This window comes from Macaca fascicularis, chromosome 15 (assembly GCF_037993035.2).
Source record: "Macaca fascicularis isolate 582-1 chromosome 15, T2T-MFA8v1.1".
NCBI classification, from domain to species: Eukaryota; Metazoa; Chordata; class Mammalia; order Primates; family Cercopithecidae; genus Macaca; species Macaca fascicularis.
The window spans coordinates 123,407,890-123,693,504 of NC_088389.1; the positions used below are offsets into that span (position 1 = coordinate 123,407,890).

At 49.2% G+C, this 285,615-nt stretch overlaps 2 protein-coding genes, 1 long non-coding RNA gene and 1 other non-coding gene across 41 annotated transcripts; 2 read left to right on the forward strand and 2 right to left on the reverse strand.

The window, feature by feature from the left end:
• The first annotated feature begins 41,366 nt into the window (after positions 1–41,366).
• WNK2 (WNK lysine deficient protein kinase 2) lies at positions 41,367–181,609 on the forward strand. Of its 33 annotated transcripts, none has more exons than XM_045372957.2 (30): positions 41,367–41,586; positions 42,127–42,809; positions 88,251–88,423; positions 89,434–89,654; positions 95,893–96,050; positions 99,577–99,665; positions 101,070–101,289; positions 108,806–109,097; positions 113,840–114,039; positions 117,315–117,470; positions 117,953–118,144; positions 119,937–120,548; positions 122,815–123,108; positions 123,669–123,718; positions 124,560–124,728; positions 124,884–125,000; positions 128,711–128,881; positions 128,984–129,029; positions 129,587–129,706; positions 150,180–151,012; positions 151,370–151,439; positions 153,687–153,775; positions 153,869–154,557; positions 158,785–158,999; positions 160,000–160,191; positions 160,985–161,083; positions 167,663–167,707; positions 169,197–169,453; positions 178,568–178,679; positions 181,407–181,609. In XM_045372957.2, the coding sequence occupies exons 2-30, from the start codon at positions 42,129–42,131 to the stop codon at positions 181,430–181,432; spliced, it is 6,588 nt and encodes a 2,195-aa protein (XP_045228892.2). In that variant the 5' UTR covers positions 41,367–41,586; positions 42,127–42,128; the 3' UTR covers positions 181,433–181,609. The 33 variants fall into 33 exon arrangements, with proteins under 33 accessions (XP_045228892.2, XP_073873974.1, XP_045228888.2 ...); XM_074017873.1 differs by having other exon boundaries at positions 153,690–153,775; XM_045372953.2 differs by lacking the exon at positions 181,407–181,609 and adding an exon at positions 178,921–180,247.
• On the reverse strand, positions 62,651–64,579 carry LOC141408688 (uncharacterized). Its single transcript, XR_012424924.1, has 2 exons — positions 64,247–64,579; positions 62,651–62,903 (listed from the first exon to the last, which is right to left on the reverse strand). It is a non-coding gene; the product is annotated as an uncharacterized lncRNA (long non-coding RNA).
• On the reverse strand, positions 179,232–203,049 carry LOC102132330 (uncharacterized). 6 transcript variants are annotated; one of them, XR_012424921.1, is made up of 5 exons: positions 202,293–203,049; positions 195,960–196,060; positions 195,454–195,740; positions 180,969–181,074; positions 179,937–180,213 (listed from the first exon to the last, which is right to left on the reverse strand). XR_012424921.1 is itself a non-coding variant. In XM_074017895.1 (3 exons), the coding sequence occupies exons 1-3, from the start codon at positions 203,034–203,036 to the stop codon at positions 195,635–195,637; spliced, it is 948 nt and encodes a 315-aa protein (XP_073873996.1). In that variant the 5' UTR covers positions 203,037–203,049; the 3' UTR covers positions 194,783–195,634. The 6 variants fall into 6 exon arrangements, 2 of the variants coding, with proteins under 2 accessions (XP_073873996.1, XP_073873995.1); XR_012424923.1 differs by having other exon boundaries at positions 195,960–196,057; positions 202,293–202,894; XR_012424922.1 differs by lacking the exon at positions 180,969–181,074 and having other exon boundaries at positions 179,232–180,213; positions 195,960–196,057.
• A 22,657-nt stretch (positions 203,050–225,706) lies between these two features.
• Positions 225,707–225,818, forward strand: LOC123569333 (U6 spliceosomal RNA). The gene has a single exon (XR_006692961.1). It is a non-coding gene; the product is annotated as a U6 spliceosomal RNA (small nuclear RNA).
• The last annotated feature ends 59,797 nt before the right edge of the window (positions 225,819–285,615 follow it).

A 285,615-nucleotide genomic window follows, 5' to 3' on the forward strand; every position in this document is an offset into this window, starting at 1 on the left:
GGTGGGGGCAGTGGCTCACACCTGTAATCCCAGTACTTTGGGAGGCTGAGGCAGGTGGATCACTTGAAGTCAGGAGTTCAAGACCGGCCTGGACAACATGGCAAAACCCTGTCTGTACAAAAAAAATTAAAATGGGGCTGGGCATGGTGGCTCATGCCTGTAATCCCAGCACTTTGGGAGGCCGAGGTGGGCAGATCACCTGAGGTCAGGAGTTTGAGACCAGCCTGACCAACATGGAGAAACCCCATCTGTACTAAAAATACAAAATTAGCCAGGTGTGGTGGCAGGCGCCTGTAGTCCCAGCTACTTGGGAGGTCGAGGCAGTAAAATCACTTGAACCTGGGAGGAAGAGGTTGCAGTGGGCCAAGAACTCACCATCACACTCCAGCCTGGGCAACAAAGGGAGAGTCCATCTCAAGAAAAAAAAAAAAAAAAAAAAAAAAAATATATATATATATATATATATATATATAGAAGAGAAAAGAAAGCCTGTCTGTGAGACTATTGGGTGGGTCTCAATAGCAGTCGCTGCTGAGCACACTGTAGCCCAGGTGTGGTGTGCATGATCTCATTATGGGGTTGTGTCCTTTCTACAGATGGGGAAACTGGGGCTCTGAGAGCTGAGATTCAAACCCAGATTGCCTGAGTCCACACTGCACCCTCTGCCTCGTTTGGCTGGGTGCCAGGAGCTACCTTGCAGCCAAGGCAAAGCCCTTTCCTGTCCTGCCTAGGGAATTTCAGCCCACCTCAGGCCCAAGGCTGCCCCTAGCTTCCTTGATGGAGACCTCTGTGAATGTCACAAGAGTCCGCTGTGGGGCCGGGGCTTCAGGCTCAGGCTGTGGAAGCCTCCCTCCCTGTGCTGCGGCAGGGACGGCACAGAGGTCAGCCTGCAACTTCTGAGCACGAGCTCACAGCAGTAGAACACCATCACTCCCGGCCTAGAGGGGCTCATCTGGTCCTGTTTCTGGTTGGGCCCGCGGTTTTCAAACTTGGACGTGCATCAGAACCCCAGGAGAGCAGAGCTCACTGGGCCGAGTCCCAAGGGGCTGATGCTGCTGGCCCAGGAACCCTACTCCAAGCCAATGGGCACGGCTGTCCCTGGAAGTCCTGAGGCGGGGATGTGGGCCAGGCTGAGGATTGATGCAGGGGCACGGGTAGGGGAGGGCCTGCTTCTGAGCGACTGCCCCCTGTAAGCCTGGGGCGCAGTGCCTCCCACAAACCCTCACACTGTCCCTCAGCATGAGGCAGGTGTTCCCCCGCTGTGGAAAAGTCAGGAGTCATCAGTGTGGCATGTTGGAAACAAACATACTGTAAACATGCCACTTTTAGTTATTTTCCTTGCATAAACCCGTGAAGGGACGAGGCCTAAAGAGGACTCTGTCCCAAGCCCGAGAGAGCCAGGCCCACATGTTTTCATGCTAGTTGGGATCATTGTGGTCAGGATGGGGATGTCCTCACTGGGTCAAGTAGAGGGTTGGTGAGCACATTCAGGCCAGCAGGAAAGCGAGTGTCGCCTTCATTTTGGTCAAGGATATGTCATCAGGGGCTAGGTATGGTAGCTCACACCTGTAATCCCACCACTTTGGGAGGCCGAGGCAGGTGGATCACTTGAGGTCAGGAGTTTGAGACCAGCCTGGCCAACATGACAACACCCTATCTCTACTAAAAATACAAAAATTAGCTGGTGTGGTGGTGCATGCCTGTAATCCCAGCTACTCGGGAGGCTGAGGCAGGAGGATTGCCTAAACTAGGGGTTGGAGGTTGCAATGTGTGGAGATTTCACCACTACACTCCAGCCTGGGTGACAGAGTGAGACCCTGTCTCAAAAAAGAAAAAAAAAAAAAAGATATGTCATCTGAGACAATAACCTTGAAAAGCAGGGGTCCCAGATGACCTTATTTGCAGAGAATGTAACTGCAGATGGCAAGCAGTGGGCTTAACTTTCACTGAGCCCTTCGTTCTCTGTCCTCTGCCCTCTGCCCCAGCCACTGCTGGCCTCATCTGAAGGCCATCTGTGCCTCACGGTCTGAAAACGCTGGTTTCCACAGCTGCTTCTCCTTCCAAATTTCCCTGGAATCTTGCTTTGGCGGCGAACCTCTGGTTCAATTCCTTCCTTTTAACCGAAGTCTATAGGAAAAATTTGGAAGTTGAAATATGCTAGTCCAAGAAAGTGGACGTGAAGTTCTGGGGACGGTGGGCTGCCAGGGAAATGGCACTGTGCAGGGAACGGCCCCTGGGACCCCCTGGTTCCTGTCAAGGGCAGGTAGGGGCCGGGCACAGTGGCTCATGCCTATAATCCCAGCACTTTGGGAGGTCAAGGAGGGCGGATCACCTAAGGTCAGGAGTTCAAGACCAGCCTGGCCAACATGGTAAAACCCTGTCTCTACTAAAAATACAAAAATTAACTGGGCGTGGTGGCAGGTGCCTATAATCCCAGGTACTCGGGGGACTGAGATGGGAGAATAGCTTGAACCCAGGAGGCAGAGGTTGCAGTGAGCTGAGATCGCACCACTGTACTCCAGCCTGGGTGACAGAGCGAGACTCTGTCCACACACACACACACACACACACACACACACACGCAGATCAGGCAGGATGTGAGGTGTGTCCTCATGGCCAGGCATGGGGTGGGTGGGGCCGGATGACCACAGGGACTCTCCTATGGCCACTGCTGCTCAGGAAGTGGATCACAAGGAGCAGAGTCGCCAGACCCTTCAGTTCCCAGCTCCACATTTAAGGCAGGTCTGGCCATGAGCCAGGCCTCTGCATGTGACCCGGGCCTCACTGTGGCGTGGCTGCCTGTCCCGCCTGTGGATGTTGCTTGTGCTGTGCAGAAGCCACACAGCCTCCAGGGCGGCTCCCCGGAATGCCACATTTCCTGTCTCTGGCTCTGATGGCGTCTAGGCTGGCAGGGGTCCCAGCCCCAACAGGCCTGTTGCTGGGCAGAGCTCAGGGCCACGTGCAGTTGGGTCTGGCTGAGAGCATCTCATGGGTTGGTGAGAACCCTTCCAGCACAAAGGGGCATTTATCAGGCGGGGATGGCATGTCTCGGTCTGAACACAGGAAACACAGAAATAGCCTTTCACAGAGCGCCAGCAGGGCTGGGCTCGCCTGCTGTGGAGGGTGTCGGCTTTCCAGCTACTTCTCCAAGCTGTGCGACCCATCCATGTTCCCCAGCGAGTTGTTCTGTCCCTGACAGGGCGCTCTCTGAGAACGGTCCTGCTGCAACTGGAGGGAGAGAGGCAGGGAGGGGAAAGGGGAAGACTTGGGGGAGAAGGAGGAAGGGAGACAGATGGGGACAGACAGAGGGAGGGATGGAAAAAATGAGAGAGAGAGAGAGGGAGGGAGATGGAAACGTAGGTTGTCTCCACTGGAACAGTCTGCCTCCATGGTTCTCCATGATGGGAATGGAATTCATGTCTCACCTGACAGCAAGGGTCTCCACAGTATGACTTCACCTTCTTTCTCTTAGTAAGGCAAGAGCAGACAGGCAAACACTCCAGAAGTGACGGATGTGTCCCTGAAAATACCTGTCTTTCCCAGCTTGTACATCTTTGCTTGTGTTATTTCTTCTGCCTGTAATGACTCTCAAAATACCCAGACTGAAAAAGAATTAAGCCCCGCTTGACACCTATAAATAATTTCTCTCATTGTACTATGCTAAAAGAAACAATGATAGTAAAGTTTTAGAGAGGTAAGAAGCAGTCCTGTTGCTAGTACAGAGATTGAAGATTCAAAGCCTTCACTAATTAGGATGTGTTTGTCTCTCACATGAAAAAAGCCTGGAGATACGCAATCTAAGGTCAGCATGGTACCCCCATATATATATATATATATATATATATTTTTTTTTTTTTTTTTTTTTTTTTTTTTTGAGATGGGGTTTCGCTCAGGCTGGAGTGCAATGGCGCAATCTCCGCTTACTACAACCTCTGCCTCCCGGGTTCATGTGATTCTCCTGCCTCAGCCTCTCAAGTAGTTGGGATTACAGGCGCCTGCTGCCCCACCCAGCTAAATTTTTTTGTATTTTTAGTAGAGACAGGTTTTCATCATGTTGGCCAGGATGGTCTCGACCTCCTGACCTCAGGTGATCCACCCACCTCGGCCTCCCATGGTGCTGGGGTTACAGGCCTGAGCCACCGTGCCTGGCCTGTTTCTTTTGTTTTCATTTTTTGAGACTGAGTCTTGCTCTGTCTCCCAGGCTGGAGTGCAGTGAGGCAGTCTCAGCTCACTGCAACCTCTGCCTCCTGGGTTCAAGTGATTCTCTTGCTTCAGCCTCCTGAGTAGCTGGGATTACAGGTGCCCACTACCATGCCTGGCTAATTTTTGTATTTTTAGTAGACAGGGAGTTTCACCCTGTTGGCGAGGCTGGTCTCGAACTCCTGACCTCAAGTGATTTGCCCTCCTGGGCCACCCAAAGTGCTGGGATTACAGGCGTGAGCCACCATGCCTGGCCCCCATAATGTTACTGGGGATCTTTCTTTTCTGTTTTGCAAAGTATATAACTTCCATCCTCAAAGTAGCCTCATAGTACACGAAGGCTGCCGGATAGCCAACCATCACAGTGGAGGTGAGGGGTGTGGACACTTGCTGATTGATGACCAAAATATCCCAGGTATATACCCTTTCACACTTTTCCTATGCTTTTTAAAATAAAGACACTCTTTACCAATCAGAATCACTGTACATATTATTTTGCCACTCAGTTATATCTACGACTACATCTTTTTATGTCATAAAAATTCTTCTGCAACATGTGACTGCTTGCAGTTCTATTTTGTGGTCATATCATGATTTATTCAACCCAATGGACATTTATCTTTTCCTTTATTTATTTATTTATTTATTTACTTACTTACTTACTGAGACAGAGTTTCACTCTTGTCACCCAAGCTGGAGTGCAATGGCACGATCGCAGCTCACTGCAACCTCCACCTCCTGGGTTCAAGCGATTCTCCTGCCTCAGCCTCCCAAGTAGCTGGGATACAGGCATGTGCCACCACACCCGGCTAATTTTGTATTTCTAGTAGAGATGGGGTTTCACCATGCTGGCCTCGAACTCCTGACTTCAGGTGATCCACCTGCCTCAGCCTCCCAAAGTGCTGGGATTACAGGTGTGAGCCACTGTGCCTGGCATCCTTCTTTTATTCTTCTGAAAACAACGCTATAATGACCATCCTCTCTGGTATGTAAATCTCTGCACACATACTTGAATGATTTAAGAATTAATTGCCAGCCTCAAGATGGCCCCCAATGATCCTTGCTTCCATATTCATAACCAGTGTAGTCTCCCTTCCCGGTAAATCAGGTAGAGTGCATGTGGCCAATAAATTCCAGCAGAGGTAGATGGTGTGTGACATCTGAGGCTGGGTCATAAAGCACATTGTGGCTTCAGACTTTTCCTTCTGGACTGCTCATTTTGGGGGAAGCCAGTCACCATGTCATGAGGACAAAGCAGCCCTGAGGAGAACCAATCCCTTGTGGAGAGGAGCTCGGCCCCCAGTCAGCAGCTGATACCAACTTGCCATGTGTGAGTGAGTCACCTTGAAAGTGGATCTGCTGTCCCAGCCAAGCATTCAGATGAGACCACAGCTCTGGCCAGCACCTGACTGCAGTCTCATGAGAGACCCAGAGAAAGAACCATCCTGTGGAGTGTCTCTTGATTTCTTGGCCCGTAGAAATTGCTAGTGATAGTAAATGATTCTTGTTTTTTAAACCACTAAGTTTTAGGTTAACTTATTACACAGCAGGAGTGATAACTTAAATGGTAACTATTTTGGCGAAAGAGGCCAGGCTCTGCTACAATATCAAATAAACCACATCTTGATGGCTAATACGATAAGGTTTATTTCACCCTCACTTACGTCTGATGTGGGTAGGAGGGCTCTCCTGCTTGGCACTCAAGTCCCAGGAATGGAGGGTATTTTCACCTAGAAGCAGGACACTTCTTCTCACATTCAGGTGGTGAGAAATCCATGTTATCACACCCAGCAGCATGGGGCCAAGAAACAGTTTAGTTGTATGCCCCAGAATATAACTAGATAATTTTTTAGTATTGCCTCTGCCACAGTGAATCAAGAGAAATAAAAATGACTACTATGTATTTGAAAAGTGAAAATTCCCAGAAGTACAGAAATGCATATTGAAACTGATTCACAGTGTTTCACTTCCTATGGCATAAACAAAACTCCCTTTTTGAAATCTGAGAATACCCAAACTTCCACAATTGCTACAGGATAAACACTTCCACACACAGCTGATAGGAATAAGAATGGGCTTGACTTTTCCAGATAACAAAATTGCAAGATTTATCAACAGCCTTTAAAATATTTATATTCCGGCCGGGCGCGGTGGCTCAAGCCTGTAATCCCAGCACTTTGGGAGGCCGAGACGGGCGGATCACGAGGTCAGGAGATCGAGACCATCCTGGCTAACACGGTGAAACCCCGTCTCTACCAAAAAATACAAAAAACTAGCCGGGCGAGGTGGCGGCGCCTGTAGTCCCAGCTACTCGGGAGGCTGAGGCAGGAGAATGGCGTGAACCCGGGAGGCGGAGCTTGCAGTGAGCCAGATCTCGGCCACTGCACTCCAGCCCGGGCGGCAGAGCGAGACTCCGTCTCAAAAAAAAAAAAAAATAATAAAATAAAATATTTATATTCCTTGACCCAAATAATTTTGCTTCTGGGAATGCATTCTAGGGAGATATTTTTTAATAAGATAAAAGCTTTATGCATAATTCACCATAGCATTATATGAAATAAGGAAAAATTGCAGGCAACTTAGATGTATGCCAGAGTAAAGATAAATTATGGCACCTCCATGCGATAGAATATGTGCAAGCATTACAGGAAGTACAGTGGAGCCCGTCAAAGCTGACGCTACAGCCTTACTTGGAAAAGACTGCAGAGCTGAATAATCAGCAATGATGTAAATGCAGACACATAGGAAATAAACATTGAAATGTTACCAGTGGTGTCCTCTGGGTGATGGGATGAGGTTTGCCTCCTCTGCGTCCTTGCTGTCCTTTCCCAGTTCCCCCAGGGGGCGCATGGCACATTTGTAGCTCTGCTGGTCTTTCTCTGTCCATCTGTTTATTTGTTAGATAACAAAAATGCCCTTCTTCAGAGGGTTTGCCTCTGGTGCAGTGCCGTGTGTACTTCCTACATTATTGTCATTATTATTATTTTGAGATGGAGTCTTGCTCTGTCGCCCAGGCTGGAGTGCAGTGCTGCGATCTCTGGTCACTGCAACCTCCACCTCCTGGGCTCAAGCGATTCTCCTGCCTCAGCCTCCCGAGTAGCTGAGACTACAGGCACCCGCCACCACACCCAGCTAATTTTGTGGAGACAGAGTTTCACCATGTTGGTGAGGCTGGTCTTGAAATCCTGACCTCAGGTGCTCCACCTGCCTCAGCCTCCCAAAGTGCTGGGATTACAGGCATGAGCCACCGTGCCTGGCACAGAGGTTCCTTTTGATTCAGTGTCCTGGATCGCAAATGCAGGCAGGTGAGGCAGTAATGGTGGGGCCTCACGGTTGTGCCATGATGGGTCAGGAACATGGGGTCTGAGTATGGAAAACACTGAAGTGCATAGAGTTCTTGGAAAACTTCACAGATGAGGACAAAAACGAGAGAGTGTGGAGAGAGAGAAAGAAGGGAATAGGGAGAGGGAGGGAGGAAAAGGGGTGATGGGGGCCGAGCCTATCCCATTTTTCCCCCACCCCGGCACACCTGCATGGTCTGGTTGTCCCCTGAGGCCATTGCCCACCTTCTTGCTGACTTTGCTCGGGCTACAGTGACCATGAGCTCCCTCTAGCAAGTGGAGCTGTCCACGACCAGTCTGCCCGTCTGCAGTGATTGGCTTGGGCCCTTGCGACACAAGGGCTTGCTTCTGGCGGCCTTGCAACAGGTATCCTTGGCCAGGATTGGCCCCTTTCCTCTCTCCCCGTGGCCGTTGGACATAGGTGTGCAGCTCTCCAATTAGGGTGGCAGTTCTGGCTTTGGTACAGGACACATCATCACCAAAGGCCAGTAACCACAATCGTCAGCCATCCCTGCACTCAGAGTTTGAGGTGGGGGCCACCCCTGGGGTGAGGTACCGGCTCGCAGAGGCCTTGCAGGTGGCAATGCTAGCTCCAGCGGCTTCTAACAGCTGCCCTCACTCCCTGGGACTCACTGCTGTCCTCGGGGTGTGGTGAAAGGCAGGAGCAACTGCTGTCACTAGGATCTGCCCACAGGGTCTGCCCTTAACCCTGGTGTCCACAAGACTGTAGGACAGAGGAGTCAGAAGCTCTTTTCTCTGTTAAAAATTCTAACCATATTAGAAAATAGCAGCATTTACTTCCCTCCTTTTTTCCGTCTTGTTTCTGTGAATTGCGTTAAACATAAATGGCCATTAAAGTGGACTCCGATTATCATTTTTCTTCCTTCTCTCCATACTGGGCTCATGTGCTGGCCCAGCTGAGGATGAGGGAGGCACCCATTCTTCCCAAGATGGGTTTCAGAAGCAACATGAGGCCTCTGTTCGTGGAGATATGGAGGTAGGTGAAATGCTTGTGCTTCACCTCCAGGTCAGGTGAGAGTGAATATTTTAAAGGCAGCATCACAACTTATAACCAAATGTGCGTCCTCCCCTCTGGTGTCCAGTCTGAACTTGGGAGATGGTGGCCAGAAAATTCATCCTTGGGCACACTGCCAGCGTTGGTCTATAAGCTACCCATGTCTGTCCACCAGGAATGGGATGGGGCTTCATGTAACAGAAATAAAATTTCCTCCCACCCATCACTACAGCAGACCTGGGCAGCGACCGTCTTGCTCAGAGGCTTGATGTTGTGTGGGCCTCATCTCTGTGATGCTGTTGGCCTTCTCCTCAGGGTTGCTGCCTACTGGTCACAATAGGGCTGCTTGAGGTCCAGACAGCATGTTTGTGTGCAGTCTCGGAAGAAACAGGGAGGAGACCACAAGCCACATGGGCCCCCTTTTCTCTTGAAAGCAAAAGCCCTAAATATCCCCAGTAGACTGCACCTTAGGTTTCAGGACCACCCTTATTTTCGAGGAAGGCTGGGAAATATGGAACTGATTTGGCCACGTCTTGACCTGTCACCTGGACTGAATATGTTGTCCCCTGAGGCAGAGAATGGATATATCCAGTAATCCAGTATCCATTCTTTCATTCTTTTTTTTTTTTTTTTTTTTTTCTTGGAGACGGAGTTTTGCTCTTGTTGCCCAGGCTGGAGTGCAATAGCATGATCTCGGCTCACTGCAACCTCTGCATCCCAGGTTCAAGCAATTCTCCTGCCTCAGCCTCCTGAGTAGCTGGGATTACAGGCGCCCACCACCATGCCTGGCTAATTTTTGTATTTTTAATAGAGACTGGGTTTCACCATGTTGGCCAGGCTGGTCTCGAACTCCTGACTGCAGGTAGGAGTGTTACCTGCAGTCCTACCCAGAGTGCTGTGATTACAGGCATGAGCCACCTCACCTGGCCACAAAATGTTTTTGAGGCTCATCCATGTTGTTACCTGGATCAGCGGTTCTGAAGTCCTTCTCCCTGCTAACCAGCACTCCTCTGTTGGGATGCACCCAGCGTGTTTATCCATGTACCTGGGGAATAGACGTTTGGGCTGTTCAGCTTTAGTTGTCACAAATAAATCTATTCCTTAAGACACTGGTGTGTAAGTACTTGTTTGAGTAAAGGTTTTTATTTCTCCTGAGTAAACAGAATGAAATTTCTGGATTATATAGTAAAAGTATGTTTAGTTTTATAAGAAACTGACAGACCATTCTCCGAAGTGACTGTGTGTTCCATTTGCTCCGTGTCCTAACACTTGATATTTTCCGGCTTTTGAGATTTTAGCCATTATAATGTGCTTGAAGTAGTAACTCATTGAAGTTTTAATTATCCCTTCCCTGGTGAGTAATGGTATTGCATACAAATTCATGTTCATTAACTCTTCATATATTTTCTTTTGTGAAGTGTCTGTTCAGGTGTTTGGCTCATTTTACAATTCAGGTCCATCTAAAACATTTTTTGTTTTAATTAGCTGGGCATGGTGATGCATGTCTGTAGTCCCAGGTACTCTGGAGGCTGAGCTGGGAGGATCCCTTGAGCCCAGGAGGTCAAGGCTGCATACAGTGAGCTGTGATCGTACCATTGCACTCTAGCCTGGGCAACAGAGCAAGACTGTGTCTCTAAAAAATAATAATAAATTTCAGGTTATTCATTTTTTTTAGCATTGGCTTTTAAAAGGAGTTCTTTATATATTATGGATACTCGTTCTTTTTTTTTTTGAGACAGAGTGTTCCTCTGTTGTCCAGGCTGGAGTGCGGTGACTCGATCTCGGCTCTCTGCAACTTCTGTCTCCCGGGCTCAAGTGATTCTCCTGCCTCAGCCTCCCAAGTAGCTGGGACTACAGATGTGCTCTACTATGCCCAGTTAATTTTTGTATTTTTAGTAGAGACGCATTTCACCATATTGGTCAGACTGGTCTCAAACTCCTGACCTCAGGTGATCCACCTGCCTCAGCCTCCCAAAGTGCTGGGATTGCAGGCGTGAGCCACCACGCCTGGCCTGGATACATATTCTTTTTCAGGTATAGTTATAAATATTTTTTCCGGTTCTATATCTTGTCTATTATTTTCTTAGTAGTGTCTTTTGATAAGCAGAAGGTTTAAATTTTGAAGTCCAACTCACCAAGTTTTACGGTTATTTCTTTTGGCATCCTGTCCAAGAGGTCTGTTTCTTCCTCTAGGGTCACTGCATCTGTTCAGTACCTCTGAGCTCCGAGTCACCCTTCAGTTCCGGCTCCGGGATAACATTTCTCCCTCCCAGTGAGTGCAGTGCCAGCCTTTCGCTATAGAGGGCGCTGGGGGGCACTGCACGAGGAAGGGCTCTTTGCCGACTCCGGACTCCCACAGCTGCAGGGTGGGTCCATGGTGTGGGGTGATGGTGCCTGGTGCTGGCCATGTACTCCAAATGCGTGTCCCCTTTTGACCCTGGCTGGTGACTACATTTCCATGCCCTCTTGATCTGGAATTCCACATGCTCCAGGCCTGCCTGCGCCCAGACTTGCTGCACGCCTGGCCAGCAGGGCCCCAGTTCCACAGTGCCTGCACCCCACCAGCAGCGGCTGCAGACTAGCCTGGCCCAGGCAAACCCACGGACCTAGCAGCAGACAATAGCACATCTAGTGGGCCTCAAATACACCTTCTCTGTGGAGGCCTCCTTCCACATGGGCCTTCCTGGTGCCTCCCTCGGCCCTCGAGCACCTGAGTTTTCTTGTATCTTCTCAGTGTGTTTCCTATCCCTGATGACACAGCCACAGAGATACTCCTCTGTGTCTTCCTCTGGAAGCTTTAGGTCTATGGTCAATGTGACATGAATTTTCTTTTGCCATTTTAACTGCTTTTTTTATTTTTGAGACAGAGTCTGTCTCTGTCGCCCAGGCTGGAGCGCAATGGCGTGATCTCAGCTTACTGCAACCTCTGCCTCTCAGGTTAAAGCAATTCTTCTGCCTCAGCCTCCCAAGTAGCTGGGACAACAGGCACATACCACCATGAATGGGTAATGTTTGTATTTTTAGTAGAGATGGGGTTTCGCCATGTTGGCCAGGCTGGCCTTGAACTCCTGACCTCAGGTGATCCACCCGCCTCGGCCTCCCAAAGTGCTGGGATTACAGGCATGAGCCACCGCGCCTGGCCTTAACCATGTTAAGTGTATAGTTCAATAGTGTAAGTATATCCAGATTTATGAAACAGATCTCTAGAGCTTTTTCATGATCCCAAACTGAAACTCTGTCCCCATTCAACACTGACTCCCTATTCCTCCCTCCCCCAGGCCCTAGCAGCCACCATCTGACTTTCTGTTTCTATGAATGCAGCTCCGCTGGGTATCGCATATACATGGAATCATGCAGTATGTGTCCTTTCATGATCCAGTTATTTCACTTAGCACAGTGGCTAAATGATGAACCTCAAGGTTCATCCGTGTGTAGCACGTGCCAGAATGTCCTTCCTTGTTGAGACTGAATAACATTCCATCATATGGAGACACCACATTTTGTTTATCTGCTCATCTGTTGCTGGACGCTTGTGTTGCTTCTGTATCCTGGCTCTGTGGATAATGCTGCTGTGAACCTGGGTGTGCAGATAGAAGAAAATGTGTCAGTGAATGTGGCAGGTAGCAACAAGGAGATGACTTCTCAGTGCCTGCTCAGTGCTAACGCAGGGCAGTGAGGCTCAGGGCGGTGATGGGGGAAGGGTGCCAATGGAGCCGTCCAAAGCCTGCACATGGTGTTTAGGATTTAGAAGACAAGCAAACAAGTGCAGCGCGGCCTGAGACTGTGCTTTTTCTGCGCTGGTCATGCTGGGATGGACCCAAGAGGCATTAGTACTGTGCTGTCCGCCTCCCTGCCTCCCCTCCACACTGTCTCTCACACGCCTCTCCCCTGTTAGTTGACCGTAAACCTATTTTCACAAGTGTTCAGTGTGAGAAGGGCTCTTGACTAAGTTAAGGCTCAGGCGCTGGGCTTGGAAGTGGCCGAGTGCCCAACCCCGTGTGTGGGACCACTGCCTGCGCACGGGGGCAGCCCAGCATGGGGCCTCCGCAGAACGTCACTGCAGCCTTTGTTCACTGGCGTCTGTGGAGCCTTTTCCATTCTGGGCTGCCATCCCTTTGGCACCCAGAGGACTTTCCTGCCACCCAAACAGCAGATGGTCAGGAAATGAAGACTCACACTAACATCAACCAGAGGAAAATCTCATTCAATTGGCAGAATCTGCAGTGAGCGAAGCACGCGGCTGGACACATGTCATCTTCTTAGGGCAATGCCCTCTGCCAGTGGGACAGTAAGTGCTAGAAACCGTGGGCACTCTGGCCTTCGAAAGCCGATGACCCGCAACCAACCGCTGGGCAGGTCGGGGCCAGGGCTGGCGGGACTTTGTGTCCTCCTCTGGGTCCGCTTCTCTCCCAGGCTCCCAGGAATCGCTGGGCTTCAGGACTGGGTTCCCTTCTCCCTGCTGCAGACATGGGGTTACTGGGGGAGGCTCAGCTGGAGCACCTGCCATGAGTCAGGCCCTGAGCCAGGGATATGCTTTGTCACTCGGGGCTAAGTGTCACTATGAGTGACACCAACTGCAAAGTACCAGTTGCTTAAACAAGACAGACATTTCTTTATTACACAAATGATGTCTGGAGGTATGCTGTACAAGGCTGGGGTGGCAGCTCCACATTCTCCGGCACCTGTTTCCTCCTAGCTTCCTACCCTGCCATTCTCTACTTACAGATTCCACCTCATGACCTAAGATAGCTGCTTGAGTTCCAGTCATCAAACTTGCATCCCAGCCAGCAGGAAGGAGGAAGGGAGGAAGAAAGGTGTGCTCTGACCCTCCAAGACACTTCTCAGAGCTTTCTGGACACATTCACTCACGTGTCGTGGCCAGAACTTCACCACGTGGCCACACCTAGCTACAAGGGAAGCAGGGAGATGTAATTTCTACTCCAGGCAACCATGTTTTCAAGTAAAGTTCAGGGTTTCTGTGCCTGAGGAAGAAAAAGGGAATGAATAGCGGAGGACACTTAGCCATCTCAGCTACACACACCTAATTTCTATAAGTTCTAGTAATATTTAAAAGTTTAAACCTTATGTATATGTTTTTGTTACAGACTAACCACACAGTATGAAATTCAAAATGGTGAACGGTTAACCTTTCCTTCCTTCTCCTATCCCCAAGGTGCCCAGTGCTACCAAAGGCCATCTATGCCAGCAGTCCTCAAAGAGGATCCCAGGACCACAGTGCCAGCATCCTTGGAAACGTGTTGGAAATGCAGATTCTCAGGCCCCGGCCTCCTCCACCCCACCGATTTAGAAGGTCTGAGGGTGAGGCCAGGAGTCTGTATTTTAGCAAGCCCAGTGGAGGGGCTCTGCTGCCTGCTGAAGTCTGAGCACCCCTGGGCTGAGCAAAATCAGGCTGATACATCTAGCTGTGGGTCTCCCTGGCCCCCATCCGCACCACTCTCACACTGCTCTGCCCAAGCATTTCAGGGAACAACGTTCAGCACCGTTTGTTTTCCCTTTCCTATTTGTTTATTTATTTTTATTTTATTTTATTTTATTTATTTTTTATTTTTTATTTTTTATTTTTTTGAGACGGAGTCTTGCTGTGTCACCCAGGCTGGAGTGCAATGGCCAGATCTCGGCTCACTGCAAGCTCCGCCTCCCGGGTTCACGCCATTCTCCTGCCTCAGCCTCCTGAGTAGCTGGGACTACAGGCGCCCGCCACCTCGCCCGGCTAGTTTTTTTTTTGTATTTTTTATTAGAGACGGGGTTTCACCGTGTTAGCCAGGATGGTCTCGATCTCCTGACCTCGTGATCCGCCCGTCTCGGCCTCCCAAAGTGCTGGGATTACAGGCTTGAGCCACCGCGCCCGGCCTTATTTTATTTTTTGAGATGGAGTTTCACTTTGTTGCACAGGCTGTAGTGCAGTGGCAGGATCTTGGCTCACTGCAATCTCCACCTGCTGGGTTCAAGGGATTCTCCTGCCTCAGGCTCCTGAGTAGCTGGGACTAATTTTTGTATTTTTAGTAGAAACAGGGTTTCCCCATGTTGGCCAGGCTGGTCTCAAACTCCTGGCCTCAAGTGATCCGCCTGCTTCGGCCTCCCAAAGTACTGGGATTACAAGCGTGAGCCACTGCAACTGGCCCCCACTTCCTTTTTAAACAGCTTTAGTAAGATATAATTCACATACCATACAATGCACCTGTTTAAAGTGTGCAATTCAGTGCTTTCTAGTATATTTACAGACTTGTACATCTATCAACGCAATTTTAGAGCATTTTCATCATTCCTATTTATTTATTTATTCATTTATTTATTTATTTATTTTGAGACAGAGTCTTGCTCTGTCGCCCAGGCTGGAGTGCAGTGGCATGATCTTGGCTCACGGCAGCCTTCGCCTCCTGGGTTCAAGCGATTCTTCGCCTCAGCTTCCCGAGTAGCTGGGACTACAGGCGCACACCACCATGCCTGGCTAAGTTTTGTATTTGTAGTAGAGACGGGATTTCACCATGTTGGCCAGGCTGGTCTCGAACTGCTGACCTCAGGTAATCTGCCCTCCTCGGCCTCCCAAAATGCTGGGATTACAGGTGTGAGCCACCGCGCCTGGCCCCTTTTTATTTTAAATTTTGAATACTGATGTTTAACTATTTACATTTTTAAAAGGCCTCCCAGCCATGCCTGTCCCCACCGCCCCACCCAGGTAGCCATGGTTATTTGTGTATTTAGGTCTTCTGTTTCCTTCCAGAATGTCTTTTTGTAGATGTGTGAAGCAAACGCAAACTTAGGCTGTCTATCCACACAGATGGACGAGGGTAGGGGCCCTCCTCTCAGCCCTGCACTTTGTTTCTTTCTGTAACTCTTCTGTTTGGTAACAGAACCACTAGGCAGGCCCCTGGAGGGTCCGGGGGCACCTTGAGCAACAGGTTCTGCTTGTAGCAGGATCAGGACCACGAAGCTTCCAGTCCCTACAGTCAGACATCAGCATAGGGCTGTGGGATCCAGGAAAGTGACATTCCTTCTCCCATACTCCCCCCACAGACCCCCAACTCTAAACTCCAGAACCTGGCTCGTGGCTCCTGAGGGTCCTGCCTGGACTTCCTTATGGCTATTTTATTTTATTTGAGATAGGGTCTCACTCTGTGACCCAGGCTAGAGTATAGTGGCGCCATCTTGGCTCACTGCAACCTCCACCTCCCGGGTTCAAGCGATTCTTCTGCCTCAGCCTCCCAAGTAGCTGGGATTACAGGCGTGCACCACTACACCTGGCTAATTTTTGTATTTTTAGTAGAGATAGGTTTCACCATGTTTCCTAGGCTGGTCTCGAACTCTTGACCTCAAGTGATCCACCCGTCTCAGCCTCCCAAAGTGCTGGGATTACAGGTGTGAGCCACCGCGCCCGGCCTTCCCCTAGGGCTCTTGTTTGTTGTCTGTTTCCCAAGACTGTGAGCTCGCCAGGACATGGTCTCTGTTTCTCTTTACTGCCATGAGCCTGGGCTCAGCAGGGGGTCTGTGTGAAGTACATCCTCACAAATGTTTGTTGAATGAATGAATGAATGAATGAGTCAGTCAGTCAGTCCCTGTTCCAGAGTTTAGTAACCCTAGAACTTTGAGCACTCACTTCATTTCCCTGAGTCTTGGTTTTCTCTGTTGAATGGGGATGAGAATCTTGACCTCGCAGGGTCAAGCATGAAATGAGGAACGGCTGTGGTCTAGTGCTGGACCTGGGCAGGGGAAATGTTTTCCTTTCCTTCCCTTCCTGGGAAAATGACAGTAGCCGTGAGCACAGATGCTGGTCTGTCAAGTTTATCATTTCTAACTCCCATGTTCTCAGAGCCCCTCATTAAGCCAGTCGGCCTTGATAACCAGCCTGTGTGGACAGGGAGGGCAGCAGGCGCCTCCCAGGACTGAGACGACAGGGTTGGAGATGCCTACAGCCGCCAGCAGGGGCCGCAGTGCACCTGGGCTCTGAGAGCAGGCCTGGTGTGGGAGGGGTAAGGAGGTGACCAGGGGCCCAGAAGGGAGGGGCAGGGACTCGGCCAGAGTGTGGCAGATCTAGCCGAAAGATTGATGGCACAAGCAGCCAAAGAAAAGCAATAGATTATCTGGATTTCATCAAAATTAAAAACTTGTGAAAAGACAACCCACAGAATGGGAAAAAAATATTTGCAAGGATCTTATATCTGATAGGTGACCAGTATCCAGAATATAAAGAACTCTCTCTCTCTTTTTTTTTTTTGAGACGGAGTTTCCTTCTTGTTGCCCAGGCTGGAGTGCAATGGCACGATCTCAGCTCACTGCAACCTCCGTCTCCTGGGTTCAAGCGATTCTCCCACCTCAGCCTCCTGAGTAGCTGGGACTACAGGCGCCCGCCGCCATGCCTGTCCAATTTTTTTCGTATTTTTAGTGGAGACGGGGTTTCACCATGTTGGCCAGGCTGGTCTCGAACTCCTGACTTCAGGTGATCCACCCGCCTCAGCCTCCCAAAGTGCTGGGATTACAGACGTGAGCCACCGTGCCTGGCCCATAAAGAACTCTTAAAACTTAACAACAGAAAGACAAACAGCCCAACTCACAACTGGGCAAATAATCTGAATAGACATTTCTCCAAAAAGAGATACAAATGGAGAATGAATACGGGGAAGCTGCTTGGCATCGTCAGCCACCTGAGAAAAGCATACCAAAGCCACAGCATGATTCTGCCCACACCCTCCAGCATGCCGGCGTTAAAACCAACAGGCAGGCCGGGCACAGTGGCTCATGCCTGTAATTCCAGCACTTTGGGAGGCCAAGGCGGGCGGATCACAAGGTCAGGAGTTCAAGACCACTCTGGCCAATATGGTGAAACCCCGTCTCACTAAAAATACAAAAATTAGCCGGGTGTGGTGGCAGGGGCCTGTAGTCCCAGCTACTCAGGAGGCTGAGGCGGGAGAATCGCTTGAACCCAGGAGGCGGAGGTTGCAGTGAACCAAGATTGCCACACTGCACCGCAGCCTGGGCAACAGAGCGAGACTCGGTCTAAAACAAAACAAAGCAAAACAAAAAAACAACAGGCATAGGGCAGGTGATACCCTCCAGTATGCTGGCTTTAAAACCAAAACCAACAGGCAGAAGGCAAGCGTTGGCGAGGACCTGCAGAAGCTGGAACCTCACACATTGCTGGTGGGAATATAAAACGGTGCTGCCACAGCAGAAAATCGTTTTGGAGGTTTCTCAAAAGGTTAAACATAGAATGATCTTTTGATGACTGGGCATGGTGGCTCACACCTATAATCTCAGCACTTTGGGAGGCCGAGGTGGGTGGATCACCTGAGGTCAAGAGTTTGAGACCAGCCTAGGAAACATGGTGAAACCTGTCTATACTGAAAACACAAAAAATTAGCTGGGTGTGGTGGTGGTGCACGCCTGTAATCCCAGCTACCCAGGAGGCTGAGGCAGGAGAATCGCTTGAACCCGGGAGGTGGAGGTTGCACTGAGCCGAGATCACGCCACTGCACTTCAGCCTGGGTGACAGAGTAAGACTCCATCTCAAAAAAAAAAAAAAAAAGAATTACTTTTTGACCCAGTAATTCCACTTAGGTTTGTACAAAAACACAGTAGATGAGTGTTTATTGCAGCACTGTTCACAATCACCAAGAAGTGGAGACAACTCAAATGTCTACCAGCTGGTGAATGGATGAACAAAATGTGATTTATCCATTCAGTGGAATATTATTCAGCTACAAGAAGCAATGAAGTACTGATGCAGGCTAAACACAGATGAGCCTTGGAAGCAGCTCAGATGAGAGAAGCCAGACACTGAAGGCCACATACTGTATGATTCCACTTACATGAGATGTGCCGAATTGGCAAGTCTATAGACAGGCAGTAGATTAGTGGTTGCCAGGGGCTGGGGAGGGGGTGATGGGGAGTGACTGCTAATGAATACAGGGTTTTTAGAGGTGATGAAAATCTTCTGGACTTAGTGGTGATGGTTGCACAACTTCGTAAGTATACTAGATCACACTGAATTATATACTTTAAAAGGATGAAACTTATGCTATGTGAATTTTGTCTCAGTAAACTGTGTTGTTCAGCTTGAGAATTTTGTAGCGGATGGTTGGGCATTTCCCTGCAACGCTGGCCTCTTGGCAACCTCCAGGATGTTGTTATGCATTTCTGCCCAATTTCCAGACCTTTCGACCTTTCTAATTCATGTTCTCATTCATTCACCCCATCATTCTTTCTCTGGGCTGGAAAGTAATGGACCATCTGGTGGTCAGCAGCGTGTCCAGGGACGCACAGCTGAGGGGCCGGGCCGTGCAGGCGGGGGCAGGACGATTCACTGTTCCAGGGCAGTGACATGGAGATGTGAATGCAGTGAGCCACCTCTGGGCAGACACCTGTCAGAGATTTGGGAGGGGCTTCCTGCATCCACTGGAGGTTGGACCTCACCATCCAGACTTTTTGTGTCATGTACAACTTATGCACATTTTCAAAACAATTCCAAAGTTACAAACATTATCTCTGGGTAAATTAACGTATTCAACAGAATGGCAAATTAATATTGTGTTACAAGTGGCCCTCCTGCAAAACTACCCAAAGCTATGTCCCTTTCAGTGAGCTGCTGGCAGTGAGCTGCTGAGCCGAGATGGCGCCACTGCACTCCAGCCTGGGTGACAGAGCAAGACTCCATGTCAACAAATAAAAAATAAATTTAGCCGGGCGCGGTGGCTCAAGCCTGTAATCCCAGCACTTTGGGAGGCCGAGGCGGGCGGATCACAAGGTCAGGAGATCGAGACCACAGTGAAACCCCGTCTCTACTAAAAATACAAAAAATTAGCCGGGCGCGGTGGCGGGCGCCTGTAGTCCCAGCTACTCAGGAGGCTGAGGCAGGAGAATGGCGGGAACCCGGGAGGCGGAGCTTGCAGTGAGCCGAGATCGCGCCACTGCACTCCAGCCTGGGCAACAGCGTGAGACTCCGTCTCAAAAAAAAAAAAAAAAAAAAAAAAATAAATAAATAAATAAATAAATAAACAAATTTAAAAAAACAAATAAAATTGGAGGATGATTCAGGCAGGGCTGCAAGCACAGAGGAAGGTCACCAGAGAGCCCTGCAGGAACCTCTCCTCTGTGCAGAGGTGACTTTTCAGTTGGGATCTGACTGAGGAGGCAGAACCACAATTGAGTACTGAGGACAAGGGTGTCGGGAGCAGGGAGGGAGATAGATCCAGAGTCCACGGCTGGGCTCCTGGGGACCTCGTTGTCCTGCTCTGCCATCCAGCTTCTCCCTGGACACTCTGGTGATAGGGCAGTGGGGACAGGGAAATGGACCCAGTGAGTTGGGGAATGGCCAGGGCTGGGACAAGCCTTTTGCACTGCAGAGCCTCACGTTCCCCTCGGTTAGCCGCGATGATCAGACGAATTTCTGCCTCCGGGCATCGCCGGACACTGACTCTTCTCTACATCCCCAGGAGGAGGTGCCGGTGTTGTTCCAGCTTTCCGGTTATGGAGATGGCAGAGCCCAGGTTTGAGCCCAGTGGTGGGCAGAGAGCCTGGCCTGTCTTGGCTGTGGGAAGGTGCCATGTCCACACCATGCCACACATGAGCTGAGAGCAGGCTCGTGTTGTGGCTGAGGCTCTCCTATTCCCACGGCCAGATACTCGGAGGCTGGGAGGCCTTGTCCTGACAGCCATGCCATCATTCAGGTGTCCCCACACTCAGGACTCATGTTGGAGCTCTGGGCCCTTATAATGGGGCAGGAAGTTGCCAGCCCCTGTGTGGGCAGTTGGCAGAAAAGCGGTAAGAATGACCCCTGACCCGGCCAGGTGCGGTGACTCACTTCTATAATCCCAGCACTTTGGGAAGCTGAGGCGGGTTGATCACCTCAGGTCAGGAGTTCAAGACCAGCCTGACCAACATGGTGAAACCCTGTCTCTACTAAAAATACAGAAAATTAGCCAGGCATGGTGGTGGTCGCCTGTAATCCCAGCTACTCGGGAGGCTGGGGCAGGAGGATCACTTGAACCCAGGAGGAGAGGCTGCAGTGAGCCGAGATAGCACCACTGCACTCCAGCCTGGGCGACGAGAGTGAGATGCTGTCTGAAAATAAAAGGCCCCTGACCCATGGGAAGACTGCGGAGCCTCCCTTGTAACAAGAGACATGGAAATTACTGCTCTTCTAATCTCAAAGTCAATTAGCGCTCTCGGTGGGAGAGGCCGCGGAACGGAGGCTCCCCTGCCTCAGCGGCAGGGGGTGCGAATTGGTACAATCTCTCTTGAGTGCAATCTGACAAAAGCTATCAAAATTACAAATGCATACACTTTTCCACCCGATAACTTCACTTCTAGGAATTCATCCTACAGAGGGGCATGACACGAGCAAGTCACAAGCTCATTGCAGCCTTATTCGCAAAAGCAGAATGGCCTGGTTACATAAACCACGATCCCTGTCGGATCAGGGGGAATGCCACACAGCTGTCAAAAAGAACAAGCACCGCTCGTGTAGACCGTCTAGAAGATCTCTGAAGCATAGTGTTAGGCTGACAAGGAAGCACTGAGGGGCGGCTTCTGCAGGCTCTTCTGGTGTGAACAAATGAGGAAATTTAAGCACCTGCACTCTTGTTTGTGTGTAAACTTCAGAAATGAGGGTTGGGGTTGTCTGTCAGTGGATGTGTGCTGGGGAATCAGGGGTGTGAGAGAGGCTTTATCTTTTATACCTGTTTATACGTTTGTTTGTTTTTTTATTTGAGACAGAGTCTCACTCTGTCTCTCAGGCTGGAGTGCAGTGGCATAGTTTTGGCTCACTGCAGCCTCTGCCTCCCAGGTTCAAGTGACTCTCCTCTCTCAGCCTCCTGAGTAGCTGAGATTACAGACATGTGACTCCTCATCTGGCTATGTTTTTAAATTTTTAGCAGGGATGGGTTTCTCCACGTTGGTCAGGCTGCTTTCAAACTTCTGGCCTCAAAGTGATCCACCTGCCTCGGCCTCCCAAAGTGCTGGGATTATAGGTGTGAGCCACAGTGCCTGGCCATACCTTTTCATGACAATAATAATTAAATATTTAATGACAATAATAGTTAAAAGATTTCTCACAGCCTCTCTTGGGTCTTGGGAAAGTTTTTTTTTTGTTTTGCTTTTCTTGTTTTGTTTTGTTTTGTTTTTTGATACTGAGTTTCGCTCTATTCCCCAGGCTGCAGCACAGTGGCACGATCTCAACCTCTCAACCTCTGCCTCCAGGGTTCAAGAAATTCTCATGTCTCAGCCACCCAAGTAGCTGGGACTACAGGCGTCTGACACCACGCCTGGCTAATTTTTGTATTTTTAGTAGAGATGGGGGTTTCACCATGTTGGCCAGGCTGGTCTTGAACTCCTGACCTCAGGTGATCTGCCTACCTTGGCCTCCCAAAGTGCTGCAATTACAGACATGAGCCACTGCACTTGGCCTTGGGAAAGTTTTATAGCAGATGTCCAACACAATGCATTACTTTTGTTATCCTTATAAAAAAAAAAAAAAGGCCAGGCACGGTGGCTCACGCCTGTAATCCCAGCACTTTGGGAGGCTGAGGCGGGCGGATCATGAGGTCAGGAGATCGAGACCATCCTGGCTAACACGGGGAAACCCTGTCTCTACTAAAAATACAAAAAATCAGCCAGGCGTGGTGGCGGGCACCTGTAGTCCCAGCTACTCGGGAGGCTGAGGCAGGAAAATGGCGTGAACTCAGGAGGCGGAGCTTGCAGTGAGCCAAGATCACGCCACTGCACTCTAGCCTGGGCAACAGAGCAAGATTCCGTCTCAAAAAAAAAAAAAAAAAAAAAAAACAACCTTTAGTATTTATTTGTTGTTTGTAATTGCTAAAGTCACATGGTACAGCTGTAGCTGTCCGTCTGAAAATACCAGAAAAGCACCAAGAAAAAAAGAAATAACCGCAGATAATATGTGGTATAGTTCCTTGCAGTACTTTCTCTGAGGTCATTTCTTTATTTGATCTTTTTTTTTTTTTTTTTTGAGATGGAGTTTTACATTTGTTGCCCAGGCTGGAGTGCAGTGGCACAATCTCTGCTCACCGCAGCGTCCACCTCCCAGGTTCGAGCGATTCTCCTGCCTTAGCATCCCGAGTAGCTGGGACTACAGTTGCATGCCACCACACCTGGCTAATTTTTTGTATTTTTAGTAGAGACAGGGTTTCACTGTGTTAGTCTGGATGGTCTTGATCTCCTGACCTCATGATCTACCCACCTTGGCCTCCCAAAGTGCTGGAATTACAGGTGTGAGCCAACATGTCTGGCCTATTTGGTCTTTTAATAATTGTTCATTGAGTTTCTATGATACACCCAACTCTTGTAGTGCCAGGAACCCAGTGCTGAGTGTATCAGTGAACATTTGCTGCAGTAACAAACAATCTCAAAATCTCAGGCACTTAGGATAACAAATATTGACCTTTCATTCAGTTTATGTGAGGGTTTTGTGACAGCTACACTCTGCTCCCTGTACCTTCCCATCCCACAGCCAGAGTAGGCAAGGAGTAGTCACCCTCTGGAGGAATACAGGGGCCAAGAGAAACTGAAATCTTATCTGAAGCTGCTGCCAGTGCTGATGCACAGCCTTCGGCACTTGGGACTCTAGGCAAACAGAGTCTCCTTGCTGCTCTTTCAGTGGGTGAGCTGAGGAGCATTTGCCCCAGGCAGGAACAGCTGCGGACACATGACCAGGAGGAATATATAATCTCCCTACAGTGGAGGGGATAAATGAATGGCAACAGCATTACGACGACCTACCTCAGGGAGCAACAATTAATAAATGTAGCACCTCTTCCAAATAAAAAAGTGAAATTGTTTTACAAGCATTTCCCCACACCTTTCACAATTTCCTTACAACCGTCCTCAGCCAGCGATTCCATCTGTTATGGAATAGGACATGTCCTGTTCTCAGCCCCAGGCCCTCTGGCCAGAACCTGTGACTGCTTCCAATCTTTTGGAATTTGTGTTTTTTTAAATGGAGTCTCACTCTGTCACCGAGGCTGAAGTGCAATGGCACGATCTTGGCTCACTGCCACCTCCACCTCCCAGGTTCCAGCGATTCTCCTGCCTCAGTCTCCTGAGGAGCTGGGACTACAGGTGCGCGCCACCACTCCCAGCTAATTTTTGTATTTTTAGTAGAGACAGGGTTTCACCATGTTGGCCAGGATGGTCTCGATCTCTTGACCTCGTGATTCACCCACCTTAGTCTCCCAAAGTGCTGGGATTACAGGCATGAGCCACTGCGCCCAGCCTAGAACTCTTGACCTCAAGTGATCTGCCCACCTCAGCCTCCCAAAGTGAGCCACTGCGCCCGGCCTCTTTCGGCCTTTTGAATTACTCTTAGATAAACAACTTTATCCTTCAATCTCTGCTTTCCTTGGGGTAAATTCCTAGAAGTAGATCAAAGAGTAGGAAAATGTGAGAGACTTTTGCCAAATTGCTTTCCTGCAGGATTCTGCTGACTGGCCTGCCCACAGCAACACGGAGGGCACCCGTCTTGCCAGTCTTCTGCCAACTCTGGACCTTATTGGAACAAGAACAGCTAAACTCACGTGTGAAGACATCTGTTTGCCTTCATTGCCTCACAATTGTTCCCAATGAGACCACACTGTTGTCTTCTGGGTTTGTGACATTCTGTGACTCCTCCTTTCTTTTGGGAGCTTGGTCTTTACTGTGCTGATCCACATGAGTTTAGTGCATATTAAAAATGCCCTCTTACGTTTCATGTCGCGTTCTCAAATCGATGGCTGCCTTCTAATCTCATTTAATATTTTTTAAATAGGTCAGATGTACCTTTTGCTTTTAAAATCTCTCCAACCTACCCCCATTGCTCTTGTGTTCAGAGACACTCCCCACATCTGGCCGATGCTCACAGATAACTAACTCCCTCTGGGCTGGCCGCCCAGGAGCCTAGAGACCTGGCTCTTTGGTGACCTGCTTGCTGGGGGTCCTTGGGCAGTTCTCTTTTCCTCTCTGGGCCTTGGTTTCTCCACTTGTCAAAAGAGTAGAATGTCCAGCCCAGGCATTTGAGGAGCGCCCTGGGAGAGGCCGAGGGCTCCTTGCGCCTGTCACCTCTGCAGCCAGAACGCCCACTGGCTTTCTCTCTCTGAGCCCTGGACGGGTCTGACCTCTGGCCTGGCCTGATGTCCACTCCTCAGCTTCAGCTCCAAGACCCCCTTTCCCCCATCCTCCGAACCCACATCATCAGAGACCAAAGCCTGTTCAAGCCCCACAAAGCACAAGCGAAGCCTAAGCCACCCCATGTTCCGTAGCCTTGCGGGCTGCAGGGCTCTGCCTCAGCCTGGCCTGTGATGACCCTGTGGGAAAACACCCAGGGGCCCAGGCAGCTGGGGAGTAACCTGCTGCCGCCCTGCAGACATCACTCTTTTCCAGGTCTTTATTTAAAACAAAGAAGCCTTCTGGTCTCACCAAACCAATTATCTTGTGAAACAGCAATTCTTTTCTAAGATCAATATGTATTTGTTCATCAAAAGGGTCACTGCTGTGGTTTATTGATCAGTGACTTCCTTGAGCAGTTCACATAAAGCCTTTTAGAGAAACATAGGTTCCCGTTCCAAAGGCCACAAGAGAATGTGACTCCCTTGCAGGCATGTGCTGAGCACGGAGCCTGGGAGGACAGGGCTGGCATTTGATGGGCACCTCCCATCTGGGGGTCATCTGGGGGTCCTCCCACGACCCCCTCCACAGCTTTTAGTAAGCTGTTTAACAGACCAGCAAACCGAGGCCAAGAGAGTAAGAGGCATGCCTGGGAACCCCTGGGAATTAGTGGAGACCTTCAAGGTGAGCCAAACCAGCCTCCCCAAGATCAAGGTCATGGGAAGGTGGGACAGGTGACCTTCCCCCTTCTTCTGGGATCAACCCCTATTCCAGCACCCTGCCCTCTGACCCCAGGTGCATGTGACCCAGTCTGCCAAATCAGAACACTGCAGCCCTCTTCTTGGTGATTGGTTTAGGGATGAGCAAATCCTTAAGTCAGCCAATAAGATTCCACTGCAAGGCTTTTCCTTGACTGCAGAGACCAGGCCAAGAAGGCCATGTGGGAGCTGCTATGGTCATGGGTATCCCTCCAGGGGGAGTTGGACCAGGCATGACACCTTCATGAAAGGAAGTGGAGGCCGGGTGTGGTGTTTCACGCCTGTAATCCCAGCACTTTGGGAGGCCAAGGCGGGTGGATCACCTGAGGTCAGGAGTTCGAGACCATCCTGGCCAACATGATGAAACCTCGTCTCTAGTAAAAATACAAAAAATTAGCTGGTCATGGTGCCGGGTGCCTGTAATCTCAGCTACTTGGGAGGCTGAGGCAGGAGAATCACTTGAACCCAGGAGGCAGAGGTTGTGGTGAGCCGAGATCGCACCACTGCACTCCAGCCTGGGCAACAGAGTGAGACTCCGCCTCAAAAAAAAAAAAAAAAAAAAAAAGGAAGTGGAGCTGAAAGAGGGAAAGGAAGCACTTGTGTGCCTGGATCAAGCCATCCCTGAAACTATTACTGCTTACCAGAGTTTCCACTCTAGGAGTCAGTGAATTTCCTTTTGGGCTTAAGCCAGTTTGAGCTAGCATTTTGTCACTTGCAAGCAAAAATGCTGAGATGTGCACTAGAGGGAGGACACATACTAGAATCAGCAGTGTCTCCACATTTGAGCTCAGAGTTTTTGAGTGAAGAGAGGCTGGCCTGCAGCTGTGTGCAGGTCACTCATTAGGGGAACAGCCCAAAGGACGGCCAGGGACACACAGAGGCAGACGCAGTGATACCTGAAGGCAGTCAATGCAAGCAGCAGGGAGAGAAAGCAAAAAGTAAATGTGGCAAAATCTCACAGTTTTTCTTGTGGGTTTGAAACTGTTCAAAATAAAAGTTGAGCCAGGCAAGGTGGCACACATCTGTAGTCCCAGCTACTTGGGAGGCTGAGGCAGGAGGATCACTTGGGCTTAGGAATTCGAGGCTGTAGTGTGCTATGATGGCGCCTACGAAGAGTCACTGCACTCCAGCCTGGGTGACACAGTGACCCCCCTCTTTATTTGAGATGGTGTCTCACTCTGTCGCCAGGCTATAGTGCAGTGGCATGATCTTGGCTCTCTGCAACCTCCGACTCCCTGGTTCAAGCAATTCTCCTGCCTCAGCCTCCGGAGTAGCTGGGATTACAGGTGCGCAACACCGTGCCCAGCTAATTTTTGTATTTTTAGTAGAGATGGGGTTTCACCATGTTGGCCAGGATGGTCTCGATCTTCTGACCTCGTGATCCACCTGCCTCGGCCTCCAAAGTGCTGGGATTACAGGTGTGAGCCACTGTGCCTGGCTGACCCCCTCTTAAAATTAAAAAAAGAATGAAAAATTTAGTAAGCAAAAACAACTCCGCTACCAATCTCATTCTAGCTGACAATGGGGGATGTCAGGAGGTGTGGTGTCAGGAGCCCTGCTCCACCCTGCTGGGCACCTTTGATTCTTGGAGCTCGGCCTCCTGAGCAGTGAGGCCTGGCTCAGGACCACCTGCCTCAGTTTGCACACACTCCCCAGGTACCAGCACATAACCTTGGGCGGGTGACTTTGACTTAGTGTCTCAGAGCCTGGCTTATCTGTAAACCTAACTCTGTGGGAGATTCTTCGCAGTGCACTTTCACACTTTCTCATTTTTGCCAACTCAAGAGGTAGAACCTGGCATCATGAGGACTCTTATTGTGGTTTCAATTGGCAATTTTCTCTTCATGAGCAAAGTTGCGCATTTTCATATCGAGAAGCTGTTCGTATTATTTTTCTTTTTTTTTTTTTTTTTTTTTTTTTTTTTTTTTTTGAGACAGAGTCTCGCTCTGCCGCCCAGGCTGGAGTGCAGTGGCGTGATCTTGGCTCACTGCAAGCTCCGCCTCCCGGGTTCACGCCATTCTCCTGTCTCAGCCTCCCGAGTAGCTGGGACTACAGGCGCCCGCCACCTCGCCCGGCTAGTTTTTTTGTATTTTTTTAGTAGAGACGGGGTTTCACTGTGTCAGCCAGGATGGTCTCGATCTCCTGACCTCGTGATCCGCCCGTCTCGGCCTCCCAAAGTGCTGGGATTACAGGCTTGAGCCACCGCGCCCGGCCTCGTATTATTTTTCTGAGCAGAATCACAGTTCCTACTTTATAGGGTCACTGTGGGATCTTAAATCAGCACATGTACATCGGGTGTCGACCAAGCTGGTCTAGAGGCTGACAGTTATTACTATGGAGTGTTGGAGGGGCATGTCCCGTGACTGGGTGACTGCCCTGGGTCTGCCCTAGACATTCGGGCTGGGTGGCACAAAAGTTACCTGTGTGTCTGATCTGTGTGAACTCTCTGTGGTCCACACCCCACGTGGGATCTATAATCTGCCAGCACTGGGTAGGAGGTGGGAGGGAGTCATGGTGGGAGGGGGCATGCCCCACCCAGGCCTCAGCAGAATGAGCTCACAGCAAGAAGGCTTGGATCTAGGACCCGCCCCTGCCTAGGCCCCAGCACCCATGCTGTGGTCCCCTCTAGGCCACTGCCCTGTGGCTGGGACTGGTGATCCTGTCAGAGACCCCCTGCAGGCGTTGCCTGAGGCCAATGTACTGGCTCCAGGAAAGGCTGCAGTCCTGCCCACCCACCCTACTCATCAAATGCCTGGGGCCTTGCTCCTCAGACTATTGAAAATGAGATGTGAAGATAACGCAACCCTGCACACACAACTGAAAGAATAGGATGAGCCCTATAGCAACATGAGGGAGAGACAAAAGGCAAGTCACTCATACTGAAATAGTCTGTCCTTGAGCCTATAGAGCAAGCTCCTGGGAAAGAACCCTGCCTCGGAGACCCCATGCATTTGTGACTTTCCTTGACACAAACAGTGGATGGCTGCCCCCAGCAAAGCATGGGACAGCCTGTCCCCACGGCCAAACCTCTCAGTGCACTTTCATGCTTCCTCATTTATGCTAGACCAATAGGTAGAACCTGGCGTCATGAGGGCTCTCGCTGTGATTCCAATCGACAATTTTCTTTTCATGAGCAAAGTTGCACTTTTTCCTATCTAGCAGCCATTTTTATTGTGTTTTTTTGTTTGTTTGTTTTGTTTTGTTTGAGACAGAGTCTCGCTCTGTCGCCCAGGCTGGAGTGCTGTGGCGTGATTTTGGCTCACTGCACTTCTGCCTCCTAGGTTCAAACAGTTCTCTTACCTCAGCCTCCGGAGTAGCTGGGATTACAGGCGCACGCTGCTACGCCTGGCTCTCTCTCTCTTTTTTTTTTTTTTTTTGTATTTTAGTAGAGACGGGGTTTCACTGTGTTGCCCAGGCTGTTCTCTGAGCTCAGGCAACCCACCCGCCTCGGCCTCCCAAAGTGCTGGGATTACAGGTGTGAGCCACCACATCTGGCCCATTTGTATTGTTTTCCTGTTAATTCTCTACTTACATTTGTCCCTTTATTTTCTGGGTTGTCAGTCTTCTGCATTCTATTTAGTGCCACATTTTCTGGGTTTTTGTTGGTGATTTTGCTGTTTCAAATGGCTGCAGGCACCGTGCTGAAGAGCTGCCCTGTTTTTTCTTTGTTTTTTGTTTTTGTTTTTGTTTTTGTTTGAGATGGAGTCTCGCTCTGTTGCCCAGGCTGGAGTGCAGTGGCACAATCTCGGCTCACTGCAAGCTCCGCCTCCCGGGTTCACACCATTCTCCTGCCTCAGCCTCCCAAGCAGCTGGGACTACAGGCGCCTGCCACCATGCCCGGCTAATTTTTTGTATTTTTAGTAGAGACGGGGTTTCACCGGGTTAGCCAGGATGGTCTCGATCTCCCCACCTTGTGATCCACCCACCTCGGCCTCCCAAAGTGCTGGGATTACAGGCGTGAGCCACTGCGCCTGGCCTGCCCTGTGTTCTGAAGCATAGAGAAGCTGTGATGTGCCTAGGGGAGAAAATGTGTATTAGAGAAGCCTCCATCACATGTGAGTTATGGTGCTATCAGTGCTGTCAGTTATGGTGCTGTTGACTGAGGTTCCCTGTTAGCCAATCAACTGCCCGTCCACAAAGAGGAGAGGAAACGTGCCGGTCTGTACATGGAGCTGATCGGAAAGTGTGTTGTGTTTTGCTGGGAGACAATGGTTTGGGATTTGCTAATTCAGTGTTGGAAGAGACTACAAAGCATCACTTCCCCGGATCCAAGAATTGACTGTATAAGCTGTAGATCCAGCTCCTGGATTGTGTGGCATTCTTAGAAAGCCCTCCCGTTTGGATCCTCTAAGAAATGACATTGTCTCATCATCTTCTTCTTCATCTCCTAATCCTGGGTTCCGTGCCCCTCGTCTGGGCAGCTTCCCGGCTGTCCCGGGTGGATGATGCCTCCCACGTGGTCTGTCACATGCTACAGTCGTTTTCCAAGGCAAGCACTAGGCCATGTGCACAGTAGGCCATTTGATAACGGCCTCATGTCCACCCAGGCACACCTTCAGTCTGAGTGAGCCAGGCACTTCCAGGGACAGGCACAAGCAACATGGACTGAGTCTGCTGGAAAAAAACAGAAATCAGGCAGGCAAGTTCATCAATAAGTGGAAAAAACCCTCTTCTATATTCACATGGAGAATGATGCGGCCCCTTTGGGGGTTCTCAAGGGGATGTGATCGGCTCCAATTGCCAGGCTGCCTGGGGCCCCACTGGGTGCAAATTGGAAATTCTGGGCAGGAGAGACCCCTGCCAGTCCCAGGCCTGAGTCAGCTCCCCCAGCTGGGAGGACAACCTGGCCTTGGCCACGGTCAGAACCTGCCTGGACAGCAAGTGTAGACTCTGGTCTGAGGACCCCGCCAAGCCCATTGGGTGGGGGCCGAAACTGGTGGCTGCCCAGCTCCTTCTTTCTGCTCTGTCCACACAGACCCCCGCTGGCTCTGTGGTCTTGACACACCTGTTGCTGTGTTCCCTGAACCCCCGAACCTCCGTGTCCCCCTGTGGAAACGGAGGTGAGGACCTGTGCCCAGGCAGATTGGAACGGTGGCCATTTCTCTCTCTGTGGGCAGGCATTGCCGGCAAGGCGAGGACATGGAAGCTGGGGGTCCAAGCCAAGGCCTGAGTTTGCCCAGAGTCAAGCGGACAGCAGTAGCCAGTTTCCCCAAGCTGCCCCAGCACACCTGATGGCCATCTCTGCAGCCTGCAAAAGCCAACACATCTGCCTCCTTTTGGGGCTGCTAAGACCTTCCCCAGGACTCTCTCACAACCAGGGATGAGGCACCTCCATTGTCCCTTTGACTAATGAGGAAACTGACATTCAGATAAATTAACCAGCCAGTTGAAGGTCATGGCCAGAGGGCGTCGCCAAGGCTTAAATCAGAGCCAGGAGCCTCCAGACCCAAGCTTTGAGCTGCGTTCAACACTCTCTGCTGAGCCCCCTCCTTCATCTCATGGTCTCGTTGGGGGTCTGTCAGCACCCCCTGTCTAAAGACACAGGCGGAACTGCCTCTTGTCTGACGTACAGACGTATGTACAAGAGCAGAAGCATTCACTGGCAGTGCTTTGGTGTATTTCCTTCCAGCGTTTCTTCCTGTGTGTTTTCACTTCACAGTATCTCTAATCATTACACAACTCCATGAAGAGAATTTAAATGGCTCAGCATTTTTTTTTTATAGACAGAGTCTTGCTCTGTTGCCCAGGCTGGAGCTGGAGTGCAGTGACACGATCTCAGCTCACTGCAACTTCTGCCTCCCGGGTTCAAGCGCTTCTCCTGCCTCAGGTTTTCGAGTAGCTGGGATTACAGGCGCCCACCACCATGCCTGGCTAACTTTTGTATTTTTAGTAGAGACGGTGTTTCACCATGTTGGCCAGGCTGGTCTTGAACTCCTGGCCTCAAGTGATCTGCCTGCCTTGGCCTCCCAAAGTGCTGGGATTACAAGTGTGAGCCACCGTGCCTGGCTTGACCATATTTGATTATGTAGGAATAGCACTGTTTCCTTAACTATATTATTCATAATGTTTTATTACAAATAATCCTTCAGTGAACATCTTTATACAACACTATCTGCATTGCTGGTCACTTTGTTAGTGTAAATTCTCCAAAAGAGAATTACTAACTTAAAGGGTCAGAACAATTTTTAGACTCTTGCTCCAGTCACAAATTGCTTTCAGAAAGTCTGTACCAGTCTACACAGGTGACTCAATTTAAAGGCAGCAGGGGCCGGGTATGGTGGCTCATGCCTGTAATCCCAGCACTTTGGGAGGCCAAGGCGGGTGGATCATGAGGTCAAGAGATCGAGACCATCCTGGCCAACATAGTGAAACCCCGTCTCTACTAAAAATACAAAAATTAGCTGGGCGTGGTGGTGCGCAACTATAGTCCCAGCTACTCAGGAGGCTGAGGCAGGAGAATCCCTTTAACCTGGGAGGCAGAGCTTGCAGTGAGCCGAGATTGCGCCGTTGCACTCCAACCTGGTGACAGAGCAAGACTCTGTCTCGAAAAACAAAAACAAAACAAAAAAGACAGCAGGTATAAGACAGTGGCCGTAGGCTGAGCTGGGGCTGGCAGGAATGGTCAGGGCCAGGGGGAAGGCCAAATTCAGAGCCTTGGCAGGCAGTGGTTATGCTGGAGGGCAGTGAGCACACAGGGTTGGGCCTGGGGTGAACGTAGAATTAAAGGAGGGTCATGACTCAACTTTCTGTTTGTAAGAGAGGAGTCCCAAGAGAGAAGCCTCGAGGGAACCTAGGACTTGCCACAGAGGCCTGGGGACAAGCTGGATGGCAGCTGCAGGATGGAGTCATGGGCAAGTCCTCCTGGGCTCACCTCCAGGCTGCACGACCTGCTGGGTGTGGAGCTGTCATGATGGGTCCCCTCTCCATGCTGCATTTTCATCTCCGAATGCTGCCACATCCAGGGGGTCCTGAGGGTGAAACGAGAGCATTTTTGCAAAGCATTAGCTCAGCACCTAGCATACACTGAGTGCCCAGTAACGGTGGCCATTATTATCATTATTTCAGCTGTAAGACTTAACTGGGGTTTCACCACTTACTGGGCTCAACAATTCACCTCCAGCTTCTCACGAGTCCTAGTTCCTGTTCCTTGTGCAGTTTGGCAGTGGTCTGATCAGAGGAGGCTGGGAGGCAATGATGCTCTCCATGCCTGGGGGCTGGCCCCCCTTCAGCAGGAGTCCTGGTCAGCATCTCAAATACCTGCAATCCCAGGACGTTTGAGGGGCTAAAGCAAAACAGAAAATAGGACCTTTTATCTGGTGTAAGCCTAATCAAGTAAAATTAAATAATAACCCTGTAGTTAGAAGAAAAATGTTCAATCACGTTCATTTATTTGATCTGCACTCCAGCGTGGACAGCTGCACGCAGATAGAAGTGTACTTGCCACAGGGGCTGTGGGGGGGATCATGTTGAGGTAGTGACATTGTGCACAACTTAAAACACTTTTTTTTTTCTTGAGGCAGAGTTTCGCTCCTGTTGCCCAGGCTGGAGTGCAGTGGTGCGATCTCAGCTCAATGCAACCTCCGCCTCCCAGGTTCAAGCGATTCTCCTGCCTCAGCCTCCTGAGTAGCTGGGATTATAGGCACCTGCCATCAGAGCCAGCTAATTTTTTATATTTTTAGTAGAGATGGGGTTTCATAATGTTGGCCAGGCTGGTCTCGAACTGCTGACCTCAGGCAATCTGCCCACCTCGGCCTCCCAAAGTGCTGGGATTACAGGTGTGAGTCACCGCACCCGGCCTAAAACACTTTTATTTGGACTTTTTCTGTTTCAAAATTTTTTGTTTTAGATAGTCTTACTCTGTCTGCCAGGCTTGAGTGCAGTGGTGTGATCTCAGCTCACTGCAACCTCCGCCTCCCGGGTTCAAGTGATTCTCCTGCCTCAGCCTCTGGAGAAGCTCGGATTACAGAGGTGCACCACCATGCTTGGCTAATTTTTTTTGTATTTTAAACAGAGACAGGGTGTCACCATGTTGGCCAGGCTGGTTTCAAACCCCTGACCTCAGGTGATACGCCCACCTCGGCCTCCCAAAGTGCTGGGATTACAAGCATGAGCCACTGCACCTGGCCTTCTAAATTTTTCTATAATGAATTTGCGCTCTTAAAAAAATCAATCCAGGCTGGGTGCGGTGGCTCATGCCTGTAATCCAAGCATGGGAGGCTGAGGTGGGTGGATCATCTACCTGAGGTCAGGAGTTCAAGACCAGCCTGAGCAACATGATTAAACCCCATCTCTATTAAAAATATAAAAACTTAGCCTGACGTGGTGGCGGGCGGCTGTGATTCCAGCTACTTGGGAGACTGGGGCAGAAGAATCCCTTGAACCTAGGAGGCAGAGGTTGCAGTGGGCCAAAATCGTGTCATTGCACTCCAGTCTGGGCAACAAAATGAGACTCTGTCTCAAAAAAAAAAAAAAAAAAGAAAAGAAGAAAAAAAAAATCAGTCCGTATATCCACTCAATGGAATATTACTTGGACCTAAAAAAAGAATCGCGGCTGGGGGCGGTGGCTCACGCCTGTAATCCCAGGACTTTGGGAGGCTAAGGTGGGTAGATCACCTGAGGTCAGGAGTTAGAAACCAGCCTGGTCAACATGGCAAAATCCCATCTCTATTAAAAAAAATACAAAAATTAGCTGGGTGTGGTGGCAGGCGCCTGTAGTCCCAGCTACTCGGGAGGCTGAGGCAGGAGAATTGCTTGAATTCCAAGCGTGGGAGGCTGAGGTGGGTGGATCATCTACCTGAGGTTAGGCGTTCAAGACCAGCCTGACCAACATGATTAAACCCCATCTCTACTAAAAATATAAAAAATTAACCTGATGTAGTGGCAGTGAAGCGAGGTTGCAGTGAAGCGAGGCGGCACCACTACACTCCAGCCTGGGTGACAGAGGGAGACTCCACCTGAAAAAAAAAAAAAAAGAATTGCACCACTGCACTCCAGCCTGGCAACAGAGCGAGACTCCATCTCAAAAAAAAAAAAAAAAAAAAATCCAAAGAAATGAAATTCTGATACATGACAGAATATGAATGAACCTTGAAAACATGATGCTCAGTGAAATAATACACAAAAGGTCACACATTGTATGATTCCGTTTATGTGAAATGTCCAGAATAGGCAAATCCATAGAGACAGAAAGTGGACCAGTGGGTGCTAGGGGCTGAGGCGAGGAGGGAATGGGGAGCGTCTGCTAGTGGGGACAGGGATTCTTTCTGACGTGCTGAAAACGTTCTGGAATTAGATAGAGGTGATGGTTGCACAACGCTGAATGTACTAAAAACCTCCTAATCGCACACTTTATGAGAGTGAGCTTTACGGTACATGAATTATATCTAAATAAAGCTGTTATTTAAAAATCAAAGTGTTTTGATATTTGGGAGTAAAGGAAATGTTACATAATTTTTTAAATTATTAAAAACAGAGAAATAAGGACTGTGTTCTAGAACATTGCACCTCCTCCCTCTGCCCTCCAGACCCCCATCTCTGACTCTGGCGGCCAGATGTCCCTAGCAGCAGCAGGGAAGCAGGCCAAGCCAAGTTCACCATCCCCTCCCACAGCACACCCGCTCCAGAGCTCCCTCTGACCTTCGCCAATGGCCCCACATTCTCCCCCACCTCTCTAGGCCCCGATGTCACTCTCCCCTGTGGGCCCATGGGGAACATGTGGTAGCCTAGGCTTGGGGTCAATCAAGGAGATTTGGCCAGATCACCCCTGGGAAGGTCATACCCTGAAGAAAGCAAAATCCTGGCACTTCCCTGGCTTGCCCTTCACATGAAACGCTCTGCTCTGGATGTAAGCCGAAAGCGAGCGTTACCCTGGCTGCTTCTGGTCCCCAGTGAATCCAACCTTGGGTATTTCCTTGAAATGTCAGCCTCAACTTCCTGCAACCATGGCCTCGTTTCCAATTCTTGCCAGCTGTGCCCGATGATTTGTTGTGGCCACTGGGAATACGTCACGCCGGAGGATGCTGCTGGTTTTCCACTACAAACGGGCTGGCGTCAATTCAGCAATCACGGTATGTCAGTTTTTGGCCAGCTGTGCCCCTTAGCTTTTCTCAGGCTCTGTCCTCTGTCTCTGAGGGACTGGTGCCACCCAGTCCTGCACCATCAGACAGGCCATGGGTGTGTCCTCGTGCCTCAGGTGGCCACTGCCCTGGGGCTGTGGACTGCATTGTTTATTTCCTCCTGGGGGCATGGAGCCCCTCCCTCCATGGACCTTTCAGTCAACCCTGAACTCCCTGAGGCCCTGCTGGACCCTGCACTTCCAAGAGCAGAGGAACAGGATTCTTTATTTTATTTTTTATTTTTTCCTTTTTTTCCTTCTTTCCTTCCCTCCCTTCCTTCTCTCTCTCTCTCCTTCCTTCTTTCTTTCTTCTTGACAGAGCACAATCTCAGCTCACTGCAACCTCCGCCTTCCGGGTTCAAGTGACTCTCCTGCCTCAGCCTTCTGAGTAGCTGGAATTACAGGCATGAGCCACCACGCCCAGGTAATTTTTGTATTTTTAGTAGAGATGAGGTTTCACCATGTAGGCCAGGCTGGTCTTGAACTCCTTACTTCAAGTGATCCACCTGTCTCAGCCTCCCAAAATGCTGGGATTACAGGCATGAACCACTTCACGCGGCCACAGGGTTCTTTAAATAGTGGGTACTCTGCAGCCCCTCCACCCCGCTGTGGAGCCTCCCCCGGGGGGCCAGAGCAGCAAGGCCCCCATCATCTGCCCTTTGAGCCACACGAGCTGGCTTAGCTGGCCTGACCCACAAAAACGGAATAAAAGCCTGGGTGAGCAGGACCTGGGGTCTTTTCCAGGGGCAACAGGTACCTGCCTGCCCCTCAGGGCCACCTGGGAGCCGGGTGTCAGTGTCCAAGTCGGGGAAGCTGTGGGACTCCAGGAGCTGAACTTTCATTCCTCGCCTGAGAGAAACAAGCAACCCCAAGGGGCCCATGGCACGAGGCTGCTCTCGGTGAGCACGGTAAAACAAGATCTGCGGCCACCCTCGGTGAGCACGGCAAAACAAGATTTGTGGCCAGAGAGTGCAGTGGATGGTCTGCTCTGTTGCTCTTTCCACGCAGGTGTGCCCCCCGACGCAGGCAGCTTTTATTGAGTGCCATTGTGTGCCAGACCCTCGCAGCACGTGGAGTCTCCGCAGGACCACCTGGAAGCTTTCAAACACCTGAGGCCAGGCCCGCCCCATCCCACACAGCAGAATCTCCAGGTGGTGGGGTGCACCTCAGGCCTTGGAGATGCTGCAGGGTAGCTGTGTGCAAGACTCACTGGGCTAGAGGGCGTGAGACAGGGTCATGCAGGTCTGACAGTGACTCCTACCAGCAGCTGAGATGGCCCAGCGGGGCCCACAATACAGATAGAAAAACCAAGGCCAGAGGAGCTGCGGGGGAGGTCAGGGTGACTCTGCCTTCCTCCCACAACCGTGCACTCTCTTTTCTTCTGTATTTGCAGTTTTACTTTTCTTTTTTCTTTTCTTTCTTTTTTTTTTTTTTTTTGCGACGGAGTTTTGCTCTTGTCGCCCAGGCTGGAGTGCAATGGCGTGATCTTGGCTCACTGCAACCTCTGCCTCCCAGATTCAAGCGATTCTCCTGCCTCAGCCTCCCGAGTAGCTGGGATTACAGGCGCATGCCACTGTGCGTGGCCTTTTTTGTTTTTGTTTTTTTGTTTGTTTTTGTTGTTATTGTGAGACACAGTCTCACTCTGTTGCCCTGGCTGGAGTGCAGTGGCACAATCTTGGCTCACTGCAACCTCTGCCTCCCAAGTTCAAGCGATTCTTGTGCCTCAGCCTCCTGAGTAACCAGGATTACAGGCACACACCACCACGCCCAGCTAATTTTTTTGTATTTTTAGTAGAGACAAGGTTTCACCATGTTGGCCAGGCTCGTCTGGATCTCCTGACCTCAGGCGATCCGCCCGCTTCGGCCTCCCAAAGTGCTGGGAATACAAGTGTGAGCCACCGCACCTGGCCTCCTTTTACCTGTATAATCTGCCTTACCAGAACAGAGCATTACCCCAAATCTCACCTCTCCCTAGAATCGCAAATAAAGTCCTACATAGTGAAGTGTTGACTTGGGAAACTGGGGATCGTTTTCTGATTTGTGTGTCATACTTCAGAAGATTTCTAATGGAACCCTGTTGTTGGAAGGAAACAAGTTCTTCAACCATTCATCCGTCACAGCTGAGTCAGAAGCGTTGCGTCATCCCGTACCCGCCGACCTGCCTACCTCAGGCCCTACCCACCGGGAGCTTCCATCCTGCTGGTTGTCCTGAGGCTCTATGACCCACAGCACGAAGATACTGCAGCCTCGTCATGCCCTTTCCATTCTCTGACATCATCTTCCAGGAGTAGGAGCCCAAGCTTCCACAGCCCACCTGCTCCCACCTACTGCCACCTTCCTGCCACCACACACTGTCAGGCCTTTGTCCTGTCCCCATACCCTTCCTCAGGTCACAGGTCTTCCTGCATTCCCCCAAGCCACTTGCCTGGCCTCCCTGGGCTCTGCTCTTCCAGCACTGTCCTCCCTATCTGATGCTCCTACCAGGGTATCCTCCCCATGGTGTGACCCAGGGGGCATTCAGGCAAGTGGCCTGGCCATGCTGGACCTGTGCACTAAATAGGTTGCCTGACTCCACTCAGAGGCAGACCTACCCCAGGGGGCAATTGTAGACTGAGCTCCCACTGGACATGGCCAGACCCTGCTCTTCCTTCTACCCAGTGACCCTCGACAGGCCCTGATGTGAGCAGAGGCAGTGAGGCTGGCCCCATCTCCCTTCCTCCCTTCTTTCATGAGCATTTGTTGAAAGCCTTCTGTTGCCAAGACTGTTGGGCATGACCATTATGCCCATCTCACAGATGAGCAAACTGACACCATGGTCCTGTTGCTTGCTGGGGCCCAGCTCCTGGAACTGCATCTGCATGGAGCAGGTGTGTGCCTGCACGTGCCCACTGGCTGGGGCAGGCTGGAGCACAGCCTGGACTTGGAAGAAACTTGTTTCACCAAAGGGGCTCCTTGGCATTGTGGAAGCTAAGGTGATAGCTGTGGATGGAGGTCACTGCCTCCACTCTGAGGCCTTGAGAAAGTTACTTAAAGTTGAAAAGTCTCTGGGCGAGACCTCAATGTACTCATCTGTTCTAAACATTGAAGACAAATGCTGCCCCGTAATCCCGGCACTTTGAGAGGCCGAGGTGGGTGGACCACTTGAGGTCAGGAGTCCAATACCAGCCTGAACAACATGGTGAAACCTCGTCTCTACTAAAAATACAAAATTAGCCAGGCGTGCTGGTGGGCGCCTGTAATCCCAGTTACTCAGGAGGCTGAGGCAGGAGAATTGCTTGAACCTGGGAGGCAGAGGTTTCTGTGAGCTGAGCTGAGATCCCACCACTGCACTCCAGCCTGGGCAACAAAGCGAAACTCCATCTCAAAAAAACAAAAACAAAAACAAAAATAGAAAACAAAAAACAAACCTCCAAAAGACAAATGCTGGCATCATGACCCTGGATCATGCAGCCTCAGGACGCCCAGCAAAGCAGACTACAGTACGTACACTCCCCGTCTTAGCAGCAGGGAGATGGAAGCTCAGAGATATCTAGTGACCTGCCAAAGGGCACATAGCCAGTGCTGTGAAGTCCTGACTTCCAAGGTCGGTCCAAGGATCCCTCAGGCTCCATCTGCCAGGATGCTGAGCTGCTCCTGAGCCCAGCCTGAGATACCTTGCAGAGGAAACTGTGACCTGTCCACTACTGACTTAGCTGTGTACTCTAATGGTCATGGCTTGGCAGAGAGAATGAGCTCTCCACCATGGGAGGCGTGTAAGCAGGGATGCGTGAATTCATCCCAAGGGCTCAGAGAGCACACAGTGCTCTCTCAGGGACAGGCTGTCCCCCACTCCCCACAGCCTGGGCTGCTCCCTTGGGTGTAGCCATCCTTTCCCACGCATATCTACAAGTGTGGGTGGGCAGCAGCCATGGGTGCTTATGAACCTCCTCCAATGCTGGCAGGTACTTTGCCCACACACTGCCAGTGTGGCCTGTTGGGAGCAGGAGGAGGCCAGATAGGTGTGTGCTGGTCTCAGAACATGCTTAGCTCTATCCCATCCTGGTTTTCCCTTGGATAGGCTTGAACACACCCACCATGAACAGGTCTGTGGACATGGTGCCCTTCCTAGACTGACTGAATCCACAAGGAATTGGTAGCCTTTTAAGGTGGGCAAGCAGGATGACCAGCCCGCTCTGCAGGGCTGGATACTGGGGCTCAGGAAGGATCAGGACTTGCCCAAGTTCACTCAGCTGGTTAGGGGCAAGGTTAGGGGGTCTTTAGCCTCCAAAGGGAAGACAAAATATCCTTTTCCACCCTTGACCTCTACCTGGAAGACTCCTGCCCCAGGAGGTGCAACTTAGATCCCTGTCCCTCAGGCCTCTCCATCCTGCAGAGCTGGCATCTGCTGTTTGGCCTCCTCCTCGTGTGAGCTCTGGGCTCATGCCAGCGGACTCGAGCCCCGGAGTGCACGCCTGTCTCACAAGGTAGATGTGAGGATTAGATTATATAAATAACAGGCAAGTGCCAAATGCATAGCCCCACACCTAGCACACTGTTTAACCACTGGCTCTCTGGGGAGAAAAGTCCTGATTTGAGGTGTTTGCCAATTTCCATAGTGTAAATACTCCCAGCATTGCTGACTTCAGGCTACAGGGTGGCACTGCTGAACCCAGAGCTGGGAAGGCATGTGCACTATTGCCCCTCACAAGTTAGTTTCAGCCAATGCCAGTGTCCAGCAGGGCTCCAGGAAGTCCTGCTTCTCTGGGTAACAGTTGGCTTAGCATATTCTTCCCTCTACATTGCGAAGGTGAGATATCACCTCTGCTGGCTTTTATGCCACACGAGTTACTTTGTGCCAGGGGCTCCAGGGCCAGCAGCCCACAAGCATCTTTTCATCTCTGGAAGTGTGTGTGTATCTGATGGGGGTGTCAGCCCAGGGAGATGGGGACTGAGATAAGAATACTCTGGTATCTCCCTTATGCCTCAGTTTCCTCACCTAGGATCATGCAGGCTGGAGTGAGAGTGAGGTGTTAGCTCAGGGCATTGACAGGAGCAGGGCTCAGAATTTAGCAGTATGGTTACTGACACAGGTCACCTGCTGCATTATGGCCAGAGACGCCCAAGAGAGGGCTTGTCCGTGGGGGTCTAGTGGAGGAAGGACAGAGAGATCATGGAAGACTTCTTGGGAGAGGTGGCATCTGGCAGAAGTGGGAAGGAAGAACACTTTGGGTCAAGGGGCTTCTGGAAGCCTCTCCATATCCCATCCAAGGCATTCCAGCTCAGCCTCGGTCGTGGAAGTTCTGGGATTTAGAGTATATAACTTCTGCCTTTGGCGCCTCAGTTTGCTCTAGATTGTGAAATGGGCACAATGGTCACCAGTGCCTCCCTGGGTGATGATGAGGTCCTCATGGTTCCTGGTGGTGAAGTGAGGGCAGGAAATGACATGCTGATTCCCACCAGGCTTAGCCCCAGGCTGGGCTCCCGAGGGTGGCGGTACCCCTGGTCCTTTTCTTCCTAGCCTGCCCATTCTGTCCTAGCACCGGGCCCTGAGGTCTGGCGCGCCGGGCTGCGGCGTGCTGAGGCGTTGAGCCTGCTGCCTCCTCTCAGGAACAAATAGGGTCCTCTGCAGCTGACAGCCCTGCGGAGCGTTCCAAAGAACTTCAGAGGCCAGGAGCGCTACCTCGAGCAAAGAGCCGCGGGTGGGACCCCAGGTAGCCGGCCCGCAGGTGGCCGCGCGCACCCGCCGGCCCGTCCGCAGCCAGGTGGGCGTGCCAGGCCCAGCCCCCTGCGCCGGTCCGGGGCGGGGCGAACGGAGCCCCGCCCTCCCCGCGCGCCGGGTCGGAGCCGGTGCGGGAGCGGAGTCGCGCGAAGCCGGCAGGAGCACGCGGGAGCGCGGCCCCGCAGTGGCCCGGCCCGAGAGAGCAGCGCGCAGGAGCCGGAGCGGCGCAGCGGCCCCCACCCCAGCGCGGACCTCGCCTGGAACTCGGACCCCGGCCCCGAAGCGTGATCTCGCACTCCTCGCAAGCCCCGGCCGCCGGGCCGCGGGCATGGACGGCGTCCGCTCGCCCTGTGAGTGCCGAGCCTCCCCCCAACGCCGCTCGCCGCCTTTGTGTGCGCGCCGCGGCGCTGCAGCCCCCTCCCCGCGCGCCCCTCCCGCGCCCCGGGCCCGCGTCCTTTGTGGAGCCGCCGCCAGGCCGGTGCCTTCCTCCCGCCCCAGGGCCTCCCTATCCCCTTTACAGCTACCTCCGGGACAGCCTAGCAGGACCCTCCCGGGCCGGGGCTGGGCAGGGCGCGAGATCCCTCTGCCGGCCTCCGGGGCCCTCAGAGACACCCTAGCAGGTCCTCTCTCCCAGGGTTCCAGGGACACCACAGGCCCGTCCCTCTCCGCAGCCTGAGGCTGAGCAGGGCACGGACCCCTCCTCCCCAACCCGAGCCTCTGGTCCCGTCTGCAGCCCCCCTTTCCCAGGGCCCCCAGAGACGGCCCCCGCAGGCTCTCTCCGCGGTCGGGGCTGGGCAGGGCGCGGACCCGGGGCGGCGCTGTCTCATTCCGCGGCCTGGGCAGGTGCGGCAGGGCGGGCGCTCACGCGGGCCTGTGTCCTTGGCCCACAGAGATGGACGGCGATGGCGGCCGCCGAGACGCCCCCAGCGCGCTGATGGAGCCCGGGCGCGGCGCGGGGCCCGCGGGCATGGCGGAGCCTCGGGCGAAGGCGGCGCGGCCGGGGCCCCAGCGCTTCCTGCGGCGCAGCGTGGTAGAGTCGGACCAGGAGGAGCCGCCCGGCTTGGAGGCGGCCGAGGCACCGGGCCCGCAGCCCCCGCAGCCCCTGCAGCGCCGGGTGCTTCTGCTCTGCAAGACGCGCCGCCTCATCGCGGAGCGCGCCCGCGGACGCCCCGCCGCCCCCGCGCCCGCAGCGCCGGCCGCGCAGCCCGGAGCCCCCGGAGCCCCCGCGGACGCCGGCCCCGAGCCCCTGGGCGCGCAGGAGCCCTGCCCGGACCCCATCGCAGCCGCTGTCGAAACCGCGCCTGACCCCGACGGCGGCCCCAGGGAGGAGGCGGCGGCGACCGTGAGGAAGGAGGATGAGGGGGCGGCCGAGGCGAAGCCTGAGCCCGGGCGCACACGCCGGGACGAGCCCGAAGAGGAGGAGGACGACGAGGACGATCTCAAGGCTGTGGCCACCTCTCTGGACGGCCGCTTCCTCAAGTTCGACATCGAGCTGGGCCGCGGTTCCTTCAAGACGGTCTACAAGGGGCTGGACACGGAGACCTGGGTGGAGGTGGCCTGGTGTGAGCTTCAGGTGAGGGCGCCCCAGCACGCAGGGGGCTTTCCGCAGGGTCTTTGCGCGAGTCGTCCTTGGGCCCGTCCTTGCTCCTGCGCCTGGCCTTAAGAAGCCCTGGGGGCGACGGAGCTCCATGTGCGTCGCCCTCTGTGTGGGTGGCCGGCAGGATGCGTACCAGGTGTGCGGACTGCATGTGCGGCCCGGCTGTGTCCGTGCGCAGGTTGCGGTTTGTGAGTCAGCTGGTGGCGAGGGCAGGCCTCTGGTGTGCTTTTGGTGTAAGTGTGCGCGCTGTGGGCATAGAGAGGGCCCTGGAGAGTGGGCCTCGGAGGCTGTGTCTCTTAGGCTGATGCTTCTCCAGTCCTGATGACCTACTTTAATGACCCAGGGAGTCTGGACTGTTGTGTCTTTGCAAAACAGTATGGAGGCTTCAAGGCCCGGTGTGTGCAGTTATAGAGTGGTTTGGGGGCTCTGAGCTGCCCATAAATTAGTACTTTCCTGTGTCCGGCAAGCTGTGGCTGCCCTAGCAGGGATACCTGCAGAAACTGCTTCTGACCCTGGGCCTGTGACCCAGAGGTGGTGCCTGGTAGAGCTCTGGGGCCGGCTGGGCAAGGCCTGGAAGTGTGGTTAGTCGCCTCTGCTGTTCTGAGAACTCTATTTGTTCACAAAATGGACGTGTGAGAGGTCTTAAAACCGAGTCATGCAGAATGCGGGTGGGGGTTTTCTTGGCTGCAGAGGCTCTGGGTATGCATTTTTCATGATCCTGCCATCTCCGTGGTGTCAGCCCCAGCCCTGGAAGATTATATAAACAGCCACCCTAGCTGTCCTGGGCCAGCCTTGGAAGCAGAGGCCATGCCTGTCCAGGGGGTGTTTATAAGCCTCCCTCCTTGGAGGAGGGCAGCTGTCAGGCGTGAGCCAGTCTGGGAGAGTGCTGGCTGGAGGTGTAAATGTACTTCGGTGGCCTGTAAAGTTAGCTGGCCATCCAGTCCGGGCCTGACACCGGGCTGGGGCTAGCTGGGGCAAGCTGTGTTCTAGGGCCGCTGGCCACACTGCAGGATGCTTGTATTTTTGGTTCAGAAATGGGATTCAGTTGCTATATCCTCGGGCCCCTACAGGGTGGCCTGCATGTGTGTGCAAGCCTGGCTGATTCCGTGGGTGTCGACCTGTCGTCAGCCTTTCTCCCAAGACAAAGAGCTCCAGAGACCTGCCTCTCCACCACCTCTTGGTTCTGCCTTGGAGATGTGGCTTTTCAAGGCAGGGGTCAGTGGCATTGTGTGAGGTCCTTAGGAGGGACTGAACAGCTCCCCTTCTTCATGGCCCTGCAGGTTCTGATGGTACGGGAAAGGCGGTGGGTGGGGCAGGGGGCTGTGATCTGGGGGTCCTGGGGTGTGCTGGGCATTCCTGCTGCAAGGGAAGGCAGAGGGAAGAGAGGTCCTGAAAGGGGAGATGACTTTGATTCTGGTGAGCAGTCTTCCTGCTCTTGCCCACCGACCCGAGCACCCTCAGGTGCTGCCTCCCAGCGCTGCCTGTGCAGGCTGGTGGATGGAGCAGGGGTGCTGCCGCAGACTGGATTTGAGTTAGATCTCAGCAGCCAGAGCCTGCTGATTTGGCTGGGGCATCTCGGGCACATGTGACTCTTGGAGCTTGTTCGTTCCCATTCCCTTTAAGGAGAGGCAAGCAGTTCTGTCTCCGGGTCTGTCCCCTGCGGGCATGGGGTGGAGCCTGGCCTCTGTCCAGGGGTCTCTTGCTCCATGACTCTAGATGGGAACAGCATCCTGGAGGTGCTTCTGGTCTATATGCTTCTTGTCTGTATGTTGATGTTCCTTGCCGGGATGTTACTGGTGCCCCAAACTGGTGGTTTCCCTGTACCTCCCCCAGAAGAAGTACCTCCAACATTTGTCCCTGGTCGATGTGTGTCATTTGGGATCAGCTCCCTCTGTCTGTGCTGATCTGAGAGGGTTTTCCATGAGAGGGAGTCTGGACCCGCTTAGAATAGCCCCCCCTTTGCTGGGAACCTGGTGTGTTTTGGGCTGTGCTGGAAGCTGCCTCATCACAAACTGAGGACTGAGGGGAGCAGCCCCCAAGGTCGCCAGTGAGGAGATGGCAGGGCACTGTGGGATCAGGGGAGGAGGGCCCCTGCCTGTGTGTAGAGTGGTGCAGGCTGACTTTGTGCAGAGCTATTGGAGGGACTGATGGGGCTGCCTGTGTGATGTCGTGGGTGTGGGCCAGGGGCTGGTGGGCGTGTGGAACGGAAGAGGGTGGGGTGTAGGGCTGCAGGGAGATCAGGGCTGTGGGAGGGGCGTTGGACTCCACAAGGGGAGTGTGCTCCCGGGTGGGATGTGGGGTCAGGTCTCACTGAGCAGAGGGGCCACCCTGCCAGGGAAGGGTGACAGGTGGCCGCTCCTTCTCTAGGTGTGTTGGCTTTGTGCCGGGAGGGGCTCTCTTAGTCCACAGTGTGGAGATGCCATCCGGCACATGACCCCAGCATTCTGGGCATGGAGAGGGTTCCTGGGAGTCACGCTTTACACAGCGGAGGGAGGGTCTAGGGAGATGTTGCGTTCAGCCAGGAGCCCTTCTTGGAATTGCTCTTGGCCTCCATCCCTTTATTCCCCTACGCCTGCAGCACCTGCAGTCTGCCCAGGTGCCTGGGCTCTGTTCCCCTTCCTGCCCTCTGCAGGCCGGGGGGCCTCCCTGGAGAACTGAGAGGCGCTGGTGGGGGTCACTTGTGTTTTTCAGGGTTCCCTGCCAGACGGGGAAACGCCTTCATGTGGACCTAGTAAGCCTGGCTTGGAGGATGTCTGATTTCCTTTGATAATTAGCGTTGAAAGAGCTCCGTGGAGAGGGTGATGTTTATTTATCTCACATCTAAGGGCAGTGAGGTGTTTCACCTTCTGAATTCTCCAGATGTGCAAAGCTGGAACATGCACTGTTTTTTGTGGGAGAAGCCGTTTAAAAATACCTCCCTGTCATTCTTCTCTTGAATAAACTTTCATTCTTGGCAGCAGAACACATTACGGTAACAAAGAAGGAAGTAAAACACCAGAATCCCACCGCCTTCCTCCTTGCCCACATGTCCTGTGTTCCTGTGGCCATCTTTGGCCAGCCCTGGTTCCCCTGCAGACCCCTGTACTGTCAGACAGGGTGTGGGGTAGCCTGGGGCTCCGTGTCGGCTCTGGGAGCATCTGCCTCCTGCCATAGCCGGCCCAGCTACACTGGGGATGCCGATCTGGGTCACTGGCCTGACCTTCTACAAGACCCTCCTCTGGGGAGTGGTGAGGCCACAGTACGGCACAACGGGGAAATCCTGGTGTGGTACCGTGGCCACCACTTGCTCTGCCACCTTCTGTTGGGTCAGCACAACCTTGTTCCCTCCTCGTTTTGGTGTTGAACTTTTGTGACTTCCTTGCCCTTCCTGGCTACCCAGGTTGCTGGACCAACACTATTCCATGTGGCTCAGGGCTCCTGCTCTCACTTGCCTCCACCTTTGAGCTGGCCATAGGTCCCCAGATTGAGAAAAACTAGCCAACTCAGACCCAGGGAGGCAGCCTGTTCGCCTTTCCTGGACCTTCCTGTTTCTGCTGTGTCTCCCTTGGGGACCTGGAGTAAGCTTGGTTTTCACCCCCTTTAACAACACTGACCCCTCCCTGTCAGCAGCTCCCCACTTTGGGGGACACAGGACCTTAGGACCTCGGTGCCGCTGCCTCTCAGCTGCTGTGGCAGGGCTGGAACCTGAGTTTCCCGAGGTGGTGCTGGGGCCTGCACCCAGCGTGGGGGTCTTTCTACTTCATGGAGACGTGCATTCCTTGATCCTTGGCTCACAGCACTTGCTGGGCCCTGGCAGAGCGGTGTGAGTCCTACAGAGGACTAAGGGTGGGGGTGCTGCTGCTAGTTCCAGAAAGTTACAAAGTAGGTCTTGCTGCTGCTTGGTGCTGCCCAGAGGGGGCAGGAGTGACGTGTCCTGCCCAGCCGGGTGTCTCAGTGTCCTGTCCATCTTCCTGGGTCTGGGAGTGGATAATGCCCGTGGAGACTCGCCCTGTATAGCCTGTGCCAAGCGGGTGGTCCCCCCACCATCCTCCAAGGACAGCCTAGCCACCCGACACCCTCTCTCCCAGCCATGAGCAGCCCCGCCAGTGCCAGTGCTGAGCTGGCCCACCGTCCCCTGCAGGTGGGATCCTTATCACCTTTCTAGGCAGGCCCTCTGCATGTCATGGGCCATGCAGCCTCCGGCCAGGGTTTGGGGCACTGGAGAGCCCGCGTGTTTTGCACCGATGGCCTCTTGTTGGAGGCCCGGCTGCCAGCCTCACCTGCTTTCAGCCCTGACCCAGCTGACATGGGGAGAAGAGGAGACAAGGGGGCGAGCCAGTGCCGAGCACAGAGGAGGTGCGTGGCACGCACTCACTGGGGCAAGACAATCAGAAGGCTTGACCCGATTTGGCTGGTTGTCACCCCTTTTTACAATTCTCTGAAGTGCTTGGTTTTATTGGGAGAGTTGTGATGTGAAATCATTTGGATGCCAGCACTGAATTCATTTTCCTGGGTGAGATGTTTTCTGCGCCATGCTGACCATGGTTTTGGGTTAGTTGGCAAAAAAGGCTGGCGCTAGCTGCCTGAAAGGCCTGTGCAGACGGGCTTTCCCCCCCTGCCACCAGGGCAGAAATGTGGGCACTGAGCTCTCAGTGGTGCTTCTGTCCCCGAGTGGTGGTGGCAAGGGGTGTGTCCGCAGCGATGACAGACAGCAGCCTGTGCAGGTCACCGTCATGGGGGACACGTTGAGGCTCAGGCACCACAGCTTGTTTTCTGCTAGAAGCAGGTGCTTCCGTGGCTCAGCCGTGCCTCGCGGGTGCCTGGCTGAGCTGAATCAGGACCAGGCCGCCATGGGACTCGAGCGTAGCTGTGCTGCTCTCTGAGCCCTGGAGGGAGGACCCCAGCCCTGGCTCAGATGTGTGGAGGGCCAGCCCCCACATGCTGCTCGTTTGATTTGCCTTTGCCAAAGCTTGTGTTTTCTCATTCCTCGTCAGCGTGTTAGGAGGTATGCCAGGGCAGCTGGACACGCCCTCCCGCAGCACTGGAACCTTCTGTGGTGGCAGAAACATCCTGCCTCTGCATTTGTGTCTGCAGGCCCTGCGGAGTGCCCGGGATGTGGCTGGGGCAGCTGAGGGTCAGTGTTCTTATTTTTCCTCACATTAAATGCGGATGCGAATGTCCACATGTGCCCTGGCTGCTTCACGGGTCACCCGCATCTCCAGGCTTGATCTTGGGCCCTCCTCTAGGTGGCTGCTTTTCCAGAGGATAAAACAGACCCAGGTGACCTAGAGGTGGCCACTGGGATACCAGACAGACCCAGATGGGGACAGTTTATAGACCACTTCACAGCAAGGGAGACAAAGGGGCCAGGACACATCAGGGCTGGAGAGGCCCAGGAGGCGTGAGATGGGGCCTGCTGGAGACTCCCGGGGAGGACAGGATTGGGGCACTTGGGCTGTGAGGACCTAGACTTGGTGACAGTGCCATGACCATGTCAGGCTCTGGGAAGCAAGTGGCCACTGAGTCCAGGACAAGCTCCAGGTCAGCGGGAGGATCTCTTGGGCCCTGAGAGTTGCATCCCCCACCTCTGCCCTGTCATTTCCTGGGATAGCTGGGGGCTTACTCTCAGGTTGGGTAAAGCTTTGTTGATGGACAGCTAGACAAAAGATATCATCAAGAGAAGGGGAGAGAGCAGATGTTCCAGAAGGTTCCAGAGGCCTGTGCCTGGGTCTCAACAGCGCAGGCTTGTGTGTACGTTGACTCAGTGAGCATTTGTTGAGTGTGTGTCCTGGTTCTAGGCCTGGGGCTACCGTAGTGAGCAGGACAAGTCACCACCATGGGAGACAGAGCTGCAAGACCCGGAAACGTGTTGGGCAGGTTGGGGAGCTCTGAGGGAGGCCGGAGGAGGGGCCGAGTGGAGTCAGGTTTTGACAGGATCTCTCTGGCCACCTTGGGTACAGTTGGGGATGAGGGTAGAGGCAGGGGACCAGCAGGGAGGTGACTGCCACTGTCTAGGTGTGAGACTACAGGGCTGGTACTGGGTGGGATAGAGGCGGGGAGGGGGAAGCATCAGATTCTGGGTGCAATTGAAGGTGGAGAGCACAGGATTTACATCAGATCTGAAGGTAGAGAAGGTAGGAATCGTCCGGGCGCCGTGACTCACGCCTGTAATCCCAGCACTTTGGGAGGTTGAGATGAGTGGATCACTTGAGGTCAAGAGTTCGAAACCAGCCTGGCCAACACAGTGAAACCCCATCTCTACTAAAAATACAGAACAATTAGTCAAGTATGGTGGTGGGTGCCTGTAATCCTAGCTACTTGAAAGGGTGAGGCAGGAGAATCGCTTGAACCCAGGAGGCAGAGGTTGCAGTGAGCCGAGATTGTGCCACTGCACTCCAGCCTGGCGACAGAGCAAGACTCGATCTCAAAAAAAAAAAAAAAAAAAAAAAAAGGCCAGGCGTGGTGGTGGACGCCTGTAGTCCCAGCTACTCAGGAGGCTGAGGCAGGAAAATGTTGTGAACCCAGGAGGCGGAGCTTGCAGTGAGCCGAGATTGCACCACTGCACTCCAGCCTGGGCAACAGAGCAAGACTCCATCTCAAAAAAGAAAAAAAGAGAGAGAGAGAGAGAAAGGTAGGTAGGAATTATGGTGGCAGCAGCTTTGGGCCTGGCAGGATGCGGCTGCTGTCCTCGTGCGGGAGGAGGAAATGTGGATTTGGGGGAAGAGCAGGCCTTGGCTTGGGATGTGCTTAATCTGAGTGCTTCGTAGGTGGCCAAGGGTGGTCCTCGTGGGAGTGGGATCTCCCAGGCTGATCTGAGTTGGGAGCCTGGGTGGGCACCCCAGGAGTGCAGGGATAGGCCAGGACTGTGTCTCAGGGGGGCCTGGAGGGAGGAGCTCATCACCGTGCCCAGAGGGCCTGCCCAGGACAGGAGGGTGCTCCAGGATGCCAGCACTGTTTCAAAACATGATTCATGCAATGGGCAGCAGATGCTGAGTTTTAGGTGCTCAGACAAAATTGGGAACTGTACTGCACCTTAAAGACAACGGTCCCTTCCCTCGGGAGTTACCCTTTTTCCCACCCCTGGACCCTGCTGGCCACCATGAGTCCACGGTCTGGGTGGGGCTGGCCAGTGGTCCTGGGCTGGCTGGGCTGGCCCCTCACCTTCCAGGACAGCTGGGACCTGCAGCCCTTCTATGCCCATAGGCATCTTGTAGGTGTCTCTCAGGGCCTGTGGCTTGGGCCTGGCTTCAGGCTGCAGCTGGAAGATACCCAAGGTGATGGCATGAAGCTTTAGGTCGCCTCGTTGATGGAGAAGAACTTGACCTGGCCCAGCAGAGGTTTGGGCCGTGTGTCTGGGTCTCCCTTGTGGTCCGCCCTGGCTGTGCAGCCACGATGGGGCATCAGCATCTGCCTGCCGTGATGGGAAGCGGGGTTTGGGAGCCTTGCAGCCAGGAAGCACATCACCCAAAGGTCCCGGCCACCCTGCGCTGGTGCACACAAAATACCTCAGGGTTAGGAGGGCCCTGCCATGTTCCCAGTGTGTGGCACCTGTTTTTGTGAGCCTCGGTTTACCCTTTTGTGCAGTGCGGATGGTGCTAGCTGCCTTTCACGGCTGGGGGCACTATTGAGAGAAGTGTGTTTCACCTGAGCACACAGGGTCCTCAGGTCAACCTCTTTTCACCCCTCTTGCTCTCTCTGCAAAGTAAACAGTTGTCTCCAGAAGAGCTGTGGAGAGCAAGCCGAGCCAGCAGGTGGAGGCTGGTGCCCGGGGCTGCCTGTCTACCCGCCCAGAGCTGTGGGCACCCATGCCGCTGCTGCCTTAGCGCTTGAGCTCAGATAAGGAAAAGGGTGTGAACAGCAGCAGCTGGGATTTTTGAAAAGCAAGCTAGGATCTGCCTCTGACCATAGACAATTCAGGGCTGCGTTTTGGGGAATCCCAGCTGGGTGGAGAGGCCTGAGCGGGGATGCTGGAGGTTGGCAACCTGAACACTGTCTGCAAGTTTCCTGCTTCTGAGAGTTTTCACATCCAGTTCTCTTCCCTGGAGCATTGGATTCTAAGGATTTCCCAGAATACTTGATTACAACTTCTAATTTAAGTTAGCTCTCATTAAATTATATTAACTTTTTTTAAAAAGGACAGAAGAAAAGTGGTCAAGGCAGTGCAGTATTGGTGAAAGAACAGACCAGTTGATCAATGGAATAGAATAGCAAGCCTGGAAATAGACCCTCATGAATAAAGTTAACTGATCTCTGACAAAGGAGCAAAGGCAATAAAATAGAGACAAGATCATCTTTTCAACAAATGGTACTGGAACAACTGCACATCCACATGAGATAAATGATTCCAGACATAGAGCTTACACCCCTCACAAAAAGTAAAATTGGCCATATGCCTAAATATAAAATCCAAAATTATAAACCTAGTTTTGGCAGTGACTTTAGATAGAACACCAAAGCCACAGTCCTTGAAAGAAAATAATGATAAGCTGGACTTGATTAAAATTAAATGCCTCTGTTCTGTGAAAGACACTGTCAAGAGAATGAGAAGACAGGCCACAGCTGGGGAGAAAATATTTGCAATGACCCATCTGCTTAAGGACTGTTATCCAAAATATACAAAGAACTCTTAAAACTCAACAATAAGAAAACAATCAGCTAAAAAAAAAATAGGCCAAAGAGCTTAACAGATACCTCACCAAGGAAGACAAACAGATGGCAAATAAGCATATGAAAAGATGTTGCCCATCATAAGTCATCAGGGAATTGCAAATTAAAACAGTGAGCTCCCACTGCACACCTACTAGAATGGTCAAAATCTAGAACACTAACACCAAATACTGGTGAGGATGTGGAGTGACAGGAACTCTCATTCATTACTGGTAGGATTGCAAAATGGTACAGCTATTTTGGAAGGTCTTTTGGTAGTTTCTTATAAAACTAAACACACTCTTGCTATGCAATCCAGCAACTGCGTTCCTTGGTATTTACCCAAAGGAGCTAAAAACTTAGGTCCACACAAAAACCTGCACACGGATGTTTATAGCAGCTTTATTCATAATTGCCAGAACTTGGAAGCAGCCCAGATGTCCTTCAGCAGGTGAATGGATAAACAAACTGTGGCACATCCAGACAATGAAATCTTATTTAGTGCTAAAAGAAATGAGCTATGAAGACACGAAAACACAGAGAGGAACCAGAAATGAATATTTAAGTGAAATAAGCCAAATCCGAGAAGGCTGCATATTGTATGATTCCAACTAGATGACATTCTGGAAAAGGCGAGAAACCATGAAGACAGTAAAAAAAAAAAAAAAAAAAGGATCAGTGGTTGCTAGGGATTAGAGGAAGGAAGGGATGAAGAGGCAGATTTGCAGGACAGTGAAACTGTTTTGTATGATACTTTACTGGTGAATACATGTCATTATACATTTGTGAAAACCCATAGCATGTAGAGCACCCAGAGTGAACCCAAGTGTAAATGTTGGATTTTAGTTAATCATCAATATTGGTTTATCAGTTATAACAAGTATACCACACTAATGCAAGATGTTAATAATAGGGGAACCTGTGTGTGGATGTGAGGGAGTGTATGGGAACTCTACTTTTTGCTCAATTTTCCCATAAATCTAGAATGTCTCTAAAAATAGTTGATTAATTTAAACAACACAACAGCTACATTAAAGATGTTTGCAGAAATGGGCCGGGCGTGGTGGCTGATGCCTGTAATCCCAGCACTTTGGGAGGCCGAGGCGGGTGGATCACCTGAGGTCAGGAGTTTGAGACCAGCCTGGCCAGCATGTTGAAAACCTGTCTCTACTAAAAATACAAAAATTAGCTGGGCGTAGTGGCGGGCGCCTGTAATCCTAGCTACTTGGGAGGCTGTGGCACTAGAATCGCTTGAATCCAGGAGGTGGAGCTTGCAGGGAGCCAAGATCGCGCCACTTGCACTCCAGCCTGGGCGACAGAGTGAGACTTTGTCTCCAAAAAAAAAGATGTTTGCAGAAATGAAAACAAAATCACCCATAATCCAAGTGAACACAACTGCTTTTATTTTTGAATAGGATCTTCTAGGTCTTGTTTACATGTATATATCATTTAAAAATATAGCTGCAGTTCAAGGTGTCACGACTTGATATCTGTCTCTGGAGTGTCTTTAAAGCTATCGTTTTGCAAGAGGCCATGGTTCTGAGGTTCGTTCACTGGTCTTAGTGCTGTTTTGAACCCTTTGTTGAGACTGGCTGCAGAAGGGGTGCTGTCACTAGATGTGTTTGGGGAGTGGTGGGTCAGGCAGGTGTTAAGGAACTTCTCAGAGCCTTTACAATGCCCGCTGTGTTGTGAAGCTCTTGAAGTGTACGAGGGGGAAGGTGTTGGGCTGCCTCTTTTTTTTCTTTCATTTTACAGTTATCTTATAAGCCAGGACTGGCTCGGGGAGGGGTGTAACAGGCTGACTGGTGGTGGAGGGTCACTGGGGCTCCCTCTGGTATCCACTCCCCCACCCATCCACCCCTCACCCCTGCTTTCTGGGCACTGTGTGTGCTTGCTCTCCGGTGGGGGAGATGGGACAATTCTCAGCTGTGAGCTGACTGTGGGAAGCAATGCTGACCTTTGATCCTACTCAGAATCTGGAATCTGGAGATGGCCAATGTGACAGTCCTGGAGGTGGCTCAGCAACATCAGCTGGGACATGAGGCTTTCTCTCTGTTTCTTCTGTCCTCATCCATGTTGGCATTTTGTCCCTAGTCTTGCTTGGCCTCATGGCTACAGTAGGGCTGCCACAGCTCCAGGCATCACAACCACATTTGATGGCAGGAAACAAATGGGTGGTTAGGTGGGGGCCAAGCAGCCAAAAGGTCAATTTCTCAAGCGGCTTTGTTCATATTTTAATCCATAAAGAGAAATATTTAGCAGGGATTCTCTGGTCTCCTTGGTTAGCATGGGTTTGTGTGGCCAACTGTAACTGTGTGTGTATCTGGGAAAGGCTTGATTGGTATAACAGGTTATGATCTGTCCCCTGGGGCTGGGCATAGTGAGTTTCTGGGTTTCTGTTGGTCAGGAGGGGTGGCAGGCTGTGGGTGGAGCGTGCCTGCTGTGTCTGTCTTGGTTACCTTGTCCCTTCAAGACCGTCAGTGTCTGTGTGCGCTAGAGCCCTCCTCTGCCCGGGCCTGCAGAGAACAGCACAGCACACATGCCCGCTGCATCTGCAGGCTCCTCCCTTCCCACAGCTCCCACACCCAGGCATCTGTGGGCCCTGATGATTTTCCTTCCCTCCTGTGTGGCCACCCCAGCTCCCTACCCTCTGTGCCAACCCTGGCAAAGCTTTTTCCTCTCTGCCAACAGTCTCGTTTTCATGTATCCCTAACGTTTTATTTTGGAAAACTTTGGAAAAACCAACAGAGAAGTTGGAGTTACCAGTTGTTGGTGTTTGCCACTGTCCTGTATATCTGTGCCTGTGATTTCCTGACCCATTTGCCGTTCACCCCTGGGTGCTTCAGCCTGTGTCTCCTGGTAGGAACGAGGATGCTCCCACATCGCGTCGACCCCCTGCCATGCTCCAGGCACTCCAGGATAGGACCTGAGGCGCTCAGTGAGGTCTCAGATGGGTGGACTGCGCGTCCCAGGGAAGGGATCCGGGAGCCAGTCAAGGATCACGTGTTGTGTCTGGTTGTCATGTCAATTTCAATCCAGAACAGTCCCTCCGCCTTTTATTATTACTGTTGTTAAATCTGTCAGCATTGTCTTCTGAAGGTTTAGGGCCAGTGGTCTTGCATGGAGACCCCGTCTGGATCTGTGTGGCATTTCTTTTTTTTTCTTGAGGGAGTCTTGCTCTGTCTCCCAGGCTGGAGTGCAGTGGTGTGATCTCAGCTCACTGGAACCCTCTTGGGTTCAAGCGATTCTCCTGCCTCAGCCTCCTGAGTAGCTGGGATTTATAGGTGTACATCACCATGCCCAGCTAAGTTTTGTATTTTTGGTAGAGACACAGTTTTACCATCTTGCCCAGCTTGGTCTCGAACTCCTGACCTCAGGTGATCCGCCTGCCTTGGCCACCCAAAGTGCTGGGATTGTAGGCGTGAGCCACTGTCTGGCCCTGTGTAGTGTTTCTGTAGGACCGTGTGAGGTTGTGCATTCCTGGCTCGGGTGCTGCGTGTGCAGGTCAGACCTGGCTAGGCTGTCCCTGTGGGGGACCTAGAGGAAGTCAGAGTGCTGTTATTAACACAGAAGTGACCATGCTCACGTCAGTGGGGCACTGCTCTAGGGGCATATCTGCTCCCTGGGCGGGAGGTGCTGCGATTCCCCCCTCAGTAAAGCTTCCCAGTTTACTAAGCAGGAAACTGAGGTACAGGAAAATACAGGATGTTGTCCTGTCCACCCGGGCAGCCAGGGGCTGAGTGGGACCCGCACGGCCTGAGGGGTTGTGGCACAGCCTGAGGAGGGTGGACCGCAGGCTGGGGTGGTTCTGGGGCTCAGGGTTGCCCAGCTCCCTCCTCCCTTTAGGTGCCTGAGGCACCTGAGCTGGAACTCAGTTAGGTTGAGTGGTTGATGCTACCAGGACTTGCTGTCAGCCTGGAGGGAGCTGAGCGGCTGCAGTTTCCCCAGGCAGGAGGGGCTTGCTGGCAGGAGGAGGCTGATGGGAACCCACCTGTTGCCCATCCAGCTGCTTTGGGTGGGGCCCCTCCTCAGGCCTCACAGGGCTGTGTTGTTCCTCCCACCTGCCAGCCTTGGACCGACTCTGTTGAGTTGGGGGAGGGTGCCCGGGCATTGGGTTTCATGGGGATGGGGGGGATGGCCACTGTGGAGGGGATGCTTCCTAGGGAAGATGACATGATGGACATGGAAGCCTGACAGAGGAGGAGCTGTCCACAGCCTCCATCCTCTGACATGGCAGTTTTCACTTTGGTATATGCCCTTCTTAGCTCGTTTTTTATACTCTCGGGCATTTTTGCTAAGTCATGATCACAGCATCTGCGCTGATATGTGCAGTGAAGTGAATAGCCCAGACCTCCTCTGGGCGCCCACTCCCAGCCCAGCCCTGGACCTGCTGCCCCTCTGTCCAGCCCTGCCCTCTTGCCCCATTGTCCTTCCACCCCTGTCCTTGCTGCCCGAGACCTGGAGTTGAGCTGGGCAGCTTTGGTGCAGTCTCGGGCTCGGGGCCTTCTCAGGTGTGAGTCAGGCCTGGGTCAGACCCACTTGTCATCCTCTCGCTGGCTTGGTTCGGGGTGGGTAGAGGCCTGGCTCAGTCCCAGTCTGGCCCCCTCCAGCTGGACCCAGGCTCCCACACACGCTGCATACCTCCATGCTGTCCCCTGTGGCTGGAGGTCCTTGTGTGGACCTTAGATGTGTGGGCAAGTCCCTTTGCCCTCTGTGGAGTGCGGCTTCTCAGCCTGGCGGTGCTGGGATCACACAGGCCTCCCAGAAGGAAGATGACCGATGCCTGGGTCTGAGTGGGCCACCTCTCTCCCGTTCTGGTGGCACCAGGACTGAGCCGAGATGCCCCTGATTTTCGTGTTTTCAGGCTTCCCCCAATGTTGAGGACAGTCCTGAGCTCTGGACCTCGTGACCTCCCACTGTAGCCCTGCCCAGGTTGGTGACTCTAGGCTACGCTACTCCACCCGGTGGCGGCTGGGCTTGTGCGTCAGGCGGTGAGAGATGCCCTGGGCCTCCTATCTGGCCTTGTCTTGTGTCTTTAAGTTAGGCAGCCATCTTCCTGGGTCAGCCAGCTGCAAGGCTGTTGACATCTGCCCGGACAGGTCTCTTGAGATTTCTTGTCTTTAATTAAGAGTTTCGAGCAGTGTAGTGAATTTGTGTTTTGGAAGAAGCATTGAAAACACAAAGCTATGGGCCGGGTGCGGTGACTCAAGCCTGTAATCCCAGCACTTTGGGAGGCTGAGGCGGGCGGATCACGAGGTCAGGAGATCGAGACCATCCTGGCTAACACGGTGAAACCCCGTCTCTACTAAAAATACAAAAAAATTAGCCGGGCGTAGTGACAGGCGCCTGTAGTCCCAGCTACTGGGGAGGCTGAAGCAGAAGAATGGCGTGAACCCGGGAGGCGGAGCTTGCGGTGAGCCGAGATCGCGCCACTGTACTCTAGCCTGGGCGACAGAGCGAGACTCCGTCTCAAAAAAAAAAAAAAAAAGAAAAAGAAAAAGAAAAGAAAACCCAAAGCTGTGGAGAAGAGCTAGGAGGGGCAGCAGTTGGGCAGGTTGTGTGTGTGTTCCATCCCCTCATGGGGGGCGAGTGGTGGGCCGTGCTGAGCAGGCACTGCATGGGGATGCTGCCTGACTTAGTCTCAGCCTCCCCTGCCCTCGGCCCCACCTGGGAGTGCGCACCATGGAGGGTTGCAGGAGTTAAGGTGCTGAGGGGTGGGGAAGGTCCGTCAAGTGAAATTGTTGACTCTGATACCCCTGGGGACATGGATGGCTTATGGGGTGCCTCCTCGAGGCCTGGCCTTGCTCTGGCCCCTCGAGCCAGAGGTCCAGGGCAGGTTTGTCTGATGGGCTGTCCAGCCTGTGTCTGTCACTGTTGTAGCAGGTCCTGGGGCAGCTGGATATGGCTGGGTGATCTTCACAGGAGGGAGGCCCGAGGCTGTCTGTGTCTGCCTGGAGGAGGGCACGTTTCTGCACGTTCCCTCGAGAGCCAGCGGTGGTGGGAGAGCCACAGCGTTGGGGAGCCCAGTTGCTGGCTGGACAGTGATGGCCTATTGTCCCCTTCAGCCTCTCGGCAATTGGACGCCTACCCTGGGCTGCCAGTGCTCAGTTCCTCAACCTGTCAGTCCCTCTGGTGCCCTTGGCTTGGTGTGGTTGGACGCAGTGAACTGGGCACCCTCGTTTGCGGCTGAGCTTGGGGAAAACGGAGCCCAGAGGACGCCGGAGCATGGCCCTCCTGCTCTGGGTACCTCTTGGGCCTCTGGATTGGGTGGCTGAGAGGTGAGACGGCCACATGGGCTCAGGGTGTGGTGGTTGTAGTGGGCTTTGTACAGACAGCCACCTGTGCCATTTGTAAAAAGAGGGTTAAAAAGGGAGGCATGAAAGCGGATAAACTTGGCTAGGCGCATTTATGAGAAGGATGAAATAGGGTTAGCTGAGGGAAAAGGGCAAAAACCTTTAAAACAGCTAGAAACGAAACAGAAGAAGATGAAAAAATACACGGAAATAGATTTGAAGATAGAAAGGGACAGGTGATGTTTTTTAAAGGTAAAGGAAAATAAAATGCTAACAGCAAGGGGCCTTGCTTTTACTGGGATGGATTCTTAGGGACAGTTAGTGTGTGTGCAGCCCCTCCCCAGTGAGGACCTAGGCGTCCGCTCATGGCAGAGGGTCCCGGTACCACCGATCCTTTCCATCCTGTGGCTGTACTCTGCCTGCTTTAGGGTCCTGCTTGAGATGAGTCTGTGCTCTTAACACCCCGTCTGTGTGGCCGAGGGCGTTTCACTGTCTGTTTATCTCTTGCCATCTGTGGACACCGGGGCTGTCTGGGCTGAGACTGTCCTGAGCGAGGCTGCCTAGTGTTCACCCTGGGCTGGAGGAGCAGGGGGAGTGGGGACAGGTCCAGGTGGGCTGCTGACCCGGCCTTCACGGCTCGAGGCCCCTGCGTGCCGTCCTAGGTGGGGTGCTCACGCTGCATGCTCTTGGCAGCCTGGGAGGTGGAACGTGGAGAACACGTGCCTGGCCACACGGCTCATTCTTCCTGCTGCAGAGCTTGTGGGAGCAGGGCTGGGGAGTCAGCCCGGCCTGGCCTGTTTCTAGCCCTGAGCACTGTGTGCAGAAAACTAGTGCCTAAGCCCCAGGTGGGGCGTGTCTGAGGGCTACGGACAGGTCCCGCAGGGAAGGCCCTTCGTTCCCTTCCCTGCCCAGGGTTATATGCCGGACCATGTGCCTCCCAAGTGCCCAGGACCTGCACCTCCCCCGTGTCCTGAGAAGAGCCCTTTTGGCTCATATCTGGCCTGTGTGAAATGGCCTGTCAGCCTCTGTAAATATTTGATGAAGGCAATGATAAAAAGACAAAGGCATGCTCTGTTCCCCCGAGGGGAGCGAGATGGTGACATTGGAACGTTCCGGCCCTGCTGGCTGCTTCCCTCAACTGTTTATGGATGGGGTTCAGGCAGGCCCTTTGTGTCCGCGCTCCCACTCACCGCAGGCCAGAGTGGAGCCCCTTGGGGCCTGGCAAGGCTGAGCAGAGGCAGCTGCCAACTTTCCACCTGGAAACCAGGCTGGGCCGATGAGGGTTGCTGGCTGCGCTGGAGGTCACGGGGGTCTCACGCTCTGATGCTACCTGGGACATACGTAGGCCTTGGCCTCCAGGTGGGCTTGGAGAAGTGAGGGGTGACTAAGGTTTGGCGTGGGACGCTGACCATACAAGATGGCTCTGTGCCCAGATACCACTGGGCCCTGGTGGGGCGGCTGCTCAGCATGATACAGGCCACCCCCACCCATGCCTCACTCCATGGCTGACCCCAAGCTCCCGGCCCTGCTGCGTGTGGGGGCCTGGTATGCTTGTCAGGGCCTCTGCTGGGTTCCGTGTGCACGTGTGTGTGTGTGTGTGTGTGTGTCTCGCCTTTGGCTTGCTTGCCGGGGAACAGGCCCGCCCCTCTGGCGCTTCCGTGGGAATGAGGAGCCCTTTGAGTTGACCTAACTGAGGGGCCACCTGTCCCGTGGGCGGTCGGCCCGGCCCTACCAGGGGAGAGGACAGTTTCTGCTTGGGAGGGGCAGGAACTGCTGGGAGCGCAGCTCTCAGGGAGGGGTGGGTATTTGCACGGCTGATGGCCTTTCCACAAAAGGTTTCTGCTGTGTTTTCTCGTTGGGGGAGGGAAAATTACATGTGGGTGGGGCTGGGGCAGGTGGCGTGGTGGGGGCCGAATCAGGAGGGTTGGTTCTGGACACCAGTGTGATTCTGGACACCACTGCAGCTGGGGCTCAATGCTTCTCCCTCACTGGAGCCTCCCTGAAGCCCCTGAGGAGCTTTCCCCCGGGCTGGGAACACTGAGGCACACATAGGCTGTGCTTGCTGGACGCTTGTAGCTGGAAGGCCTGCTCGGAAGGGCTAGGCTGCCTTTGCGGGGGTGGGGATTCTTGCTAGGGGAGACATCACCCTTTTTCCTGCAAGGACCACATCTAAGGCCATTTGCAAGCCACCCAGGCTGGATTCCACATGGCAACCGTTGGAGGAGAGGGGCCTCTGGGGTCTGTGTCCAAGTGGGTGACGCTGGAGGGTGGGAGGCACGGGATGCTCAGGGCCCCATAGGCCTTGTGGGGTGGGGCAGTGATGCTTCTGCTGGAGGGGTAGGGCCCAAAGCTTTTTGGGGGGTGCTGGGAAGGTCCTTCCTGGGGGCTGCAGGTATGACCCCAGTAGGGAACCCCAAGTATCCTTTGCTGAACTCAGCTCCAGGACCTTGAGCTGCGGTGAGTGGCGTGCCGGGGGTTTGGCCCAGGGAAAGGTGTGGCAGTCAGGACCGTGGCTGGAGTGGACAGTGGTCTGAGCTGGGGGCACTGGTTGGGGGTGGTAGCAGAGGATGCAGAGGAGTGGCCACCCAGGTTGGGGAGGCGTGGCGCAGGGTGGGGTAGGGGACTTGGGGGGGCGCCTGCCGAGTGAGGAGGTTTTGGGTTTTCACTGAAAGAAAAAGCAAATGAGAACAGGCAGCCCCGGGGAGCTGGGAGACCCTGGCCACAGAACAGGTTGGGAGGGAGCCTGTGAGGGTGGCTGCGGGGTCCAGGCCGGGGGCACAGGGGCTGGGTGACGAAGGCCTAGTCCCTGCAGCCTGTGGACGTGCCAGTGCACGTGGCAGAGGTGACTTTGCAGATGGGATTAAGTTAAGTATCTTGAGACTGGGAGATCGTCTTGGGCTGTCAGGGTCGGCTACACGTCGTCTTCAGGCCTTCCTAAGTGGGAGGCAGGAGCTTTGGGACAGAGAAGGGGATGTGGGTGTGGAGGAGGGAGGAAGGGACTGTGGGACAGGGAACGAGGCATCTCCAACTGTAAGAGAATAAAGGTGTTGTTGGAAGCCCTGTGTGTGGTGATTTGTTACTGAAGCCGGGGGAGGCTGCTGCAGCCTGATCACGGGCCCTACTGGTTACCCATGCAGCCCTGTGGACATGGTGCAGCCCGGGCCAGTCAGGCGCCCTGTGGGAGGGAGGGCCCGAGGGCTTCCTAGACAAAGCTCCCTGAGCAGGGCCGGAGGCATTGATGGGGCCGCGGGATGGCAGCCTTGGGAACGGGTGTCAGGGAAGGCTGGCTGGTGTGTGTGTGTGGTGGGGATGGGGGGTGTATTCTAGCAAGTGCTGGAGAGGAGAGGGCTGACGTAAGGCCACACTGAGGAGGTGTTTTAACTGCCTGCCTGGTCAGTGGGTACTAGGGGACCACTGAAGGCTCCTGGGGGAGAGTATATGAAAACCATTCAGAGACACAGGCTTCACAGGTGTCTGTGAGGTGCTGGGAGTGGGAGAAGCAGAGGCAAGGACAGCCTGGGTGCTCAGCATTTCTGCTGGGGAGGCAGACGAGGGCGAGCAGAAGAAATGATGGCCCTGTCAGCTGCATGGAATGGAGAAAGTATATTAGGTTACAGCTTCCAAGAGTCAGGCAGGCCCAAGCACCTGCAGGTAGAACTGCCCAGGTTTGGAGTGGAGGCCAGAAATGCGGGGCCAGCCCTCGGGGCTGTGGGCCCCAGGAGGACTCAGGGTTCTAAATGTACTGGGAAGCCCCACTTTCCCCCAGCAAACTGTGGTCGGGTGCCCAAGGTGCCTGGCATGGGGGATGCTGCAGGAACAAGCTGCTGGCTCCCACTGAGGGACAGGGGTGGGGAAGGGTGCTGACTCTGAGCCATCACGGGCTGGGTGTGCAACAGGAAGGGACAGAGTGGGTGTTTGGAGGCTCTGTGACCTGGGCCGGCGTTCAGCGTCCTGCCTGGCTCTGATGTGAATGTTGCAGCAGATTGTCAGCACTCTCCGGGGCTCAGGGAGGCTCGGAGAGTGAGGGATGTCTGAGGACACCAAGGAGGAGCATGGGTGTGTGGTGGGGGTATGGGGACCCCCAAACTGGGCAGGGCTTTGGGGCTGTGTCTGGTGGCCCTGGACTGACCCTGTCCTGCCTGGCCCTGGGTAAGGACAGAGGAGGCCTGAGTCCAGCAGGGCTGGAGAGCTCGTCATGCTGGAAGCCACAGGCCCAGAAGCGAACTGAGCTTTCAGGGGACAGCTTCAGGTCAGAGGAGGCCAGTGGATATTGGAGTTAGGCACTCTGTAATATGTTGAACGTGTTGGGCTCAGATCAGAGCTATGTTAACATCTGTGGGAGGTCCTACTTTCCTCCATGCATTCTGGTACAAATTTTCCAGTTGAGCATACTACCTCCTCCTTACCCCTTCGTTTGTGGATCAGTGTTACCGGTGACTGGGAGGCTTGAGGAACACTGGGCTGGGACTGTACACTTTGGTAGCACCTTACCCACTTCCTGAGGTCAGGGCGTCTGTCAGCACAGATGTGTCAGTGAGCAGATGGCCACTCTGTGGGAGGGCCAGCACCAGCCTTCATGGGGAGTGGGCAGCCTATGTGCAGGTGGGAGCCCCTGGACCCCCCAGGTCTGGAGAGGCCATTGACCCCAGTGGGTGGAGGCTGGCACTCAGGCTTAGCCCTGTCCTGGGCCCCCTTGTTCCTGGGGGCCCACCCTGCTGGCCAGCCTCGGTCGTCTCCCCCACCCTGCTGGTCAGCCCCTGTCCGTCCCTACACCCTGTGCCTGGCCCCCACTCTGTCCCTCGGCCCGCCCCGCGGCCGGCTGTCTGGAGCCTGATCTCCATAGCAACAGTTGCTGCTGTGGAAGCTGGCGCCCGCTCAGCCTTATCCCGTGGGGAGGTATTTTTGGCACTGCTGAGGGATTTTATTTTATCTTTGGTGTTGACTTTTACTCTTTGAGTGACACAGACGGAGCTGGGGGCAGGCTTTGAGAAGCTTCTCTCTGGGGGACGTGGTGTTAAGGGCCGTTCTTCGTGGCCCCTTGAGTGCAGGGTCCTCCGAATGGCTTTCTGCTGGGGACACTGGCTCTGTGTGACGCCGGTGCCTTCTGGCAGCCTCTGGGCCAGTGGGTCTCAGGCTCCAGACGTGCTGGGGGCTTTGGATGGCAAGAGGAAAACCAGGGGTGGGTGTGAGTCTCAGGTAAAGCCACTAGATTGGTGGGGATACCCCTGGAGGCAATTGCTGAGTGCTGGCTGTAGTCTAAACCCCGTGCGGAGCCTCAGGGCACAATTTTATGGGATCCTCCTGCCCACAGCCCATTTTGTAGTTTAGGAAACGGATGCTGCAGAGGGTGGTGCCTGAGGGGCATGCGGGGCGCAGGGAATCGCTGGTGCCTTCTGTCCTCCCTGCCAAGGCCCGTGTGGACAGTCTGGAGTGCGTGTCTTTTCTCTAATATGTAGGGCCCCATTTCTTTGGGGCTTGGGGCTGTCCCTTTTGAGCCCTCTGGTGCTGGTGGATAGGCCGAGGTGGGCACAGGGAGTTGCCAAGGGTCACCTGCAGTGACACGGGCATGTGGACCTAGGGTGCTGGGGGAAACCCCCACCCCTTCACCTCCCTGACCTTCGTGGCTGAGGGCACAGCATTTGGCATGCACTTGCCCTGGCTCCAGTCCCTGCCCGGGGACCCAGGAGACCCTGCGAAGCACGTGGCCTGCCCCACCCTGGCCCTGGATGCACCCGGGAGTTCTGGCTGGGGGTGGGGGTGGATTTCTAGGCAGCCATATTTAGTGCCCTTGGATGGGACAACACTGTGGAGGGTGGTAGCTGCGTGACTGGGGGAGGTGGGCGGGCCTGTCCCAGGGGCCAGCACTGGGCAGACGTGTGCTTGGCCTGCCCTTGAAGAGTGAGTGTTGACCATGGGCCCCAGTGCTCCTGCTGCCATCAGGGCCCCGAGTCTGGGGGAGGGACAGGAGGAGGCGGTGCCCTCTTGGGGAGGGCAGCCAGAGTCCAGGCCCAGAGTGACACCTGCTTCCCCGCCTTGCAGGTCTCGCCTTGTGTTTGTAGGTTTTCTGGGGACGCACTGTGGCAGTGACTGGTGTGCAGCAGCCTGGGGTTCCTGAGAGCTGGACATGGAGGGGGAGGCAGTGCGTTTCGTTCTGGTTCTGCCACCCCCTGGGAGTGTGGAGGACTGCCTGGCCCTGTCTCTATCTGCTGAGTGGGGGGGCAGCTCCCAGCCTGGAGGGGCGCCTTGGGGCTGCTTGTGATGCCCACCCTGCCAGGCTTCCTTGGAGAGCAGAGAGGCTGCTCCCAAAGGTTAATATCCTGGGGCATCCAGATGAGAGGCCAGGCCAGCTGTGCAGGAAGCTGAGACCAGAACCCCCAGGCATTATTATTAACCCGTTATCATGGGAACTTGCAAGCAGACCGGAAAGTAGAGGATGCCTGACAAACCTCACGTCCCACCCCAGTTAGTTATCAGGGTCTCCCGTATGTCCTTTACCTTGTTCTAAAATGCTCAGGCTTGGATAGCACTCCTAAGTTGCAGAGCCGTGGGTTTGACCTGCCCCAGATCCCTGGCGGGGGGCCTTGTCCACCGTTCCCCTGCAGGCAGCAGACCTTCAGCTCCCCACCAGCTCCTGAGGAGGGTGTGCATCTGTCATTCATGACTTCATGGTCAGCGTGCAGTAGGTGTTCAGTGCACGTCCGGGGTGATCAGGCCAGCCCCTCCTTTTTTGGACCCTTCAGGAGGAGCCCAACAGGCTGGTGAAAGCTCAGGCAGAAGCATTTGGGGTTTGTGAGCTTTACAGAATTGGTAATTCTGTCTCCAGTGAGTGTATTTGGTGCAAACCCCAAAGCCATTTATAGAACAGATGCCAGAGGGAGCACTTGAGGAAATTAAACTCCATGGTAACCTCACTGTGGAAATGAAAATAGCCTCACTGTCAGTGCTCTGCTGCTGGCCTAAGTCACGGGCCAGGATCGCGGTGCCTGCAGCAGGGAGGCTCGCCTGCTGCTGGCACCCACGCCCTCTCCAGGCGCTGTCTGTTTTTAGTTTTGTGAAGTTCAGTAGATTGCAAAGAATTTGGGAAATACAGGAAAGAAAAAAAAAAATTCCCGTGGGTTCAGAGAGAACACAGCCACCGTTCTCGTTCACAGTTCCGTCCTCATGCCTGTGGACTTTAGGGGCACAGCTTCGTGTCCCGCCCCTTCCACGCGGCACCTTGATGCCTGCTCCCTTCCTCCTTGTCCAGGGGCTTTGTGACTGCCCTGAGGACCTTCATCTCCTCCCCAGGCCCTGCCTCCAGTGCCTGGCTTTTCTTGCTATTATAAATAATGCAGCAGTGACGATTCCCAGACAGAACACACAAGTATCTCAGTTTTGGTTGGTTTCCTGGAGGAGGGGACGTTCCCAGGTCCAAATTACCGGCTTTGGAGATGGGTGTCCCTTGTCACACCACCCTGCTGGAACCGGACGTTTCCACTGAAAGTGGAGTTTTTGTGTTCATGTTGTCTGCCGCCCTCTCACTTTATATTCTTCTGAGAAATATTTTGAAAACAATAGAGGTAACACGTTTTTGTAGAGAAAGGAGAACCACCCACACCCTTGTCACCCAGGCTGAAAGGGAGGCCTCATTTTTGTGTGTCCTGCCATTTGGCTGGTTTCTGTGTGCACGTTTTCTGTGTGCATGTGTCTCCATGTATACATGTTCTCCGTGTGCATGTGTTCTGTATGTGCATGTGTGTTCTCGGCGTGTACATGTTATGTGTATTATGTGTGTGCACATGTTCTGTGCACATGTGTTTTGCACATGCGTGTATTCAGTGTGTTCTCCATGTACCTGTGTCCTCTGTGTGTGTGTTCTGCACATGTACGTGTTCCCCATGTGCACATGTTCTGTGTGTGCATGTGTTCTGTGTGTTTGCGTGTTCTGTGTGTTCTTTGTGCGTGTTCTCTGTGTGTTTGTGCATGTGTTCTTGTGTTTTGTGTGTTCGCATGTGTTCTGTGTATTCTTTGTGTGTATTCGTGTGTCAGTGTGTTCTGTGTGTTCTTTGTGTGTCCATGTGTTCTGTGTATGTTCTTCGTGTGTGTGTGTTCTGCGTGGTCTTCGTGTGTGTGTTCTTTGTTCGGTATGTTCTTTTGTGTGTGTGTGCTCTGTGTGTTTTTCGTGTGTATGTGTTCTGTGTGTTCTTCGTGTATATGTGTTCTGTGTGTTTTTTGTGTGTATTCTGTGTGTTCTTCATGTGTGTTTTGTGTGTTCTTCATATGTGTGTTCTGTGTTTTTTGTGTGTATTCTGTGTGTTCGTGTGTGTGTTCTGTTTGTGTGTGTGCTGTGTGTTTTGTGTGTGTTCTGTGTGTTCTTCGTGTGTGTGTGTTCTGTGTGTTTTGTGTGTGTGTGTTCTGTGTGTGTGTTCTGTGTGTTTTTCGTGTGTGTGTGTTCTGTGTGTTTGTGTGTGTTCTGTGTGTTCTTCGTGTGTATATGTTCTGTGTGTTTTTTGTGTGTGTTCTGTGTGTTCTTTGTGTGTGTGTGTTCTGTGTGTTCTTCGTGTGTGTGTGTTCTGTGTGTTTGTGTGTGTTCTGTGTGTTCTTCGTGTGTATATGTTCTGTGTGTTTTTTGTGTGTGTTATGTGTGTTCTTCGTGTGTGTGTGTTCTGTGTGTTGTCTGCATGTGCTCATGTCCTCTGTGTGCATGTTCTGCGGCTGTGTGTGCTTTGCATGTGTATTCTGTGTATATGCATGTTCTTCGTGTGTGTTCTGTGAATGCATGTGTCCTCCGTGTGTACAGGTTCTGTGAGTGTGCATGTTCTACAAGTTGTGCGTGTTCTTTGTGCATTCACATGCATGCAGCAGAGCCCCTCCCTCTGATGGCGTCTTGGTGACCACAGCTCTGGGGGTGCTTGGTGCCCTGGCAGAGCAGCCTCATTCTTGAGATTTTCCTTTACAATCGGACCAAGATATTGCAGCTCTCATGTGAAACTGTGGCCTTGATCCTTAGGAATAGCTTTTTTTCTTCCAAATGATTTCCTGGAAAAAAAACTGCTGAGCAGAAGGACATAGACCTTTGAGCAGGGGAATGTGTTGGTGGGGCCAGCTCCACCCCAGGTAGGTGTGAGCACCTGGCGGCCTCCCTGGGGTACGGAGTCCATGGCGATCTCCTGGGGCTGTACGGCCACAGGACAGGCCTGTGGCTCCTGAAGGCACACTGGCGCAAGGCTGGAACATGCTGGTCTCTGTGCCTGCTCCCCGCCCCTACCCACCGCGTGTGTAGCAGGACAGCTGTGGGCTGGGGCTGCTTGCTCTCCATTGGGGTGGCCCATGGAACACCTCAGCCCTTGTGTGCCTTTGAGACGGGACAGGTCTTGTAGCCTGAGGTGGACCTCGGTCCCTTCTCCCTCAAGTCCAAGACCCTGGCTGAGGCCTCAGGAACCTTAATTTGGAACATCTGGGATTCTTCTGGTCTTGGTTTGTTCTTACCACTTCAGAGGGGGTTCTGTAGGGTTTTGGGGTGCTGTTGAGGAGGAGCAGTTCAGAGGAGAAGGGGCAGCTCCCAGGGCTGTGCTTGGGTAGAAGGAGCAAGCCTGCATGTGGTGGAAGGGGGCTGGGGTCTCTGAGCCAGGCCTGCTGGTGGCACTGGCTCTGTGGCCTCTCTGGTGCCTCAGGGCAGGGTGGAGTGAGTGCTGAAAGTCGCCATGGCTGATGGCCCAAGCCCGCCCTTCCCCCAGGATGCCAGGGGGATTCTCCATGTCATCCGCCAGGAAGCACGGGGGGGTGGTCTATCAGGGTCACATGGTGCCTGTGCCCCCACTCTGACTGGGGGATTGGTGGGACACCCCCACAGCATGGCCAGGGAGGAGCCCCATGCCTGTGGGCACCAAGATCATGGCCTCTCTGTGGACAGGTGGAAGATGCATTTCCATGCTGTGGTGGGGACTTGGGGGTTCCCCTCTTTGGGGCCCCACAGTGAGGATGGCAGGGTTGGGCAGCAGTCCCACGGCCTGACCCTGCCCGCTTGGGTGAGCAGGGCCCATGGCTGGTGTGGCTGATCCACCGGCAGCCTCATGCACTGTCCCCACGTGAGTGACTTCCCTGCCTCTCTGCAGTAAGCGTTCCCACCCCGGGGATGTGGGCTGTGGTGCTCCTGAGATTTGGGGAGGACAGTGGGGTGTCGAGGGAGATGGTGCTGTTTGTGCTGATGGAGGGGTGAGGAATGGGCAGCGTGGGCAGGGATGGGGGACTGGGGCATTGCTCACTGTTGGGCCCCTGCTGGGTGACTAGGGGCGCTGGCCACAGTATGAGCCCGGGGCAGACCACTGGCTGCCAGGCTGTGGAGTTGGGTCAGGGGCGGCTGTCACGGGAGCGAGTGGGACCCCACTGTCTGCAGCTGCCTCTGGGCCCATTGAGCCCAGGTGCTGGGGAACTCGCCTTTCTGTGCACATGGGTACTGGGGCACTTGAGCCTGCCCCGCACCAGCCTGGTGACCTGTGCTCTCACTCAGATCTGTCCACCTCCTGAGCCTGCTGAGATCATACCAGGCCCCTTCCTTGTGAGCCCGCAGGCTCCACTCTGCACCCCTGAGCAGGTGAGGGTTCTCTGCCCTTCTGGGCCTCAGAGTAGAGAGCGAGATGGGCAGGCCTGCTGCCTGAGGGCCGGTCTCTCCCGCTTCAGGCTCCAGGGCACCATCGTGGTCATCTGTTCTCCAGATGTTTGTTGTCTCTTTTATGTCCCAGGCTGTGTGAGGCCAGCACAGACACAGACTGGTCTCAAGGGTGGTCCAGGGCTGCCATGGGAGCACCAGGGACTTCAGTGGCTTGCAGGAGAACATGTCCCAGAGGATGTCTACCCTCATGCGCTCATATCATTCAGTCATTCACTCTCTGCGTTCTTCACTGAGTCATTCACTCACTCACATATTCACTCATTCATTCACTATACATTCACTCACACATTCCCTCACTCATATATTCACTCACTCATCCACTCACACATTTACTCACTCAGTCATCCACTCACTCACTCATCCACTCACTCACTCATCCTCTCATCCACTCGCTCATACATTTACTCATTCACACACTCACACATTTACTCATTCACTCACTCATCCACACACACATTTACTCACTCAGTCATCCACTCACTCACTCATCCACTCACTCACTCATCCTCTCATCCACTCGCTCATACATTTACTCATTCACACACTCACACATTTACTCATTCACTCACTCATCCACTCACTCATCCACTCACTCATTCATCCACTCACTCATACATTCACTCATTCACACACTCACACATTTACTAATTCACTTACTCATCCACTCACTCATCCACTTACTCACTTATCCACTCACTCATTCACTCACTCACTCACTCACTCACTCACTCACTCATACATTCAGTCATCCACTCACTCATCCACTCACTCACCCACTCACTCATCCACTCACTCACCCACTCACTCATCCACTCACTCACCACTCATCCACTCACTCATCCACTTACTCACCCACTCACTCATCCACTCACTCACTCGTCCACTCACTCACTCATCCACTCACTCACTCATCCACTCATCCACTCATCCACTCACTCATCCACTCACTTACCCACTCACTCATCCACTCACTCACTCATCCACTCACTCACGCAGTCACTCATCCACTCACTCACTCAGTCATCCACTCACTCGTCCACTCACTCATCCACTCACTCACTCATCCACTCATCCACTCATCCACTCATCCACTCACTCATCCACTCACTTACCCACTCACTCATCCACTCACTCACTCATCCACTCACTCACGCAGTCACTCATCCACTCACTCACTCAGTCATCCACTCACTCGTCCACTCACTCATCCACTCACTCACTCATCCACTCACTCACTCATCCACTCATACATTCACTCATTCACACACTCACACATTTACTCATTCACTCATCCACTCACTCACTCACTGTTCCACTCACTCGCTCACTCATCCACTCACTCATTCACTCACTCACTCACTCATACATTCACTCATCTACTCACTCATCCACTCACTCACCCACTCACTCATCCACTCACTCACTCATCCACTCACTCATCCACTCACTCACCGACTCACTCATCCGTTCACTCACTCATCCACTCATCCACTCACTCATTCATCCACTCACTCATCCACTCAGTCACTCATCCACTCACTCAGTCACTCATCCACTCGCTCACTCACTCACTCACTCATCTACCTCATTCACTCATTCATTCACCCACTCACACATCACTCACTCATTTACTCATTTGCTCACCATTCAGTTATTCATCTACTCATTCATCATCTGTTCTCTCACTCATCATTCCTCACTCATTAGTTGTTTATTCACTAGCTCATTCATTCATTCACCTAATTTTAACTCTTCAATTGTGGGAGGTGCCCCCAGACCCTGCAGGAAATTACAAAATGGAGAGATTTCATTCTCTTTCTTCCCAGGCTACTCTAGGTTTCAGCAAAGCCAGCAGCCAGACATTGGGATGAGGATAGATTAGTCATGCATAGAGTGGATTCTGTTGCTGGGCTTGGTGTGGCTTGACTGCCTGGTGGAGTCAGTGTGCGAGTGGCCCCCCAGCAGGACAGCATCCCAGAGAGGCTGGCCCCAGGCCCACCCGTCTGGCTGACGGATGTCTACTCACCCTGCCTGCTCAGAGGCTCCTATCTTGAGTCTTCCGGGATAAACCCTGGCTGTGTTGTTTCAGCCAGGCCCTCCTCTCCCTCCCTGTGGCCCCCAGAGTGGCCTCTGGTCAGGGGTACATGATGGGGAGGTAGCCAGAGTCAGGCTGCTGAGGTTTAAGGTCCGGCCTGCCCCTTGCTAAGCTGCTGAGCCTGTCTGAGTCTCCACTTCTCTCTCTGTAAAATGGGAGCAGCATGGACATGCAGGGCTCATAGGACTGAGCCCTCAGGGCAGAAGTCCTATCTCAAGGTCACCTTCATGGGCGCAGTGTGTGGCTGCCCAGTAGGTCATGACCATTGGCAGATGTTTGTTTAAGGGAGAGAGAGAGAGGAAGGTGTGGAGGAAGGCGTTTCTTTATCTCTGGGTGTGAGTGAGAAAAAGACGGGACTCTTCAAACTTGGGCTCTCCAGGGCGTGTGGTCTTGGGATGTTTGGACTCAGAATTTTGGACTCCGCCTTGGGGCTGTTCCCACCTTTTGAATGTGAAACGTCATAGGTGGAGGTGGAGACTATCATTTGTGTATCAGCCTACTTCCAGGGAGGGGCATCGACTGAGCCCTGAGCTCTGTGTTGTACTTTTGATCCTCTTCTGATCTTGGGAAGGGATACAAGAGCCGTCTTCCCAGAGTAGATTGGAGCAACAAGGATGGTTGTGCTTCCGCAATGGGCAAGTCTGGGAGGCCTGGGCTCTGAAGCTGGACAGCTGAGGAGGGCAGGGTAGCAGGTGACAAGAGGGCAGGGGTGGTGGGCTTTGCGAGTTGTGTTCATTGCACCTGTCATTTTATTTCACTTCCTAATTTTTGGTCATTATTTTATCACATACTCATGTATCCATGTTGGTAATTTTAACAACCAATGTGTATTCTCAGATGTGGCTGCCCTGTAATTAGATGAGCTATTCGTGAATCTTTGGGCAATTTTGAGTTTGCACTTACAAAGTTCTTTATATATTTGTTTATAAATTTTTAGTCTTAACCGGGCATGGTGGCTCACGCCTATAATCCCAGCACTTTGGGAGGTGGAGACCAGTGGATCACCTGAGATCAGGAGTTCAAGACCAGCCCGGCCAACATGGAGAAACCTTGTCTCGACTAAAAATGCAAAATTAGCCAGGCATGGTGGTGTGTGCCTGTAATCCCAGCTACTCAGGAGGCTGAGGCAGGAGAATCGCTTGAACTCGGGAGGCAGAGGTTGTGGTAAGCTGAGGTCGCACCATTGCACTCCAGCCTGGGCAAAAAGAGCAAAACTCCATCTCAAAAACAAAGCAAAGCAAAAATGTAGTGGTTATGCTGGAGATTACAACATGTATCCAAAGTTATTGAAGTTTAATATAAACTAGCACTTTTCCCACGTCGTGGGCAGTGTGAGCATCTTAAGACATTTGAACTCCATTTACCCACTCCTCTTACCCACCCCTGCTTTTTGTGTACTGTTATGTAATTTAACCCTTGCTGTCTTTTGTATCCCATATGACATTATTAAATTGTTCTTTTGTATAGTTAATACTAGCAGAGAGTGACAATGACTGGTGCATTTCTCCTTTCCGTTGCTTTCTGTTCTTGTGTTTCCGTCTCATACCACTTTCCCTTTACCTGAAGTTTTCCCCTTTGTATTCCATTTAGTACCCATTTGCTGCCGCTGCTATCTCTGTCTAAAAGAGTCCCTATTCTTATTTAAAGAATAATTTTGCTGGATACAGATTTTGAGATTAATAGTTTTCTTCTTCATCACTTTTTTATGTTTAAATTTTATTTATTTATTTATTTTGAGACAGAGTCTCGCTCTGTGGCCCAGGCTGCAGTGCAGTGGCACAGTCTCGGCTCACAGCAACCTCTGCCTCCCGGGTTCAAGTGATTCCCCTGCCTCAGCTTCCCAAGTAACTGGGATTAGAAGTGTGGGCCACCATGCCTGGCTAGTTTTTGTATTTTTAGTAGAGACGGGGTTTCACCATGTTGGCCAGGGTGGTCTCAAACTCCTGACCTCAAGTGATCTGCCCGCCTCAGCCTCCCCATCGCGCCCGGCCTCTTCATCACTTGAAGATGTTAGTCATCACTTGAAGATACATAGTCATTTTCCATGGTTTCTGTTGAGGTCAGCTGTCAGTCTACTTGAGGCCCGTTTGAAGGTAGTGCCCCTCCCCCACCCTTTGCTGAGTTTAAGATATTCTCTTTGTGTTTGATTTTTTGGAGTTTTATACTTTAATGTGCCCAGATGTGGCTTTCTCTGTATCTAATCTGCTTGGGACTTTTAGCACTTCTTGAATATGTGGGTGTCTTGCTTCAATTTTAGAAGATGTGGGGGCATTATTATTATTACTATTTTAGAGATGAGGCCTTGCTTTGTCACCCAGGGTGGAGGTCACTATAGCCTAGGACCCCTGGGGTCCCATGATCTTCCAATCTCAGTCTCCTGAGTAGCCAGAACTGCAGGCGTGTGCCACTATGCCTGGCTGTTTTAATTTTTTTGTAGAGATGGGATCTCACTGTGTTGCCCAACTATGTTGCCCAAGCTGGTCACAAACTGGGGTATTATTTTTATTTATTATTATTATTTTTTAATATGCTGATTTTTGCATATTTTGTAGAGACTGTTTTGTCATGTTGGCCAGGCAGGTCTTGAACTCCTGACCTCAGGTGATCCTCCACCTCAGCCTCCCATAGTGCTGGGATTACAGGCGTGAGCCACTGCACCTGGCCGTATTTTAAAAATAATGTTTTGATTTCATTGTTTATACCCTCTTTTCCAGAACCCCATTTACACATAGGTTGGACTTTCTCCTTTGTCTTCTATAAGTTTTTTATTTTCTTTTTCATATGCATTTGTCCATGTTTCAGTTTGTTTATTTTCTACTGCCTTCCAGTTTGCTAATCATCTTCTCACCTATGTCTAATCTGCTGTCGAACTCAATAGATGGGTTTAATTTTACTTTTTTAGTTCTAGATTTCCATTTGATTCTGATTTCATAGATTTTAGTTCTGGTGAAATGATTTGTCCTGCTATTTTTTGGGCCATACTAATTTTACACTAATTTTAATTTTGCACAAATTTTAAAGTCTGTGTCTGATAACTGCAATATTTGGATCCCCTGGGAATTTGTTGTTATTGTCTATGTTTTTCTTCTTTTATTTTTAATTTTCGTCACTTGGTCTCGTCTCCTGATCTTCTTGGTCATTTTTTATTGATGTATGTAGAAATTATGGACATATTTGAGGCTCTGGATGATTTTGTCTTTCACTAGAGATTTACTTTTTACTGCCTCTAGTAGGCAGCAGAATAAGAGCAAATCATCTTAATCCAGTCTGGAATTGAACTGATTCAAAGCTGTGTTTCAGCCCCTGTGAGGGCTGGCTGGTCTGTTCTGTTTTATCTAGGCTTCTAGTATACAGCCCTTCTGGCAGGGTATTTCTCAAAGCCTGCACGTCTACCAAGGCCTCTCTTCCTTGGCAGGCTCTGGGCTCTGATTGCTGTCTTCTCGGCCCTGTGAGGCTGCTGAAGTTCTGCCCTGCTTCTCTGCTTTTAGTCTACTGCTTAGTGCTGATGCTCCAAGGCATTCCTGTCCTATAGAAATGTCATGTGAGCCACAAATGTGAGCCATATGTGCAATTTTCAGCTTAGCAGCCACTTTAAAAGTATAAAAGGAACAGGTGGAAGCCAGGCGTGGTGGGTCACATCTGTAGTCCCAGCATTTTGGGAGGCTGAGTTTGAGACCAGCCTGGGCAACATGGCAAAACCTCGTCTCTACAAAAAATACTAAAATTAGCTGGGTGTGATGCTACTGGGGAGGCCGAGGTGGGAGGATTGCTTGAGCCTGGGAGGTCGAGGCTGCAGTGAGCCATGATCACACCACTGCACTCCAGCGTAGGTGACAGAGTGAGACCCTGTATCAAAAAACAAGAAACAAAAATTAGCCAGGCGTGGTGGCGAGCACCTGTGGTATCAGCTGCTTGGGAGGCTGAGGCGGGAAAATCGCTTGAACCTGGGAGGCGAAGGTTGCGGTGAGCCAAGATCACACCACTGCACTCCAGCCTGGGTGACAGAGTGAGACTCAGCCTCAAAAAAAAAAAAAAAAAAGAAAGAAACAGACCTAAAAAAACAAACAGGTGGAATTAATTTTAACAGGTGGAATTTAGTATATCTAAAATATTATGTTTTTGATGTGAATCAATAAAATTATCAATAAGATTCAAAAAAATCTTATTTATTTATTTATTTATTTTTTTGAGACGGAGTCTTGCTCTGTTGCCCAGGCTGGAGTGCAGTGGTGAGATCTCGGCTCACTGCAACCTCCGCCTCCTGGGTTCAAGTGATTGTCCTGCCTCGGCCTCCCAAGTAGCTGAGACTACAGGCACGCGCCCCCATGCCCAGCTAATTTGTGTATTTTTAGTAGAGACAGGGTTTCACCGTGTTGGCCAGGATGGTCTTGATTTCTTGACCTTGTGATCTGCCTGCCTCAGCCTCCCAAAGTGCTGGGATTACAGGCAAGAGCCACCGTGCCTGGCCCAAAAAATCTTTTAAGAAGATACTATGTCGCTGCAACATACTGCGCACTTACAGAACATCTCAGCCTGGACTGGCCTCATTTTAGGTGCTCATTAGCCACATGTGTAGCTACTGTTTTGGGCTGCACAACTTTACTGGGAGAAGCAGTGCTGAGTGTGGGGTTTTCTTTTCTCCAGAAGAGTCAGAACGGTGGCATGAGGATGAGTGGTGCTGAGGTTTATCTCAGGTATATGTGCGCTCTGCACCTGCCATCTCGGTTGTGGTCCCCAAGGCTCTTGCCACCAGTTCTGGGAGGTACTGAGGAGTCAGTTAATGGGATTGGGGAGCAGATGTGGGCAGCGGGGCCTAACCTCATCCCCATGCTGCTTTACACTTCCGTGGTCCTCCTGTGGCCCTGATCTCATGCTGCTGGGGCCATCTGTTGGTGCCCTCACTCCCCTGCCGAGCAGCCTGGTGCCATTCCTGGCTTAGAGGGACACCACAGATGTTTGTGCCTGGGTGCATGTTTATTCAGCAGACATCTCGACCTGAGGCCAACACTGGCCTTGAGCCCCAGTAGCCTGGCCTTCAAGGTCATCTTAGCTCTTGGTGATAGCTTGGGCCACCTAGGGGCTCTGGGTAGGGAAGGAAGTGAGGCCTAGGTGACTTCATTCTGGGCGTAGGCATAGAAGACTGAGCCAGAACCAGGGCCTTGTACAGTAGCAGGCACCAGAATGCCCAGCCCTTGCTTAGTGCCCAGAGCCACAGGTCTGGGTATTTCCCTATGTTGGAGGGGTGGGATGGGGGGAAGGGCCTGCCTTTGAGGGTCCACGATATTCCACAGACTGTTAGACCCTCACCCACTGCCAGCTTGGGGTGCCCTGAGCCTTTGAACCCTGTGTAGGGGCAGGGCAGCCACAGGGATGACCCCAGTAGCTTGGCCTCTGCACCTGTCTCCTCAGAATTCTGTGGGACTCCACAGGATTCCACAGGCCTTGCCCTGGGGCTGCCCTGCCTGCCCCACCCCACAGGAGCTGTTCTTGATGGTGGAGCTGCTAACCCTGCTGACCTGTGTCCCCGGTGCTATCCAAATCTATCTTTAGGTGTCCCTGTGGGAAGTGGCCATGGGGTGGGGCTGGCCCTTTCTAGAAACCAGATACCAGATACATGGTGTGGTCAGATGCAGGAGTGGCCGCCTGGCCTGTGCCCACCGGGCTCCCAGTTACCTTGGGTGAGTGCCAATGTGTTCTCCTGGGGAGGAGCCAGGCCTGCAATCAGGAAAGTTTTTGGGGTGGGATGGCCCCATGGGGATTTCTCTTCCTCACTTGTGTGCCCGCTGGGCCAGCCCCATTTTCATTTCATCCTGAGGTGGTTGAACCACTGCTCTGGTCCAAGGCTGAGGGTTCGAGCAGACAATTCCCCATCAGGAAGTAATGTCAGTGTTCCCTTGAGAACAGGAAAGGCCTCCTCGTTTGGGGCTGGCCCTGCACAGTGTGTGCTGCCTGCACAGCTGCCTGTCCATGTTGGGGGGTGTCTGTGGCTGGCCCTGCACAGCTGCCTGTCCATGTTGGGGGGTGTCTGGGGCTGGCCCTGCACAGCTGCCTGTCCATGTTGGGGGGTGTCTGGGGCTGGCCCTGCACAGTGTGTGCTGCCTGCACAGCTGCCTGTCCATGTTGGGGGGTGTCTGTGGCTGGCCCTGCACAGCTGCCTGTCCGTGTTGGGGGGGTGTCTGGGGCTGACCCTGCACAGCTGCCTGTCTGTTGGGGGGGTGTCTGGGGCTGGCCCTGCACAGCTGCCTGTCTGTTGGGGGGTGTCTGGGGCTGACCCTGCACAGCTGCCTGTCTGTTGGGGGGGTGTCTGGGGCTGACCCTGCACAGCTGCCTGTCCGTGTTGGGGGGGTGTCTGGGGCTGACCCTGCACAGCTGCCTGTCCGTGTTGGGGGGGTGTCTGGGGCTGGCCCTGCACAGCTGCCTGTCTGTTGGGGGGGTGTCTGGGGCTGGCCCTGCACAGCTGCCTGTCTGTTGGGGGGTGTCTGGGGCTGACCCTGCACAGCTGCCTGTCCGTGTTGGGGGGGTGTCTGGGGCTGGCCCTGCACAGCTGCCTGTCTGTTGGGGGGGTGTCTGGGGCTGGCCCTGCACAGCTGCCTGTCTGTTGGGGGGGTGTCTGGGGCTGGCCCTGCACAGTGTGTGCTGCCTGCACAGCTGCCTGTCCGTGTTGGGGGGGTGTCTGGGGCTGGCCCTGCACAGCTGCCTGTCTGTTGGGGGGGTGTCTGGGGCTGGCCCTGCACAGCTGCCTGTCTGTTGGGGGGTGTCTGGGGCTGACCCTGCACAGCTGCCTGTCCGTGTTGGGGGGGTGTCTGGGGCTGGCCCTGCACAGCTGCCTGTCTGTTGGGGGGTGTCTGGGGCTGGCCCTGCACAGCTGCCTGTCCGTGTTGGGGGGTGTCTGGGGCTGGCCCTGCACAGCTGCCTGTCTGTTGGGGGGGTGTCTGGGGCTGACCCTGCACAGTGTGTGCTGCCTGCACAGCTGCCTGTCTGTTGGGGGGTGTCTGGGGCTGACCCTGCACAGCTGCCTGTCTGTTGGGGGGGTGTCTGGGGCTGGCCCTGCACAGCTGCCTGTCTGTTGGGGGGGTGTCTGGGGCTGGCCCTGCACAGCTGCCTGTCTGTTGGGGGGGTGTCTGGGGCTGGCCCTGCACAGCTGCCTGTCCATGCTAGGGGTGTGTGTCTGGGTTGTCTTGCTCTCAGGGCCAGGGCTGCCCCGGCTCCCTGGGGTTTGGTTGTCCTGAGTTGGCTGCACCCCTCTGCCCCAGGAACACCTATCCTGGCTCTCCCTCTTTCCCCTGTGTCCGAGGGAGAACGGATGGGCGTGGGGAGCCTGGATGTGACAGGTTGGCTGTCAGGACTCACACAGGGCCAGGGCAGCCTACTGACTTCTGACCTTGAAGAGGGGGGTGGCCACCCAGTGACACGGCACCAGGACTTGTGGCTGAGACCAGGGGCCAGGACTGTGTCCCTCTGCCCCTCACCTGCCCATGTTAAGCCCACCTGTAGGCAGGAGAGAAGGGCACCTGCATGTCCCTGGAGGGGAGGGGCATGGGTTCAAGCTCTCTCCCTTCCTCCAGCCTGATCTAGGACGAGGTGGCACTCTGACAAGGTAGGTTTCTGTCAGCCACTTCCCCCAAATGTGAATGGTCGGTATCCACCAATACCCCCAGTCCCATTGGTCAACATGCCGTGGGCGGGGCTGGCCACTGTCCTGGAGGGCCTGCGGCAGCCCTGGGTGATGTTGGGCTCGAGTCCCTCCTGCTCCTGTCTTTCAGAAAGTGCACACAAGGACAAATGCTCATCAGTTCTTCTGAGCACAGTAGGGATACCTGCGTCCAAAAGTGTGGATATGGACCCTAGGGAGGAAGCCCTTTCCCTTTCCCCCCAGAGACCCCCTAACGTTAAGGATGAAGTGTGGATCGTTTCCAAGTTTGTCATTGGCTTCCTTTAAGGATGCCGGTCCTTGGGGAGACCCCTGTCCACAGAGGGCTGGGCAGGTGTCTGCTCGGGGCAGTGTGGGCCGAGGCTTAGCCCGTCTGGGGACCCGCAGTGCTGAGAACGGGGGCGCTCAGGTGGAAGAGGCTGTGTGGGGGCTCCTTTGCTTTTATGGAGCTCTAGGTCAGCCCTGCAAGCTTTAAAACTTTTATTTGGAAACAAAACACCCGTATGCCATGTGCCCAGCTCCACCTGTTGCCACTGGCTAGCTCACCTGCTTCCTTGCTTGGGCTCTGTCATTTCTGATCCAGCTGAGCGCAGGTGCAGATGGTGGCGCTGGCCTTGGTGCCCTGCCCTGGAAGCCTGGAGAGTGCAGGCATGTCCGGGCCCCACCCTGGCTAGTGCCCGGCTCCTCTCGGCTGGGACATCACATGGTGTTGGAGGCCTGGGACCAAAGGGGATCCCCTCTTCCTCCAGGACAGGGTTCCCTGGCTGCAGCGTTGTGGGGGAGGGAGTCTTGGTTGTTTAAAGTGGTTCCCCCAGGGTGTGAATGAGCATAGGTCCTGCCTGCTTGATCTGCAGGGGGCCAGGCCTCCCCTGGAGCAGGTGCACTACCCAGAGCCCATGAGGGTATATGCAGGGTGCATCTTACTGGCTGAGGGCTGGACACTGTGGGGGACGGGTGCTGCTATCCGCCCAGTACACAAATGGGGAGCTGAGCTGAGAGGCAGGGTCAGTGTCTGAGCGTAGGTTTCACCCCGTCTCTCTGGTTGGAATAGCCTTTCCTGTTCTGTCCACTCTGCCCAACACCAGTGCAGGATGGGGCATGGTAGGGACGGGCCGAGGGTGAGGCCGGCTGTGGCAGCTGTGGTTCTGGGCAACTCCACCTGTTAGCAGAGCCTTGCACCAACCCTGAGGAGACCTCCGACCTTTACTGTTTTGTGAAGGGGGGTGGGGCCCACTGAGTTAGAGCTGATTACCCTGCAGCCCAGCCAGGAGCTGACGGGCAGAGGGACTAACTGGACAGCGTGTCACAGCTGCTGTTGGGCAGAGGGTTGGGTCTCCCTGAGGCCCTAGCTGGGGAGACCTCCCTGGGGTGGCCTTCATGGCTCCATTCTGTGGTCCTGCCCTCCTCCTGGACTGCCCACACATTCCTGCCACGTGATGACAGCTCCACTGGCTTCCCACAGTGGCCCTGTCTCTGCCCACGATGGAGGGTAATGGGTGGGCCTGGGAGGGGGGGGGGGCTCCTGCAGCCTGCCCTGTGACCAGGGCTCTGTGGTGGGGAGGGTGGGGCCCTGCACAGAGGGCCTGGCCCAAAACTGACCTGCTGTGCTCATGCTGGGCATGGGGGCTTCCTTCAGGCAGATGGGTGGGGACCCCTGACCTTCCCTGGACCTCCCTTGCTGCTGGCCCTTATGCTGGGTGCTGGTATGGGGGGCCTGTATGGACTGGGCACCACCCCCATTGCATGTGTTCAGTAAAACCTAGAGGAGTCCCTGGCACGGCTGCCAGCTGGTCCCGGGGAAGGACAGCTGGAGTTTTGTACGTGCTCGAGGGAGCGTGGAGAGTTCGTGATAAGGCCATGGCAGACTGTCTCCACTCGTCTACTGGCTGGCAGGATCAGGCCTTCTCAAAGTTCAACATCCACACACCAGAAGGTGGACAGAACGATGCTGGGCCTGCCTCCTTCTAGACATGATTTAGAGTCACCCACGGACACCCCAAGTAATTGGCATAAGAGCTCCATCTGGCTCGGTAACGGAGGCACTTTCAACAAAATTAGTTATCTCTTTGCTTTGGTCAACTATGCACTGCTAATTTATGGTAGTGATTCAGTCCTGAAGAAAATCCTGTGGGCCTTAGAGTCTTATGAACTAAGAAAAGCTAGATTCCAATAGGAACGATGTGATGGCAGGAAAGTGTGGCAGGGCAGTCAGTGGGAGGCTTTTGGGAGGAGCCACGTCGTGTCCATCAGCTCCGTGGGAATGGAGGTGTGTGTCCTGGCTGGAGCTGGAGACATGTTTATTCATGTGTTTAGAAACAACTGGTGAAGGGCATCAGATTGCTGACATTTGGGTTCCATGGGAAACATTTCAAAAAACATTTTTTGAAAGTCAGTATTTATAGAATGCTGGAAATGGCATCTTTTACAACTGTTTGAACCTATGATGACACATTTTACATCCCAGCTTACCCCTGGGGCAGGCAGGCACCTACTTCTTTCTGTGTGTGGGTGACAGGGTGAGTACCGGTGTGTATGTTGGGGGGCAGGGTGCCAGGTGGCCTTTAAGAGAGTAAAGCTCACTTGGCACCTCCCCCTGTTCCCTCTGCCCCTCCCTGCCCCTCCCTGCCCCCTTTCTTTGAGGCAGGGTCTTGCTCCGTGGCCCAGGCTAGAGTGCAGTGGCAGGATCTTGGCTGAGCTACACCCTCTGCTTCCGGGCTCAGGTGATTCTCCCATGTCAGCCTCCCAAGTAACTGAGACACCAGGCATGTGCCACCACACCCAGTTAATAATTCCTCCCTCCCTTTTCAGATAAAATAGTATGATTTACAAAAGCAACCAGGGGCCAGATGTTCAAGCTCAGGTGTCTGCCTCAGAGAATTATAAACTTCTTGGAGCCCTTGACAAAGAAGACTGAATGTGGGAAGAGCCCAGTGCCGCCGTCTCACCCCTACTGAGCACCTCCTTCTCCGGCTGCACTCACCCAGATGGAGGGCGGCATCTGGGACGGGTCACTGGCATCAGGATCCCTCTTCTGTGAACATTCTGGGGCCATATCAGCCTCTGTGACTCCTTGCCCTCCTTGGCCACTTTTATTTGGTGGTGTCGGGAAAAATGTTCATCTTTATAATGATGTTCTTTTTTTTTGAGACGGAGTCTCACTCTGTCACCCAGGCTGGAGTGCAACGGCATGGTCTTGGCTCACTGCAACCTCCGCCTCCCAGGTTCAAGTGATTCTCCTGCCTCAGCCTCCCGAGTAGCTGGGATTACAGGCACCCACCACCGTGCCTGGCTAATTTTTGTATTTTTAATAGAGATGGGGTTTCACCACGTTGGCCAGGCTGGTTCCAACTCCTGACCTCAGGTGATCCGCCCACCTCGGCCTCCCGAAGTGCTGGGATTATAGGTGTGAGCCACCGTGCCCAGCTATGATGTTCTTTTTAAAAACATGAATTAGAGAAAACACACAGTGGCGCACCTGTCAATACAGTTGTGTCAGTTTGTTGCTCAAGATGAGGTTAAAGAGGGAACTTGGCTTTAAAGGAAGTGAGCGTGTTTGAAGACCAGCAGAGAATGCTGGAGGCGGCAGGTGGAAGAGCTCTGTCAGGCCTGCCCTTCGCTGGCCGGTGGCGGGTGCGCGGTGTTGATATCAAAATGGCTCCGCTGAGCCCACCGACCACTCACTACAGAGCAGGCCCAGCGCCTGCCTCTTGTCCAAGTGGTGCCCTGTTGCCTGGCCCTGTAGTGACGTAAACCGCCTACTGCTCAAACATCATGCCTGCCCCAGAGGCTGCTTCCTCCAGGGACCCCAGACCTGCCCATGCCTTAGATGGGGTGGCGGGGGGTACCCTCCTCCCCAGGCTGCCTGAAACTGGAGCTTTTCCTTGGGGCCAGGGTTGCCCTGACTGGTAATTTTTGGCACAGTGTGTAGTTGAATATTTATTGGTTTTCTCATTTGTTGGCTGCATTCCCATGGGATTGTGAACAGCCCTTTCCACATACGCAGAGCCTCCGTGACTATCTGAGCAACTCCAGACAGAGCATGGGGGATGGTGTGGCTTGCTCTGCAGCAGCCATGCCTGTGCACTTGCCAAACCCTGACCTCCTGGAACCAGACCCAGACCCTCCCTCCACTTCGTGATGAAAGGGCAGGCAAGAGCCTGCTGGCCCCCAGCTTGGGTCGACTGGTTCAAATCTTCCAGACCTGGGAATAGCAGGGAGGCCCTTCCCACCAAGAGGGTGTGGAGTGTGTGGGGATGCCAGGCCTCCTGAAGCAGTGCGGACACTCTCCCGGGGGTGGAGGGGACAGAAGGGGACACATATGGTGGAAGTCTCATGCTGTCTTCCCAGTGTGTCCCTGTGGATATCATGGCTTTTGGGTGTGAGCACTTAAGTGACAGGGAGGCGAGTCCTTGGTTAGGCCCAAGCTCTACCAGAGACCTGATGCCCTCCCATGCTGCACCTGGGGCCTCTGTCCTGGGCCAGTTCTCCGTGCATGGGACTACTGTGGACAGAGATGCTCCAGGCTTCCTTTGGTTTTGATTTATGGCCCCATGGAACTGGAGTGAGTCCCTGCCATAGGCTTGTCTTCCGGGGCTCAGCCTTGCTGGTTCTGGGCACTCCTCTGCCCGAGTGTGTGTGGGGCTCACCTCCTGGTGGGACCCAGTTCTGCCCCTTCAAGGGGTTGGATTTTGGGGTCCTGCCTAGCTGAAAGGGGGATGCCATGGAATCCCAAGTGTGCCCCTGGTAGGTCTGACATCTCCAACCGTTGCCCACTGGGGACTGTTCTGGCAGAGCAGGTGGCCCTGAAGTGTCATAGGAGGGGGCTGCCTGTAGACACCCTGGCATGTTCAGGGCAGGAACCTCTGATGCTCTCAGTCCACACCGAAGGCAATCCCCGGAGGTTTCCCAGGTATCCTGGGGGTGCTGGGAAGGCCCATTGGGACCAAGAATCTTCTGACCATCCTGACTGTGTGACTCGTGCAGGCCCAGAGGGGCTTTGCTGCCTGGCTTGGAGGGTGTGTCCTGCCTCGCCTGTGTGTGACCCACAGGGCCTTTTTCCTAGAGCAAACAAGAGCTGGCTTTGTCCCAGAATGCCTTACATCTGTTGTCGTCTGATTGATTTTCACCACTATGAGGGAACAAGAGCCGTGAATTTGCATAGCACTGGGGACTTGGTAGGAAGAAGATTGGTGCTCATTGACCTTACCCTTCAGTGTCTGGGAGGGAGGAGTATCATGTTGAGTGAGCAGCCAGGATCCCCTGGCCCCTGACTCAACACCAAACCTTGAAGCACCGTGTGAGCCTGGCAGGTTTTGGGAATCGTTTAGGGATCAGGTGCATCTTCCTGCCGTGGCTTGTTGACTGTGAGCCTTCCTGGTAGGTTAATGAGTGAGTTCAGCCCACAGATGTTCATGGAGTTGCTCCTGCAATGCAGGCCAACCCGAGATCACCAAACAAGTGATGAGGATGTGGACAGGCTCTGTGGGGGGCAGCACACCCTGTAGGTGGGCTCCGGGCAGGACTCGGAGGGGGACACACTAACTGACCGTTAAAGTACCAAGCAGCCTGGGTGTGGTGGCTCACACCTGCAATCCCAGCACTTTTGGGAGGTCAAGGCAGGAGGATCTGTTGAGCCCAGGAGTTCAAGAGCAGCCTGGGCAACATAGTGAGACCACCATCTCTAAGAAAAAAACAAAATTAGCCAGCATAGTAGCATGCACCTGTAGCCCCTGCTACTCAAAAAGCTGAGGTGGGAGGGTCACCTGAGCCCAGGAAATTGAGGCTGCAGTGAGCTATGATCACACCATGGCACTCCAGCCTGGGTGACAGAGTGAGACCCTGTCTCCCCTACCATAAAAATCACCAAGCAATGTGTCATGTTGATTAAAATAGTCGTGTGGCCTGGAATTTAAAATGAGATCCTCTTCCCTTCCAGGCCCACCTCTAAGAGGCACCATTAACCATTTCTGACTTTCGTGTCTTATATTTATCAACTTCGGTAGGTAACTGCTGTGAAAAAACAAAGACTGTAGTGCATGCAGGGTACGCCCCCCACCTCCCATTTTTTTCTTAGTCATTTAGAATGTGAACATTTTGCTCTGAAACTACAATGAAATCTTTTACACGTTACTGTTGGTGCTAAAACACTGGCAAAAATAACTTGTGCTATAAATGATTCTTTGAGTTTCTCCTAGAATCAAGGACTAAGCGCACTGAAAGGGAATCGTAAACTGACATGCTGTTTCCCAGAGAAGGCTTCCTGGGCTAACTGGCCTAGCTGAGCACTGCCATCTCCTCTCCAGCTTCCTTCACCCCCAGGGACCTCGAGGGTCACCCTGGGTGCATGTTTTTCTGTTGTATTATGTTGTGTTGTGTGTTGTGGAAACATTTCTTCTGGGAACTTGTTCCACCTAGACTGCATGGGAAGTTAACTTTGAGCTCCTGCATGTCTGAAAATGAGTCCGGGCCGCCTGGCTTCGTGTCCATTTGGCAGGGTATAGAATTCCGAGTTAGCACGTTGAGGACACTGTCCCCGCCACCTGCACCCAGTGTCTCCTTTTAGAGTCACTGCTCATCTGGGCCGTCTTTTGTGGATAGGACTTGCTTGGGGTGCTGACATTTCACTAGAACAGCCTGGAGGTGGGCTGTTCATTTACTCTGACCAGGCCTTGGTGGGCCGTTTTATTCTAAATCGTTCTCCTTCCGGCTCAGGGAAATGCTATTCTACCATCTGTTTATACTTCCTGGTTCCTGTTCCTAGAACCCTTTTGACATAGTTTGACTTCCAGGCAGTTCTTCCATGTCTCTTAATGTTTCTCTTCTATTTTCTTTCTTCTCCTTCTCTCATTTGGTCTTTGGATCTTTTTCCTTTTTTTGTTTTTACATATGAAAAATTGAAGGGTAATTTGCATGTAATGAAACACACAGAACTTAAAGGTGCAAGTCGAGCTCTGACAAACGCACATAGAGGTGCAGCCCACGTGTGCTGTTATGATGTGGAACATGTCTCTCTCACCCCCGACCCCGAGATCTCTTGGCTCCCACTTCTACCCGCCCCGGAGGCAACCATTATTCTGATGGCATCCCCCAGATATTAGTCTGTCTTTTCCAGAGTTTCCCATGAAGATGGGGTCCTACCGGACATAGTCTTTTGTTTGGCCTCTTTTGTTCGGTGCGAGGCTTTCGGCCTTCCCCTCTGCCGCTGAGAGGCAGGAGTGTGCTCCTTTTGGCTGCTGAGCCATGACCCCATTTGGATGGGTGCAGCACGGTTCATTCACCTGGCCCCAAACGTTTTTGTGGTTTCCAGGTGGGGCTATGATGAATTATGCTGCTTCCAGTATCCAAGTCCATTTTTTATGGACTTACGTTTTCCTTCCTCCCAGATGGATCCTGGGAGGGGAGTGGCTGGACACAGAGCAGGTGTGAACCCTGCCAAGCCGTCCTCTGAGGGCTGCACCACCTGAAGCAGCGTGCCAGGTGGGGCTCGCTGTTCCCCAGCCTCCCCAGCAGCTGGAAGTATCCATCTTTTTTTTTTTTTTTTTTTTTTTTGGGATGGAGTCTCGCTCTGCCGCCTAGGCTGGAGTGCGGTGGCGCGATCTTGGATCTTGGCTCACTACAAGCTCCGCCTCCCGGGTTCACACCATTCTCCTGCCTCAGCCGCCCGAGTAGCTGGGACTACAGGCACCCGCCACCACGCCCAGCTAATTTTTTTGTATTTTTTGGAGAGGCAGGTTTCACTGTGTTAGCCAGGATGGTCTCGATCTCCTGACCTCATGATCCGCCCGCCTCAGTCTCCCAAAGTGCTGGGATTACAGGCGTGAGCCACCGCGCCCGGCCGTATCCGTCTTTTAATTTAGCCTGTCTGGTGGGTGTGGGGTATATCTCAGTGTGGTCTTTGTTGGCATTTTCCCAGTGACTGATGATGCTCAGGCACTTTCCGTGTGCTGTTGGCCATTTCTGTGTCTTTGGTGAAGTATCTGTTCACATGTTTATTATTGAATTTCAGGAGTTCTCTATACATTTTGGATCTGAGTCCTTTGTCAGATTTATGTATTGAGAATAGTTTTTCCCAGTTTGTGACTTGACTTAAATAACCATTTTTTTGGAGATGGGGTCCCGCTGTGTTACCCAGGCTGGTCTCGAGCTTCTGGGCTCCAGCCATCCTCTGCCTCAGCACCCCGAGTAGCTGGGACTCAGGCGTGAGCTACCGCACCTGGCTTAAAGAGTCGTTTTTGATGAGTAGAGCATTGTTTGCATTTTATTGTCTGGATTAAACATGAACTTTTTTGTATGCAATGTTTCACTGGATTATGGAATATCTTATTTCTAAAATAACACTGAGCTTGTTAGGAAAGGCAGTCCCCATCCCTGTGTTAATTTGCAAGAGCTCTTTCTCGAGTGTTGCTTTCTCAATAGAAGCTTGATTTTACTTACTTGTGTCAACTCTTGAGTCTTTATGGGAACATTAATTAGATGTTTTTGGGAGTTGCCGTTGGTCTCTGAATTCTTTGTTTTCTCGGTTAGCCCCATCATGACAGTGGCTTCTCTGGGTATTGCCTGGCCCTGTGGTGATAGTCATCGCGAAGTCCCATACTGGAGTGAAGGGGAACATGAGGATTCCTGCTGTGGGGAGGGGTCTGGCGGATTGATGGAGGAAGAAGGGTCTCATGGGCGTGGCCGCATTTGGGATGTAATTTTTTTCCCCAAGATGACCCTTGTCGCCATCCTGCCGCCCGCTTCTCCTCTCTGCTTTGGAGTCTGGCTTGCTTGACGTTCTTTGGGCCTTTCCGGAAGGATCCAGGGGTCTGGGCTTGCCTTTACTTTCACTCTGATCTCTCCCCTCATCAGTCCAGATTTACTTGCTTTCTGTCTGTTTAGAATTCCCTGGAATTTTGCTGTTCTGTGTTCAGTTATGTTTCTAGTTTCCTTCTGAAAATACACGTTTCTTTTCTGACGTTCTCATGGGAATGGTGGAACGGAGGCCGGCATTGCTCCGTGGGCTCATTGGACCAAGACAAGGAGTTGATGCTGGGGGCAGGCCCGGGTGGAGGTGAGAAGGGCGTGGCATGTGTGCAGCAGGAGGAGAGTCCTTGACGGGGCCTTTGGGCGTGGCTACCACCTCGTGAGGGGAAGTTGGAAGCACATGGAGCCTTCGGGACCATGCGGGCTCCCTGGATTTATTCTGAACCCTCTGTGGAGAGAATCTGTTGAAGTATTTGGGGGAAGGGAAGGGCCAGGATCCAGGGGGACTGCAGTGAGGGAGGAGGTGGGAGACAGGGTGGCGAGGGATGGGTGATGGGAGTCAGAGGGGAGAGGCGGAGGTTGGGCAGGTGGCGGGAGGGTGGCCGGTGCTGGGGCATGTTTGAATGTGGTGCCCGGGGTTGCTGGTCCCCTTGTGGGATGGTGGGTGGAGCGGGAGTGTGGGGCATGCACCTGACCAGGGCTCCCGAGTGATGATGGTCGTGTTTGTTTGCCGTTTTCTATTGTAAACTTAGGTCAGTGATTGGTTCTGCTGGCTTGTGTGGACACAGTGGGCCAAAGGTCTGGGGAGGTAATCTGCTGTGTCCCTCCTGCACTGGAGGGCCTGGGCTGCCCTCTGGGCTGCTGGCTGGTCAGTTTGTCTCTGCTGGGGCTTTTCTCTTCCCTCTATTCTCAGCTGTTGTCTCAGTCACCTGTCCACGTCTCCTCTGTTCCAATCTACTGGGCCCTGAGCACTTCCTCCGAGTTGTGTATACATTAGAAGTAAACTGATGGTTCATTCTTTTCACAAACACACAGAATGGGAGTGATTGTGGAGGAGGCAAAGGCCTTAGAGGTGTATTTTTGGGAGAAGTGCTCAAGTGTGGCTGTGTGGATTTACGAGACCTTCGGCTTCCTAGGATGTCTTTTTGCTGAGGTTCCTTTGTGGGGGCTGTGTCCAGGGTTGTGGGGGCCTAGGAGTCAGCAGTTATGGTGCCAGTGTCTGCGTGCCCTTCTGTCGTAGCCGCTCAGCTGCCTGTGGGTACGGGAAGGGTTGGTCCTACTGCGCCGCTGGGATGTGACACCGCCGTGTCCCCTCCTGTGTCCCATCTCTTGCTCACTTAGCATGTCTCTGGCCCTCTAGGACCGGAAGCTCACCAAGCTGGAGCGGCAGCGGTTCAAGGAAGAGGCTGAGATGCTGAAAGGCCTGCAGCACCCCAACATCGTGCGCTTCTACGACTTCTGGGAGTCTAGCGCCAAGGGCAAGCGGTGCATTGTGCTGGTGACCGAGCTGATGACCTCAGGGACACTGAAGACGTAAGCTCCGCTTCCGGAGGGCTGGGGCAGGTCCTGGCATGGGTACAGGGCCACCATAGCTGGGGGTGAGGTCTTGGGCTGCTGGGGCGGTCCTGGCTGGTGCCTGTGGGAGGCTGTCTCCTCTTTCCTCTCCTGTGTGGGATGCCAGGAGGTGCTTGACTTCCCATGGAGATGGTTGATGTGTCTGTGGTGTCTGGGCCTTGTTTCTGGCTGGGGTTCTGTTTCCGCCTGGGAGCCAGCCTGGCACATCCTCAGGCTCAGGACGCAGGCTGGGCAGGGTGCACAGTGGGGACTGTGGGATTCTGAGGACGTGGAGGTGGTTAGCGAGGGTTGGGGAGTGGGGAGTGGGGTGGCCACGGCAGCTTGTTGCTGCTCACTAAGCCCCCAGTCTGCACTGTGGGGATGGGGGCTCCCCGCCTGGTGCTGTATCCTGGGTCCACCTGAATCGTTGGACCCTGCAGCCTTAGGCAGGGCCTCAGTGCCCCTCAGCCAGGCGGTTTCCCTCATAGGTGGATGTGCTGCAAGGGGAGAGCCTTTTCTCAGCTTCACCCACCACCTCCTCCTAGGTCACAGCTCAGGGCAGGCCACACAGGTGGCCAGTGGCAGGGAGAGCCCCACCTGGCCCCTGTGGTTCTGACAGGCCCTGGGCTTTCGTAACCCTCACCCCCGCGCCTGAGCATCTGCTGGCCGGGACTCTGTCCTGCCTTGGGCAACTTGTAAGTCAGCCTGGCACCGTCTCCCCATGAGGCCAAGATGGAGCTTAGTATGAGCTTTAGCAGCCAGGTCCTTGGCATGAGGGGAGCAAGAGGGTCGTGAGCCCACCCTGCTGCCTGCTCAGGGGCCTGGCTCCAGGGCAGAACTGTCCGGCCTTCCCATCTCACCTTCACTACCTGTCACAGGTGTGCGTCATGTGCACTGGAATGGACTTCCTGAGCAGTGTTAGGCGGGGGCTTTGCTAGGGGCCGCTGCCGGTGAGCTGCTTGGTGAACTGTGCCTGTGCACCCCTGCAGGTACCTGAAGCGGTTCAAGGTGATGAAGCCCAAGGTTCTCCGCAGCTGGTGCCGGCAGATCCTGAAGGGCCTGCTGTTCCTGCACACGAGGACGCCGCCCATCATCCACCGAGACCTGAAATGCGACAATATTTTTATCACCGGACCAACTGGGTCTGTGAAGATTGGCGACTTGGGCCTGGCCACTCTCAAAAGAGCGTCATTTGCCAAAAGTGTGATAGGTAAACCTGCTTCTCCTCCCCAGGCCCTGGGAGCCCATGAGAAGCCGGGCAGTGTTCAGGGCTGGCGAGCATCCAGTTTTGTTCAGACCTGGTGCAGGAGACCCAGTGGGAGGAGCATCTGGGCACGGGAGCCTCAGGCCGGGGTGTCTGGGCTACGCCGCCAAGCCTTTGGTAGCTCAGCTGGAGGGCCTGCCCACTCGTTGGATTCCCAGGCCACTTGGGCTGGGACAGCTGACTTGGCTCCCTCCCTCCCCTGCTGCCCCCGCCTTGTCCGACTCTGGCCCCAGATGGTCTTTGTGTTCCCTCCCTGGCTGTGGCTTGGGTGCCAGCTCTGATTGTCTAGCAGGGGAGGTGGGCTGGGTGCCGATGCTCGCGGTATGTGTGGGCGCTGTGGGCACTCGAGAGAGGGAAGCTGCCCTGACCACAGAGGAACTTGGGAAGTTTGTAGCCAGTGATGCTGGAGCTGTCTCAGTGGGCAGGAAGGGGCCACCCAGGCTGTGAGGCCCAAGACAGTGAGAACTTGGAGTATCTGGGGAATCCACATACCTGCGGAGCGGGGCACACAGCAGGCACTGTGCACAGGGGAACAGGGCGCCGAGTAATTAATTCAGTTTGTTGGGCATTTCAGGCCTCGGTGCAGGCGCCCCTCCTGTGAGAAGCCTTCCCAGCCTTCTTTTGGGCTGAGATGCCCTCGATCCTAGGGACAGCTTCTTTGCAGAGACCAGGGGTCTGCGTTGTGCCATGTGCCTGGTCCCACGTGTGTTCCTGGCACAGTGGGTGTGAAGTGTCCACTGGTCCTGGGTGGGGCCTCCACGGACTTTGAAAAGATGCTTGGGTGGTCGTGGAGCAGCTGTTTCTGGGGTCAGGATGATGGGAAAGCTCCAACATGTGCAGGGCAAGAAGCATGGGTCAGGGCTCAGGAAGCCCAGATGGGACCCGATCAGATTAGACTGGGAGAGGCTCCCTGATTTTAAGACCCAGTGTGCCCCTAATGTGAGGGCAGGACAGTGAGCAGTCGATCTTGGGGCTTTGTGAATTCTTAGTTCTGCTGCATGTTTGGGGACAGAACTTGGCAGGTATGGGGAAATGAGACTCCAGAGCTGCTTTGGTTTGGGAAGTGTCTTCAGAATGTGACATCTGGGGCAGGGTGGCTGCCCGGGGGTGGCCCTGTGGACACAAAGCCTCTGGCATTCTGGGGGAGCTGAGTGGTGGGGCATAGGGGCTGACCCAGGGTTCAGTTTCCCCATCTGTGAAATGGGTGTATGGGTGAGGGTCTCCACTCCCTCCTGGAGGGGCTGAGAGCAGGGGCCCAGGACTGTGGAGAGTCCATTCCCCAGGGCTTTGAGCTCTGCACACTTTCTGGGCAGATTTTGCAGGTTTGGCCTCGGAAGTGGTAGGAACCCAGGTCTCAAACCCCGGGCGCAGTCGAGTGGCAGGAGGGAGGCTTGGGATCTCCCACTCAGGAGTCAACACTCCTGGAGGAAGAAGCACAGCCCACTGTGAAGCGGCCGCCCTGCCAGAGCCCCTCGGCTTCCTCCGGCTGGGTGGCTCTTTGCCCTCTTGGAGATGAGGTTTTGAGTTGCTGGATTGGGTTGAGATGAAGGCCAGGTGTTTCCAGCAGGCACAGTGTGGAGACCTTGTGACCCGCATGGTTGCCCGGCTCTGTGGGCTGTCCCTCGTCACCCCAGCTTTTGCTCCGCTGGAGTCCAGGAAGCTTTGGTTAGAGAGGCTGCAACCAGGGGTGTCCTCAGCTGCTCAGGCTCCTAGAGAATGAGGCTGTGTTGATGTGACACCCCGGGGCTCTGGGCAGTAAGGCCAATCTTCAGCAAGGGGCCAGCAGCTGGCGGGGGTGGAAGTGGGGGACTGTGGCCAGTTCGGGGGTTCCCCTTAGGCCCTATTACCTAGGTGTCCCCCAGCTCCTATGAATGGGAGCCCCAGGTCTATTTATAGGAGCCCCCCAGGCCTGTTAGTAGGGCTCCCCTGGCCTGTGAATGGTGTTGGCTTTGGCAACCCACAAGTGCTGGCCCTGGTGGTAAAGGGGTCCAACCCTCCTGGGGTCTGTGTCCTTCTGGGATGCATGGTCCTGTTGGAAGGACAGCCTCAGGCCATAGGCCCCTGTCTCCTCAGGAGGAGGGCCCTCCTTGCTCACCAATGAATGCCCTTGGGGCAGTTGGTGCTGTGGGTCCCTTTCAGCTGAGGCTCTCAAGGTCTCCTCTTGCAGATAGGAGAGGAGAGCAAGTAGGCATTTGGTTTGCACTTTACATGTGGCCTGTGCGAGGGACCAGGGTCAGCCACCGGCTTCCCAGGGCTGCTCTAGGAGGGACCTGGATAGATTGAGGGAGACGGGGTCCCTGTGCCCGATGTCATTCTCATTGTGAGGGCCTGGACCATGACCCTTGGGCCTAGCCATGTGAATGAGCAGGGTCTTGTGTGCCTCGGAGGTGCCCTGCCCACCTGGGTGGGCTTCCTGGAGGAGGTGATGATGGAAGCAGATCCAGTGGTGAATGAACTGAGGAGGGGCCAAAGTGAACTGAGGGTGGTTACTGTAGAAAGAGCCACCGGCTGCCCTGGATGATGGGAGGGGTTGGGCTGTTGAGTGGCTGTGGCACTTTATCCAGACCCTCTTTGCAGCCCCTAAGCAGCACTCAGGGGGGCTCCAGGCAGTGGAGCTGTTGCTGCCAACAGGTGCTGCCTGCTCACCTGCCCCCCTGAGAGCCCGGGAGGTGGGTTCTGCCTGTCTGGTGAGAGGAAGGATGAGGGCCGTCTGTGTTGGTTTGGTTTTAATAGAAATGGTGAAGATAGTTAGGGCTAAGGAATCTTTTGATTTCCCTAAAGAAAGTCATTGGTCTTTCGTTACAGATCTGGAAACAAGCAAATCCTAATGCAGGGTGGTTTTCAGGGGATACAAGGTGATTTTGGCATGAGGCTGGAGTGGGTCCCTCCCTCCTCTTATCTAGCCAGAAGCAGGGACCCCACCCTCCAGGAACCGAGACTGCCTAGTAACCACAGAGGGCTGAGCCACAGCCGCTTCTCCTTGAAAAGAAGAAGGGCCATTCTGCCAGAGCCCTTATCTGCCTGCGGCAGGAGGGGTCTGGGGAGGGGGCTGTGTGGGGCCTACACTGCCAGTCGGCACAGGCAGGCCCTGGCCTGGCTGAGGGAGACAGAGCCCTGACATCCTGACTTTTGCACAGTTGTTTGCAGAGACTTCAGGTGCAGATGAATGTGCAGAGGGGGCTGCGGGCAGGGGTGCCCCATTGGGTGGCTCTGCAGCTGATGGCTGTCCACGGAGTGGGGGGCAGTGGGTGAGACTGTCCACTGGACACACACATACACGCCCATTTTTAGAATTCAGATTTAAGTGACTGCAGTTTGAGGGAAAGATAAAAAGAGTCTGAGTGCATCAGTGTCTGAGCACCAGCGTCTGAGCATGTGCAAGAGTGGGCTTCATGAGGGGGTCCCTGTGCCCCCACTCAGAGCTGCCCCATATCTGTGATCCACCCCTCAGAGCCAGGTTGTCTGGGGCCTTGGATTAGTTCCTACAGAGTAGCATCCTCGGTTCCTGAGGGTCTCAGAAGAGCTGGAGCCCAGGGACACTGTCACCTCTGTTAGACCCCCCAGTACTGTGCTGGCAGCCAGGCCATTGGGGTCCTCGCAGGTGCCAGACAGTGGCTGGCTCAGCTCCTGGCTTCCTGCCCAGCAGCCCTGGGGTTGGGGCTCCCTTGAAGCTTTTTCGTGCATGTAGATATGGCCGGGCTGAGGGCCTAGGATGTGGCTGTGGGGCCCCCCGTCATACCCTCCTAGCAGGAAGGAGCTTTGTAGAAGTCCCTCTCTGCAGTCACAGGGCTGGGGTAGCGCGGGTGTCATTGTGGACAACCGAGGTGGCCCTGGGGAGTGAGTGCTTCCCATCTGTGGCTTGGGGCTTTCCCCTGAGTCAGCCGTCACGTCTCCCTGTGTGCCCGCTGCCATTAGGAGGGCCTCCTTGGTGGCTGTGGCAGGTCCAGGCCCATGCAGCAGGCAGTGAATCCCTCCAGGTGGCTGCCAGGGGACCCCTGGACACATCAAGAGAGTGGGAGAGGACAGGGAGCAGGTGTTCACGTTGTGGTCAGGCCAGGCTCCCAGCCACAGCTCAGGCCACTTCCTTTTGTGGCATTTTTGCTTCCTGCTCCAACAGGGCTGCTATTTAGTGAGAAGCTTAGGAAAGGAAAGAAACTTAAAAATATTAACTTAAAAATTATCAGTACAGGGCCTGGCACAGTAGCTTATGCCTGTAATCCTAGCACTTTAAGAGACTGAAGCAGAATTGCTTAAGCTCAGGAGTTGGAGGCTAGCCTAGGCAACACAGTGAGACCCCTGTCTCTACAAAAAAAAAAAAAAAAAGAGAGAGAGAGAGAGAAAGAAGGAAAGGGGAAGGAAGGAAAGAGAGAGAGAAAGAGAGGGAAAGACAAAGAAAGAAAGGAGAAAAAGATAAAGAAAGAAATTAGCCCAGCGTGGTGAACACCCGTGGTCCTAGCTACTTGGGAGGCTGAGGTGGGACGATTGCTTGAGACTAGGAGGTCAGGGTTGCAGTGAGCTGTGTTCATGCCACTGCACTCGAGCCTGGGCAACAGAGCACGATCCTGTCTCAAAAAAAAAAAAAAAAAAAAAAAGTCTAGTGCAGCAAATTTTCAGTATAATCATGTGGTTGAAAAACCCAAAAGGATAAAAGTTCCCAGCACCAGGTCCCTCCACTTAGCTCCTGTTGTTTCTCATGGGTTCTTCCAGAGTTCTGTGTGCGTAGACTGAAATCTAAACAATATTCTGGTCCCAATTTTTATCTAAAACGTTAACTTTAAAAAAGAGTGGCCAGGCATGGTGGCTCACACCTGTAATCCCAGCACTTTGGGCACTTTGGGAGGCCGAGGCAGGCAGATCGTTTGATGTCGGGAGTTCGAGAACAGCCTGGCCAACATGGTAAAACCTCATCTCTACTAAAATACAAAAAAATTAACTGGGCATGGTGGCGGACACCTGTAGTCCCAGCTACTTGGAGGCTGAAGCAGGAGAATTGCTTGAACCTGGTGGGTGGAGGATGCAGTGAGCCAAGATCGCGCCCTTCCATTCCAGCCTGGGGGACAGAGCGAGATTCCGTCTCAAAAAAAAACAAAAAGTAACACATTTTAAATTGAAATGACGGGTAAACAAAACATGTGCTTTTAAAACGCACTAATTAGTTAGCATGAGCTTTTAAAAAGAAACTAGAACATTTTGAAGACCTTCCAAAGTCAACAAATATCCAGACATTAAAAACATCCGTACTGAAGTCTCTAGTCGCCTTTCCTTGCATTCAGCGTGACAGACACGCACCCGGACTTATATTAATAAAAAGGCCTTTCCAGTTGCTGTGTTATGAACGCAAAAGCTTATTATAGAGAATAGAGAAACCCCAGACCAATATAAGTAAAAGAAAAATCACCGCTCGCGCCCGCAGACGTCATCTTGCCCTGGGAGTTTGGTTTTGCACAGGTGAGACCAGCCGGCACGTCTAGCCTCATGATCATTTTGCTCAGCCTATGGTAACTTCGCCACGTCCTTAAAACTTCAGTCAAGACACTGTTTGTGCATCTCTTGTGTTTAAGAGCCACGTGCAGTTCCCTTCTTAGCAACTCTGTGGTTCTGTCAGTGGGCACCATTTTCTACCCCACCCCCATTCAGGGGCGCTGTCTTCGGTGTTGCTGATTGTTGTACGTGCTGCGTGACACTGTTGTGGGATGGGCTGAATGTACCCAGCCTTTCCCCGCGTTGGGACATTTAGGGGTTTTGCGGCTTTAGGTAGCTCTGTAGTAACCCAAGTTCTTTGTGCTCCAGGGCATCTGAACGTGGCTGCAGCCGAGCCTGTGGCAGGATCACAGTGTCCACAGGCGAGGGCGTGCTCAGGGGTTTGCCTCCTTCCAGGCTCGGACCCCGTCCCCTGGGAAGTCGTAGCCTCCCAGCTTATGAGCAGGGGATGGCTCTGTCACCTGATTTTTAACTCTGGACTCCTGTGGTTCCAGGTGGAACTTTTGGAACCCCTCCGTCTGTAAAGCACACCTGTGTCCCAAGTGAGGGGCAGGGCTGGCCCTGGGGTCCAGGTGTTCTGAGTGTGCCATGGGATGTGGAGGGGACATGGGGCTCTGGGCAGCCAAAGCTCCCGGGACACCGGCTCCAGCTCTTCCTGGGCCCGTGGCCAGCTGACCACTGTGTCTGTTGCTCCCGGGCGCAGGTACTCCCGAGTTCATGGCGCCCGAGATGTACGAGGAACACTACGATGAGTCCGTGGACGTCTATGCCTTTGGGATGTGCATGCTGGAGATGGCCACCTCGGAGTACCCCTACTCGGAGTGCCAGAACGCGGCCCAGATCTACCGCAAGGTCACCTGTGTGAGTCCACCTGGCCCCTTGGTTAATTAATAAGGACATGGGGGCCTTGGGCCGTGCCCTGGGCTGGGCTCCATGTGCCTCTGTGAAGCCCTCCTGGCAGCTGGGTAAAGAAGGAGATTGGCCATTTTACAGAGGGGGAAACGGAGGCTTAGTAGGGGGTTGGTTACTCAAGGTCTCCTACCTGAAGTGATGGTGGTGCATGGGGCGCTGTGGGCAGTGCTTAGCCACGGAGGCTGCTGCTCTCACAGCAGGGACGGTGGGGAGACTGAGGCTCAGAGAGGCTGGAGCTTCACCATAGCCCCCTGCCCGGAGGCGTGCCCAGGCCACCCATCCCCAGTGCTCACACTCTGGGCTGCCCAAGGCTGCCTGCTTTCCTATCTTATTTTGAAACAATGGTTTGATTTCTTTTTCAGCTAAACCAGTCACCCCTACACCAAGTGTGTCTCTAGGCAGTCGTTAGCACCGGGCAGCTGGGAACATTAATCCCTGTTTTGCTGTCGCTGTGGTTTTTTTTCTTTAATCGGATGGCTTCAGCTGCATAAACAGATCTGTCTTGTCCTCCCTCTGTGGTGGCCCCGCTGGGTGGGGGGAATGCAAACAGAACATCTGGAAATGGAATGGCCAGGCCGAGGCTTTCTGTGCCTGTTTTCTGCACCGTGCGTCTTGTCGTGAAGCCCAGGGGCCTGCAGAGCTGTCCCTGACATGTGGTGTCCACGCTGAGGGCCCAGGCTGCCCTGATCCCTGCAGTCCCTGCTGTCTCCACATGCCACCTGACCGGATGGGGCCGCGCTGCCCCTTAGTGCTGCTCTGCGGCACTGTGGCTGCTTCTGCCGGTGCACCAGGGGCTGTGGTCCTCAGCAGCTGTGCAGCCTCACCCTGACCCATCCCTCCTTCCTGAGCCCTCCTTGCAGATTACTTGCATTTCTGTCCCTTGGTTGTTGTAAATCATCAGTCGCTTGGTTGTTCTGAGCCCCTCCTGTGTGCTCTTGAGGACGTGGGAGGGCAGACGGAGTTCTTGGCTCACTTGTGGGCCTGGGTCAGAAACTTCACAGACAGGCGCACAGTTTTCCATGGGTGCTGGAAGGAGTAGGGACCTGCGGGCTGTGTGCAGCGGCCCTCCAGGGAGGCAGGGATGGTCTGCAGCAGGGGGAAGTGGGGCGCTGCAGAGATCAAGAGCTCCATTTGCCAGGACTTGGGGTGCTGGTGTGGGATGGGAGGGCCCCTGGGTTCACTGTGGAGGGTGGATGGTGGTCTGTCCGGAAGCCATCCCAAGGGGCTGGTGGTGCTCCTTGACCCTGTGGGTGTACACTACTGGGCAGAGCCCTTAGGTTCTTCACTCCTGTGTCTGCCCCAGGCTGGGGGCTCCAGCAGCCTCGGCAGGTGGTCGTGCCCCCACCGTCCTCCCTGACCTTGGGAACATTTATGCTTTATATTCTGTATATTAAGAGTCAGGTGAAGCTTTTGAAGGCTGAATCATGTTGAAGGAAGAAGAATGTGATAGTTGGTACCCTCCATTGTGTTTAAAATTTTAAAAAATTAGTTGCTCATACACCGTCTCACTCTGCTTCCAACACAAAACAACCTAGCAGATTGCAAGCGGCACCTGGCCCCGCCCTGCTGCTTCTGAGGTTTGAGTCCGGTTGCAGGGCTTGCCCTCTGCTCCCTTCATGCACAGCCATCGGCTGGGCGAGGAGCCACCGTCCCTCAGGCTGCCACCTGCACCCCCCTGCAACAAAGCCGCATGGCCTGGCCCTTTCCCAGCAGCAGTGACCACAAATAGTACTTCTGCACACTCAAGGAGGAGGTGTAGGGAGGAAGCCCAGGCGTGGTTAGAAAGGCCTGGCTCTGTGGAAGGCGTCCCATCCTCCGCGTCATGGCGCTGCCTCTGCCAGCCTCCTGGCACAGGGGCCCTCATGGCCCTACTTGGGAGGCTCGGTGAAGCTCTGATCAACACCTTTCCAGAGACTGACTGCTGCATTTGAGGTGTTAACCCCAGTATCGAATTCTGCAGCTTAGGTGGAGGTGTGCAGTGTGTTGTGGCTGGGGTGATGGTGGCTTTGACAGACATAGAGTGACCCAAAAGGTTCTAAATGGTAGGAGACCAGGCTCCCGGCTTCAAGCAGTGGGGAGGGGAGACCTTGGAAGGGAATTGCAGTGGTTTCACAGAATTCTCCAATTTATTCCCTGCTCTGCTTTATCTTGCTTCATCTGTGGGCATAGAGTTTCCATCAAAGTTGTGAATTTTTCAGCCGTTATGTCTTTATGTTCCCTTATCCTTTTTGGGATTCCAGTTTTATGGATGTCATGTGCCTGTGTGACCTTGGTAGCATTCCAGATTCTGAAATGAACGGAATAGAGCCTCAGTGACCATTTTTCTCTGCTGCACCACATCTTCAGGTTCACTCGTCTTTTTTCTGCAGTGTGTAATCTGCTGTCAGTCTGCTGCGGTGAAGTGTTCGATTCAGATGTACTTTTCATCTTGAGTTCTATTTGGTTCTGTTTTTTTTCTTTTTTTTTTTTTAGACGGAGTCTTGCTCTGTTGCCCAGGCTGGAGTGCAGTGGCCAGATCTCAGCTCACTGCAAGCTCTGCCTCCCGGGTTCACGCCATTCTCCTGCCTCAGCCTCCCGAGTAGCTGGGACTACAGGTGCCGCCACCTCGCCCGGCTAGTTTTTTGTATTTTTTAGTAGAGACGGGGTTTCACCGGGTTAGACAGGATGGTCTCGATCTCCTGACCTCGTGATCCGCCCGTCTCGGCCTCCCAAAGTGCTGGGATTACAGGCTTGAGCCACCGCGCCCGGCCTGGTTCTGTTTTTATCTCTCATTTTTGTATGTTCATTTTCCTTTACTACTTGTGTGTATCTGTGAAGAGTTTTTACCTCCCCGTTGCAGCCCCTCTCATTTGCAGGTCTCTTTCTGTTGGCCGGCTTTTCCGCAGGCTCGTGGGCCACGTTTTCTTGCATCTCAGCATTTCTAGTAATTTTTTATTGGATGCTGTACATTGTACACATCCTGACCTGTGTGAACTCTGCAAACTGCCCTGCCTGCAGCTCCCCGTGGTTCTTTGCCCGACCCTATGGCGTTGACTATATACATGTGGTTTTGTGTTCTGGTCCTCAGCAAAGGCTGGAGGGGACCCAGGTGCAGATACTTTGGGCTCTTTTTTTTTTGCTGTATGCTCTCTTCTTTCTGGAATTCTGCCTGTGGCCTCCTCAGCCTCCCTGAACTCAGCTCCACCCCTCAACTCAGGGGGCCACAGGGCTCTGCTGGGTTATGGTGCCTTGTTTGGGAACTGCTCTGGGCAGTGAGCTGGGGCCATGGGGGATTGTGTCCGTTTCTCCCAGAGCCCACATTTGGCACCGCCCTGTCATCTCTTTCGCATACTTTGCCCAGTTTTCTAGTGGTTTGTGCAGGTTAATCCAATGCCCATGTCCTGCCGTGACTGGAAGTAGGAGTTCCTCCCACCGTGGTGGAGACCTCGCCTTCCGCGGCCGGTCGGGTCAGGTAACTCTGCTCTCTCCCTGTCAGGGTATCAAGCCGGCCAGCTTTGAGAAAGTGCACGATCCCGAAATCAAGGAGATTATTGGGGAGTGTATCTGCAAAAACAAGGAGGAAAGGTGAGTTCCCCTGAAGGGCTGGGTTCTGGGGTCCGTCTCCAGCTGAACTCATTCCAGCTGGCATTGAGAACTATGTTCTTGATGAGAACACTTCAGGACAGACAGGTTCAGGCCAGGGTGTCTGGGGCACGTCAGCAGGGGCTGGTGGGCACGTCGGTCCTGAGTGCGTGTGGGCGACGCCAGGCCAGGAGTCCAGGCCTCACGTCCTTGTCGGTCATCTGGGAACCCGCTCCTTGACTTTGGGGACAGCCCCCTCCTTGGCTTTGGGGACAGTCCTGTCCTTGGCTGGCTGCTCCTCCAGGACCCGGCCTGTAGTGTCTGAGCGCCCGGGGCTTCCCCAGCCCGTCTGCTGCTCCCTGCATGACTCCCATGCCAGCGGCTCTAGGTGCGGGCCTCCCTTTGGAGCCCTGACGTGTATTTCGTGGACCTGGTTGGTTGACCCGTCTCAAAAACAGCAGGCCTGGAACCGCTCCACAAAGCCGGCTCCCCACCTCCAAGCAGGGTCTGTCCTTCCCAGCCGGTCAGGCGGAAGACTGGGGGTGCTTCCTCAGCCTTCCCTCCCCTCACACTGGAGTACACCCACCATCTGATGTGACACCCCTCAGCAGTAAGCAGAGGTGGATTCTGGATACTCGGAACCACGCAGGTGACTCTGGAGCACACACAGAGGAAGCCAGGCCCCAGAGTGCGTGCTGTGTGGTTCCATTTACAGGGTAAAGGGGGTTAGGTTAGTGGTTAGGGAGGCTTCTTTGGGTGGCCAAGGCCTGCAGAGCCCTGAAGTGGTCACAATGGCAACAGCCTATGGCTCGTCCTCCTGGATCCCGCATAGAGCCTTCGAGGCTGGGTCTGGCTGGGCCCCCGGTTCTGCAGGTCCTCTCCTGCGGCTCGCCCTCTGCCCTGCTCTCTGTCAACTGGCCAGTGTCCTGAAGGAAGCCCCCTTGAAAAGGTCACTTCTTCATGGCACTGGGCACAGGGAGCTCAGTGTGTGGGGACTCTGCCTCTGTGTCCATTTTAGACCTACCCAGGACTAACACTAAAATGTTTCAGTTGTGTCTTCTGGCCATCGAAAACTGGCTAGAACATCCACAGGGGCTGTATTTGCATAATGGGAGGACTCATGTTTTTCCAAATCCTCTTTTGTGTCATTGAATCTTTTGTGAGCATGTTTTTTTGTTTTTTTATTAATAATGACGGGGAATAAAGGAAGTCTTAAAACACTATGTGTTAATAGTAAGACCAGATTCACTGAAATCTTTGCTTCACCCCTGGGAGTGCTGAGACGTGAGGCCTGGCCTCAGGCACCTGCAGGTGTGCCTGTCCTTGCCTTGGTGTTCGTGGCCACAGGAGCCTGGGCATGGAGGCCCTGGCACCCGTGCCCCCGCCTGTCAGCTGCTCTCCCTCCAGGTACGAGATCAAAGACCTGCTGAGCCACGCCTTCTTCGCAGAGGACACGGGCGTGAGGGTGGAGCTCGCGGAGGAGGACCACGGCAGGAAGTCCACCATTGCCCTGAGGCTCTGGGTGGAAGACCCCAAGAAACTGAAGGGAAAGCCCAAGGACAATGGGGCCATAGAGTTCACCTTCGACCTGGAGAAGGAGACGCCGGATGAGGTGGCCCAAGAGATGGTAAGCGGGACTCAGGTGGGGTGTGGCGGATGCAGGTGTTCACAGCTCGTGGCTTCCAAGGATGAGAACAAAAGTGGGCTGAGGGGGCTCGCTCCGGAGGGGACTGCGAGGCCGGCGGGTGCGGCGGTGCCGTCCAGGCAGGTGTGGGCAGCTGAGGTCTCACAGCCCGGTCACGTCTGCCTAGGGTCTGCACAGGGGTGGCCTAAGTGGGAATCCGCTCAAGGGCACAGCATCCCGGGGATTAGCAGCTCCGAGCCAGTGCAGTGCAGGAAGTCAGGGTGGGTGTGCAGAGAGCAACCCAGGACCTCTGACTTGTCAGAAAGGCCTCGCTTGCTTTGCCGGACTCTTGCTGACTTTGTGCCAATGTGGTGGCTTTGCGTTTGGGATCTTTGCCTTTCCTTTTGTTTGGGGCACTGTTGTATTGGGTTTCTGGGATCTGGGACTTTTCTACCTAGAAGGGCGGGTGGGGGGTACCTTTCCGCCTCTTCTCTTCCTCCTTCTCCTCCCATCATCTTCAGCTCTGTGGATGCGGAGTGGTTGGGCCGGGCAGCAGAAGTGCCCCTTTGTGCTGGGGCGTCATCTGGGCCTCAGTGGGGGGGGCACTGAGCCGGCTGGAATGAGAAGCAGAAGAGACAGAGCCACAGGCACAGGCAGAAGGGAGTGGGAGCGGTCCAGACGCAGTGGTAGGAGGAGAGGCCACGCTGACGATGCCAGGGGGTCAGCGATGGAGTGGGAATTGTGTGGGATGTGGGGACAGGCACAGCAGGTGGGATGGATCTAGATTATTCTGACTTGATTCTCGGGTCTCTGCCATCTAGTAAAATCGCCACTGCCCACATGTGCTATTAAAATATAAATTAATTAAAATTTAAAATCTACTTTCTCAGTCCCACTGGCCACATTTCAAGTGCTCAGTACCAAGGGTAGTTAGTGGTTCTTGTCTTGAGCAATGCAGGACGTTTCTGGCCTGGAATGTTCTGTGGGGCACTGCTGCCCTGGGCCAGGGGCTGTTAGAAGTTCTTGGACAAGCGGGCTTTGGTCACATCCCTGCAGATAGGGCATGTTTGCTGGGCATTGGGCAGTGGACGCCAGAGAGGGACAGTGGTGGGAGCCTGGCCTGGGAGGGCCCCCGGGCCAACGCCGCCTCCTGAGAACCCTCACGTGGGGCCTAGAGACAGACGGAGACGTCTTTGTTGTTGGCTACAAAACACGAACAAATGTTGACATTAAGTCAGACAACTTGATACGAAGGACAGGAATGTCTGTACCGGAACAGGTGAAAACAGAGTCACAGAGGGGAAGACCAGTGGGCACGAGAGGCTGGGAAGAAGGCGGTTCGTATCGCAGGGTAGGAAAGTTGCGTATTTTCAGTGAACACCCGAGCAGAAATAAATCCAGTGTGCTCATGGCAGAGGGCCCTCGGCTCATGTGTCCTGACCGCAGAGGTGCTCGCCCTTTCTTCTGTCTTTTAAATAAGCTTTTTCCTGAATATGTGACGTGTGTTGAAAATGTCCGTCAGTCACCAGTTCCAGGCTGATGATCTTCCCAAGCTTCACTTCTCCAGGCCGGGCTGGGTCTCAGTAAGGGGAAGTGGATCATACCTGGATGGGGGTTGCACAGAAGTGGGAGGGGCGGCTGCTCTGGAAGGTTCCTGCGAAGGTCTCAGTCAGGTGCAGAAACTGAGGCTTGGCGATGCCATGAAGGTGCGTGGGCCCTCAGAGCCAGGAACGCTGGGGTGCAGTGAGCTGCATGTTTGTCACAGACTCTGCTCCTCCTGGCAGCTCCTTGTCCGTGGGGGTCCTGGTGTGTGGTGCATGAGGGATTCAGTGGGCCACATGGTATAGGCTACGCCGTGAGGTCAGTGCAGGGAGCAGCGGTCTCTCGGCTGGACTTCCTGCAACTGTGATCCCCGAGGAAGGAAGCAGGTGGAACGGGGCCGCTCCTGGGGCTGAGGGCTTTGGGCTACATGAGCTAAGGTCCTGCTGGGGTCTTGGCACGCTTCCTACTGCTCCTAGCCTCTCCACAGCTGTAGGATGGGGTGCTTCTGGTGTGGACCTGAGTGCAGGGCCTCAGCACCTGGGACTTGGATTGGAGGAGATGCCTCCTCAGGCTGCCAGTGCCTCAGCCAGGGCTCTGCCTTCCCCTGCACAGTGGCCCATGTCCTGGGCTGTGATAGCACAATGAGGATGGCTACAGCATCCCACTGTGGGGTGATGCCCAGGCTGGCTTCTCTGTGGGGCTCCTGCAGGCTGGCTGCACCATCACCCCAGATGCTGCAAAGTGGCCACCTGTGTCCCCACCCGGCCCACTCTCATCTGGGTTGTCTCTGGTCACATCCCTGACCCAGACACAGAAGCCTCTGCTATGAGCAGATCTAACGGGGTTGATGAGCTCTGTGCTTCCTGGAGGATCTTTCATGGCTCTCGATGACTGTGTGGTGCACAGAGGTACATTTTCAGATCGAATTGCTCCAAGTTTGCTGTGAATTACTTTCGGGTAATTAGCAGCACATCTGTCCTGTGACTTCAGGTGCACCATTTCTCTGCTGATGTAATACAGCTGTCCCTTCACACATTCAATGCAAATAGCAAGTGCTAAGTGAGGTGCTGCACAGGCTGTGTACAGCCTGCCAGCTAAGGACTGAGATGGTGGCTGCAGGCCAAGAACATCTTTCTGGAGGCACCTGGCTGGCCGCTTGGTGGGAGGGCTGAGGTTTTGAGGGGACAGAAGGTGGCCTCGAGGGAGGATGAGGATGATCTCTGGGAGTCTCATGCACAAGTGAGGATGAGGAAGGTCCTGGGGCAGCTGTGCTGGCTCTGCCTTGCAGGGAGTTACCTCTGTCCCAGTGCTGAGGTCTGGGCCAATGGCAAGGATAGGAGGACATTTGGATGACCTGGTTTTGATGTGGTGACAGCTCAGGAAGGACAGGAGAATGAGGCGCTCTTGTTCCTTCCACGAATGTGTTTATGCTTGGTCAGTGCTGGGGGGACAGGGTACGAGGGACTGGGGAGCCGTGTCAGGAGGCCAAGTGCTGCAGCGATGGCTGAGCGGCAGAGGGGACATCACAGCTGGCTCAGCGCTGATTCCAATATGGGTGGTGCAGCCTGGGGAGGGGCCCAGGATTCTATAGGAGCAGTGTTGCTGCCTCCAGCGGACCTCATGGCCTCCTTGCCTGTCTTGGGTTCTGTCCTAAGGTGGCAAAGCCTAGAACCTGCCCTGGGCCTTGTCTAGCTGTTCCCGAGACGGGCGAGCAGGAGGAGACTCACAAGACTCCGACTCCTCCCTGCTTTTCATTCACATGGAGACTCGGCCTCCCCGGCCCCGCCCGCCTCCTGCAGGGTCGTTGAGGATGCAGCTGTCCCTTTAACCTACAGCCTCTTGCACCCGTCACCACACAAGTCCCCACCCCAGCAGTTGGCTGAACTCTGGGGCTGTTCCTGTGTCAGTTCACAGCAGAGGCCCCTTGGCCCCAGCATCTTCACCCTCTTCTGCATCTTTTACATTTTTTTCATGGTGAGACACGTCTCCTGTGAAATAGAGCATCCAAGAAGAAGGGACACGACCTGTGCTCGGCTAAAGCACAACAATAAACAGCACCCGCCCCACTCTGCTAAGAACAGGGAAGGCAGCACCTCAAGAGCTGCCTGACAGCAGTTGGAAGCTACATGTGCCTACCTTGGGTCTCACTCCCTGGAAACAGCTTGTGTGCCCCGGCAGGTCGACACTGGGTCTCTATGGGGCCTTTCCAGGTTCTAACCTCACACTCCTCCTTCCCACCCATTTCAGACACCAGAGTCCGTCACTGGCCTCCCTGGGGTCCTGACACCAGCCCTGCCATGGGCCCTAGACTGGAGGGGCCTTGCCATGATGCAGTGAAAACAGCTTGATGTCTGTATATCTGCTGAGGCTAGAGAGACACTAGCACCTGGCTCTGAGGCCGCTCTTGTTCCTAACATCTGAGATTAGGCTGGGTGCAGTCACTCACGCCTGTCTTCCCAGCACTTTGGGAGGCTGAGGCAGGAGGATTGCTTGAGCTTAGGAGGCCTTTGCCGTGAGCCATATGCCGCTGCATGACAGCAAGACCCTGTCTCAAACAAACAAAAGTCCCTGAGATTAGCAGGTGTTGGGTCTTAGAGATGTTCCGGAATCCAGGTGAGACTTCCTTCTGGAAGGACCCTGAGGGTGGGAGAGGATGCAGATGGGGCAGAGCTCTCTTCCCCCTGAAGTCACCTCTCAACGAGTTCCACTGGGCGGATGGAAGGGGCCAGATGGAGCTCCCCAGGGAGAGACAGAGGAAATAGCGGGCTCTGTGGGGCCTGGGCCAGCTTCGATCTGGAAGGGACTCTGGGAGTCGGCCCCCAAGGGGATTCCCAGCCAGCCCTTCCCTCCACCTTCATACTCTCCTGATAATGCGATGTGCATGTGTGGCACTCACCATGGCTAAATGTTTTCCTGTTTGGGAAAAAAATAGAAGAAACACTTTAGAGAGGAAGGCTGGGGGTGATGATGAAGACAGAGTCTCCAGGGAAAACGGGCTGCGGGCTGCAGCACCAGCAGCAGATAGTAACGGCAGCAGGAGGACGTGGCCTCGGCAGCCTCTGGTCACGTATCTGGGCCAAGGTGGGCAAGGGTGGGGCCACGCCCTGGATATGACCCTGAGGCTACATGGAGCCTCAGGAATGGCCTCACCCACGTGCTCACTAGGAGCAGAGGCCTGGGCCAAACAGGTCTGGCAGGCTGTGCATACCTGCCCCTGGATGCCAGTGACAGGGACACCTGCTTCGGCCTCCCTGTGAGACCCCCTAGGGTTGGAGCCCGTTCTCTGGGGTTCCCTAGAAAAGAGTCCGCTCCGGACTCTGAGCCAGAAGAGAACCTGGTGCCTCGTTTCTCCTCCTTCCCAGCTGGGCTGCCCTGCTGCTGAGTGGCCTTGGGGCTGGTTTGGGGCCAGTGGTGACCCTGAGTGTGGGCGGGTCCCACTGACTGAGCTGTCACTCTCTGTCCCACCTCACTGACCCCCCTCCCCCACCCCACTCATGTCTCTTCTGAGTCAGGGGAGACTGACCGCAGCTGTTTTTGTTAGGGAACGTCATTCTGTGGAAAAAAATTGTCTTTTGAAACAAAGATTTTTGAATAATCACAAACACTGAAAAATTGCAAGGACACTACAAAGAACCATTTATTTTCCACGAACCATTTGAGACTAAGTGGCTGACCTGATTCCCCTGAAGCCCTGAATACTTTCATGTCTGCTTCCTGAAACTAGGGCACGGTCTTGCATCCGGAAGTACCGTCAATCCTCAGCCCCATCCTCCCATCCTCGGGCCACTCAGGTCCCCAGTTGTCCCAGTGACACCATCACGAGGCCTCTGGGCCCCTTCTGTGCCTGACTTCCATGTCCTGTCCCTAGGGACGGGCTCAGGCGTCCCTCGTGGGTGGGTCACAGTCAGGTCTTGCGTCTCCACAGGAATCTCGTGGAAGGGGCTGAGTTTGCATGTGTTTCCCAGGGGTGCATGGGTTCACCCGCCGGTTAGGCAGATGCTGGCTCTGAGCTTGGTGCAGGGCGCCTGTGGCTTCTCTAAGTGGAGCTCCTCTCACCTTTCGCAACTGTACGTGTCTCATGGAGAACGTCTGGGCACTGGAAATATCTGTTTGTCACCAAGCTTCCCGCTTATTTCTTTACCTGTCTGTGGCCTCACGGTTTTCTGTTTTACTCAATGGGTCCTGCTCCACGGATGAGCTGTCACATTGCTGCCTAGCGAGTCACTGGAAACGCCCTGGCCCCAGCCTTGGAGGTCAGGGATCAGGTGCCTGGGCTCAGGGCCCCAGTGAGGTGGGATCGGGTGTTGGCCAGGGCTGCAGTCTCAGACCCTGCCTCAGAACTCAGTTCTCTGCCAGGAGGGCCTCTGCATAGGGTCATTTGTGACATGGCTTCCCCTAGAGCAGATGATCCACAGGAAAGGGAGGGAAAGAGACTGGGTGAGGGAGCCACAGAGGAGAAACAGAGGGAGGGAGAGATGGAGGTCGAGAGGCCACACTTACCCGCCGTCCCCCACCTGATACCAGCAGTGACACCTCGTCCCTTCTGCCACCCCCATATGCAAAATGCATGTCAGAGTCTGTGGACATGTCCTTCAAACCGTCATTGTGTTACTGTGCATTTTGATGCTCAAAATGCCCCAGATTTGCCAGCGGGAGGCCCTCGGCACTGGCTCCCGTGCTGTTTTGCACGTCCCTGTCACTCTGAGCACGTCCTCACTGTCAAGCTCATCCTGTCCTTCTCCTGCCGAGCCGGGAGCTGCCGCTTCGTGGAGCCTCACTGCGTTCCTGTCCTGGCTGAGCTCCACGCGCTCCTTGCTATGGGTCCTCCTGGTGAACTCAGTTCACAAGTACACATGTGTCTGTGCATTTACACCACGAAGGTGTCGTGAATCTGCCCGTGCAGTCTGTCTGTGTTTATTCACGTCTGTTGTGCGCTTCACACCAACAGCTCCAATTCCCACCCGGCAAAAAGGTTCCTGTTGAAAATGTTTACCTCTCCACACCTGAGGAGCCTGGTGTCCACTACTCCTATATATTTTCTTGTTTGGTCACTTTTGCGGGGTCGCCGGCCTCCAGTGGTGCTGTCACCACCTCCCCTCCCCCACAGTGTGACTCCCTCTGCGCCTGACACTGCCCTGAAGCCAGGATGCCCTCCTGCATGGGCACCTCCGCCCTACTGCAGAGGCCTGGCTGGTCCAGCCTGACCTAGCGCCTTTAGAACTGAGGTGCTCAGGAAGGGAGGGGAAGCGCAGGTGGATTTGGAATCTTTGTTCTCCCGTATTTTCATGTGTTTGTGATCACTACAACTGCAGCCTGGCAAGAGCGGCCCCTTCCAAAGCCATCTCTTTCATCAGAAGAAAGAAGGTAGTTATTCCGCGAAGATTCTCTGCGAGCTCATGATGTTTCCTGGAGACCTTGGGGCTCTTTTACAAATGCCCTCAAGGTTCTGCTTGGTAAATCAGTTTTAAAATTTGCCAGGCATCAGTGCATACCTTACTGGTCTAATACAAAATGCACATCCTTCCTCCATCTACAACTCGGGTGTGGCCCCGTTCCCCATCTTTGGGCAGCCCCAGACTCAGAGACATTTCAGGAAAATGCTAGCCCCAAAGCTCCTTGTCACCACTTCTGAGCATGGAGACAAGCAGGAGCTCCTTCCCGTCCGCCACCAGCCCGGGGGTGGCCAGGAGCTCAGGGAGCCCTGAAGTCCGGTCCAGGGGCTGCTCTGCTTCGCTTTTGGTGCGGACTCTGCGGGAGGCAAGTCAGGCCTGCGTGGTGGTGGTCTTCCTTTGCCTTGCCTGGCAAACCCCTGCCATGCCATCTCTGAGCTGGCCCTGCGGATTTTACGCTCAGTGGCAGTGGGGTGGCGAGTGTGTCCTATGTGGATGAACCAATGATGGGAAAGCACTTTAGGTAAGGGGTATGGGCCGGCGTGGGCTGATCCCCTGCGATGCTGACAACATGACTGCCTTTACAGATTGAGTCTGGATTCTTCCACGAGAGTGACGTCAAGATCGTGGCCAAGTCCATCCGTGACCGTGTGGCGTTGATCCAGTGGCGGCGGGAGAGGATCTGGCCTGCACTGCAGCCCAAGGAGCAGCAGGATGTGGGCAGCCCGGACAAGACCAGGGGTCCGCCGGTGCCCCTGCAGGTCCAGGTGACCTACCATGCACAGACTGGGCAGCCCGGGCCACCAGAGCCCGAGGAGCCAGAGGCCGACCAGCACCTCCTGCCACCTACGTTGCCGACCAGCGCCACCTCCCTGGCCTGTGAGTGCTCAGGGGTGGGGAGGCCATGGGTACCCCTCCCACCTAGCCTGCAAAAACCAGCTATTGGGCAAAGAAAAATGAAGTCCTCTGTCTTTATTGGAATGCTTTGTGAGGAAGGGGGTCAGCATAGCATCCCCTCGAAGGAGACATGGTGCAGCTCTGAGCTGTCCTCACATAGCGTGGGTGATTGCTTTCACTGTAGGTGGTTCCCAGGAGTCCTGGCTGGGTGCCTGTGCCCCATGACAGGCTTGCCTTCTGCCAGCACCCTTGGTGCCAGGGCATGTCGTGAACTTCATAAGAGAGCAACTTTCAGGGTGGTGGGGCCAGCAGACCCAAGCACTGGGATGTGCAGGGCCTGATTCTGTGACCGGCCTGGGGCCGGTCCCCCCGGCCCACCATGCAAGGTGTGGACTCTAGGTATGGGTGAGCCCCGTTTCAGGGAAGGGACTGGGGCTTTCTCAGCATTTCCCGGTGGTCTGTAACCAGAAGGAGATTAAGATTCACAGAAGTCCATGTTCTCAGGACAGATGGGGACAGATGGGCCCTGAGCCAGCGGGGTCTGGTACAGCCAGTTCAGTCCCACTCTCTGCTATGGATCTGTGGACTGGGGGCAGGTTCCTTAACCCGTCTGAGAATGACAGTTCTGGCCCCTTGGGGGGAATGTGAAGGCCAGGTGAGGTGGCGGCTGCGGCTGCTTGGTGGGACATCTGTCCTGGGAACAGAGTGTGCTGCTTGCTGGCTTGGCTTGTGGTGTTGCCATGGGGATCTGCCATTCCCAGTAGTATCTCCCTTCTAAGGCAAAACCTTTAGGACCTTTTGTATATTTTCAGCAGGGTGTTACTGATGAATTGGCAGGAATCACTTTGGATCAGCCTTCATCTAAGACCATTTAGGGAGAACCTAGCATCTTCTGCACATACAGGCAGAAAAGTTCCTGCCTGTGCCTTCCACATCCCAAGAACTCAGCAGTGAGCTGAGGACTGAGGAACATGGCTTTGTTCATTCTGTGAATACACATGGGATAGAATGACAGAGCCAAGGGACCTGCCCGGGCCAATATTTCAGATCATTCATGTGCAAAGACTGAAATAGTCTGTTTAATTTATTTAATATGCACATCCTTCATTTATCATTGAAATGGCTAGTTCTTGAAAGTAGGCTATTTAAATTCAAACAAGCAGTCATCATGTCGAGACTGTTCACCTACTATTTATGTCACTCAAACCTGCGTAGGTTTGCTTTGGAGAATAAAATTGGTACATTATTGCTCCATTTTCTGATACATCTAAAAAATTAAAGAGCACAGACTTTTTGTAAGAAAAAATTCATGTCCGACACAGCACGACACACACACTTTTAAATCATAATTGTGGGTTAAACAATTTCTAGGATGGGAGTTTAAAAATCTTTTTTTGAACTTTGAAGAGACATAGTTTGAGGATATTTCTATATGTTTAGCTTGTGGTCAGATAGTCTAATTCAGGTTTGATCCACTGTGGGAAAATCAGATGGAGACATTGACCGACTGATGATTGCAGTTCAGGTGTGGGTGTTCTCTCTGCAGACAGGCCCACTTCCAGACTGACTGAGAAGGATTCTGTGTGTTTTGTGCAGAGGCCATGGCCATGCTTCTCAAAAACACTTTTTTTTTTTTTTTTTTTTGAGATGGAGTCTTGCTCTCTTGCCCAGGCTGGAGTGCAGTGGCCGGATCTCAGCTCATTGCAAGCTTTGCCTCCCAGGTTCACGCCATTCTCCTGCCTCAGCCTCCCAAGTAGCTGGGACTACAGGCGCCCGGCACTACGCCCAGCTAATTTTTTTGTATTTTTAGTAGAGACGGGGTTTCACTGTGTTAGCCAGGATGGTCTCGATCTCCTGACCTTGTGATCTGCCCGCCTCAGCCTCCCAAAGTGTTGGGATTACAGGTGTGAGCCACCACGCCCAGCTAATTTTGTATTTTTAATACAAAATTACAAATTTTTAATATAAAATTTTGTATCTTAATACAAATATAATAATACGAAACAATAATAAAACATGTAGCCTACCACACACATAGAACACACACAGGCACACATAGAACACACACAAATACATAGGCACACCTACATATGCACATACATGTGGACACTCACACGTGAACACCTGCACACAGACATGTATGCCCCACGTGTGTGTACACATGCATGCCCACCCTGCATGCACATGGACACATGTATGTATACATGTGAATACCCTCCACAAATGTGAACACATTCACATGCACACATACATGCACACATGTCTGCACTCATACGTGAATATGCACTTGCACACTCACATCCACATGTGTGCACACATGTACACCCTTATCCCCTTCTGTTTCATAATGGATAGCACCCCACATAGCCTTCTGCACCTTGCTCTCGGGTGTGCCAGGTAAGAGCAGGAACCCCATAATCCAAGAAGAACCTGCTCTGTGTAACAAGATTGGCACATAGACACACATTAGTGCATTGGAAGATGCAGCAGTATGTCAGTTTTTACAGTTTTCCCTTGTGTTTTCTTAAACTGCCCATCAAGTGTCCTGACCAAGCGGGGGCTTCCTTGGTGACTCCATTTAAGCAGCTGATGACTGTAGTAGCACATTTGCCAATAGTTTCAAAAATGTCTTCTAAAATGTTTAATTGTGTAAGTAATGAACTCATTCACTTTTTTTTTCTTTTTTTTTTTGAGATGGAGTCTTGCTCTGTCACCCAGCCTGGAGTGCAGTGGCACAATCTCAGCTCACTGCAACCTCTGCCTCCCAGGTTCAAGTGACTCTCCTGCATCAGCCTCCCTAGTAGCTGGGATTACAGGCATGTGCCACCATGCCCGGCTAATTTTTATATTTTTAGTAGAGATGGGATTTTGCCCTGTTGGCCAGGTTGGTCTTGAACTCCTGACCTCAAGTGATCTGGCCGCCTCAGCCTCCCAAAGTGCTGGGATTACAGGCATGAGCCACCGTGCCCGGCCCATATTCACTTTATTTTTTATTTTTTAAATTTTTTAATTTTTTTTTGAGATGGAGTCTCGCTCCGTCACCCAGGCTGGAGTGCAGTGGTGGGATCTTGGCTCACTGCAACTGCCATCTCCTGGGTTCAAGCGATTCTCCTGCCTCAACCTCCCGAGTAGCTGGGACTACAGGTATGTGCCACCATGCCCAGCTGATTTTTTTTGTATTTTTATTAGAGGCAGGGTTTCACTATGTTAGCCAGGCTGGTCTCAAAGCCCTGACCTCATGATCCTCCTGCCTCGGCCTCCCAAAGTGCTGGGATTACAGGCGTGAGCCACTGTGCTCAGCACATATTCACTTTAAACATGTAAAATGTGGGCTGGGCATGGTGGCTCCTTTTGGGAGTCAAAGGTGGGTGGGTCACTTGATTCCAGGGGTTTGAGACCAGTCTGGCCTACGTGGCGAAACCCCATCTCTACAAAAGATAGAAAAATTAGCCAGGTGTGGTGGTGTATGCCTGTAGTTCTAACTACTTGGGAGGCTGAAGCAGGAGAATTGCTTGAGCCTGGGAGGTCAAGGCTGTAGTGAGCCGTGATCACACCACTGCAGTCCAGTCCCGATGACAGTGACACCTTGTCTCAAAAAAAAAAAAAAAAAATTAATAAATAAAATGCTACACATATGGTTAGAATCGCTCTACTTGAGACTTGTCGGGTCCATACATGTTCTCCCCTTCCTCCCCATCCTCCTTTCCCCTCCCCTCTCCAAGTGGAAATGAGCACTTTATGACCACTCAGCTCATTAAAAATCAGAGCTGCCTGTCTGATTGGCTTTGCTCAATTAAACCTCAGCATTTCTTACGTCTTCCTAGGTTACAGTAGGTTGTATCCATTCCTGGGAAAAGTTATTTTAACGCCAAGCCAACGGGATTTCCCCTTTGTTTAAATTATAAATGGACACAATAGTCTGAAATGCAGCTCCTCGCGAAAATAGCGTGGCGTTTGTAAGTGGTAAATTCTAAAGTTTCTGTAGCTTTTGGCTTCTGGAAGCAGTAAACCCAAAGTACCGTTTCAGACAGGGTTTCGTTTTCCCCTCGGCTGGCATGACCCCACAGGTGAAGATGGTTCCAGGCACACCGGGGTCCTGTCTGCGCCTCTGCTAGCGGGTGGGTCTGTTTGGGTTTGATGGGGGCCAGGCCAGCCTGAGCCATGTGAGGCCTCTGGGGGAGCTCAGGCCGTCGGCGCTTGGTGCCACCCCTGCCACTGCATCCACTGCACAGGGGAATGGTGGGTGCATTTCCCTCTCAAGGCCTCTCTGTGGGTGTTCGGACACCTTGGCCCCATTTTCCAGCCAAGTTAGTTCTGGTCCCGTGACCTCGGTCCCACACAGTGAAAACATCAGCTTTTTCTTACCTCGGACATTCCTTTGGCCTCCCAAGCCCCTTGTTCCCCTAAGAGCTGGACTGTGTGCTTGCCCCCCAGGCTGTGGCGGGCTGGTTGTGGGTACCTGTCTTGTGGGAGGGTTGGCACGATGTACCTGCCCTGGCATCATGCTGGCCAGACATGGGCAGTGTTGGAGTGAGGCACAGTGACAGCGTCCCAAGTATAGTTCTGTAGCAGCCAATTGTATAAACAGTATGCACCGGTTATTTATGTGATCTGGAGAAACAGTCAAACCTTTATTTTGCAGAAGAAACTATGCAGATGAGCCAATGTTCGTTCATGTGATATTTGGAGATGTCCACTCTAAGTCCTGCTTTTGTCCTCCCCAGCGGACAGCACCTTCGACAGCGGCCAGGGCTCTACCGTGTACTCGGACTCGCAGAGCAGCCAGCAGAGCGTGGTGCTTGGCTCCCTTGCCGACGCAGCGCCGCCCCCGGCCCCGTGTGTGTGCAGCCCCCCTGTGAGTGAGGGGCCCGTCCTGCCGCAGAGCATGCCCTCGCTGGGGGCCTACCAGCAGCCCACAGCTGCGGTGAGTCAGAGTGCCACTCCCACCTCCTTCCCCATCCCCACTATCTGTTCTGAGGGCCCTGAGGGCTCTGAATTCTATGATGGGCTGTCCAGGCTGCACTGCACTGTGGTCAGCGTTAAAAGTGGCCTGTGGTCAGTGTCCAGTCACACTTCCCCTGGGGAGACATTCAAAAGCCAGGCCCAGAGGAAAGCCACGTCCTTGCTGCCAGCTGTGGAACTGCTGGCCGAGTAGCCCTGATGTTCCTGTAAAGACCTATTAGATAGGAAAGACACCCTCTTGGAAAAGAGACCCCAGGACACCCAGAGTTTGGGAGGCTGTGATAGAGCTGAGTGGTTCCCCCTGGGGGGCGGGCACAGTGATAATGGTGACAGCCCACAGCCACAGTCATGATACCCATTGACTTTGCCCTGGGTCTGCGACATTATCCCAGACTGTTCCACAGATCACGGAAAAGCATCATTTGTAAGAAGGAAACCTGAGATTCGATCTCACTGCCCAGCCTCCTGAGGGGCTCCTGGCACTTCTCTCCCACATACTGCATAGCGGTTAAAGTCAGAGCTATGAAAATAGGGCGGGGCTGAGGGGAACACTTTCGGAGAGCACGTGTGGCGAAAGAGTGATGGAGCCTCGGGCTGTGACAACGCGTGCGGGATGATTCCCACGGGAAAGACTAAGATGAGTGGGGTCACATTCGGCATGTATTTTTTTATTTTGATTTTTTCAAAACACTTTAGAAAGCAAAACACGGTGAAACCCCGTCTCTACTAAAAAAAAAAAAAAAAAAAAAAGAAAGCAAAACAATTGCTCTTTGCAGTCCCAAGTGCCCAGCCACGGAGGGGTTGCCCATGAGCCCCAGGCAGTAGATTGGTACCCTCAGAGGGTAGTTTGTTTATTTATTTATCTGAGACGGCATCTTGCTTTGTTGTCCAGGCTGGAGTGCAGTGGCGCAATCTCTGCTCACTGTAACCTCCGCCTCCTGGGTTCAGGCAATTCCTCTGCCTCAGCCTCCCAAGTAGCTGGGATTACAGGCACATACCACCACACCCAGCTAATATTTGTATTTTTAGTAAAGACAGGGTTTCACCATGTTGGCCAGGCTGGTCTCGAACTGCTGACCTCAGGTGATCCTCCCTCGTCGGCCTCCCAAAGTGCTGGGATTACAGGTGTGAGCCACTGTGTCCGGCCTCAGAGGGTGGTTTATGGGGTGGGCTGTTTCACCTCCCGTGTGAGCCAAGAAGCCCAACAGGGACATCACACGTGCAGCCACTGTGTACTCTGGGCCAAGCTCCTTCTTCCCTAGCGGGCAGCTCCTGCCTGGTGCTTTGGCTATGCTGGTTGTCGCTCACACACTCAGCACTGTGGCCCGTCTTCTTGATGCCGTCCGAGCGTGGGCACATGGGCTGTTCTGGCCTTCTCTGTCCTGCTGGCTGCCCTGCTGCACCCGTGCATGTGGGATCGCCCTTCCCAGGTCTGCTCAGTCAGGAGGGTGTAGAAAGGCCCTTTGGAAAAGCAGTTGAAGCTATTTGCCGAGTCTGCCTTTGCTGACTGCAGCCCCAGCACTCATTTGCAATTTGCATTTGCGTTTTCTTCATTTCACAAAATGAAGTGAAATACAATTTTAAACAGCAGAAAGACCTCATTTAAGGAAAGGTGAGGCTGGATGTGGTGGCTCATGCTTGTAATCCCAGCATTTTGGGAGCCTGAGGCAGGAAGATCACTTGAGCCCAGGAGTTCTAGGCCAGCCTGGGCAAAAAACCAAGACCCTGTCTCTACAACAAATTAAAAAAAAAAAAAAAAAAGAAAAGGCTACTTGCTGCTCCAGAGTGGTGGTTCTTGGCTTTGAGGATTGGCTGAACTGGGGCTGGACTGGAATGTTCTGTCTGGCTCTCATTCCTCCTCAGCCTAGGTTAGGGCTTCCTGTGCCATGTGATGCCACATGAGGCACTCCTGGCCTGGGCTCCCACTGGTTCAAGTCCCTCTCCTGTGGCCTGGGTGATGCTGCTGGTGTCAGCATCAGCCTGGAAGCCAAGATACCTGAGCAGGGACATCACAGGTACAGTCACCTTGGACCAGGGGCCCGAGTCTCAGTCTTCCTACCCAGTGACACAGAGACAACTTATTCAAAAAGGATGAGGCCTGGAAGGAGTCCCCAGGTGCACTGAGGGCTCTCCCTACCACCCCTGTGCCTTTCCTGGGATGGTTGCCATGGTGATGTGCCTGCAGCGCCCAGTGAAGCAGGAGAAGCAGCCAAGGAGGAGCAGCTGCCGTGGGGCTGCCAGGCCGCCCTGGGGGCTGTTGGGAGCACGAGGCCACTTGCTCCTAGGCTGCCAGGCCCTGCCCGAGCTCCTGGGCTGTGCACAGTGCTCAGAGCTGGTAGACAGATGGTCCGGCCCAGTCAGGCCCATCCTCCACTCCCTGGCTTCAGGTGAATCCAGAAGCCCAGCTCGATCCCAGATACACTTGCTCCAGCCACTCACACCACGCTGCCTTTCATAAAGCACCCACCGCGAAAGACAAGTGAGGAGAGCAGTTTCAGGCATATTGTCACTCATGTGATCCAGAGAGCCGCACGGGAGGGAACGTTCGTGGCAGGGTGGGACAGCCACGATCCTCTGTAGCCCCGCCTGCTCCTCACATTCTCATTGTTTTGAAATAAATCCCAGACAGCAAGACACTTCCCCTGTAAATGATTCAGCCTCCGCCTCTGCACAATAAGGACTCTTAGAGAACAAAGCCCCATCCCGTTATTACACCAACAAATTAACAAATTCGCAGCAATTCCTCAATGGCAGCAAATACCCATTCTGAGAGCTTAGATTTCCCATTCTTCTGTGGTCTGTGTTCGCTCCGCTGCCGGACTGCCCACACGCTGTTCCAGGGCCCATTTCGCTTCATATCGTCTGTGAGTTGTGTATATGTTTTCATCTGACGTAGTCACAGTCATACGGACCGTGAGCTTCCCCAGTTTAATGTCCTCGGGAGCCTTTCTCCACGGTTCTGCAAAGCCCCTGTGCTGGCCTTTGTTGTGGTTGTGTAACGTTCTGTGGGGCTGACGTGCCCGGGCGCCCCTGGGCTGGGGACTGTGCTGTTCCTGGCCCTTCACTGCTATGAATGATGCCCAGGGCCGCCTCACTGCTTCTGCTGTCATGTTCCTGGGAAGAGGGACCCTGGTGAGGACCAGGCACAGGGATGACACGAGGCTACCCTGCCCCTGCCTGGGAGGGGGCCTGGTGGCCGAGAGCTGCTGCTGAGTGTGGCCGTGGTGCTCTCTGCAGCCTAGCCTGCCGGTGGGCTCCGTCCCAGCCCCCGCCTGCCCTCCGCCCCTCCAGCAGCACTTCCCGGATCCAGCCATGAGCTTCGCCCCCGTGCTGCCGCCGCCCAGCACCCCGCTGCCCACAGGTCCAGGCCAGCCAGCGCCCCCCGGCCAGCAGGTGAGTGTGGCACCTCCTGTGGCCACTGTTGCTCCAGGCAGGCAGTCAGCTCTGCTGGCCCCTGGGCCCAGGTCTGTGAGCACCTCCCTCAGACCCTTCGCTCACATCCTCTGTGGTTCCCCCAGGTATTTGGTGTGGCCGAGGGATGGGGGTAACTCTCGTATGTGCATGTGTATATGTGTGTTTGTACGTGTGTGTGTGCGTTTGCGTGCGTGCATAGCGTTTGCAGCACCCTGCACATGGAAGGCTCTGCTCACTCAGAACATCTCTGCAAGATCTGCTGTGTCGTGGCTCCAGGCTGACTGGAGTTATCTGAATGTGTGTATGTGTGACTGTGCAAGTGTGTGTGCAGGTATGTGTGAATGTGAGTGTGTCCGTGTACATGTGAGGTTGAAGGTTGATATCCTGTCGTGTGTAACCAGTGGGGTGCGCTTGTCTGGGCAGATTGGTGGTCTAAGAGGAGCTACCTTCTCTTCTTCCAGCCTCCTCCGCTGGCCCAGCCGACACCCCTGCCGCAGGTCCTGGCCCCACAGCCCGTGGGCCCCCTCCAGCCAGTGCCCCCCCACCTGCCACCGTACCTGGCTCCAGCCTCCCAGGTCGGGGCCCCTGCTCAGCTGAAGCCCCTCCAGATGCCACAGGCGCCCCTGCAGCCGCTTGCTCAGGTCCCTCCGCAGGTACTTCTAGGTTGATGGCTGCCATCAGTGGTGGCGCACGCTTTGCCAGGCTCTGGCTGGTGCACCAGGACACCCACAGAGGGGGTTGTCTGTGCATGTGACCTGTGACCTGGGGTCGGGCTGGCCAGGGAGTTGGGGCTGGGCTGGGGAGTCTGGGCCGGGCAGCGTGGGCTTTGTGCACAGTCATATGCACCAGGAACGCTCCAGGGACCCACACAACCAGCCATGTATCCCTTGGTGGGTGGCTTGGCTGCTGTTTCCTGCCCTCCAGCCTCACCTTCTCTCCCAACCTGGCAGGCTGCTTTTGGTCCTCCCAGGCCATGACACCTTCTGGGCTGTGAGTGTCGGATGGGGTCCTTCAGGGAGGGCGGGCAGCCCAGCACCCCATCACCCGGCACCCTCCCAGCAACATGCCCATCTGCCCTCAGCGTACCCATGTGCCCAGGCTCATCCAGGATAGGAAAAGGCTTGTTAGTCCAAGGTTGTGGACAGCAGTCTTGAGGTGGTTGCTGGGCTGGCACAGAAAGCAGGTGAGTTTGCCTCAGAGGAGCATTCTTCCTGTGGAGCTCCCCCAGGGCCGTGCGGCATGTGGCTCCTTGGAGTTCCAGAGCCAGCCTGTGGCATTGCTGACTGCAGGGAAGCCCAGCCAGCAAGGCTCGACTCACACAGCAGAAGTGACTTCTGCTGTCTCTCTCTGGGGACACTGTCCATCACTCGAGGGACCCGACTGCATGTAACTGGTGCAGAATGATTCCAGGGCCAGGGCACCATTGCCCAGGTAAATGGCATGGAGGATTCTAGGTGTTCCCGAGGCCTTCGGTGACCCAGACTAGAAGTGTGCTTCACTCTGAAGATGGGGCAAGCGCGTGTTCCTGTGATTCACAAGCCCCACCTGGAAGATTCTTTTGTGTTGTCTCACCCTGCTCAGGCCCAGATGTCACCATAGGACGTTAGGCAGCTTCAGAGTCTAGTGAAATCATTATCTTGCTCGTTCAGACAGACAGGAGTTCATGTGCATTTTTGCTGCTTCTTGATTGCATGGAGGTGTAGGCCGTGACACACACCAGCATGCACAAGAAGGCTGTCAAAGATGGAAATGCTAAGTCCGCGTCGCTGGGTGTCAGCCACCCCCAGGAGGCACATGCATTGCTGAGAAGATATAGGCGAGGTTTCGGGAGTCCCTGCTGTGGGGAATGCTGGACAGGATAGGGGTGTCCCCTGAGCCAGCTTCGGTGGCTCAAAGATTTGCTTTCTCTGAGAACCCTCTGAGAAGTTAGGTTTCAACTTGAATTTGTGCATGTTGCAGGGATCAGGCTAAGGTGATTTCAGATGCTCAGGGCCAGTCTGGTGGCCCTGGCAGTCCCAGCCCTTCCAAATGAAAACTCTCCAGGGCTCTGAAGTCACTCCTCTGACTCGTGGTCACTGCTCCTGCTGCTCACACTGTGTGAGCTGCCCCTGACTCCCTCAGAGCCCCCAGCAGGGCTGTCGTGTGTGTGGACACAGGGAGATCTCCCTGCGCTGGACCAGGGGTGATCTAGCAGGTCATTCCCAGCCTGCCAACTTTCCTTTTCTATTTGAAGAGCTTTACATGGTTGGGATTTCTGCTTCTATTGGGTTTATCTTTGGGTTCCCTTCAACAGCAGCTACACAAAGGTGTCTCGGAGGGAAAGGGTCATGCTCTCTTCATCCCATGTCCCCTCGTCCCCAGTGACCGTGGCTGTCCTTGCATGAAGTGCTGTGGTCAGGGACCCTGGTTGGGGCCCACACTGACACACTTCTGTGTCTCTTTCAGATGCCCCCGATTCCTGTTGTGCCCCCCATCACGCCCCTGGCGGGAATCGACGGCCTCCCTCCGGCCCTCCCAGACCTGCCGACTGCGACCGTGCCTCCCGTGCCACCGCCTCAGTATTTCTCTCCAGCCGTGATCTTGCCGAGCCTCGCTGCCCCACTCCCCGCTGCGTCCCCAGCCTTGCCTCTGCAGGCTGTGAAGCTGCCCCACCCCCCTGGGACACCCCTGGCCGTGCCCTGCAGGACCATTGTGCCAAATGCACCGGCCACCATCCCCCTGCTGGCCGTAGCCCCACCGGGCGTGGCCGCCCTGTCCATTCATTCTGCCGTGGCCCAGCTCCCAGCCCAACCTGTATACCCAGTGGCCTTCCCACAGATGGCACCCACCGATGTCCCTCCTTCCCCCCACCACACGGTGCAGAATGTGAGGGCCACCCCTCCCCAGCCGGCACTGCCCCCGCAACCTACGCTACCCCCGCAACCCACGCTGCCCCCACAACCCACGCTGCCCCCACAACCTGTGCTGCCCCCGCAGCCAGCACTGCCTGTGCGCCCTGAGCCCCTCCAGCCCCACCTTCCTGAACAAGCTGCTCCAGCTGCTGCACCAGGGAGCCAGGTAATCACTTGCTGGGCAGGGGCTCACCCTCCCAGCGTCTGGGGACCCTCAGGACCCAGAGATGCAAAGGACTCTTGGCTGCTCTGTCCTCCCGCTCCCTTCGCTGGGCCTGTGCTACCCCTGAGCACCTTGATTGAGGGGCAGCTGGGGGCCAGGCAAGGAGGCAGCTCTGCCCGGGGTGGCCCCTCTCAGGAAGAGATGTGTGTGAGGTTGAGGGAGGTGGGGGCTGGCGCCAGCGTGGGGCATCTGCGTCTCCTCCGTGTTCTGAATGCTCAGGAGGTGCAGGAGTCCGTGCCTGATAGGTTCTGTGTCCCTCCCTTCCCACGGCTCTATGGCCCCTGCTCTTGTGGTGTCTTTGTACCTGCCCTCACCCAGGCCCGGTCTGGCAGCCTTGGTGTGGCTGGCATTGGGGCACAGGGCGTCTGTCTGAGGTCTGCCCTTCAAAGAGCACCTTGTCAGGATGAGGCAGGGTGACAACCCCATCTTAGGGAGGGTGAGGAAGCGAGGCCAATTGTGGGGTGGGGGCTGGGGGCAGATGGCACTGCTGGCTGCAAGGGTGGTCATGGTGGGACCTGGGGCCATGTCCTGGTGTCAGGTCAGGTGGATACCTCGTGGCAGCATGCTGGCTGGCTGTGAAGGGGCGCTCTGGAACACAGGATATGCGCCCCGCTGGTGGGGGGCCTTCCCACGGGGATCTGCACCCCTACCCAGTCCACTCACGTTTTGGGACTTGCAGACTATTCTGTTCAAACTTGAGTGAGGAGAGAGAGGCTGGCATGGGAGCCTTCCCACCTGGGCATTCTCGCACCTGGGCCTCTTTACCTGGGTCCCATCCTTCCTGGCATTTTCCCACGTGGGCCTCTTCACCTGACCTCCTCCTGCCTGGCCTTACCCCAGCTCTGAGCCCTGTCAGTCCTGTAACTGTGGCACAGCCCTGCCTTTCGAGCCTCAGCCTCCGCAGGAAAGTGGCTGGCGTGGCCCTAATGTGAAGGGGTCTGGGGTGAAGCATCCCTGGTGCCAGGTGCCCCCCAGCTGTTAGTGCTGAATCCAGTCTGGAGTGAGCTGCCCCGCTGTGAGCCGTCCCTCCTGGCCATCACTTCTTCCTGTCTTATCTCCAGAGGGCTTTGTGTGTAGAGAAGGAAGGGGTGGTACATATTGGATAGCAGGGTGGCGTTTGATTAGACAGTGAGTGGGAAGAATCGCGTGCGTCCTGTGGCCCACCTGAGTAAGCACTGTTGGTCCCAGCAGGTTTCAGCGGCAGCTCAGAGCCTGCTGGTTCACAGTCAGGTCTGTTTCTCAGAAAGCCGAGGGCCACAGCAGGGAGCAGGAGGGGGACCTTGCTGTCTGGGCCTTCCTACCTGAAGAGCCTTTCTGGCCACAGTTAGTGGCTACAGAGGGGTGCCCTGTGACATGTGAGGGTCACTGCCAGACTCAGTGGCTGTCCCTGCTGTTTGGCTGGGGAAGGGTCCAAAAGTCTGTTGATGAGCTGGGCCGGCCACCCCGTGGGGTCCCCTGAATGCAGCAGCTGGGGTGTCTGTCTGTCCAGGAGGGAAGTGGCCACTGGCCAGGCTGGGGCTTGGTATTTCCGACCCAGCCACTGGCTGCCAACAGAGGGTCTCAGGGCCAGCAGGCCCAGTGAACGTGGCTGTTCCTACCAGCCCTGAGAGGTGAGAAGTTCCTCTACATTTTCAGCCTTCCCACCTCCAGAATGGGGGAAGAAGACAGAGGGTACTTGCACTTTCCAGTCCATGGTTCCTCTTTCCCCACTTGTCTTACCTTTTACTGCCGAAGAGCTTTTAGAGGGAGATGAGAACAGTGAGAGAGCCAAGCCGAAGCCGCCGTCGCCCTCCAGAAGGCGGCAGGTGTCGGTGCGCACTCTGAGGCCCTACGCGCGCTCTGACCAGAGGGCCAGATGGGGCAGGCTGCCGCGGGCCCCAAGGGGTGGTGGGGGCCTGGCTTTGATGCTTTGTGTGTCCTCTTCTCTGACCCTTCAGCCAAGCTTGGCAGGTTCATAGAGCCCTGTTCCTGACCTTTCCACACAAATAGACTCTTCCACAGAAAGGGCTGTGAGAATGCCTATGTTTGTTTGCTTCTGCTCACTCCATCTGGCAAATGTGCTCTGAGACAGGGACTCCCCTTGGGGAGGGTGTGGACCGGAGAGGGGCGTTCCCATCTTGGCCTGGGTGTTCCCAGATACACCTGGGCATGGCTCCCTCAGTGAAGGCAGCACCGGCCCTGACTTGCATCTTGTCCCCTGTGTCCCCAGATTCTGCTTGGCCACCCAGCTCCCTATGCTGTGGATGTCGCCGCTCAGGTCCCCACCGTGCCTGTGCCACCGGCTGCGGTCCTCTCCCCGCCTCTGCCGGAAGTGCTGCTGCCCACCGCCCCTGAGCTCCTGCCTCAGTTCCCCAGCTCCCTGGCCACGGTGTCCGTCTCTGCGCAGAGTGTGCCCACCCAGACCGCCACGCTTCTGCCACCAGCAAACCCGCCACTGCCTGGCGGGCCCGGGATCGCCAGCCCCTGCCCAGCTGTCCAGCTGACGGTGGAACCAGCCCAAGAGGTGTGTGCCCCTCCCCCCAGCTTGTCCCATGACTGGGCAGTTGCGGCCACCGGGGGTCCGCACAGTGACCTGGGGTCTTAGTCCTAGAGGTTGGGGTTGCTCGGCTCTGGGACAGTCACCCAGGTTCTGTTCTCGCCTCTCCCTAGATTTCATACTTTCTGTAAGCCACATGAAGATGGAGGCTGTGATTTTTATAGATACAGGTTTAGAGGATGCTTTCCCTGGGACAGGATGCCAGAGACTGTGAAAAGCTTTCATAGCACCAATGTGTCCTTTTTGAGGGATGATCAAAGTGGGTTAACATTTTTGGAAAGGAAGTGGCTCCCAGCTTTTATTAATCCACTTGGGTCCAAGCGTTTCAACAAGATAAAAACCTCCATGCCTGCTCCCATTGTGATGCCCCCCCGGGTCGTACCCACCTGGCTGCAGAAGAGACAGGAGAAGGCAGGGGAGCAGGCTGGGCTGAGGCGGTGGGGAGGGAGAGCTGACTGCGCGGCTGTGCCCACAGGGAGGCAGGAGCCCGCGTGACCCGTTCTCTTTTCTCTGGGTTTTTATTTCAGGAGCAGGCCTCACAGGACAAGCCGCCTGGCCTCCCGCAGAGCTGTGAGAGGTACTGTGGCCCAGCCTCGACCTCGCAGGACGGGGGTGGGGGCGCAGGCCCATACAGCCACTCAGCCTGGCTGCTGCCGCTGCTTCACCTGGAACCCACTGCAGTTCGCCCTGATGCCATTAGGGGTTTTTCAAACCTGACATGGTGGAGCCTCAGGGGCCTTCTCTCTGGGTCTTGCTGGCTGTTGGAGTTTGGTAGCCAGAGGCCCCTGGCTGGACTCTGGGTCCCTGCTCTGGTTTGCAGTGCTGAGAATGTTCCAGAACGGAGAGGCTATGGGCGGAGTTGGCAGTGCCCAGAGGCTAGGAGGGGGCTGGGAGGGTGGCTCCCTATGTACAGGGCTGAATCCAGCCCAGATCGTGGGTCTCCTGGCCTCCTGGGCTGTGGACAGAGGTGTTTCAGAAAATGAACTGTGTCCTTTTTTGAACCGTGACCATTTGTTCCACCCTTCTGGGGTTCTGGGCACTGCCTGTGCTTGGCATTTTGCAAACTGCAAAATGAATTGGCCTCACAACAGTGGTGGATGTGTTTCTGTTGCTGTGGCACAGATGGGGAAACTGAGGCACAGGGGCAGATTCACAGGTCAGGAGACTGAGAGGACCAAGGTCACGCAGTTAGTAGAAAGCCCGTGCTTCCCTCTGCCCATGCCACTTGGGTGCAGCAGGGAGCTGGGTGAGGGCCCAGAAGCAGGCTTGGTGTATTCGCACAGGACAGGGGCTGCCTCTGTAGGTCACGAATTTGGGCCCTGGAGACTCCAGACTGTTCCGAAGAAGTTGACTTTCCCCACCATTGCCGACTTGCTGGTTGTCCTTTGGTGCCATTAATGTTCTTGGGTTTTGCTCAGCTACGGAGGTTCTGATGTCACTTCTGGAAAAGAGCTGAGTGACAGCTGCGAAGGCGCCTTTGGAGGGGGCAGGCTGGAGGGCAGGGCAGCCCGGAAACACCACCGCAGGTCCACGCGCGCACGCTCCCGGCAGGAGAGGGCCAGCCGGCCCCGGCTTACCATCTTGAACGTGAGTGGGCGGGGCACGCAGGGGGGCGGGGTGCGCGGGGGGCGTGGCGGGAGGCGCGTGGCGGGTGGGGGGGGCTGTGGGGGTGTGGCAGGTGCGCACGTGGGTACGCGCATGGCGGGTGCGCGCATGGCAGGTGCTGATGGCGCCCCTTCCAGGTCTGCAACACTGGGGACAAGATGGTGGAGTGCCAGCTGGAGACGCACAACCACAAGATGGTGACCTTCAAGTTCGACTTGGATGGGGACGCACCTGATGAGATTGCCACGTATATGGTGAGGCTGAGTCTGGGTGGCTTGCCTCCCGGTGTTTCTTGCGCACGTGTGGGCCTGAGCAGAGCGCCACAGGTCACATGTCGAGCCTGGCCCTGTGTGGAGGTGTCGGTTGGCCCAGGGGCTTTTCGGGGACAGTGCTGACCTTTTATGCCTTGGGCTCTTCCGCACACTGGGCGGAAACCCCTTGGATTTGGAAGAACAGCTTGAAGGATGTTCTAACCATTCTAAGATGCTGCTCCCTGAGGGCTTCCGGAGCGTCCGAGCCCTTCCTCCAAATAAAAGGAAGCCTTGTGGGTGGGTTCCTTGAGTGAGGCATGGGGAGGACATCCCGGAGTCTATCCCGGAGTCTAATGTCCTATGGTCCTTACTTAGAGCTTCTTCCAGCCTCCCCAGCTGGGGTGCGGGTTCTGAGCCCTGACCCATGTCCCATATCCCCGCCCAGCTCTGCTTGCATCTCCCTCTGGAGCCACCCCTCCCTGCCTGTGCAGACCAACCTGAGTCCATGAGCACCTTGTAGGCCTTCACAGCCCCACACCTGTTGTCCCCAGCACCTGACCCAGGCTAGGAGTGGGGATGGTTTTCGGGCCCTCAGAGACTCTCCATCTGAAAGCACAACGAAGAAACATGGAAAGGATGCACATGTGTTCCTCAAACTTCCTGGTCCATCCATGACTGCCTCCCAGGAGAACATTCTCCCCAGACCGTTATTCCTTCATAAGTGAAGTTTAGGGAGCCAGGTCCTACAGGGGCCAGCAGCACACTGGACAGTGTTGTAGCGCTCACTCCAGATGGCCACCAAGTGCCTGGCGTGGGCTGGCATGAGTAGGGAATAGAATATTCCATTCAAGTTAATAAGATAGATTGCCCCATGTGCCTGCCTGCGGCTGCTGCATTGCACATCATCAGAAAGCTGCCCCCATTGGGCTGCATCCCCTTGACCACCCCTGCCCTGGCTTCATGAAATCCTCCCGTGGGCTTTGCAGGGGAAGCCCCTGGCTTTCTGCTCCTAGGCAGCAAGTCCCTGCCTTAGGGTCTGCTTTGCAGAGACACCCTGGACAAAGCCCTCCCAGAACCCAGGCCCAGGGCATCGTCCCCTGCAGCGTTAGAGAAATTCTTCTGACGCTTGCTACAATGGTCGGGAAGACTTTATTCAGGACTGTGGCAATGGGCGAGAGAGAATGAGTTTAACTCCGAATGCAGCAGACACCACAGGGGATTGGTAGCAGAGGAGCAGCATGGTGATGGGTGGCTGGAAAATAGCTAAGAGGAGACATCAAGGTTGGGGATTCTGGAGAAACTCTCGTAACAGGATCCGTGCTGCGGGCAGGTGAGAGGCTTTGTTCAACCTCAAAGGTGGGAGATGAGGAATATGGTCAGATACAAAGGCTGGGAATTCTTGCTACAACTGGCTTAGGCCGAAGACATGATGGGGCCTAGTGAAGCTTATTTGGAGGGTCAGAGGCGCCAGCTGTGCTTCAGTCAGGGAGGAGCCTTTGTCAGCAGCAAGCAGCTGGTTCGTCAGTGCAGCACGAACACCAGGTCCTCGCTGGGCTGCTGAAACTCGAGAACATTTCTTCTCTCATCTTACTGTGTTTTTAACCTGTGTCTTGTATTACTTTATACACACGTGTTTCAAACAGGATAAAGCATAATAATAAGTGCATTCCCGTGAAGTTATCACTCAGCCACCGGCTGATGCTGCGTGTGCGGCTGACGCTGCGTGTGCGGCTGATGCCTCCAGCGCCCGCCTGCCGGAGCAGGAAGCCACACACGCGACATCAGCCACATCGGCCTGTGTCGTATCCACTGGCCCCCTGGTTTTCAGTCTTCTTGTGTGTCTCTGTGTGTGAGTCTGTGAGCTGCACACATGTAAGTCCTGCACAGTAAGCAATGTGGCTATCTTTAGCTGTGTGCTTTGTAAAAATAGCATCTTCTCAAGCCTTGTTTTTTTCACTCAGCACTCGGATACTCCTCTCATTTTATTGCTTTTTCTGTCATCTTAGTAAACCAAGTCACCTAACATACCTGTCTGAAGTAAGCATGCTACAGATACACAAATTTGGTCTGTAAAAACAGTCCAGCAGCCCTCCTCCTCGTAGCCTGTTCCTATCCCAGGGACAGACTGGCTCCAGGGACTCAAGTTGAAGGGTGGGTATGTGGCCAGCGGGACAAGCTTCTGCCCGCCCTGTGGACTGTCTTCCTGTGAGCGTGAGGTACCGGCTGTCCTGAATGTCCCATCAGTGGTTAGAGGTAGGCAGGCCTTGGATTCATCATTCTGACCATGACGACCTTGCCAGCCCCTTAGTAAAGGTGGAACTGCAGAAGTTTCATTTAATTGGCGTGGATTCTAATGCCAGGTTTTACCTGGACCCTGTAGTTTTAGATTTTTGTTTTGTTTTCAAGTTAATTTTATTCTCAACATACTTAAAAAGAAACATAATATGAAAACATTTTCTAGTTGCAAAGGGGTTCTAGTTCAGTTTTGTTTAGTGAAAGTTTCACAAAATTGGAACGTTGCTTAAATTCTCGTATGTGGCACTCCAGTCACAGCTGGCTGGATGCTCCAACTTTGGCCACAGTGTACTCCTCTTAGACAACATCGCAGTCACATGCTACACTAAATTAAGCAGTGAATCACGGAACACAGCACAAGCCAGCACTTCGTTTAGGGGTATATGCAGGTGGTGCTGCTGGGGTTGGGGTCTGGGGTGCCAGGGGAGTGTGGAGCGCAGAGGAGCTCTGCTTTGCAGCCAGCTCGTTATAGTATAGGGCAGATGTGCCCATCCCAGAAGGGATCTGAGACCACGGATGCCCCAGGCAGGGCCTAGAGCATCTTGGTGACTGCAGAGGTGAGTGCGTGGGAGGAGGTACCACGGCAGGAAAGGGGCAAGGTCTGGACCCCACTGGGTGGTGGCACAGGCTGAACTTTCATTGGTATGGTTTTATGAGATGCACAGCATTCTCTCTGCCTGAGTGGCCAAGGTTGTAGCCAGAGCCTGGTGTGAGCCCAGGGTCACGTGCCCATTGTGAAAGCTGGGGACTTGGACGTGTCCTGAGTCCCTGGTCTGGAGGCTTTGTGGCATTCAGGCTATGGTGTGGGACCTCCCCTCAGCCATGACAGGAGCTGCTCGTTGGACATCAGGCCACGCTTGCCTGTGTGCCGGGGCCATAGTTGAAAGTCAAAGCCTGAGGCTGGGAGAGCAGGGGGTGCACAGACTGAGAGGTGACGTGTGGCCATCCTGCTATAACCTTCCCATCTCTCTGTTGTTTTCTGTCTCCCACAACCTCCTGCTGGCTGGAGCCGTTGCTTTCAAACCCACCCTGCTTGTCTGTCATGACTGCCTGGGCACCTGTGCCTAAATGGACCCCTTCCCCTCTTCCCAGTCCCCATCCTTGGCCCCCTCCATCTTATGCACTCACCTGTTCTGCAGATGGCTGGATCGGCCTCAGGGTCTGTGACCAGCTGCAGCTGGGGCAGGGCAGTGCTGGCCCAGGTCCCATGCTTGGAGAACGGAGTTGCTTCTCAAGATGAGGCTGTTCTCCGCTCATCCTGGGGCCATCCATGTCACCTGCTGTGCTGTCCAGCCTCTGTCTTGGGGACCACACCCTTTTACCATGTCTTCCCAGGGTAGACATCCGTCAATCTGGATGAAGACCCAGGGCGGTCTTGGCTTGTGGGCGGTCCTCACCGGCAGTATGTCCCTTTGCAGGTGGAGCATGACTTCATCCTGCAGGCCGAGCGGGAGACGTTCATCGAGCAGATGAAGGATGTCATGGACAAGGCAGAGGACATGCTCAGCGAGGACACGGATGCTGACCGTGGCTCTGACCCAGGGACCAGCCCGCCACACCTCAGCACCTGTGGCCTGGGCGCCGGGGAGGTGAGGTTGTGAAATCGGGGTGGGATGTGGCGAGAGTGCAGTGGCTGGGCAGGTGGGCGCTGCAGCTCAGTGAGCTCATTTCTGACCCTCTACCTCATTCAGGAGAGCCGGCAATCCCAAACCAACGCCCCCGTGTATCAGCAGAACGGTGAGTCTGCAACTTCCCTCCCTGCTTTTAGCAGGCATTTGATGAAAGTCCTCGCTCAGCATCTTATCAGGGGTTTGGCCATTGCATGGGGGGATTATGGAAGCATGTGGTGACCAGGGGCCCCAGTCTGGGGACAGCTGCCCCGTCTGAGGAGCTGTCATCTGCAACCAGCATCAGGCCTTCATGGATGGTGCCCTGGGCATCCCAGGAAGCAAGCCTATGCCAGGGGTCCTCTTGGGAGCTTCGGGGGCTGCCAGTGAGGCACCCCAGGTCAGCTGTGCACCTCTTGCCCTCTGGTGTGAGGGAAGAGCAGGCAGAAGCCAATCACCAAGGCCTCTTTACCAAGGGGCCTGGAGAACCACCTGCTTCATGGAGGGAAGTGATGGGGATTAATGACTGGAAACAGTGTTCTCTGCCCACACCCTTCCTGGAGAAAATCCCATAAATGTAAAGGAGTTCCCCAGACCCACTGTGGCAAGTCTGGTGCAGGTGATGGGGGTCACACCGGCCTGGAGACGCTCACTCACTCAGCATGCTGTTTCTGTTCTGCCCTTCAGTCTTGCACACTGGGAAGAGGTGGTTCATCATCTGTCCGGTGGCTGAGCACCCCGCCCCCGAGGCCCCTGAATCTTCACCCCCACTTCCTCTCAGCTCCATGCCTCCAGAAGCCAGCCAAGGTATGAGCAGCCCGCGCCCACGCAAACCCCTCCCTGTTTCACGTGCAGGCCTCCTTCTGTGCATGACCCAGCCGGTATGTGCACAGTGCCCAGGGCTATGCAGGGGGCTCACCCTGCCCTGTCACCCATGGCACAGAGAAGCCTGTGGGGCTGTGTTCCTGTCCCTGTTTTCTGCCGAATCAGCTCAGTCAAAGCAGCCTCCAGGTTTGAGTCTGCTCTGTTACCCCACCAAGCAGGTGGCTCGCATGGCCACACAGGTGTGTGTTGAAGATCTCCACTGTCCTTCCTTCACAGTGTTAACCTGGCAACTCCTTGCTCCTGTCCCTTTCCTCTGCGCCGCACACCTGCAGCAGACACGCCTCTGCTGATTCTGCTTGCTTTGGGGGGTGGGGTGGGAAAGTCCCTGTTGGCGCTGAGACTCTGATTTTAAAGTGTTCACACAGACGTTTATCACTGTGCATTGATCTGCACCTGCATCTGCCTGTACCGATGCCAACAAGCCCGTGCTTTGGGCTGTCAGTTAAATGTTGATAGTCCTTTGGGAGGCTGAAAATAGTCACTTGAACAAATTTAAGGTTTAATTCCCTATCAGTTGGCAGGGGTAAGTTACTGATTATATAACTTGACATAACCTTATGGCACATTCATAAAAAATATCTGTAAATCATTTTAAATTTCATATCATGTGCTTCCAGTGACTCCCATTATCTTTTGGAGATTCGTTCCCATGGGGGACAGGTCAGCCTAATAACAAAATCCAAATGAAGCAACGAGCTGAAACAAGGTGACCTCAGGTAAAAGGCTTGGGCCCAGCCTGGGCTGAGAAATCGGAGAGAAGCAGCCTTGCCTACAAGATTGAATTTTTAAATAAGTATATGTTCATATATTACTTCTGGATTTAAATACATACACACCCAATTATAAGAAAAACCCTTCTAAGAGCTAATTTTTCCTGTGACGTAGGGGTGCAGGGCACACTGTGGTGTAAGTTTAGGGGACAGTATGGTTCATAGAAAGAAGTTAAACCCTCTTTCCTTCATCTATGCACTGAGTGACCTCAGGAAACCTGTTAGAGCTGGTTTCTTTCTGTATTAAAAAAAAAAGGAAAAATTGGTGGCAGATCTGTTAATTTAGATTAACCATCTACTGAGAATAACCAAAAAATGATAAACGTCATCTGTGTGAAGGCATTTGAAATCTGATCATAGTGGAGAATTATTAGGCTGGGATCCAGGGAAGGATGGAGACATAGGGACGTGAACCTAGTTTTGGCTCCTTTTCCCCAGGGAGCATCTCTTATTCCTGCAGGGGTGGCTAAGAGGCTGTGTGGCTTCAGCAGCCTCAGCAGGCTAGAGAAAGGGAGCTTATAGAGTCCAGGGCCCTGAGGGTGGTCTTGCTGAAGTGCTGTTCTGGAGAAGGAAGGACCAGCTGGAAGGAGACAGGCCTGCAGAGAGAGGAGCCCACCTCAGAGCATCTCAGCCCCTCATTAAGATGGTCTTGGAGTGCTGTGGGTTCAGGCATGTGCACGAAAGTCCTTTCTGCAGGAAGGAATATTATTCTGGGCCTCACGTGACTTGTATGAACAATTTTGTGAATATAATATCTGGCACATAATAAAAATGACCAAAGAGTTGGGTTCTGGGTAAGGTAGAGGAAGCACACACACTCATTTTTCTTTCCACTGAAATGCACTGTAAATCCTGGACAGATGTGTGGCATAGCTGTCTGAGTACTTGGGAAAATTTTAGCAATGGGAAGATTGGGGACACACCCCAGAATTCAAAGTGCCACTGAGCTGCTGGTGAGTTGAATGTTTTCCTCTGATATTTCCTGGTTTGAACGAAGTACAGCCCAAGGACCAGAAGCAAATGCTTTGGTGCAGGCAGGAAAGCCTCCAGGAGAGATCCTGTAGTTCCAGCTCCCAGACCAGGAAAGGCAACTCCTAAAGCTCAGAGAAGAGAGAGAACCCCTCCCCATTTCTCACCCAGCTTCTCTTGCACCAGCACCCAGACAGTTCTGGAGGTAACAGGAGCAGCAGGTAATAGGAACATGCAGGAGCCAAAATAGTGAGAGCAGAGAACCATTCTTTATTTGAGGAAGCCAGGGCTCTAGGAGCACAGAACCAAAACCTGTCGCATTTTTTTTTCTCTGTCCTCATGCCAGCTTGTCATTCATGGCACAGTTACAGAATTGGGTGGTTTCTGTTCAGAGGTTTGGAAAGGTGAGTCCTAGGGAACCAGGAAGTATCATGGAGAGCACAGAAAAGGAGTTTGGGAAAGTAACCCTGTAGTTGTTTATGGACTCCTGGGCTCACCCCCAACCTGTGCATGCATGCATCTGATCCTAATAGCATGTAAGAAACTTTGGCAACTGAGCTAATGAGTAGACCTCGCCCAGGTTCCAGTACACCTGTTTCAGATGCGATTAGTACTGCGAAGGCATTAAAAGTGGAACTGACCTGTAGCCACAGCCCATAGAAGGCAGGTTGCAACTTGCAGTCTGAATCTAACTAGGTTGATTGCCTACTGAAGCAAAAATATTAACGTTCATCATAGGGTTTGAACAAGTCTCGGGATTTCCTAATGTCATGAAAATGTTCAGAATAGAATTAGAAATAATTTGGCAAATGAAAAGCCATGAAAATGTTAACTTGCATGGAAAAAGATAGCCATGGTGCCAGTGACAAGATGATGTAGATTTTGGGATGATCTGACAAAAACTTTAAAGTAACTGTTATAAATATAACTGAAAAAGCAGTGACAAACATTCTTGAAACAAATGATAAAGTAGAAAGTATCTGCAAAGAAACAGAAGATGCAAAGAAGAAACAAATGGAATTTTTAACATTGAAAGTTAAAATACCTGAAATCGTCCAACTGGAAAACAGGGGAGAAAGATAGAAAAAAATAAACGGAGCTTCAAGGAACTGTGGAACAATAACTAAAGGGCTAACTTGTGTGTCATTAGAGTCTCAAAAGGAAAAGAAAAAGAATGTAGTGCTGAAAACATATTTGAAGAAATAATGCTAAAAATCTCCCAAGTTCGGTGAAAGACATAAGTCTACAGATTCTAGAAGCTAAGCAAACCCCAAATAGGTTAAATGCAAATCAATCTGCTGAAAAGTAACAACAGCCAGACCCAAATTATGCGTTACCTAGATTGGAACAGTGATTCGAATGACTATAGATTTCTCACCAGAAGGTGTGGTGTTCAGAAGAAAGCAGCAGGCCATTTTTAAAATGTTGAAAGAAAAAACTGACCATTCAGAATTCTGTTTCCAGGGAAAATACCCTTCAAGAATGAGGCTGAAGTAAGGCCATTCTCAAATAAAGAAAACCAAGGGAATACATGGGCTGCACATCTACTCTAAAATTAGAATTACTAAAGATCTTCAGGCAGAAAGGAAATGAGACTAGGAGATAACCTGGAATATCCGGGCTGAAGGAAGAGCAACAGAAGTTGTAAATATAATAGACTATTCTTCTCCTCGAGTTCTTTAAAACATTTCTGACAATTGAAGTAAAAAAAAGATTGTAACAATGTTTGATAGAGCTTTCAATGTATGTAGATGTAATATATAACACAACTATGATATGGCAGGTTACCTATACATTACTACATTCCAATTCAAGTGATAGACTACTAATTCTTTTTTTTTTTTTTAACCTTCCATTCCACCAGTGTGACAAATGGAAGGTAAACTACTAATTCCATGTAGACTGTGAAAAGTTAAGTATATATTTTGGAATTCCTAGAGCAACCACTGAAAGAATTGTAGAAAAAGATGTGTATAGGCAAAATCATAATAGATAAGATGAACTAAAAAACTTCAAAGGCCAAGCGTGGTGGCTCATGCCTGTAATCCCAGCACTTTGGGAGACCAAGGTGGGGGGATCACCTGAGGTTAGGAGTTTGAGACCGGCCTGACCAACATGGAGAAACCCCGTCTCTACTGAAAATACAAAATTAACTGGGTGTGGTGGCACATGCCTGTAGTCCCAGCTACTCAGAAGGCTGAGGCAGGAGAATCATTTGAACCCGGGAGGTGGAGGTTGCAGTAAGCTGAGATCGCGCCACTGCACTCCAGCCTGGGCAGCAAGAGTGAAACTCTGTCTCAAAAATTCAAATAACCCGAAAGAGGAAATGAGAAGAGAAATAAAATAATTTTTAATTAAAAAACTGAGAGAAAAAAACCCAGAAAACAAACAATAAAATGGCAGACCTTAATCTAAACATACTGATAATTAACCTCAAGGTAACAGTTTTAACACATCAATTAAAAAAAGTAATTATGAAAATGGATTAAATTTAAAAACCAAACAACTTGAGCTAAGTATATGCTATCTACTAGAAAGTTCAAATACGATACTGATGAACTGAAAGGTCAAAAGAAAAAGGATGGTAAAAGATAGCCCATGCAAACACAAATCAGAAGAATGCTGGAGTGCCTGTTTTAATTTCTGACAAAATAGACTTCAGAGCAAAGAAATTACCAGGGTTAAAAAGAGACTTTATTTATTTACTTACTTACTTAATTTTTGAGATAGAGTCTCACTCTGTTGCCAGGCTGGAGTGCAATGGAGTGATCTTGGCTCATTGCAACCTCTGCCTCCCTGGGTTCAGGCAATTCTCCTGCCTCAGCCTCCCAAGTAGCTAGGACTATAGGCACACACCACCATTCCCAGCTAATTTTGTATTTTTTGTAGAGACAAGGTTTCACCATGTTGGCCAGGATGGTCTCAACTCTTGACCTCATGATCCACCCGCCTCGGCCTCCCAAAGTGCTGGGATTACAGGAGTGAGCCACTGTGCCCAGCTGACATTACATATTTATAAAGAATAAATTCATCAAAGGACATAACAGCCCTAAATGTATACACACCTAATAGCAGAGCTTCAGAACTAACAGAACTGAAAGCAGAAATAGACAAATCCACAACTATAGTTGGAGACTCCAACACTCTCAATAATAGATAGAACTAATAGAAAATTAGCGAGAATATAGAAGATCTGAAAACATTATCAACTAACTTGACCTAATTGACATTTATAGAACACTCCACTCAAAAACAGAATACAGTTTTTTCAAGTACGTATAGAACAGTTAATATAGCCTGAGTTATAAAACAAAACTTAACAAATTTAAAAGTATTGAAATTATGTCAAGTATGTTCTCCTATACAGTGTAATATAAAATTAAATAACACTTATAAATAATTTACGGGTAAGAGAAAAAGTTGGAAGGAAAACAATTTAAAATGAACGAGAATGAAAATACAGCATAATAAATTTGTGGGATGTAGTTAAAGCAGTACTTAGAGGGAAATTTATAGCACTAAAATGCTTAGATGAGAAAAGAGGACTCAAGTCAATAACTCAACCTTCTACCTTAGGTAGAAACAAGGAAAACCTATAGGAAAATAAACTTGAAGCAAGCATAATGATGAAAATAAAGACAAGAGCAGAAAGCTGTGATATCTGAAACAAAAATCATAGGCAAAAACCAATGAAACAAACTTATTTTTTTAGAAGTTAATAAAATGATAAACCTCTAGCAAGACTACAAGGAAAAAACGAAATACCAATACTAAAGAAAACACATAAAAGACCAATATCAGGAATAAAAGAGGTATATTACTGTAAAGGATAAAAAGATAATACTGCAATAGTCTGAACAAGCCTACAGACAAATTAAACAATTTAGGTGAAAGAGACTAATTCCTCAAAAGCCATAAACTACTAAAAGTCATCTAAGATAGAATAGATAATCTGAATAGCCCTGTACCTATTTTTGAATTCATTCTTTTAATAATGAATTTGTAGTTAAAAATCTCCCCAAAAAGAATTCTCCAGGCCAAAATAGTTTCACTGGTGACTTCTGCCAGACATTTAAAAGAGATTCAACACCAATACCACTTCCACAAAATCTCTTCCAGAAAATAGAAGAGGAAAGAACACTTCCCAAATCATTTTACAAGGCCAGCACTGCCCTGATTTTAGGACCAGCCAAAGACAGTACCAAAAAACAGAATGATAGACCAATAAGTCTCATGAACATAGAGGGCAAATATTCTCAAAATATTAGCAAGTCAAATTCAGTACTGTATTAAAAGGACAGTATGCCATGAGAAAGTGGGTATATGCTGGGAGAGCAATATTGAAGAGTCAGTCCACCATGTTAATAGTCTAAAGAAGGAAGAAACATATGATCATAACAGTTGACACAGCAGAATCATTTGACCAAATACAACATCCATTCATGACAAAAATCCTCGGCAAACAAGCTAGGCACAATTGCACATGCCTATAGTTGTAGCTCCTTGGGAGGCTGAGGCAGGAGGATCACTTGAGGCCAGGAGGTCGAGGCTGCAGTGTGCTAAGATTGTGCCTGTGAATGGCCACTGCATTCCAGCCTGGGCAACATAGCAAGACCCAGGTTTCTTTAAAAAAAAAAAAAAATATATATATATATATATAATTCTTAGCAAACTTAAGAAAATAAGGGTACTTCTTCAGTCTGATTAATGTAGAACACACACACACACACACCATAAAAACCCACTGTTTACAGCATATTAGACCAAATGTGTTCTCCCTAATATTGAGAAACAAGGCAATAATATGTTTTCACGTATCTTATTCAGCATTGAACTGTTTTAGCCAGACTTAAAGACAAGCAAGAAACAGAAGTGAAAGGTGTGTGGATTAAAAAGAAAGAAATAAAACTATTTTATTTGCAGATAACATGATTTCATATGTATGTAGATGATGACATGGATTCTACAGCAACAACTCCTAGAACTAATAAGTGAGTTTAGCAATACCATAGGATACGCAGTCCTCATACAAAAATACCTCAATATTTCTATATACTGGCAGTGAACAATTGAAAACCCAAAATTTGAAGGCTCTACCATTTATAGTAGCTCCCCACAAAAGGATATACATGGATCCAAATTTCATGAAACATGCAGAATCTGTATGCTGAAAACGACAAAGTACTAATGAAATGAATCAAAGGTTACCTAACTAGAGAAGCATGCTGTGTTCATGGATTGGAAGACTCAACATAGTAAAACTGTCACTTCTCCCCAACTGGATCTGTAGATGCATTGCAGTAACAAAAATTAAAGCAGACTACTTTTTGTAGATACTGACATTCTAAAATTTATATGGAAGTACAAAGGACATAGAAATGGCTAAAACCATTTTGAAAATGGAGAATCAAGTTAGAGGGATCACATTACTGAATATTAAGATTACTATGAAGTTACAGTAATCTAGACAGTATAATATTGGCAAAGGGATTGGTACACAGATCGGTGGAACAGAATGAGCCCAGAAATAGACCCACACAAATATGGCCATTTGATTTTTTTGAGAAAGATGCAAAAGCAATCCAAGAAAAGATAATCTTTTCAATAGATGTTGGAACAATTGGTCATCCTTATGCAAAAAAATGAACCTTTAAGCCTCACATTTTACTCAAAACTTAATTCAAAGTGGATCAAATGTAGAATGCAAAAACTGTATAACTTTCACAGGGAAACATTGGAGAAAAATCTTTTTTGATCTGTGCCAGGCAGGAGTTCTTAGACCTGACACCAAAAATATGGTGTATAAAAGAAAAAATGGATACAATGTCAAAATTAAAATATCTTGCTCTGTGAAAACTACTGTTAAGAGAATGAAAAGACAAGCCACAGACTGGTAACCAATAATGGCAAATCACATATCCAACATGGTGTCTGTGCCAGGCATATGTAAAGAATTCTCAAAACTCAACAGTAAAATGAGCATTAAAAAAAGGAGCAATTCGGCTGGGCACAGTGGCTCACGCCTGTAATCCCAGCACTTTGGGAGGCCAAGGCGAGTGGATCATGAGGTGAGGAGTTCAAGACCAGCCTGGCCAAGATGGTGAAACCCCGTCTCTACTAAAAATACAAAAGTTAGCCGGGTGTGGTGGCGGGCGCCTATAATCCCAGCTACTCGGGAGGCTGAGGCAGAGAATTGCTTGAACCCAGGAGGCAGAGATTGCAGTGAGCCAAGATCACGCCACTGCACTCCAGCCTGGGCGACTGAGCTAGACTCTGTGTCCAAAAAAAAAAAAAAAGAGCAACTCATTTGAGCAGATGGCCAGACACTTCACCAAAGAGCATATAAGGATGACAATTAAGTCCATGAAGAGTTGTTCAATATTATTGACTCCTGGGGAAATGTAAATTAAAGCAGCCACAGGGAGGCATCACTGGACACCTGTTAGAATGACTAGACTGAGTGCATCAAATCTGGGTGTGGCTGTGGAACAGCTGGAACTCATATATTTCTGGGGGGATGTAAAATGATACAGCCATTCTAGAAGACAGCTAGGCAGTTTATTATAAAAGATAACCTTACTATATGTCATAGCAATTTTACTCAGTTTTTACCCTAGAAAAATGAAAACTTACGTTCACTTAAACACCTACGTATGAACGATTACAGTTTTACTCATAATTACCCAGTTGCCAAAACCGGAAACAACCCAGTTTTCCTGCAGTGGGTAAATAGATAAAAACTATGGTACTTTGAAAAAGCAATATATCATTGGTAAATTGATCAACATGGGTGAACCTCAAAGGCCTTAAACTGAGTGAAATAGGCCAATCTCCAAAGGCTTCGTACTGTATAATTCCATTTATAATGACACTTTTAAAAAGCTAAACTATAATAAGGAACAAGGTCAGTGCTTTCCAGAGATTAGGGTTCTTATATAGGGAACATGCAAGGAGGTGTTTTGGGGTGATGGAATTGTTTTCTATCCTGATTGTGGTGGTAACTAAATGGATACATGTGTGTCAAAACTCATAGAACCCTACCTGTAAAGAAAAAGTTAATGTTACTGTATGGTAAGTTTTAAAGTTCTTTTAAGTTTACATGTGTTGAAAAAGATGACCAGGCAGATAATGAGACAGCGATGAGATAGCATAAGGGAAAAGCAGCAGAAACCATCAACAATAAAAAGGGCCCTCATACTTCTGCTTTAGGCCAAGATGGAATAGTAGGCTCTAGATTTGTTTTCCTTCAGAAAACAACTTAAAAAGCATTCAAAATGTATAGAACAATGTTTTTTTCAAGGCTTTGAACATCAGTCAGTGAAGGATCCTGCAAGACTGAAAAGAGTCACTACAGTTATCTCAGCCCACTGCCTTGAAAAAGTCTGTATTCCAGAGCGGGGAAGGAAGAGCCCAGGCCGAGCTTGGGAGATTGTGGAGTGAGGAGACCAAGCCGAGAGTGTGGAGAGACCCAAATGTCAAGATTTCCAAGGCGGAGTTCTGGAGAGGAGAGAGCTGCGGAGAGAAGAGTCTGAAGATAATGGGTGATTCCCCTGGATGATTTAGCAGAACACTGTGTGTGAGGAAACTCACCCAGGCCGAGGAGTGGCCCACCATGAAGGATCAGAGGCAGTAGACCTGGGAACTCACACAGGCCTGGGGATGTCTGTTGCTGCCAGCCAGCTGGAAAGCCTTATAATTCAAGGGGTTTTGGGTACAGTACAAAAAAGGGGCTTGCCTCAGTCCTGGAGGATAATTAGCCCTAGACTAAGTGCTTCTCTTATCTCACCTGTCAGATCTTAAGAGCAGGATCTGAGAAAATCAGATTGTTTCAGAGTAACTTAACTGCATCCCACAACACACTTCAAGAATGTTTATAGGAATACAAATTCATCCAGCACCCAATATGGTATATTTTACATCATCTGGCATCCAATCCAAATTATGAGACAGGACAACATAAGAAAAATGCAACCTTCTAAACCAAACCATAACTGATACAGACATTAGGATTAGCAGACAAGCACATTAAGACAGTTACTATAACTGTAGTTCATATGTTCAAAAAGCTATGGAAGTGTAATTCACCATACTGATCAACTAGAAAACAAAATTCATATGGTTGTCTCAATAAATGCAGAAAAAGCGGTTGACAAAACCCAACAATTGTAAACATCCTCAGAAGACTTGGAATTGAAAGGAACTTCCTCAACCTGATGAAGGGAATATACAGAATCCTACAGGCAACATCGTACTTAATGGTGAACAGCCGAAAAGCATCCCCAAAGACCGGGAACTAGGTGAGGATGTCTGTTCTTCCACCTCTCTTCATCCACCTGGAGCTTCTGGGCAGTTCACAAGAAAAGGGCACAAAACACATCCGGGTTGAAAAGGAAGAACTAAACCCGTCTTTATTTACAGAAAACCTGTTTGTGTAGAAAAACAAATGGAATCCCCATCACAACTAGAATCAGTAAGTGAGCTGGGTGGTAAGATACGTGATCAGTATATGAAAAGCAGTTGTATTTCTGTATGCTAACAACAATCAAAGATTGAAATTCTAAAAAATTATTTGTGTATGGATTATTTAGGGTTAAACCTGACAATATGTGCAAGATCTGTACAGTGAAAACTGCAGAACAGTGCTAACGGAAATTAAAGAAGATCCAAACAAGTGCCCTATTCATGGGTCAGAAGACACAGGATTGTTACAGTGCTCATTCTCCCTAAATTGACCTACAGAGCCAATGAGCTGCAGTGAGAAGACCAGCAGTCTTTGTAGAAACTGAGAAGCCAGCTCTGGATTTCACATGAAAACACAAAGGACATGGAAAATTGGAAACAGAACTAAATCAGAGAACTAACAATGCCAGATTTCAATAATTATTATAAAATTCCAGTAATCAAGACAATGTGGTATTGATGCAAAGACAAATAGATCAACAAAATGAAACAGTCTGGAAATCAACCCACACAACCTACAGATGCTTGGTTTTTGATAAACATTTAAATGACTTTCAGGGAAGAGAGGATAATCTTTTCAGTCTTAGAACAGTTGATCATCCTTATACAAAAAAATATATACATATATTTATTCATAGTGCATGCTATATACAAAAATCCACTCAAAATAGAATGGAGAACTAAATGTAACACTGAAGACAATGAAACTTATAGTAGAAGACCTAGGAGAAAATTTGTGTAACCTTGGGTCAGCAGAGATTTCTAAGATACAACATCAAAGCATGATCTGTAAAACAAAAAAATTAGTAAACTGAATTCATCAAAGTTTAAACTGTCTACTCTTTGACAGACACAAAAGGAATGAAAACATAGGCTAGAGACTAGGAGAAAATATTTTCCAAGCATATATGTGATAAAGGTCTTGTATCCAGATAATATCAGGAACTCTGAAAAGACAATGGTAAGAAACGATCTAATGAAAAGGTTGGTACAGATGCTTCACCAAAGATTATGTGGATGTCAAAGGGGTGTATGAAAAGATGGTTATTCAGTAGGGAAATGCAAATTAATACCACAATGAGACACCTATTAAAATAACTAAACTTTAAGAGATCACGTGTTGGCGAGGCCATGGAGGAGCTAGAGCTCTTGTGCACTGTATGAAATGCTACAGCCACTTTAGAAAACAGTTTGGTAATTTCTTTTAAAAGTATATGTGCAGATAACCATGTGATCCAGCCATTTTACTTCTGTGTACTTAACCAAAATCAGTTAAAATAGATGCCTGTACACTGCAAAGGAATGTTCATAGCAGCATTATTGATAATAGCCAAGACCTGGAAACGGCTCAGGTGTCCATCCTCCATGTTTCTTGAGTTGAAATGTGCAGCTGATGAATGCTTTTGTGTTAATTTCATCTTCATTGAAATCAGATCCTTTCCCCAGGATTTGAGGCTGGGGCTTATTTTCTTCAGCACTGTGAGGACAGCACTATTCCTTGTCTACCGGCATATGTTGTCTGTACTGTGGCAGAATCTTCCAAACCTTTAAAGAACCTGTTTTTTCTCTAACATTCTTTGAATTTTTCCACCTGCCTTTGTGAAACACTTTGTGGTTTATTCATACACTATAATGCTACTCTGCAGTAAAAAGGAATCAATTGTTGGTACCCATTGCAGCATGGATGATTTTCAGAATAATTATGCTGAATGAACACAAGAAAGAATGCTTGCCATGTGACTGGACGTATATAAAATTCTAGAAAATGCACAGTTATTCGTGGTGGCTGAAAGCAGATCAGTAGTTGGGAACAAAGGCATGGCAGGAAAGGAGAGGGAAGAACGGATGCAAAGTTCACAAGGAAACATCCAGGAGGGTGATGACTATGTTCATTGGATTGATTGTGATGATTTTACTTATATGCCTGTGTCAAAACTTAGATATGTGCAACTTATTGCAGCAATTACACCTAAATAAAGCTATTAAGATTCAAACAGCAGTAACAGAGCATGCCAGCAGAGGTTCCTGATGGTGGAGTTACCAGACTGAGAATTAAGTTTGCCTACTGCATTAAAAGAGACAAATGACTAGATTGAAATTTTTGTCAAAGAATTAGAAACTATGCCAAAGAAAAAAAGGAGCTAAATGGAAGTTGTACAACTGAAAAATACATTAGTTAAAATTAAGACATCAGAGGATGGTTTGTACACTGCCAGAGAGAGAATCAGCAAGCTAAATAGGTAGCTCTAAAGAAACTAAAGTAAAATAAGGATAATGAAAACAGCAGAAAATAGAAAAGAGGTGCTAAGAAATATAGAGGTTACAGTGAGATGATCAAACACATCGTGTAATTGGAGTCCCAGAAAGCAAGAGAATGCGGCAAAAACAAGTTTGAAGAGATAATGCAGAGAATTGGAAGGCTTGAAGCCACTAATTCAAGAAACTTCCAAACTCTGTAAGTTAAAAAATAAATCCGCACTTACATGTATCATAAAGTGCTGAAAACCAAAGGCACATGGGAAAATTTAAAGGATGTCAAAGAAAAAACAGGTTCTTTAAAGGTTTGGAAGCCCTGTCTCAGTACAGACAACATATGTCAGTGGACAAGGGATAGTGCTGTCCTCGCAGTGCTGAAGGAAATAAGCCCCAGCCTCAAATATTGGTGAAAGGATCTGACTTCCGTGAAGATGAAATGAAGAGAAAAGCAGTCATCACCTTCACAGCTCAATTAAAGAAATACTATCCCAGCACATTGGGAGGCCGAGACGGGTGGATCACGAGGTCAGGAGATCAAGACCATCTTGGCTAACCTGGTGAAACTCCATCTCTACTAAAAAATACAAAAAAAAAAAAAAAAAAAAAAAAAACTAGCTGGGCGAGGTGGCGGGAGCCTGTAGTCCCAGCTGCTCGGGAGGCTGAGGCAGGAGAATGGCGTAAACCCCGGAGGCGGAGCTTACAGTGAGCTGAGATCTGGCCACAGCACTCCAGCCTGGGCGACAGAGCGAGACTCCACCTAAAAAAAAAAAAAAAAAAAGAAATACTAAAGGGAATATTTTTAGACAGAAGAACAGTGACTGCAGATGAAAGGCCAGAACGCAGGTAGGAACAAAAACCAATGGAATTATAATTGTATGAGTACATCTAAGTGCATTTTGACTGGATGTGAAAAATAATGTCTTGAGGTTTAAAATGTTTGGTATGTTACAATGCATGAAAATGGGGCATATTTATCAGGAGGCAGGAGATGCACTTAAAGGGCTCCAGGATTCCATGTTGCCTGGGCAGAGAGCCAAATCAAGAATGCACGTGATAGTCTCTAGAGTAACCCCTGTGAGACTCGTAGAATAGCAGATAACCTCCACACTTGTGGTGGAGGGGGCAGGTGGGGAAGGAGTTTTTTAAAATATGGCAAGGAAGGAAAGAAACAGAAACACTGAACATGGAGAGCACATAGAAATCTTTAGTAAGATGCTAGTTTTAACCCAAGTAGATCAGTAATTAAATGTAAATGGACTAAATCTCAAAGATTCTCAAAAGTGAAAAAAAACAGAAGAAACTAAGACATAAGATTATAAAAATATTAAAAGTAAAAAAAAAAAAAAAGGAAAAAGAACACACAAATACTAACCTAGAGAAAGCTAATGTCTATATTTTTATATCAATGTAGATTTTAAGGCAAAAACGTAATGGTGAAAGACTCAGCTGGCCAGGAGGATACAATAATTTAATGTTTGCTTATGTTTAGTAATAAAGCCTCAAAATGCATAAAGTAAAAATTAACACAACTAAAACAAATGGAGCGATTTACAGTCCTCATGGGATATTTCAACTTTTGGAATAGGGAGACACTCAGTAGGGATAGAGAAAATTTCAACCACAGAATTAGTATCTTATATATACAGGACACTGTACTCGGCAGCGGAAGAATACACTATTTTTTCATGCACACAGCGTATTTTTAATTTAACCTTACGCAGACCCAGAACAAATCTCAACAAGTTTCAAAGAATCAAAATCACTTGATGCATGCTTTTGATTAAAGTTGGAAGTAAACCCAAACTCATTAACTAGAAGATAACTAGAAAATATCCACATTTGATAGCTAAAGCAATGCATTTATAAATATCTCATTAGGCAAAGAAGGAATTACAATGGAAACTAATAAAACATTCTGAATGATGATAAGAACGTCATGCTAATGAAAATATTACATACCAAAATTTGTGAGATGCAGTTACAGCATATTGAGCAGAAACTTTGTAGCCTTTAAATGCACATATTGGACAGGAGAAAAGTCTGATAGTAATAAAAGTATTTACTGCAAAAAGTTAGCAAAAGAGAAAATGAACCCAAATAAAGGAGAAAGTAGAATAGATAAGAACATAAATTAATGAAATAGTAAACACATATACAATAGAGTATCCACAGAGCTTAGCAATGGTTCTTTGAAAAGGCTTATAGCATCAGTAAGCCCCCTGTGATGAGACTGACTAAAGGAGAGAGAGAGAATACATACGTAATCAATATTAGGGATGAAAAGGTGGGGGACACTGCTACAATCCTATAAACATTAAGACAAATATAAGAATGTGAAAATTTCTTTGGATTGTGTCTTAGGGAACTACAACTTACCAAACTTATTGAAGAAGAAATAGAAAATCTGAAAAGCGCTATAAACATTAAAATGTCAAATCAGTCATTAGAAGCCTTCTCATGTCTACCCTTCCTGGTGGCAAGATTGCTGGAGCAACTCAGAGTGTATAGTCTTTCAGGTTCAAGTGCAGGCAGAAAATAGAGACCCTTTTCAAAAGGTTTCATACGTCTGGCCCTGACTCCCATTATGCAGAACAAGGACACATTCTCTAAAGCAGTCGTGGCTAGTGGCTGGAATCCACGCTGACTTGTGCCCAAATTGCAGGCACAGCCCTGGAGTTAAAGTAAGTGACAGTTGTTCCCAAGAGGAAATTTGGAGTGGCACTACCCAACAAGGAAGCAAATGGATGCTGCATAGTTAAAAAAAAAAAACAAAAACAAAACACAAGGAATGTTCACAATAATGAGAAAGATGGATTCACTCAAATGTTAGGGAAAGAGAAATCATAGTTGAAGAAAAGGCAGTGAGAAAGAAATCAGGCACATAAGTTTGGACCCCTTGGCCTCCATCAAAGTGAGTGTCCACACACAGAGGTGTGTATAAGGGGAAGAAAACCTTCCTATAAGGAAAAGTTTCAACTTGATGGCTTTACCACAGATACTTAAGTAAGAAATAATTCTGATCTAACCCAACACATCCAGAGAACAAAGAAGCTTGTTTTATCAAACTAGCATAACTTTGACACAAAAATCTGACTGAGAACATTATAAAATAGGAAGATAACAGGTCAGTCTCTCCCTCTTCCATCAGCACTTGCAAAAAATACTAAACAAAATAGTAGCAAATTAAATCTAGTGATACATGAAAAGAGTATGTATGACAGGTTACTAAGTTGCAGTGATTTCAGAATGCAAGGTTGGTTTAACTTAATTTGAATAAACAATTTATTCAGGCCGGGCGTGGTGGCTCAAGCCTGTAATCCCAGCACTTTGGGAGGCCGAGACGGGTGGATCACGAGGTCAGGAGACCGAGACCATCCTGGCTAACACGGTGAAACCCCATCTCTACTAAAAACTAGCCGGGCGAGGTGGCGGGCACCTGTAGTCCCAGCTACTCGGGAGGCTGAGGCAGGAGAATGGCGTGAACCTGGGAGGCGGAGCTTGCAGTGAGCCGAGGTCCGGCCACTGCACTCCAGCCTGGGCGACAGAGCGAGACTCCGTCTCAAAAAAAAAAAAAAAAAAAAAAAATTTATTCACTATGTCCCAGTAGATGGGAAATTCTATTTTTACCAAAAAAAAAAAAAAAAAAAAAAAAAAAAACCCAGCAAATATTCTTAATGGTGAAATGTGGAATGCTTTCTCTTTGAGATGGGGAACAAGATAAGGATGCCCTTTCTCACCACTTCTATTCAGTAACCTGTGTCCTAGATATTGTGGGGGGCAGTGGGGGTTGGTGGGCAGGGAAGGAAGGAAGGGGTAGAGGTAAAAAGGGAGAAAGAGAAAGAAGGGAAAGCAATAGGATTGAAGAAGCCCAGGCCCTGCCTCATGCAGCTTAATCTGGATTTCTGGGGGTAAGACCCAACCTGCAGCCCAGTTTAAGAGCCAACGCCCTGACCACTTTTTATAAGTATATATAAGGAAGTGTCATGGTGGCGTCACAATCACTTTATTTTTCTTTTGAAGAAAATGGTATTTATTTCTAAACACGGTCTTCCAAAGAAAATGTTTGCTTGTTTGAGTTGGTACTAACTTGAGGTTGGTGTTTTTCTATTATCTACTCCAATATCAACTACTCTGTAAATGGAAATAAATACATAATGTATGCCACATAGTAGACACTCAGCTGAATGATTGTTCTGATCAATATAATGCTATATAGTGTTACATAAAAGGTAATATTCCTTTTAGCATTACTATTTTTTGTTAAAAATGTGGGCAGAACAAGATAACTCTTCTTTGACTCAGAAGCTCTACCTATAAAATTATTGGGCTAAATAGCAGTTATTTCCAAGGAATACGTTTGCTAAAACTCTTTCTATTTTGAAGAAGAAATAATCGTGGCCTTTTGGTAACACTGTAATTTTATCATTTTGCCTCAATATCTAATAGCATTAAAACAATTACTGTTTTAAAAAGTGATAAGGATTGGAAAGGAATAAATAAAACTATCACTGTTTGCTGATAACATGATTATATACATAGAGACTTAAATTTACAGATAAATTAGAATTAATAAGTTAGTGAAGTAGCTACAGACTGCAGTTATCTTTATACCAACAACAATCAGAATATAAGGAATATTGAAAAATTCAATTTATATTAACACAAAAATGCCACACACCAGTGTATGAGTCTAACAAAAAGTATGTAAGATCTGTATACCAAAAACTATAAAACATTGAGAGAAATTTTAAAAAGAAATGAGTAGGAAGATATGTACCATATTCATGGACTGGAAGATTCAGTATTATAAAAACTTCTTCCCAACTAGGTCTGTAGATTCAGATTCTAACCATTTCTAAATAAGCATCAACAAGCTGATTATATACTCTATAGAAATGCAAAAGCCAGTCAAAACCAAGACAGCTTCTAGAGGAAGGATATCATTCTCCTAGATGTTGTGACTCATGTAAACCTGGAGTCACAGAGATAGTCTGGTCCTAGAACAAGGACAGAGAAATTGAGCAATGGAGTCAAGACAGCTCAGAAGCAGGCCCACATCTTTGGACACATCTTTGGTTGACAAGAAAGGTCCGATTGCCAGACAGTGGAGACAGGATGGCCTTCTTAACAGAAGGAGTTGGGACAGTAGGCTGTCCACACAGGGAGGTGACCTCACACCACACACAAAACTCAGTAACAAGTGGCTTGTGAATCTCTAAGAGGGAAAACAGTAAAGTTCCTAGAAGTAATAAGAGGCAGTATCATTATGGCCCCCACGTAGAATATACATGTTCAAGTTCCACAAAATATGCAAGTGGGAAAGACTGGCTAAAAATTGGTTAAATTTGACTGTATTAAAATCAAGAACTGTTGTTCATCAAAAGACACCACTAATCGAGCCCATAGGCAAGTCACAGAGCGAGAGATGTCTGTAGTAAAGATTGCCCCCAAACAATTCTCTACCCAGCATCCATGAAGAACCACAAATTAAAAAGAAAAGAATGACAGCTCTGTAGAAAAGCAGGAAAGAGACTTGAACAGGTGTGCCCTGAAAGAAGATACCCAGATGGCCAGTGAACACAGGAGAAGGTACTCGATTGAATTAGACATTATCAGGAAAATGCAAATCAAAACCACACTGAGCTATCACCTCACACCTGTTAAGATGGCTGCTCTCAAAAACAAAGGACAGCAAGTATTGGCTAGGATGTGGAGGCAGGGCACCTTTGTGCAGTGTGGTATAAATTAATACAGCCATTATGGAAAACAATGTGGACCTTCCTCAAAAAATTAAAATATAACTGCCATATGACCCATCAATCCCACTGCTGGGTATATATTCAAGATAATTGAAAACAAGGTTTGGAAGAAGTATCTGCTCTCCTGTGTTCACTGCAGCGTTATTCACAATAGCCAAGATATGGAAACAACCTAAGTGTCTACTGACAGAGGAATGGATAAAGAAAACGTGATGTGTTTGCACAGTGGAGTACTATTTAACCACGGAAACAAGGAAACTGCCATTTGCGACGACATGGATGAACCTGCAGGACATTATGCTATATGAAATAAGCCAGGCACAGAAAGACTACACGATTTATTCCTCTCATATGCGGTATCTAGAACAGTCAAAGCCAAAAACAATCAAAGCAGAGAGCAGAATAGAAGTTGCCAGCGGCTGGAGGGAGAGGGAAACGGAGTTACCAAGTTCAGTGGACATAAAGTTTCAGTTGTATAAGCTGAGGAGGCTCTAGAGCTTTGACACACAACATCGTGCCTATAGTTAGAGTATCGTGCTTTTAAAAATGTGTTAAGACAGCAGATCTCATCTTCAATGTTTTTTCCACAATTAAAAACAATAACGAACCACAATGAGACGCCGTCACATGGTCCTAGGGGTGCTCAGAGGCTGCCGATGGTGGGGGCATTGACTCCGCTTGGGGAAGCAGCTTAGCACCCCTACATAAGGCTAAAGGGGATTGCAGCTCCCCACTGGCATGTGCCTGGCGGGACACGGGCCTGTGCACACTGTGCCTCAGTTTTAGTCGTGGTCCCACCCGGCCACAGCCCAGCCAGCACCAGCACAGAATGGATGTGTGCATCGTGGTGCAGTTGTGCAAACACAACAAGAACACATCTCACAAACACAGGTGAGAGAGCCCAGGCACCAGAGAATAGAGTACCATTCCATTGATAGATCATGCAGCCCTGGACCATGGTGTTTAGAGAGACAAACGGTAAGGTCGGAAAGAAGAGCAGTGGAGGAAATGCTTGTCAAATTAGTTTACCTTTGTTGGGCCAGGCTGGGGATGGGGGCCAAGGGAGTCTGGGGGCACAAGGGAGGGCATCAGGGCCCTAGTAATCTCCCCATTCTTACCTTTTATTTTTTAAACAGTTTTCTTTTTTTGTGTGCATTTTCTGTGTGTGTTTTAAAAAGACAAAGTGGACTGGGCATGGGGGCTCACGCCTGTAATCCCAACACTTTGGGAGGCTGAGGCCAGCGGATTGCTTGAGCCCAGGAGTTCAAGACCAGCCTGGGCAACATGGTGAAAGCCAGTCTCATATGAAAAACAAAAATTATCCAGCTGTGGTCCCAGCTACAAGGGAGGCTGAGGTGGGAGGATTGCTTGAGCCTGGGAGGCAGAGGTTGCAGTGAGGTGAGATTGCGTTACGGCACTCCAGCCTGGGTGACAGCCCAGACCGTCTCTAAAAACAACAAAAAAAAGGTTGGGTTGCAAGTGAGGAAAACTGGGCTCCAAGGCCAATTAAGTTTGAGAAACACTGTCCTGCCACCTCTCAGATGCCCGCAGTCCTTGTGAGCCTGGTAGAGGCTCCGTGAGCTCCTGCACAAGGCGCTGTGAGACTTGGTTAGACTGCTGGGGTTTTGGACCTCCCATAAGGTCACTGACCAGCCCTGGCTGCGCTTCTGACCATACCGAAGACTGGGGGTCTGAATCTGAAGGCTCCAGGCTCCTGCACACTCCTGGGCATGGAAGTGTGTACAGCTCACTACTTAAACTCTAATTTTTAAATTTCCTTGAATAACTTTTGTCCAGTGCAAGATAGACAAGAGCCGTATCTTTCCGGAGCTGTCCGTGCAGGTGACAGATGACAGGCAACAGCCACAGCTGATGGTCACATGCTGCAGAGGACACAGAAGGAAGGGTGGTGCTGGTTCAGCTGCAAGGGACACTATGGGAACCGGGACCTGGAGTTGTGAAGCTGGTGGCCCAGAGACCTGTGGGAGGGGTTACAGGAAGCAGCAGCCGGAGCTGGGCTGAGCTGCAGGCAGGCAGGAGCCTGGTGTGTCAGGAAACAGAGAAGACCAGCACGCTGGGGCCGTGGCCAGGCCGTGTGAGGCATCTTTTTAGCCAGGGAAGAGACAGGTAGATAGGAACTGGAGTACCCTGGTACAAAGGCATTTTCCCCATTTCTTCTAGATCCAGCGCCCTATAAAGACCAGCTGTCCTCAAAGGAACAACCCGGCTTTCTAGCCGGTCAGCAGCTCCTGAGCCAGGCGGGCCCCAGCAACCCTCCTGGGGGGCCCCCAGCCCCTTTGGCCCCCTCCTCCCCTCCTGTGACTGCTCTGCCCCAAGATGGAGCAGCTTCAGCCACCAGCACCATGCCAGAGCCAGCATCAGGAACTGCCATCCAGGCAGGGGGTCTAGGGACCCCTCAGGGGCCGACCAGTGAGCTCGAGACTTCTCAGCCACTAGTGGAGACTCACGAGGCCCCGCTTGCTGTGCAGCCCGTCGTGGTGGGCCTAGGACCTTGCGCTCCAGCTCCAGAGGCCGCCTCAACCAGGGAGGCCAGTGCCCTAGGGGAGCCCCTGCCAGCTCCTGCACCTGAGCCCAGCCCCCACAGCGGGGCCCCACAGCCCGCCTTGGGTCAGCCCACTCCCCTGCTTCCTGCCTCAGTGGGGGCTGTCAGCCTGGCCACTTCTCAGCTCCCAAGCCCACCCCTGGGACCCACCGTCCCCCCACAGCCACCCTCGGCCCTGGAGTCGGATGGGGAAGGGCCGCCCCCCAGGGTGGGCTTTGTGGACAGCACCATCAAGAGCCTGGACGAGAAGCTGCGGACTCTGCTCTACCAGGAGCATGTGCCCACCTCCTCAGCCTCAGCCGGGACCCCTGTGGAGGTGGGCGACAGAGACTTCACCCTGGAGCCCCTGAGAGGGGACCAGCCCCGCTCAGAGGTCTGCGGGGGGGACCTGGCCCTGCCCCCAGCGCCTAATGAGGCGGTTGCAGGGCGTGCCCAGCTGCCCCAGCCCTTGGTAAGTAACTGCCTTGTCCCAGAGACACCGCCCTGGGTCAGGGGCTGGAGCCCAGGCGCGAGCCCGGGGGTGGGCAGGCATCTCGACTATGCAGAGCCACCCTCACTCGGGGCCTGTCCCTCTCTTGATGTCCCACCCACGTGTGTCTGACTCACCCGTGCATGTTTTGCAACAAGTGGCCCCTGTTTGGGGTCATGCTTGTGCAGCGTCAGGTGACACAGCCCCATCCATGCACACAGAGGGACTGGGACAGCCCAGGGGCAGCTTGAGACGAGGGGAGTGGATTTGCAGATACAACTGCTGAGATGCTGACGTGTGAGTCTCACAGCTCTTCTCTTTTTGTGTTTCTTTCTCCAGGTGGAAAAGTCAGAACTGGCCCCCACTCGAGGGGCTGTGATGGAGCAGGGCACATCTTCGTCAATGACAGGTAACAGCTTCCTGCTGAACCCTGCATTCGCAAGGTGCTGCCCAGCTTCCTTGCCCCAGAACCTTCTGCATCCACATCCTCATCTTTCATCTTTTAAGGGATAAAAGCATTTCTTGAAGATCCTTTTATCTGTAAGGGATCCTTTAGCATCTAGGGTGGGGCCCAGACACAGCAGGAGCCCGTCATGATTTAATTCAAGCTTGTCCAGCCTCTGGCCCGTGAGCTGCATGTGGCCCAGGATGGCTTTGAATGGGCCCAGCACAAATTGGTGAGCTTCTTATGAGCTTTTCTTTTTCTTTTTCTTTTTTTTTTTTTTTGCAATTTTTTTTAAAGCTCACCAGTTATTGTTAGTGTATTTCATGTATGGCCCAAGACAATTCTTCATCTTCCAGTGTGGCCCAGGGAAGCCAAAAGACTAGATGCCCCTGGCTTAATTAAAACCTACAGAGTTCTAGAAGGAACCACATGCTAACACTCCAGAGAGAGGAAGCCCTCCGGGGAAATGGATAAAGCCCCGGTTGGTGGGTGCTGGGATGTTGCAGGGACTTGTCACAGTTCCTGGGCTCTCCAGTGGCTGAGGGTCTGCACACGTTCCAGTGGATCCACCCCAGCCCTTGCTTTTCTTCAGCAAGGTAACAAGATGCCCACAAAAACCCAGGCTTACTTCAGCTAAAGCCGAGCAGTGCGCTGGGGGGCCCTGTGACTGCTGGGAGCGCCAGGGCCAGGGCAGTCCCTGAAGACCTGGTGCAGGGCTTTCCCTTGTGGCTCCTGGCTGCCACTGCTGTCTGTGGAAACGCCTTTGCTTTGCTTCTCATTTCATTATCTGCCTGCCTCAGTGTCCCTTCTAAGGGAGCTGGACTGATCTTGTGAGGTCTGAGCTTCCTTCTCAGCCCGGGCTTTCTTGGGGGATGGGCACAATATGAATCAGGATTCCCGTGAGCCTCCTCACGGAAACCTCAGTGCACATCAGCCGCAGGTGGGACCCTGTAGTCCCGGGCCACATTTATTTCCAGACTTTAAGAGGGCTTGTGGCAGCTGGCACTGGGGTCAGAAGCTGTGTACTCAAGGAACTGGTGATGTTTAGCCTGAGGAAGATGAGGGACGGGGCAGAAGCAAGAGTGTCTTTGCACAAGGGTGGAAACGAGAGGTGGTGTTGGAGTGCCAGCCCTGACCACACTGGGCTGCGTGTGGCGCTCCTCTTCCTTTGGCCTCGTGCTGTGAGATGTGTCCGTCCCATGGGCCCCTTGGGCAGATGAGCAAACTGAGCTTCAGTAACATACAAATGCTATAACTTGTACTCCAAGTCCATGCTCTTTCCAAAGTGCGGAACTCATGGGGGAAGCTCCAAGGAGACGGATTCTAGTTTGACAATAGTGACCTTTCCTGGCGGTTGGAGCCATTTAGAAGTGGAGAGAGTACATTTGACAGTGAGCCTCCTATCCCTGGAGGTGGGCACGGGGATGTGAGGAGGGGAGTCAGGTGTTGCCCACGGGTTGGGGACATGTGATAGGGACTAGATTTGGTCTCCTTGGGAATCTGATTTGGGTGTTGTTCCCTTGTGGGTTTCCAGTGGGGTGTGCAAAGGAGACACGTGTACATGTGCGGGCGGCCCCAACCTCCCCAGAGACTCCGTCTGCCCTGCCACCTTTCCCGCGGCCCATAGGTCTGGCTCATGCCCTGGCCTGCCCACGAGTTTCTTTTGTCACATGAGGGTCTCAGCTCAGGCGAGGCCCCCATGTCAACTTGCTTGGCTTTTCTGATTGCCTCTTCACGGCAACCCTGGGAAAGCTGGTCAGAAATAGCTTTGACAGAGAGCACTGAAACAGCTGCAGGTGCAGTGGGCGACAGTTTTTGAGACACCCTGGGAGCAGGGCTGGAACCCGGCCCCGTTGATCTGTGTTGTGGGACCCTCTCACATCAGACGGTGGGGCGAGACAGGGTGCTGGCCTTCGGGGGCACAGAAGGCCTGGCGGCACGAGGGTGCCCGGGGCTGACGCCTCTTCTCTTGCCCAGGTTTATTGGGCATCTGTCATAGAATGCCGTGGGGCCAAGACATCGTGGTGTATTTTCAGTTCCCAAAACTGCTGTGAGCACCCACAGCTGGCTCCTCCCAGTGCCCACTCCCGTTGTCCTGCCTGGCTGGCGGCACTCCCGTGGGATCACTTTGGGCTGCTTTGGGTCAGCTGTGAGCCATCTCTGCCTCTTCCTCCTCCTTCAGCCCCAGTAACGTTTCCGATGTTCCCACAGCAGAGGCATCTCCCAAGAGCATGCTGGGCTATGACAGAGATGGAGGGCAGGTGGCCTCAGACTCCCGTGTGGTCCCCAGCACCCCCCAGGTAAGGGCGACTTGACGACCCCCTGGCTGGTTGGCAGGGTTTGCTCTGTGCTGATGCTCACATGAAACCTCTTCATCTCCGCTTTTTCCCAAGGATGTACCTGCTTTTGTGAGACCTACACGCGTGGAGCCCACGGGCAGGGATGGTGGAGTCGCTGGAGAAAGCTCAGCAGAGCCCCCTCAAAGTGGCGTGGGCATTTCCACAGCGGGGGGCCAGGCCAGCCACCCCCAGACACTCGGCGCTCGAGCTTCGGGGTCCCCTCGGAAACATACAGAGCAGCAGGATGTCAGCTCACCAGCCAAGACTGTGGGCCGCTTCTCGGTGGTCAGCACTCAGGATGAGTGGACCCTGGCCTCCCCCCACAGCCTGAGGTACTCCGCCCCTCCCGACGTCTACCTGGACGAGGCCCCCTCCAGCCCCGATGTGAAGCTGGCGGTGCGGCGGGCGCAGACGGCCTCCTCCATCGAGGTCGGCGTGGGCGAGCCCGTGTCCAGCGACTCCGGGGACGAGGGCCCTCGGGCGAGACCCCCGGTGCAGAAACAGGCGTCCCTGCCCGGGAGTGGCAGCGTGGCCGGCGACTTCGTGAAGAAGGCCACCGCCTTCCTGCAGAGGCCTTCTCGGGCCGGCTCGCTGGGACCTGAGACGCCCAGCAGGGCAGGCATGAAGGTCCCCACGATCAGCGTGACCTCCTTCCATTCCCAGTCGTCCTATATCAGCAGCGACAACGACTCGGAGCTCGAGGACGCTGACATCAAGAAGGAGCTGCAGAGTCTGCGGGAGAAGTAGGTCCTGCGGGCGGGAAGCGCCGCCCCCTATCCCGGGCCGTGGCACCACTTCCCGGTTGTGAGGGAACCCTGGCACTGGGGCTGAAGTCCTGGCCAAGTGGTGCCCGCTTGGAGCTGCCAAGCAGGTGACAAGGGAGTGATGAAGGCTTTTGTTTCTGAGACAGTCTTGCTCTGTCACCCAACCCGGAGTGCAGTGGCGCAATCTTCGCTCGCTGCAACCTCCACCTGCCAGGTTCAGCGATTCTCCTCCCTCAGCCTCCCGAGTAGCTGGGACTACAGGTGCCTGCCACCATTCCCCGGCGGATTTTTGTATTTTTAGTAGAGACGAGGTTTCACCATGTTGGCCAGGCTGGTCTCAAACTCCTGACCTCAAATGATCTACCTGCCTTGGCCTCCCAAAGTGCTGGGATTTCGGGTGTGAGCCACCAGGCCCAGCCTCCCTGTGGTTTCGAGTAGGCAGTCTCCCACTCAGAGTCCTCCGGGCTGGGCCGGCCACCACCCTGCTGTCTGCCTGGCTTCTGGCTTCTCTGGATGCCACGCCTCCTGCTGCCCTTGGGGGTATGTCTTGGGGGATCGCTGAGGCATGTGTCTTCCTCACTCTCTCTGCTCTCATCTGTCTCCTTCCCTCTTTCTTCTTTTCTCCTTCTCTCTCTCTCTCTTTCCCCCCTTTCATTCCTTCTCTCCCTGTCTCGCTTCCCCTCACTCTGTCTCTGCCACTCTCTCTATTCCTATATGTCTCTCCTTTCTTTGTCTCTGTCTCTCTCTCTGTCTCTCTCTCCCCCTCTTTCTCTTCCTCTCTCTTTCTACTTGTCTCTTTCCCTCATCCAGCAAATATTTATTCTGTCTTGCTGCAGCTGGGGGGTTACTGAGATGTCCTTCGGGATGGGAGGGCTGACACCAAATTCACCAGTGCCTGAAGGCACATTTGTAAGTCGCGTCGTGTTGGAAATCACAGGCTTAGGTGGGAGGAGCCATGCACATCTCCTTTCTCTCCTACGAACCCTCTCTGCACAGTGTGCACAGGGGCTGAGAGACTGTCTGCCCAGGCTGGTGGGGTGGTCAGTGCCGTGCATTGAGGATATAGTGAGTGTCTGTGTGTTCATGCAGAACCGAGGAGGGAACTGGAGCTGCTGGGAGAGGCAGGAAGGTAGGGATGAGTGGAATCACTGCTGATCTTAGAGCCATCCAGGAGGGTGGCCCCCACTGGCCACATGGCTCAACAGATTCTTGGTGGAGGCCAGAGAGTGGATGGGGCCCAAGGTGGGCATGACCTAGAACTTTTTGGGATAGAGGGCAGCAGATCCTGGGCACGTTTGCTCAGCAGGAATGTCACCCTGGGGAGACAGTGGTCAGAGTCAGCAGGAACAAAGGGGAGCTGAGATGTTGCCAAGCCACAGCCCAGCTGTGGCTGCTACGAAGAGAGGCTTGTGGGGGGCAGGAAGGTGTGGATGTGAAAACACTGGGGAGAGGAGCTGCTGTAGGCTCTGAGAGCCTATATCCTGGGTGACAGGGGCCAGGAGCCAGAGACAGAGGGTAGAGATAATGGGGTAGGGACTAGAAATGGCAGAAGTGGTTGGGAGCCAGGGGCAGGTGGGGCCTAGGGAACGGGCAGGGAGAGGACCGGAAGGAGAGAGTTCCAGTAGCCTAAGAACAGGAAGGTGAATGCTGGGAGGGCCGTGGAGTCCAGGGGGAATTGGGGGCTATTTAGGAGAGGGTGGGGTAAATTTTCAGCCTCAACTGGGAATTGAGGTGACTTGGCCTCTGATAGGCAGTAGCCAGCAGCTCCCCAACCTTCCTTTCGTTTGAACCCTCTGAATACCGAGGTGCCTGTGCCTCACTGAAGCATTTCTGCCATGAGCGTTGGGGTTTCCTAGGACTCCAGGAACCCTGTGCTGAGCCCAGGCTGTGCTTTCAGATGTCCCAGGCTGCAGGGTTCTGTGGTGAGCAGCCCAGGGGCAGCTTGGAGCAGTCAGGGCACCCCCAGTGTGGGAGCCACATTGCAGTCTGGGACCGTGGGAGCTTGGCCATGTGGGTGCAGCCTCGGAGCAGAGCCACCAGCCTGGATCAGCTCCAGCCTAGATAAGACGCTCCCCTGCCCACGCAGCCGTTCCCCAACCCTGGGGCAGTCAGCACTCTCTTGAAATAGTACTCCCTTCCAGAAGATCATCTGATGCCGTGTCTCCCTGGTGTTTGTAGGGAGAAAGCCGTTTGGAGTTTTGTTTTTATTTATTTCTTTTTTTTAGTAGAGGAAGTCATTAAAAAAAAAAAAAAAAGCCTATGTGGTGGGTGTTGAAATTCAGGAGTAAAATCAGAACTTGTTTCCTCATTTCCGACCTTGTGAACTACCTGTTTTCCTTGTCATCAAAGGAAGAGGAGGGGCACTTGGGGTGAAGGCAAGGGTTTACAGGCCTCCAGCCAGGGCCCATGGGGTGGCCTTGGGCCTTGCAGAAGCTCAGAGCACTGTGATGCAGCAGGGAGGCTCAGCTCCTCCCCTCCCCATCCTCTCCTCTCCATCCTCCCCTCACCTTCCTCCCCTCACCCTCCTCCCTTCACCTTCCTCCTCTCTCCATCCTCCCCTCACCTTCCTCCTCTCTCCATCTTCCCCTCACTTTCCTCCCCTCTCCATCCTCAACTCACTTTCCTCCTCTCTCCATTGTCTCCTCTCCATCCTCCCCTCACCTTCCTCCCCTCTCCATCCTCCCCTCACCTTCCCTCATCTTCCTCCCCCTCCATCCTCCCCTTACCTTCCTCCCCTCTCCATCCTCCCCTCACCTTCCTCCTTTCTCCATCTTCTTCTTTCTTCCTCCCCCTCCATTCTCAACTCACTTTCCTCCTCTCTCCATCCTCTCCTCTCCATCCTCCCCTCACCTTCCTCCCCTCTCCATCTTCAACTCACTTTCCTCCTCTCTCCAGCCTTCCCTCACCTTCCTTCCCTCTCCATCTTCCCCCCTCCTTCCTCCCCTCACCAACCTCCCCTCACCATCCTCCCCTCATCTTCCTGCCCTCTCCATTCTCCCCTCACCTTCCTCCCCTCTGTATCCTCCCCTCACCTTTCTCCCCTCACCACCCTCCCTCACCATCCTCCCCTCGCCTTCCTCCCCTCTCCATCCTCCCCTCATCTTTCCTCCTCTTCATCCTCCCCTCACCTTCCTCCCCTCTCCATCCTCTGCTCACCTTCCTCCCCATCCATCCTCCCCTCTCCATCCTCTCACCTTCCTCCCCTCATCTTCCTCCCCTCCATCCTCCCCTCTCCATCCTCCCCTCACCTTCGTTCCCCTCCATCCTCCCCTCACCTTCCTCCCCCCTCATCCTCCCTTCTCCCTCCTCTATCTTCCCGTCCCCCTCCTTCCCTTCCATCCTCCCCTTTCCATCCTCCCCTCGGCCTCCTCCCCTCACCTTCCTCCCCTCGGCCTCCTCCCCTCACCTTTCTCCCCTCTCCATGCTCTCCTCTCCATCCTCCCCTCATCTTTCCCCTTAATCCTCCTTTCTCCACCATTCCCTCTCCATCCTCCCCTCACCTTCTTTCCCTTCCATCCTCCCCTCAACCTTCCTCCCCTCTCCATCCTCCCTCACCTTCCTCCCCTCTCCATTCTCCCCTCACCTTCCTCCTCCTCCTCCATCCTCCCTTCTCCATCCTCCTCTCTGCATCCTCCCCTCACCTTCCTCCCCCTCCATTCTCCCCTCACCTTCCTCCCCTTGGCCTCCTCCCCTCCGCGTCCTCCCTTCGGCCTACTCCCCTCCCCATTCTACCCCCCTACTTTCTTCCCCTCTGTTTCTTCCCCTCTGCATCCCTTGGCCTTCCACTCTCTGTTTCCCCCATGGGGGAAGTAACGCACATTTGCCTGATAAACAGAGGCAGTCTCTGGTGCCTGGCACCTGCTGGTTTCCCCTCGCCTGTGTTCGTGTTTGGGACTTTCATTGTAAGTATCAATGGAAGCGGTTTGAGTCTAGGTATTTGGCAGTTTGAAGCCCCTTAGTCTGGCCCGTGCCGTTGGGCACATCGATGCCAGAGGCCCCCCACCTTGGCACCTCCCCATTTAGATGTGAACAAACAGTGTCATTTTACAGCCCCCGTGTGGCGCTTTGAGTGGTCCAGGCCAAGGCACAGGCGGGGCGCCCACCCTGCACCCCATGTTCTCCCACGGTGCCTCCCTCCTGGAGGGGCTGGCGGTATTGGAAACACGGAGGAAACCCAGCGGCGCTCCCTCCTGTCCCCTCCTGCAGGCACCTGAAGGAGATCTCCGAGCTGCAGAGCCAGCAGAAGCAGGAGATCGAGGCTCTGTACCGCCGCCTGGGCAAGCCACTGCCCCCCAACGTGGGCTTCTTCCACACGGCGCCCCCCACTGGCCGCCGGAGAAAAACCAGCAAGAGCAAGCTGAAGGCGGGCAAGCTGCTGAACCCCCTGGTGCGGCAGCTCAAGGTCGTGGCCTCCAGCACAGGTCGGCCTCCGGGCGCAGGGCTGGGATGGGAGCGGGCCTGGGGACCCCTGAGTGAGCCTGGGAGGTAGGCTCCGTGCAGGTGTGACACCCTCGGACCTCGAAGACCACTCGGGGTTGTCTCCTTACTGAATCTCCTTTCCCTGGAGCAGGGGAGTCATTGCAGCATGAAGGCAGTCCTGGTCCTCTGTCCTCATGCAGAGAGAGGCAAGGTCCGTGAGTGGGCAGGGGCTGCTCAGCGCTGGGCCTGAGCCCCTAGGCTGCAGGCTGTGCCAGGGAAGCTCAGGCTGCCCTCCCTCACCTGCTCCTCTGCAGGGCACTGCATGGATGGATGGCGGCTGCTTCCTTTGACCCATTTCTCGGTGTGTGCCAGCTGAGCAGCTGTCGTTAGGGGCTGGGGAGGACGGGAGGACGGTGATGATCTCCCAGTCTGGTTAAAGCTGACACCTAGTCCTGGAGTGGCACTGTCCTGGCCCCGGGCAGTCACCAGCCCACATCCCTGCATGTCAGGGCTTCCTGAGGCCTGCTGAGCAGCAGTGCAGCCTGCTTGCTGGTTGAGAGCCCCGGCACTCTGGGCTGGAGCCCCTGTGAGCCCAAGTCCCCAAGCATGCCAGGCAAGCCACCATAAGCTCACTGTAAGCCCACAGCCTTTGGGGTATACATCCATGAATTATACCCATTACACGAATTCAGAGAAAGTTCCCAGAGCTAAGGGAAGACTGAGATGAGAAGTACACAGGCCACTCCGTGCCTGGGTGTGTCTTCTGTCACTTATTTGCTCAACACAAGTCCCGCACGGTAGTGGGGGCTGGTAGAGACTGGGCACTTCCTTTGCTCTTCCCCATCACTCCTGTGTGGGAGATGCGGCCATGTGCCTGTGGTCTGCAGGAGACGTGAGCTTCCCCAAGGTCACCCAGCAACGAGCAGGCAGAACAGACTCGATCCACACAGCCCCGACCCGGCGGGCCTCATCGTGCCTGTCGCCTCTTCTCCCCCCGCCCAGGTCACTTGGCTGACTCCAGCAGAGGCCCTCCCGCTAAGGACCCTGCCCAAGCCAGTGCGGGGCTCACTGCAGACAGCACGGGCCTGAGCGGGAAGGCAGTGCAGACCCAGCAGCCCTGCTCCGTCCGGGCCTCCCTGTCTTCGGACATCTGCTCCGGCTTAGCCAGTGATGGAGGCGGAGCGCGTGGCCAAGGTGATTTCCAGCTTGCCTGTCTCCGAGCATGTGCTAGCCACGTAGGGCCTCAGTGGTGTCCCCAGGAGCACACCCGTATTGTGTAGAGGGGTTGCGAGCTGTGGCAAAGGCTGTTGAGAGGCTTCTTTTAAAAAGGAGAAAGAAAAGAAAAAAGACATAGTCTGTGGATGAAAGGAATGGAGTTGTCCCAACCACCACCAAGTCTTGCTTGTCAGCAGCTCAGGGGGAGGTGATGCTTTGCTAGAGTGGACCTTGGGGAAGTGGCTAGGACTGGGGAGGGCAGGGGACCTGGCATCCGGCCGTGTGCTCCGGCGCCAGTTCCCAGGCACTGGCTGCCCCACCCCCACCCCCACAGCGGAGCCAGATGGTGCTAAACACCGGGTCCTTCCAAAGTCCAGAGGGCCGGCTGGGGGGACGAGGGCACAGCTTTCGAGCTGGGAGTTTGGCCTTGAGGAGGAAATTCTCTCGTCAACGCTGCGTGGACAGCAGCAGCTGCTCAATAAGGTGCTCTCCTGTCCTCACCATCTCTGTCCAGAGAAATCATGGTGACCATGAAGCCGCCCCGCCCCGCCCACCCCACCCTGCCCGCCCCTCTCCGGGCTGCTTCTCTTCTGCTCTCCCACTGCCTCCTTCCCATTACATGGTCAGTGGCTTTGGTGCTCCGGGCTGGGCTAGATGGAGCCGTGGATGTTAAGTGACGAGGCTGGTGTGGCTGTTGGTGTGGAGGAGGAATCGCAGCAACCTGTACTTGATGAGTGTCTCTTTGTTTTCTTCCCTTTATATTCATTTGCAGGCTGGACGGTTTACCACCCAACGTCTGAGAGAGTGACCTATAAGTCTAGTAGCAAACCTCGTGCTCGATTCCTCAGTGGACCCGTATCTGTGTCCATCTGTCTGTATTTGTTCTTTTGTATTTTATCACCTCCTGGCCCTTGGTTTTCTCCCCCGACCCCCTCCCTGTCTTCATTACCTTTCATACATTTCATAGGATGCCTCCCCCACTCCATTGAAGTCACCTATTTAATATCAAAGTGGAACCCCATGAGTCGGTCCCCGGAGCGGCGGCCGCCCGCGCCTACCCCCCAGCCCCGCACAGCGCGTGTGCATGCTCATGGCTGGTGCCTGGGCACGGAAAGCATGTGCAGCGGCTGGCCTGCCTTCCGCCCCGGGCACCTCTGCCCAGATGGTCTGGGGCCCTTTGCGTTTTTTTCGTCACCTCATTTATTTAATTTTTTTTATGTTGGATGTAGTTTTTTTTTTCTGTTGCAATTGTGGCAAATATACATGTCCGCTGTCCCCAGTTCCAGCGACAACAAAAAGACAACCCCAACCTCCTCCAGATGCACAGTGTGTGTCACGCGTGTCTGGACTGTGAAGACATGCACATAGTGAGCCTATACGGTTCTAAAGGTCACTGGAGGGCGTGGTTTCTGTACCAGGGCCAGATCCCAGCACCCAGTACCCTGCCTACCCACCGCCCCGCACCCTGCATGTGGAAATGCTGAGAGAACGTGCTCCAGTTCGGGCCTCCCCAGCCCCTCCCCACTGGAAGGGCAGGTCTGGTCCCCTCTGTCATTGCTCCTCACCCACCGCTGTCTCCAACCCAAAATAGGAGAGTGACGGCCTCCCGGGCAGCTCTTCTTTGGAGCATGCATCCTGCCTGGCCGGCTCCTTCCCTTCCTCCAGCCAGTGGGAGCACTTTAACTGCTGTATTTTCCTGTCACCTTCTGTGACCACAGGGATGAAGTCAATGACGCAGTTCCTCCAGTCGCTACTAAGCCAAAACCCAGTCCCAGCCTTGCTCAGATCCCCTGGAACACAGTTAGTGCCCAGGATCTCCATCTCCAGGGAAGGCTCTGCCTGCCTGGGGCCAGTCCCAAAGCAGGCAGTTTGTTTTTCACCCTCAGGACAATCGGCCAGTGAACCAAAAGCTGCGAGATTTTTAGGCTTTTGTCTTTTTAACAGGAAAATTAAGCTTTTTAACAATTGGATTGGATATGCTGGTTTGGGGCACGTGACTTTTTGCTTGTACAATAAAGATACATTGTACTTGTTGGGAGCCAGAGGCCATGCCCGTGGGAGGCGTCCACTGCCATCCACCCACTCCATCAGAGGTCCACGTGGGTCATCGTTCTCCAGGCAGGCAGGTCGAGGACACAAGGGCCATGTAGAAATGCCAGGGCCTTCCCAGGGCTTCCCGTTCGTCTGTTTAACAGGCTGCCCCGTTTCGGCCACCGTGTCGTCTGGGCCGTTAGTCTGTGGGTCTGGGCGGCCTGGTGTCTGGTGAGTTGCTGAGTTGAGTCTGGGGAGGGGTGGGCGCCTCCCCCCACACCCCTGCGTCTCTGGGTCCTCTTATGGCAGCCAGCTGTGGTTCCTTCTCCGCAGCCGGTTCCCGGCCCTGCTGGCCTTGTGCCTCACTTGCTGCTCCTCTTCCGGCTCCTGCGTGTATGGCTCGATCTGGGGCTGTCACTGGGGGTGAGGGCACCTGGGAGACTCAGTGCAGGGCGTTGCTGTCGGGTATGGCACCTACCCAGGCCCCACTTCCACCCCCGTGCTGTGTTTTGTGGTATTGCTTGTTTTCACGGCTTAGTCCCCATCAGGCAAGTCTTGGTCTTAGTCTTTTTGGGCCATAATGTTTCCCCCAATCCCCTGACACTCTGAAGTTGCTGGCCAGGGAGAGCCCAGGTGGGCCCCTCCCCTGGGCACCTCTCAAGCCCTGTCTGGATCAGCTCCAGGCCTCTGAAGTCTCTGCCACTCTGCTGGGATGTGGCTGGGACGGGCCCTCCTGTCTCTGCCCTGGGCTCTGGAGGCTGGACTTCTTGTTGAGCCATCCACTGGCACATCTGCCGCTCCTGGATAACCCACAGGGCAGCGCAAAAGAGAAGGGAGAGCTGTGGGGTCTGTGAGGAGACCAGGCACCTCCAGGGGAAAGACTGCAGGGGCGGGGGCAGCCCTGTGAGCGCTGAGGCTGAGGACTTGGGCGGAGGCCGTGGGATTGCGCCAGGCTTGGAGGCCAGGAGGGAGGGATGCAGGCAGGGGTAGTGTGAGCAGATGGGCAGGAAGACGCTGAGGTGGGTGCATGGAAGATGCCGAGGAGTCGGGGGTCGCGCTGCAAGTAGAGGAGGAGCGGGGTGGATGCCAAGGCGCGGCTAGGGAGGGGCAGCCGGCGCAGCCTGTCCAGCCGTCGCTCCCTAGGGCCTAGGGAGAGCTTTCAGCTCACTCTCCTGGTGTGGGGCACCCCACTTCCTGGAAGAGAAAGTTCCAGGAAAACAGAATGTGTTAAAATTTGAAGTATAGAGGGATCCTGGCCTCTGTGAAGATCAGAGGAGATAAAATGGCCCCAGGCAGGGTGGGTTGAGGCCAGGCCAGAGGGTGGGCTGGGGGTGCCCAGGTGGCTGTGCCCAGGGATAGAGCAGGGCAGTGCAGCAGGCACCTCCAGAGGCCTGAGCTGACTCGAGGTGCAGGACAGGGAATAAAGCAGTGGAGGCTGGGAGCAGCAGGTGGACAGACCCCTAGGGAGTGCAAGGCCCCTGCTTGGAACCCCTATGAGCTGGGCCCCTTGGCACAGACCTGTCACCCAGCTTGCAGACGCCCCCTTGTGGTCAGCAGATGCTCTGGGGCGCTCACATGACTCAGTGCCCCAGAGCAGTCTTTTTTTTTTTTTTTTTTTGAGACAAAGTCTCGCTCTGTTACCCAGACTGGAGTGCAGTGGCGAGATCTCAGCTCACTGCAACCTCCGCTTCCCTGGCTCAAGCAATCCTCCCACCTCAGCCTCCCAACCACAGGTCTGCACCACCACACCCAGCTACTTTTTTTTTGTATTTTTAGTAGAGACAAGGTCTCACCATATTGCCTAGGCTGGTCTAGACCTCCTGGGCTCAAGCGATCCACCCACATTGGTCTCCCAAAGTGCTGGGATTATAGGCGTGAGCCACCTCACCTGGCTCAGTGCATTCTAAGGGATGTTGCCCTTGGAGACGGGGAGGAGGGTCAGGTGCCGATGCTGAGGTGGCACCTCTGGTCATGGTTCTGTTGGTTCTGCTGGTTAGAAACGGGTCCTTCTGGATCCTCCCACCTGACCGGGCAGGTGCTGGCACCCTGTGGGCCTTTCTCTGCATGCTAGAGCCATGGGATTTCTCTTTGGGTTTTCTCCATGTTGGCTGTTGGCTGCAGCATGTTTGGCTCAGGCACCCTCCGGTGTCACTGCACGGTCCCTTCTAGGCCTTCTCCCACCGTGGAATGCTTTCATCCCTCCCGGCGGGGAGAGAGTGCGTGCTCAGCGAGCCCCTTTGCAGCAGGTGTTCAGGCGGCCTCGGGGTAGAGGGCATCCAGAGAGGAGGGCCCCCACCCTGCACTGCGCCCACCAGGCCCTGCCTTCTGCAGCCAGGGTGGTCAGTGCTGCGCACCACTGTGGGCTGTCTGTGGAGCAGGCCTGTTTGCGACAGGGCCTAGTGCAGTGTGGGGTCATTTAGCTCAGGGCAACAAGAAAACAGCCTCAGGTCTCCCTGGGCAGAGCCAAGGCGGATCCTGCTTCCCAATGCATGCTTTGTAGACAGTTTTTGGCTCAAAAACATGGTTGGTCAATACGTAGACACCCTAAAAGGGGTTTCGTCCCTGGATGCCCGTTTTTCTCTTGTGAAAAAGGAGCCAGTGCTGACCGTGGTGGGGGCTGACCCAGCTGAGGGCGCGTGGGAGGTCGTATGGGGCTGAGGTGAAGCCACCAGGGCGCCCGTGACGGGAGGTGAGCTGCCCTGGCTGTCCTGTGGGCTGCTGGGCGGTATCGAGCCCTGTGAGGTGAAAAGTGAGTGTGACAGATCGCTCAGGGGCTGACCACTTTTTAGGCCCCCTGTCCCAGGCACACACCCTCAGTTTGAATCCTTCGTGGTTGAGAAGTCTTCTTGGCCACAGGCTGAGGGTTTGGACGGGGCAGGTGCTCGGGGCACCCAGAGGCCAGGGCCGTTGACCCGAGAGCAGGCTGTTTCTGTGCCGGAGCGAATCAGGGCTGGAGTGGGGAGGGAGCCTCCGCTTGTGCCTCGGGGGTTCAGCCGATGTCGGCTGCACAAAAGCAGGAGATGCCAAGTCCAAGAGCCGGCCCTCCTGTCATCCTGTGTGCTGCCACTTTACATTCTGGGAAGAAAGCAGCGGATCTCCCAACAGCTGGGATGAGGCCGCCAAGCCCCCGCCCCAGCACCACTGAGCAGTCCAGGGCCTTGGCGCTGCTTCTTCCTGGGCCTGGCTAGGGACGGAAGCCCCACAGGGAGACCGAGGTGGGCCTGGCATCAATCAGCAGCCTCCTGAAAGTTTCCTTCGTTCTCCCATTGCTGCCTTATGGACAGGAGGTGGGGGTGCTTGTCCTGGCACAGAGCGAGTGGCAGGGGGCCGGGGGGGCTGTCTTCGGGTGCCATCTGCATGGTGGGCAAGTGAGGGGCAGCGCCCAATGCAGGCTGAGGCTCTGGAGAGGTGGACTAAGGAGCCACCTAAGGATGGGCAGGGCTGTCCAGAGTGTGGAGAGGTCTCTGCCCCAGTCCAGTTGTCTGCTGTGAGTGGCCTTGAAAGGCTGGCACCCATCAGTTTGCCCAGAGGTCTAGGAGCCGTCTGCACACTGGTCACTGGGGCCCGAGTTTAGGTAGGGCCCATGGAGGCCTCCGTGGGCCAGGGTTGCTCCCTGGCTCTGAGCAGGTGCGGTGTCCTCCACACACTCCAGACCCCGGGTTCCCAGGGTGGTGAGTCAGTCCCAGCTCTGATCGCAGGTCCAGGCTCCCTCTGGTGGTTCCCAGCCGGCAGCTGGCCTGTTTGGTGTTCTTCCCAGCAGGGCAACAGCCAGGAATTAGCCCTGAATGTAGAGTTCCAGCCACACCAAGAGCTACCAGATAGGCACAGAGCAGCTTTTTGAAGCACCTGGCTTAGGGCCATCTACATGGGACCATGGGCTATAGCCCCCCAGAAAGCCTGCCAGGGAAATTGGTGCTCACCCAGTGCCCCTACACATTGGATCCCCCCTAGGCTACATCACAGACTTTAGGGGCCCCTCCTGCGCTACAGAAAACCAGCCATACCTCCCCTGCAAACTTCAGTGAGCCATCGAGGGCATATCAACTCTGTGTTCCTGGCAGGGTTTCATCTCAGAACAGAGCAGCCAGGGAACAGCCCTTCGGAGCTGCTCACCCAGAGCCTACTGGTCTGAATCCCTCCCGCTGGGCTCCCTCCTTTTTCTTTGAACAGTAAAGTCTGCAACAGAATGCCACCTCACCTTTCTTTCCCCACATTAGCTCAGGAACAGACAGAATGGACTAAAAATACTCAGTTGAGCTAAGTTTCCAAGGCCAGGATGCACAGCTCAGGCCGAGCGTGGGCCGAGGAGCTGGACAACAAGTTGCCCACTGTCCCCCGAGGCGGGAGGCATGGGCCCTTCTGGAGAAGGCAGGCAGACGTTGGCAGGTTTTCTGAGTCCCTGGAAGATCAGAGTCGCTCCTGTTTAGGTCTCTCGGGAACAGCTCCCTGCTGCGGAGGGAGTGTGCTCCTGGCAGGGGGCCGTGGGCTGGAGTGTAGACAGAGCCTCCGTGCTAGTGTGGCTTTGCTGAGTGACCTTGGGGAAGCCTGAGCCTGTTCTTGCCCGTCCCAGCTCTGCCTGCCCATAAGGATAAGCGGGGATGGCCGCGCCTTCCGGCCCAGCCTGCCCTGGGGACCTTGTCCCCACCAGGCTGGGCACTGACTGGCTAGGACGTTGCATTCAGTGTACACCAGGTGGCCTCTGGGTAGTTGGGACCAGTCAGTTTAGTGGCGGTCCGAATTACAAGGAGGCCAGAAGTGTTCCAGGCTGAGGCCTTGCCCTACCCCTTGTGGATACTGACTTCTAATGAGGCAGCAGTGTCCCCAGACATTGGGGTCAGTCCCTAGATAGAAACCCTGGGTCCTCTACTCAACGCCTGCCGCTGACCTCATCACCTGAGGCAGCCATCTGAGATCCAGACTTGGCCTCCAACCTGCAAAACAATGTATCTTTTTGCACTTGGAAAACCTCTGATGGGCTTCGGCGGCCAAGCCCAGCCGTGCCCGGCTCCATTCCAGAGCTCCCGTGGCCGACTCTCAGCAGGGTGTCCTGCCTCCGTCAGTGGGGCTCCCAGAAGCCTGATGTTTAAAAGCCAAGCGCTGTGCTTTGCTTTTTTCTTTTTTTCTTTTTTCTTTCTCTTTTACTTTTCTTTGAATATGCTTCTAGAGACAAACACTTCTCCCTGAAGCTTGGGGGCTTGGCCCTGGCACCTCTGCCCCCTCGGCGAAGCTCGTGGGAGCCTGCACCCTCTCTCCGGGGGCTGCCCCGTTTCCCCCAGCCGGGTCGGCCCTCTCTCTGAACTGCTGCCTGTGTCTGCCCCTCCCTGCACACTGACGACTTTTGCTTAGTGTGGTAGCGTGTCCCGGTGTGTGCTGTTCTGCCTAACTCTGTGGTCTTGTGTCGTTTCTTTCTCCCTTGCAGGGTCTGCCCTGAAGCGTCTCTGCCTAGGCAAAGAACACAGCAGTAGTAATTATCCGGGTTTTTTCCCCCTTTGTCCTCTCTCATTGCATGGGCTTTCTCGTGGCTAGTACACATCAGGGTTCCCGCGGCTGGGCGGGCGTGGGCCGGCCCTGTGCCTGCCCCGCGCCTGCTCCATGCCTCTCGGCCAGGCGCCGCTTCGCTTCTGCCTGGCGGGATCGCTGCCCTCGGCTCCCCCGTGTGTCTCCGTGGCGCCTAGAGTTTGTGCGGTCTCGCCAGTTCACATCTAACGGGCTTATCCTTCCCCGGAACACCCGCAAATTGCCAATCATTAATTGGCTCCTTTTCCAAAACCATAGGAATGAGTATTTCCTTGAAGTCCTAAAGATGAGTGCCTCCCCACGAGGAGAGATGCCAGGACTGAGTGGGTATTAGTCTCCCTGGGCCACTCACCTTCTCTCTCTCTCTCATCTTTCTCTCTTGAAAAAAATTTTTTTTTCTTTTCTGGCTGAACTTTTCATGTAGGAATAGCTCCATGTGTGTCAAATCTCATCACTAATTTTTAATTGTCTGTGTCTGTGCTTTTTCATTGCTAGCCACTAAAGTCCACTACATTTTGGGACAGCTTGTTTGAAGAGATGGTCATTAGGCTGTTTTTCTATGCAGAACATTTTTAAATTGGCTTATTCAAAATTGCCAACCAGAAATGACATGTGTTGTGTGGAAAGGGTATGATTTAAAAATTTTAAAGTCTCGTTTATGCTTTGAATGAAGCAGCCGAGTGCTCTGGCGTGCTAATAGTCAGCAGAGCGGCTCCCAGCTCGCTCCTGCAGCAGGGCGTTGGCCGCAGCCCACAGCAGGAGCTGGTGGGGCCTCATGAGGCAGCCCCAGGCGTGGGTACCCTTTATGAATACCTTCCTCTAACGCTCTGGTCAGGACAATTTCTACGTCTGGAATTCCAAACAACCAGACCATTAAAATTCATGGGAATGCAAGTCAGACAGCGCTGGCAGGCATTTTCCCGCGGGCCAGGGGGCCGCCTGCAGGCCAGCCAGCCAGCTGCGTGTGCTGAGCGCTCACACAGTACTCCACCGCCCGGCGTCCTCATGTTACGGCTGAGGATGCACAGGCCAGAGAGAGCCCGAGGAACCTGACTCTAGGCGCCGTGACGCCGAAGCCCAGTGTGTCTGGCTGTGCCAGGCGTTTCCTGAGCTCTCTCACACGTGAGTCTGGGGACGGGCAGCGGCGGGCACAGAGTGGATGCTGAGCAGAGGCTGCCGGCTGCTACAGGGTCCTGTCCCCTGGCCTGGCTTCTGAGGTGGGTGATGGCCACCTGGCACAGCCCATGGAAATGCCCCACCGTGTCTGACCCTGGGCAGCCAGGCCCCTTAGTCCGACCGCCTCTTGAAGCAAGGTGCTGCCTGGCCCAAGTGAGACCATTGTCTCAGCTGTCACGTAAGAACGAACGCGGCCAGCCCACTGGGGGCCTGGGCGCACGTGTGGCGTCACCAATCCTGGCCTGTGTGTGACTCCCCAGGGTCCTCCACCAGCAGCCTGGCCCCAGGCCCTGAGCCAGGCCCCCAGCCCGCCCTGCACGTCCAGGCGCAGGTGAACAACAGCAACAACAAGAAGGGCACCTTCACGGACGACCTGCACAAGCTGGTGGATGAGTGGACGAGCAAGACGGTGGGGGCCGCACAGCTGAAGCCCACGCTCAACCAGCTGAAGCAGACCCAGAAGCTGCAGGACATGGAGGCCCAGGCAGGCTGGGCTGCCCCTGGCGAGGCGCGGGCTGTGAGTGCCGGGCGGGCGGGGCGGGGGCTCCTGGGGTGGGGTAGCCTTGCCTCCAGCATTTGCTAGTGCCCTGTGTGGCAGAGGGGTGTCCAGTTAAGCTCTTCACTTTCATGATCCGAGTTCATTCTCCCCACAGCCCCAAGAACTAGGCTTCTCCACATTACAGATTGGGAGGTGAGCGACGCACCCACAGCTCTGCAGCTGGCAGGTGGAAAGGCCAGGCCAGGCCAGGCTGGGGCTGTGACTCCACAGCTGAGATACAGCAGCAGCCCCAGCCTGGGCAGCCCGAGCCCTGCACTCAGAGCAGGTGGCCCCGGTCTTGGCGGACGGGCCCACCTCTGCCTGGGTTCTGTTTGTGCCCACGCTGGAGACCAGGGCAGCTGTGCTTGTCACCCAAGTGACACCAGCCTCGGGCCGTAGCTCACACGCACCTGAGCCAACGTGGGGCAGAAGTGAGGACCTGCTGTCCTAGGTTTCACACCTAACTTGTTCTGATGTCAGCGTGAGTTGGAGAAGCATCTGCTGTTTTGCAGCTTTCTGGAGGGGTTTGTGGAAGACTGGTGTTATTTCTATCTCAGATACTTAGTAAAGGTCATTTGTGAAGCCATCTGGGCTGGAGTTTTGTTTTTCTATTTTTTAGCGTGGGATACTTTCCTCTATGATCTTTTACCTTACAAATTTTCAAACACACAGAAGAGTTGAAAATTCTGCCGTGAACATCCTTAGTTAGACCCACTCCGTACACTCTGACATTTCTGCTGTATTTATCACACACCTGTTCATTCCTTGAGGGCCCAGTGGTTACTATGGATTCAATTTCTTCTGAACTTCTCACACCATTTGGATTTTCTGTTTCGTTTTGTTAAATTCTGCCTTTCTGGCGATTGGTATCTCTCCTCTAAATTTATCTAAAATTGTAAATTGCCATAAAATTATACATAATAGCTTTTATTTTTTTCCATTTGCAGGATTTACAGTGATGTCCTGATTTCATTCCTGACGGTGGTGATTTCTGCCTCCTCTCTCTCTGCCTCTCCTTTGCTCTTTCTTTTTCTTTATGCAGTCTCCTTAGGGGTGTCCATTTTATTAGCCCATTCAAAGAACACATTTTGTGTTTGATAGTCTTTAGTGTGTGTTTCATTAATTTATTTTCTTATTTCTTGCCTTCTATCTTTGGGTTAATTTTGTTGTTCTGGAAAGTTTCTTAAGACATGTTCATTGATTTCTAGCCTTTCCATGATAATGTAGGCATTCAAGGGTATAAAGTGCCCACTGATGGTTTTAGCTGCATCCCAAAAGTGTGCAGCTTCTCATTAACTTTTGTTTGAAAATATTGTATAATTTCTGTTGCTATTGGAAGTAAGTGTGGTTGTTAGTTTTCAGATGACCTTTTGTCCGTGTGTTTTCGTGTGGCTGCACTGTGCTAGGAGAGCAGACTCGGTGCTTTCGGTCTGTGGAGATCTTCCGGGACTGGCTGTTGACCCGGCTGTCAGTCTTTGTTGCTGTTCCAGATGCTGGAGCTGAATCTCTTTCCCTCTCTCCACATCCACACTCCCAAGCTCCACCGCTGTGGCTTCTGTTCTGAACCACTGCAGGGCCCTCTTGACAGGTACACCTCCGCCAGTCTGAGTCCTCAGATTGATTCTCAGTGGAACCCCATTATTCTAGGACAAAGTCAGGAATCCTGAACATGGCCCCACAGCTCCGTGAGGCTGCACCTGGAGCCTGGGCAGGCTCATCTCTGCTGCCTGGGCTCCAGCTATATCGGCGTTCAGGATTAGCAGAGCTAACTGTTGTTCAGATATTCTGGATTCTTTTTAAGTATAAGGGTTTTTTTTAACTATTAATTTTGTCATGGCAAAAAATATAAAACACAAAATTTACCATTTTACCCATTTTCTTTTTTCTTTTTTTTTTTTTTTGAGACGGAGTCTTGCTCTGTAGCCCGGGCTGGAGTGCAGTGGCCGGATCTCAGCTCACTGCAAGCTCCGCCTCCCGGGTTTACGCCATTCTCCTGCCTCAGCCTCCGGAGTAGCTGGGACTACAGGTGCCGCCACCTCGCCCGGCTAGTTTTTTTTATATTTTTAGTAGAGACGGGGTTTCACGGTGTTAGCCAGGATGGTCTCGATCTCCTGACCTCGTGATCCGCCCGTCTCGGCCTCCCAAAGTGCTGGGATTACAGGCTTGAGCCACCGCGCCCGGCCAATTTTACCCATTTTCAAACGTACAGTTCAGTGGCATGAAGTACATTCAGAGCACTGTGCAACCATCGCCATCCATCCACTGAACCTTTTCATCTTCCCCAAGGAAACTCTGTCCCCATTAAACACTAGTTCCCCAGCCCTCTCTCTGGCACCTCTGGTTTCCCAGGCCCTGGTAGCCTCTGTCCTTCCTTCTGTCTCTATGACTTTGACAACTCTAAGTACCTCATATAAATGGAACCATACAGTATGTGTATGATTGGTGAATGGCTTATTTCATTTGATACAGTGTTTTCAAGGTGCATCCATGTTGTAGTATGTATCAGAACTTTTTAAAATCAGCCAGGCGTGGTTGCACATGCCTGTGGTCCCAGCCACCCGGGAGGCTGAGGTGGGAGGATTGCTGGAGCCCAGGAGTTCGGGGCTGCAGTGAACTATGATCGCACCACTGCACTCCAGCCTGGGCGACAGAGCAAGACGCTGTCTCAAAAATAAATAAATCCAGAATACTGTGCTGCCACCACCACTGTTCATCTCCACCTTTTTTTATTGTGTGAAACTCTGTACCCATTAAATAATAACTTCCTATTGTCCCTCCCCCAGCCTCTGGCAACTTCCATTCTGCTTCCGGTCTCTCTGACTTTGACTCCTCTATGTACCTCATAGAGTGGAATCACACAGTGTCTGTCTTTTTCCACTGGCTTATTCTGCTTAGCAAAACGTCCTCCAAGGGCACCCTTGATGACATCCATGTTGTAGCATGTCCGATTTCCTTTCCTTTGAAGGCTAAGTGATAGTTCATTGTATCTGTGTACCACATCCATTCTCAGTGGAATCCTGTTATGGGATTGTCTGTCATTTCTGTGAGTGGACAGTTGGGTGACTTCCATCTTTTAGCTGTTATTAATCTGCTGTGAACATAGTATCCCTTCAAGATCCTGCTTTTATCCTTTTGGGTATAAACCCAGAAGTGAATTGCTGGATCATATGATAATTATATGATAGTTTTTCGAGGAACTGTTTTCAATAACAGCTATACCATTTGACATTTCCACTAACAGTGCACAAAACTTCCAGTTTCTCCACATCTGTGCCAACAGAAGATTTCCTTTCTGGGTTTTTTGGTTTTGTTTTTTTGTTGTTTTCTTTTTTTTTTTTTTTTTTAGACAGAGTTTTGCTCTTTGGCCCAGGCTGGAGTGCAATGGCACGATCTCGGCTCACTGCAACCTCCACCCCTCAGGTTCAAGCAATTCTCCTGCCTCCCGAGTAGCTGGGATTATAGTTGTCTGCCACCATGGCCAGCTAATTTTTGTATTTTTAGTAGAGATGGGGTTTCACCATGTTGGTCAGGCTGGTCTCGAACTCCTGACCACAAGTGATTCACCCGCCTCAGCCTCCCAAAGTGCTGGGATTACAGGCGTGAGCCACTGCGCTTGGCCATCCTTTCAGGTTTTTGATGGGAGCCATCCTCTCAGGTGTGAATTGGTATCTTGTGGTTTTGCTTTACATTTTCCTAATTAAGTAGTGACATTGAGCAGCTTTTCATGTGCTTATTGGCTGTTTCTATGTCTTCCTTGAAGAAGTATTTATTGAAGTCTTCTGCCAATGTGTGAATCAGCTTGTTTTTTTCATTGTTGAGTTTTAGGAATTTTCTGCATAATCCAGATATTAATCCCTTATCAGATATATGATCTGTTGGCAGTGCCTTTGGATGCACAAAGGTTTTAAAATTTGTCTTGTTTTCATTTGTTGCCTATGCCTTTATATCCAAGAAATCACTGCCAAATCCAATGTCGTGAAACCTTTTCCTTAAGTTTTCTATTAAGAGTTTTCTGGTTTTTGCTTTGACATTTAGAATGAGTTGATTTTTTCTTCTTCTTCTTTTTTCCTAAGATTGTGTCTCACTCTGTGGCCCAGGCTGGAGTGCAGTGGCGCAATCTCAGCTCACCACAACCTCCACCTCCCGGGTTCAAGCAGTTCTCCTGCCTCAGCCTCCCAAGGAACTGGGACTACAGGCGCCCGCCACCACGCCCAGCTAATTATTTTATTTTATTTTTAGTAGAGACGGGATTTCACCATGTTGGCCAGGATGGTCTCAATCTCTTGACCTCATGATCCGCCTGCCTCAGCCTCCCAAAGTGCTGGGATAGAGTTGATTTTTGTGAGGCAAGGCAGGGCTCCACCTTCTTTTTTTGGTATGTGCATATCCAGTTTTCCCCACAGAAGTTGTTGAAAACTGCTTTCCCCCTTGAATGGTCTTGGCCCCCTCGTGGAGAGTCACTGCAGCGTAAGAGTTTACCTTCATCTCTGGGCTCTCCTCTCCTGTGACTCCCGCAGTGTGTTACTCATCCACTTCATGGTGGACCACAGACCCCTCTGGCTCTGTCCACTCTGCCACCTTTTTCCTCTGCTCCTCACACAATCATTTCAAGTGTCTCCAGCTTGCTGATTCTTTATTCTGCCTGCTCAGATCTGCCAGTGAACCCCTCTAGTGAATTTGTAAATGTCAGTTACTGTTTTCAGCTCTTCTAGTTCCACCTGGTCCCCTTCATAATTCCTGTCTGTTGATATCCTCGTTGTGTTCCTGACTTCCTGCAGTTCTGTGTCCGTGGCTTCCGTGAGTTCTTTGAGCACATTTAGGATATTTGATTTAAAGCCTTTGTTTACTAAGTCCAATGTCTAGGCTTCCTTGGGGATGTTTTTGTCAGTTAAATATTTTCCTCTGAATGAATCATACCTTCCTGTTTTATTTTCTTTAGATTTTAGGTCAGTAAATTTTTCTTTGTGTCTAAACTGCTGTTAAACCTATCCATTCAGTTTTTAATTTGGGTTATTGTGTTTTTCACTTGAATTCTTTTTTTTTTGTTTGTTTTTAAACCACATCTGCCATATCTTTAAAAAAAAAAAAAAATGGTTTCTAACTCTCTACCAAAAATCTCTATCTTGTATCTCCTTCACATAATATTTTTTAGTTTTTGTTTGCTCTTTGGCCTAGTTTTTCTTCATATTGCCTTGTCTTTTCTTGTGACTTTTTAAATATTGTGTGTAGAACATTGTAGTTGAAATTTTATTTGCAAAAAAAATTTGAGGTCTAATAGTAGGTTTCTCATTATTGTTTAATTTGCCTTAGAGCACCTTTTCATATTCTTATCAGCCATCTTTTAAAAAGTGGTCAAGGATAGTGACCATTTAAAAGTTGATTTATTTATCTTTTTATTATTGATTTGTGGGTGTTCATTATATATCTTTTGTCGTATACAAGGGGACTTCCAAAAGTTCACAGAACAATGAAATTAAAAGATAAATATAAGAAATATATGACTGGCCATGGTAGCTCACACCTGCAATCCCAGCACTTAGAGGCTGAGGTGGGTGGATTGATTGAGTCCAGGAGTTCAAGACCAGCCTTTGCAATATGGCAAAACCCCATCTCTACAAAAAATACAAAAATTAGTTGGACTGCCGGGTGCGGTGGCTCACGCCTGTAATCCCAGCACTTTGGGAGGCTGAGGCGGGTGGATCACCTGAGGTCAGGAGTTCAAGACCAACCTGGCCAACATGGTGAAACCCTGTCTCTACTAAAAGTACAGAAAACAAAAAACAAAAACAAAAATAAAAAAATTAGCCCAGCATGGTGGTGGCTCCTGTAATCCCAGCTACTCAGGAGGCTGAGGCAGAAGAATCGCTTGAACCCGGGAGGCAGAGGTTGCAGTGAGCCGAGATCGTGCCATTGCACAACAGCCTGGGCAACAAGAGCGAAACTCTGTCTCAAAAAAAATAAAAAAATAGCTGGGCATGGTGGTGCATACCTATAATTACAGCTACTAAAGAGGCTGAGGTAGGAGGATCGCTTGAGTCCGGGAGTTCAAGGCTACAGTGAGCTGAGATGGCGCCACTGCACTCCAGCCTGGGTGACAGAGCAAGACCCTGTCGAAAAAAAAAAAAAATAGCTGGGCATTGTGGCGCATACCTATAGTTATAGCTACTAAAGAAGAAATAGAAACTTTTTTCTTAACACGAGCGCCATCAAGTTCAAGACACCTTTATGAGCAATGATGCCAGCCATTTAGTCCCTCCCTAAAGACCTAATGGTTCTGGGAATTTAACCATGGCCATTGAGTCTTTTTTACATTATTAATTGACAAAATGGGTACCCTTTACAGATGTTTTAAAATTAGGAAGCAAAAAGAAGTCAGAAGGAGCCAAATCAGCACTGCAGGGTAGATGCCTGACGATCTCCCATGGAAACTCTTGCAAAATCAGCCTTGTTTGCTGAGAGGAATGAGCAGGAGCACTGTCATGATGGAGATGGACTCTCTGGGGAAGCTTTCCCGGGAGGGGGTTTGCTGAAGCTTTGGCTAATGTTCCCTCAACGCTCTCATACTAAGCGGATGCCACTATTCCTTGTTACCCCTCCAGAAAGTCGGCAAGCAGAATGCCTTAAGCATCCCAAAAGCTGTTGCCACAATCTCTGCTCTTGACTGGCCCACTTTTGCTCTGATGGGACCACTTCCAGCCCTCAGCGCCATTGCCTTGACTGCGCTTTGTCTTCAGGACCACACTGGGAAAAACATGTTTCACGTCGTTACAGTTCAAAGAGAGCTTCACGATCTCCATCCCACTTGTTCAAAGTTTCCACGGACAGCTCTGCTGTTTCCCTGCGCCCGATCTCGGTGCAGTGGTTTTGGCACCCACTGAGTGGAAAGTCTGCTCAACTTCCATTTTTCTGTCAGCATTGTGTAAGCTGAACCTACTGAGATGTCTGCGGTGTTGGCCACTGCTTCTGCTGTTATCCAGTGTCCTCTGCACTTACGGCTCAGACCAGATGAGTGTTTTCCTCACCAAGTGGTACGGATGGCCTGCCACTGTGGGTTCTGTCTTCAGCATGGTCCCATCCCTTCTTAAAACAAGTCAACCATTTGTAAACTGCTATTTTCTTTGGGGGCATGGACCCCGTAAACTTTTCAGAAAGCATCAGTGATCTCACCATTCTTCCACCCAAGCGTCACCATCCATGTGATGTTGGTTCTTGCTTGGCAGAATTCACGTTATTGTGATGGAGGCTCTTTTCAAACTGAAATCTCCTTCTTAGTGCCTCAGACTGCCTCCTCTTCAGACATGTTATAATGAGTTAGTACAAGTGTATTTGGGTGCGAAGATCTTTTTTGAAAGTCATGCATAGTTTTTTCATGATATGTATTTTCCATGAATTTTTTGAAGACCCCGTAATGGATATAGTCTACTGATCTGTGGCTTCTGTTTTTGCTTTCTTAGTGGAGAACATGAAATGGCAAAAATTTTAATTTTGTTTTTCCTAAAAGCTTTGCAGCTTTAGCTATTGCTTTTGGTCCGGTGAGCCATCTCAAATGAACTCTCGTGTATATTCTGATGTAGAGGTCAGTCTGTTTTCTTCCTCTATGCATATCTGATCGTTCCAGTCCCTTCCTCTCCCTACTGAATTGTACTGAATTGGGCAGACATTTGTCAAGTGGCCGTCGGTGTGTAGGTCCATTTCTGAATTTGCTATTTTGTTTCCTGTAGCAATTCCCTTATTATGGCAACACCACACTCTCTTAATGACTGACGTTTTCTAGGAAGTTTAATCTTTGCTCAGGAAAGACTTTCAGTATTGATCTTCTTCAAGAATTTCTTGATTTTTTTCAGGTCATTAATATTTGCATATGTTTTAGGAACAGCCTGTCACTTTCTGTAGGCTAGCCCACTGGGATTTCGATTGGGAGTGTACTCAGTCTGCCGATTAGCTGGGTGAGATTAGACATACGAACAACACGAGCATTCCTGTGAACGTGGTATCCATTTACTGGCATCTTTTTTGTTTCTCTGCAGTGTAAAGATGTTATACATCTTTCATTAAATTTATCCCTAGGTAGCTGATGTTTTGGAATGCTATCATAAATATTAGTTTTCTTTAAATTTCCTTTTCCAGCTTCCTGTTACTAGAATATAAAACTATGGTTGACTTTCATATCTCATATCCTGCGATTGTGCTAAATTTGCTATTAGTTCTAGGAATTGGTTTGTCCGTTCTTGTGGGTTTTCTGCACACACAGTCTTATCATCTGCACGAGGCCAGTTCTCCTTCTCTCTGTCCATTCTTTGCGGGTGACTCCTTTTCCTGCCCGCCTGGAGATCCCTGCTGTGTCGACTGGAAGCATGGAGGCACCTCGGGGAGGTGTTGGGCATTTTGCTGTGGGCAGGGGCTCAGCTGTTAGTTCCGTAGAGGCCCTTCCAGATGAGGAGGCCCCTCCAGCCCTGGCTGCTGAGCATGATTTCCAGGAAGGGGTGTGGAAGTCGCCGAGTGCCCTCCATGCACCTGTGACCAGTGCCCAGTGGGGCCCTCCCTGGAGTGGAGCGGAGTGACTCCCCGTGGCCAGCAGCCTGGCCTTCCTGGGGCACACCCCGCATACGGCTTCTCCCCGGGTTGGGAGAGTGGAAGGGCTGCCTTGCCACCACCTCCCTGCACGCTTGCTTCGCCCAGGTCCTGGGGCGTTGCGCCTGCCAGCTCCTGGGTGGTTCATGCTCCTGTGAGGGCACTGAGCAGCCAAGCAGGAGGCCTTTGTGGTGGCTGAGTAGAGGCGTGTGGGGCCACTTACGCGCCCTCAGGGGCCAGGCCCCACCAGTCCTCCTCCAAGGCCCGTTCTGGCTGGTGGACATCGGGTGTGTGGCCTAGAGACTATCAGGCTGCAGCTTGGGGAAGCAAACAAGGGAGGGTGATGGTTCGTGGCCCCACACCATCATTCTGGTGTCAGCCCTGAGGGGGTGCCTGTCACCGCAGGTTCCAGGACCACTGTCTCCTGAGGATGGAGAAACCGTGGCACCTTGGGGGCCACTCAGGGAGGCCAGCTGATTGCAGCCACGTGTACCTTCCTCTTCTCGTCTCTGTGTTTTGTAGATGACCGCACCTCGAGCAGGAGTGGGGATGCCACGTCTGCCCCCAGCGCCCGGCCCTCTCTCCACCACGGTCATTCCCGGAGCCGCCCCGGCCCTGTCCGTGCCCACACCAGGTACTGCCCTCTCCAGCCTCCCAGCCCCATCCTGTGCGCTGCCTCTGGGTCAGTACGGAGGCCTGCTCCCAGCTCCAGTGTCCTGGGGGCCCTGGGCAGGCCAGGTGGGCCAGCTGGGGGCACAGGGAAGCTGGAGCCCCCCGCAGGTGCCCGTGCTGCCGGTCTTCTTGCGGCCACCTGTGGTCAGCATGCCCGGCGCCCGGCTGCGGATCACGTAGCCTTCTGCCCTGTCCCTTGCCAGATGGTGCCCGCGGAACCGCCCGGAGAAACCAGGTGTGGTTTGGCCTCCAAGTCCCCCCCACCGCCTGCTGTGGGCACAGCACTCAGCCGCGAGGGGGACAGCGGGTGGGCAGCAAGACTGCTTCCTTTGCGGCTTCAGACCCTGTTCGCTCCTAGGTTCCTGTGGTCCACGCGCCGTCTCCACACCCACTTCCTATACTTGAGTTGGTTAGAACCTTGTCGTCACCCTGCAGAAGTACAGTGCCTTGAATGCCAGCTTTTCCGTTCCCTGATGAAAAGATATGTTTAAAAAAATTATCGGAAAAGGTTTCATTTGCAATTGGCTTGTGCATTGATAATCTTTATTTACTGTTTTAAGTTGCAGAGATGTGAATGGTTTACAAATCTGAAGCTGAAGTTCAATCTTTGGTTTTCTGTTGTAAATGCCTTTTTAAAACATTGAATTAGCTACCTTAAGTACTGAAGAGCTTCCAGTGCTAGGCGAGCCCTGCTTTGTCCTCAGTAGAGTGCCGGTTCCCTGGGCTCATCCAGGGGCTGAGAGACGGCAGGACGCTGGGGCAGGGCACACTGGCGGAGCTGCTTGCTCAGTAGGGAATGTCAGCTGCTGCACTGGGCCATGAGAAATCCACCAGAAAACGTTAGGTGAGCAAACATGCCTCGGCGCCAGTGGGCTGCTGTGAGGATAAGGTGTGTGTTGGGCGTAGAAACTCTGGCTGCCCGCCCACCCTGTGGAGACAAGCACAGCTCCTTCAGCTGGAGAGGCTGCCCTCTCTCCTGCCCACTTCCCTCCCTTCTCCATGATTTCCATGGAGGCCTGCGGCTCTGCTCACCCCTGGCACGCAGACCGCTCTCCTGTCCACCACTCAGTCTGCTCTGCGGAGGGCGGGGTCATTCTTCTCCTGGAGATTTCAGTGGGACTCGTCCCCAGCGGGCACAACACAGCCCTTGGTGGGAGGGGAAGGCCCCAGCCTCCTCTACCTCCTGCTGGAAAGCAGGCTGCTTGGGACTGCCCAGCTGTGAATTGTATAGTTTCTGTACTTATTAGAACTGGGTACATTATTTTGGTTCAAATCTATTATTCCATCAATTCAGTTAGAATTGAATTTTCTAGGTGTTATGCAGAATCTTCTGCCAGGGCACGATGCTGTCGTAAGAGATTTCTGTTCTCTGTACTGGGCCCCCTTGCCCTGTTCCTTGAGTGAAGTGGGGGCTGCCCTCACCTGTCCCCCTTGCCTGTGAATCCCTTCCTCGTACATGGTGGTCAGTGGCACGGAATCCCCAAGAGATTGTATATCTGAAGGAGAAAAATAAACACTTTTGCTCGAAAACAGTGTGAAACAACATCTTTTTCTTACCCTCTGTCCATATAAAATCCAAACCAACCAGCCTCCTAGGCAGCACAGGAGTTGGGAGCCAGTACTGGGCTCAGCTGCATCCACACCTCTGGAGGAGGGCGCTGAGGGGCTGTGGGTGCCACCGGATGCTGGGCAGGGCTGGCCCTGGCAGGGGTCTGAGAGCAGGGCATCTGGCAGGGCTGCCTGGCCCCCAACACTGCCCCTGCCAGCTGTGGCCTGGGCCCTGAGCACAGTCAGCTCTGCCGGTCGGGTTAGCTGGCTGGGCTTCCTACCACTGTGCACCTGGTTACGCTTAGCAGTGCCACAGGCTGTGCCCATGATGGAGGGAGCCAGCCTCCTGGTCAGCGAGACACACCTGCAGCCCCTGTCTCCAGGAGGCTTGGTTTGCATCACTTGCTGCAGCCCCTGGGGCCACCCTCTTTGCTCCAGGTGGGCCGAGCTCAGGGGAGGTGGGAGGTCCTTGGACGAGCTTGGGCTTGTTGAGAGAGGACTTGGGGCTGGGGTTGCCCGGGTATTATGCAAGGGGCAGTGGCTTTCCTGGTAGGCACAGGGGCCTTAGGGAAAGTGGCCATCCAGGGTGGGGACTCATCCTGGGGGCACAGTGCATGGTGGCAGCCAGCCCCCCGGCTTCCCACTAAAGACAGCCTCCAGCTGACTGCAGTCCCTCCTGCACATGCTGCATCACAGGCCTCACCGTGAGCAAGCTGAGGGTCCCAGTGTCTCCTGCCCGGGCCACTGTGGGGGCTGCCATGGCTGTGGGGCCACCTCCTCAGAGAGCTGCAGCGCCAGCCTTCGAGCTTCTGCATGGAAGGAGGAGGAGCGCTCGTCCCAGAGCCTCCTGTTTTGGGTGTTGGGGGCAGCTCGCTCCCAGATGCTCCGGACAGTCCAGGAGCTGAGCGTCTGGGTTTCTGGCAGCCGTTCAGTGTGCTGACCGGTCACACAGAGAAGGGTGGCCCAGGTGACAGAGGCTGCCAGGGCTATGCTGAGGACAAGACCATCTACACAGGGCGTGGGTCACGGCAGAGCTGGCGCGGCCTTCCTGTCGGCAGCTCGGGAGGGCGTCAGGACCCGGCCTCGGCGAGCGGCCAGCACCGCAGCGGGCCCACAGTGAGTGCGCGGTTTTGTTTTCCAGATCCTGAGGGTGAGAAGCCTGACTGACCCCGCCTAGACGCCAGGCCCACTTCACGCCGTCTAAGTGGAGACGTGACGGACCCTCAGGGCCAGCTGCTCCTCCTGTCCAGTTCACGCTGTTTTGTAACCACTTTCTAAGCATTTTTTATTCACAATTGGAAACACAAATGTAATGCAAGAATAAAAAATATTTTGGGGCAGAAAGGACTTTGGTTTTTCAAACTCTTTCCTCTCTGGTGGCCCTCCGCCAGCCAGGTGACTGGGATGTGACGGCGGTGGGGGGACATTCCCAGAGCCCTGGCACGCTCAGGGCAGCTCTGTTCCCTGCAGGGCCCTGGAGGTGGCGGCCCCCGGGAGGCTGATCTCCACGTTCCCCCGATGCCAGCTGGCATGGACTCGGGGTGCTGGGTGCCTCCTGGCCTTTGCTCACAGAGCTCCATGAGGCAGGGCCTTCCCTCTGGTCTTTGGAGGCTTGAAGCCACCCACCACCCCCACGCCCACCTCCCAGGCACCCTCCTTCCAGAATTCACTTGTACTGGCAGGGAAAACACCAGTGGCCTGGGGTCGGAAACCTCTGGCTGTGGGTGGCAGGCCTGAGACCACCGGCTCCTTGGAGGGCTGCATTCCCCCCACTCCTGGGAGGGGTCCTAAGTGTGAAAAACGAGGAATGTTGGCATGGCCTCACCAAGAAAACATGCCGTGGTAAGGTCCCCAAACCCTAGCCTGGCCAGCAGGCACAGGGGCCTTACGCTGGGTCCAGAGGTCTAGGGAGAATTTGGGGCCCCATGCATCACAATGAGAAAGCATTGCATCTTTATTGTCATTAATGTCTAACTGCAACTTAGCATTTCCTCCATTAACAGCACCTGGACTTCATCACCACTAGAAACCACAGATATTGCTGTGCCGTTTCATTTACATCCATGACATGGTGCCCTTCCCTGAGATGTAAAACTGTCCAGCCGGCTGATAAGAGCGGTGCTGCCTGCCCGTCTCAGACATGAGTCTTCAGGGCACGGCAACGCTGCTTCCCCACAGGAGTGTCGGGGATGCCACCCCGGTGTGTGCGGGTGGCCTCGGAGCCCTGGTTCTCCTCCGTGTGATCAGCAGGGTAGGCCTCCTCCAAGCCTCAGCTGGGAGCAGGGACAGCACAGTGCTAGGAACATGGCTTCCCTTGGTCTTAGTTTGTGTTCTCTTCTGTTGGTGGCTCATGTGACTGGTTTTCTGTGGACCATAGTAATGCGGTTTGCCTTTTCTTTTTTTTTTTTTTAATGAGACAGAGTCTTGCTCTGTTGCCCAGGCTGGAGTGCAGTGATGCAAACTCGGCTCACTGCAACCTCCACCTCCCAGGTTCAAGGGATTCTTCTGCCTCAGCCGCCTGAGTAGCTGGGATTACAGGTGTGCGTCATCCGACCCGGCTAATTTTTGTATTTTTGGTAGAGATGGAGTTTCAGCATGTTGGCCAGGCTGGTCTCAAACTCCTGACTTCGTGATCCGCCCGCCTCAGCCTCCCAAAGTGCTAGGATTACAGGCATGAGCCACCGTGCCCGGCTGCAGTTTGCCTTTCAAACTGCACATTTATTTTAATCATTCTCTGTAAGTGAATAATAGTGTAAATGTCAATGGTAAAACTTGGTGGTAGTGTGGTAGTAAATAGTAGTAAAATGGTCAATGAAACGGTAATGGTCAAGCCGGCACCCTCTGGGGAGATTCTGCACAGTGCACTTCCAGGACTCTGGGGCCCCGAATCCCAGCTTCATCTGCTGCTCAGAACCACCTAGCAGCCCTCCAGGGGCCCCAAGGCTCAGTCTCAGAATCCAAGGCTCTTGGTGTTCAGCCTCACCCACTAGACGTGCTTCGGGCTTCACTGCTGCCGCACAGCGTCCGAGCCGGGCCCGGATTCATTCTTGACCCCCCCAGTCCCCAAACCCCCTTCCATCCAGTCTCGGCGCTGCAGCCTGCAGCCTGCTCTCCCCTCTCCTGGGTTCTAGCGCACAGTCTGGGTGGATGGCTCACCAGAGCCCCAGAGACCTCAGCCCCTCGTGTAGAGTTCTCATGGATGCATGTTCTTTGTTATGCTTGACTTCCTGAAGGCAGGAACTTAAAACTGTTTTTTGATAGCCCTGCACCTTCCAGAACAGTCACTGAGTGAATTGTGCTGATGAAGGCAGACTCTCCTTTGGGCGGGTGAAGCTTCCAGTGGGAGCTCACTGGCTCTGATCACAGCATTTCCGGGATGGAAAGGACCCTGCCAGGCCCCTCCTAGGACAGCAAAGGCAGCACCACCTGGGGCCAGTCCAGGCTCCTCCTGCAGGGGCAAGGCAGCCAAGCCACAGCCTCTGTTCTCCAGTGTCATTTTGTTCCTAGCTGACCCCAGCATCCAACCAGACTTCCAGTGTCCAGGGTGATATCTGTGCCTCATCTCCAGGCTGAACAGCTTCAGTTCTCTGAAAAGTGCTTATTACTAAAGGGCTGGTAAGGCTAGGCACGGTGACCCATGTCTGTAATCCTAGCACTTTGGGAGGCTGAGGCAGGAGGATCGCTTGAGGCCAAGAGGTCAAGGCTGCAATGAGCCGTGATCACATCACTGCACTCCAGCCTGGGTGACAGAGTGAGACCCTGTCTCTAAAACACAAACTAAAACAAAAAACAAAAACAAAAAATAAACCACCCAGAATCGTGTCTTCATTCATTGGAGAATGCAGTAAGCCTGGGCCGGGACGCCTGCTTTCCACGTGGTTAAGGGAGGTCAGCAGTGGTGACCACTCTGTACACATCGTGGTTGTGGTCCCTGAACTTGGCTTTATTAGACTTGCCCTTGAGAGGGGGCAGAAGGCCCGCATGCCACAGGCATCACTGTGCTGGTGGTGGCTCATGCCGTCCTGCAGAGGTGCGGAGAAGAGTCCCTCACCCTGAGAGGACACTGGGGGTCAAAGGCTGCCCGAGGCCAGGCTGGAGCGGGAGGCAATGCTGCCCATGCAACTCTGTGAAGAATCGTTCATTTCTCACTGAGGGGACAGCAGGGACCAGGGTCCTGGGCTTCAGGGATCACAGCCACAGCCAGCTGGTTCTGCCGCCCAGTGAGGCTGTGTGGGCTGGGGCAGGAGGGCTTTGGAGCAACAGCAGTTCCTAAGAATTGATCCTTTTGAGCCCAAGTCCTCCAAATTTGATCTCCAGCTCAAGGTTCTGTGAACTTCCACACCCATAAATCCAACTGCCTCTCCCCTCTCTCCATGGAGATCCTCAAAGTCATCTTGAAGACGCTCCACGTTGTAAGATGATGTCGCTCCCAAGCTTTGTGGGGTCTTTCCAGATGTCCCAGTTTCCCAGGCTGGCATGACCAGTCACCCGGTTCATTCTCAGTCTAGGACTCAGACTCATCCTTGTCTTCTCATTTCCCAAATGTGGGCTGCGAACAGCCGAGTAGATGTTTCAGCTGAAATGTCCCCGACTCCCCTTCCATCCAGTCTCCCCACTGCGCCTGCATGATCTCTTCAGAGTCAAACAATGGATGCTCCGGTCCAGCCTCCCTGCCCGGCTCTGCCCTCTCCACGTCTTTCCTACCTGCTGCTCCCCTCATTCTGAGCCCCACCACTAGGCAGGGGCCCTTGAGCCCCAAGGGGTCCGGCTCTGTCCTCCTAGGGCCTCACAAATGCCTACTAGGCCCCCGGGGCGTGCTCCAACTTCACTTCCCCAGGCAGCCTCCCCAGCTCAAGGATGGGTCAGCCTGCTGCCCCTGTGCTCCCTTTCTGAATGTGGTCTTCCCTATGGACCTCCTGCCTCACTTTTCAGAGTGTGATGATGCACGGCAGAGGCCACAGGGGATCCCATGTGTGTCCCCCTCCAGCCTCCCCTTGGCTGCCGGCCACCTAGGCACAGAAGTCCTGTCTGTTTCACTTCCTGTTTCCTCCTGCTCCTACGAGGGAGGCGCTCAGCCCGATTCTGTTGAATCAGTGAGTGGAGGCTGGGGACAGGGAAGAGGGTGTGTGGATGGAGGAGGGGTGGGCAGGGGACGCGAGAGCAGCCGGATCCTGGGCAGGGTGAGGAAAGAAGGTGAGGACGCAGCCCCTGGGGAAGCTCAGGTGGAGCTGGAGGAGCCTGTGGCTGCATGGAGGGTAACAAGAGTCAGCAGCCACAGTGGACAGCCCCGGTCCCCACAGGCTTACCTGTTCAGCACAGTGGGCTTAGGGAATGTTGACAGGCATGGGTTTCCCTTTTCGACCTGCTTTGAAATAAGAGCCAAGGACAGCACACCCTGTCAGGGAAACAGACAATGCTGGAACTGGGTGACTTTGAGGAAGGTTCATACATAAGGAACTGTTTCCAAAAGTGTGGGTGTCTGGAAGTCAGTGTTGGTAGACAGAATAATGTCCCCTCAAGGGGCCCACATCTGAATGCCTGGTCCTGTGCATGTCACCTTCACATGGCACCAGCGCCCTCACCGATGGGACTTGGGACAGGATCTTCTGGTGGGGAGAGGCCATGATAAGCCAGGCAGGTGCAGCATTATTCCAGGGTCCCTCCATGCAGGAGGGAGGGGTCAGGGGAGGAAGTGTGACAGGAGCAGCAGGACCGGGAGAGCAGATGCTGAGTGGAGACTGGGAGGGGAGGACAGGGCGGCAGCCCAGGGCCTTGGGCAGCCTGGGAAGCCTGAGAAGGCAGGAGGAGCCCCCAGTAGGAGCCTGCCCTGCCCAGACCTTGACTTTCGCCCAGCAAGACTGATTCTCAGTTTTATCTTCCGGGACAGGAGGAAAATAAGTTTGTGCTGCTTGAGGCTGCCAGGTTGGGGTGAGACCTCAGAGCAGCAAGAAACACATGCATGCAGGAACGTGGGGCCGTCCCCTTCTAGCCATGACTGGCTCCAAGCCTGGGGCCACCACAGGAGGGTCATGTTGGAGGAGCCCCAAGGAACAGAGCTGTGAGAGTCACCCCGGAAGACGAGCACAGCCTACAGCCCACGACAGAGCCAGCTGAGGTGGCCTCGCAGGAAGGAGCCGGGAGGCTCAGTGCCTGGCCCCAGCCTGCCCCTGCCCCTGGTTTCCTTCTGGGGTTCCCCGGGGGCTGGACCCCAAGGAAGCTGGCAGAACAGGAGTCCGTGTGAGCTGTACCCCGCAGCTCAGCCACAGACAACAGATGGCGAAGACAGAGCCTGGGGGTGGAAGGACAGGCTGGTCACACCGCAGACCACAGGGTCAAGAGCCGGGAGAGGCCAGGGGCCTGCGGGCTGGACCTGGGGAACGAGTTCCCGCTTCCCAAGGCTCAAGCAATGCCCTTGGAGAGGGTCCCCAGCTTTGCTCTGCTTCCGAATCCTGAGCGGAGCCTGCAGAAAACACAGATGTCCAGGCCACACCCAGCAGCATCTGAGGAAGACACGGAGGTGGGGAGGGAAGGGGCGGCGGAGGGCGGCTGAAGGTGAATGCTCACTGCTGCACCCGCTTCCTCCCCACTGTCTTCCTAGTAGCTCTCTCCTGGGAGAACAACTTCCTGTCCTCACAGTGTATCTGGAGACTCAGTAGCTGACTTCACCATGACCATGCCCTTGACTCTGAGTGGAACACATGGGTCACGTGTCTGGAATCCATGTGTGCCCAGCATCCCATGAGCTTGGCACTAGAATGGGCTTTCGGAGAGAGAATGGCAACTGCAGTCTCTTTTGGTTCCTCAGTAAATTGGAGGGACCTGAACTTTGCCCAGGCAGGCTTGACATTCTGTTTATTCCACACAGCACAGTTCAGGAAGAGATTGAACTCGGCTAAGCCATCCTTTTGTGACCTTGTATTTGACGATTCTAACTGGAGGATGTTAAGAGTGAGAAGCAGAAGCTCCTAACAACAGGGCAGACAAAGGCACCATGTGGAGAAACGCCCAGGAGCCCTTCATGACCCAGAGCCGGGGAGCCGGGCGCAGGCAGAGGCCGCTGCACATTCACCACACTCAGGCCACGTGCCGGCCTCAGGCTGGACAAGCTCAGGCCTTTGATTAAAGCCTTTCTAGCACATCGATATACTTTCCATTCACAACCTATTCTGAAGTGAAGGGCATTCTACGTGGACAATATTCACAGCAATTCTAGAGACAGGTCTTATCCTCCCTATGTCACTCCCAGTCATTGGTCCCGCCTCTGAGAGGAAGACAAGTCTCTTAATACTCAACAGACAGCTTCCAAAGTTTGTCTCTCCTCTAAGTATCACTGGGTCTTCTTTTGTTCACAAGGATGCAGAACAATGTTCCAAGTACTATTATGTTTCTAAACTTTAAGATTCTTAATTTTCAAGAAACAAATAACTATAACCACGTAACTATGTATAACCAATAACTATACCCTTGATAATATTTCAATATACTCCAAAAGGAAACTTTGAGTCCATTTTACATTCAGCAAGTTAATATTAAACTATGTGGCACATCAAAAGCTTTAAATTAATAATGTGTGTTTTAAGTGTTACAAACCACGTCAAGTGTACATCTAATATACGAACCAACAACTTAAAATACTACAGTTGAGTAGGCTGTGAGTTCCTTGTAGTTAAATAAATTATTACAAAGAGTATTATTATGAAAGGTATGTGCTATGCCAAGCACTAACAAGATGTAGATGTGGTCATGAGCTAGCTACAGTAAAATGAAAAGGAAACCTGTGCTTGAGACCTCTTCTGTGTCATGATTTACCATAATTCTGAAGCAAAGTGTTTATGGCTGCTATTAAAATTAAAATTGAAGGGGAGAAACAAAGCACCCTGAAATCTGAATGAAAATTAAAAAGAAAAAAGTATGTAAGCTGTCATACAGTATTTATATTTTCCTAGGATGCTAGATGTTACTAAAAACTAAATCTCAAAAATATTTAAATAGTCTGAAAAATAAAGATCTATATAGACTACACTTTTGGAAAACTTCAGAACCTTATCAAGAATTTAGTAAAGGGTTCTTTTTATCATAACACTGATTCAACTATCTGGTCAAATCACTCATTAGTCTTCTAGGTAGTCTTTAAGGAAAGGAGTATGATGGAATGTTCAGTCTTCTGAAGTCAAATCTACACAAGGATATTAAATTACATTAGAGTTTTTTTTTTTTTTTTTTTTTTTAATAGAGATGGGGTTTCCCTCTGTTGCCCAGGCTGGAGTGTAGTGGTGAGATGACAGCTTGCTGAAACTTCGACCTCCCTGGCTCAAGCCATCCTTCCGCCTCAGCCTCCTGAGTAGCTGACTACAGACTCACACCACGCTGGGCTCACTTTACTTTTTTTTTTTTTTTTTGAGACAGAGTCTTGCTCTGTCACCCAGGCTGGAATGCAGTGGCACGATCTCAGCTTACTGCAACCTTCTCCTCCCAGATTCAAGCAATTCTTCCTGCTTCAGCCTCCTGAGTAGCTGAGATTACAGGTGCCTGCCACCACGCTCTGCTAATTTTTGTATTTTTAGTAGAGACAGGGTTTCACCATGTTGGCCAGGCTGGTCTTGAACTCCTGACATCAGGTGATCCATCCACCTTGGCCTCCCAAAGTGCTGGGATTACAGGCGTGAGCCACCATGCCTGGCCTACTTTACTTTTTGTAGACACAAGGCCTCGCTATGTCGCCCACGCTGGTCTCAAACTCCTGGCCTCAAGCAAACTGCCTACCTTGGCCTTCAAAAATGTTGGGACAGATGTGAGCCACCACACCTAGCCTAGAAATGTCTTACTTGCAGAAAGGTTCTAAAATGGCTAATCAAAGATTTTGGCATACTTAAATTGTCCAAAAGACAAAACCTATTCTTTTAAATCAATGGATTGATGGGAGTGAGCATCACCAACCAAACAAGGAACCAACACAGATGCTGAAGCTCAGGTGACTTTTTATTCACCTGCCCGTGTTAGATCAGCTGCTAGACGCCGATGACAAACTCTTATCATTTTACAGACTTTATGATAGTCAACTACAAGCTACAATTAAATATTCCTGGGGCTGGGTGCAGGGGCTCGCGCCTGTATTCCCAGCACTTTGGGAGGCTGAGGTGGGTGGATCACTTGAGGTCAGGAGTTCGAAACTAGCCTGACCAACATGGTGAAACCTCGTCCCTACCAAAAATACAGGAAAAAGTAGCTGGGTGTGGTGGCGGATGCCTGTAATCCCAGCTACTTGGGAGGCTGAGGAAGGAGAACTGCTTGAACCCGGGAAACAGAGGTTGCAGTGAGCCGAGATTGCACCACTGTACTCCAGCCTGGGTGACAGAGTGAGACTCAGTCTGGAAAAAAAAAAATTCCCCAAATTGCCTCTATTTTACCTTCACTGTTTAATTTGAGTACAGGATAGTGAAATGTCAGTCCTCTTAATCATCTATTTTGCTAATGTGTAAGATACATTCTACAATAAAACTTTACAGCTGCTAATATAAATAGCAGTATTCAGTTTATTCCAATTCTGAAATTAGTTCACCAAGGAAAAGAAAGAATCAGGTACAATGTAAAGAATAACTGAAAATCCAGAAATACCATATTCCCAGACATGATCTAACCACTAATCATGATTTCATATTTTATGCTATTACTTGAATAAATTTTGCTATTAGAATTTTGGAATTAAAAAAGCTTTTGTTATTCTGATACCATCAGTTAGTTGTTTGCTAACTACTTTTTCTTAAAGGTCAGTGAATTGTAAAAAGCATATTTCACAGAAAATATAAGATGCCTTGTGTTGCACTTTAAAAATCAAATTTTGGAGTTGGAATTATACTATTTAACTACTTTCTATGCTAGGTAATGTCACAAACTACTTTAAAAGAGTTACATCTAACATATAAGTATTCATGAAACACAGATTATATGTATAACTAACACCCATGGGTGTAGAAAAATACCATTCACTCCCATTATCATATGCAATAAAAGAAATGTTTACTAACCCATTTACAAGGGCACATTTGCATTCTTTTCCTATTGGCTCAGCTTCTTTTTAATGAATGTCCACAATCACTAAGTGATACCGTGGCAAACTCTAGTCTTCCAAGATGGCTAAGAGACAGCTAATCAGCATCACATTTTATTAATAATTCCAAAGACCATAAAAAATGTATGTTGTAGGAAATATAACTTTCAGCAAAAGCCACTTTTTCTGATGCTGCCAACCTGTGAATCAGCTGTTCTTGGAGGCACAGCTATTTAGACACGACACCCTTCCTTCAGACGATGTGATCTTAAGGAATTTAGTAATTATGTGATTTATTAACATAAGACGGTATTTACTGACATGACCGGACAAACTGAAAAGGCCTTCTCACCTACTCCTGGAGTCCTCCCAGATTCCAGACACCCAGTGTAAGAAAACAGGTGTTGAAAGCTCTGCTGTCACTTCAAAGAGAATAATCACAACAATAAATGCAAAGGATAATGTACTAGAAACTGTGGAAATCTTAACCTCAGGTATGAAAATGTTCAAATAAAAATACTACTGCATGCTAATCACACAGCAACAAAAAGAAGCACTGCAGAAATGGTTATGAAGCTTTATGAGAGCAAAAACAAATGAAGAGGGAAAACACAACAACCGTTAAGAAATAAGGACAAAGAAGGCATTGCGGGAAAGAAGCACAGAAAAAAAATATTATCCCTGAAAGAAAATCTGTTGACTAAAAAAAATCTGTTCTAAATACTTAATTTAAAAATTTCTATTCTAACACACTGTCCATTTGGGAGGCCTACACAAACATTTCCTTAAAAAATTAGCATGACTTCAACTATATTTTTAAAAAGCCTTGACACTTGGAAAAGACTATGATAATAATTAGAGTAACTTGTCTCACTATTTACTTAGAAATATTCTATTTAAAAGTTGACCAACAATAGGAACTTCGCAATTGCACAACAGAGAAAGTAAATGAACAACACTCAGTGGCCAATGGCATGTTTCCACATCTACTAGAACATTCTGTGACTTACACTATCTACCCTGAACCATTCACCACGTCTCCATTCACGCAGTGGTTCAAATAGAGTTCCTGTGTTCATTCCACAATAAACCTCAGTAATTCACACATCACAGTAGCTGTAACCGTTTGTTAACAGAAAAAGAATATGTCTTCATACGTAAGATGGATTTCTTGTAGGTACAAATAGCTAGGTCTTGATTCCATCAGACAGCCTCTTTCTTTTAATTTGCATATCTACACCACTGATGTTTAATTATTGATATATGTGGATTAAGAGCTACTTACTATATTTGTTACTGTTTTCCATTCTTTCTCCATGTCTTCCATTCTTTTTCTTGTTTCAGCTGAGCACTTTATATGATTTTGCTTTTTCTCTTTACAGGGGGGCACAGGGTCTAAAGTCCAATCATTAGGTGAGTCTTATAATGAGTCTCTGGGCTGTGATCTTCACATGTGACTCTCAGTCCCTGACCCTGCTTAGCTGGGACAGGATGGCTATGGGGAGCTAGATTTGGGTGTTTCCTTTCCCTCAGATTAATTAGGTTCTGGTGAAACCCAGTGGGTTAGGCTCTGGTTAGGTAGTTTCTCCTGAGAGAAAGCCTTGTTAAGAACAGAGTGTTCTGGCTGGGCATGGTGGTGGACACCTGTAATCCCAGCTACTCGGGAGGCTGAGGCAGGAGAATCGCTTGAACCTGGGAGGCGGAGGTTTCAGTGAGCCGAGATTGCGCCACTGCACCCCAGCCTGGGTGACACAGCAAGACTCCGTCTCAAAAAAAAAAAAAAAGAAAAAAAGAAAAAAAAAGAGTGTTCTGTCACATTTTAAAATAATTCTCTTTTCCTTTCCCTTGCCACAGGTACAAGGGATTTTTCTCCAATATTTACCATGAGAATCTGGTAGAGATCTAGCAGGTAAAATCACAAATGCATGTGGACCCCCACATCACCAGGCCCTCTGGAGTCTTTAACTCTCAGGTTTGTCCACGTTGACCCTCCAACAATCTATCAATGACAGTTTAGGTTTCCTTGCACCCACACTGGTTCCTGCAGAGGTTTCTACTCGTGTGCTTCTGCTCCACCACATACAACGCATTCAACACGCTAGAACCCTTGCAGGAAACCATGAACATCGTCCCTATTTGCTAGCTGTGGACACATAAATCCAAGTCACACCCGTGCACCTGCCAGAAGCAAAGGATGCCCGTGATCAAGGGTTTGACCCCAAGTTGAATGCTAGTTTCTGACCCCGAAGCCTTCAGGAACAAGCACCCTTGTCTCCTCTGCCTTCGTTCATCTCAGGTCTAACATGTCTGTCTCTTCTTTATTATAATAAAAGTAGAAACAGATTCAAGGAAATTAAGTCACTGCTAAGTCACACAGCTTGAATCCAATCTTTTGATTACAGGGTGTACCCTGCATTCTTCACGGCATTTCATACCACAAGGATCGGAAAACACAAGCCTCTGAGCAGGTCAAATTCCAGTGGCAGAAACAAGATGCATCTCCAGAAAACAGTAAAGATGCCATACCAGGGATAAAGACGATAAGCACTGCAAGAGGTCAGAGGGAGGCCAGATGCCCAGAACTCCAAAAAGCTGATCAGAACCTTCACAGACAGGGAGGAAGTGCATACCCAGAAAAGACAGGACATGCTCAGGCAGTCCTACTCACTCCAAGTTCAGCTCATCCTAACAAAGACGACGATATGGTTTGGCTGTGTCCCCACCCAAATCTCATCTTGAATTGTAGCTCCCATAATTCCCACGGGTCATGTAGGTATCTGGTGGAAAGTCACTGAATGTCTTCCCTGTGCTATTCTCATGATAATGAATAAATCTTCCAAGATGTGATGGTTTATAAAGGGGAGTTCCCCTGCACACGCTCTCTTGCCTGCTGCCATGCACGACGTGACTTTGCTCCTCCTTTGCCATCCACCATGATCGTGAGGCCTCTCCAGCCATGTGGAACTCTGAGTCAATTAAACCTCTTTCCTTTGTAAGTTACCCAGTCTTGGGTATCTCTTTATTAGCAGCATGAGAACAGACTAATATAGACAACTTGCCAAATTAGATGGGCAACTCACATTCTTCTCATTCCTTCCCCGCTGGAGGAACAAGCACCTCAACTGAGACGTGCTCCAGTCACCACCTACATCCCCAAGTCAGCACCCTGACCTGGTTTCCACATCTCCATCACTAGCACTGAACTCTTGCTGGGGTCATAAAGCTTACTGCTTTTTGTCTTACTTCTTACCTATGTTTCAGAGTTCAGAAAGAACATTTCTCGCTAAGATGAAAACTGTATGTATAGACACTTTGATCTTGCTACCTGATTCACATTTTACAACAAAATGCACATGCCTTAGAATTCTAGTGCATAAGGGCTTCTAAGACCATCTTGCGGTTGTTCTTGTTAGAGGTTAAAACTTTGAATATTCAATTGCAACTCTTTACTTCATTTTAGAGTTTTAGCACTGCACACATAGCAAATAAACATTTATGAATTTTACACTTCTCTGCACATACAACAAATAAACATTTATTAATTTTATACTTCTTTGCCATAAACAGGGTATGCATCCCTGGATGGCAGAGAGCCCTTCAGTAACCTCTGCCCTGGGTCAACAGACATTCGTTCCCATTTTACAGATGGACAGAGGACAGAGAGGAAAGATCACCTGCCTCAGGTGACACTCCAGGTAAGAACTGGCATGGAAACTGACAACTACATCTGTTAGATTTCTTACATCAGAAATAGATGTAACATCAACCAGCCCTGGTTATCTACTCTGTAGAGTTTACACTAAGGAAAAGGAGACACTGACTTAAAGGAAAAACATTTTCTTTCTCTTTCTTATCTTTTTTTTTTTTTTTTTTTAAATATAAGACAGTTTAAAGGTAGGGGAGGAATACAAATTTAAAATTTCCTTGATCAGAATTTTTTTTTTCAGAGATGGAGTTTTGCTCTGTCACCCAGGCTGGAGTGCAGTTGTGTGATCTCGGCTCACTGCAGCCTCTGACTCCCAGGTTCAAGTGATTCTCCTGCCTCAGCCTCCACAGTAGCTGGGATTACAGGCGAATTCCACCACGCCCGGCTAGTTTTTATGTTTTTAGTAGAGATGGGGTTTCACCATGTTGGCCAAGCTGGTCTTAAACTCCTGAACTCAAGTGATCTACCCGCCACTGACTCCCAAAGTGCTGGGATTACAGGTGTGAGGCACCACACCCAGCCTCTTCAATCAGAAACCAACTATATATTTGCGTACTCATTTACTCAAGGACACACAGTGTTTTTATTATTATTATTATTATTATTTTTTTTTTGAGATAGAGTCTCGCTCTGTTACCCAGGCCGGAGTGCACTGGTGACATCTCAGCTCACTTTAACCTCCACTTCCTGGGTTCAAGTGATTCTCCTGACTCAGCCTCCTGAGTAGCTGGGACTACAGGCACATGCTACCACACCAAGCTAATTTTTGTATTTTTAGTAGAGACGGGGTTTCGCCATGTTGGCCAGGCTGGTCTCGAACTCCTGACCTCAGGTGATCCACCCACCTTGGCCCCCAAAAGTGCTGGGATTACAGGCATGTGCCACCACGTCCAGTCCACACAGTGTTTAAAATACTCTGTAAGGAAACAATTCCAGCCTGGGTCTAGGCAGCTTTCTAGGGTTTTGCTTGGACAAACAGTGTTATTTCAAAAGTGTCCTCTGATCTGCTGAGTTTAGGAGAAGGAGAGGAAATTCAGAGCTCCCCTGATCCAGGAGCCAGGAGATCGATGTTTCCGGGGTCGGCAGGGGGTTGCTGTGGTGGGTGTGAGTGGCACCACACCAGACAAATGGCCCCATGTTTGGGGCATCACACAAACCAGTTCTTGTCAAATTCCTCCCCAGAAAGGTTCCTGTGGCTCCAGGTCATGGGGCTGGGATGGTGCAGGTTTTAAATCATGGAAACTTCAAAGAACATACCTACTCTTCCTCTCTCCTCTCTGTCCAAGGAGCCCCCGTCTGAGTACAGACTGACCATCACCCACCTGCAACAAACTACATCTTTGAGCACAACACCAGCTGGGCTGGCAGGCCAGAAGGCAGCTTCCCCAGGTCACTACCCGCCAGGAAGCACCCCACAACCTGTGCACCACTCACTTTGTCGCCCCTCCGCTGCCCTCGTCGTTGTCAGAAGATGACGATGTAGAAGAGCCAGGGAAGTAGGCGGAATCCACGTGGTTGGGGCTGTCGCTCTGGGCCGGGTTGATGGGCGAGGACCGCTCATACAGCGGCGTGTGCTTCCCTTCGTGAGGAATGTTGCTGTAGCTGTTCTGCTCCGTCAGATTCTTCCCGCTCGTGTCCAACGTGAGAGGTGCTGGCTCAGAGAGGCTGTACGGGTATGGACCCTGGCCCGGGGCGCCCCCTGGGCTGGGCACCTGTGGGGCCTGAAGCGAAGGGCACAGGTCACGTGCACGTGGCCAGCAGGACCTGACTCAGGCCCAGGCCGATGTTTCCCGGCTCATTTTTATTTCAACAAACACTGGCATCTATTTCACACATCAATTCAAGAGCTTAGGAACTTATTTTGGCATTCATTGAAATTCAATGCACACACCGTGTCTGAGACCAGCCACCCCACCCAGCGCACGCAGGGAAGGCCTTACCACGGGCTTTGCTTGCAGAGAGGTCTGCGGAATGTTGAGCATCTGAGGAGGAACATGCGGCGGCACCATCCCAGGCATTCCAAACGGACCGGGTCTGGCTGCTTCACCAACACAGAAAGAAAAGAATCACACAGCTGTGAACAGAAGGCGTTTCCCAGGGCATCCTGGCGGCCAGCCCATGGCGCCAGGGATCTCACCCTCACCTGGCTCAGACATCAACACCACCATGGGTCCCACTTCTCAGAAATCATTACAAATTGCCATTTCACAGTAAGGACAACTTAATTTTATGATGCTCGATTTGATGGACTGGGACTGGGATTCTAACTTTCCAGGTATCTCGGTGAATTTGCCTTAGTGGTTCTGCTCTCCGACCGAACAGTTTCCTTTGGGACTCTTCTGTTTAAAGTACATTGCCGCCGGGCGCGGTGGCTCACGCCTGTAATCCCAGCACTTTGGGAGGCTGAGGCAGGCGGATCATGAGTTCAGGGGATCAGGACCATTCTCACTAACACGGTGAAATCTCGTCTCTACCAAAAATACAAAAAATTAGCTGGGCGTGGTGGCGGGCGCCTGTAGTCCCAGCTACTCGGGAGGCTGAGGCAGGAGAATGGCGTGAACCCGGGAGGCGGAGCTTGCAGTGAGCCGAGATGGTGCCACCGCACTCCAGCCTGGGCGACAGAGTGAGACCCCCTCTCGAAAGAAAAGAAAAGAAAAGTTGCAACTACCATTAGGTTCTCAGCTAACTAGTGAGTTTTTTAAATATAAAAGGAATTGTTTTTCATTGTTCAGCAATTAGGTGACACACTTTAACACGTATTACAAGATGACTAATTTGGGATTCTGTGTTCTCTTAAAACCTAATTCCGTAAACCTGTCCTGATGTGTGCTGGCACGTGCTAGTCATCGTTCCCACGCCACCTTGCAAAAGTGAAGAAACCTGTTTGGGAACGGATAGCCACGCGGAGGAACTGAAGCACGACAGCAGGACAAGCAGCCGGGCCAGCCTGAAGCTGGGAAGGAAAGCAGGGCCTGGAAGCCTCCACACTCAACATTGCATCTGGCCTTGACGGGTCTAAGGACAGGAAGAGAGCTCAGGGGCCACGTCAGCCAACAGAAGCAAATGAGTGAGTAGATGGTGCCCATAAAGGGCTGTTCCAGAGACGGCACAAGACCCGCAGTAACAAGGACCAACTGGGGCCCAGATGTCAACAGCACTTCCAAACACCACCAGCAGGAAACACGAGGACATGGGACATGGACCCCCAGGAGCTGCACTCCCTCTTGGAACACTTAGGGGCTGAGCGCCTGTGATGTGTCAGGCTGAAGACTGGGCTGGGGGATGCCAGGAGCCCTGAGGTGGTGTCAGTAAGACATTTATTATTGAAGACACAGAGAAAACAGAAAACCTGTGTGAGACACAACAGATCCGCCAGGTGCTCACACGGTTGCACCATCTTTTCCTTGGGCTTGTTTTAAATGTGGAAGAAAACCAAGCCTAAAGCTTCCTGACTCCAGTTTCCCTCTTTACTCAGTAGATACAACCTCTTCATCTGAACACCAGGTGGTATGCTTAGGCTTCACGTCCCCACCCAAATCTCATCTTGAATTATAATCTTTATAGGACCCATAATCCCTGTGTGTCAGGAGACACCAGGTGGAGGTAACTGGATCATGGGGGTCGTTTTCCTATGCTGTTCTTGTGATAGTGACTGAGTGCTCACAAGATCTGATGGTTTTATAAGGGGCTCCTTCCCCTTTGCTCGGCACTTCTCCTTTGTACCACCTTGTGAAGAAAGTGCCTTGCTTCTCCTTTGCTTTTGCCAGGATTGTAAGTTTCCTGAGGCCTCCCCGGCCGTGCTGAACTGTGAGTCAACTAAACCTCTTTCCTTTATAAATTATACAGTCCCAGGAAAGTTTCTTTATACTAGTATGAAAATGGACTAATACAGTAGTACTGAAGAGAGTGGGGTACAGCTATAATGACACCCCAAAATGTGGAAGCAACTTTGGAACTAGGTGACAGGCACAGGTTGGAACAGTTTGGAGGTCTCAGAAGAAGACAGGAAGATGTGGGAAGCTTTGGAACTTCCTAGAGCCTTGTTGAAAGCTTTTGACCAAAATGTTGATAGTGATATGGACAATGAAGTCCAGGATGAGGTGGTCTCAGATGGAGATGAAGAACTTTTTACAGCTCAGTTACCCACTTCCTCAAAAGAATCACTTACGCCTATATGCGGCTGTGTGGCTTTTGCTCTGAATTAAAATAAGATACAATTCCCAAAGGAATGGTGTTAAACTCGAACCTCTTAGAACTATAGTCGGCCTTACCCCAGTCCCCATTCCTAGCCCAACCTAACAAATGCTCATCCATTACTTGGCATATTATTCTGAAATGTTATGTTAAACAAAACAAAAAAGACTACAAAGTAAGTCTTTAAAAAAAAAAAAAACCAACTATACAGGCAAAAAAAAAAAATTATACAGGCAGACACTATAATTTTCAGGTGTTACCAAAAAAAATATAGCTTTGAAAATGTTGACTCCAAGATTAAATAAGTCAATATAATTCCTACCACCTTTAGTTTTTGTCGCTTGCAAACATAGACAAGGCAAAACTTTTCAACCATTTTAAGCATGTACAAACGGACATGTTTACTAAATCTCAATAGTCTACAGAAGATAAAAAGGTATAGAAAGGAAACTGTCATGTCACCTGTTCCCATTACACTACAGATCCAGTGTCCAGAGAGGCCGGGTGGGGCCTGGAGCACAGTGGGAGGGCGCGGCGGCTGGCCATCCTGTAGGGAGAAGAGGACCAGCAGAGCCGGGGCTGAGCCTGGACTGAGACCAGGTGCAAGGTCGGTGCCCAGGCAGGCAAAGGATGGAGGAGCAACTCCCAAGAGCTAAGAGCCCAGGGGCAGCTGATGCTGGTCCAGAGCCTGCGGTGCTGGCCAGACTCCATGGGAAGAGCCAGATGCCGGTGCCCAGAAGACAAGGCCTGGTGACAGGAGGAGGCAAAACCTGAGGGATGATGAGCTTGAAGAAGGCTAAGTGCAAGGCCCATGAGAAGTAAGATTATGAACTCAGTGAACAGGCACGTCCTGTGCAGCACGTGAAAGAATTCAGAACAGCGGGAAAAATTAAACCACAGAAGTAAATTTCAAGTCAACAGAAACAAGAACTTTCTAAGAACGAGAGCAGTTCAACAATGAAAAGGGTTGCTTTACTGACTGCTCGACTACTCGTACAAGAACATTCTACAGCAGGGAGCTGGGCTGAACTTTACTATAAGCATTCCTCACTCTCCAAATGTTTTCCATCCCTGAATGTGGATAGTGAGAGGGTAGACATCACGAATACGGCATCATTCAAATCCACCCGGTGCCCAAGTCTCAAGTAGCAAGCTTTACCTAAATGTATTCAGTTCCTGGGTTCAATTATTCAGTTTGAACAGAATATGTGTACTGACTGAGCGAGGTTCAAGAAGGCAGAATAGAAACATTACACCTCATTAAGGCTGGTTACGGCGGCTCATGCCTACAATCCTGACATGGGGAGGCTGAGGCAGTTCAGACCGGCCCAGACAACACGTCAAGACCCTGTCTCTACACACTCACAAAAGCAACACAAAAAACAAACAAAAATCCCAAATCCCATTTAGGCACCGAAATGTGTTTTGTAAGTCTATGATGAAACAAGATAAATGAGTTTCTGACCATTTGTGGATTTTGGAAAAGCACAACCTAAAAGGAAACTCTACCAGCTCTCTATTTTGAAGTCACTGGTAAACTGAACTGACATTCCTCATTTGTTACCAAATACTGAAACGCCATTAACAAACCCAACATTAATCAACCTAAATGCATCTACTTTGGGAAGACACACGCTGCAGTCTTTTAAATCACACAATGGCTCAAAGGAGGGTTCTTCCAAAACATTTGAGTTTTAAGTTCAAAATAAAAATGACCTTCCAAAACAGCCACAAGATCAGGCAGCCTGTGTCACTTCCTACTTCACTCTAGCTACCACGAACTCACTGAAAATGGAGTGAAAGGTCGCAGAGCAGACACTGAAAGCAAAGTCCCCAGCACCAGCAGGAGAGTCCAATTTTCTACTTGGGAATCCTGGACCAGAAGCGCAAGATGAGTGGCCTTTCTACTCAAAGAGAGTAATGCCCTGACTTCCCTCTGGTGCCCTTTATTCTGTCAGCCTCCGGGGCTTAACATCAATGTCATCTGCATTAGCTTTAAAGATAAAAACTGGCCTGGCGTGATGGCTCATGCTTGTAATCCCAGCACATTGGGAGGCTGAGACGGGTGGATCACGTGAGATCAGCAGTTCGAGACCAGCCTGGCCAACATGCTGAAACCCTGTCTCTACTAAATATACAAAAATTAGCCAGGCGTACACACCTGTAATCCAAGCTACTCAGGAGGCTGAGGCAGAAGAATCACTTGAACCCAGGAAGCAGAAGCTGCAGTGAGCCAAGATCGCGCCACTGCACTACAGCCTGGACGACAGAGTGTGACTCTGTCTCAAACAACAACGATGACAACAACAAAACTGATAAAGATGAACAAGGACACATCTCAAAAAGAGCAAGTGCAGACTGGCATGTACAATACAGCCTTTAATTAAAAAGCAAAGCAATGCTATTAATTATGCCATAGGTATGAGGTGAGAAAATCTAAAAACATGTTCAAGGGGGCTGTACATGACTTAGGCCTGATGTATCTCTTTTTAAATAAAAGAATGATCTCAAGCACAGGTTGCCGTTTGTGTAACCTGAAGTAGGTATGCCACCACTCATTCTACTGTTCCTTCTATTTTTTGTTATGTTAACAGGTTTTCTTAACAACCACAAAAAAAACTTTAGTGAAAACCTAGGAAAGGACGAGTGTAGTAAGCAAAGTTACAGGACAAAGTGAGGATTTAATGGAACACATTTTTAAGGAATGTCAAAAATTTAAAGTTATTAGTAAAATACGGCAAAAGTGTAATATTGAATACCTAGTGAAAATAAAATTTTTAATGTTAATTTTTATTTTAAGTTCTGGGGTACATGTGCAGGATATGCAGGTTTGTTACATAGGTAAACATGTGCCATGGTGGTTTGCTGCACCTGTCAACCCATCACCTAGGTATTAAGCCCAGCATGCATTAGCTATTTTTCCCGATGCTCTCCCTCCCCACACCTCAACCGCCAACAGGCTGCAGTGTGTCTTGTTCCCCTCCCTGTGTCCATATGTTCTCATTGTTCAGCTCACACTTACAAGTTAGAGCATGCGGTATTTGGTTTTCTGTTTCTGTGTTAGTTTGCTGAGGATAATGGCTTCCAGCTCTTTCCATGTCCCTGCAAAGGCCATGATCTCATTCTTTTTTTTTTTTTTTTTTTTGAGACAGGGTCTTGCTCTGTCGCTCAGGCTGGAGTGCACCAGAGCAATCTCAGCTCACTGCAGCCTCCGGCTCCCAGGTTCAAGCAATTCTTGTGCCTCAGGCTCCCGCGTAGCTGGGATTACAGGTGCGCGCCACCATGCCAGGCTTTTTGTATAATGTTTTTAGTAGAGGCGGGGTTTTGCCATGTTGGCCAGGCAGGTCTTAAACTCCTGGCCGCAAGTGATCCTCCCACCTTGGCCTCCCAAAGTGATGGGATTACAGGCGTGAGCCACCATGCCTGACCTGATCTCATTCCTTTTTATGGCTGCATAATATTCCATGGTGTATATGTACCACATTTTCTTTATCCAGTCTATCATTGATGGGCATTTGGGTTCAAAAGTCATAATAATAGCAAAAAACATATTATTGATGCTGACAGCAGGGACATGGCTAAATATGGCACCTGCACACTGTGGAGTATCATATCATCTCTGGAGAAAATAAGGAAGTCGACACCAGCTTCTATAACGGGCCCCACTTACCGGTCCTAGCCCCCAGGCTTGGTCAGTCCCCAACCCCCAAGGCCGTCCCTGCCCCCTGCTGAGCCCACTCCTCTGCAGGAGGCCTGGGGTGGGGGGGCTCCCCTCCTGCCCTGACCACAATAGGCCAGAACGTGCACCGGATGGGTCAAGCCGTCCAGCGGTCAGCCAGGCCCTGGCCTGGGGCAGTGTGGGCCGCCATGTGGTCTCTCTCACGTTTTCACTCTTTCTTCCCTAGAGGACCTGCCTCTATCCTTTGGCCCTTTTGCTAGAGCCTCAGCTGTCTCAGGCTGTATGACTGCAGAAAATCACGTTTCAAGGGAATAAATCTGTAAGATTTTACGGTGAATGAATATTTCAACCTCTTTGGATTACCGCATGGTCCACGCTGATCCCAGAGGCGTTTACTCACCCACGTAGTGTGGTGGCTGCAGTGACGGAGGCTTGCTGGTCCCAGAATAATGTCCGCTTGCTCTGTTACATCCCAGAGCTGATTCTCAGGGCTTGGGGGCTGGAAAATGCTCGGCAGGCGGCAGCGGCCGCGGCGGGGCTGGGCTGGAGAGAAGGCGGCGGCGTGAGGGTCCGGCGGCGCTGGAGACTCGGGAGGCAGCAGCCAAGGCAGGGTCGTGCTGGGCCCAGCGCGGGCTCCAGGCTGCGCAAGCGAGGTACCCCGGTCCCCGCCTCCGCCCCGCCTCAGCCGACGCCCCCTAGCCACGGAGGGGAAGGCGGCCGCGGGCCCCGGGCCTGTGAGCTCCGAATCCTGCGCCTTCCTGCTGCCGCCGGGCTGGGGGCGTCGAAGGGCGCGGGGAGAGAACGGGGGTATGCAGGGACGCCTGGAGGTCCGCTGCCGCCTCCTCTCGGCTTCAGTCTGCAGGCAGCTCTTCCCCAGCAGAGCGCGGGGCGCCCCCGGCCAGGCTCGCCTCTCCCGGCGCCCGCCGCATTTGAAAAAACACGGCCTTTCCCACGCGCTTCCCGCGGGTTCCGCCCGCGCTGCGCTCCGCTCTTCGCTCCTCTGCTGGCCCTTCGCTCTCGGCGTCCCACACCCGCTCCTTCCTCGTCGACGGCTTCCTCTTCTGCTCCCACACCGGTCTCCCGCCTCGTCGACGGCTTCCTCTTCTGCTCCCACACCGGTCTCCCGCCTGCCTTCCAGCACCATCCCTTTCGGATATGGTTCCTCACAGTGAAGTAAGCGTCAGCGCCCCAAATCTACTGGGGGTCCATCAGCAGTACAGACTGGCCGGCTTTATGTGCCAGGTCGGCTCTTAAAAAATATGCTTTAAACCTAACGGCCTCAAAAAAAAATTGTATTATCAAAAGTAGTGGATAACACTGAAATAATTTTTAAACTAAAAGGCTAGGCCAGGTGCGGTGGCTCACGCCTGTAATTCCAGCACTTTGGGAGGCCGAGGCAGGTGGAACACTTGAGGTCAGGAGTTCGAGACCAGCCTGGCCAACATGGTGAAACCCCTTCTCTACTAAAAATACAAAAATTAGTTGAGCATCGTCCCAGCTACTCGGGAGGCTGAGGCAGGAGAATCGTTTGAACCCAGGAGGCGGAGGTTGCAGTGAGCCGAGACTGCACCATTGCACTCCAGCCTGGGAGACTGTCTCGAAAAAAAGAAAAAAAGAAAAGAAACAGAAACAGAAAAAAAAAAAAAAAAACGGCTCAGCGACTGTTGGAAATCATTTATTCATTTTTTTCAAAAGTGCATGGCCTCTCATATCATATTTAGCAGATGTAGGACATTTGCCCATCTTACTTGGCAAAAATGCTTCTTAAGGATTTGATAGTGGCCCAAATTCATCAGTGTTTAAGTTTTTCTGAAACCAATTTGAAAACTTAAAAAAAAAGAAGAAACATTATATGAATAACGAGGAAGCTGTTTCGACAGTCACTGTTAAAGAGCTTTTAAAATACGCTCCACATGTTAATGTATGAAAAGGAAGCTGCCAGGCTGTCTTGTAAGGGATTATTTAGAAATTTGAGTAGTCTTAGTGTTATGTAGCTGTTTTAGGAAAAACATTCTTTTTCCATTAACAAATGTTTACAACCACTGTGATGTGAGAATTACTGAGGTTCGTTGTGGGATTAACACGGAAACTCTATTTGAGCCGCCACATGGATGGAGTAAATGGTTCAGAGTAGATGGGGTAAGTCACAGTATGTAACATGCCATGGACACTGAATGTTAATTCATTTACATTCTCTGTTGTGCAACTGCAAAATTCCTGTTGTTGGCCTACTTTCATCCTTTTATGTTTTGAGGCAGAGTTTCATTCTTGTTTCCCAGGCTGAAGTGCAATGGCATGACCTCAGCTCACTGAAACCTCTGCCTCCCAGGTTCAAGTGATTCTCCTGCTTTAGTATCCCAAGTAGCTGGGATTACAGGCACCTGCCACCATGCCTGGCTAATTTTTGTATTTTTAGTTGAGACGGGGTTTCACCATGTTGGTCAGGCTGGTCTCCCTCTCCTGACCTCAAGTGATCCACACCCCCTTGGCTTCCCAAAGTGCACTGTGCCTGGCCTAGCCTACTTTTAAATATAGCATTTCTAAATAAATAATGAGACAAGTTATTCTAATTATTAGAACAGTCTTTTCCAAGTGTACAGGCCTTCTAAAAATATAATTGGCCAAGGTGGGTGGATCACAAGGTCAGGAGATCGAGACCATCTTGGCCAACATGGTAAAACCCTGTCTCTACTAAAAATACAGAAATTAGCTGGGTGTGGTGGCAGGCTCCTGTAGTCCCAGCTACTAAGGAGGCTGAGGCAGGAGAATCGCTTGAACCCAAGAGGCAGAGGTTGCAGTGAGCCGAGATCACGCCATTGCACTACAGGCTGGGCAACAAGAGCAAAACTCCATCTCAAAAAAATAAAAAAGAAAGAAAGAAATTGGCAGTGAGGTAGAGAAACAGCTGGATTGGTTACAGGTTGGCATTTGCCATATTTGAACACAGTTTGAACAATTATCAGTGTATGAGTGGTTGAAGTATGGTCAAGACTCAGCTGTTGTTACAGGCACAGACTCCTAAATTAGGTTTTCAATCTTGTCTTCCTATTAAGCTACCTTACAGTTTGTCCACAAGAACCCAAATATAGAAGTAAGAGTCTTTCTCAGGCCATACTTAGTTTGCTTTTACAGAAGTGACAGCAGAGCTTTCAACACCTGTTTTCTTACACTGGGTGTCTGGAATCTGGGAGGACTCCAGGAGTAGGTGAGAAGGCCTTTTCAGTTTGTCTGGTCATGTCAGTAAATACTGTCTTATGTTAGTAAATCACATAATTACTAAATTCCTTAAGATCACATCGTCTGAAGGAAGGGTGCCGTGTCTAAATAGCTGTGCCTCCAAGAACAGCTGATTCACAGGTTGACAAGGTCAGAAAAAGTGACTCTTGTTGAAAGTTATTTTTTCCTACAATGTACATTTTTTACGGTCTTTGGAATTAAAATGTGATGCTGATTGTCTCTGGGGAGTCTTGGAAGAGTACAGTTTGCCACGGTATCAGTGATTGTGGACATTCATTAAAAAGAGGCTGAGCCAGTAGAAGAAAGATTGCAAATGTGCCCTTGTAAATGGGTTCGTAAACATGTCTTTTATTGCATATGATACTGGGAGTGAATGGTGTTTTTTTCACACCCATGGGTATTAGTTATACATATAATCTATATTTCGTGACTATTTATATATTACATGTAACTCTTTTGAAGTATATTGTGACATTACCTAGCATAGAAAGTAGTTAAATAGTATAATTCTAACTCTAAAATTAAATTTTTAAAATGCAACATATGATATCTTATATTTTCTGTGAAATATGCCTTTTATAATTCACTGACCTTTAAGAAAAAGTGGTTAGCAAACAACTGATGGTATCAGAATAATAAAATTCTTTAAATTCCAAAATCCTAAAAGCAAAATTTATTCAAGTAATAGTATAAAATATAAAATCATGATTAGTGGTAAGATAATGTCTGGGAATATGATATTTATTTCTGGATTTTCAGTCATCCTTCCCATTGTACCTGATTCTTTTTTTTTTCCTTGGTGAACTAATTTCAGAGTTGGAATAAACTGAATACTGCTATTTATATTAGCAGCTGTAAAGTTTTATTGTAGAATGTATCTTGTACATTACATTAGCAAAATGGATGATTAAGAGGACTGACATTTCACTATCCTGTACTCAAACAGTGAAGGTAAAATAGAGGATATTTGGGGAATATGTAATTGTTGTAGTTTGTAGCTGACTGTCCTAAAGTTAGTAAAATGACAGAGCTTGTCATCAGTGTCTTGCAGCTGATCTAACAAGGATGGGCAAAGAAAAAGGTACCTGAACTTCACCATCTGTGTTGTTTCCTTGTTTGATTGGTGATCCTTACTCACATCAATCCATTGGTTTTCATCTTTTGGACTAATTAATGTATGGCAATATCTTTGATTAGCCATTTTAGAACCTTTCTGCAAGTAACACATTTCTAGTCTAGGTGTGGTGGCTCACACCTGTTCCAACATTTTGGGAGGCCAAAGCAGGCAGATTGCTTGAGACAAGTCTGAGCAACATAGCAAGGCCCTGTGTCTATAAAAAACGAAGTGAGTCCAGTGTGGTGATGTGACCCTGTAGTCAGGCTGAGGCGGGAGGATGGCTTGAGCCAGGTAGGTCAAAGCTACAGGGAGCTGTGATCCCACCACTGCACTCCAGCCTGGGCAACAGAGGGAAACCCTATCTCTATTTTAAAAATATTTTGATGTGATTTAATCTCTTTGTATAGATTTGACTTAAGAAGATTGGACATTCCATGTATACTCCTTTTCTTAAAGACTGATTTGACCAGATAGTTGAATTGGTGTTGTGATAAAAAGAACCCTTTACTAAATTATTGATAATGTTCTGAAGTTTTTCAAAAGTATAATCTATATACTGTAGATCTTTATTTCTCAGACTATTTAAAGATTAAAGATTTACTTTTTAGTAACAATCTAGCATACTAGTGTGAAAGGAAAACATCTTGGGCCCCCAAAATCACTAAGCTAGAGGAGAAATTCAAGCTGGGAACTGCTCAGGGCAAACCTGCCTCCCATGCTATTCAAAGTCATCCTCTGCTCACTGAGATAGATGCATATTCTGATTGCCTCCTTTAGAAAGGCTTCTCGGAAACTCCCGAGAATACAACCATTTGTCTCTCACCTACCTGTGACCTGGCAGTCCCCTCCCTGTTTCAAGTTGTCCCTGTCTTTCTGGACAGAACCAGTGTATTTCTTACATATATTGATTGACGTCTCATGTCTCCCTAAAATATATAAAACCAAGCTGTGCCCCGACTACCTTGCGTGCATGTTGTCAGGACTTCCTGAGGCTGTGTCACGGGCATGTGTTCTCAACCTTGGCAAAATAAATTTTCTAAATTAACTGAGACCTGTCTCAAATTTTGGGGGCTCACATTTGGTAACCACGGAGGGATTCCGAATGGAGAGGACCCCGACCTTTGGCAAATCTCCTATTGATGCTTGGTACCAGCATGAGCTAACTTTATGACTCATACCAATAGGAAAATTTGTTGAGATCTGAGAGCACCACCTCCAGAAAATTTCTGCTCTTCCAAAATTTGGTTGAGATCTAAAGTTTATTTTGCTGTACAACTCCTCTTTTTTTGGAGTTTTACTTGCTTCCAACACAAGGAGGTCAAGGTTTTCCTGCTTCCATAACGACGGAAGGCAGGGAACTCCTGTATGAAGTTTGAGCTTGCTTCCACAGGGAGGACGTGTTTATTTGTATTTTTTCCCTGCTTCTAGGATTGTGGAGCGCAGTCTTCAGCCTGAGACCCATCCCTAGGTAAGTAACTGAACTGGAGTTTTGTCTTGGCTAAAGTTAAGATTAACAACCAGCTGGTCTTAATTTCTCCTTACCATTAGAGTTCAGTGATCATATTGTTGTTGGGTTTTTGTGGTGGTGTTTGTTCTGGTCTGAAGTTGTTGTTTAAGAATCCTAATTCTAGTTTGGAGATGCATTCTAAAGGATCTTCTCTACTGCTCTTTCTCTCAAATTTAATCTTAATTCGGTTTGTGTGTATGCATTTGCATAAGGAACTGAACTGTTGTTTTCATACATTAATGAGAGACTGAATTTTCTCAGCTCCAAAGGGAAAGAGCATTTACTCCTCCCAGCTGAAAGGTGCCCCTGGGTGATGGGGGGGCCTCGTGGGAGTGTCTAGGAGGTTAACCCCGCCATGACATGCAGCAGCCTTGCAGGGAAATCTCCAGCAAAAATTAATATAAAAAATGGATCATCCAGGAAACGCATATAAGGGCTGATCACCCACCGTTTTGAGCCCTCTCTGAGGTCACAGACCTCTAGAGAGACAAACTGAAACATGTAAGAAGGAGGAAACGATGCAGTAGTGACATACTGTGGAGTCCGGTGCACAAGCAGCACACATAAATCCACCACACAAAAACCCTAGGCCACAGCTCAGTTCCTCTTTTTAAGAAAAAAAAAAAAAAAAAAAGCAGGAAACAATCTAACAATGAGGAGAAAACAGGAGAATGACCCCCTTTTGAGCACTCCATAGGTTTTATGGCACCTCTACTTGCCAAAGTTTATGTAAAATCAGAATAATATGGTCTTCATGCACATTTACATCAAGGGAAAAGAGCCCTAAGGTCGACCTGCAAACTATAGAGTTTCTAAGTCCTCTTTTTCTCTATTTTTTTTCTTTTCTGGCTGCTCTAAATCTGCTGTTATTTTTTCTATTATGACAAAAACCACTATTTAGATCCAACAAGTTCTTTTTGCAAGCCAGTAAATTTGTGTTTATCTCACGGCTAGAAGTTCTGAAGTAAAAGCTATAGGATCATTGTGTGTGTTTGTGTGTATTTAAAAGGCCTTATAATTTCTGTAATTTTATGTTTAATTGGCAATTAAATGTGTTTTAATTTCCCTCTAGCACACCAAACTTTTTCTATCCATACCTTATAATGTAAATTTTGCTATTTGACTTTCACCTGAGTTGCTTCCTTTAACAGGCAATTTCAAGGCTATTTAGTTGACAACTGCCCAGGGTTGTGAAACAGGTTATCAAGAATCTGAAAGTCTAAAATAGGAAAAAAAGAGGTTTTTATGAATCTATAAAATGTACTTCTGTTGGCATGCCTAATATGTCTATGTATTTATGCATTGTGTACACAATATTTCACTACTACAAAATATATAAAAGAGTGCTCATTAATTGGCTTAAAAATGAAATAAAAGTGCTGAAATCAGATAGTAAAAAAGGAAAAGACTAGTCAAGTGCTTTTTCAAGTTTATGTAACTTAATTAAAATATTTAATAAGTAAGCTAACTTTAAAATTATTGGCAAAGTAATCTTAGAAATGTCTTAAGAATTGCCAGCATACATTTTTGTTTGCATTTATTAATCAAGCAATTTCATACTATCCCTGCCAAATACTATAAGGTGTCAAAATTTGTCACAAGGGTTACAAAGCTATAAACCCAGCCCAAGACAGAGTGATCTTTGCTTGTGTAATCTTTAATAAATAAGACATTGATATTGGTTTAATGAAAATAGCTACATCTTGAATTATTTAGTAAAATTACCATAACTTATAATCTTGTAGCTTTAGGCAGTCTAGTCCACAGGCAGTAAGGAGCTGTGTTTTGGGAAAGGAAAAGGACTGTTAATATATTTGCTTCAAAGCTAAACTATAAACTAAATTCCTCCCAAAGTCCAGGAATGAACAAGGACAGCTTGGAGGTTAGAAGCAAGATGGAGTCAGTCAGGTTATATATTTTTTTCACCATCTCAGTTATAATTTTGAAATGGCAGTTTCATGGCTTTAAATCATGACTATTGAAGTTTTCATAAGTAATCTAGCTAAACTAAGTAAATTATTGTTGTTTGTCTCTAACAGGGTAAATGTAATGTTATAAATACTTGTAGACAAACTTGTTATACTTTAGAACCTAAAATTTCATTATTTGGGTATTTTCCAACAAATATATATTGTAGGAAAACATTCTTGCTAAAAAAACAGTATGTGTTTTTTTAAAAAAGTGAACAAGTTTTATATAATACAAAGCTTGTTTATAGGTTATGTATAGGCTGGGTGCAGTGGCTCACGCCTGTAATCCTAGCACTTTGGGAGGCTGAAGCGGGCAGATCACCTGAGGTTGGGAGTTCGAGACCAGCCTGACCAACATGGAGAAACCTCGTCTCTACTAAAAATACAAAAAATTAGCTGGGTGTGGTAGTGCATGCCTGTCATCCCAGCTACTTGGGAGGCTGAGGCAGGAGAATCACCTGAACCCGAGAGGTGGAGGTTGCAGTGAGCTGAGATTGCACCATTGCACTCCAGCCTGGGTAACAGGAGTGAAACTCCATCTAAAAAAAAAAAAAAAAGGTTATGTATAAACCACGGTAAAAGGAACCAGGAAATAAGAGAGATGTAAAGAAAGTTATAAAACTAAAGAGGTTCACTGGGCACAATGGCTGATGCCTGTAATCCCAGAATTTTGAGAGGCCAAGGCAAATGGATCACTTGAGGTCAGGGGTTCGAGACCAGCCCGGCCAACATAGCAAAACCCCATCTCTACTAAAAATACAAAAAAATTAGCCAGGTGTGATCGTGCATGGCTGTAATCCCAGCTGCTCGGGAGGCTGAGGTGGAAGAATTGCTTGAACCCCAGAGGCAGAGGTTGCAGTGAGCGGAGACTGTGCCACTGCACTCCAGCCTGGACAACAGAGTGAGAATCCTTCTTAAATAAATAAATAAGTGAAGAGATATTTTTGTGGGAAGAAAGCTTAAAAAGAAATAATTTTATATGAGAAAGAATCTTGTATGGTAAATTTAGTCCTAAAATAAAATGACTGGTTGTTTAAGAAAGAGGGATGTTCAAGACAAACCAGAAAGTCCAAGAATGTCATGAATGGTCAGTGTAAGTCACAATAAAATAATTTGTTTAAAAAAACACACAAGAACATATATAAAGTCAGGCTGTCATATTGTTATTAAGTTTTGGTTTGCTTAGGAATAAAAACTAATGTTTAAATCTTTTTTTTTTTTGAGACGGAGTCTCACTCAGTCACCCAGGCTGGAGTGCAGTGGTGCAATCTTGGCTCACTGCAACCTCCGTCTCCCATGTTCAGGCGGTTCTCCTGCCTCAGCCTCCACAGTGTTGGGATTACAGGCGCATGCCACCATGTCCGGCTAATTTTTTGTATCTTTTTAGTAGAGATGTTTTAAACATTTCAAATTACAAATTATGTCTTTTTCTGACCTAATTAATCATTTAAGATATTAGGTTCCCTAAAGTCCAAAAATGACATAATTTGGCTTATTTTGGTGCAAAAATTATCCAGGAAGCACTGTCAAACATGAAATGGTGTTTGGTTTTCTTTGGGATGTATTTGTATAAATATGTTATTGGTATGTGTTCCAAAATTATGAGAAACTCCTATAATTCTGATATATCTTAGAGGACATTGTCAGTAATAATTATAATTATTATATTATATTATTGTGTGCCACAGAGATAACAAATTTCCTTGTCAATTGTGTCTTTGATTATGGCTGCCCTACAACTTTTTGTCATGCATGGACAATTGTTGTCTTGTTTAGGTCCTCTTTAGAAACTGGTTCTATAGGCTGGGTGTGGTGGCTTACGCCTGTAATCCCAGCACTTTGGGAGGCTGAGGCAGGTGGATCACGAGGTCAGGAGATTGAGACCATCCTGGCTAATATGGTGAAACCCTGTCTCTACTAAAAATACAAAAAAATTAGCCGGGTGTGGTGGCAGGCGCCTGTAGTCCCAGCTACTTGGGAGGCTGAGGCAGGAGAATGGCATGAACCCAGGAGGCAGAGCTTACAGTGAGCTGAGATCTCCCCACTGCACTCCAGCCTGGGTCACAGAGCAAGACGAAGGAAGGAAGGAAGGAAGGAAGGAAGGAAGGAAGGAAGGAAGGGAAGGAGGGAGGGAGGAAGGAAGGAAGGAAGAGGTTCTATAATCAGTTATAGAACTCTAACAGGTGTTCTTTGTTTTGTTGTTTGAGACAGAGTCTCGTTCTGTTGCCCAGGCTAGAGTGCAGTGGTGCAATCTCGGGTCACTGCAACCTCTGCCTCCTGTGTTCAAGTGATTCTCCTGCCTCAGCTTCCCAAGTAGCTGGGATTACAAGTGCCCACCATCAGACCTGGCTAATTTTTGTATTTTTAGTAGAAACAGGGTTTCACCATGTTGGTCAGGCTGGTCTCCAACTCCTGACCCCAAGGAATCCACTTGCGTCAGCCTCCCATAGTGCTGGGATTACAGGCATGAGGCACTGCTCCTGGGCTCTAACAGGTGTTCTTAAATGTAGGTTTCTGACAACTTTGGAGGTTGTGACATTAGAATAGAGGGAAAAAACTTTCAGGACTTACATGAAGAGCTGAAGTGTTCAGGAATATTAAGCAGAACAGAAGTTAACTGCATAAACTGAACTGATAGAAGACTAATATTTTCAACTTTTGCTTTAAGTGTTGCTAATCCTTTGTTTTGTTTTTTTTAGTATTGAAACTTTTCTTTGAACAATCATATATACAAAATTAGGAGCGTATTTGTTTCTCTCTACCTGATTTCCCCAAAATCTGGAAACTATTTGCGAGTATTCTTAACTTATGGCAATACAATTATTTGCATAAATGCAATAAGAATCTGTTTTCATTTGTAACAGGACACAATTGGAGGAACTGGTTATTTTACCAAGGCTTTGACTGGAATGGTGTGCTCTCCTTTAAGGAATCAAACTTCACTTATGGAGCCAATAAAAGCCCTTGGTATTCTATGTTTTTGGTGCTATTTTGAAGAGCTTTAAAGACATTTTTATCTTCAAATGCTACATAATTTGTGTATGTGTGTGCACATGTGCAGAGTCTTCATTGCTTGGAATTGGATAGATTATATCCCTTGGTACCTCACTGTTGATTTGTACATAGCAGACAACTTGCATATATAACTGTGTATATTTTCAGCAACATAATAAGCACCCTGTAAATCTCCTCCCAAAACAAAAGCTTCACTGACAATAACCCATAGCTACTTTCTGGTCCTTTCCCTTCTTCTTTTTTTTTTTTTGAGATAAAGTCTCACACTGTCACCCAGGCTGGAGTGGAGTGGTGCAATCTTGGCTCACTGCAACCTCTGCCTCCTGAGTTCCAGTGATTCTCCTGCCTCAGCCTCCCGAGTAGCTGGGATTACAGGCACATGCCACCATACCTGCTAGTCTTTGTATTTTTAGTAGAGATGGGGTTTCACCATGTTGACCAGGCTGGTCTCAAACTCCTGACCTCATGTGAGCCATGCCAGCCTCCCAAAGTGCTGGGATTACAGGTGGGAGCCACTGTGCCTGGCCTTTATTTTACAGGTGGGAGCCACTGTGCCTGGCCTTTATTTCCAAATTTTTTATTGTGCTATTAAACATAAATTCATTCATATGATGTTGTACATTTTATAAACGGTAACTAGATGTGCATCTGATTTATAGAGAACATTTTTCCCTTTCAATTTTGAAGATTTTTTGTGATATACCACATATACTTTGAATTTTTATGTAGTCAACTCTGATAAATTTCTATTTATGCTTTTGTTTGCTGTTTTTATTGCTACCAATGCCAAATTCTGATAGACACGAAACTACATTTTTTCCAGGTTTTACGTCATTTCATTTTTTCATTGAATTAGCTCTAAATAGCTTAGCCACACACCTAGGGTGTGTTTAGTATTCTCTAGGCACTCAATCTCTGAATCCTCACAATGATACTAGGAATTGCTAACTCCTATTTGAGACTTGAAGGGGTGAGTAGTCCAAGGTGGTGCAGCAAGTAAGCCATGAGGTAGAGATCTGAACCCAGATCTCATGTCTTTAGTCACCACTCTAAATGTATGGTAGAGGCGTGGCTCTCACATTTTTTCTTTTCCTTTTTTTCCTAAAGAGTTACACAATATTTCAGGAATTTTTACTGAATTTATTATTTGAAAAATTTTTAATTTTATTCTAAGTTTTATAATTACTAGAGTCTGGTTTAAACCAGTGTCTTTCTGTTCCATTAATTTGTCTTTTGAATTTTCTGCCAAAATTATGTGCTATATTACTTTAATTATGATAGTTTCATTAAATACTTTAATGACTGGTAGTATAATTTCTATTGATTACTCTTCCTTTTCCTCTAAATGTCTATCTAGTCTCATTTCACCTATTTATTCTTCCAAATGAAACTTTCTTGAGTCACTTTGTCAAGGTACAGGAAAAATTCCTTTGGGATTTTGATTCCCAAAGTTGATGTGTTAAAAAACTAAGTTCTTCTGATTCAGAAGCATGGAATGCCTCTCTTTTTATTCAGGTCTTCCTTGTGAATCTCTAAGTGAAGTTGTATTGTTTTCCTCCAACGGGTGCTGCATGTTAGCAGTGCACAGAGGAGACTGGTTTTCGCATTGGCATTGTATAACCACAGTGCATTCTCATTCTCTGTTTAGTCTCTATGATGGTTCAGTCTCTATATTGCAACAAGTGTTTATTGAGCACCTACTATGTGCAGGCACATACCACTGGGAATACAGTGGTGACCAAGACAAAGTTCCTGCTCTCATGGAGTTGACATTCTAGATGGAGACATAGTCTGTATAGACAGAAACCACACTATGTCCTCATCAGGTGGCACTATGACTGCATATGGTTTGTTCCCACCAAAGTTCATGTTGCAGTTTGACCCCCAACATGGTGATGCGGGAGGTGGGAGCTAGTGGGAGGTGTTTTGGTCATGGGGATGGATCCTTCATGATGTCTTGGTACCGTACTCCTGGCAATGAGTTCTTGCTCTGGAGAGACGGGATTAGTTCTCACAAGCCTGTATTTCTTCCCATAAGAGTGAGTTGTCATAACGACATGATGCCCCTCGGGTTTTGTCTCTTTGCACTTATTTGCTTCCACTTTGACCTTCTTTGCCATGTTAGGACAACACACAAAAGCTCTCACCAGAAGCCAAAACTGTGCCCTTGAACTTCCCAGCCTGCAGAATTGTGAGCTAAATATAAACCTGTCTTCCTTATCAATTATCCAGTCTGAGGTGTTGTCATAGCAATACAATTTGGACTTAGACAGATAATGATAAATACTATGAAGAAAAACAAAAATAAAGTAGGTGTAGCAGGCTAATTAATGACCTCACCAAAGAACTTCACATCCTAATCCCTGAGTTGGGGAGGCTACCTGGGGAAGTGAAGCTGGAGCAGAGATCGGGCACCGAGTAGGCACTTGTGAGGCCCTAGGAGGACGGAGCCAGGCCCCTTGGGGCTCAAGGGACCCCGCCTAGTGGTGGGGCTCAGAATGAGGGGAGCAGCAGATAGGAAAGACCTGGAGAGGGCAGAGCCGGGCAAGGAGGCTGGACCGGAGCATCCATTGTTTGACTCTGAAGAGATCATGCAGGCGCAGTGGGGAGACTGGATGGAAGAGGGGTTGGGGACATTTCAGCTAAAACATCTACTCGGCTGTTCGCAGCCCACATTTGGGAAATGAGAAGACAAGGATGAGTCTGAGTCCTAGACTGAGAATGAACTGGGTGACTGGTCATGCCAGCCTGGGAAACTGGGACATCTGGGAAGACCCCACGAAGCTTGGGAGCGATATCATCTTACAACGTGGAGCGTCTTCAAGATGACTGAGGATCTGCATGGAGAGAGGGGAGAGGCAGTTGGATTTATGGGTGTGGAAGTTCACAGAACCTTGAGCTGGAGATCAAATTTGGAGGACTTGGGCTCAAAAGGATCAACTCTTAGGAATTGCTGTTGCTCCAAAGCCCTCCTGCCCCAGCCCACACAGCCTCAGTGGGAGGCAGAACCAGCTGGCTGTGGCTGTGATCCCTGCAGCCCAGGACCCTGGTCCCTGCTGTCCCCTCAGTGAGAAATGAACGATTCTTCACAGAGTTGCATGGGCAGCATTGCCTCCCGCTCCAGCCTGGCCTCGGGCAGCCTTCGACCCCAGTGTCCTCTCAGGGTGAGGGACTCTTCTCCGCACCTCTGCAGGACGGCATGAGCCACCACCAGCACAGTGATGCCTGTGGCATGCGGGCCTTCTGCCCCCTCTCAAGGGCAAGTCTAATAAAGCCAAGTTCAGGGACCACAACCACGATGTGTGCAGAGTGGTCACCACTGCTGAACTCCCTTAACCACCTGGAAGGCAGGCGTCCCGGCCCAGGCTTAACTGCATTCTCCAATGAATGAAGACACGATTCTGGGTTTTGTTGTTGTTGTTGTTGTTGTTGTTTTTGAGACAGAGTCTTGCTCTGTTGCCCGGGCTGGAGTGCAATGGTGCAATCTCTGCTCACTGCAACATCTGCCTCCCGCGTTCAAACTATTCTCCTGCCTCAGCCTCCCGAGTAGCTGGGATTATAGGCGCCCACCATCATGCCTGGCTAATTTTTGGTATTTTTATTAGAAATGGGGTTTCACCATCTTGGCCAGGCTGGTCTTGAACTCCTGACCTTGGGTGATCCACTCACCTTGGTCTCCCAAAGCACTGGCATTACAGGCGTGAGCCACCATGCCCAGCCATATTGTTTTTTTAGAGACAGGGCCTCACTCTGTCACCCAGGCTGAAGTCCCATGGTGCAATCATAGCCCACACGATACCTGGCTAATTTTTAAATGTTTTGTAGAGACAGGGCCTTACTATGTTGCCCAGGCTGGTCTTGAACGCCTGGCTTCAAGCAATCCTCCCACGCTGGCCTCTCAAGTGTTGGAATTACAGGTGTGAGCCACCGCACCCCGCCTATTTACTTATATGCACTTAAAAAACTTACAGCATTTTTTACTGCTCCCATTCTCACCATGTGATGTACCTGCTTCCCCTTAGTCTTCTATCATGATTGGAGGCTTCCTGAGGCCTCCCAAGAAGCAGGCACCACTCTGCTTCCTATACAGCCTGCAGAACTGTGAGTCAATTAAATATCTTTTCTTGTGAATGACCCAGCCTCAAGTATTTCTTCATAGCAGTGCAAGAAGGGCCTAATACAGGGCTATTTCTCTCTGTTTTTTTGAGTCAAGTTAGACTTTTAGTTCATTTAACCTAGAACTTTTATGCTAATGCAGATGAAGTAAGAATTTTGTAGGTTTCTTATCTGTTTCACTTCTAGGACCACCATGATCAACTAACAAAGGCCATAGATTTGTGGAATCACAGTTTTGAACTGCTGCTTTGCCTCTGCTGTTCCTTATGGTAACTATGCCCATCTTGCCTTTGGTGATTGAGTGCATCCACTTGGCCTCTGTCACCCTGGAATCCAATGACTCCTATTGCACATAGTTTTCTCAATTCAGTTACCACATCTCCTATGTAAGTTCTGGCCTATACAGAAGAGCTATCACAGAGCTTTTCAAGAATGCTGGGGATCTCTTCACATGTTTTTTCTTCTTTTTTTATTTTAGAGACAGAGTCTTGCTCTGTTGCCCAGGCTGGAGTGCAGTGGTGCAATCATGGTTCACTGTAATTTGGAACTCCTGGGCTCAAGCCATCCTCCCAACTCAGCCTCCCAAGTAGCTGGGACTACAGGCACATGCCATCACACCTGGCTACTTTTGTTTTAGAGATGAGGTCTCACTATGCTGCCCAGGCTGGTCACACAGTCCTGACCTCAAGCAGTCTTCCCACCTTGGCCTCCAAAAGCACTGGGATTACAAGCATGAACCTCCACACCTGGCCACCAATTTATTTCTCACAGTCATGAAAGGTGTATCTTTTGGACTCTTTCAGGGTGGGAGAGTAGGTCTTAGTTGACATATCTATTCTAACATTCCAGTCTCCCTAAGCCTTTTTATACTTGTTTTTTTATTTTTAACTTTTGTGGGTACATGGTAGGTGTATATGTTTATGAGGTACATGAGATGTTTTGATTCAGGCATGCAATGTGTAACAGTCACATAAGGGTAAATGAGTTGTCCACAACCTCAAGTATTTATTCTTTGTATTACAAACACTCCAATTATACTCTTTTAGTTATTTTATTTTATTATTATTTTGAGACAGAGTTTTACTTTTGTTCTTCAGGCTATATAGTGCAATGGCATGATCTCGGCTCACTGCAACCTCTGCCTCCCGGGTTCAAGTGATTCTCCTGCCTCAGCCTCCTGAGTAGTTGGAATTACAGGTGCCCACCACCACACCCGGCTAATATTTTTGTATTTTTACTACAGACGGGGTTTCACCATGTTGGCCAGGCTGGTCTCGCACTCCTGACCTCAGGAGATCAATCTGTCTCACCCTCTCAAAGTGCTGGGATTACAGGTGTGAGCCACTGTGCCTGGCCTCTTTTAGTTATTTTAAAATATACAAGTTATCATTGATTGTAGTCATCCTGTTGTGCTATCAAATACTAGATCTTATTCATTCTACCTAACTGTAGTTTTGTACCCAGTAACCATCCCTACTTCCCCTTCCCAACACTACCCTCCCAACCTCTGTAGTCATCATTCTACACTCTACCTTCGTGAATTCAATTGTTTTAAGTTTTAGCGCTCTTAAGTAAGTGAGAACATTGGAAGTTTGTTTTCTGTGCCTGGTTTATTTCACTTAACATAATGACCCCCCAGAGTTCCAGCCACGTTATTGCAAATGACAGGATCTCGTTTTTTTGTGGCTGAACTGTACTCCATTGTATATATGTACCACATTTTCTTTATCCATTCATCTGTTGATGGACACAGGTTGCTTCCAAATCTTGCCTATTGTGAACAGTGCTGCAATAAACATGGAGTGCTGATGTCTCTTTAATATACTGACTTCCTTCATTTTGGGTATATCTCTAGCAGCAGGACTGCTGAATCATATGATACCTCTATTTTTAGTTTTTTGAGGAACCTCCAATTATATTAATTTACATGCTCATCAACAGCATACAAACATTTTCTTTTCTCCATATCATCACCAGAATTTGCTGTTGCCTTTTGGATAAGTCATTTTAACTTGGGTGGGATGATATCTCATTGTGGTTTTGATGTGCACTTCTCTGATTATCAGAGCTGGTGAGTACCTTTTCATATACCTGATCGCTGTTGGTATGTCTTGTTTTGAGAAATGTCTATTCAGACGTATTGTTCATTTTTTATTCTGATTATTATTAGATTTTTCCCATAGAGTTGCTTGAGCTCCCTATGTATTCTGGTGATTAACTGCTTGTCTGATGAGTAGTTTGCAAATATTTTATCCTATTCTGTGGGTTGAAATATTCTCTTCACTTTCTTGATTGTTTCTTTTTTTGTGCAGAAGCTTTTTAGCTTGATGTGATCCCATTCATCCATGTTTGCTTTGGTTGCCTGTGCTTGCGGTACCTAAGCCTTTGAATCCCTTCCTCTACATTTGATCAAGGCAGATCAGTCATTTCTAACTTGCTCACTGTGCCCTGACTTTCAGCCCTTGTCCTGTAGTTTTCCTGCTTTTGTTCTTTTGTCAACATTTTAGGGGTTTGGGGAGGAACAGAGATGAACATGTATGCTCCATCCACCATGTTTAAAAGAGACATCTGTCTGTGCCTGTTATAGTCCCCAAAGATGAGATATGAAGTCACTTCTGAGAAGGCTGATCCGCAGGGGTACACGGACCAGACTTGGGGGATTCTTCTCTTTCTCCCACTCCTTATCTCACACCCATCACTACAAATCCTATCAGTTCTGCTTTCAGAACATGACCAGACTCTGGGCACTTTTCCTCTCCATTGCTCCCACCCTAGCCCAGGCTGCCTGGATTCGTCTCTCACCAGGATTTCTGCAGTCGCCTCCGACACCACCTTCTTGCTTTGTCTTCATTGGTCTATTCTTAGCACATCAACCAGAGAGATTTCTCTTAAAAGTCAGTTCCTGTGACTGCTCAACTGAAACCCTCCAGTGGCTTCAAATTTCACTCAGAAAAGTATTTCAGGTCCTTACCATGAGCTATAGGGTCAACACAATCCACATCCATTACCTCCTAACACTGGCTCCCTGCTTTTCTCAGCCTCAGCCATCCCAGCCTCCTTTCTGTTTCTCACATGCACTAAGCACATGCCAACCCTGGCATCTTTGCACTTGCTACTCCTTACCCAGACACTCCCATGGTCATTTCATCACTTGCTTCAGTATTCAGCTGAAATGTCATCTTCTCAGAGAGGCCTCCGCTGCTTGTGTATCCACTTGTGGCCTTAGCACACTCATCATTGTTCTTGATCTCTAAGCACCCCCTTTTGACCTCAGCCCCACTACAACAAACAATTAATGCTGTTTGTTGGTTTTCTCACTTCTACTTTGGACCCAGGAAGACTCCCAGGACAGCACCTCTCAAACCAAAAAGTGTATATAAACCAGAAAGACTTAGAACAGCACTTCTCACAGCATAATGTGCAAATTGCTTGGGGCTCTCATTAATTTCAGATTCTGATTCCACAGGTTGGGGACATGGCCTGCAATTCTGCCTCTTTGACATGTGCCCAGGAGGTGCAGATGCTGCTGACCCCGGGTGTTACGGGCTGATTTGTGTTCCCCAATGTTTATGTTGGAACCCCGTCACCCAGTACCTCAAAAGGTGGCTGTATTTGGAGATAGGGACTTTGAAGAAGAAGTAATTACGTTAAAATGGGATCATTAGGATAGGCCCCGATGCAATATGACAGGTGTCCCTATACAAACAGGAAATTTAGACACAGAGTCACACAGAGGAAAGACCATGTGAAGACACCTCAGAAGAAGCCAAACCTTCCAACACCTTAGTCTCAGACTTCCAGCCTCCAAAATTGTGAGAAAATTAATTTCTGTAGTTTAAGTCACTCAGACTGCAGTACTTTGTTATGTCAAACCTAGCAAACCAATGCTAATTTTGGTACTGAGAAGTGCGGTGCTGCTGTAACAAATACCTGAAAATGTGGAAGTCACTTTTGAACTGGGCAATAGGTAGAGGAAAGAAGAGTTTTGAGGCACCTAATAGAAAAGCCTAGATTGCCTTGATAAGATTCTTGGTAGAAATATGGACATTAAGGGGCATTCTAGTGAGAGATCATAAAGAAAAAAGGAAAGTTGGGCTGGGCACAGTGGCTCACGCCTATAATCTCAGCACTTTGGGAGGCCGAAGTAGGCGGATCATGAGGTCAGGAGTTTGAGACCAGCCTGAACAACATGGTGAAACCCCATCTCCACTAAAAATACAAAAATTAGCCAAGTGTTGGTGGCATGCACCTGTAGTCCCAGCTACTCAGGAGGTTGAGGCAGGAGAATTGTTTGAGCCTGGGAGGTGGAGGTTGCAGTGAGCTGAGATTGCACCACTGCACTCCAGCCTGGGTTGCAGAGTGAGACTCCATCTCAGAAAAAAAAAAAAAAAAAAAAAAAAGAGAAAAGGAGAGTTGTTGAAACAGTTTCTACCACCTTAGAGAATACATATATTGCCATAAACAAAATGTTGCTAGAAATATGAATGTTAATGATGCTTCTTATGAGGTCTCGGATGGAAATGAGGAACATGTTGTTGGAAACTTGAGGAAAGGTGATCCTTATTAAAAAGTGGCAGAAAACTGGACTGAATTGTGCTCCAGTGTTTTGTAAAAAGTAGAGCAACTAAGTGATGCCCTTGGATATTTAGCTAAAGAAATTTCAAAGCAGAGTGTCAAAGGTACTGCCTGGTTTCTCCTTGCTACTTATAGTAAATTGTGAGAGTGTGAAGGTAAATTGGAGAAGGAACTTTTAAGCACAAAGGAACCAGAATCTGAAGATTTGGAAAATATTCTATCCATATTGCAAAAACTGAGAAAGTGTATTCTGGAGAGAACACCAAGAATGTAGCTGGAAAAGATTTGCTACAAACAGATTACAGTGTGGCTTATGGACCCAATTAACCATCTTAGCAGAAGTGTTGCCAGCCTGTACTGAAAGGAACAGACAGCACAAAATGGAGGAAGACTGTCAGATTTCTGAGATTCTACAGGATAAGCCAAAGAGCTGTCCAACTGTGAACATCCTTCAAGAAAGAGAGGAATGACTGAAGATAATTCAGAAACCAGCAAGGCTCTGCCGCAAAAGGCCAGAGGGCAAAGGTCTGGGGTCATTTTGTTCCCCAATATTTCAATCCTTCAAACCCTGAATCCCTTCTCTTACTGCTCAGGACTTGTGCCTCCCCTATCTATTTAGTTTTAGAAGATACCGCAGGCTTCAATCCATTGCTCATTCCTTCTTTTCCCAGTCCACTCTATGTCTTTCTTGAGGTTCCTCTGGACTGAATGTTTTTTCAGGGGTGTTGAGTGTTAAACAGGTAACAGGTAAATGTTTGTGTTGCCTACTTCTAAGCTTTAAAATATACTTATCTGGCTGAGCATGGTGGCCCTCGCCTGTAATCCCAGGACTTTGGGAGGCCAAGGCAGGCAGATCACCTGAGGTCAGGAGTTCGAGACCACCCTAGCCAATATGCTGAAACCCCATCTCTACTAAAAAATACAAAAATTACCCAGGCGTGGTGATGGGCACCTGTAATCCCAGCTACTTAGGAGGCTGAAACAGGAGAATCACTTGAACTCAGGAGGCAGAGGTTGCAGTGAGCCAAGATCACGTCATTGCACTCCAGCCTGGATGACGGAGTGAGACTCCATCTCAAAAATAAATAAAATAAAATATATTTATCCCATACATATTTATCACAATAACAAGCACCCTCTGAACACAGGCAAACACTGATAACAACTACTCACACTCGCATATACATAATTTTCAAATGACCATAAACATTCTTACCACAAACAAAATTTGTTAATGGAGTCATCGATACTCTGACCATACACACACCCAAACCACCAACACAGACCGCACTTTATCTCAGAGCCCGTATTGACCATACACCCTCTAAGCGCACATACACATTAACCAAACATACCAACACACAGATTACACAATGGCTATGCACCCTGTGGCCACACAAAATTGCTGAACACAAACACACACATTCACACAGGAACTATGGCTGTGCATGTGTGCTTTAATTATGGTCATTCCATACCCCAGTATCAACATGGATGTCAAGAGTTGGAAGGGGCAGACATGGCACAGGGACAGAATGTGGGGGCCGGTTAGGCTACTCTTCCATCAAGTAAATCTGATACCCACAAAGCTCATTGCTACATTTACTTGAGATACAAGAAACAGGAAAGGCCAAGAGGGTATAAAATAGTATTTTTAAGTGTCTTATGCAAACCCATCACCAAAAATCAAAATGTAAAAGACAATGATATTTTAATAAGCTGTGAGGAGAATGCATTAAAGATTCAATGTAGTTCTAAACAGTGAAAGGCAAGATACTCTGACTGGAAGAATACTCATTATTGCTTTTGAAATTCTAGGCAAAATATTCATTGGTTTAAAACAGTTCAGGATAAAATATTTCACTTTCATTGAGTAGCTTGCATTGGACAGCAATAAAGAAAGCTGGACAAAATACACACACACACACACACACACACACACACACACACACACACACACAACTGAAGGACCAGAGATCTCAATCTCATGCAGACAGAGCTTGAGGGGCTACAGTCCCTGAGAAAAGGGAAGGAAGCACAAGAATGAAGCAACAGGTTCACATGGGCTTTTCTCCTAAGGCCTTTACACATTTGCACAGCAGGAGCAGAGAATCCAAGCAGAAAAAGGTAAGTTCTCTGAGTTAAGGAAAAATATACAAAAACTCTGTTTAAACAAACAACTATGACTTCTTCTAATCAGATGTAGTAAACTTATAACAACAATGAAAAATCAATTTAATAAGCACTGTATGTTTTTAAACCCCAAAGGAATGTGGAGGCAAACAGGACTAAGTCACAGACGATGTGAGTGAGAGAGAGAGAGAGAGAAAGAGAGAGGGAGAGAGAGAGAGAAAGAGGGAGGGAGAGAGAGAAAGAGAGAGGGAGAGATGGAGTGTGTGTGTGTGTGTGTGTGTGTGTGTGTGTATGCATGTGCATGTGTGCATGTGTTAAAGGAACTGACTGGCCCAAATGTGGAGGTTAGCAAGTCCCAAATCTACAAGGAAGTCTGGCAGGCTGGAGACCTAGAAAAGAGTTGACTTTCAAGTCTGAATGGAGTTTTCTAGCAGAATTGCCTTTTCTTCATTGGAAGTCAGTATTTTTCTTAAAGACTTCCAATGATGGGATGAGACCCACTGACATTATGAAGGGCAATCTGCTTTACTCAGAGTCTACTGATGTAAACATTAATCCTATCCAAAATATACCTTCACAGAAATATCTAGAATAGTGTTTGACCAAATATCTGAGTACCGTGACTGCTCAAGTTAACACATAAAATTAAAGTTGTTGTTCAAGTTTTCTATTTTCTTATTTCTCCTGTATCTGGTTGTTCTATCCATTATTGAAAGAGGGATATTGAAGTCTCTTACTATTAGTGTGGAACTATTTCTCCCTCTATTCTGTCAATGCTTGCTTCTTAGATTTAGGAATTCTGGGATTTGGTGCACGTATGTTTACAAGTGTTATAACTTGGTAAATTGACACTTTAATCAATGTATCATGTGATTTTTGTGTCTTGTAACCATTTTTGATTTAAAGTCTATTTTGTCTGGTATTAATATGGCCACCCCTGCTCTTTTTTTGGGTTACTGTTTGCATGAGATATCTTTTTGCATCCTTTCACTTTCAATGTAGGTGTGTCCTTAGATCTGAAGTGCTTCTCTTGTAGACTGAATCTATTTGGATCACATATTTTTATCTCTTCTGCCAATCTGTAACTTTTGATGGGGTAGTTTAATTCATTTACTTTTTAAAAATTATTTATTAATTTATTCTGAGACAGAGTCTTGCTCTGTCACCCAGGCTGGAGTGCAGTGGCACAATCTCTTAGTTATGTACATGTCATCTCCAGAATTTTTTGTTCATTTTTACAATTTTTCTCTTTGTTGATATTCTTACTTTTAATATATCATTTTTCTTATTTCTTTTAGTTCTATTCCCATGTTGTCATTTAGCTCTTTCAGCATATTTAAAACAAATTTTTAAAAGTCTTTTTTAAAAATAAGTCTGGTGCTGTGTTTTCTCATGTATGAAGATCCACAGAAGCAACTTTCAATATTTTCAGTTGTTGCTTCTAGTATTTACCTATATGTTTCCAAATAATTTGTTATTTTGCTAAATTGACTTATTTATTGTATACATTATCTATTGACACCTGTTGAACATTTGAGGTTTAATTTTTCTTTCTTTTTGCTCATGTTTACTTCCTCCTCCCCTCATGTTTTCAATGTAATTCTATTATAATTGGAGTTTTAAATGGTAGTTCATGTTTACATTATCATGATTACGTAAATATTGTTTGTTGCTGAACACAGAATTCTTGTGGAGGAGGTTCATTCAATGTCCCTCTTCCCCATGGGGGAATAGTTTTTGTTTCTGTTACTTATAACTTTAAGTATATCATGTGTTTATCCTGTGAAGTGAAGTTGTAGTACCTTACCAGTTTCCTCATAATGATGAAATAAATGAAATCTGTAGAGTATGTTCATTTTATATCTGTATGAGAGTCACGATTTTATCCTGTTTTGAAAATAGTTCTTTTACAAGTGCCCCTGACTGATTAGAACATCTATCCAAAGAAATGTGGAACAGAAAAACACAAATACATTTTTAAAAGATTTAGTGTCACAGGCATTAAAAATTGTGATAAAATATATATAATGTACAGTTTACCATTTTAACTATTTTGGTGACATTAAGTGCATTTGTATTGTGCAACCATCACTACTGTCCATCTCCAAAACTTTTTATTATCTCAAAGTGAAATTCTATACCTTGTGCTCACTTCGGCAACACATATACTAAAATTGAAGTGATACAGAGAAGATTAGCATGGCCCCTGAGCAAGGATGAAATTCTCTACCCATTAAACAGTAACTCCTCGTTATTTCTTCCCTAAGCCTCCAGGAACCACTGTTCTACTTTATGTCTCTACAAAGCACTATATAATGTTACCTATGGGTTTTTCATATATAATTTTTATTATGTTGAGGTACCTTCCTTCTTTTCCTAGTTTGCTGAATTTTTTTTAATCATAAAAGGATGTTGAATTTTGTCAAATGCTTTTTCTGCATCATTTGAGATAATTATGGTTTGTTTTCCCCATTCATTCTATTAATGTGGTGTACTGATCAATTTTTGTATGTTGAACCATCCTTGCATTACAATAATAAACCTCACTTGGTCACAGTGTATAATATCCTAGTTTTAATGTCACTAAATTCAATTTGCTAGTATTTTTGGGGATTTTTGTATTAATATTCTTAAGGTATATTGTTCTGTAGTTTTCTTTTCTTGTAGTGTCTTTGCCTAGTTTTGGTGTCAGGATAATGCTGGCCTCACAGAATAAGTTAGAAAGTGTTTTTTCTGATTCAACTTTTTGGAAACATTTGAGAAGGATTTATGGTGGTTCTTCTTAAATATTTGGTAGAATTTACCTGTGAAGCTATCAGGTGCAGGGATTTTCTTTGTTGAGAGGTTTTGTTATTATTATTAGTTATCTGTCTATTCAGATTTTCTACCTTTTCATGGTTCAGTTTTGGTAGGTTTGTGTTCCGAAGAATTAGTCCATTTCATCTGGATCATCTTACTTCTTGGTGTACAGTTGTTCCTAGTACTCACTTAAAGTCATTTTTACTTGTAGAATCTGTAGCAATGGCTTCACTTTCATTTCTGACTTCAGTAATTTGAGTCCTCTTTTTCTTGTCAGGCTAGCCTAAGGTTTGTCAATTTTGTTGATCTTTTCAAAGAACCTACTTTGGATTTCATTTATTGTCTCTATTTTTTTTTTCTATTCCTTATTTATATTTGCTCTAATCTGTGTCATTTCCTCTTTCTGCTAGCTTTTAGTTTAGTTTGTGCTTTTCTAGTTCCTTAAGTTGTAAAGTTAGGTTGTTGATTTGAGATTTCTCCTTACTAAATATATGTTTACAGCTATAAATTTCCCTTTTATCTCTGCTTTTACTGCATCTCGTAAGTTTCTGTATGTTGATTCATCTCTAAGTTTTTTCTAATTTCCCCTGTGATTTCTTTTTTGACCCACTGGTCATTTAAAAGTGTGTTTAATTTCCACCTATTTGTAAATTTACCAGTTTTCTTCTGTTATTATTTCTAACTTAATCCTGTTGTGGTCAGAGAAGATAATTTGTATGCTGTATATCTTTGTGTATCTATTGAGACTTGTTTTGTGGCCTAACATACGGTTTATCTTTGTGAATGTCCCATGTGCATTTGAGAAAAATGTAGATTCTCTTGTGTTTTTGGAGTATTCTGCATATGTCTGTTAGATCTAGTTGGTTTATTGTCTAGTTGGTATTCAAGTCCTCTATTTACTGACATTTTCTGTCTCGCTTTCATATTCATTTATAAAAGTGGAGTATTGAAGTCTCCAACTATTACTGTAGAACTATTTCATCCTTCTGAAATTTTTTGCTTCATATATTTTGATGGTCTGTTATTAGATGTATAAATGTTTATATTTTTGGTAAGTTGATTCCTTTGTCAATATATAACGTCCTTTTTGTCTTTTGTAACAGGTTTTGAGTTAAAGTCAATATCATTTGATGTTAGTATAGATCCTCTTTTGGTTACTATTTGCATGAAATATCTTCTTCTGTCCTTTCACTTTCAACCTCTTTGTATCTTTGAATCTAAAAAGTCATCTTTTAGACAGCATATAGATGATCATGGTTTTAAAATTCATTCTGCAAATCTCTGTCTTTAGATTGGAGAGTTTAATCCATTTATATTTGAAGTAATTACTGATATGAAAGGACTTACTTCTGCTATTTTGCTATTTTTTTCTATAGGCTTGTAGATTTCTTATTCCTTATTTCTTGCTTTACTGCTTCCTTTTGGTTTAGTTGACTTTTTGTAATGAAACATTTTAATTCTCTTTATATTGCCTTTTGTGTATGTTCTATATCTATTTTCTTTGTGGAGTTGCCATGGGGATTGCATTTAACAGCCTAAAGTTATAACACTCTAATTTGAATTTTTACCAGCTTCACTTCAATAGCATACAAAATGTCTGCTTCTATACAGTTCTGTCCCTACCTCTTTCACTTATTGATGTCACAAATTACATCATTTTTCTGGATTTTTAAATTTTTAAAATAGATTCAGGGTGTGCAAGTGCATTTTTGTTTCATGGATATACTGATTGCATAGTGATGAAGTCTGGGCTTTTAAGTGTAACCATCCCCTGAATAGTGCACATTATACACAATAAGTAATTTATCATCCCTCACCTCCCTCCTCTCACCTTTTGGAATCTCTAATGTCTAATCTTCCACTCTCTATGTCCATGTGTACACATTGTTGAGCTCCCATGTATATAAAATATAACTTTAAACATTTTAAAATTTTATGGTGAGACTTTGAATTTTCTGTTTCTTTGTATGCTTTGTGATTTTTATTGAAAACTATACATTTGAATCTATAATATGATAACTTTAGAAATCTGACTTTTCTTTCTTCAGAGGTTTGCTTTTTTTTTTTTTTTTTTAACAAAAATTGTTGTAGGACGTCTTTGTGCTGGGAATCAGACTTAGTTGTAAACTTCAGGTTTTCTCAGGTTTTTTTTTAAGCCCATGTCTTTCCCTGAGCATGTGTGGTGCCTTCCTACACTCCCCCATATATGTGGTTGCTTTGGAATGTCCTAATTCTTAAATGTCAGCCAAGTCTTCCCCTGGAAGCTGCAACCCTTCAAATAAATTCCAGAGTTTCAAAATAATTACATCAGGCCGGGCACAGTGGCTCATGCCTGTAGTCCCAGCACTTTGGGAGGCCGATTCAGGCAGATCACCTGAGGTTAGGGGTTTGAGACCAGCCTGACCAACATGGTGAAACCCTGTCTCTACTAAAAGTACAAAATTAGCTGGATGTAGTGGTACATACCTGTAATCCCAGCTACTTGGGAAGCTGAGGCAGGAGAATTGCTTGAACCTGGGAGGCAGAGGTTGCAGTGAGCCGAGATCACACCATTGCACTCTGGCCTGGGCAACAAGAGCGAAACTCTGTCTCAAAAAAAAAAAAAACAAAAAACCACACAAAATAATTACACCAGATAGATTCATCCAGCACAATTGTTGTTAAAGTGAAGACAGGGATTCTTCGTGCTTCCTGTTCACCCATCTACCCTAATGACACAAACCCATGTCACGGGGTTTGAAACCTGCATATATTTTATCAGACTGCATAATGAATACAGTTTCTCTGAAATGTTACTTTAAAATTAATCTGTCATAGAGTATATGTGGCAAAGCCATTTAAGAAAAAAGGAAACGTTAGGTCTGTCAAATAGAGATCATCTGACCAAACTGACATGATAGATAGTGTCACATAAGTTCACCTTCATTGCCAGTCCAACTTAATACAATATAGGATTGAAGATGAACTATCTGTAGGAATATTGGTCTGCACTCTTTTTGCTCATGTCCCAGAGGGTGGTAGGGGTATTGCACTGCACTAAAATCTTCTCTCTCTTGAACCTGATGCCTTTTATAATTTCACAAATACAATGTGTCACTCTGTGCTACTAATGAATATTTAATGTGTATCTATCATTTTAAAAGGGAGATGCGAATAACCTGTCCAGTGTCTTGGCTCTTACATGGAGCTCTGGTGTCTGGAAGCACTTCACCTCTCAGAACGTGATAGCCTTATTTCACTTAGAGAATACATAATCTTTTTTTTAAAATGTATACACTTATAAACTTATAAAAGCAATATGATACGGCCAGATGTGGTGCCTCATGCCTGTAATCCCAGCATTTTTGGAGGCCGAGGCGGGCAGATCACGAGGTCAGGAGATTGAGACCATCCTGGCTAACATGGTGAAACCCTGTCTCTACTAAAAATGCAAAAAATTAGCCAGGCATGGTGGCGGGCACCTGTAATCCCAGCTACTCGGGAGGCTGAGGCAGGAGAATGGCATGAACCTGGGAGGCGGAGATGGCAGTGAGCTGAGATCGCACCACTGCACTGCAGCTGGGGTGACAGAGCAAGACTCTGTCTCAAAAAAAAAAAACCAAAAAAAAAAGCAATATAATACAATACCAACATTTTGAAAAGTATATATATATATATTTTGTGAGACAGAGTTTTGCTCTTGTGGTCCAGGCTGGAGTGTAATGGCATGATCTCGGCTCACTGCAACCTCCACCTCCTGGGTTCAAGAGATTCTCCTGCCCCAGCCTCCTGAGTAGCCGGGATTACAGGCATGCGTCACCATGCCCGGCTAATTTTTGCAACAAGAGCGAAATTCCATCTCAAAAACAAAGCACAAAAAACCAAAAAAAAAAAAAGAAAAAGAAAAAGAAAAAAAAGAAACACGGATACAAAATACTAGAATAAAAATGAACAGAACATCAGTGAGTGGTGGGAAAACTTCAAGTAACCTAATATATACACGTAACTGGAGTCTCTAGAGAAAGATAAAGCATAATAACTCAAAAAAATAAAAATAAAAACTTTTCAAATCTGATAAAAATCTAGACTCTCAGAACCAGAAACCTCAACAAATCACAAGGACAAGAAACATGAAAAAAACTAAGCCAAGGCACATCACAGTCAAATTGCTGGAAAAACTGACGTCAGTGACAATGGCAGCCAGAATAAAGAAAGACACACTGCATAGGAAGGAATGAAGATAAGGAGAACATCAGGTCTTTCTGATTTTTGTGTTTTGTTTTCGTCAGAAAAACACAAGCCTGCATATAATGAAGCAGTACCTTAAAGTACTGAAAGAAAAAAAAAACACAAAAAACCTGTCATCCTAAAATTCTGTACCAAAAGAAAATAGCTTCCAAAAACGTAGACATAATAAAGACTTTTTAAGGCATACAAAAATGGAAAGACTAAATTAGCAGCAGATCTGCACTATAACAAATGTGGTTTTCTACATTTTTGAAATGAAGGAGATTGATCCCAGAAGGAAATCTGGATGCACACCGAGTCATAAAGGGCAATGGAAGTGGCCGGTGTGGTAGAAGATCTATGGAAGACTTCCCTCCTTCTGTTAAAATTTTCTTTAAAAGGTAATCGATTGTTTCGAGCAAAAATAATAACAATGTGGCTGGGTGCAGTGGCTCATGCCTATAATCCCAGCACTTTGGGAGGCTGAGGTGCGCGGATCACTTGACATCAGGAGTTCGAGACCAGTTTGATCAACATGGTGAAACCCTATCTCTACCAGAAATACAAAAATTAGCTGGGTGTGGTGGCATGTGCCTATACTCAGGAGGCTGAGGCAGGAGAATTGCTTGAACCCGGGAGGTGGAGGTTGCAGTGAGCCAAGATCGTGCCACTACACTTCAGCCTGGGTGACAGAGTGAGACTGTCTCAAATAATAATAATAATAATAATAATAATAATACTAATAATGATGATGATGATGCAGTATGAGGTCTACAACGTGTGATACCAAATGGAAATTCACTCTTTTTTTTTTTTTTTTTTTTGAGACGGAGTCTCGCTGTGTCTCCCAGGCTGGAGTGCAGTGGCGTGATCTCGGCTCACTGCAAGCTCCGCCTCCCGGGTTCACGCCATTCTCCCGCCTCAGCCTCCCGAGTAGCTGAGACTACAGGCGCCCGCCACCACGCCCGGCTAGTTTTTTATATTTTTAGTAGAGACGGGGTTTCACCATGTTAGCCAGGATAGTCTCGATCTCCTGACCTTGTGATCCACCCGCCTCGGCCTCCCAAAGTGCTGGGATTACAGGCTTGAGCCACCGCGCCCGGCCGAAATTCACTCTTGTAAGCCTCTTTTTTTATATGCAAAGAGGCGTGATATTATTTCACAATAGATAACTATAGATTAAAGATGCATATTATAAACACTGAATCAACTTTTTTTTTAGATGGAGTCTCGCTCTGTCACCAGGCTGGAGTGCAGTAGCGTGATCCCGGCTAACTGTAACCTCCACTTCCCGGGTTCAAGAGATTATCCTGCCTCAGCCTCTGAAGTAGCTGGGACTACAGGCGCACGCCACCGCGTACTAAAAGTTTTGTATTTTTAGTAGAGACGGAGTTTCACCATATTGGCCAGGACGGTCTCAATCTCTTAACCTCGAGATCCACCCGCCTCAGCCTTCCAAAGTGCTAGGATTACAGGCGTGAGCCACCGTGCCAGGCCTTGAATCAACTTTTATAGGAACAAAGGAGTTGTATCTACTAAGGCAAAAAGTAGGAAAATCTAGGATCATAAAAATTGCTCAATTAATTAAAAAAAAAAAAAAGAGAAAAAAGGAAACAAACGACAGATAAACATATAGAAAACCAAGAGCCAGATGATGGATTTAAACCCAAGTATGTCAACAATCACATTAAATCTAAATGTTCTAAACATTCCAATTTTAAAAGATTATCAGACTGGAAAGATTGCAAGACCTATCCAATTACTGCCTATAATAAATTAAAAAGGCACAGCTTAAAAGTAAAAGAAAGGAAAAAGATATGTTTAAAAAATGAAAATAAAGCATTAGAATAACTACATTAATAGATTTAGTGCAAATATTGTTACCAGGACAAAAAATGGTCATTTCGTAATTATAAAGGAGTCAACTAATCAAGAGAAAATAATAATTTCTAATTTTTCTATACCTAATAATGGAGCTACAAAATACAGGAAGCAAAAACTGATAGAACTGGAAGGAAAAACAGGCAAATATAAATTATACTCAGAGATTCCAACACACTCTCTTGACAATTGATAGAACAAGTATACAGAATATCAGTAAGATTATAGAAGATTTGAACAACAATATCAAGTTAACCTGATCTAATTGACATAGAACAGTCAAAAATAGCAAATACAAATTATTTTCACATGCATATGGGAAATTTACCAAGATATTTTCTGGGCCATTAAAAAATCCCAAAAGAATAAAATGACTTAAATTGTACAAAGTATGCTCCCAGACCATAAATGGAATTAAATTAGAAATCAATAACAAAAAATTATCTAGAAAATCTAATATGTGGGAACTAAATTAATTCTAAATAACTCAGAGTTCAAGAAGAAATAAAAAGGGAGATTAGAAAGTAAGTTGAACTCAATAAAAATAAAAACACAATATCTAGAAATCTGTGAGATCAGCTAAAGCAGTACTCAGAAGGAAATTTATAGCAGTAAACTATCTTTATTAGAAAAAAGCAAAAGGAAAAATCAATAATCTGTTTCTACCTTATACAGCTAAAAATAAGTCAAATGCAAAGTAAGCCGAAGAAAAATAATAAACAGCATAAATGAATGAAAGAGAAAAAGAAATAGAACAGAGAATATCAATGAAACCAAAGCTAATTCTTTAAGGCAAACAGAATGGATAAATCTCAAGTCAGACTGGTCAGAAAAAAGCAGAGACAGAAGAAACAAATAACCAGTATCAGGAATGATAGTGGTAACGTCACGACTGATTCCACAGATATAAAAAGATAACAAGGGGATACTATTTTTAAAAAACCTTTCTGCTAACAAATGGAAATTTAGATATACAAATTATTTTAAAGACACAGTCTATCAGTGCTTACTCAAGAAGAAACAGATAACCTAAATAGCTTCATATCTGTGAAGCTATTTAAGTTGAAGAAGTTTATTCTGTAGTTAAAAATCTTGAACAAAGAAAGCTCAAGACTTGTGGCTTAACTAGTGAATTCTGTCAAAAATTTAAGGAAGAAATAATGCTAAATCTAACAAACTGTTCCAGAAAATTGGAGATGAAGGAATATTTCCCAATTTATCCTTTAAGATAAGCATTGCCCTGAAATCAAAACCGGGCTTTTTTTAAAAAAAAAAAAAAAAAGGAAAGAAAAGAAAACTGCAGGTTGATGTCTCCGTGACTATAGATACAAAAATTCTTAACAATTTTTTTTTTTTTTTTTTTTTGCAAATCAAAACCAAAAATATATGACCAAGTGAGGTTTATCCCAGAAATAGTATCCCAGGGTTGGTTTAATATTTAAAAATCAATCAGTAGAATCCACCATATTAACAAACTAAAAAACACCATACAATAGTTTCAATTGATACACAAAAAATATTTGATAAAATCCTACTTCCATTCCCGATTTAAAAAAAAAAACAAAAAACTCTTGGCAACTAAAAATAGAAGTGAACTTCCTCAAGCTGATAAAGAGTATGTGCAGAAAATCTACTGCTAACATTAAACTTAATTGTGTATGATTAAAGCTCTCTTCCTAAGTCCAAAAATAAAGCAAGGATATTTGCTTTACTCACTTATTTTCAAAATTATGGTAAAGCTCATAGCCAGTACAATCAGGGAAGAAAAAGAAACAAAGGCATCTAGAGTGATAAGGACTAAGGGGAAAAAATGTCATTCTATGCACAATAGGATCATCTATGTAGAATATACAATGGAGTCTCCAAAAACTTCTAGGCTGGGCGCGGTGGCTCACGCCTGTAATCCCAGCACTTTGGGAGGCTGAGGCGGGCGGATTGCCTGAGGTCAGGAGTTTGAGACTAGTCTGACCAACATGGTGATATCCCGCCGCTACTAAAAATACAAAAAAATTAGCCGGGCCTGATGGCGTGCGCCTGTAATCCCAGCTACTCGGGAGGCTGAGGCAGGGGAATTGCTTGAACCAGGGAGGCGGAGGTTGCAGTGAGCCGAAATTGTGCCACTGTACTCCAGCCTGGGCCACAGAGTGAGACTCCATCTCAAAAAAAGAAAATCAAAAACACAAAAACCTTCTAGGACAAATAGATGACTTTAACAAGTTGCAGGAAACACAATCTATATTTTTTTTAAAAAACTTGTTTTATTTCTAATAATCATATCAAATAATGGGAAACTGAAATTTTTTTTTTTTTTCCAGACGGAGTCTCGCTCTGTCGCCCAGGCTGGAGTGCAGTGGCACGATCTCGGTTCACTGCAAGCTCTGCCTCCAGGGTTCACGCCATTCTCCTGCCTCAGCCTCCTGAGTAGCTGGGACTACAGGCGCCCGCCACCACCCCCAGCTAATTTTTTGCATTTTTAGTAGAGACAGGGTTTCACCATGTTAGCCAGGATGGTCTCGATCTCCTGACCTCGTGATCCTCCCGTCTCGGCCTCTCAAAGTGCTGGGATTACAGGCTTGAGCCACCACCCCCGGCTGGGAAACTGAAAATTTAAAAACATCATTTACAGTAGCATCTAAGTATATTAAAATAGGATAAATCATTCAAAAGATTTATGTTACATATGACCATACATTTTATTTATTTATTTATTTTTATTTATATATATATTTTGAGACAGAGTCTCACTGTGTTGCCCAGGCTAAAGTCCAGTGGCACAATATCGGCTCATTGCAACCTCTGCTCCCGGGTTCAAGCGATTCTCTTGCATCAGCCTCCTGAGTAGCTGGGATTACAGGTGTGCGCCACCACACCCAGCTAATTTTTGTATTTTTAGTAGAGAAGGAGTTTCACCATGTTGGCCAGGCTGGTCTTGAACTCCTGGCCTTAGGTGATTCTCCAACCTCAGCCTCCCAAAATGCTGGGATTACAAGCGTGAGGCCGGGCGCGGTGGCTCAAGCCTGTAATCCCAGCACTTTGGGAGGCCGAGGCGGGTGGATCACGAGGTCAGGAGATCGAGACTATCCTGGCTAACATGGTGAAACCCCGTCTCTACTAAAAATACAAAAAACTAGCCGGGCGTGGTGGCGGGCGCCTGTAGTCTCAGCTACTTGGGAGGCTGAGGCGGGAGAATGGCGTGAACCCGGGAGGCGGAGCTTGCAGTGAGCCGAGATCACATGCCACTGCACTCCAGCCTGGGCGACAGAGCGAGACTCCGTCTCAAAAAAATAAATAAATAAATAAATAAAATAAAAAAAAAAAAAAAAAAAAAAAAAACAAGCGTGAGCCACTGTGCCAGGCCTGATCATACATTTTACTTATACATGTGTTATGAAGACAATAAAATATTGCTACTTTTTTTGCTTAAATACAATTAACTTTTAAAGATACTTAACAAAAACCATGTTTTTCACGTTTTCATTATTGTTTGTACTCTTCATTCCTTCTTGTAAATCCATATTTCCGTGTGGTGTCATTTTCCTTCTGCCTTAAGGACAGACATCCTTTAACATTTCCTGTAGTTCAGGTCTCCTGTCAGCTTTGCTGGACTAAAAATATATTTGTCTTTTTAAAAATCAACTTTATTTTTTGGAGCAATTTTAGGTTCATAGCAAAATTGAGCAGAAAGTACAGCATTTCCATAAACCCCCTTTACCAACACACGCACAACCTCTCCCACTATCAACATTCCATACAAGAGAGGTACATTTGCTACAACTGATGAAGATACATTGACCCATCAATATCACCCAAGTCCATCCTTGATATTAAGGTTCACTCTTGGTATTGTACATTCTATGGGTTTGCACAAATATATAATGATGTGTATTCACCATTACAGTATCATACAGATTACTTTTACTACTTCTGTGCCCCACTTCTTCATCCCCTTCTCCTCCCTAACACCTGGCAACCACTGATCTTTTTACTGTCTCCATAGTTTTGCCTTTCCCAGAATGTTTTGTTATCACACAGTATGTAGCCTTTTCAGATTGGTTTCTACCACTTCGTCATTTGCATTTGTTCCTCCATGTTTTTTCATGGCTTGATAGCTCATTGCTTTTTAACACTGAACAATATCTCATTGTCTGACGGCACCATAGTTTATTTTTTTTCATTCACTTACTGAAGGACATTTTGGTTCCTTCCAAGTTTTGGCAGTTATGAATAAGGCAGCTGTGTGCAGGTTTGTGTGTGGACATAAGTTTTCAACACCTTGGGCAAATACTTAAGAGCTTAATTACTGGATCATATGGTAAGGGTGTGTTTAGTTTCATTTGGCAAACTGTACTGCTGAGTGGCTGTACCGGCTGGGTGCGGTGGCTCATGCCTGTAATCCCAGCACTTCGAGAGGCCAAGGCAGGTGGATCACCTGAGGTCAGGAGTTTGAGACCAGTCCGAGCAATATGGTGAAACCCTGTCTCTACTAAAATTAGATGGGTCTGGTGGTGCATGCCTGTAATCCCAGCATTTTGGGAGGCTGAGGCGGGCAGATCACTTGAGGTCAGGAGTTCGAGACCAGACTGACCAATGTGGTAAAATCCCATCTCTACTAAAAATACTAAAAGTAGCTAGGTATGATGGCGCACGCCTGTAATCCTAGCTACTGGGGAGGCTGAGGCATGAGAATCACTTGAACATGGAAGGTGGAGGTTACAGTGAGCCAATATCCCACCACTAGACTCCAGCCTGGGCAACAGAGCGAGACCCTGTCTCAAAAAATTAAATTAAATTAAATTAAATTAAAAAGTGGCTGTACCGTTCTGCATTCCCATCAATAATGAATGAGAGTTCCCACTGCTCCACATCTTCACCAGTATTTGGAGTTGTCAGTGTTGTGAAGTTTTGTGATTCTAACAGGTGTGTAGTGGTATCTAAATGTTAATTTACAATTCTGTAAAGACATATGATGTTAAGCATGTTTTCATATGCTTATTTGCCATCTGTATATCTTCTTTGGTAAGATGTCTGTTCAAATTTCATTTTATTTTAATTAATTAATTAGTTTATTATTATTTTATGTGCACATAATCTTAACACGCTTTTAAGCACACAGGTTAACTACAAGCAAAATGCTATACAGCAGCTCTCTGGAATATTTTCTCTTGCATAACTGAAACTATACCCACTGAACAGCAACGCCTCATTTTCCTCTTCCCCTGGTAATCAGCATTCTACTTTCCACTTCTATGGTGTTTGATTACTTTCCTCATATAAGTGGAATCATGCAGTACGTTTCCTTCTGTGCCTGGCTTATTTCACATAGCATAATGTCCTTAAGGTTCATCCATGTTGTCACATATGATAAAATTTCTTTCTTTCTTAAGGCTGAATAATATTCCACTGTGTGCATATAGCACATTTTCTTTATTCATTATCTGTTGATGGACATTTAGATTGCTTCTACATCCTGGCTGTTGTGAATAATGTTGTAATAAACATGAGTTTGCAAATATCTCTTTGAGACACTGATTTTAATACCTTAGGATAAATAACCTAGAAGTGGAGTTGCCAGATCATAGGAATAATTCTATTTTTAATTGTTTTGAGGAACTCCATGCTGTTTTCCACAGAGGCTGCACCATTTAACATTCCCATTAACAGTGCATAAGTGTTCCAATTTCTCCAAATCTTTGTCAATGCGATTTTTCTAATAATGGCCATCCTAACAAGTGTAGTTTTGTTTTGCATTTCCGTCATAATGGATGTTGAGCATCTTTTCATATACCTAATGGCCATTTGTATTGTCTTCTTTGGAGAAATGTCTATTCCAATTCTTTATGCATTTTTAAATTGATTTATTTGTTTTGTTTTGTTTTGCTTGGTATTGAGTTGTAGGAGTTTCTTAGGTATTTTGGATATTAATCCCTTATCAGATACATAATTCACAAATATATTTTCCATTCCATAGGTTGCCTTTCCACATTGTTGATTGTTTTTTGTTCTGTTTTGCTGTGCAGAAGCTTTTTTTTTTTTTTTTTGAGACAGGGTCTCTCTGTTGCCCAGGCCAGAGTACAGTGGCACGATCTCGGCTCACTGCAACCTCTGCCTCCTGTGTTCAAGCAATTCTCGTGCCTCAGCCTTTGAAGTAGCTGGGACTACAGGCACGCACCACCACACCCGGATAATTTTTGGTTTTTTTTCTTTTTTTTTTTTTTAGTAGAGATAGTGTTTTGCCATATTAGCCAGACTGGTCTCGAACTCCTGGCCTCAAGTGATCCACCTGCCTCGGCCTTCCAAAATGCTGGGATTACAAGAGTGAGCCACCATGCCTGGCCCAGAAGCTTTTTATTTTGATGTAGCACCACTTGTCTATTTCTGCTTTTGTTGCCTGTGTTTTTGGTATTGTATCCAAAAAATCATTACCAAGAACAATGTCATGAAGAGTTTCCCCTCTGGTTTCTTCTGGAATATTACAGTTTCAAATTTTATATTTAAGCTCTTAATCCATTCTGATGTTTTTTTTGTTTGTTTTTTGTTTTTTTTTTTCGGTATATGGTGTATGGTAAGGGTCCATTATCATTCTTATGCATGTGGATATCCAGTTTTCCCAACACCATTTACTGAAGAGACTCTTCTCTCATTGTGTATTCTTGGCATCCTCTTGACGATCAGTTGACCATATGTATGCATGGATTTATTTCTGGGCTTTCTATTCCATTGATCTGCGTGTCTGTCTATATGCCAGAACCATACTTTAAAAATAATTGTATCTTTATAATGTGTTTTAAAATCAGGAAGTGTGGTGCCTCCAGTTTTGTTCTTCTTTGTTTTGGTGATTTGGGGTATTTTGTGGTTCTGTATGAATTTTATAATTTTTTTTTATTTCTATAAAAAATGCTATGGGGGCGGTGGCTCATGCCTGTAATCCCAGCACTTTTGGAGGCCGAGGCAGGCAGATCAGGAGGTCAGGAGATCGAGACCATCCTGGCTAACATAGTGAAACTCTGTCTCTACTGAAAATACACAAAAATTAGCAGGGCGTTGTGGTGGGCGCCTGTAGTCCCAGCTACCCCGTAGGCTGAGGCAGGAGAATGGCATGAACTCAGGAGGTAGAGCTTGTGGTGAGCCGAGATGGTGCCACTGCACTCCAGCCTGGGCGACAGAGCAAGACCCTGTCTCAAATAAAAAAAAAAATGCCATGGGGATTTTGATAGGGATTGCATTGAATCATTGATCATTTTGAGTAGCATAGACATATTAACTATATGAAATCTTCCAACCCATGAGAACAGGATGTTTTTCTATGTGTTTGTATCTTTAATAATTTCTTTCATAAATGTTCTATAGTTTTCAGTATACAAGCCTTTTGCCTCTTTAATTAAGTTTATTTCTAACTGTTTTATTCTTTTGAAGCTACTGTAAATGGGATTGTGTTTAAATTTCCTTTTAATTTCTTCAATGCTAGTGTATAGAAATGAAATTGTGGCCCAGACTGAAGTGCAGTAGCATGATCATAGTTCACTGTAACTTCAAGCTCCTGGGCTCAAGTGTTCCTCCTGCCTGAGCCTCCTGAGTAGCTGGGACGACAGGCGTGTGCCACCACATCCGGCTAATTTTTGTATTTTTTTGGTAGAGTCGGGGTTTCACCATGTTGGCCAAGTTGGTCTTGAACTTCTGATATCAAGTGATCTGCCCATCTTAGCCTACTAAAGTGCTGGGATTACAAGCGTGAGCCACCACTCCTGCTTTTTAAAAGCAACCCCCAGCCATGTAGAGTGTGCCAGGTGTCAGGTTCCACTTTGAGCTGGGGCCCGAGGGGAGTGGGTGGACGGGTGGCAAGTAGCTGAAAGAACACTCAAGCGACCATAGGCAGTTGGGACATGGATTTATTCTCTCTCTCCTACAGAGTCGGCAGTGCACTTATATGACTTACAGACAATAGTGGCTCAAAGCCAGGTATAAGCTCACACAAACAGGTTACATTAAATGGCTACATAAATATGATCACATAATGCACAGGGTTGTGTGCCCGCACTCTAGACCTGCTGTGTCATGCTGTGCTGGATGTCTGCCTCGGCCTGCTCCTGACTGAAGCACAGCCATTCTTTCTACACTCTGTCCCCTAGACTGGGAGAGCCCTCGTCGTGGGAAGACGTACCCACAGGGAGGAACCCCGGTCTTATAGGTCACAGTAGCAATACAGGGAGCAACAACTCATTACTAATACTCCCATGGTGCTGCCTGTAATTATTAGGGTCCAGCGTAGGCCAGAGCCCAGAGACACCCACCGTGTCTGTAGGAGGTTGTCAGTAAGGCTCTCAACTGCCTTGATTTCCTGGGGAACTCCCTGCAAAGCTGCTGTTACGTTTTGTTGATTGTCAGGGATGAAGGTACAACATTGAGTTCCCAAAAGAGCACGGGTGCCACTTTGGGCAGCTGTTCATATATCTAGGACCATCCAGCTCTGCAGTACCACCTTCCTGGTTTGATCAACCTCGTCTGTCAGCAGAAGGAGGGCAACTCAGGCGTAATTCGAGGCCCAAGCAGTGTGCTCCACGAGGGCCGTAACTTGCATTTCCACAGTTATAACACCTGTTCCAGGAATGGTTAATGCTAAGGGGTAGAGCCATCGGGGGCTCGTTGAACTCGCAAAAACCAGGAATGTAGGGCCTCCCAGTTAGGTGGGCATCTAGGCAATGTGGGAATGACAGTGGCAGGCACATAAGGCCACCCCCAGGTACAGCAGCCAGTTCAGTTCACTGGCACATATGACTGTGTCTTCACAGACCCATAAACTCTGTGGGGACACAAAGTCCACTGGGGCTCGACCTTGATGAGGCCGCCTATTCCATCATACCAGGTGTGGTGACATGTTATATTTATGCAGGCTATGGCGGGCAACTGCCCCACGGTGATGTTACCCCAGTGTTGCTCTATACATCGTGGTACCTGTGGTGGGGGCACCACGTGTTCTCCCACTAACCAGCTCCATCCATCGTAGGCACTGTGGGTCAGCCAGGGGGCAGGCATGCTGTGGGTTTTGCTGTGCTATGTTCCAGCGCCAGCCATGGGACCCCAAGTCTCTAACCGTGTCCAGTTTTCCACAGAAGCTGGATGTGTGTGCCAGGGCAAAAGCCATCTGCACTGCTGCTGGAGGGGTGGTGCAGATCCAACAATTGGAAGCTTTGGTCACCTCAGCGTAGGCACGGGCCCCAGTCCACGATGCTGTGGGAGCATGTCAACCTACTGTTGAAACGACAAAGCAGGCGCAGGTACCAACAGGGGTAACTCATAACCCTCAGGTAAAATACAGGACAACCTTTCATCTCCAGATAACAATGCAGCCACCAAGGACTTCTGCCCTGGGTGACGGTACCACACCTTTTCAGCTCCCCATGGTTCCCTTGGGTCCTGTATCCATGCCAAAGTAATCAGGGAGCTCATAATAGGACACACAGACAATACATATGTCCCCCAAAGGAGGGTTCCTTCCCCAGCCATTCCCCTATGAACAGTCAACCGTGGAGGCCACATACTAAATACCTGAGGAGTGGCATGTAAATCATACTGTAGCCCCCGACCCCCACACGCCCCCCGCCACCAGGGAGGTACAATAGCCAGCCATTGGCAATGGGGGGCTTGGAGGGTCCAGGACCAAAGCCAGTTGTTCTCTTCCCCTGCCTTCAGGGCCGTTGGGGCAGGCAACAACAATTACCATTCATCTCCATACCTGGTCGGGGGAGGTCATCTTTGGTGTGTGTCTGTAGCTGGATGCGGGTGGCGGTCCGGTGTAGCAGTCCCTGCACCAGCACCGGGCTGCCTTTCCGTGGCTGTTCATTCAAGGTTTGCAGCACCAGGTCCAACCTTGGACTCCAGCCCCACAAAGACAGGGGAGTAACATACAAGCATAACCTGTTTTTCAGGGGTCTGTTATATCGCTCAGTCATACCAGCAGCTTGTGGGTTATGTGGAACATGGAACCTCCACTTTATATCCATCCGTTGTGCCCACTGTTGTATATGCTGTTCAGTAAAATGTGTTCCCTTGTCACTTTCAACAGTCAGAGGAGGACCGTATAGGGCACACAAGTGTTGCAGGGCCTGAATGGTCTGTTGCTGGTCGGCTATCCTGCAAGGGTAGGTAAACAACAGACCGGTGGCCACGTGTGCAGCTGTCCGCACATGCCTATGCCCCTGCAACCTTAGCAGCGGCCCGATGTAGACTATTTGCCACCTAGTCAAGGGAATCTGCCCTACTGTCGCTTGTTGTGTAACCTTGGACAGCTGTCTCCATCTCGGGTATGTCTGTGCACATGCTGGGCACTTCTAGCAGGCCTCCCAGGTATCTTGTGTGGGCAAGGATAGACCCCAGCGCTTATTGACCTGTTGCATTAGTTCACCTCCTGTATGGCCCAATTTTCAGTGTAGTCATTGGGCTACATCTTGTGTAGGTGCTGACTCCAACCACTGGACCTTGGCCAAAGCATCTGCCTTGTCATTCCCAGGGGCAGCCAAAGGCACATGGCCTGACACGTGATAAATAGTTACATCTTTTTGGTAGCCCCATTTCCCAGAGGTCTTGCCACATGGCCTGGCCCCAAATGGGCTGGTGGCCAACTAACCAATTCTGTAACTTCCAAGCAGTTAACCACAAGGTCAGGCCTCGATAAACTGCCCAGCTATTGGTACAGATTACCATAGGTGTCTCCTCCTTGGTGATCACCATCTACACTGTCCTGAGTTCAGCACATTGACTACTTTGCCCACACCCGGTATCAAACCATATGGTATCAGTACTAGGCTGGACCACAACAGCAGTCCAGGCAGTAATAACACCCCGGCCGGACCCATCCGTATACCATGCCCCATTGGGAATTGGGAAGCATCCTTCTTTAAATGGTGATGGCTCAAGGTTTAAGGGTGCCTCAGGAGACCCATGGCCTTACCTTGCATCTTGACTACAGGTCCCAAGACTTCTTGTAATTCTACTGCTAAGGGGTTCATACTCAGGGTACTCCACTATTCTAAGTAGGCACCCCACTTTGCTAAGGAGGATGTCTGTGCCATCTCAGTCTGGGGGGTCATTATCCATGGACATACCCACCCTGCTATTGGGTAAGTCATCTGCACGATGACTACAGCCTGCCTCGCCACACTCTCACAAGCCTGAAGGGCGGCATATGTAGCTGCTAATTGCTTCTTTATCAGTGAATACCGGAGCTCAGCTCCCTTTCAAAGTTGGGACCAAAAGCCTACCCATGTTCTAAAGTGCTCCGTGCGCTGCCACAGGCTCCAGCCGAAACCATCTGTGGCCACATGCACATCAAGTTCAAATGGGCACCCTGGATCAATTACTCAAAGGGCCTGCACTTGCTGTATGGCCTGCTTGGCTGCCAGAAAAGCCATCTGAGCCTCATTGTCTCAATCCCAGGTAGCTCCCTTTTTTGTCAGCTGATACAGTGGTTTATCATCTGAGTCAAATGGAGCCCAAATGCCCGCCAATATCCCAAGAGGCCCGCAAAAGTCTGTAGCTGCCTCATCATTGTGAGCTGGGGATATGCCTGAATGTTATCAATGATGACCTCTGGTATGGCCTTTGTCTTACTCAACCAGATATCTCTCAAGAAATTGACAGACAATCCAGACCCTCGAACCTTGGATTCGTTGACGGCCCAACCGCATGCTGCCAAATGTTGTCACAAGAGGGGTACCGCCGCTTCTAAATCTGCACGAGAATCAGAGGTTAGCATAATATCACTAATTATGACATTTGCCATTTCCAGGTGGCTAAATCCATGGCAATGAGACCATGACATATGGTGGGGCTATGCATATAGCCCTGTGGCAACATTGTGAAAATCGATTGTCGCCCTTTCCCTGTAAAGGCAAACTGTTCCTGACTCTCTGGAGCAATGTCAGTTGAGAAGAATGCATTGGCCAAGGCCACCACATAGTGGAATTCCATTGTCAAGCAGACTATCAAATCCATGATAGACGATACAGCTGCATGTAAAGGGCGTGTTACTTTATTTAGTTCTGGATAATTCACCATCATTCACCAAATTCTGTCAGGCTTTCTGATTGGTGATACCAGAGAACCAACCACAGGGGCTGTGGGTGCCATGCCCTATCTGCACCTCCTCTAACTTCTTAATAGTCCCAGTTATCTCTGTATGCCTACCTGGCAAGCGGTATTGATGGGTAGAAGTAACCCGTCAGGGTTGTGGCAGGACCTGGGGCCGATGATCCATATATCCGCACAGTACTGGCTTAACCACACGTACTTGGAGTTTGAATTCTCCAGCTGTGGTTTGTAAAGCCAAGCCATGTAGAATATCCATGTTCCCCAGAATGTATTCAGGTTTGGGAGAGGTGTACACAGTGTACAAGCGGGAAGCCAAGCAGCTTATGCCAAGGTGCAAAGATACAGGTTTTACTTTCACTGACCAGCTTCCATAGTTGTCTACATAGGCAGCCTTGCCTGGAAACTTATCCAGGTTCCCATGGATGAGGCTACAATCTGTCCTGATGCCTACCAGCGCCACCACCCGCTGTACATTGGTGGGGGACCAGTGGATTATCAATTCCACATGTGACCTCTGGTTGTCCGGTGTACTCCCAAGTTGGGCACCTTGGCCAGTTCGCTAATCAAACACAAAAGGCTGTACACCTCAGCCCGTCTGCAAGTAGTCCTTGAGCTGGAGCGTCTGGGTGGGACTGGGTGGAGCAGCCTTGTCCTTCTCCCTCTTGGGCATTTTCTGGAATTGGCGCTCCTGGGACAGTTGCCTCCACAAAGTTAACAGCACTTCAGTGGGTTGCTTATCAATTTTCTCTCAGTCAGCCCTAGCCAAAATTAAATCAATCCACATCTGCTTGAGGGTCACTCATTGGGACCCCTTTTTGTCTTGTGAGGTATCCCCTGCAGAAGGGGTACCTTCCCCTTTTTTATGGTGTGGATTCCCGGGTCTCGCCGACAGTCCTCTGCTTCCCTGAGGGACATCATGGCAGTAGTCACCTCATATGTACGGTGCCCCACATACGGAATGAGGACAGTGGCAAGGGAGCCAAAGGCCCTGAGGGGCGCAGAGCCCAATACGAGGTCCCTCATGTGGGAGAAAAAGCGTTCATCACCTGGTCCTTGGATATTCAGATGGAACAGAGCCTGCCGTATACCCAACTCCCCAATTACTTGCACTAAATCTGTATACGAGTGCCATTTACTCACAGTTTCTGGTATTTCTCCAGCATCGTTCCATACCGTTTGTATGGCCACCATCAGCCATTCAATTAGGGTGCGGTTGCCTTGCCCCAGTGCTAACCGCCTGCTCACCTGCAATCGCTAACGGAGGGAGGGATGAGTCCTGATGGAGGCCAACCTTTCCATTTCAGAGGTGGAGCAGACGATAGGCTCGGCTCCCTCATCCCAAAGCCATCCAGGTGGGTAGAGGTTCCCCCGAGTGCTGTCGACACTGCTTACCTAATTCCCGCAACTCAGTTGGCCTATAGGCACTGTATGACGTGTGCTCCATCACAGTAGGGGGTCCCTGAGCCCACCCCTGGGGCCCTAACGGCTGTTCATGCTGTATTTTCTGACGGACCACTGGGTGAGCCCGCAAAACAGATTCTTCCTCCTCAGTATCAGACGGAGCAGGGGTCTCTGACCACGATGGTGGGCCCAGGCCTGCACTAACCGCAGGCCCTAATTCTGGTTCCAAGCTGTGTAGCTGGACCTCCAGGCACTCTGCTTGCACCTGGAGGTTCCTTACCTGCACTGCATCCTGCAGGGACTGAGCGTGCACTTCCCATAGCGCAGTAAAAAATGCCCATCCAACTGTGCTGGCAAAGGCACGCTCCTTCTCGGGGCTCTGTGCTTCCAGGTGCATCCGCAGCCTACGCTTGCATTTATCCACGAAGCCATCAGTTCTAAGGCTTTTCTTTTTTGGAAAGATTTTAAATTACCAGTTTATTCTCCTTATTAGCTATAGGTCTATTTAGAGTTTCTATTTCTTCATGATTTGTCTTGGTAGGTTTTGTGTTTCTTGATGTTTATTTCCTTTAGGTTATCTAATTTGTTGGCGTAACTTGTTCATAGTATCCTCTTATAATCCTGTTTATTTCTCCAAAGTCATTATTAATGACCCGCTTTAATTTGTGATTTTAAAAATTTAAATCTTCTCTCATTTTTTCTTAGCCCATCCAGTTAACAGGTTGTCAATTTTGTTGAACTTTTCAAAGAACAAATTTTTATTTTCATTGATTTTCTTTATTGTTTTTCTATTCTCTTTTATTGATCTCTGCTCTAAGCTTTATCATATTCTTTCTTCTGCTAGCTTTGGATTTGGTTTGTTCTTCTGTTTCTAGTTCCTTAAGTTGTAAAGCTACACTTTTTATTTGAGATCTTTCCTTTTTCATTTTTGAAATGGAGTCTCACTCTGTCGCCAGGCTGGAGAGTAATGGCATGATCTCGGCTCACTGCAACCTCTGCCTCCTGGGTTCAAGCGATTCTCCTGCCTCAGCCTCTCAAGAAACTGAGACTAAAGTTGTGCCACCACACCCAGCTAATTTTTGTATTTTTAGTGTAGACGGGGTTTCACCATGTTGGCCAGGATGGTCTTGATCTCCTGACCTCATGATCCGCCCGCCTCGGCCTCCCGAAGTGTTGGGATTGCAGGCGTGAGCCACCACGCCCAGCCTGATCTTTCCTTTTTATTTTCCCCTCAGAACTTCTGTCCCATATGTTTTGGCATGTTGTAATTTCATTTTCATTCATCTGGAAGTCTTTTCTAATTTACTTTCTAATATATTCTTTGATCCACTGGTTGTTTAAGATTGTATTGTTTAATTTCCACAAATTTGTCAAGTTTTTAGTTTTACTTCTGTTATTGATTTCTAACTTCATCCCATTTTTGCCAGAGAGGATATTTTGTAGGAGCTCTAACTTTTTAAGTCTACTGAGACTTAATTTTTGATTAACTTATGGTATATCCTGGTAAACGGCCCATGTGTACTTAGAAGAATATGTATGCTGCCGCTGTTGGGTAAAGCATTTTGTGTCTATTAGATATAGTCGGTTTATTATGTTGTATCCTACTATTATTATAGAACTACTTTTATTTCAATTTTGTCAGTTTTTGTTTCATATATTTTGATGGTCTGTCAGTAGGTGTATAAATGTTTAAAATTTTTAAACTTCTTGCTGTATTTAACCCTTTATTAATATATAAAATCTTACTTTGTCTTTTCGAAATAGCTTTTATTTAAAATCTATTTTGTCTGATATTAGTAAAGTTACCTTTGTTCTATTTGGTTATTATTTGCATAGAATATCTTTTTCTGTCTTTTAACTTTCTATCTCTTTGTGTCTTTGGATCTAAAGTGAGTGTTCTATAGAAGCACATAGATGATCATGTGTTTTTAACCATTCTGCTAATTTTGCCTTTCCATCAAACAGGTTAATCCATTTACACAAAAAGTAATCATTGATAATGGGCTGGGTGTGGTGGCTCATACCTGTAATCCCAGCACTTTGGGAGGCCATGGCAGGTGGAATGCTTGAGACCAAGAGTTTGAGACTAGCCTGGCCAACGATGGTGAAACCCCATCTCTACAAAACATAACAAAAATTAGCCAAGAGTGGTGGCTAGCACCTGTAGTCACAGCTACTCAGGAGACTGAGAATTGCTTAAACTCAGGAGGCAGAGATTGCAGTGAGCCAAGATCATGCCACTGCATTCCAGCCTGGGCAACAGAGTGAGTCTCTGTCTCAAAAAAAAAAAAAAGTAATCACTGATAAGGAGGGATTTACTTCTGTCATTTCATTATATAGTTTCTGTGTACCTAATATTCTTTAATGTCCCTCATCTTCTGCATTACTGTCTTATTTTGTGTTGAGTTTTTATAGTAAAATGTTTAAATTCATTTCTCATTTCCTTTTGTATACAGCAATACTCACTTATTCGTAGTTTTGCTTTCCATGGTTTTAGTGACCTACAGTACAGTACAATAAGATATTTTGAGAGAAAGGGAGAGCCCACATTCACATAACTTTTATTACAGTATGTCATGATAATCATTCTATTTTATTATTAGTTATTGTTGTTAAACTTTTACTGTGACTACTTTATAAATTAAACTCCATCATAGGCATTTATATATAGGAAAAAACATGGTATTTATAGGGTTCAGTACTATCTGCAGCTTCACGCACCCACTGTGGATCTTGGAACATATGCTCCACAGATAAAGGGGGACTACTATGTATTCCATATCTATTTTTTGTGGTTACCATGGGGATTACTTTTAACACCCAAAAGTTATAACACACTAATTCGAATTTATACCAGCTTAATCTCAATGACATACAAAAACTACTCCTTTATAGCTCCTTTTCCCTTCTTACAGTTGTCGATATTACAAAATTACATGTTTATATCTTTTGTGACCAGAAACATAAACTAATAACTCTTATAAGTACATTGGTCTCTTACATTTGTAGACAAGAACATCTGGAGTTACACACTAAAATTACAATAATACAACTTTTTAGACTGATGATTGTTTTTAAATGTATTCTAAAATGTATTGGTTTAAAAGTATTCATATCTTAAATAGTGTAGAAAACATAAATTGGAGGTACAAACATTATTATTGTTACAATAGTGCTAACTTTTATAATTACCTATGTGTTTTTCTCATAGATAAGTATTTCTTCACATGATTTCAAGTTTCTGTCTAGTGTCCCTTCATTTCATCCTTCAGGACTTCCTTGAGCATTTCTTGAAGGGCAGGTCTAGTGGTAACAAACTCCCTCAGCTGTTGTTTATCTGGGAATTTAATTTCTCCCTCACTTTTGAAGGAGAGTTTTGCTGGATATAGAATTCTGTATTGACAGGTTTTTTTTCTTTTAGCACTTTTAATATATTGGCCCACTTCCTTCTGGCCTCCAAAATTTCTGATTAGAAATCTGATGATCATCTTATTGAGAATCACTTTTATGTGATGAGTCCGTCTCTTTTGCTGCTTTCAAGATGTTTCTATCTGTTGAAAGTTTGATTATAATGTGTCTCAGTGTGAGTCTCTTTGAATTTATCTTACTTAAAGTTTATTGAGCTGCTTAGATGTTTATATGTGTGTCTTACATCAAATTTGGGAATTATTTCTTTGAATACTCTCTCTGCCCTTTTTTCCCTCTCCTCTCCATCTGGAACTTTGACAATGGATACGGGTCCACTTGATGGTGTCCCACAGATTCCTTAGGCTCTGTTCACTTAAAATTCATTTTCATTTCTTTATTAGGCCATTCTTACATTGTCATAAAGAAATACCTGACTGGGTAATTTATAAGAAAAGAGGTTTAATTGCCTCACAGTTCTGGAGGCTATACAGGAAGCACAGTAGCATCTGCTTCTGGGGATGCCTTTAGAAGTTTATAATCATGGTGGAAGGGCAAGTGGGAGCTTGTATGTCATATGTATTAGTCCGTTTTCATACTGCTGATAAAGACATGCCTGAGATTGGGCAATTTACAAAAGAAAGACGTTTATTGGACTTACAGTTCCACATGGCTGAGGAAGCTTCACAATCATGGCAGAAGGCAAGGAAGAGCAAGTCGTATCTTATGTGGATGGCAGCAGGCAAAGAGAGGGCTTGTGCAGAGAAACTCCATTTTAAAAATCATCACAAGGTGTGGTGGAGGTTGCAGCACACCAAGATTGTGCCATTACACTCCAGCCTGAGTGACAGAGCATGACCCAATATCAAAAAAATAAAATAAAATAATAAAAACCATCATATCTCGTGAGACCTGTTCACTATCACAAGAACAGCATGGGAAAGACCTGCCCCCATGATTCAATCATCTCCCAGCGGGTCCCTCCCACAGCACATGGGAATTATGGGAGCTATATGATGAGATTTGGGTGGGGACACAGAGCCAAACCATATCATTCCACCCCTGGCCCCTTCCAAATCTCCTATCTTCACATTTCAAAACCAATCATGCCTTCCCAACAGTCCCCCAAAGTCTTAACTCATTTCAGCATTAACTTAAAAGTCCACAGTCCAGAGTTTCATCCAAGACAAGGCAAGTCCCTTCTGCCTATGGGCCAGTAAAATCAAATGCAAGTTAGTTACTTCCTAGATAAAAAGTGGTTACAGGCATTGGGTAAATACAGCCATTCCAAATGGGAGAAATTGGCCAAAACAAAGGGGCTACAGGCCCCGTGCAAGTCTGAAATCCAGCAGGGCAGTCAAATCTTAAAACTCCAAAATTATTTCCTTTGACTCCATGTCTCAATCCAGATCACGCTGATGCAAGAGGTGGGTTCCCATGGTCTTAGGCAGCTCTGCCCCTGTGGCTTTGCAGGGTACAGCCTCCTTCCCGCCTGCTTTCTTTCTTTCTTTCTTTCTTTTTTTTTCAGACGGAGTTTTGTTCTTATTGCCCAGGCTAGAGTGCAATGGCACAATCTCAGCTCACTGCAATCTCTGCCTCCTGGGTTCAAGCAATTCTCCTGCTTCAGCCTCCCAAGTAGCTGGGATTATAGGCATGTGCCACCATGCCCAGCTAATTTTGTATTTTTAGTAGAGACGGGGTTTCACCATGTTGGTCAGGCTGGTCTTGAACTCCTGACCTCAAGCGATCCACCCGCCTTGGCCTCCCAAAGTGCTGGGATTACAGGCATGAGCCACCATGCCCCAGCCTACCCACCTGCTTTCACAGGCTGGTATTGAGTGTGTGCAGCTTTTCCAGGCACATGGCACAAGCTGTCAGTGGACCTATCATTCTAGGGTCTGGAGGATAGTGGCCTTCTTCTCATAGCTCCACTAGGCAGTGCTCCAGCAGGGACTCTGTGTGGGGGCTCTGACCCCATATTTCCCTTCTGCACTACCCTAGCAGAGGTTCTCCATGAGAGCCCTACCCCTGCAGCAAACTTCTGCTTGGACACCCAGGTGTTTACATACATCCTCTGAGATCTAGGTGGAGGTTTCCAAACCCCAATTCTTGACTTCTTTGCATTAGCAGGCTTAACACCATGTGGAAGCTGCCAATGCTTGCACCCTCTGAAGCCACAGCTCTACCTTGGCCCCTTTAAGCCATGGTTAGAGCAGCTGGGATGGAGGGAAACAAGATTTAATGGCTCTCCTACTGGCTTTCGAACTTGCATGGGGCCTGTAGCCCCTTCTTTTTGCTGATCTCTCCCTTTTGGAATGGGAGTGTTTACCCAATACCTATAACTCTGTTGTATCCGGGAAGTAACTAATATGTTTTTGATTTTACAGCTTCATGGGTGGAAGGGACTTGCCTTGTCTCAAATGAAACTTTAGACTTTTGAGTTAATGCTGGAATGAGTCAAGACTTTGGGAGACTACTGGGAAGGCAGGATCGTATTTTGAAGTATAAGAAAGACATGAGATTCGGGAGGGGTCAGGGCTGGAATGATATAGTTTGGATATGTGTCCCCACTCAAATCTCATATTGAAGTGTAATCCCCAATGTTGGAGCTGGGGCCTGGCAGGAGGTAATTTGATCATGGGAGTGGATTTCTCATGAGTGGTTTAGCACTATCTTTTTGGTGCTGTTCTCATGATATTGAGTTCTCATGAGATCTGGCTGTTTGAAAGTGTGCCACCTTTCTCGACTCTCCCATGTCTTGCTCCTGCTTTTGTCATATGATGATATGGTTTGACTGTGTCCCCACCCAAATCTCATCTTGAATTATAACTCCCACAATTCCCACGTGTTGTGGGAAGAACCTGGTGGGAAGTAATTGAATCATGGGGGCAGGTCTTTCCCGTGCTGTTTTCCTCATAGTGAATAAGTCTCGTGAGATTTGATGGTTTTAAAAACAGGAGTTTCCCTGCACAGCTCTCTCTTCTCTTGTCTTCCACCATGTGAGATGTGCGTTTCACCTTCCACCATGATTGTGAGGCCTTCCCAGTCACATGGAACTGTAAGTCCATTAATCCTCTTTCTTTCATAAATTGCCCAGTCTCAGGTATATCTTTATCAGCAATGTGAAAATGGACTAATACAGTAAATTGGCATGAGTAGAGTGGGGTGCTGCTGAAAAGATACCCAAAAATGTGGAAGCAACTTTGGAACTGGGTAACAGGCAGAGGTTGGAGCAATTAGGAGGGCTCAGAGGAAGACAGGAAAATGTGGGAAACTTTGGAACTTCCTAGAAACTTATTTAATGGCTTTGCCCAAAATGTGGATAGAGGTATGGACAATAAAATCCAGGTTGAGGTGGTCTCAGATGGAGATGTGGAACTTGTTGGGAACTGGAGAAAAGGTGACTCTTGTTATGTTTTAGCAAAGAGATTGTTGGCATTTTGCCCCTGTCCTAGAGATCTAAGGAACTTTGAACTTGAGAGAGATGATTTAGGGTATCTGATGAAAGAAATTTCTAAGCAGCAAAACATTCAAGATGTGACCTGGGTGCTGTTAAATGCATTCAGTTTTATAAGGGAAGCAGAGTATAAAAGTTTGGAAAATTTGCAGCTTGACAATGGAATTTTTAAAATCCCATTTTCTGAGGAGAAATTTAAGCCAGCTGCAGAAATTTGCATAAGCAATGAAGAGCTGAATGTTAATCCCTAAGACAATGGGGAAAGTATCTCCAGGGCATGTCAGTGGTCTTCACAGCAGCCCCTCCCATCACAGGCCCTGAGGCCTAGAAGGAAAAAATGGTTTCATGGGCTGGGTCCAGGGTCCCCATGCTGTGTGCAGCCTAGGAACTTGGTTTCCTGTGTCCCAGCTGCTCTAACCATGGCTGAAAGGGGCCAAGGTAGAGCTCAGGCTGTGGCTTCAGAGGGTGCAAGCATTGGCAGCTTCCACATGGCGTTGAGCCTGCTAATGCAAAGAAGTCAAGAATTGGGGTTTGGGAACCTCCGCCTAGATTTCAGAGGATGTATATATGTCACACTGGTGTGAGAGGTAGGCTCCTGAGGCTTTGGGCAGCTCCATTCCCATGGCTGCTTTCACAAGCAGATGTTGAGTGTCTTTGACTTTTCCAGGCACAAGGTGCAAGCTATTGGTGGATCTACCATTCTGTGATCTGGAGGATGGTGGCCTTCTTTTCACAGCTCCACCAGGCAGTGCCCTAGTGGGGACTCTGTGTGGGAGCTACAACCCCATATTTCCCCTCTGCACTGCCCTAGTAGAGGTTTTCCATAAGGGCTCTGACTCTGCAGCAGGCTTCTGCCTGGACACCCAGGCTTTTCCATACATTCTCTGAAACCTAGGCAGAGTCTCCCAAGCCTCATTTACTCTTGCACTCTCTGCACCCCCAGGCTTAACACCACATGGGACTTGCCAAGAGTTATGACTTGAATCCTCTGGAGCTGCAGCCCAAGCTGTACCTGAGCTCCTCTGAGCAGAGGCTAGGGTCTGATGGCTGGGATGCAGGGAGCAGAGCCTTGGGGCTGTGCAGGGAAGTGGGACCCTGGGCCTGGTCCATGAAACAATTCTTCCCTCCTAGGTCTTAGGCCTACTAATGGGAGGGGTTGCCATACAGTTTTCTGAAATGCCTTTGAAGCCTTTTTCCTATGTCTTGGCTATCAGCACTTGGCTTCTTTTTAGTTATGCAAATTTATCTAACAAGTGGTTGCTCCACAGCCTGCTTGAATTGCTGTCCCCAAAATGCCTTTTCTTTCTTTGCCACATAGCCAGGCTGCAAATTTTCCAAACTTTTACACTCTGCTTCCCCTTTAAATATAAATTCCAGTTTTAAGTTATTTCTTTACTCCCACATATAAGTATAGGCTGTTAGAAGCAGCCAGGCTATATCTTGAATGCTTTGCTGCTTAGAAATATCTTCTGCCAGATACCCTAGGTCATCAATCTCAAGTCCAAACTTCCACATATCCTTAGGGCATGGAGACAATCCAGCCAAGCTCTTTGCTAAGGCATAACACACATGATCTTTGCTACAGTTCCCAATAAGTTCCTCGTTTCCATCTAAAAACCTTCTCAACCTGGCCTCCACTGTCCATATCACTATCAGCATGTTTGTTATAACAGTTTAACCGGTCTGTAGGAAGTTCCAAACTTTCCTTCATCTTCCTGTCTTCTTCTGAGCCCTCCAAACTCTTCCAACCTCAGCCTGTTACCCAATTCCAAAGCTGCTTCCACATTTTCAGGTATCTTTATAGTAATACTTCACTCCTGGTACTAATTTTCTGTATTAGGCCATTCTTGCATTGCTATAAAGAAATACCCGAGACTGGGTAATTTATAAGAAGAAAGGTTTAATTGTCTTACAGTTCTGCAGGCTATACAGGAGGCATGGAAGCATCTGCTTCTGGGGAGGCCTCTGGAGGCTTACAATCGTGATGGAAGGCCAAGTGGAAGCTTGCATGTCATATGGTGAAAGCAGAAGCAAGAAAAGAGAGAGCAGGGAGGTGCCACAATTTCAAATAACCAGATCTCATGAGAATTCATTCACTATCATAAGGCTAACACCAAAGGGTTGGTGCTAAGCCACTCATGAGAAATCCAACCCCATGATCCAATCACCCCACACTGGGGTCCATCTCTAACATGGGGGATTACAATTCAACACGATATTTGGGCAGGAGCACATATCCAAATGATATCATTTTCTGTTTCTCAGACTTAATGATTTTCATTGGCCTGTCTTCAAGTTTACTAATTCTTTCTTCTACCTACTCGAATCTGCGTTTGAATCACTCTAGTAAATTTTTAATTTCTTTTTTGTACTTTTTAGCTTCAGAATTTCTTTTTGGTTTCTTTTTAGGACTTCTGTCTTTTAACTGATATTTCCATTGTGTTCATGTATTGTTTTCTGGACTTTCTTCACATCTTCCTTTAGTTCTTTGAGCATCTGTAAGACTATTATTTTTCAGTTTTGTCCAGTTGGCCTGTCAGATCTGTCATCTGGCCTTCTTCAGGAATAGTTCTTGTTGATTTATTTTTTCCCTTTGAATAGGGTATACTTTCCTGTTTTTTTATATGCCTTGTGACTTTTTTGTTGAAAATTTGACATTTGAATTTACTAATGTGATAACTCTGGAAAGCATATTTATTCCACTCCTCAGGATTTGCTGGGGTTTGCTTTTATTTAAATTTTTTTCTTTTCTTTTCTTCTTCTTCTTTTTTTTTTTTTTTTGTAGATAGGGTCTTACTCTGTTGCCCAGGCTGGAGTGCAGTGGTGTGATCACAGCTCAATGAAACCTCAACCTCCTGGGCTCAAGGACTTCTCCTGCCTCAGCCTCTCAAGTAGCTGGGGCTACAGGTACACACCACCATGCCTGGCTAATTTTTGTATTTTTTGTAGAGACAGGGTTTGCTATATTGTCCAGGCTGGTCTCGAACTCCTGGGATCAAGTGATCCACCTGCTTTGGCTTCCTAAATTGCTGGGATTACAGGCATGAGCCACCGGGTCCAGCTCTGTTTTTGCTTTCTTAGCTGTGTAGGCTATCTCTGTGCCAAGGATCAGTCTGAGGTGTAAACTTAAGCTCTTCTCAGGTTCTCTCTGTGCCTGCACCTTTGCCTAGGCATGTGCAGTCGCTTTCTAATTTTCCCTGTATATGCCATTGTTTTTTAGTGCCCTAGTCTTTAATGTCTGGTTCCCAAAAGGGGAAAGAAAAAAGAAAAATGAAGGGGGTGGGGGAAAAGAAAAGATACTTAGTCTTTTAGGTATCCTGGTGATCATTTTAGCTGGAGTGGGGAGGCTTGTACCAATACATAGAACTGCAACCACAAAGACCTCCAGGCCCTTTGCACCTCTCTGATCAGAAGGAGCAGTCAGCAATCAGAGCACGGATCCTTGATACTTGGAGGACAGAGGGCTTTTTCTCACCTCGGCTTCCACCAGCTGTGTGCAAGCCACTCCAGGAACACAGGTAGAGCTGCCTGCCAGGGGTTAAGGATGGAGAATGGGTAGCTGCTACCATGCTAAAAGCTGAAGTTAACTGCAATTTACATCCAAGCCTTCCCTTGGAAGTTCCAAGCCATTAATAGACTCAGAGTTCCAAGATTGTCTGTCATCAAGCAAACTCTGTCAGTTCATCTACTTTCTGCGTAGAGAGAGATCCCCGATGTTTGCCACTCTGCCATCTCCCGAGAATATTCTGGGTCTCCTTCACTTTTGAAGAATAATTTTGCAAACTACAGAATTCTAGGTTGGTGGATATTTTTCTCTCAACACTTTAAATAATTCACTTCACTCTTCTTGCTTGGATGGTTTGTGAAGAAAAATGAGATGTAAATGAGATGTTTCTCTACACGTAAGCTTCCCCTGCAGTTTCTTTCATGATTTTTCCTGTATTTTTGGCAGTTTGACTATGAGATGCCTAGGTGTAGGTGAAAGACACATGTCTCTTCACTATCAGTCTAAAGGTGATGCCCCACTGCAGAATTCCTCAGCTTTACTTTGCATCAGAATCATGAGAAGAACTTGCAAAAAATACAGATGTCTAGGCCCCACCTAAGATCAACTGAATCAGAGACATCCAGGGGGGGCCCTAGATGTGGATGTTTCCTATTGTACTGTCTTCCGCGTTGTCTTCTCAGTAGTTCTTTTCTTGGCATCACAACTTCCTATTTTTATAGTGTACCTGGAGGTTCAGTGTTTTATCTCACCATAAAAAAGTCTTAAATTAGAGTCTAATATAAGGATCATCTGTTTATGATTCACATAGATACTGCATCACATGAACATTGCACAAGAATGGGCTCTTGGGAGAAGATTTTCAGGTGCAGTATCTTCCGGTTCCATGATAAATTGTAGGGACCTTACTTTAACAAAAAGAAGGCTCCAAGTAATGCTTATTTGCACATCATTCAGATTTTATTAGAAACTGCTCAAACCTCAAATGGTTACCTTTGCTCTTCAAGGAGGTAGAATGATTGATATGGTTTGGCTTTGTCTCCACCCAAATCTCACCGTGAATTATAGCTCCCGCGATTCCCACGTGTCGTGGGAGGGACCCTGTGGGAGGTAATTGGATCATGGAGGTGCGTCTTTCCCATGCTGTTCTCATGACAGTGAGTAAGTCTCACGAGATCTGATGGATGTATAAAGAGGAGTTCCACTGCACAAGTTCTCTCTTGCCTACCACCACATAAAAAGTCCCTTTGCTCTTCCTTCGTCTTCTGCCATGATTGTGAGGCCTCCCCAGCCATGTGGAACTGTGAGTCCATTAAACCTCCTTTTCTTTATAAATTACCCAGTCTCGAGTATGTCTTTATTAGCAACAGGAGAATGGACTAATACAATGATCTCAACTAAAAAGATGATTAAAAAAGAAAGGTGATGACACTACAATAGTTATATTTAAATAGTTATATTTAAAAACATATGTAGTTTTTTGACTAACTCAGCTAAGCCATCATTTTGTGACCTTATAATTGATCATCCTAACTGGAAAATGTTGAGTGAGAAGGGCAGGGCAACTCCTAATAACACAGCAGACACAGGCACCACGCAGGGCAACACCCAGTGGCCCTTCATAACCTGGAGCCAGGGAGCCGGCATGGGCAGGGACTGCTGCACATTCACCACACTCAGGCCACGTGCCGGCCTCAGGCTTGACAAGCTCAGGCCTTTGGTCAGAGGTCCCATGGCTGCGTGGAGGTGCATGGGAGGGGCAGGAGGGAAGTGGTTCCCAGGAAGAGGCACGGCTCCAGGAGAAACTGCTCCATGGAAAGTCAAGCTGGTTTGCACGAAGATGGTGGTGGAACAGAGGAGAGAAGGGAGGGCGTTTGAAGGTAGGATCTGTGGGACACAAGATGGATGGGATGTAAAGGGTGAGGAGAAGCACAAGTCAGGAAGGATCTGGGGTCCGGGCTGAGCAGCGAGTGGGCCGGGGGCATTCGAGAGTGCAGCTGGCAACAGCGCCCCTGCAGAGCTGGACACAGGCTCTGCCACATGATGCTGCCCTCCCTGCCTGATGCGGGGCCCCAGCAAACCAACTGCACCAACTTGCCACCCGCACTCCCATCCAGGATGTTTGTGACCTTGTGTCTCAGCCTGTGGTGAACCTTCTGCCAGCCTGCCAGCCCTTTCATTTCACCCCACTTCTACCCAAGAAGCATCTCCATGTCTGATCCCAGTAAGGGCATGGCATATGACCATGCAGGGTCTCAGGTCCCACCTAAGGAATGGGAGTCTGCACTGCAACAAGACCTCCAAGTGATTCCCAGGTACCGTGAAGTTTTCAGAGCCTTGTAAATATCTCCTACCCATCCTGAAATATTCAGCTCAGGGCCACCTCCTCCAGGAAGCCCTCCCTGACCATCCTCACCTCCCAGGCCATGACAGGGACAGTGAGAGAGCGGGTGTTGAGGCAACCCTGACTGTTCCATTACATTCTTGAGCATTTCCAGCTCATGAGTCTTTCTCTTCCACTGGCCAGGAGCTCTGGGGGCTAAACTTCTCTGTACCCACGCCTCCAGAGAGGTGTAAATGCTTCATACTTGGGAGGCCTCGCCATGCCCTCAAGCCCTTCTTGCACCTGCCCTTGGGGTCCCTGTTGTGAGCTCAGCTGAGAGGCAAGGCCACCTGGTCATGAGGGCCGGCAGGTATTGTAGACACCAAACAGAAGTGCAAGACGGATGTACCTTCCCACGCTCTTCCCTGGGGGACCCGCTTCACTGGGCTCTGCAGCAGGACCTGTCCTTGGGTCCCACAGAGACTTCCCTGGGGGCAGTTCCCTTAATTAGATCATTAGGAAACCTCTCATTGTCGTCCCTCACTCCTCCTCCCTGCCCCACAACCGCCCACAGCCAGCCCAGTCTATTCTTCCTTCTCCATCCCTGACGACCACCCAGGGCAGCCCCAGAGCTCCCAGGAGACCCTGTGAGGACCCTCACCAAATCCCAGCCCCACCCTGCACCCTCCCTGGGGTTATCAGGCAGCACTGAGGTCCCCACCTGTGCACCTGGCCCTGCCCACCGTCCTCCCCCATCTTTCTCCAATTCCCCCGGGACAGCCTCTGAACCCTCAGGGCCTTGATCCTGCTTTGCTGCCAGGAATATTCCCCTGGACCTTTCCGGCTGCCTCCTGCCCTATTCAGATCTCAGCTGAGTCACCTCCCAGTGTGCTCCCTCCCCGTTAGCCCTCGGCCCTATCACAGGTGTCTGCAGAGCTCCTGTTACCATCTCATGTATACTGGGCCCTGACGTCTGCCTGCCCACCATGAGGACGTGAGCTCCATGGTCCTCAGGCCTCCTGGGGCTGTTTTGCCATCCCGCCTCCCAGGTGCCTGCATCAGTGCTGAAGACATTGCAGAAGCTCACGGATATAGACTGACTGCATAGACACCAGTGAATACAGGGGCACCCACGCTTCTGCTCTGTGGAGCTGCACGTGCTGCCCAGGCTTCCTGTGCGCCTGTCCCTGTTCCTGCCTGCTCTGCTCCAGGAGGCTGACTTGTCTGCTCTGCAAGGCCCAGGCTCCCCGGGTGCTGGTGCCTGCTGCAAAATAAGAAGCAATGGTGGCAAAATGTCCACCTCCCTAAATTAACTGTAAAGGCTAGAACCAAAATACTCAAAATATGATGAACTTTGAATGGTCTTGTTTATGACTCTATTTGGGCATTGTTTTCAAACCAAAGTTGATTCCAGCCAATTTACTGTACTATTTTCTAACGAGAGCTCATAGATTAGAAATGGTCTTTGTTTTAAACCTTCCCTTCTCTCTATGTGTTTGGTCAAGGGTGGCGCATAGGGCCACAGGACTGAAGGGTCTCCACAGAGGTGTTACCTGACAGACCTGGATTTCAAGTGTAACAACTCAGGAGAAATTGATTTGAACAGGGTCCTACACTGCCAAGAGTTTTCCTTGGATCCAGTGTGTCACCATCCAATCCGAGCGTCCTGGATGGGGTGACTCCACTCTGTGGACACACAGTGACCTAGGCCCCTTCCCTTGTGTGGCACAGACATCTGCAGCTCAGGCTCCCTAGGTGCACCTTCAGTTCTCACCTCTTCAATTCTCATAGTCCTCTTCAGAAATCCACCTTTGCAGAGGGTGGCAGGTCATTTTTTGGCCCCAGCGTATTACCTTATAAAGCCATACCTCCTTTTATTGCACTTAGCATGATTGTGCTTTGCAGATACTGTGATTTTTACAAATTGAAAAATTTTGGCAACACTACATCGAGCACGTCTACCAGGGTCATTTTTCCAACAGCATTGCCTACTTCATGTCTCTGTTACATTTTGGCATTTTTTACAGTATTTCAAACTTTCACTATTACTATATGTATTATGGTGATCTGTGATTAGTGATCTTTGGTGTCACTACAGTAATTGTCTTAGGTTTAGGCAGCTATGGGAATTTCTTAAAACACCACAGCAGTGAAGTCTGCCACATTGATTGACACTTCCTTTCATGAAAGATTTCTCTGTAGTGTAATACATATAGTAATAGTGGAAGTTTGAAATACTGTAAAAATTGCCAAATTTTTACAGTTAATGTGGTGTATCACATTTATTGATTTGCATACATTTAAACATCATTGCCTCTGAAGGATGAATCCCACTTGATCATGTTGTGTGATCCTTTAAATTTAATGTTGAATTATGTTTGCTAGTGTATTGCTGAGGATTTTTGCATCTATATTAATCAGGAATAAGGTCTATAATTTTCTTGTCTTCTGATGTCCTGGTATGGCTTTTGTACCAGGGTGTCTTAGTTTGTTCTGCATTGCTATAAAGGAATACTTGAGGCTGAGTAATTTAGAAAGAAAAGAAGTTTATTTGGCTTACAGTTCTACAGGTTATACAAGAAGCATGGCGCCAGCATCTGCTTCTGGTGAGGGCTTCAAGAAGCTTCCACTCATTGTAGAAGGTGTTGGGGAGCCAGCATGTCACATGGCAAGAGAGGGTGCAAGAGAGAAAGGGAAGAAGATGCCAGGCTTTTTTTAGCTATAAGATCTTGTGGGAACTACTAGAGTGAGAACTCACTCGTTACCGCAAGGAGCATACCAAGGTGATCATGAGGGACCTGTGCTTATAACCCAAAGATCTCTCACTGGGCCCCAACTCCAACATTGGGGATCAAATTTCAACATGAGATTTGGAGGGGACAAATATCCAAAGGATATTACAGGGTAACACTGGCCTCATAAAATGAGTTTGGAAGTGTTCCCTCCTCTACAATTTTTTGGAAGAGATTGAGATGGATTGGTATTCTTCTTTAAATGTCTGGCAGAATTTATCCATGAAGCCATCTGGACATTGACTTTTCTTTGTTCGGAGAGTTTTGGTTATGATTTCAATATCCTTAAAAGTGGTCTTTCAGATGTTTCACTTCTTCAAGATTCAGTCCTGGTGTGTTGTGTGTTTCTAGTAATTTACACATTCCTTCTATGTTACCCAATATGTTGGTGTATAATTGTTCATAGTAGTCTCTTAGGATCCTTTGCATTTCTGTGGTGTCCATTTAATGGCTCCCATTTCCTTTCTTTATTTATTTGAGTGTTCTCTCTGTTTTTCTTAATAGGTACAGCTAAAAGTTTGTCAATTTTGTTTATTTTTTCAAAAAAACCAAGCTCTTGGTTTCATTGACTTTTACATCTTTTCAAGTCTGTCTTTAATTTCTTTCTCCTCTAGTTTTTATGCTTTCCTTTCTTCTGCTGACTTTTTGCTACTTCCTTAGGGTGAAAAGTTATACTATTTGAGATCTGTTGTGGTTTAAAAGCATCCCTCTGAAGTTCATTTGTTGGAAACATAATCTCCAATGCAACAATGTTTGGAAGTGGGATCTAGTGAGAAGTGACTGGGTCATAAGGGCGAAGTTTTTATGAATGGCTAATGTCATTATTGTGAGAGTGAGTTAGTTATCATGAGTACGTTGTTATAAAGCCAGTACAGCCCTGATGTCTCTCTCTGTCTCATGTGCTCTCTTGCTCTGCTGCCATGGGATAACACCACAAGCAGGCCCTCAGCAAATGCCAGCACCATGCTCTTGGACTTACCATTCTTCAGAACTGTGAGAAATACATTTCTTTTCTTTATGAATTACCCAGTCTGTAGTGTTCTGTTATAGACAAAGAAAATGGATTAACACAAGATTTTTCTTTAAATATGGGTGTTGGGCTGGGCGCGGTGGCTCAAGTCTGTAATCCCAAAGTGCTGGGAGGCCAAGACGGGTGGATCACGAGGTCAGGAGATCGAGACCTGGCTAACACAGTGAAACCCCGTCTCTACTAAAAAATACGAAAAACTAGCTGGGCAAGGTGGCGGGCATCTGTAGTCCCAGCTACTCAGGAGGCTGAGGCAGGAGAATGGCATAAACCCGGGAGGCGGAGCTTGCAGTGAGCTGAGATCCGGCCACTGCACTCCAACCTGGGCGACAGAGCGAGACTCCGTCTCAAAAATAAATAAATAAATAAAATAAAATAAAATAAAATAAAATAAAATAAAATAAATATGGGTGTTTATCATTCTAAACTCACCTGTCAGAACTACTTTGATTGCAGCTCACAGGTTTCAGTATTTTGTGTTTACTTTTTTCTGTTTTGTTTTGTTGGCCTCAAAGGATTTGTGTTTCCTTTTTGATTGACCCATTGTCTGTTCAGTAGTGTGTTGTTTAATTTTCACATATTTGTGAATTTTCCAAAATTCCTTGTTGTTCTGGTTTCATACTGTTGTAATAGGGAAAGAGATGTGATGTAATTTCAGTCTTCTTAAATTTGTTTAGACATTTTTTGTGACCCAATGTATGCTCTATCCTGGAAAATGTTTCTTATGAGCTTGAGAAGAATGAATGTTCTGTTGCTTTTTGATGAAATGTTCTGCATATGTCTGTTAGGTCCGTTTGGTTAAATCACAGTTCAAGTCTAAAGTTTCCTTATTAATTTTCTGTCTAGATGATCTGTCCATTGTTGAATGTTGCATATTAAAGTTCCTTTCTATTATTGCATTATAGTATATCTCCCCCTTTATTTCTGTTAATATTTGCTTTGTATATTTAGATCATCCAATGTTGGGTGCATATATGTCTATAATTATTTAGATCCTCTTGATGAATCAGCCCTTTAATCAAGATACAATGACTTTATTTGTTTCACTTTAAAGTTTTTGATGTAAAGTCTATTTTGTCTGATATAAGTGTAGCTGCTCCTGCATTCATTTGGTTTTCCTTTGGATGGAATAACTTTTTCCATCCTTTCAGTTTCAGTCTGTATGTCATTAAAGGTGAATTGAGTCACTCGTAGGCAGCATACAGTTGGATCTTGTTTTTAATCCATTCAGCCATTCTTTTTATTTAATCCATTTTCATTTAAAGTAATTATTGATACATAAGGATTTACTTTGTTATTTTCTGGTGGTTTCAGAGTATATTTGTTGCTTTCTTCCTCTCTTGCTGTCTTTCTTTGTGATTTTTTTCTCTTTTTTTTTTTTTTTTTTGAGATGGAGTCTGGCTCTGTCGCCCAGACTGGAGTGCAGTGGCCGGATCTCAGCTCACTGCAAGCTCCACCTCCCGGGTTTACGCCATTCTCCTGCCTCAGCCTCCGGAGTAGCTGGGACTACAGGCGCCCACCACCTCGCCCGGCTAGTTTTTTGTGCTTTTTTTTTTAGTAGAGACGGGGTTTCACCATGTTAGCCAGGATGGTCTCGATCTCCTGACCTAGTGATCCGCCTGTCTCAGCCTCCCAAAGTGCTGGGATTACAAGCTTGAGCCACTGCGCCTGGCCTTTTCTTTGTGATTTGATGATTTTCTGTAGAGACGTGCTTGATTCTTTTCTGGTTTTTGTGTTGACTATAGGTTTTTGCTTTGCAGCTACCATAAGTCTGATATAAGTCATTGTATAGTTACAATGGTTCATTTTAAGCTGATAACAACTTAACTTTGATCACATACAAAAACTCTACACTTTTATTTTTCCCTCACTTTATATGTTTTCTTTTTTTTTTTTTTTTTTTTTTTTGAGACGGAGTCTCGCTCTGTAGCCCAGGCTGGAGTGCAGTGGCCGGATCTCAGCTCACTGCAAGCTCCGCCTCCTGGGTTCACGCCATTCTCCGGCCTCAGCCTCCCGAGTAGCTGGGACTACAGGCGCTGCCACCTCGCCCGGCTATTTTTTTTTGTATTTCTTAGTAGAGACGGGGTTTCACCGTGTTAGCCAGGATGGTCTCGATCTCCTGACCTCGTGATCTGCCCATCTCGGCCTCCCAAAGTGCTGGGATTACAGGCTTGAGCCACCGCGCCCGGCCTACTTTATATGTTTTCAATGTCATAATATTTACCTTTTTAATATTGTGTATCTGTTAATAAATGATTATAGAATATTTATTTATTTATTTATTTATTTATTTATTTGCGATAGAGTCTTGCTTTGTCACCCAGGCTGGAGTACAATGGTGTGATCTCAGCTCACTGCAACCTCTGCCTCCCAGGTTCAAGTGATTCTCCTGCCTCAGCCTCCTGAGTAGCTGGGATTACAGGCACACGCCACCACAGCTGGCTAATTTTTATATTTTTAGTAGAGATGGAGTTTCACCATGTTGGTCAGGCTGGTCTTGAACTCCTGACCTCGTGATCTGCCCACCTCAGCCTCCCAAAGTGCTGAGATTACAGGCATGAGCCACCATGCTTGGCTAGCAATAATTATTTTTAATACTTTTGTCTTTAGCCTTTATGCTACAGTTAAAAGTGATTTACACAACACCTTTATGGTGTTAGAGTAATTTGAATTTGACTCTATGTTACTTTAACCACTGGGTTTTATACTTTTATATGATTTCATGTTACTAATCAGCAACCTTTCATTTCAGCTCGAAGAACTACCTTTAGCATTGCTGACCTTTAGATGGGGTTTTTGTGGGGACTTTTTTATTGATGCTGTTGTTGCTTTCTGTTTGTTTATTTATTTATTTTTTTTAACAGTTAGGCTCCTCTTCCATAGGGCTGCCATAGTTTGCTGGGGGTCTACTCCAGACTCTGGTCACCTCGGTCCCTTCCGCACCTGGAGGTGTCACCAGTGGAGACCGCAGAACAGCAAAGATGGCTGCCTGCTCCTTCCTCTGGGAGCTCCATTCCAGAAGGTCAGCGACGTTATGACGGTGGGACACCTGTATAAGGTGTCTGACGACCCCTGTTAGGGGGTCTCACCTAGTCAGGAGGCATGGGATCAGGCACCTACTTAAGGAAGCATTCTGACTGCCCCTTGGCAGAGGGGTGTGTGCTGCGCTGCGGGGAATCCCACTCGACCGGACTGCCTAGATTCCTGAGAGCCAACAGATGGAAAGACTAAGTCTGCTGATCTGTAGAGACTGTGCTGCCCTTTCCCCCAGGTGCTCTGTCCCAGGGAGATCAAAGTTCTGTCCATAAACCTCTGCTTGGAGTTGCTGAAATTCCTGCAGGGAGGCCCCACTCAGTGAGGAGAGATGGGTCCAGGGTCCGGCCTAAAGAGGCAGTCTGGCTACGATTTGCCACGGCCGCTGTGGTGCACTGTGGGGAATTCCTCCTGGGTCTAACTGCGTAGTGTTCTCGGCTCCAGCAGGGGAAAAGCGACAGACTGGAGCTGCAGTTAAGCCTGTCGCCCCTCCCCCAGGAGCGCAGTCATCTTAGGCAGCAGGCAGCAGCAGTGATGATGGCTGCCCCTCTCCCCGGGAACTTGGTAGTCTTAGGCAGTCTCCAGCTCAGTGGCTGCTGAGAATCTGCACAGCTCTGTGCTTGGGATCCATGGCCATGATGGTATGGGCTTACAAGGGGGATCTCCTCATCCATGGGTTGCACAGATCTGCGGAAAAAGCGTGGTTTCCCGGGCGGGGTAGCACAGTCACTCACCACCTCCCTTGGCTGTGGGTGAGAGCTCCCCTTGCCCTGTGTGGCTCCCAGGAAGGCTATCACACCACCCTGTGTTCCTCACTCTCTGTAGGTCGCATCAACCCCCTAGTCATTCCCAACAAGAGAAACTGAAGACCTCAGTTGCTGGTGCTGGATTCACTCACCGTTTTTGTTCTTAGTGGGAACCTCTAACAGCAGCTGTTTTTAGTTGGCCATCTTGGCCCCTCCTGCCCACTTCCCTTTAGCATCTCTTGTAAGGCAAGTCTAGTGATGAATGCCCTCAGCTTTAATCTTTCTGGGAAAGTATCTTGCCTCCAATTTGAAGAACAGCTTTGCCAGGTAAAATATTCTTGGTTGACTTTTATTTTTTCTATCAACATTTAAAATATTTCATTCTACTCTCTCCAGGCCTACATGATTTCTGCTGAGATAGCCACTGATAGTCTTATGGGGATTCTCTTGTTTGTGATACATCACTTTTCTCTTGCTCCTTTCAAACTTTTTTCTTTGCCTTTAATTTTGATGGTTTAATTAAAACCTTTCTTAGTGGGCTGGTCTGATGGTAGCAAGTTATCTCAATTGATGGTTCACAGTCAGTTACAGATAGAACCCCTTATTCTACTGTTTTCCCCCTTCTCACTATGCACTTGGCTAGTCTTTTTTTTTTTTTTTTTTTTGAGATGGAGTTTCACCCTCATTGCGAAAGCTGGAGTGCAATGGCATGACCTTGGCTCACTGCAAACTCCACCTCCTGGGTTCAAGTGATTCTCCTGCCTCAGCCTCCAGAGTGACTGGGATTATAGGCACATGCCACCACACTCAGCTAATTTTTTGTATTTTTAGTAGAAACGGGGTTTCACCATGTTAGCCAGGCTGGTGTCGAATTCCTGACCTCAAGTGGTCCACCCGCCTCGGCCTCCCAAAGTGCTGGGATTACAGATGTGAGCCACCATGTCCGGCCCTAGCTAGCCTTAAAAATTGATTAATTGGCTGGGTGTGGTGGCTCACGCCTTTAATCCCAGCACTTTGGGAGGCTGAGGCAGGCAGACCACGAGGTAAAAAGATTGAGACCATCCTGGCCAACATGGTGAAACCTTGAATATACTAAAAATACAAAAATTAGCTGGGCGTGGTGGTGGGCACCTGTAGTCCCAGCTACTCGGGATGCTGAGGCAGGAGAATTGCTTGAACCTGGGAGGCAGAGGTTGCGGTGAGCTGAGATCACACCCCTGCACTCCAGCCTGGCAACAGAGCAAGACTCTGTCTAAAAAAAATTAATAAATAAAGTAAGCTTTTCCCCCTTTCTCTATCTCTTCTCCTGGGACTTCTGTGACATGTATTTTAGTTCTCTTGATGATGTCCAATAAATCCCATACACTTTCTTTACTCTTTTTCATTCTTTTTTCTTTTTTCTCCTCTGCCTAGATAATTTCAAATGGCCTGTCTTCAACTTCACAGGTACTTTCTTCAGCTTGAACAAGTTTACTCTTGATGATCTCTATTGCATTTTCATTTTATTCATTGTATTCTTTAGCTTCAGAATTTCTGTTAATATTTTTTATGCTTTATGTCCCTTTGTTTACTTCTTGCTTTATTCATATATTTTTTATTGATTTTGTTGAGTTGTCTCTCTGTGTTCTCTTGTAGCTCACAGAGCTTCCTTAAAATAATTATTTTGAATAATTGGTCAATTTGTAGTTTTCCATCTTTGGGGTCAGTACTGGAACCATATTAGTCTCTTTTGGTGATGTCATATTTGCATGATTCTTCATGTTCTTTGTAGCCTTGCTACAAATGTCTATGCATTTAAAGGCACAAACACATCTGTTTTACAGACTGGTTTGGGCAGATAAAGACCTCCTGGGTCTTTACATTGCTGGGTCCCTGGACTGATAGATAGGTCTGTCTCCAGGATCACAGATGAGCTGGGCTTGAGTGAGGTAATTTGGCTGTTTACAAATCCACAGCTGGGTCTGTTGTTGGCAGGCCTGTTACCATAGGTACAGATAGGCATGGTTCCTATCAGAGCTTCAGGTGGACAGGACTTCCTCTGGCATATCAGTCCAGTGGGGCTAGAGCCGTGTTATAGAGCCACTTCTGTGTCTGTAGTCAAAGCCATAGGCAGCAGGCCTGTTATCAGGGTGCAGACAGGTGTGGCTCTCACTGGGTCTGTGTGTGGGAAGAACAGCCTCCAGGACTGGAGCTGAGTCACAGGGCTGCTTCAGGGTCCACAGTTGGGCCGGAAAAGCAGGCCCACTACTTTTCAGGTGGCTGTGTCTCCTATCAGATCCCTGAGTGGACAGGACTGCCTCCAGACCACAGCAGAGACTGGTACTGAGTGTCAAAGCCACTACAGGGTTCATGACCAGGACTGACTTCAGTGTCCACAGCCAAAACTGAGGTTTTTGGTCCTGCTATTAGGGACACAAGTGGGTGTTACTTGGTCACTGGTCAGGCCGGACTGAGATCAGGGATGGATCTGGGTCACAGGGCCACTTACAGATCCACAGTTGGGTTCATGGCCAGCTGGCCTGTTACTGGGGACACGAATGGGCATGGCTCCTTCTGGTTCTCTTGGAAGATGGGATGGGCTGCAGGACCACAGCAAACTGGGGCTGACACAGAGTCCTTAGGGGGAGGGGGCTGCTTCGGTCTGCAGCTGGGACCATATACAGTGAACCAGCTCATGGAGTACAGGTTTGCCTTCTCAAAGGAGCTCTTCTGGGTCTTAGACTTCTCTGGAGTTTCACAGTCTCCTACCTGGATCTCAAAGCTCTCACAAAGGCCCTTTAATCTGTGGATGGCTGCCAGATGATTCTGTAGAGGAATGCAAACTGGGGGCCACCTATTCCACGATCTTGCTGATGTTTGAAGAAATTCTTTTAACAATTCTTGCAAGGTCTAACAGCAGCAAATTAATTTTTGTTTGTCTGAGAAGGACTTTATTTCTTCTTAACTTAAAAAAAATAGACTTTATTTTTAGGGCCGTTTTAAGTTTACAGCAAAATTAAGAGTAAGGTACAGAGATTTTCCATCTATCCTCTGCACACGTGCACACTATCCCTGACCATCAACATTCTCCACCAGCATGGTACATTTGTTACAACCAATGAACCTACATTAACACATCACTGTCACTCAAAGTCCAGAGTTTACATTAGGATTTATTCTTGTTGTATATTCTATGGGTTTGGAGAAATGTATAATGACATGTATCCCTTATTACAGTGTCATGTGGAGTATTTTCTTTTTTTTTTTTTTTGACATGGAGTCTTGCTCTGTCGCCCATGCTAGAGTGCAATGGCATGATCTCAGCTCACTGCAACCTCTGCTATCCAGGTTGTAGCAATTCTCCTGCCTCAGCATCCCCAGTAGCTGGGATTACAGGCACGCACTACCACGCTCAGCTAATTTTTGTATTTTCAGTAGAGACGGGGATTCACCATGTTGGCGAGGTTGGTCTCGAACTCCTGACCGCAAGTGATCCGCCTGCTTTGGCATTCCAAAGTGCTGGGATTACAGGCATAAGCCACTGTGCCTGGTCTATGTAGAGTATGTAGAGTATTTTCACTGCCTTAAAAATCTTCTGTACTCCAGTTCTTCATCCCTCTATCCCTCACCCAACCCGACAACTGCTTTATTGTCTGCATGGTTTTGCCTTTTCCAGAATATCACATGACTGAAATCATAGAGTACGCAGCTTTTTCAGATTGGCTTCATTTACTTAGTAACATGCATTTAAGGTAACTCTGTCTTTTCATGACTTGGTAGCTCATTCCTTTTTAACACCAAATAATATTCCCTTGTATGGACTTCCTCCAAGTTTGCAGTGGAGGAAGTCCCAGGGGGTCACAGGGCCACTTATGGATTCTCTTGGTTCCGTAAGAGGCTTTGCAGACTGTCAAGAGGCTTTGCAGGCCAGTTTATTTATCCATTCACCTACTGAGGTGCATCTTGGTTGCTTCTAAGTTTTGGTAATTATCAATAAAGCTGTATCAGCATCCATGCAGATCTATTTGTTGACATAAATTTTCAACTTATTTGAGAGTTATTTTTAATAGGTACACATTCTCATTTTACAGGATGAAAACAGTTCTGTGGATGGATGATGGCGATGGGAACATGATAGTGTGAATGTGCTTAATGCCACTGCACTGTACATTTTTAAATGGTTAAGATGGTAAGCTTTATGTTATGTGCATTTTACCACAATTTTTTTTTAGACGAGAATACATTCCAAAATCTACTAACTTGGTTTCTTGGTAAATTACCTTCAGTAATGTTCCAACATTACTAGGAATCAAAACCTTAAAATAGGCATATCTTTTGATCCAGTAATTCCATTTCTAGAAATGTATTCTAAAAAAATCAGACATGGCAATAATATTGTGAATACACACACATTTTGCCAAGCACGGTGGTTCATGCCTGTAATTCCAGCACTTTGGGAGGCCAAGGCAGGGGGATCATCTGCGGTCAGGAGTTCGAGACCAGCCTGACCAACATGGTGAAACCCCATCTCTATTAAAAATACAAAATTAGCCGGGTGTGGTGGTGCATGCCTTTAATCCCAGCTACTCGGGAGGCTGAGGCAGGAGAGTTGCTTGAATCTGGGATGCTGAGCTTGCAGTGAGCCGAGATCGTACCATTGCACTCCAGCCTGGGTGACAGAGTGAAACTCTGTCTCAAAATAAATAAATAAATAAAAACACACCTTTACTACCTAATATTTTTACATAATGAAAAATGGAAAACCACTTAACTGTCCCAAAATAGGCAATTCATTAAATATTTCTTTGTATATCACCATACAATGTAACTATTTTAAAAATTATGGCAGGCATGGTGGCTCACGCCTGTAATCCCAGAGGCCCAGGTGAGCGGATTGCTTGAGCCTCAAAGTTCAAGACCAGTCTGGGCAACATGGTGAAACCCCATCTCTACTAAAAATACAAATTAGCCGGCATAGTGGCACCGGCCTGTGGTCCCAGCTACTCAGGAGGCTGCAGTGGGAGGATCCCTTGACGGGGGGATGTTGAGGCTGCAGTGAGTCAAGATGGTGCCACTGCACTCCAGCCTGGGCGACAAGACAATAGCAATCACAGTAATAATAATGATCTAGTTGGCCGGGCGCGGTGGCTCAAGCCTGTAATCCCAGCACTTTGGGAGGCCGAGACGGGCGGATCACAAGGTCAGCAGATCGAGACCATCCTGGCTAACACGGTGAAACCCCGTCTCTACTAAAAAATACAAAAAACTAGCCGGGCGAGGTAGCAGGCGCCTGTAGTCCCAGCTACTCGGGAGGCTGAGGCAGGAGAATGGCGTAAACCCGGTAGGCGGAGCTTGCAGTGAGCTGAGATCCGGCCACTGCACTCCAGCCTGGGCGACGGAGCGAGACTCTGTCTCAAAAAAAAAAAAAAAACCACAAAAATAATGATCTAGTTGTGTGATTTTCATTAAATTTCATTCCAGTATTTTGTTATGTTGAAAAAAGCAGATCAAAAAACAGTGCAGACAACGTGTGTGTGTGTGTGTGTGTGTGCAAGGCTTTTCAAGTGATTTATCTAGAGAACTATCTGACAAGCATCCGAGATCATGTTAAAACCCTACCCAGCTGAACCTTGGGGAACCTGCATAACCTTTGATTCACACAAAAAACCACATCTATTACTTGTTGAGTGCTGATTCTGGCTCAGGCTCTTTATGTACATAGTCCATTTAATCCTCACAGCAGCCCTTCGTGGTAGGCACATTTATTATTCTTGTTTATAGATAAGAACTCAGGGAAGTTGAGTGCCTGGTTCAGGCTCACAGCCAGGCAGCAGCAGGATGGGGAAGCTGGAGGCCAGGCTGTCTAATTCCATACCCGCAGCAGCAGACTGCTGTCCCACAGAACCCTCTCTACACACAGGCCTGGGTCAGGACAGTATTGCAGGTTCAAGGAATTGAGGAGCTGATCAAGAGGAAAAAATATGACCACAAAGTGACAGTAGCACACACATGCTTTATTTGGGAGATGCTCTAAGAAGGCTGCACGCAGAGGAATCCCCTCAGGCATGAGCCTGTCAAAACACCGTACTAAAAGAGAGGAAGGCAAGGGAGCTCTTGGGGGCAGGATGTGAGAGATGGGGGAGCTCCTGGGTACAGGGTGTGAGAGACGGGGCTTGCGCATCTAGGCGATGTCACACAACAGCCCGGTAGGGAGTATCTGGGTCAGAGCTCCCAAGGGCATCAGTGGCTGGGGGTCCCCATAGCCTCAAAGTTCATCTTATCCATGGCTAATAGATGGTGGATATGGTTTTGTGGAGTAGGCAAAGCAGGTGACCTGTAAATGACTAAAAATATGCTTATCTGGGCTACATTTAAAACAGCTGGATGTGTAATATTTGAGGTCGATGAATGGATCTCAGCCTATTGTTAATCAATAAAAACACTAGTGGCCAATATACCCAGGGCAACTTTGGTTTATATAACATCTTTGACTGATGTAACAGACTAGCCAGTTGAGGGCTGCATCAATCATGGGTCCCTGAAATGGGGATACATACAGCCAGCTGGAGGAGCCAGGCAGTGTCAGGAGAATGGTGGATACCCTTCCCCTCACCAACAGGGAGTGTGGCTGCAGTTGAGGGCAAGGAATGTCCTCCCTGTGGGGCAGGGACAATGTTGTTTTCAGGTGTTTTTCTTTTTTACTGTGATTATATATGTATATAATTTGGTATATATGTGGTATATATTTTATATATAGATGCACCATAAAATTTATCATAGTAATAATTTTTAAGTGTACAATCAGTGACGTTAATTACATTAACGATGTTGTGGTACCATCATCTCTATCCATTTCCAGAACACTTTCATCATTCCAGACCAAAATTCTGTACCCATTAAACAATAACTGCCAACTTGCCCCTTCTCCAGCCCCTGGTAACTGATCTGTTTTTTTCTCTCTATGAATTTGTCAATTGTAGGTACTTCATATAAATGCAGACATACAGTATTTGTCCTTTTGTGACAGGCTTATTTCACTTAGCATATTGTTTTCAACTTTCTTTTTCTTTTTTTTTTTTTTTTTTTTTTTGAGACGGAGTCTTGCTCCGTCACCCAGGCTGGAGTGCAGTGAACGGATCTGAGCTCACTGCAAGCTCCTCCTCTCGGGTTCCCGCCATTCTCCTGCCTCAGCCTCCCCAGTAGCTGGGAATACAGGCACCCGCCACTTCGCCCGGCTAGTTTTTTGTATTTTTTAGTAGAGACGGGGTTTCACCGTGTTAGCCAGGATGGTCTCGATCTCCTGACCTCATGATCCGCCCGTCTCGGCCTCCCAAAGTGCTGGGATTACAGGCTTGAGCCACCGCGCCCGGCCTGTTTTCAACTTTCATCCATATTGCAGCATGTGTCAGAATTTCATTCCCTTTTATTGTTGAATAATATTTCTTTTTATGTACATACCATATTTTGTTTATCTATTCATCTGTTGATCAAAGTTTGGGTTTTTTCCATCTTTTGGCTATCGTGAATGAAGCTGCAATGAACATTGGCATACAAGTATCTATTTGAATCGTTGCTTTCAAATCTTTTGGGAATATATCTAGAAGATGAAATTACCGGATCATATGATAATTCTATGTTTAACTTTTTGAGGAATCACCAAACTGTTTCCTGCAGCAGCTGCACCATTTTACATCCCAATCAGCAATGTTGACTGTTCAAATTTCTCCACCTCCTCATTCTCACTTGTTATTTTTTGGTTTTGTTTGTTTGTTTTGATAATAGCCACCCTAATGGGTATGAAGTGGTATCTCATTGTGGTTTTGATTTGCATTTTCCTAATCACAAATGATGATGAACACTTTTTCATATGCTAATTGACCATCTGTATTTCTTTGGAGAAACGTCTATTCAACTCCAAATTTTGATGAAATTGTTTTTTGTTGATAAGTTATAGGAGCTCTTTATATATTCTGGATATTAATCCTTTATCAGGTATATACTTTGCAAAATTTTTCCCATGCCATAAATTGCCTTTTCACTCTTTTGATTGTGTCCTTTGATGCATAAGTTTTTAATTTTGATGAAGGCCGATTTATCTCTTCTTTTGTTGCTTATCCTTTTAGTGCCATAGCCAAGAAATCACTGTCAAATCCCATGTCTTGAAGCTTTTTCTCTATGGTTTCTCCTAAGAATTTTGTGGTTTTTAGCTCTTATGCATAGATCTTTGATATATTTTGAGTTAATTTTTGCATATACTAGTAGATAAGTGTCCAACTTCATTCTTTTGCATGTGGATATCTGGCTTTTCTAGTACCATTTGTTGAAAAGACTGTCCTTTCCCCAACTGAATGGTCTTTTCACCCTGCTCAAAACCATGTATGTGAGAGTTTATTTCTGGAATCTGTATTCTATTCCTTTGGTCCATATGTCTGCCTCATGCCAGCACCATATTGTTTTGACTACTAAAGACTTGTAGTAAACTTCAGGAAATGTGAGCACTCTAACTTTGCTCTGCTTTTTTCAAGATTGTTGTGGCTATTTGGGTTTCCTTACATTCCCATATGAATTTTAGAATGGGTTTTATTATTTCTACAAAAGAAAATGCCTTTGTATTTTGATGGGGACTGAACTGAATCTATATATCACTTTGGGTATATTTTCATCTTGGCAATGTAAAATCTTCCGATCTATGTCCATGTATTTTTGTCTTCTTTAATTTGTTTTAGCAATGTTTTGTAGTTTTCAGTGTACAAGTCTTTCAATTCCTGGGTTAAATTTATTCCTAAGTATTGTATTCTTTTTTATGCCATTCTAAGTGGAATTGTCTTCTTAATTTCCTTTACAGATTGTTTATTGTTAATGTAGATAAATGCAGATGATTTACTGTGTATCAATTTTGTATCTTTCAACTTTGCTGAATTCATTTATTAGTTCTAATAGTTTTTTCATGGAATTTTTTTTTTTTGAGACAGAGTCTAGCTCTGTCGCCCAGGCTGGAGTGTTGCAGCGCAATCTCCGCTCATTGCAAGCTCCGCCTCCCAGGTTCATGCCATTCTCCTGCATCAGCCTCCCGAGTAGCTGGGACTACAGGCGCCCACCACCACACTCGGCTAATTTTTTTGTATATTTTAGTAGAGACGGGGTTTCACTGTGTTAGCCAGGATGGTCTCAATCTCCTGACCTCGTGATTCACCCCCCTCAGCCTCCCAAAGTGCTGGGATTACAGGCATGAGCCACCATGCCTGGCCTTTCGTGGAGTCTTTAGAGTCTTTTAAAACCTATTTTTCACTGCAAACAGAGAAAATTTTACTTCTTTCTTTACAATTTGGGTGTCCTTTATTTATTTTTCTTGCCTAATCACTCTGGTTAGAACTCCTAACACTATGTTTTGTAGAAGTGGCAAATGCCTGTCTCAGTGTCCTGTTTCTAATATTAGGGGGAAGGTTTTCAGTCTTTCACCATACAGCATGGTGTTAGCTATGGGTCTTTCACAGTCCTGGAGATTAGGACTGGAGATCTTGGATAATCGTTTTAGAATTTCACCACAAGAAGATCCCAGGCCTAGCATAATGCTCTACTTAACCAGGTATCTAGAAATACTTGCTGTGCTTATTTTCTCTTTTCCCTCCAGGTCCTGTCCTTATCCCTTTCCACCTTACTCTGTGCCCCACAGTTCTACTGGTCTTTATGGACTTCACTGATGGATTTCTTTGTCCTCTGGTTTCCTATTAGGTTTGCCAATGGGCGGCACTAGCACAAGGTTAGAGTGTAGGAGAGTGAGGATGGGTATTTATTCCCCTGCCTCCCTCCCTGCTGGGTCAACCTGGGTTGACTGTGTACCTTTATGGGAAACTCTTCATATGACCCCCTCTGACCACTGTTCCCTTAAGATTCTCAATTATTCTTTCTTTTCTATTCAGGCCTAGGGACGGTAATGCTGCCGCACCACCCCTTAATCCTGCCCACACCTTTGCAAATAATGCTTTAGCCTACATTCTGCCTAATTACCCCGTTTCAGTGTTCCATCTATTTCCTCTTGGAATCCTGACTGATAAAATACTTGCATACGAACTTTTCCAAACTGCCTCCATTCATTTACTCATTGATTCATTTCCTCACTCAATAAACATTTTTTTTTGATAATTAACTATATGCCAAGCACAGTTCTAAGCACTGATGATAAAGCAGTTAATAACACCTGAAAACCCTGTCCTCTCAGAATTTATATTTGGGCAGGGAAGAGGGAAAAACAAACAAGCAACATATATACTATTATAACAAATAAGCAAAATATTTGATCCCAGATATGATCACTGCTGTGGGGCGAAAGAAGAAAGGGTGTAGCTAGCACGGGTTAGGATTTTTGATAGGGTCGTCAAGGAGGGCTTCATTGAGAAAGCAACATTTTAGCAAAGATCTGAAGGAGAGGAGAATTTATGTCACTTGGCTATTTGGAAAAATACCAGATAAGAGGATCTTTCAGCAGGACCATGCCTAGCCAAATCTATAAATAGTAAGGTGGCCAGTGTGGTTGGAACAAAGTAAGGAGAATGGCAGATGAGGTTGAAGCGATTCAGCCCACAAAAGTGGCTAGTCTACTTACTATGATCTGAACATTAATACTAATGAAGATAAAGTTTTATGGATCATGTGTCCAGGTCACTGAAATCTCTATGCTTATCTCTACTTGATATGTTTGACTCATTTCAACTCTGAGATCATCCTGTCCATAAAGAGAACAAGAGCTTACCCAGTCAGCATTAGGTCAGTCTTGCTTCTCCTTCAACTCTGATGTTGAAATCTAGTTCTGATAAACAGAGTTAGGCCTTGTCCAGTTGTGCACAAGCCCCAGCACTGCAGTCCACATCTAATAACTAGACCACTAGCTTTGGTATCACACGGAGGTCCTGGTCTGATGTCCTTCTTATTACCACAGTTCCTCTAGGACTGGAACTCTGCTTTCACAGGAGTGAGCCCTGACTCTGGCCCCACCCTGGGCCACTGCTTTCTGTGCCCCCTTCCCTGCAGGATCAGACACCAGTGGGCTCCATGGACCTTCTACTACTGCCCCCTGTTGGGTCCTTGCCTGTGCCGGCTCTGATCCTACACAACTGCCTGCTTTCTGAGTTCTTGTCCCCCTCAATTTGACCCATCCCATCACCAACCAGGTTGCCAACTGTTTTTAATCACCCTAAGTTTTAAATTGTTTTACTGCAAGAATTTCAGTTTTATTTGGTGGTAAAAGAATTTTTTAAAGTTGATAAAGTATTAATCAAAGAAACTGGAACAATGACCAGATATTATGTTAGGTATGATAATGGTAGTGTAGTTATGCCTTTAAGAGAGTCCTTATTTAAGACAGTCCTTAGAACTCATACTGAAAAATTTGTGGCTGAAAATTATACGATGCCTGAATTTTGCTTTAAAAACATCCAGTGTAGGAGGGGAAGGGGACACAGATAAATCCAAATTGGCCATAAGTCGATAATTACTAAGCTGGGTGACAGGTACGTGGAAATGACTTACACTAGACTCTTTACTTTTATACATTACCATTTTACTTTTACTTTTATACATTAACGTTTAAAAATAAATAGGTGAAGGGATTTGTACATTGGCTAACTAGGTGCAAAAAAATAAGTTAGATAGACCATACCTACAGTAAATTCCAGATCAATCAATATGAGCGACACCAGGGAAGAACCAGAGGAAAATATAGGCAAATATTTACCCGATCTCAAGGTGAAAAATATCCCTTCAAGCATAAAAGGAAAAAAAAAACCATAGAGGAAAAACTTAATTGACATGATAAAATTTAAGAAAGGCTCTACATTAAAAATAAAAATTAAGAAAGCCTCTACGTTAAAAACAAAAAAAAATCCTTTTAACAGGACAGCAACAAACTGGGAAAGATAAGAGGATCTTTTAATATGTTTTAACTAAAACGTATTATATAACATAAGCATTATTATACTTGATGTAAAAAGAGCTTTTATGAAATAAGAGAATAACGCCTCAATATAAAAAGTGTCAAAAGACATGAGTGGGAAATTACTTGAAAATACACATATATGGCCAAAAAGATATATTTTAAAACCTCAATCTCAGCCAGGCACAGTGGCTCATGCCTATAATGCCCATACTGTGGGAGGCTAAGAAGAGAGGGTCACTTGAGGCCAGGGTTTCAAGAGCAGCCTGGGCAATATAGCAAGACTCCACCTCCAAATATATATATGTGTGTGTGTGTGTGTATATATATATATATATGCCAGGCATTAGCTAAAAATAAAAATAAAAAAATTAGCCGTACCTGCAGTCTCAGCTACTTGAGAGGCTAAGGTGGGAGGATGGCTTGAGTCCAGAAGTTTGAGGCTACAGTCAGCTATGATCACACCACTGCACTCTAGCCTGTGCAAGAGTGAGACCCCATCTCAAAAACAAAACTAAACCAAAAAAAAAAACACCTCAATCTCAATAAAAATAAGAGCTACCATTTTTGATCCATCAGTTGAGCAAATTTTTGAAAATGATAACACTTGGTGTGGGTAGAGTAGAAAACAGGCACACCATTCATGGTATTAGGGTGGTGACATGATGCCACCTTTCCTGGGAGGAATCTGGCAGTGGGCATCAAAGGACTAAGATAAGAATAGTTAGACTCTTTGACCTGACAATTCTAATTTGGAAATTTATCCTTAGGAAATTAGTAGACAGAAATATATTGATGCTCAGTGATGTTTGTTACAGTGTTATTTACAATAATAACACACTGTAATCTCAGCACTTTGGGAGGCCAAGGAGGGGGAATTGCTTGAGCTCAGGAGTTTGAGACCAGTCTGGGCAATATGGTAGAGCAATATCTCTACTTAAAAAAAAAAATTAACTGGGTGTGGTGGTGCACGACTGTGGTCCCAGCTACTCTTGAGGCTGAGGTGGGAGGATTGCTTGAGACTGGAAGGCGGAGAATGCAGTCAGCCGAGATCACACCATTGCATTCCAACCTGAGCAACAGAGCAAGACCCTGTCTCAAAAAGCAACAATAATAATAACACACTGAAAACAAATGGAAACGTCCACAAATAATGATTTGGTTCATTCATAGCATATGGTATAGCTTATTCACAAGATAGAATACTATATAGCCACAACACACACTACAACTAATGTATATTATACTCAAAATGAAAGCGTGAGTACCTTCCCATATCCTGGAATATTTGTTGAAAACATGATTTCATGGCTACTACATATTCTCTCTAGAATTCACACTTATAGATACTCATAGATTAATACGTATCTCAAAATGTTCCTGGTGGTTGCTGCTGAATAGTAGGGCTCAGCATGCTAATTCTCTTTATCATACTTTTCTGGATTTTACAAAATTTTGACAATGAGCGTATATTGCTTTAAAATCAGAAAAACAGACTCGAAACAATTACAAAATCAGAAAAATGAATGACACTAAAGAAATTTAGACTTGGGGAAGGATGCCAAAAAGGATCTGCCATACCCCGTGTACTGCCTCATGTGATCCGGGATGAATTCAAAGCATGTGGGGACGTGCACGTCCAGGGTTGCATAGTCAATCAGGTAGCAGCCCAGCCCAGCCTCTGACTCCGGGAACTTGTTAGTGCCCGCCCCTCTCAGAGGTGTCTTTGTGGACACATGTGGTACTCAGTGGTTTGACAGATGCAGGCTGATCAAGGAAAGCATCTGGTAAACTGCTATGTTAAAAACCTAACAGATCCTTGTCCAGGTGCGGTGGCTCACATCTGTAATCCCAGCACTTTGGGAAGCTGAGATGGGTGTATCACCTGAGGTCAGGAGATCAAGACCAGCCTGACCAACATGGTGAAACCCCATCTCTACTAAAAATACAAAAAATTAGCCAGGTGTGGTGGCATGTGCCTGTAGTCCCAGCTACTTGGGAGGCTGAGGCAGGAGAATCACTTGAACCCGGGAGGTGGAGGTTACAGTAAGCCAAGACCACGCCATTGCACTCCAGGCTGGGAGACAGAGCGAGACTCCGTCTCAAAAAAACAGCAACAAAAAGAACCTAACAGATCCTGTACTTTCTTCTCAAAAGCTTGACGGATATCATGAGGCAAGTGAAGTACTAGAAGCAAAAGTATACTTTACTGACATCTACATACATTATTATTAGACCTGACAATGATGCTTTTCACACTCGCTGCATTATTTATAAGCCTACTGGTTATTTACATTTTAAAAAATCCCCCACAGAGCCTCACATAGTACTACGGATGTAATGATGTCTAATAGAGCTTTTTGCTGTTGCTGTTTTTTGCACTTGCTTTTGTTGCTGTTTTTTCTAAAATAAATAAATAAATAAATAAAAACTTAAATTATAATATTTATCATATTAATTGATGTGTATAGTTTTTAAAAATCAAATAGTAATAGAAACAAAATAGCATCCCTTGCGCCTCCGCTCCCTATTGCTCCCTGGTCTTAAACTGTCATAAGAAGTCACGAGAAACCATGTACAAATTGTTAAGCCATTTCTTCTGCAATTTACCTTCCAATTCCTAAGGAATATGCATGTGCTGTTATTTATTTTAGACGTTATCTTTTTCCTCCCTGTCTTGACAGATGTCATCTAGCTCAAGTGCACTTTGCTCTCCCTCCCCCATTCCCCTGGTGTAAGCATACCACAGTCTTTGAGTTCACATTATTATTTGTGTCATGTCGATACTGTTCACATGAGCCAGGAAGAGTACAACTTTTTTCTTAAATTATCATCTCTCAAAAAATAACTTTGTTGTCTGCATACCTGTCTTCCAGTGAGCCAGAAGCCTCCCTATGTCAGCAAATCCACTGGTGCCGTGACTTCCCACTGAGCCTCCTGACTTCCTGTTCTGCACTGGCTTGTCTGCTTCCCGGACCTGCTGCACAACTTGCTCTGAGTCCTATACTTGACGTCCTGCTTTTAGATCCCATGCCTTCCATGCCATTGGTTTACAAGTTTATTTTCCTGGGGTACTTCCTTCAGGAACATTCAAGGAGAGAGCAAAGAAGGTAAACTTTTGCATGCTTGCATGTCTCTAAGTGTCTTTCAGTTGACTGAAAGTGTGGCAGAATGTAGACTACTAAGGTTGAAAACTATTTCTCATTGAATATGGGGATCATTTTTCTTCAGTTTCCTAGAGCTGCTGCTGAAAGTCAGCTGTCATTCTGACCTCAGTATCCTTATGCATGACCTATCTGCTTCTCTCTGCAAAGCACTGTCTAACAGACACAGAACAGAAACCGTCTATGTCATCTAAAATTTTCCAGGAGCTACCTTAAAATAAAAAGAAACAAGTGGAAGTAGTTGTAATAATATGTTATATTTAGCCCAATATTTAAAAAATTTTAAATATCATTTTGGCCGGGCATGGTGGCTCAGGCCTGTAATCCCAGCACTTTGGGAGGCCGAGGCAGGTGGATCACAAGGTCAGGAGTTCAAGACCAGCCTGACTAATATGGTGAAACCCCATCTCTACTAAAAATACAAAAATTAGCCGGGCATAGTGGCGCACGCCTGCAGTCCCAGCTACTCAGGAGGCTGAGGCAGGAGAATCACTTGAACCGCGGAGGTGGAGGTTGCAGTGAGCCAAGATTGCGCTACTGCACTCCAGCCTGGGCCACAGAGTGAGACTTCATCTCCAAATACATATATAATCATTTCAACATATTTTCAGAATAAAAACTATTAATGAGACATTTTACTATTTTGTTTTCTACTAAGCCCAACAATATTCAGTGTCTACTTTACACTTACAGCACATCTCCATTCAGAGTGGCCGCATCTCCAGTGCTGAACAGTCAGCCATGGCTAATGACCACCGTATTGAACAGCATTAATTTACAAGCTTTCAGGATTTTCTCTTGATCCCAAATATATGAAAATTTCAGGCCAATATATGTCTAGATGTGGGTCCTCTTCATTGTCATGCTGGGCATCTATCGAGCCCTTCCAATCCAGAGACTCATACACTGCACCTCTGACAGGTTTTCTTGAAGACAAAGAACAAACAATAGTGTTAGTAGTACTATTATCACGCCCACTCTTCACATCCTTTTTCTCTGTTCCTCTTTCTGGAACCCTATTCAGTCAGGTATCAGGCCTTCTGGATTGATTATCTGAATTAATTGCACTTTCTCTATTAGCCTTTTCTGTTTTACTTCCTTTTTGTTCTGATTCCTGGGAAATTTCTTTAATATTGCACTCCAATCCTTATTTGATGTTTTTAGTTCAGCTGCCACAATTTTGTTTGAGGTTTTTCTTCTCTCTTATATTCTAATACCTGTTCTGTTTCATGAATGTAATGCCTTATTTTATTTGTCTGCTGACAGAAATAAAAGATTTTAGAAGTTTTATTCTGGCTGGGTGTGGTATTAAGAAAAGATATTAAAAGTTTTATTCTGGCTGGGCGTAGTGGCTCACACCTGTAATCCCAGCACTTTGGGAGGCCAAGGCAGGTGGATCACCTGAGGTCAGGAGTTTGAGACCAGTCTGGCCAACATGGTGAGACCAGCATGTATTTTTAATTTTCTATTAAAAATACAAAAATTAGCTGGGCGTGATGGCGGGCAACTATAATCCCAGCTACTTGGGAGGCTGAGGCATGAGAATCACTTGAACCTGGTAGGCAGAGTTTGCTGTGAGCCAAGATCATGCCACTGCAAACCAGCCTGGGCAACAGAGTGAGACTCGGTCTCAAATAATAATAATAATAATAATAATTTTTAAAAACAAAACTTTTGTTCTGTTCTCTTCATCACTGCTGCTTCCCCTAACTTCTGTTCTCCTGATATTTGTTCATTTGGGTCCATGTGTAGTGTAGCATCTTTTCTTCAAATAACAGGTGATGCTTAGTGGTCTTTTCCCCTTCCAGAGGGAGAGACTGACAGCTCAGTGGAGTGTCTGGGAAGACAGCCCGGGCTTGTCAGTCTGGGACTTCTCTATAGGATATTCAAGAGGCAAGCCAAATTAGAAAAAAAAAAATTTTTTTTGGAAGACTCCCAAAACCAGAATTTGAGACATTTTTTCTTTTTTTTTTTTTGAGACGGAGTCTCGCTCTGTCGCCCAGACTGGAGTGCAGTGGCGCTATCTCGGCTCACTGCAAGCTCCGCCTCCCGGGTTTACGCCATTCTCCTGCCTCAGCCTCCCGAGTAGCTGGGACTACAGGCGCCCGCCACCTCGCCCGGCTAATTTTTTTGTATTTTTAGTAGAGACGGGGTTTCATTGTGTTAGCCAAGATGGTCTCGATCTCCTGACCTCGTGATCCGCCCGTCTCGGCCTCCCAAAGTGCTGGGATTACAGGCTTGAGCCACCGCGCCCGGCCGAGACATTTTTTCTACAGTCTTTCGAGATTTTCCCAGTAGATAACCTCCTGCCTGTGGGTAGCCAGGAGAGTTAGGGGTGGAACAGAAGCCTAACAGCAGAAATAATCAACAAAGGGTTGAAGAAGAGCAGCAAGGATTTTGTTGCTTAGTATGCAGATTTAATTTTAACCCGCCCTCCCTTCCTCCCTTCCCCCTGTCAACCTAAAATAATCAGAAGTCTCAGGCTCCACTTAAAAGAGTTTATTCAAGCGCAAGGGTGAGGGCAGCAGACACCAAAGAATGGTGATCATCACTCCTCGGTGTGGGGAAAGGTGAAGATCATATAGGCAAAAAAACAGGGGTGCTGAACAGAATTGCAACATTTTCTTTCTTGTTTGTTTGGAGACACAGTATTGCTCTGTTGCCCAGGCTGGAGGGCAGTGGCGTGATCTTGGCTCACTGCAATCTCCACCTCCCAGGTTCAAGGGATTCTCAAGCCACAGCCATCCAAGCAGCTGGGATAACAGGCGTGCGCCACCACGCCCGCCTGGCTAATTTTTTGTATTTTTAGTAGAGATGGAGTTTTGCCCTGTTGGCCAGTCAGGTCTAGAACTTCTGGCCTCAAGTGACCTGCCTGCCTTGGCCTCCCAAAGGGCTGGGATTACAATTGTGAGCCACTGTGCCCAGCCAGAATTACAACATTTTTTTCATTTTTTAATATAGGATATAAAACACACACACACGAGTTGGCTGGCCACCATTGACTATACTCTTAAGAGTTACTCAACATTCATTGCAAAGAGGTAAGGGTCTCTATCTCCAATGTCATTTAGTTGAGGTTTGAATGAAGAATAGGAAGCGTGATTAATTCTCAACACAAAGCTCAGAAGGAAAGGTCATGTACCAGAGAAGAAAAATAGCATGTATGTGACTCAGTTTCCATGGCTTAACTGTTTCTGCTGGCATAACCAATACAGAAGGTCCTCAAACTTTCTTTTCTTTTCACACCTTTTCTCTCTTCCTCCTTTCTTTCCTTTCTTCTTCCCCACCTCTCTCTCTCTCTCTCTCTCTCTCTCTCTCTCTCTCTCCCTCCCTCTCCCTCTCCCTCTCCCTCCCTCTCCCTTTCTCTTTCTCTTTCTGTCTCTCTCTTTAGCGCAAAGCCTCTCCTCTCACCTTTGTCTGGGGTCCAGGTCCGGAGCCTCTACCCTTCCATGGTCTACATAAACCTACAGTCTCTGGCCTGGGGCAAGAGGCGTGGCAATTTCTTGATTTCGTGTGTTGGGGGAGGGATCCAGGCAGCAGCCTCTCCGGTGCCAGGACCTTGTCTCACTTGGTCTGCAGGCCGGCCTCTCTCCAATCGACTCAATTACCTCTGCTCCACCGCTTCTTCCCTCCAAAAATATCTGTCAAATCCCCTTGTCTGTTGATATTTCCTTTCCTGTTCTCTTTATCGTTGGAGATATAGCGTATTTTTAAATTCTGTTCCTTTAATTTTAGTGAGGTCTCAAAAGGAAGAGTTGAAAATGGCCACTCTTTCTACTAGAATGGAAAGTCCTCCATTCCAGACTTGTATACATCATCTGCTCCTGATTTTTGGCTAGAAAAAGTAATAATTATATTATCCATTATTAAAGATGTATCTACATGATTCCAATATAATTTGCAAACAGTCCATGGTTATATTAAGTACTGTTATATGTAAAAATGTTTATTTAGAAATAGAATGCTTGTTCCCCAGTGCCACAAAGAAATAGCACTCGAACATAAATTTAATTCTCCCAGCAAGGCCATTTTTACTTTCCGCAGAAAGAGTGCTTATGGCAGATGGAACAATGGCGAGAGGACACCTGAACAATGGAGGGAAGCAATTTTTATCCCTCACACGGTTTGTCCCTGCTACTGTATCCTGTCTCCATTGGCTGGAGCCAGACCTCACAATCTAAACTAAAACCCGATTGGCTAACAGTTTAAAACTTTTCTAAACAGGTAAAGGCAATAGAAAAACAAAGCAAAAAAGGAAGTTGCTTACGAAAGGACTTACAAAAGTAATAAGATTCCCAAATAAGGAATAAACATTCCCAAAT

Excerpts from the sequence above, each read along its gene's own strand:
- WNK2 (XM_045372953.2), top strand. The coding sequence starts at position 42,129 with ATGGACGGCGATGGCGGCCGCCGAGACGCCCCCAGCGCGCTGATGGAG. Across the intron at positions 118,145-119,936 it reads TTGCTCAGGTCCCTCCGCAG|ATGCCCCCGATTCCTGTTGT; the intron begins GTACTTCTAGGT and ends TGTCTCTTTCAG. Across the intron at positions 153,776-153,868 it reads TGGTCCCCAGCACCCCCCAG|GATGTACCTGCTTTTGTGAG; the intron begins GTAAGGGCGACT and ends CTTTTTCCCAAG.
- LOC102132330 (XM_074017894.1), bottom strand. The coding sequence starts at position 203,036 with ATGGTGCTGGAAGGCAGGCGGGAGACCGGTGTGGGAGCAGAAGAGGAA. Across the intron at positions 196,061-202,292 it reads GCAGCCACCACACTACGTGG|CAGCCAGACCCGGTCCGTTT; the intron begins GTGAGTAAACGC and ends GTGTTGGTGAAG. Across the intron at positions 195,741-195,959 it reads CTCTGCAAGCAAAGCCCGTG|GCCCCACAGGTGCCCAGCCC; the intron begins GTAAGGCCTTCC and ends CCTTCGCTTCAG.